Source organism: Pristiophorus japonicus, chromosome 4 (genome assembly GCF_044704955.1).
Source record: "Pristiophorus japonicus isolate sPriJap1 chromosome 4, sPriJap1.hap1, whole genome shotgun sequence".
NCBI lineage: Eukaryota > Metazoa > Chordata > Chondrichthyes > Pristiophoridae > Pristiophorus > Pristiophorus japonicus.
Window position 1 is genome coordinate 54,682,251 of NC_091980.1, and position 265,091 is coordinate 54,947,341.

At 43.5% G+C, this 265,091-nt stretch overlaps 1 protein-coding gene across 3 annotated transcripts; it reads left to right on the top strand.

The window, feature by feature from the left end:
* The first annotated feature begins 24,486 nt into the window (after nt 1–24,486).
* LOC139262909 (transcription factor 7-like 2) lies at nt 24,487–222,673 on the top strand. Of its 3 annotated transcripts, XM_070878191.1 has the most exons (12): nt 24,487–24,681; nt 24,805–24,871; nt 25,029–25,141; nt 172,666–172,798; nt 184,399–184,489; nt 189,147–189,233; nt 193,080–193,202; nt 199,293–199,455; nt 202,474–202,581; nt 206,276–206,324; nt 211,216–211,288; nt 222,518–222,599. In XM_070878191.1, exons 1-11 carry the CDS (start codon nt 24,487–24,489, stop codon nt 211,266–211,268), a joined length of 1,182 nt encoding a protein of 393 aa, XP_070734292.1. In that variant the 3' UTR covers nt 211,269–211,288; nt 222,518–222,599. The 3 variants fall into 3 exon arrangements, with proteins under 3 accessions (XP_070734292.1, XP_070734291.1, XP_070734293.1); XM_070878190.1 differs by lacking the exon at nt 211,216–211,288 and having other exon boundaries at nt 222,518–222,673; XM_070878192.1 differs by lacking the exons at nt 189,147–189,233; nt 211,216–211,288 and having other exon boundaries at nt 222,518–222,673.
* Nucleotides 222,674–265,091: the final 42,418 nt, after the last annotated feature.

The window sequence follows — 265,091 nt, forward strand, 5'->3', positions numbered from 1 at the left end:
AAAGAAGACTCACCTGACAGACAGAGGAAATGGTGGGATATTCAGAATAAAAATAAAACGGAACTAGCTGGTCAAAAGTTAAAAGCTAAGATAAACAGGCTGGAAGAGATGTTTTAAAAAACGGGACTAGACGGATAGTGCAGTGCGCAGCCATAGCATCATCACCTATGGCAATCGAGCCAATGTACCCCACGGTGGGTAGGTGTAGTCCACAAACCCAACCTAACGGTAAAGCAGACAACAATGTTTGGAGGAATAATGGTGGCATTGGTGTTGATTGGAGTTTGGATAATATTTAGATGGGTCATCGTACAGACTCGAGCACAGCAGGCTCAAACGCAAAACCGACGGCAGCCCAGACAGGGACATGAAGTGATAGAGATGGTATGACTATAAAGAATATGGTTAACCTAATCCTTACCTCCGATTCCACAGAGTGACAGCGACACAAGTAGACCAGAACCTAACACCTGGTAACGACCAGGCTATCCGTTTAAAATTTTCAGATAAAACACTCACCAAGATGGGACCGCAGTGGTGACTTCGACCCTGGGGACTCATGATACTGGGAACCTCAAGACCCAGGCAAACACTGGATGATACCAACGGATTGCAGCGCACTCAGGAAATAAACTACATGAACTATGGAGTCTTGTTTAATTTAACGGATGGAATGTGCATCCCAGCAGCCAAGGATTGGAGCAAGGACAGGACTTATTTTAATGCATGGTTACAAGTGAATCCTAATAAGAACCGGGTATGTTTACAGTGCTCCACAGGTATAAGGGCCCGATGAATGTACTTTCGGCATAATTTGCGCGCCTCCGGGACAGTCCCAGCAATCAGTCATCCGCAAAAAGGGAGTGGAGCTGTGTGGGTACTACGAGGAGGTGGGGGCGGCTGCAATATCATTGTATGTATGCTTCTCACTCCCTCCGACACTACGCCCCATAAGAACCACTACATTGCCCGAGGAACTGCCTTGTCCCATAACTACTAAGGGACCAGAAAATGGGATTGTAATGTACAACGAAGGGGAATTATTGTATGATAATGTTAAACATGAAATTGTGCCTGTCCTGATCAATATTTCAGGCATCCAGATGCCAGAATACTGTACAGAAGAGTCAAGGAAAATGTACAATGTATTAAGTAAAGTTGTAATGCAGCAGGCTGCCGATGCAATGGGTGCCAGTAGATTCCGAGGACAGGGGTCAGCCCCCAGGATAAAGAGGGGAATAGTTAATGATGTTGCTACCGGTTTCAATACAGGGACCTCCGTAGTAAACTCGATAGACATACAAGGGTTAAACGAGAGGGTGGAACAGCTTAGAGGGGTGATGAAGGGGTTATTAGAGAGGGTGGAGCAAAACCAGGAAGACCAAGCCAACCTAGGAAAGGAGGGTGCCAAAATCCAGTTGGATGGCATCTCAGTCCTGGAAGCTCACGCCAAAACCATTAATCACCTCATTGATAGAGAAAAAGAAGATACAGAAAAGCAAAGACAGGGGCAACTCTGTCACGCTTATGGTCTGTGGATGGTGGGACAGATCCGCCACAATCTCGACCAGATCCAACGCGGGGAAGTACCCGATTGGATAGACAGTTCACATTTGGCTCAGTTGGCTAACCAGAGGGGGACACTGGATAATTGTACTCTGAAGGGACTGACCCGAGTATACCCAGCAATTCCAGATTGCCAGATGGGTAGGAATACTGGGATAGGGATAGTCCTGATGATCCCTATAGCCACGCCGGACTCAGGGCCGTTTCCCCTGTACCAACTAGAGAATATCGGAGTAATACAGGAAAATGTCTCCATACGTTACTATCTGACCACCACCTCCGCCGTTCGTCAAAACAACATACTTACCGGGATTTCCCTAACAGAATGCAAGCAGAGGGGGGAGATCACAGTATGCCCTCACCCAGTAGGCCGAGGTGAGCTAGACGAGTGCGGGTTTAACTGAACCGACGGGTGTGTACTAGAAATAATGCCCGCACACAGGTACTTCGCGAGGTCAGGCTACGGAGGGAAGGGAAGCTACTGTGTCTCTACTACCGAGCGTTCATACCAGTATAATGACCTGCAGTGCCCGATACCACAGCCGAACTTTTGCTTTGCGCCGCTACAACCTGTCACGATCGGGCAAGCGCATATCACCCAGGTTAGGTGCCGGAAGCCCGAAGTTATTGATGTAACCGATCAGCTCCACGATCATTTGCAGGATTATGACGAGCCAGAGCAGGTCCCTATCCCACATCTAACCGAAGTATTACGAGAATTGAGGCTCAGGGTGGGTCAATCCGTAAAGCTCGACCACCAACTGCAAACAAAAATCAAAGTACTGGAAGAAGATATCGATGTAGACTTACAAAGTCAGAGTTGGTGGAGAAAGGTCTGGGACTGGGGAATAAATGTGAACATCCATCCTTGGATTCGAATAATTTCACACATACTGGTCGGGATACAATTGATCTTAGCAATAACATGGGGCCTAATGGCCTGCCAGGCATACAGGCACCAAGCACGACAAAGAGGGACCCATGACCGGTCCCCAAATACTAAACAAGCCTGTCTAATAAAAGGGGCAGGAGGATTTGGCCTTTGGCAATTTGATTTAAGCAACCGGGACTCCTGAAACCGCGTGACTGGCCAGCACGTTGAGTCAGGGAGCACCGGGCCGTGCACAAAATCTAATAAAAGTAGGGCGTTCGGTTAAAGGGGGACTAGGACTAGTCCCTTTACCGAAAGGAGGGAATTGTTGTAGGCATTAGGCACCTGCTGAATATATTAAAACACTAGGCATTAGGCACCTGCTGAATATATCTAAACTCATATAAGTTCAAAGTGGCCACATATAAAATGGCTGCCCAAGCATGATGGGAACCCCGTCAGTCAAGTAATGAACTGGGGCTGACCGAGCAATGACCCTGTGAGGCCCACTACCAGGAATGCCTTGGATACAAGATAATTATAATGAACCAGTGATTTCACACAGCCGAAGCCCGAGGAACAGAGATAAGGGGAGAACCTGCCTCACATAACGAGGTCATTAATCAGCCCGAGCTGACAAAAAACGAACATGCAGTTCCTGAGGTATCAGGGGAATTCTATTGGGTTAAAGAAACCTATATGTAATCTATAATCGTTATGATTGGATTGTGTCCAGCCAAAGTGGGCTGAGTAACTGTAAAGAACTATTGTAAAACATATAAATATCGATGAGTTTCTTTGTTCGGCGAAGAGAAGTGCCTGGATCCAGTCCTGAGGCTTCCTCCCCGCATGCGAAAATAAAGGCCGCATTGGCATTGGAATCGACTCTGAGTGTTGAGTGATTCTTCTGAGAAAACATTCACGCTAACACTCCCCATTTAAATAATAATTTGCTTTTTTATTTTTTCTACCAAAGCGGATAATCTCACATTTTCCCACATTATACTCCATCTGCAAAATTTTTACCCACTCACTTATCCCATCTATATCCCTTTAAGGGTGATCTGTTAGAGATGTTCAAAATCATGAGGTTAAATAAGATAGATTAAATAAGAAGGAACTCTTTCAAGTGGCAGAAGGATCGGTAACCAGAGGACAAAGATTTAAGGTAAAGACAACATGAGGAAAAAAATTACGCAACAAGCTGTTTTGATCTACAATACGCTGCCTAAAATCGTGGTAGAAACAGATTCATTAATAACTTTAAAAGGTGAATTGGATAAATACATGAAAGGGGAAAATTTTGCAGACTATGGGGAAAGAGCAAAGGAGTGGCTCAGTGGGACTAATTGGATAGCTCTTTCAAAGAGCATGCGCAGGCACAATAGGCCGAATGGCCTCCTCTGCTGTATCATTCTATGATTCTATGATTCAATGAATGCCACAATGTTTTTGCCCTGCTGATTCATTAATCTTGCAAATCAATTGAAATAGATTGCTGCTGGGCACTCTTGTTCTAATCTCCAGAACTTGGATTCTTAAAGGTGTGACTGACCACTGCAAATGTGTTGTTGGGGCATTGTGCTGCAAGTCCTAATTTTTCCTGCACTTTTATACAGTGCTTTCTGCATTATCTTCGGAGTATTACTTTCTGCTGCTGCATTTTTACATTGCAAGACCTCTTTTGCAAAGTAAGAACATAAGAACGTAATGAATAGGAGCAGGTGTAGCCCGTTCGGCCCTTCGAGCCTGCCCCGCCATTCCATAAGATCATGGCTGATCTTCGACCTGACCTCCACTTTCCCACCGTATCCCCATATCTCTTGATTCCCTTAGTATCCAAAAATCTATCAATCTCTGTCCTAAACATACTCAACGACTGAGCATTTGCAACCCTCTGGGGAAGAGAATTCCAAAGATTCACAACCCCTCCTCATCTCAGTCCTAAATGGCTGACTCCTTATTCTGAGACTGTGACCCCTAGTTCTACACCCCCCAGCCAGGGGAAACATCCTACCTGTCAAGCCCCTTAAGAATTTTATATGTTTCTTTGAGATCAGCTCTCACTCTTAGAAACTCTCGGGTATATCGGCCTAGTCTACTCAGTCTCTCCTCATAGGACAATCCCTTCATCCTAGGAATCAGTCTAGTGAACCTTTGTTTTACTCACTCGAAGACAAGTATATCCTTCCTTAGGTAAGGAGACCAAAACTGCACAGTACTCCAGGTGTGGTCTCAACAAGGCCCTATATAATTGCAGCAAGACTTCTTTACATTTGTACTCTAATCCCTTTGTAATCAACCCTACCAATACCAACATTTCCCAGTCTCTCACCTTTTAAAAAAATATTCTCCTTTTCTATTTTTCCTCCAATTTGATAACTTCACATTTTTCCACATTATATTCCATATGCCACATTCTTGTCCACTCCACTTAACCTGTCTATATCTTTTTGCAGCCTCTTTGCATCCTCCTCACAGCTTAGTTTCCCACCTAGCTTTGTATCATCAGCAAACTTGGATGCATTGCACTCAGTCCCTTCATCTCAGTCATTGATATAGAATGTAACTAGCTGAAGCCCAAGCACTGATCCTTGCAGTATCCCTTACAGCCTGCCAACCTGAAAATGATCTGTTTATCCCTACTCTCTGTTTCTATCCGTTAATCAATACTTAATCCATGCTAATATATTAATCCCAAACTCATGAACTAATTTTGTGTAATATTCTTTTGTTTGGTACCTTATTGAATGCTTTTTGAAAATCCAAATGCACTACATCCACTGGTTCCCCCTTATCTAGCCTGCTAGTTACAACTTCAAAAAACTCTATCAGATTTGTCAAACACAATTTCCCTTTCTTAAATCCATGTTGACTCTGCCCAATCATATTATAATATTCTAAGTGCCCTGTTCTCAATCTACTTTAGCCAACTAATCCCCAATAATAGATTCCAGCATTTTCCTTACTACTGATATCAGGTTAACTGGCCTATAGTTCCATATTTTCTCTATCCCTCCCTTCTTGACTAGCAGGGTTAAGTTTGCTACCTTTTAATCCATAGGGACGATTCTAAAATCTAGGGAATTCTAGATTTATCGGCTTTTAGTCCCATTAATTTCTCCAGTATTATTTCTCTGTTAATACTAATTATTTTAAGTTTGTCATGCTCACTAGACCCTTAGTTCCCCACTATTTCCAGAATGTTTTTTGCGTCTTCTACCCTGAAGACCAATCCAAGTATTCTTTTAATGTCTCTGCCATTTCCTTACTCCCCATTATAATTTATCCTGCTCTGCCTGTAAGGAACCCACGTTTACTTTCACTAATCTCTTCCTTTTTACATACCTATAGAAGCTTTTACAGTCTGTTTTTATGTCTCTTGCTACTTTACACTCATATTCTATTTTCTCTCTTTTGATCAATTTTTTGGTCATCCTTTGCTGAATTCTAAAATCCTTCCAATCTTGGCGATATTATAAGCCTCTTCCTTTAATCTAATACTATTTTTTACATTTTTTTGTTAACCATGGTTGGACCACTTTTCCCGTGAGGTTTTTGTTTCTTAAGAGAATGTATATTCATTGCAAATTACGAATTATTTGTTTAAATGTTTGCCATTGCTCATCTATGGTTATATCTTTTGATCTAGTTTCCCAATCTACTTTAGCCAACTAATCCCTCATACCTACGTAATTTGCTTTGTTCAGATCTAAGATCCTTGTTTCGGACTTAACTAAATCACTTCCAAACACAATATAAAATTCTATCATATTATGATCATTCTTCCCCCAGAGACTCCTTTACTACAAGGTTATTAATTAACCCAGTCTCATTGCACAACACTAGATCTAAAATAGCCTGTTCCCTAGTTGGTTCCTCGACATACTGATCTAGAAAATGTTCTTGAATGTATTCCATGAACTCATCCTCCACACTATTATTGCAAATTTGGTTTGTCTAGTTATTAAAGTCCCACATGATTATTGTATACACCTTATTACATGCACCTCTAATTTACTGAGTTATACCCTCCTGACACTACAATTACTGTTAGGGGGCTTATAAACTACTCCCACCAATGTTTTCTGCACCTTGTCATTTCTTAGCTCCACCCAAATTGATTCTACATCTTGATTTTCTGAGCTCAGATCCTTTCTTTCATCCTTTATTATCAGGGCCCTCCCCCCCACCCCCACCCCCACCCTCCCCACCTCACCACTTCTTTTTTCAATTTCCTCTTCTAAAATTCAAGTATTATGGACTATTTAGTTCCCAACCTTGGTCACTCTGCAACCACGTCTCTGCAATGGCTAATAGATCGAACTCATTTATTTATATCTATGCTATTAATTCATCTATTTGTTGCAAATGTTTCATGCATTTAGATATAGTGCCTTTAGCTTTAACTTTTTTCTATTTCATCCTGATGTCACCTTAGTCACTAATGCCCTGTTACCTTTCTTAAGCTCTCTTTCCCTTCCTGACCCACTCTGCTTATTTTTACATAAATCACTACTCTGCTCTACAGCCTTGACTTTTTTCTTTCTTTTGAATTTACCCTTTCCTGAATCCTCCCACCCGCCCCCTTCTAAAGCTCTATCTAAAGCCCTAGTTATTTGCTAGGATATTGGTCCTAGCCGGTTTTAAGTGGCACCCGTCCCAGCAGAGCAGCTCCCTCTTTCCCCAGAACAGGTGCTAGTGCCCCCATGAATCAAAAACACGGTCTCCACTCATCATCATCATCATAGGCGGTCCCTCGAACGAGGATGACTTTCTCAGCAATGAAATATTAATAAATCACTTGATAAATTTGCAGCAATTATTTTACAACTGCTTATCCTTTCAGTGTGCACATTATTACAGGTCAATGATATGGACAGCATCGGCCACCACTATCTATCATGACAACTACACAAGCAAAATAATTCCTGTACATTGCAAAAACTATCTTATGAACTCCACAGGATATAGAATAACATGACAGCCACCTCAGCATTCAGATAGCTGTTGCAAACGATATGATGTGAAGCTCTCAAGTACTGCCTCACAATCAATCTTAGTAGCCATTCCTCATTTATTTTACTTTTTCATATTTGCTACATTTTATCCCAGTGTCTTTGTTTTTAAGTTTCTGTATTCAAATAGAAACAAAAGCAGGCCTGAACATCACTGACAGACACACGTTATCACATAGCTCAAGTTAAATTTTATTTTGAAAGGAGCTATACACCATCAATGAAAATGATTAAAATTTAAGGGGTTGAAATTCCCTACCACTCTTTCAGCCACACATTTCTAATCTTCTAATCTAATGGTTTTGTCACAGTATTATAGATGACCACAGTTCCTTCATTATCAGCGCCTCTGTTTCTGCATAATTTGTTATCCAGAGATGGGAAACCCTTCAGCAAGAGAACCAGATGCTGGTGTCCCTTGAGGGTACCAGGGATTTGTGTTGGAATCGACCCTTGCCCACCACTTAGGAGTGTGAAGCTGCCATTAATGTTCTCTAACCATTTCAAACCAGAAGTGAGAGCCTCCTGTAAAATGAAAGCCAAGGTCCCATACCCACAGTCACAGCATTTGCAAGGGAAACTTCCCCTTTGTCCCAGCTGTGGCTCAGTGGGTAGCGCACTCACCTGAGTCAGTAGGTTGTGGGTTTGAGTCCCACTCCGGGAACTTGAGTACTTAAATCTAGGCTGACACTCCAGTGCAGTGCTGAGGGAGCGCTGCACTGTCGGAGATGCCGTCTTTCGGATGAGACGTTAAATCAAGGCCCCATCTGCTCTCTCAAATGAACGTAAAAGATCCCATGGCACTAATTCAAAGAAGAGCAGGGGAGTTATCCCTGGTGTCCCGGCCAATATTCATCCCTTAATCAACATAACAAAAACAGATTATCTGGTCATTATCACATTGCTGTTTGTGGGAGTTTATTGTGTGCAATTTGGCTACCGCGTTTTCCACATTACGACAGTGATTATATTCCAAAAATACTTCATTAGCTGTAAAGAGAGTTAAATCTCCACCACATGCGGGGAAACCCAAACTGTTAGGTTTTCCACGTGCTACCAGAAGCCCGTTCCCAAGGCGTCTGTAGGTAAAAATTCCAGCTCTTTTCTCCATTATCTATTGACAAGTTGCCTGGGTATAGTACAGCTTTCATTGATTATTCAGTACACATCAGACCCTGTTAAAATTGAATGTAATAGCCAGAATAATACCCAAACTTCAGGGGAATTGTGCAGGATAGTAGCTTTGTATACTTCTGTTTTGTTGCTGCTTCAAATCCAATCCTCTCTACTGACTATAAAGCTCTATGTAGAATAATTACTGTATAATCTTAACCCAATCCTGATAAACATTGACAAAAATTGACAATCTCACTCAAAGGGATCACTCAAAGAGATTGAAAGGATTATTTATGTGGGATATCGATGCAATAATTGTCCTGTTCTGAGTTTCAGTTAAAGCATATTGTTAGAAATCTATTCAAGAATATAATTGGTGGGCGAAAAAACTAGTATGTAACCATGAAAGGCAAAAACTATACTTTCAGAGTAATGCAACAATTGTCTATGAGAGTGGTCAGATCTGTTATTTAACAAAATGAGAAGGCTCAAATACTGATAAAAAATGAAAAATACTGGCAAGAATGAAAATGGAGAAGGTTATACAAAGCAACAGGAGGAGACCATGAACATAATAAGGAAAGCAGAAAGAATGTATGGAAAAGAATATCATAGAATCTTACAGCAAAGGAGGCCATTCGGCCCATCGTGCTGTGCTGGCTCTTTGAAAGAGCAATCGTGCTTAGTCCCCCATCCCGCTTTTTGTCTATAACTCTGTAAGTTCATCCTCAAGTACCTGTCCAACTCCCTTTTAAAATTATTTATGGAATCAGCATCCACCACCTTTTCAGGAGCGTTCCAGATCCCAACAACTCACTGAGTGAAAAAAATTCTCCTCATCTCTCCTTGAGATCTTTTGCCAATGATTGTGAATTTATGATCTGTGATTACATGCCAGAATGAATATTTTTTCCCTATTTACTCCATCAAAACCTCTCATCATTGAAAATCTCTATTAGGTCACCTTCTCTGTTTCAAGGAGAACAGTCATAACTTTTCCAACCTCTCCTCATAAACTCAAGACACTCATCCGTGGTAACATCCTGGTAAACCTCCTTTGTGCCCTTTCTAATGCCTTTACATTGCCCAGAATTATCTCCAATATTCCAGCTGTGGCCTAACCAGTGAGTTATAAAGTTCTATCATGATCTCTTTACTTTTATATTCTATTCCTCTATTTATAAACCCAAGTAACCCATATGCGTTTTTAACCACCTTATCAACTTGCCGTGCCACCTTTAAGGATTTATGTATATGGACACCAAGGTCACTGTTCATCTACACTTTTCAAAATCGTGCCATTTATAGAATACTGTGTTTCCATATTAGTCCTCCCAAAATGCATATCTTCACACTTCTCTGCATGAGCTCCACCTGTCATGCTTCTGCCTATATCAGCATCCTGTCTACGTCATCCTGAAGCATATAACTATCTTCATCATGATCTACTACTTTGCCAAGTTTTGTATAATTTGCAGACTTTATAATGCTGCTCCCTACACCCAAGTCTAGGTCGTTTATAAAAACTGCAAACAGTAATGGACCGAAAACTGACCCTCGGGGAACACCACTGCAAACCACCTCCCAGTCTAAAAAACATCCACCCACCACCACCCTTTGCTCCCTGCCACTGAGCCAATTTCGTATCCTTACCGACACTTTCCCCTTAATTCCATGTCTTCCATTTTCTTAATAAGCCTCCTGTATGACATTTTGTCAAATGCCTTCTGAAAATCCACATGTACAACTATTGCACCACGTTGATCAAACTTCTTTGTTACCTCATCAAAAAATTCTATCCAGTTAGTCAGACACAATTTATCTTTAACAAATCCATGTCAGCTCTCCTTCATTAACCCATGCCTTTCCAAATGAAAGTTTATTTTGTCCCCGATAATGGTTTTCAATAACTTCCTCACCACTGATGTTAGGCTGACTGGCCTGTTGTTTCCTGGTTTATCCCTCTACCCTTTCTTGAATAGTGTTATAACATTAGCAACCCTCTAGTCCTCCAGCACTATTCCTGTATCCAATGAGGATTGAAAGGTTGTGACCAATGCCTCTGCTATTTCTACCTCTTTGCCTCCCGTATTAACGTTTTCAAATTCCCTCCTGTACTTTCCAAAATGTTCCTGCTTATTAACTGAATCTTGCTCCTGACATTTGACATAAACCTCCTTTTTCTATTTTATTTTAACTTTTATTTCCTTTGTCATCCAGGCCACATTAGCTTTGAATGCCCTACCATTTCCCGCCAAAATATGCAGTTGGAACCAAGAATAATAGTACCAAAAATAGTAAAACAAAAGAATGATATAAGAGGAAATAAGACCATGAGGGACCAATTTTGGTTTGACAATGGCAGTGGATAAGGACATGGTGAAAGTGTTAAATTAATATTTTGTTTTTTCTTCACATTGGGCAAAGAGGACACAATATCAGAAGTACAACGATGACTATAGATTGGTGAAGGGGAGAAATTTACAGGGATTTAATATAAACAGAAAAAATGAATAAATAATGGGATTGTAGCCTGATGAATCTCCAGACAGTTTCCACACCAAGGTATTAAAAGACATAAGGGCCGTTTTACCCCAGTCCACTCGGCAAGCACAGTAGTCGGGAAAGCGCTGGAATCCATCATCACTGTAAGTGAACACTTGGAAAGATAATCTAATTAAGGAGAGTCAACATGGTTTTGTGAAAGGTAGATGTTGCTCAACTGATCTGAGTCCTTTAACATAAGAACTGATATAGAAGATCCATGATTTATCTCTCCACAGCCTCATCCCTCCCTATCTTTGTAACCTCCTCCAACCCTATAACTCTCCAAGAATTCTACAATCCTCCAACTCTGGCCTCTTGTGTGTCCCGCATTTCTTTCGTCCCACCATTGGCGGTTGTACCTTTAGCCATTTAGCCTCCAAGCTCTGTAATTCCTTCTCTAAACCTTTCTACCTCACCACCTCTCTCTTTTCCTTTAAGGCGCTCCTTAAAACCTACCTCTTTGACCAAGCTTTTCTTAAAAGTCTTGTTCCTTGGCTCAGTGTCCATTTATGTCTGATTATGCTTGTGCGAAATGTCTTGGGACCCTATTCTATGTTGATGGTGCTATAAAATGCAAGTTGTTGTTGTTGGATTTGGTGTGGATGGATTTTTCAGAAGGCATCTGATAAGATTTCACACTAAAGATTGGTAGCTGAAACAGGTATTTGAAACTGGAGATGAAATTGTGACATTGATAAGAAACTGTTAGGTGTTAGGAAGGCAGAGAGTTTGGATGAAAAGGACATTCTAAGATTGTTGGGCAGTGATAAGAGTTGAAAGTGTTAAATTAATACTTTGTTTTGGGGAAAGAGGATACAAAAGCTGAAGTGCAAGGATGATGATAGATTGGTGAAGGGGAGAAATTTACAAGGATTGGAACCCCGGCTTTTCATTCTTTACATATAATGACCTGGATTTAGGAATAGACTGGAGTATATCCAAGTTTGCAGATGATGACTAAACTAAAAGATATATTTTGAAAAGAGTACAAAATTGAAAATGGACATGGTTAGATTAAACAAGTGAAGAGAATATTGGCAGATGCATATTAATGTGACAAAGTGCCAGGCAGCACATTATAGAATGGCAGATGAAAACATTGGAGGTAATTTTATGAGCCCGCTGTGTCAGCAAGGATCCTTGCCTGCCAGCAGCACAAATTGGACATTCAGGCACATACTGCCTACAATTTCCCAATCATCATGGGCAGTGTAGGTATCCAATTTAGGATCATACCCAATCCTAATTCTGTCCTTGCCCAACATCTGCACACATACTCTTTCCAGCAGGAATCACTGGACAGTGACCAGGGCCGATTCCCCTATCCCTATTCCAGGTACACTGAGCCTCATTGCAGTACATCTGCCGGCCTGCCTTCCAAATGAAATCAGCCAACTCAACATACACCAGGGATCAGACTTAGGACTTTCCTAATCTGACAGGTTCAAGATAATACTTTACAATGAGTCTTTGGGGAATTTCTGGTGTATATTATTCATTGTTATATAATTGTTCTCTGATCTCATCAATTTACCTCCTACCCCTTCACTCCTGAAGGTTCTGCCTTGTTGGAGTACCATTCGACAGGTGCCCATCATCCAAAGATCCTTTATTCACTGAGCCAAGATAGTGAGTGACTTTGACCGCAAAGAGATATCACAACAAAGCTTGATGCTGGCCTTCCCTGACATCCACATAAATACACTTTCTGTCGAGGTCACTGGATAATCAGGAATATCTGGCTGCTGGTCCCCTTCCTAAAATGGGAAACTGAAGTCAACTGTAGTGCTCCGACTGCTGCCCATTTGGGATCAGATAACTCGGCAAAGGCTGGGGATCGGACGTGGGATCAGCTACTCACTGTATAGTCACTGGGCCATCAAGGAAGCTGGTAGCTTAGATTTTCAGATCGTTTCTATTTTAATGTCAGCAGTAACCCTTGTATTTCAAATGGGTTACCACAGGCATTAAAATAATCCTCACATATATTTAATTTTAAACCGGTTACAGCTGCTATTAACACCAAGGATAAAGCTCGCAAAACCTTCTTTAAAATAAACACAATTTCATGTTTAGATCTCTGTCACCCTTAGAAAGTATACACACCATTCGTAACTTTTCCTTGATGCTGACAATCTGTACACATATGCTGTTGTGTATAAACACTTATACTTCCAAGAGCAATTTGCCCAGATAACACTCAGCAGAGTTTTACAATATGAAGCCTGTTAGTCTGCATGTAAAGGCCTTGTTTGCAAACCCAGCCCTGAGGGCTTTAATTCCTTATCATTGAGTCTGGTAATGCTAAATTGTTAAGGATCCACTCATTCTGCAACGTGAGCAATGCAATCTCATATCACAACCATGCACAGCTACACAAACATACAAGGAAATGAACTTTCTGCTGGAGGGGGGTCATCCTTACTTTTCCGGTCATGTGACAACGTGGCATTTCCAAATATGGTCGCATAAAGGCCGCCGAGCCGCCAGATCAAAGGGAGCCGTCGTCTGCAGCTTTCCAATCCCATCCTTGTGGTTAAAAACATGACAACAACGCGATCGTTTTCTCACGCCACACGCAATCTCCATCTCCCCCGCAGTCCTATGCATTCCGTGCTAAATGCAGCACAATCATTTCCTTTATTCCGATGAAAAGCCCTGCAATTAGATTCCGCGCAACCCCCGTGTTTGGGATGGAGGGGGGGGCTAATGTAGCAAAAGCGTGAACTGGCGGCTACATCAAAGCGATCTCAGCCTGTGTATTAATGAGACCCTTTGTTTCCTGGCTGCGATGCAACAGGTTCTCTCACATTTGCCAATGAGGGAATGCTTTTTTTTTCTGTTCCATGTGGGAGGGCTGGAAATCTCTCAGCTTCTGTTTCTTCATTCTAGCCCATGCAAGTAAAATGATCTCCAATGGAATTAATGTTACACTGAAATGTAACACGAATCAAATGGTCGTATTAACTTTATCTAACTCCCTTTATGATGCACAATATACGTTTAAAGACTTTTTTTTTGCCAAAATGTTATCGATACCTATGCCCAAGCAGTAATTTCCTTCCGCTTGGGTCTTACTCGAGCTATAAAAAGTAATAATTCACATTTACAATAGACAGCGACCCACGAGGCATTGAGGCGTAAAGAAAACTTTGATTTTTGACGCAGCCAAATCTATATGCAGATTTTTAAAACATATTTTGTGCCTGGAAGCAAATACGGCATTTTTAAAAATATTTCATCATAACAAAATGACAATTGTTGGCAGCGTGGTTGCAGAATCTTGCAGCAGCGTTTAGCTAGGTTGCAGGTTGGTTCATATTTCCAGGGCTTGGGACTGACTACAGGACTGAAGACAAAGTCTTGCTGTGCACTCCCTGACACTGCGTCTGTGATTTCTGGAAGAAAAAAAGAAAAAGTAATTTCATTTTGTTTAAAGCTGGGGAGTACTCCGCTGTGTCCTGGCCAATAGTTATCCCTCAACCATCATCACTAAAACAGATTATCTGGTCATTAATATATTGCTGTTAGTGAGATTTTGCTGTGCACAAATTGGCTGCAGGTTTACCTGCATTACATAAGAACATAAGAACTAGGAACAGGCGTAGGCCATAGGGCCCCTCGAGCCTGCTCTGCCATTCAATAAGATCATGGCTGATCTGATCATGGACTCAGCTCCACTTCCCTGCCCACTCCCAATAACCCCTTATCCCCTTATCATTTAAGAAACTGTCTATTTCTGTCTTAAATTTATTCAATGTCCCAGCTTCAATAGTTCTCTGAGGCAGCGAATTCCAAAGATTTACAACCCTCAGAGAATAAATTTCTCCTCATCTCAGTTTTAAATGAGCGACCCTTTATTCTAAGATCATGCCCTCTAGTTCTAGTCTCCCCCATCAGTGAAAACATCCTCTCTGCATCCACCTTGTCAAGCCCCCTCATAATCTTATACGTTTCGATAAGATCACCTCTCATTCTTCTGAATTCCAATGAGTAGAGGCCCAACTTACTCAACCTTTCCTCATACGTCAACTCCCTCATTTCCGGAATCAACATAGTGATCCTTCTCTGAGCTGCCTCCAAAGCAAATATATCCTTTCGTAAATATAGAAACCAAAACTGCACGCCGTATTCCAGTTGTGGCCTCACCCAATACCCTGTATAGCTGAAGCAAGACTTCCCTGTTTTTATTCTCCAACCCTTTTCAATAAAGGCCAAGATCCCATTGGCCTTCCTGATCATTTACTGTAGCTGCATGCTATCCTTTTCTGTTTCATGCACAAGTACCCCCAGGTCCCGCTGTACTGCAGCACTTTGCAATCTTTCTCCATTTAAATAATAACTTGCTCTTTGATTTTTTTCTGCCAAAGTACATGACCTCACACTTTCCAACATTATACTCCATCTGCCAAATTTTTGCCCACTCACTTAGCCTGTCTATGTCCTTTTGCACATTTTTTGTGTCCTCCTCACACATTGCTTTTCCTCCCATCTTTGTATCAGCAGCAAACTTGGCTACGTTACACTCAGTTCCTTCTTCCAAGTCGTTAATATAGATTGTAAGTAGTTGGGGTCCCAGCACTGATCCCTGCGGCACCCCACTAGTTACTGGTTGCCAACCAGAGAATGAACCATTTATCCCAACTCTCTGTTTTCTGTTAGTTAGCCAATCTTCTATCCATGCTAATATATTACCCCCAATATATTACAACAGCGACTACACTTCAAAAGTTACTTCATTGGCTGTAAAGCACTTTGGTATGTCCTGAGGTCATGAAAGGAGCTATATAAATGTAAGATCTTCCTTTTAAACAATAATAAGCCCCAACCATGGATGAATCAACTAGCACATTTTTGCAAACCACAGGAGCTTAAAACTTTTAAAAAATAATACTGTTTCTGTGTATCTGAGAATGTGTCCATCTGTGCATGTGTGTGAGAATATATCTGTGAATATGTACATGTGTACAAACCTATCTGTGAAAGTGTGTGAAAGTTATATGTGTGAATGCATCTGGCCTGTCATTGTGAGTGTATCTGTGTGTAAGGCTTTATATTAATATGTCCATGTGTCTATACACATGGACATATTAATATAAAGCCTTACACACAGATACACTCACAATGTGTAAGTGTGTGTGTAACTGAGTGTATATTTGAGTTTCTATCTGTGTTTCCATCTGATATGTCAGATTGTGTATGTGTAAGAATGTATCTGTACATAAACATGTAACTGTGAATGTGCCAGTGGTGCCAGTGGTGCGAATATAACTGTGTTTGTGAGTATGTGCTTGTGTTACCGTACTTGTATGTAAGTGCACCTTGGGACATTTTGTTACAAGAGGCACCACATAAGTGCAAGTTGTGTAAATGTGTCTGTGAGTTTGAGTGAAAGTGAATGTATGTATATGCATAAATGTGAATGTGTAAATGTGCATTTATGTTTATGAAAGAAAGTGAATATGTTTATAAGAATATTATGTCTGTGTATTGATCTATTTATATATGAGTGAGTCTTCAGACATTTTATTATGTGAAATTCACTATAAAAGCACATGTTGTGTGCATGTCCAAGGGTATCATCAAATGTATGCAGTGTTCACAAATCGGTAGACTTTTTATCCTGGGACAGAAATTCGGCAAGTTCATGGTGAAGTTGCTGCTGGAGTAAAGCTGCAACTGGGACCAGCAGTGAGACTATCATCAAGGAGGGAGAATGTGTCTGTGAACTGGGGGCCACTTGGAGGACAGAATGTCTCTATGAAATGGGTGGAGTTAGAGGAGGAAAATGCCTCCTTGAAGTGGGGAGAGAAGTGACTGATCAGCTAGATTTTGGGAATATGATTTGGGGGTTGGACATCTGTCAAATATGGATAAATGCAAATGTCACTTATCTTCCTACAATTTTTTTTTAGATTAAACATCTATCCGTTAAGCAGTAAAAGTGTTTAAAGTTGACCAGAAGCCACCATTTTTAATGTCAGATTTCAAAATTTTCCAGAAAACTCGCTCCTATGCATGTTCAGAATGGGTGGGAACGATATTTGAAAGGAATCCATACAATTCCACATGTTCTGCCTTTCACCCTGGAACCTGTGTGCAGTGTATGTGAATGTGTGCAAATGTTGCTGGTGTATGTGAATGTGTCTGTGTATGAGTATATGTGGGGTATGGTGACACAGTGGTTATGTAACTGGACTTGTAATCTAGTAGGCCTAGATGAATGATCCTGGATACAAGTTCAAATCCCACCATGGCAGCTGAGGAATTTAAATTCAGGTAATTAAATAAACCTGGAATAAAAAGCTAGTATCAGTAATGGTGACCATGAAACTACTGGATTTTTTTTTAAACCCATCTGGTTCACTAATGTCCTTTAGGGAAGGAAATCTACTGTCCTGATCCAGTCTGGCCTTTATGTGATTCCAGTCCCGCAACAATGTGTGGTTGATTCTTAACTGCCTTCCAAAATGGCAGCTCACCACCAATTTCTCAAAGGCAATTAGGGATGTGCAATAAATGCTGGCCTTACCAGTGATGCCCACACCCTTGTGAGTTTATTTGTATGTGTGTTTGTGCATCTGTTCACATCTGTAATATATTTGTGGGTGTGAATACATCTGGGTGCTAATATGTCTGCGTCCGAAACAAACATTGAGACTGCCTTAGTCAAAATCAGCAGTAACATGCTTTTTTGTTTGATTACACCTCTGTGAAGCACCTTGGAATTTCTCTTCTGCAATAAAAGGTGCTTTATCAATGCAAGTTGTTGTTGTTTGTGACTGATTCGGTGGTGCATTATCGCTCCTTATCCTCTTTAATCTCCACATGGCCTTCAAAATCATTGATCATTTCATTCTCCCCATCACCTTTCCTCCATGGTCCACCTCTGTGGTAGCACCCTCTCATGGTTCCAATCTTACTTGTTCCAATGTAGCCAGCACGTCTACAATGATTTTCTCTCCCATTTCTGCATGGTAACCTCTCGCATGGTCCAAGGTTCCATTCTTGTTACCTTCCTCACATAGTAGCTGCTCCTGAGAAATATTATCCATAAGCATGGGTCCACTTTCATATGTATGTTGATGACACCAAGATTTATTTCCCTGAAACCACAAATGTGACTAAACAGCCCCACATCAAGTTATAGATGAGCCAAAGATTTCTCAAAGTTAACACTATTAGTCAGCCAGTGGCACTCTCACCACTGAGTCAGAAGGTTGTGGCTTCAGATCCCACTACAGAGATTTGAACACAAAAATCTAAGCTGTCACTCTAGTGCATTACTGAGGGAGTGCTGCACTACCAGAGGTGCCATCTTTTGGCTGAGATGTTAAACCGAGGCCCCGTATGCTCTCTCAGGTGGACATATATGATCCCTTGGCACTATTTCGAAGAAGAGCAGGGGAGTTATCCCCGGTGTCCTAGCCAATATTTATCCCTCAATCAACATCACTAAAACAGATTATCTAGTCATTATCACATTATTTGTGGGAGCTTGCTGTGTGCAAATTGGCTGGCGTGTTTTCTATATTGCAACAGTGGCTACACTTCAAAAGTACTTAATTGGCTGTAAAGTGCTTTGGGATGTTTGGTGATCATGAAAGGCGCTATATAAATGCAGGTCTTTCTTTTCCTTTATTGGCAAGACCAAAAGCATCATGTTCAGTTTCCACCAGAATCTCTGAATCCAAGCCCTTGAGTCCAGCACCCTCTTCGGCCGATCTCTTATGCTGTACCCAACAGTGCACAATTTCAGTGGCCTCTTTGGTTTTGTGCTGAGGTTGAAATCCACAATCTGCTATCACTAAGAATACCTAGTTCCACTTTAGTAACATCACTTATTCCTGTCATCATTTCACCCCCACAGAAACATTAATTTGTGCTTTCTTCACCTATAGGCTCAACTTCTCCCATGCTCTCCACCCCATCCTCTCAAGCTTCAGTCTACACAACTCCAACTTGTCCAAAACTCCACCTGCATCGTATCTTATACTGAGTCTTGTACACCCATTGCCACGGTCCTCACTACGATCTACACTAGTTCCCTGCAGCACGCACATTGATTTCAAAATGCTCAGCCTAGATTACATATCCTTCCATACTCTCACCCCATTCTATGTCTGCAACTTCCTTCAGCCCTACATACCCAGCTCAAACACTGTGCTCTTGCAAAGCTGGCCTCTTGTGCATCCCTGTCTCTTTGCTCCACCATCAGTGGCAGAGCCTTCAGTCATCATGGCCCTTCAGTCATCATGGCCCTTCAGTCATCATGGCCCTGCACTACAGAATGTTCTTCTTAAGCCCTCCTGTTCCATCTCTATCCACATTCAAAAACATACTTAAAACCTAGTTACCTGAACTAATTCTTCTCATAGCTGCTGCTCCATTTTTAATATCACCCCCTCCCTCCCCCCCACCCACCTTTGTAAAGTGTTTTGGGACATTTCAAAATGTGAAAGATGCTTTATAAGTGCATGTTGCATGTGAGTACATGAGTGGAAGTCTGTGTTAATGTATCTGTATAGAAACATAGAAACATAGAAACATAGAAAATAGGTGCAGGAGCAGGCCATTCAGCCCTTCTAGCCTGCACCGCCATTCAATGAGTTCATGGCTGAACATGAAACTTCAGTACCCCCTTCCTGCTTTCTCGCCATAACCCTTGATCCCCCGAGTAGTAAGGACTTCATCTAACTCCCTTTTGAATATATTTAGTGAATTGGCCTCAACTACTTTCTGTGGTAGAGAATTCCACAGGTTCACCACTCTCTGGGTGAAGAAGTTTCTCCTCATCTCGGTCCTAAATGGCTTACCCCTTATCCTCAGACTGTGACCCCTGGTTCTGGACCTCCCCAACATTGGGAACATTCTTTCTGCATCTAACCTGTCTAAACCCGTCAGAATTTTAAACGTTTCTATGAGGTCCCCTCTCATTCTTCTGAACTCCAGTGAATACAAGCCCAATTGATCCAATCTTTCTTGATAGGTCAGTCCCGCCATCCCGGGAATCAGTCTGGTGAACCTTCGCTGCACTCCCTCAATAGCAAGAATGTCCTTCCTCAAGTTAGGAGACCAAAACTGTACACAATACTCCAGGTGTGGCCTCACCAAGGCCCTGTACAACTGTAGCAACACCTCCCTGCCCCTGTATTCAAATCCCCTCGCTATGAAGGCCAACATGCCATTTGCTTTCTTAACCGCCTGCTGTACCTGCATGCCAACCTTCAATGACTGATGTACCATGACACCCAGGTCTCGTTGCACCTTCCCTTTTCCTAATCTGTCACCATTCAGATAATAGTCTGTCTCTCTGTTTTTACCACCAAAGTGGATAACCTCACATTTATCCACATTATACTTCATCTGCCATGCATTTGCCCACTCACCTAACCTATCCAAGTCACTCTGCAGCCTAATAGCATCCTCCTCGCAGCTCACACTGCCACCCAACTTAGTATCATCCGCAAATTTGGAGATACTGCATTTAATCCCCTCGTCTAAATCATTAATGTACAATGTAAACAGCTGGGGCCCCAGCACAGAACCTTGCGGCACTCCACTAGTCACTGCCTGCCATTCTGAAAAGTACCCGTTTACTCCTACTCTTTGCTTCCTGTCTGACAACCAGTTCTCAATCCACGTCAGCACACTACCCCCAATCCCATGTGCTTTAACTTTGCACATTAATCTCTTGTGTGGGACCTTGTCGAAAGCCTTCTGAAAGTCCAAATATACCACATCAACTGGTTCTCCTTTGTCCACTTTACTGGAAACATCCTCAAAAAATTCCAGAAGATTTGTCAAGCATGATTTCCCTTTCACAAATCCATGCTGACTTCGACCTATCATGTCACCTTTTTCCAGATGCACTGCTATGACATCCTTAATAATTGATTCCATCATTTTACCCACTACTGAGGTCAGGCTGACCGGTCTATAATTCCCTGTTTTCTCTCTCCCTCCTTTTTTAAAAAGTGGGGTTACATTGGCTACCCTCCACTCCATAGGAACTGATCCAGAGTCAATGGAATGTTGGAAAATGACTGTCAATGCATCCGCTATTTCCAAGGCCACCTCCTTAAGTACTCTAGGATGCAGGCCATCAGGCCCTGGGGATTTATCGGCCTTCAATCCCATCAATTTCCCCAACACAATTTCCCGACTAATAAAGATTTCCCTCAGTTCCTCTTCCTTACTAGACCCTCTGACCCCTTTTATATCCGGAAGGTTGTTTGTATCCTCCTTAGTGAATACCGAACCAAAGTACTTGTTCAATTGATCCGCCATTTCTTTGTTCCCCGTTATGACTTCCCCTGATTCTGACTGCAGGGGACCTACGTTTGTCTTCACCAACCTTTTTCTCTTTACATACCTATAGAAACTTTTGCAATCCGCCTTAATGTTCCCTGCAAGCTTCTTCTCGTACTCCATTTTCCCTGTCCTAATCAAACCCTTTGTCCTCCTCTGCTGAGTTCTAAATTTCTCCCAGTCCCCAGGTTCGCTGCTATTTCTGGCCAATTTGTATGCCACTTCCTTGGCTTTAATACTATCCCTGATTTCCCTAGATAGCCACGGTTGAGCCACCTTCCCCTTTTTATTTTTACGCCAGACAGGAATGTACAATTGTTGTACTTCATCCATGCGGTCTCTAAATGTCTGCCATTGCCCATCCACAGTCAACCCCCTAAGTATCATTCGCCAATCTATCCTAGCCAATTCACGCCTCATACCTTCAAAGTTACCCTTCTTTAAGTTCTGGACCATGGTCTCTGAAATTACTGTTTCATTCTCCATCCTAATGCAGAATTCCACCATATTACATGAATGTGTGACTGTATTGTGCCCGTATATGTCAGTATTTAAATGTGAGTGTGTATCATAGTATATGTGTTAGTAAATATATTTGTGTGTAAATATATCTGTGTAGCTGTGTGTCTCTATTTGTGAATGTGTGAGAGTGCATTTGTCTATGTATCTGTGAGTATTCTTTGCGTGAGAGACCTTCTCATACTTGGTGTCATAATTGACTCTGAAATGAACTTTTGACCACATATCCACAGCATAACTAAGACCACTTATTTCCACCTCCATAACATTGCCCCTTCCCGCCCTTGCCTCAGCTCATCTGTTGCTGAAGCCCTCATACAAAGATACAAAGATGGGAAGAAAAGCAATGTGTGAGGAGGACACAAAAAAATCTGCAAAAGGACATAGACAGGCTAAGTGAGTGGGCAAAAATTTGGCAGATGGAGTATAATGTTGGAAAGTGTGAGGTCATGCACTTCGGCAGAAAAACATCAAAGAGCAAGTTATTATTTAAATGGAGAAAGATTGCAAAGTGCCGCAGTACAGCAGCACCTGGGGGTACTTGTGCATGAAACACAAAAGGATAGTATGCAGGTACAGCAAGTGATCAGGAAGACCAATGGTATCTTGGCCTTTGTTGCAAAGGGGATGGAGTATAAAAGCAGGAAGTCTTGCTACAGCTATATAAGGTATTGGTGAGGTTACACCTAGAATACTGCGTGCAGTTTTGGTTTCCATATTTACGAAAGGATATACTTGCTTTGGAGGCAGTTCAGAGAAGGTTCACTCAGTTGATTCCGGGGATGAGGGGGTTGACTTATGAGGAAAGGTTGAGTAGGTTGGGCCTCTACTCATTGGAATTCAGGTGATCTTATCAAAACGTGTAAGATTATGAGAGGGCTTGACAAGGTGGCTGCATAGAGGATGTTTCCACTGATGGGGGAGACTAGAACTAGGGGGCATGATTTTAGAATAAGGGGCAGCCCATTTAAAACAGAGATGAGAAAGGTTGTTAATCTGTGAAATTCGCTGCCTCAGAGAGCTGTGGAAGCTGGGACATTGAATAAATTTAAGACAGAAATAGACAGTTTCTTAAACGATAAGGGGATATGGGGTTATGGGGAGCAGGCGGGGAAGTGGAGCTGAGTCCATGATCGGATCAGCCATGATATTATTAAATGGCGGAGCAGGTTCGAGGGGTCTTATGGCCTACTCCTGCTCCTATTTCTTATGTTCTTCTGTTCTTATCCATGCCTTTGTTACCTCTAGACTTGACTACGTCAAAGCACTCCTGGCTGGCCTCCCACATTCTACCCTATTGAAACTAGAGGTGATCCAAAACTAGGCTGCTCTGGTCCTAACTCGCAACAAGTCTCGCTCATCCATCACCCCTGTGCTCGCTGACCTATATTGGCTCCCAGTTAAGCAATGCTTCAATTTCAAAATTCTCACCCTTGTTTTCAAATCCTTCCATGGCCTCACCCCTCCCTAACCCTGTAATCTCCTCCAGCCTCACAACCTCCGGAGATGTCTGTGCTCCTCGAATTCTGCCCTCTTGAGCATAATTGCTCAACCATTGGTGGCCGTGCCTTCTGTTGCCTAGGCCCTAAGCTCTGGAATTCCCTGCCTAAACCTCTCTGCATTTCTACCTCTCTTTCCTCCTTCAAGACTCCCCTTAAAATCTGCCTCTTTGACCAAGTTTTTGGTTACCTGCCCTAATTTCTCCTTCTGCAGCTCGGTGTGAAATTTTCTCAATCTCATAATCCTGTGAAGCAATTTGGGACTTTTCACTATGTTAAAGGCGCTATATAAATACAAGTTGTTGTTGTTGTTAAACCAAAACTACATTATTATTCCATCCTGTCCATGTTAACCCTCACTTTTCTCACAGCAAAACAATCAAATACTATCAATCTTGTAATTTAATAATTCAAAACTGACACGTTAAAGAATTTAGGTAATTTAGAAAAAAGTTCCATGATCTATTGATGAAACTGAATTGCAGTTTAGAGAGCAACAAAAAAGAACGCTTTCTGTTTGGTGAACACGGGTATTGGCGAAAATGTATACTAAATAGTTATTTGTCAGGGGACGCGTGGGTTCATCGCTCCTCTCCATGCATATTAATATTACATTTTAAAACAGCTGCGTGGAAAGATATTTTAAAAGGGGGGGACTGATTGCAAGGGCGTGGACTTATTAGGAAAATGATGATAATTTAAAAATGTATCGTTGATGAAACAATTGAATCCCCCCCTCCCGTCAATGAGGCTGTCAATCAAAAGGCGGTGCTCTTTGATGTTGAGGAGCCGTCGCCTTGGTCCTATACACAAACTGCTTCAGATCTTTTCTCTCTCCCTGCTGCCGTACTTTCACTAAGATCTCTTCTCTCCCGCTTCAACTGTACAACTTTACATTGCATTCCCTCGGCTGTATGCAACAAGCCGCACAAGTCCCGGTCAGTAACTTTGAATAGTGCAGAGTGAAGGAGTGGAGAGAGGTGGTGGTGGTTGGTGTGGGGGGGGGGGGGGTGGGAAGAGAAAGAAAATCCCGAGGAAAATGCCGCAGCTGAACAGCGGCGGAGGGGATGATCTGGGGGCGAACGATGAAATGATCTCCTTTAAGGACGAAGGGGAGCAGGAGGAGAAAATCTCCGAGAACGCTCTCACAGAGAGGGATTTAGCAGACGTGAAGTCATCGTTAGTCAACGAGTCGGAGACGAACCAGAACGCGAATCCTGCATCCGATCCAGGGGTGAGTGAAAGAGTTTGATCTTTGCTCCAGTTCACGAATCTCCAGTCTATTAAAACACACGCGTGCATTTAACAGAGGCAACTCCATCTCATGCAAATTCTTCTTTCACATGATCCCAAACAGGCGATCAGACGCTCGCAGGACAGTCAAAGAATTTACCAAGATAAATCCAGAGGTCACATCGATGACGGTAGGTTGGCTTACTTTCATTTTTTTTTTTCCTTTTTGGACAGGCTCGCCATTAAAAATCCTCAGTCCATTCATTCCCTTTATTGGCCGGTCGTTTAGAGTAAAGTTTGTGAATGTCAACCAGGCACTAAAACTTTTCCCCTTGTCCTCTCATGCAGTTACAAAGCAGCGTCAAGATGGAGGTATGTTCAAAGGGACAGCCTACTCGGGGTATCCCCACTTTCTGATGCTGCAGGACCCCTACCTGTCCAATGGATCCCTGTCTCCATCTGTAAGTCCTGGGCACTTTGTGCACGTTGCAGGAATTGGTCCTCTCAGTCTCGCACCTCTCATTATTTTAGGCTTATTTTCTTTTGGAAAGGGGGTGGGGGAGAATTAGTCATCTTATTGCAGGAAATAAACGCTCATCGCCAACTAGTCACTGGCAAAGCTCAGAGGCTAAAGTGGATGTCTGGAGGGGATTTCTTTATTTTGTTTTTAAGTTCGCTGAGCTCCCGGTGCTTTATCTCGGAAATAGGGTTTCAACGTTGTGTCTGATTAACACTTTCGTCAGATTCACGGAATGTTTCCCAGTCAGAGATTTTTTTTTTATTGTGACATGTTTCAAGTCAGTCAAAATAGGATAGAATGCATCTCTTGTGGTTGCCGCCTTGTGCCTGGCGAAGGGTAGTCATCACTCGCTGGGTTTATTTTTGCTGTTGTACAGTGTGAGTAAACAAACACTGGGAATTTGTCAGCGTGCCAGTTCACGCTGTCCATTGGTATTTTGGGTGTGTGGGGTGGGCACAATGTCAAATGATTTCGGGTCGTTCTCTCTGTTAATCATTTTTTAATAAAACAAACTGCTACAATAGCTTCGATTTGCTCGAAGGGTAACACAGCTGCAAAGATGGGTAGGAATCTTGTTCTGAAACAGGCTGAATACTGCTGTCGAGGGACTAGAAATAGAATAAACTATTCAGTGAAAACCCCGCAATACTTTTACAATAACTCCCTATTCTCATCTGGAGATTTGGGGAAAAAATCATATTCTGTGCTGTTTTGTAAACCTCACTTCTTTCCATGATTTTCCTGGCGCAAAGTGAACCCTGTTTATGTATCTGAAAAAATAAAGCTCCGCTCTGTTTATTTCAGTGTATTGTAACCAATGAGACTCTTAAAAATTGTTTCTAAAAAATCTAACCTAAGCAACTTTTAAATTCATTTCAAAAGTAGAGAAGGCAGGCCGTACATCCAGCTCCATTGGGGAAAACAACGGCACACAATCAGACTGCCATAGAGAATATTGTACAGAAATAACCTCTGCCCAGTTCAGACTATGGTGTTGAAATATACTTGTATATCCTGAAATGATTTACATTTCAAAATAATATCCCACCAGGCCTTCTCCTTGATGTCTCAACATTTAAATCAAGGAATCAGCACTTTTCTGAGTAATGTTCTAAAATTCAATTGAAGACACAACATACTTGGAAACTGACAAGTGCGTCACTTTCTGAGAAGAAAGCAGTTTCTTGAAGAATAAAGAATTCAGTTTTTCAAATCAAAACTTACTCTATGAATAAGATATATATATATATATATATGTGTGTATGTGGTCACTAGATTAAATACAAGGCTACTTTTATTATGCATCAGTGAGAAAGTGTCAGAGAACTCTGTCTTAACTTTTGCCCAATGTTTCATCTAGTTGATAGAAAGGATTGTGAAGTCAGCCCACAATCATGCTGCAAACACTTGTGGGAGACATGGCTTTTGTTCCATAACCTTGCATGACAAGAACAGGTACCACACACCCAACAGCTGTCAGCTAGTCAGCTTTCCTTTATTTAAAAAAAACATTTGCTTATCTGATATCAGATAAATGTTCTGTTGAACATTTCCATCCAAAAGCACAAACCTCCACAATCTGCTGTTGTGCTCTGTGTCTCGTACTGTTGTGCAATGTGGTTTGAGTGGTCGTCTTTTTTTCTTACAGTGGAGCCAAATGGAAATCTTTTCAGTAAAGATAGGTTTGCTTGAGGGCTGGAGGGCTAGTGGGGCGGGGGGCGGTGGGCGGGGGGTTGGAGTGGGGGTGGTATCACATCAGACACAAGCTTTCTTGTTAGCTTAGTAATATAACACAGGCACTGTTGGAAAAAATGGCATTACTGTCTAATAACTGCTTACAGGCTCAAGGTTTCTGTGAATTAGGCGTACTGTTCATTTCTCATAGACTGACATGAGCTGTCAGAAATCTCATTCAAGAGGTAGTCTCACTTTCAGTGCCTCTTTTTAAAATCAAATAGTTAAACAAAGAACCGTGAATAACTTTGACTTCTTTACTCTGCCTATTTCTGTTTTTGTGTTTTGGTAAATATTTCGGTTTAAACAGTGACCACTGGTGATACAGTCGTGGGAACTTGTTTTTGGATGATGTACTGAGTTCGTTAGAATGAAGGAGCTGGACTAATGTTAATAGGCGTAGGCAGCTCTAGCAATGTTGGACATTTCAGCTGTATACAGTTAATTCAATTCTCTCACATCATCAGTCCCAGTAGCTGTACAAAGCCAATTTCCATAATAATAACACAATTTAAATAAAAAATATCTCCAAAGAAAAAGTATAAAAAGGAAAACGGGTGTTAAAGATTTTTTGTGTAACTTTTTGATCTTTAACCCTTGGAGTTCCAATAATGATTTATCTCTCGGCTGTGGTTACACAGCTGGAGCCAATGACAAGATAGGTAAGAATGGTAGTGCTCTCTGTTTGAATCTTGGAAATTTCACCAAAGAATGTGGTCATGCCAATCTTTACATTCTTGAGTCAGGATTGGCTAGAAGCATGACTTTGAATCCAGCTTTTAGCTCATGGCCAACTTTGAATGAATTGAACAATGGAGAAAAACAGAGTGGTTAGACGTAAAAATTGGGTGGTGTGGCGGGGGGTGGGGGGGAGGGCGGCAGCAGGGTGTGGAGTAGCAGAAATCTAAGATAGGACATATTAATCAGAAAGAAAGTAAAAGTTAAAATAATACAAATAAAAAAGAGAATGGGAAAAAGGAAAGATATGTTGAGCAGAATGGAGAATTTAACATTTTCACTCAAAATTATACTTTAAAATTATTTTAGTAGCCATAGGGTTAATATTATTGTAACAAGGCTACTCCTGACACAGGCATATCGTTATTGGTTTGGTTCAACAACATGCTGTTGAAGTTGAAAACCTTTTTTGTAAAACGGCCACCTAAGATAGCCTAGAATTCCCTGCGACTACCTGCAGTCTAAGGGTTACAAAGATCCCCGATGGTGAGACTCTCTCAAGGTTGTGGAGGGTACAGTCATTAGGTGATGGAAAAATACCACTTAGAACATAAGAAGACAGAAAATCTCGATAGCTCAAATGTCTGTCCATGAAACATAAAGGAGATATGATTATCCACTTTTGTGAAAACTGGTTTACAAAACTTAATTTGTACAGAGTGTGTACAATTAAGTTGCATTTCAATTCTGGTGCATGGTATTAAATAGCAGTTGCCAATCACAGTATGCATTTTAACTTGATTCAGCAAATAACAATTGCTGCCAAACAACAGAAAGAAAAGCAATTATCATATCCTTGGGTCATAGATGGTACTTTGCTTCAGTGTAACATTTATTAAATGTCTATATGTACTGAGTCACACCATGCAACATTTCTCCAACAAAAGGGCTTTGGTATTTCTGACCACTACCCTTCTGTTAGATTGTCTTTGAAGGATCCAAAGTGAAATTAATTTCAGACAGTCACAACCTAATTTCTAATGGCTATAAGCTCCCAGCACAAAGTACAATGAGTTTGTACAAATTAACACTAAATTGTCAGTCTCACTGAAAGAAGAGGTAAGGATAACTGATGTGAGAACTGGAAATGTTACACTGGTGTACTGTAGGTTGCTTTATTGAGGTTGAGGTAAAGGCCTGTTGTTAGTGCAAAGTAGGAGTTTTAGATGCATGCTGTACCTGACCTGGGAGTGCCTGTTGCTGGGTGAGAATGAACAAAAAAAAAAGGTTTTAACAATGTTTTGTTCCTAGCACTGAAATGTCTTACCAACAAGCATTACATTCCCTATCCCAGAACCAATGTGCCACAGTCATCAGTGCGTATGCCCCAACACTCGATGCTAAAGAGGGTTTTTATTTCAACCTCGAGACATCCCTGTCCCCCATCCCCACGGGCGACAAATTGATCCTCCTGGGTGACTTTAATGCCGGGTCGGCAAAGACACAGCCCTCTGGGGAGGCGTGATTGGCAGAGAAGGGGTAGGGAAAGCCAATTCCAGCAGTACCCTACTCCTGACAAAATGTCTAGAACACGAACTCTTCATCACCAACACCCTGTTCTACCAGAGGGATAAATACAAGGCATCGTGGCAACACCCTCGCTCCAAACGCTGGCACCTGCTTGACTACGTCATCGTCCGAGCCAGGGATCGCAAGGATGTGCGCATCACTCGCGCCATGACAGGAGCTGACGACTGCTGGACGGACCATCGCCTAATCCGATCCATCATCAATATTAACATAGCCCCAAAGCAGAAGGGACAGCAGAAGCAGTGCCACAAAAAAGTTAATGCCGGGACACTTAAAGACGCAGCTAAGAGAGCCCTATACAGCCAGCACCTCACAGCTAATCTGGCGTGCCTTGATAACCCTGAAATGCTGAATGCCCACAGCGCTTGGTCTGCCCTCCAGGTCTCCATAACCAGTGCCTGTGAAGAGACATTGGTTACTCAACCAGAAAACACCAGGACTGGTTTGATGAGAATGATCAGGAGATCGAAGAACTAACAGATCGTAAGCGCAGAGCATTTCTGAGCCTCAAGCAACAACCCAACTTGGGAGCTGCAAAGCAACGTTACAGACGTCTCAAGGCTGAGGTCCAACAAAAAATCCGGGACCTAAAGAACAGGTAGTGGATGGAGAAAGCACAGGAGATACAACAACTGGCCGACAGCCACAATATGCGAGAATTCTTCATTGCAGTCAAAGCCACCTATGGTCCAAACTCCCAAGGCCCCACCCCACTCCTGGCCAAGAATGGGGAAACACTCATCAAGGACACCGAGGTTGTCAGGGCCTGCTGGAAGGAGCACTTTGAAGATCTCCTCAATCGAGACTCTGCCTTTGACTCGAGTGTTCTCAACTCCATCACGCAGCATGCGATCAGCCACCACCTCAGTGAAACCCCAACGGGCACGAGGTAGGCAAAGCCATAAAACAGCTCAAGAACAAGGCTACGGGTGTGAATGGAATTCCTGTTGAGGCGCTAAAGTATGGTGGAGAGGCGCTGTTGGTGCGGATACATGACCTCATCTCTCTCATTTGGAGGGAGGAGATAATGCCGGGAGATTTCAGAGATACAGTGATCGTGACCATCTTTAAAAAGGGGGACAAGTCCGACTGTGGCAACTACAGGGGAATCTCCCTGCTATCAGCCACTGGGAAGGTTCTCCTCAACCGTCTTCTCCCTGTGGCCGAGGTGCTCCTCCCGGAATCACACTGCGGATTTCGTCCCCTACGGGGTACAATGGACATGATCTTTGCAGCGCGACAGCTGCAGAAAAATGCAGGGAGCAGCGCTAGCCCTTATACATGGCCTTTTTCAATCTTACAAAGGCCTTTGACACTGTCAACCGTGAGGGCTTATGGAGCATCCTCCTCCGTTTTGGATGCCCCCAAAAGTTTGTCAACTTCCTTCGCCTGCTCCACGATGACATGCAGGCCGTGATCCTTACCAGCGGTTCCATTACAGACCCAATCCACGTCTGAACCGGGGTCAAACAGGGCTGTGTCATCGCCCCGACCCTCTTCTCAATCTTCCTCGCTGCCATGCTCCACCTCACAATCAACAAGCTCCCCGCTGGAATGAGACTAGACTACAGAACCAGTGGGAAGCTGCTTCACTTACGCCGCCTCCAGGTCAGGTCCAAGATCACCCCAACCTCTGTCGTTGAGCTGCAGTACACTACGATGTCTGCGTCTGCGCACATTCTGAGGCTGAACTCCAGGATATAGTCGATGTATTCACTGAGGCATATGAAAACATGGGCCTTACGTTTAACATCCGTAAGACAAAGGTCCTCCACCAGCCTGTCCTCGCCGCTCAGCACTGCCCCCCAGTCATCATGATTCACGGCGCGGCCCTCGACAACATGGACCACTTCCCATACCTCGGGAGCCTTTTATCAACAAAGGCAGACATTGATGCGGAGATTCAACATCGCCTCCAGTGCGCCAGTGCAGCCTTTAGCCGCCTGAGGAAAAGAGTGTTCGAAGACCAGGCCCTCAAATCAAGCTCATGGTCTACAGGACTGTAGTAATACCTGCCATCCTGTATGGATCAGAGGCATGGACGATGTACAGAAGACCTCAAGTCCCTGGAGATATATCACCAATGATGCCTCCGCAAGATCCTGCAAATCCCCAGGGAGGACAAGCACACCAACATAGTGTCCTCACCCAGGCTAACATCCCAGCATTGAAGCACTGACTACACTCGATCAGCTTCGCTGGGCAGGCCACATAGTTCGCATGCCAGACATGAGGCTCCCTAAGCAATTGCTCTATGCGAAGCTCCTTCATGGCAAACGAGCCAAAGGTGGGCAGTGGAAGCGTTACAAGGATACCCTCAAAGTCTCCCTGGTGAAGTGCGACATCATCACTGCCACCTGGGAGACCCTGGCCGAAGACTGCCCTAGTTGGAGAAAATGCATCCGGGAGGGCGTTGAGCTCTTCGACTCTCAACACCGCGAGCAGGCAGCGGAAGGAGCATGCGACAAATCAGTCCCACCCCTCCCCCTTCCCCTGATGAATATCTGTCCCACCTGTGACAGGGTCTGTGACTCTCGCATTGGACAGTTCAGCCACCAAAGGACTCACTTTAGGAGTGGAAGCAAGTCTTCTTCGATTCTGAGGGACTGCCTATGATGATGATGTTCAACAAAAATCTGGCCTGTCATTTTATCCATTAACAATTTACTGTCAAAAGTAAATGGTGTTCTTATGCAAGTGAGTTGTTCACAGTTAGTATTTTTTATTCCCTGTATAAGTCGGTCTCCCCTAGTGCCCCCAGACTGAGGGCAGACAACTCCAAGTCCCTGACAATGAAGCCCAGAATTAGGCAAGTGGGCAGAGGGATGCACATGAACAATCCAAATTGATTAGCGAATGTCCCCCGCACTCCCCCCGCCCCCCCCCCCCCCCGAAATTTACAGAAAGCAACTTGCTTCTGTTCAGAACCTCTCCAATTGCTTCCACTAAGCACATCAAAATGGTCAGGTGAGGGGCATGGGGTGGGGGTTGGAGGGGGGAGGGGGCGGCAGGAGGCGGAATCACAGGTTAGTTTTGCCTGTAACAGTAGCGATGGTGTATAATGTATAGAAGTAAACAGGTCACAGTTTTTCATTCCCACTGCAGAATAAGCCTTACTTTAGTATGGTGCGGCTCAACTCGAATAAGAGAATGAGATATCACTATAATTCACTTGTAAAGAAGACATTTTTTCTATCTTTTCGGTCAAGTTGATTGTACATTTTTTTGCAGTTTCAGATTGCAAATCCTCTAGATTGAATCTAGACAGATTAGATATGAAACACTTAAAGGAGCCAAAATTGACCCATCCGATAAGGCCTCCGGCCGCCTGAAAGTGTCAGCCACGGGGCAGCACGGAATAGCCGCTGACCCTCCGCGGAGGGGCTGCTATTTTCAACATTACCCTTCCCACCGCAGCGTGCACGCGCCGAGCCCTTACCAACCAGCGGCAACCCTGTCCTGAAATGACCCCGTGGGAAATATCCCTTTTGTGGAATTGCCACGCAGGAGCGGTGCCGCTGCCAGTCGGTGCCCCCGACAGCTTTTTCTGTCGGTGCACTTGTTGTTGATCGGCGGCGTGGCCGTCCTTAAAGAGGAGATGGTGCTGCCGGCGACACCATTTTATATTTTATTGTTGGCCGACTGCCAGGTCGGCTTGACAATTATGCCCCCGGGTTCGGCCGGGCCACCAACAGGCAGCCTGGCAACCCCTCTTGGGTGCCAGGCCGCTAGTCCAGCCGAAACCCTCCCTGGTGACCCAGTGTTTGCCACTGAAGTGGCTGCAGAGTTCACAGCGGCCCTCCCCTTTAGCTGAAGGGGAGAGATGTTGTGACACGCTAGCGCGACACGGCACATCTGCGTCACGCTGACATCATCAGCACAGCACTGATGACTGGTTGAGGCGGTGGACCCGCTGCAAGGGCACTTCTGCCCCTCAGCCGACACAACATCCGCCCCGACCGGGAAAAAAACTTTTATGTCCCGAATATCGACGGCATCTCCGCCGCATGGGTTGCAGTGGACAAAAACTTTAAAAAGCAGAGGGTGCGCCCCATTTCGGCCCCAAAGTCTCTTGTCCTGAATTCAGATCTATAGCAGTTTTGTCCAGATTGTTGAGAATGCCTCAACGCCATCTTATACATAAGGCCACATCACTCTCCTGCCTCCCATCATCACACCACAAATGTTTTTTTTATAACAATTGGAATAATGTTACAAATATAGTTATTAGATGATATAAAATGTATATAATTATTTAAGCTAATTATACTAACCAACACATCATAATCTGAGACCCTATCAGTTTCTGAGGGGAGGGGGAACAATATCAACAATAACAATTTGCATTTAAAAAGCGTCTTTAATGGAGAACAAAATGTCCCAAGGCACCTTGGACCTCTGATCGAGCCAAGTCTGCCCACACTACAATAATGATACAATGGCTTCTTTTTTCTGGAAAAAGATCAAAAACATAATTAGATATTTTGATTGAAGATTATGAGGGAGAAATAGAGTTTTCATTGGGTGCCAGCATGAAACTGGTGACAGATTGAAAACGCACACCCAAAGCAGGGGATCTGTCCCAAATTGGGCTTTGGGCCTTATCTCTATAGTCCTGGCCAGCTATGGATGTCTATTGCGTGTCCCGTTGTAGTTGACTGGTCCAGGCCTTCCAAAAATCAGCAAGCTTGGGACACCAAGCCGGCCCACAGGAAAGTCCTGTGGGGGGAGGTGAATGAGAGAATGGGGCAAGCATACCTCCTGTTCCGTGGCCTCCAGCAGTCTCTTTAAGGGCCACTGTTTATGTCGCCAATGACCAGTAAAAACTGAGTGGAATATGTGTGGCACAAGCTCAGCTCATTTTTTGTCCAATTTTGCATTGGGACCCTGATTACGATATTCATGGGGCCTAACGCCCATTTCAGGTGGGCATGATTAGAAATTACTCGATGCATAATGGCAATAAACTTTGGTGTGGGTGATCCTGGTCTGATTTGGCTAAGCTTCTCCCTCGTTTTATGCCTGAAAAGTTGATAAAATGAGGCCCAATATCTCCCCCTGTATGCTTAAGGCAACATGACTTTGATCATGTGAAGTTAATTTGATGATTTCATGTGACACTCAGGAACTTGCCATCCATTTTGAAAACTAGCTAAACATTCCCAGGCCAATGATTCTGCTCAGGACAATTCTGCAGTACAATTATATATGCACAACACGAAAAATCATTAACTGGTTTAATTACATTTCTTTTACGTGACTAGTAATCATTTGGAATACTTTTTGTTGTTTTTGTTATTTATCAAGGTACAGTAATCACATTTGCACAGAAGCAAAGTGGCATTACTTTTATTGACAAATTGTTTTGCTGAACTTTTCATTTTTTTGCAAGGACACTGCGATTACATAAATTCTGGCATTGTTTCACTTGTACATGGTGCCACCATGGCGACAAGGGCACATGGTACCACTGGCTCTTTTCCTTCCCCAACCAAGAAAAGGTTCATTCGACCTTTTCTTCATGAATGCCTTGGAGATCATACTGAATAGAGGATCTCTGCTTGATATGAAACTGGGGCTGGGAGTTTTGAGTGCAGTTGAAGCAAGTATTAGTGTTTTTGTTTGGCAGAGTAGCTAAGTGTTGTGGAAGTAGTTTCAAAGAAAGTACTGATCGCCTTCTGTGCCCAACAATGTTAGTTATTTAAATACTTTGGCTGCCTGGAATTACCCTGTTTATAGGAATGAGGACTGCCTGGCAGTTCATTGGAACAAGTACACTACATTGACATTGAGTGGAAAATCCATATAGTTATGAATGAACGCCATACCATTTGTGAATATGCTTATTGCTCAATTTCTTTCCTTTGTAAAGTAATTCTCCACCCACCCCCACCCCACTCAGTTAGCAAGGATGCTGCAAAATCAAGTGATGGCTGGTTTAAGAATTTAAAAAACCATCTGCCCCTCACCACTCCCTATCAGAGCACAATGTTGTCTAATTATATGGTGTTCAATCACGATTAGCAGATGTGCTCTGCAAGGATCCTGTCACAGCACCACCTCCCCACCTCTTCTCCCCCAGCTAAAGAGAAGGAAGCATATCAACCTCATATATTGTACAGGAGAATGTGTTTACGAGGTGTACTTTGAGAAAATATAAGTGTTATTTAAAAAAAATACTATTCAACATATGCTGAGTAAACTGTTCTCAACCAGGCAGCAATAAAGGCACTATTAATAACCTCAGTGTCTGTCTTGGGTTGGAAGGGGACTATCAGCCATGATTCCTGTTTCTTAATGCTGTCCAGTCACTGGTGCCAGAAAGAGAGCAAGTGCATATTATGGGCCCAAGTTTCCACATGATTCGCGCCTGATTTTTAGGAGCAACTGGTGGAGAACAGACTATTTTAGAAATCGCAATTCTCCACATTTTTTTTTCTGCAGTTCTAGTCAGGTAGAACAGTTCCACTTTGGAACAGAATTTTTTCTTCAAAAGGGGGCGTGTCCGGCCACTGACACCTGATTTGAAAGTTTCCACAGTGAAAATGTACTCCAAACTAAAGTAGAATGGAGCCAGTGAAGATTTTTGTAGAACTGAAAAAACCTGTTCTACACATTAAAAAATCAGGCGCAGGTTACAAATTAGGCGTCCAGAACGAGGTGGGGGGGGGGAAGAGAACTCATTAAATTCGACAATAAATCCTTATTTATACTTCTACAAATAAATCCAACCTGAATAAACATTTATAAGCCAAGAAAAGATTAAATAAACCATCTTCCTGCCTGTGTGAAAGTGCTTCAGCCAGGGAGAATTCTGCAGCCGTTCGTGCCGCTGAGCGGGAGGGAGAGAGAGAGAGAGGGAGGGGGGGAGGGAGGGAGAGGGGAAGGAGGGAGGGGGAGAGAGAGAGAGAGAGAGGGAGGGGGGGAGGGAGAGAGAGAGAGGGGGGGATGGAGGAGGGAGGGAGAGAGAGAGAGAGGGAGAGAGAGGGGGAGTAGGAGGGGAGGGAGGGAGGGAGAGAGGTGGAGGGAGGGAGGGAGAGAGGGAGGGAGAGAGAGAGGGGGGGGCGTCGGGTCGGGGAACAGGAGCGCGGGTCGGGTCAGTCGGGGGGGGGGAGGGAGCGGGTGTCGGGTCGGGGCAGGGGGGGGAGCGGGTGTCGGGTCGGGGCGAGGGGAAGGGGGGGGAGGGGGAAGCGTGCTTCGGGCCCCTCCCACACAGTTCGGCGCCTGGAGCTACTGCACTTGCGTGCCGACTGTAGCGCGCACGTGCAGAGGTCCCAGCACTGTTTTCAGCGCCGGGACCTGGCTCCGCCCCCCCACAGCTCGGGCCAGAGGACCTGTAAGTAGGTGCAGAATACCGAGGATTTTTTTAGGCGTCGTTTTAGGCGCGAAAAACGGGTGCCCAGCTCGGAGCTGGGCGCCCGTTTTTTTTCTTGTGGAAACTTGGGCCCATTGGGTGAGCACAGGTTCAGACTTTGGGTTTAAAGCCTTTCACAGCCTGTCAATACTCACTACCTAGGCTCACGCATGAAGAATGTCAATTTCAATAAATAACTAGTGGTCTGCCAGTGCTGTGGATCTATGTCCCAGCAAGAGTCAGTGCCTTCGTAGGAAGAAGGGAGAAAGTTGATGAGAAAACACTTGCAGACAGTGTGGAGGAGGCAGTTCAGTTATTCACCATGAGAGTTACATAGAATTATATAGAATATACAGCACAGAAACATGCCATTCTGCTCAACTAGTCCATTCCATTTATGCTCACTCAAGTTTCCTCCCATCCATCCTCATCTAACTATCAGTATAACCCTCTATTCCCCTCTCCCGCATACGCTTATCTAGCCTCCCCTTAAATACATCTATATTTTTGCCTCAATTATTCTCTGTGGTAGCGAGTTCCACATTCTCACCACTCTCTGGGTAGAGAAATTTCTTCCAAATTCCCTATTTGATTTCTTGGTGACCATTTTCTATTGATGGTCTCTAGTTTTGCTCCTCCCCACAAGTGGAAACATTCACTCTGTGTCGACTCTATCAAAACTTTTTAGAATGGTAAAGACCTCTATTAGGTCGCCCCTTGGCTTTCTCCTTTCAAGAGAAAAGAGACAGAGCCTGTTCATCCTTTCCCGATAGGTACAACCTTGCATTTCTGCTCTCATCCTTGTCAATCTTTTTTGCACCCTCTCCAGTACCTCTATATCCTTTTTAAAATATGGCTACCAGAATTGTGCACAGTACTCCAAATGTCATCTAACCAAGGTTTGATACAAGCCGAGCATAACTTCTCTACTTTTCAATTCCATCTCTCTAGAAATAAACCTTAGTGCTTGGTTTGCTTTTTTTATTGCCTTATTAACCTGCGTTACTACTTCCAGTGATCTGTATATTTGTACTCCAAGATCCCTTTGTACCTCTACCCCGCCCAGACTCCCATTTTCCAAGTATTAAGTGACCTCCCTATTCTCCCACCAAAATGCAATACCCCACACCCATCTGTGTTGAAATTCATCTGCCAACTATATGCCCATTCTGCAAGATTATTAATGTCTTCTTGTAATTTGTTGTAGTCCTCCTTAGTATTGGCATCCCCCACCCCCCAATTTGGTGTCATCCACAAATTTAGAGATTGTGTTTTTGATTCCAAAGTCTAAATCATTAATATAAATTGTGAACAACACTGGTCCCAGCTCTGATCCTTGTTGGACCACATTCTCCATCTTTTGCCACTCTGAATAGCTACCCCTTACCCCTACTCTTTGCTTTATGTCTTGCAGTCAGCTAGTTATCCATTCTGCTACTTATTCATTAGTCTGACACCTTATTCATTAGTCTGTTATGTGGTACGTAATCAAAGGCCTTTTTGGAAATCTAAATAAATTACATCTACTGCATTACCCTTGTCTATTCTCTGTTACCTCTTCAAATAATTCAATGGTTAAGCAAGACTTTCTCTTTTGAAATCCATGCTGACTGTTATATTTTTGGTTTCTATTTTCTTCTTTGGTAGGGTTTCCATTAGTTTTCCTACCACCGATGTTAAGCTGTTGATCTATCTCCCTGGTAAATGCAGAAGCACAGTAATTATTTAATATTTCTGCCATTTCGCTATCGCTGCCTGTGATTTTATCCTGTCCATCCCTTAGTGGGCCTATTCCCATCCTGAATTTCCTTTTTTTATTTATGTGTCCATATAATATTGTTCTATTTTGTTTTATATTTCTTGATAATTAATTTCATAGTTCCTCTTTGCATTTCTAATTGTCTTTTTGACTTCTCTCCTAATCTCTTCATATTCTCCCTTGTCATGCTCTCCCTAGCCATCCATGGACTTAGTGTATTGCTCTTTCCTTTCCCTCAATTTTTCCCTCATGTCTTTATTCATCCATGGTGTCTCATTAGTGTTTAGTTTGTTCTTTCCTTTTAGCAGAATATATTTTTCCTTGACTCTGTTGAACACTGTTTTAAATGTTTCCCATTGCTGTTCTACATCTTTGCTTGCCAGATTTACTTTACCTGAAGCTGTACACCCTGGCTGCCACATGATGCGCCAGGTTGGCACCACCCCACAATAGCACCATAAAGCATCCCTATAATGTCCAAGCCATTCCTTTCACACTCACACCATTTCGGGGCTTACCGTTATGTCTCACCATTCACTGCAACTCACTAAGCCACTTCCAAAGGTGCACACAAATCTGTCCAAGACCGCAAAGTGTTGAAAATAAAGGTTTCAATGTTTGACAGCACATTAACAGAAACTTTACATGAACATTGGATAAAACAGCCAAGTGGCTACCCTTGTGTGTTGTTATTTGGTATAATTGCACTAGGATGAGGGTGAGTGAGGGGTAGCTAGTGAGATGGGGAAACGATAATATAGATAGAGAGAGAGAGAGAGGGGTGGGTGGAGGTGCAAGGTACATTGATGTGAGTAAGGATGTGCAGGAGCAGGGTAGGGAAGACAAAGTGATGGGGACGTGATGAGAGGCATAGGAGGATGAAGGTGAGTGTCGCTTTGTACTAACGTTTCGTGATCTACTGAGATCATTGAAAGGTTTGCGCCACTGCAGCCAGGTCCTCCTGACAACATCCTTGCTTGTGCCCTCCTGTGTAATGTGCAACCAGGCTGCGTTGGTCACCTGGGGTGGTCTCTTCCACCCATGGGAAGGGAAGAGAGCCTCTCTGCGTGCTGTGACTCCCTCCATAAGTATATGGAGGGAGTCACGGGAGAGCCTGGATGCAGCCGTGCACCTCAGTGCAGTCATTGTCAGTGTTTGCAGCACCTCAGTGCTGTAGAACACTGACAACACAAATGTCAAAACAAATTTGGTCATGGTCCCTTTAAGGAAACCGGCTGATGACACATCATGAATGGCGTCACCAGACCCGCTTCTTCTAATTGGCCCTGGAAACGCATTAGGTGGGCTTAACCAGCCCCATCAACATAAGTTCATTTTCTGGAGTGGGATGGAGCCAGCAGCGGGGTTGCGATCCGCCACCGACATCGCCCGCCCCAGACTCACCGAGGTGAGAAAAATCCAGTCCTCGGACTCCCAAAAATTAACTTTAAAAAAAAATCCTCAACCAGCTCTCTTGCTCAGAGTTCAATCAGAGCAATGCCGGGGTCAAGAGACCTGAAAGAAAAGAAAGAAGAAAGAAAGACTTGCATTTATATAGCACCTTTCATGACCTCAGGGTGCCCAAAACACTTTACAACCAATTAAGTACTTTTGAAGTCTAGTCACTGTTGTAATGTGGGAAACGTGGCAGCCAATTTGCGCACAGGAAGCAATGAGATAATGACCAGATAATTTATTTTTTAGTGATGTTGATTAAGGGACATATTTTGGCCAGGACACTGAGATAATTCCCCTGCTCTTCTTCGAAATAGTGCCATAGGATCGTTTACGTCCACCTGAGAGGGCAGACAGGGCCTCGGTTTAACATCTCATCTGAAAGACGGCATCTCCAACAGTTTAACACTCCCTCAGCACTGCACTGGAGTGGCTAGATGTTTGTGCTCAAGTCTCTGGAGTGGGACTTGAACCCACAACCTTCTGACTCAGAGGTGAGAGTGCTGCCCACTGAGCCACCGCTGACACTAATCAACCTCCTGACTAGCCTGACTTGGCCAACCCCCACCAAGAGTTTCTGCCAAATCAGCGCCTGAGGTGTCACTTGTGCCCAGCTTTCCCACACAAATGAGATGCCCTACCACTGACTGCGAAAACTTTAACAAAGGTCAGTGCTGGAGGGTACAATCCTGGCACAACTGCAAGAATCATAGTCTGTGTTTGTATTGCTTGAACCTTCAAAAGAACAAGCAACTAAAATACATATATAGTAGATTGCAGATTGTTGAAATGTAAGGCTTGGTTTGTGCCAGTGAAAGGGTTAATTTTGCTTTGCTTCATGACAGAGCTACCAGTCTAACTTCAATTACACTTTAATATAGATTAGAAACATATTAAATCTGTAAACAATTACATTCTTATTTCTTCAAGCGGTGAACTCGATTAAAGACTCACATTGTGAAACATTAAGTTGGAGCCCAGTAAAAGTACAGAATTCCCCTATCAAATCTGCAAACTGTTCCAGAAGAGTTCAACCGCCAGTGAAACCTCTACACAGTCAAACTGCTGATGACTTCAGCAGCAACCATCTTGATTCCTTTCATTTCGAGTCTTTGTAGGTTGCCAGGCAAGAGTTACTGTAACTCTGTAACCTATCAGGACTTGAAAGAAACTGTGAGGAGAATTTCTGTGGAGTTCCCTAATCTCCCACATGATTTTGGTGGACGATCAACGGAACCCCCAGGAGAGCAGCATAATTGGTCGTTTTTAACTGTTACCGTTGTTTACTCAGGGGTTGTGCTGATTTTCCACCGAAGTTACGGCAGGTGATTAGGATAACCCATATAAGAATTCCAGGCATATATATTTTTATTTTTATTAAACTGTGGGGTAGATTACTCGATTTGCCACTTGTAGGGAAATTGTAAATGAAGATTTCTTTGTGTACTTACTAGAAGAAATCTTTCTCCCAAATATTCATATATTTAACCATTATTTAAAATATACAAGTTTACTACTCAAGGCAGTCACTATTAGCAAGCTGGAAAGTATTACAATCAAGCCCTCAACACTGTGCTTACCTGACATCTACACTTACATGTTAACCTAGGAAAACTAACAAAAGCTGACAGTCTCAGAAAAGCTGACAACTCAAAGTGACCCTGAATGTAGGCCTGAGGCATGTCATTACACTGACTTGTCAAAACCTAAGTTTCAGGTCTATCCAGCATTTGTAAAGCAAGGATTGTGGCCAAAATTGTGGGTTATTATGGATATATATATTGGTACTCTCTGTTGATGAATTTGATTGTTAAATTATTTTAAAATTGTTCCTATGATTGTTCTAGTGACACAAAAATCATCACCGTTCCTGGTTCTGGCTCTCACCTCAAACTGCTGCTACTCTGGAGGATGGAGCTGGGAGCAGGATTTCTCATGATAGTTTTGTGGGATCGGGAATTCATGCTGACAGTATGTAGTACAGTATAGTTTTATTCCCCAGAGCAGCAGCAGCATTAGTTATAAATTGGGAATGGTGGTAAGGGGGGAGGGGAAGAAAGATGCCAGTATGAACTGGAGCAATGAAGGAAAGTGCCGGCATGAACTGAACACAGAGAGGCAGAAGGATGTCCACTTGACTTGAGGGAGAGAATAGTGCAAGCATGAACTGTGAGGAGGGGAAGGGAAGCGAGGTTTCAGCTTGAACTAAAGGGGCGAGGGGAAGGGAGATGAGGCCCAGTATGAACTGAGGGGAGTCGATAGAGAAGAGTGCCAAATATGAACTGATGGACAGAGGAACCAGCATGAGCGGGAGTAGTGTCAGCATGAATTGAGGGGGAGAAGGATGGAGGATATTAGTTGGTATCATGAACTGAAGGGAGAAGTGAGAAGGATGCCAGCTTAAACTGGGGGAAAGGGAGAACAAAACATAGAAACATAGAAAATAGGTGCAGGAGTAGGCCATTCGGCCCTTCGAGCCTGCACCACCATTCAATATGATCATGGCTGAACATGTACCCCATTCCTGCTTTCTCTCCATACCCCTTGATCCCTTTAGCCGTAAGGGCCACATCTAACTCCCCTTTGAATATATCTAATGAACTGGCTCAACAACTTTCTGTGGTAGAGAATTACACAGGTTCACAATTCTCTGAGTGAAGAAGTTTCTCCTCATCTCAGTCCTAAATGGCTTACCCCTTATCCTTAGACTGTGACCCCTGATTCTGGACTTCCCCAACATCGGGAACATTCTTCCTGCATCTAACCTGTCCAATCCCGTCAGACAGTGGGGGTGAAATTTGATTTCAGTAGTCGCATAAAATGGGCGATTGCCCACTTTACAGCCTACCTGATTTTCTTTTCCATTGACTTCATAGCTGCAATAGCCGCCAATTCACTATCGCCTGTTTTGTGCTATCGCCAAAGTGCAGTTTCACTCGCAGGAACTCCAAAACACCGAGGGTTCATGTTTCTATGGGTAGTTGCCATATCTACTCACATTGTCCATAAGGCTGAATACCAATATGTTTGGTCAGATATGCATGGAAACCCATCGAATCTTCAAACCAATTACTGAAAAAACTACAGCTGTAGAATTTCTAATTGCCCACTAAAGAACATACACTCCTACCTCATAGAGGAACACTCCATTTACCCAAATCCAGACAGATTTGGCAGCGTGGATATGGGAACCCAATGCATGTGCAAGGGTACTGCCAGTGCTTAACCAGCTCAAACAGTGCAGCTGATAGGCTTCCTGCTGCTTGTCCAGCTAGAGCCATCCTCTTCTTAGGTGACTGATGAGTCCAATGCGGGATCTACAGTCTCCGTCACAGGTGGAGCAGATGGTGTTTGGAGGAACAGGTGGGTGGGGTACTTGGGATGTCGTGCGCTCCTTCCGCTGTTTGCGCTTGGCTTCCGCGTGCTCCCGGCGAAAAGACTTGAGGTGTTCGCCGTCTTCTCGGATGCTTCTCCTCCACTTTGAGCAGTCTTGGGGCAGGAATTCCCAGATGTCAGTGGGGATGTTGCACTTTTTCAAGGAGGCTTTGAGGATGTTCTTGAAGTGTTTCCTCTGCCCACCTAGGGCTCGCTTGCCATGTCGGAGCTCTGAGTAGAGCGCTTGTTTTGGAGTCTAGTATCGGGCATGTGGATGATGTGGCCCGTCCATCGGAGCTGATCGATGCACCCTATTAATCAAGGCATTGTCGGATTATTTGGTGTTCATAGATGAACTGGATAGTGATGAGGAGTAGGAACCCTGGCTGATTTATTTCCCCTCCCTAGCCCAGGGCAACCAAAGCCAAATGTAGCACGGTATCTGCTGTCCCACTTGAGGTCAGCAAAATCAGCATAGACCAGGAACTGAAGTTAGGATATATCGGGTCTGTATTGCCTTAGTGCTCCACCATGCAGTGCCTTTATGAACTAGATCAAGCGCGAGTCTACACGCTAACATTTAAATTAACAGTTAGCACAGTTATACTAATTAACTTAATTGCATTCACATTTATTCAACAAATTAGGTGTTAAGAGGATTTATCTGTGCCTGTGTAACTAATGTCATCATGGGAACCTAATCTAATAGCCATGACATATTTTCTCCCTCCTTTTCTGGTTTGCATTGTTGTAGATCTCATAAGACTCTTGGTATTTCTGACCAGTCAAGACAGAACTTCAACCACGTAAAACATTACCATACTTGCTGTATCTTTTTTTTAACCTCACACTTTTCATGGCATTGTAAGCATTTCTGTTTTTTTGTATCAAAGGTTCAAAGCAGTTTTAAAAAAATCATTCTGGGATTTCGAAAAGATACGTAAAACATTCAAAGCAAACTTGTAAAGAAACAAGCGGACTTTTATTTAGACAAGTGTAGTAAATGCTTTGATTTATGACACAGCACGTAGCTTCACTGAGTCTGCAAAACCTGGTAGGGCAAAGAGTATAAGTGAATTGAGGCCGCTCAGTGGTGCGGTTTTTCTTCTAAAGCCCCGAAGTGTATGAGAACCGTCTTTTCCGATGTTCAAGGAAAGCTCGAATCTCATGTGTAGAGTGAGAGCTAATGTAACTGAGATAATATGTTATCTGATTTTATTTTTTTTTTGTTTGGAGGGTTCGACAAGCAGAACATGACAGTGTGGTTGAGATGGGGAGGCTGCATCGAACAGTGAGAATATCTGTAACCACAGGAACACCTGGTGTGTGTTTCTGAACCATCTCAGTAACCAGACGTAAACAAGCTGAGGCCAAGCACACAAGATTAACCATTTAACACGAGGGAGGCAACCTATTTTTTTTGCTCTACCTTCATCTTCCTTCAACTTGCAAAGTTTTTAAAGAGATGTCGCCCTATTTCTTTACGGCTGCCCTCCAGTGCCTTTCCTCAATTGACCATTCTTCACATTTGAGCCGAAAGAACAGAAGGTGGGAGACTTTGAACCAAAGGAGCATCACATAGCAGTCGCTATTCCTGACATCCACACACATACCTTTCCCAGGAGACAACATTGGATAGTAATTAGGAATTGGAACCCTGCCTGATTTTTCCTTCATTTTATATTGTTACAGAGCAATAAGGAACTGTACATATTTTTTATACTAAACAAGGTACGACATGTCAGTGTTAGTATTGAGCATTTCCAGATCAGCTTTAGGATAGATTAGGTGTGGTGCTAAGCAACGTTCCCGCTAAGCTGTGCGGCCGCTCACCGGCCTTTACATGGAAGAAACCGCGCATGCGCGAACATTTGAATGGGTCGTACAGCCATAAAGGGACTGTGCACGAAAAAAATTTAGAGGGAACATTGGTGCTAAGGTTCCACTATGCTTCTTCTTTTTCATTCTGGGGGTATGTGTGTAGCTAGCAAGGCTAGTAATTATTGGCCATCGTTAGTTGCCCTTGAGAAGGTGGTGGTCAGCCTTCTTCTTGAAGGTACTCCCACAGTGCTGTTAGGTAGGGTGTTCCAGGATTGTGTCCAAGTTGGGATGGTGTGTGACTTGGAGGGGAATTTTGAAGAGATGGTTTTCCCATGCACCTGCTGCCTTTATCCTTCTAGGTAGTGGAGGTTGTGGGTTTGGGAAGTGCTGTCAAAGAATCTTTGGCGAGTTGCTACATACATCCTGTAGTGAATACACACTGCCACCATGGTACTGGAGGGAATGGCTGTTTAAGATGGTGGATGGTCTGGGAATCAAGTGGACTGCTTTGTCCTGGATGGAGTGCTGTTACAGCTGCAACCATCCAGGCAATTGGAGAGAATTCCATCACATTCCTGACTTGTGCCTTGTAGGTGGTGGAAAGGCTTTGGGGAGTCAGATAGTGAACCACTTGGTGCAGAATACCCAGCCTGTGACCACAGCATATATGTGGCTGGCCCAGGTGAGTTTCTGGTCAATGGCAACACCCAGGATGTTGATGGTGGGGGATTCAGCGATGGTAATGCTGTTGAATGTTGAGGGGAGGTGGTTAGACTCTCTCTTGTTGGTGATGGTCATTGCCTGGCACTTGTATGGCATAAATATTACTTGCTACTTATCAGCCCAAGCCTGGATATTGTCCAGGTTTTGCTGCATGTGGGCATGGGTTGCTTCATCATCTGAGGAATTGCAAATGGAGAGGAACACTGAAATATCAGTAAACAGCCCCACTTCTGACTTTATGAAGGGAAGGTCTTTCATGAATCAGCTGAAGATAGTTGGGTCTAAGATGCTGCCCTGAGGAATGCCTGCAGCAATGTCCTGAGACTGAAATGATTGGCCTCCAACAACCGCAACCATCGTCCTTTGTGCAAAATGTGACTCCAGACACTGGAGCTTTTTGCCTGATCCCCATTGACTTCATTTTTACTCGGGCTCCTTGATGCCACACTCGGTCAAATGCTGCCTTGATATCAAGGGCAGTCACTCTCACTTCTCCTTTGAAATTCAGCTCTTTTGTCCATATTTGGACCAAGCCTATAATGAGGTCTGGAGCCGAGTGGCGCAACTGAATCAAAGCTGAGCATTGGTTAGCAGGTTATTGGTGAGTAAGTACGGTTTGATAGCACTGTCGGCAACTCCTTCCACCACTTTGCTGATGACTGAGAGTAGACTGATGGGGCAATAATTGGCCGGATTGGATTTGTCCTGTTTTTTATGGACTGAACATACCTGGACAATTTTCCACTTTGTTGGGTAGATGCCAGTGTTGTAGCTGTACTGGAATAGCTTGGCTAGAGTTGCAGCTAATTCTGGAGCACAAGTCTTCAGCATGACAGTCGGGACCTTTAACCTTTGCTGTGTCCAGTGCACTTACCCGTTTCATGATATCACGTGGCGTGAGTCAAATTGGCTGAAGACTGGCATCTGTGATGGTGAGGACCACAGCAGGAGGCTGGGAATGATCATCTATTCTGCACTTCTGACTGAAGATGGTTGCAAATGCTTCAGCCCACAAAGCACTTTATATCAATTATGGCACAGATTAAATGCAGTGTAAAGCTCCCTGTTGACTGCCTCAATATGTGCCATAACTCTTGCCTCAGAAGAGTTCCTCCACAAGCGTGTCATTTCCATTTTCCACAACTGTCATACTTGTGCATCCATTTGGTGAAATGACAACTGGTGCTGATTTACTATTAAAGGGACATTGTTGTCCTCTTTAGGAGTTTTCAGACAGGCTCACTTCTTGAAACGGTATTGAACAGCCCACTTATAGGGCCCAAATTTGGCCAGGAGTTGTTCCGTCTTTTTTGGAGCAACTTGATTTTTCTGGAGTATCTTAAAAATCCCCATTCTGCACATTTAATTTGCGCCAGTGTAAGTGAGTTGGTTAGGATTTTTTTTTGTTTTATTTTTTTTTCAAATGAGGGCGTTCCCAGCCACCTACGCCTGTTTTGGCCATTTAAGCTAGTTTGGACAGCTAATAGTTGCTCCAAACTAACTTAGGCCAGCGTATGTGGCCACGTAGCCAAACAGAAAACCCTTGCGAAGAGTTAAGAAATCAGCGCAGGTAGCCTCCAAATGACAGTGTTATGATAGGAATGCTAGTTTTTTTTTAAATCCCAAGCAACGAAACTGGACAGGGTGTAGGTGCTATCAGCCTGATTAAACTGAGTATGGGGTTTTTACAACAGTAAAAATGATCTTGTAATGAAGGCTGAAGTATAGGAGCCACTTAAGCAAGGGGAGGGTTTTCTTTGTAAATAATAGATCAAGAGCACCAAAGCTCTCGCCTAATGGATTCATGTGCGGCATCACACCACATTGGATTTTGACTTCTGCAGCACCAAAGAATTGCCCTAACTAGGTTTAGAAATTTAAAACGTTAGACTTAACAAAAAAGGCATGTCAGAATGTAAACTTAAATTTTGGTGTTCAGCATTGTGTAGTGTGACTCTGATAATTAGTAATATTTTAGAATTCTATGCAGTAGTGGGTGAGCTGTAAGATACTGCAGATAGGGAATTTTTAGTAACGATAGCTAGATATTAAATACTGGAAAATCTTTGAAGATTCTTTCTCCCCACCCCCCACGATCAAAACTCTTCCCCCCACCAATCCCTGTTTCTTGTAGCCCTCAGCGCGGGAAGGCCCGGGATAGGGGCGGGACGCGTTGGGTCCCATGCTGCAGGCATCATCATCACCGTCATGGGAGGAGCTACTGCGCATGCGTGAACGCTCTACTGCACATGTGGACAGCTGCCGGCACTGTTTTCGGCACAGGGCTGTAGCTACGCCCCCCCTACTCCACGAGAAACGCCGTGCCAGGACCTGGGACACACAGCAGAGCAGCCAGAATTGTTAGTAAGTTTTTTGGCCCCGATTTGAGCGCACAAAGTCGGCGCATCTCGGGAGAGTGCGCCGGAAAAAGGGGTTGGGGAAATTTGGGCCCATACTCCAATAGGTCTGATGGAGACAGCTTTCATGTCCCTCCCGTGCTTGGGCGATGGTCAGGCAAAGCACAGCCAACGTGTGCTTCACCTGGCCTGATCTAAACTCTCCCATATTTCCAGGTTTGGAGTTTAAGAATCATATTGTGAGGCTCTCGTTCCAGTGTGGAGCCTTGCTAAGTGGGTACCCAGGTCAGAGACAGGGCTATAACACCATCTAGCAAGGCTCCAGGCAGGGTGCAAAGCCCCACAAATTGACTTCCATTCTGTATTGCAATCGGTTTGAGCGTGGAGCTGTTTGTGTGTTTATTGCTGCGTGTGGTGTATTAAGAGAAACATGAAAGGGAAAAGCTCAGCCGTAGAGACAGGCATCTCCAGAATGGTTATGCTAATAGAGACTGGAAATAGTCTCTGCATTTTAAATATGTTAAAACTAGCCACATCAAGTATTTTAAATTGGCTTTGAACATTGGATTTTTTTTTTGCTTTGCTATTATGATGCATATTTGATAATTATTTCTAAACAGCGGATGGTATGGCTTGTGTCGCTGCCAGGGATCATCAGAGCCCAGAATACCCAGCTTGAGGGCTAGCTTTGAATGCTGTTGTAGTTTTAAACCATTTCGGGAAAATTGCATTGAAAATATTTTTCAATTTGAACTTGAGAGGCAGATTCAGTTTTGTTGGGGAGCCTCTGGGAGGGATTTAAAAATGGGACTTTCTCCACCTTTTGCATTGCACCTTTTACTGTGTAAGGCATACTTTATTTACATTTGATCCTAGTTTTCCCCTTTTGTCAGGTCTCTGTGTGCCAGACACTGCTGGGGCCAAGGGGGAGGAGGATGTGGGTGGGGGGAGAAAGTGGGGCAGGCAGGTGATCTGTTCTCTGTCTGTACCAAGCTGCTCTTTAAGAAGCTACTGGGAGGTCCAAGGGTCATGGTTTATATACGGAGGGAAGAGGCAGTAAACAGATAATACTTAAAGAAAGCACGAAAAAATGTATTCAACATGATGCAAAGATGAAAGTCCTGTAAATCCAGTGCAGCCAAATTTAAACATTATTACCTTTAATTGAGAGGCTGTGGGCAAAGGGGGCAAAAAGCTTTGTTTATAAGATTCATATTTACTCTGAAATATATATTTGCCATCTGCTTAAAGTGTTGACTATTAGGTTTGAAAGCTGCAAAGTGCACTAATGGAGGGATGACATTGTTGTATTTACCCCCCATGCTCTTTGAACTTTTTATCAAATGTAACTTAGGATATCAAAAACACAGAAAAATGAATTGCTGGCAGAAGCACTCAGCGTGGCTGAAAGAAGAGCTTCTGCTACATCGTGCACCCTTCCAGGTTCTCAGTATTGAACAGAAATGTTGTCAATGATTGTTTCAGGAACCAAGTGTGCCCTGAAATCTCCATAATTCGGTCACAGTGCCCCTTTAAAAGTCAAATAGCACAATCAAAAAGAATCAGGGGTGAGCCTCCGTACATTTTGCAAATGTATTTTTCATTAACAAGGACAAACATCAGAATGCAGGATTTGTGAAATGGATTGAGTCGCAGAGACGTACTTTGCTCACAGTGTTGTGTTCTCAAAGTAAAGTGCTGCTAAATTCCAATACATGGGCATCATTTTAAATCGTGTTCTTGCATCATCATGTCACGCATACATGATATCATAATTGACACAATTACATGTCTCTTGCTTCACCATTATTGAAAAGAAAGAGCATGGCTGCACCTTTCAGATGGCCTTGGCAAGCCTTGGCAAGAAGGATTTAAAGTTTGATAGCTATGGCTCAGTGGTAGCAATCTCATCTCTGAGTCAGAAGGTCATGATTTCAAGCTCCTCTCTGGGACTTGAGAACGTAATGTCAACTGACACTGCAATGCAGTACTGAAGGGCTGGTGGAGGTGCCTTCTTTTGGATGAGACATTAAACGCAGCTGCTCTCTCAGGTGGACACAAAGGTTTACATGGCACTATTTAAAGAGGGGCAGGGGAGTTCTTCTGGTGTTCTGACCAACATTTAATCTTCAGTCTAAAACAGATTAATTGGTCATTTATCTCATTGCTGTTTGTCGGACTTTGCTGTGTGCTAATTGGTTGCCGCACTTCCCTACATTATGATAGTGGCCACACTTTAAAAGTACTTCATTGGCTGTGAAATGCTTTAGGAGGTCCTGAGTTCATGAAACGTTTAAGTCTTTCTAAAGTTTGATATTTTACTCAAATATAAAAACACCTTTATTTTAACCTGTTGTTGAAAGATGGCTCCAGAGACAACATTGAGTTGCTTCTGAGTTACAACATTTACTCTATGTAATACCATCTGTTCTAGATTTTATTTACTGTATGTTCTATATTTTTACAGGAAAGAAGATTTTTTTCAAAGTGATATATCTGTGCAGTTGTGTTTGTGTAGAGCTTGTTTATGAGCATAAAATGGTCAATCAAGTACAAGGCAGGCAGGGGTGGGTGGGAGGAAAGGAAATCTGATAAGAATGCAAATCACCTCACACCACAATTTCATCTTAAACTTGTAATGTAATTTTACCAGGTTTGAGAGTAAAAAATGTAGAAACTGACGATTTTTTTGGCTCTCCCATGGATTCATATGGAGTTATAAGAAGTGCTGTTGAAAGCAAACAACGATGCTTGGTATTTAAACATTGACAGCTTGCAATATAGGCATCATCTATCTCAACGATCATGGCTACATGCCCGTAGTGGCTGAGCTTCGTCTGATTAATGATAAAGTTGTCTCATACTCAGAATTTAGCAAGTAACTCCTGTCAAAGCATGGATGGCTACTTGTAATTTAGCCCTTCACTGGTCTCAGGATCAGTACGGAGTGAGATAAAAAAAAGCAAGAGGGAAGCCTTGCACAGTTGCTTTAAAGAGGTAAACAACATTTGTGATCAGTCGCAGTATGGAACAAGATTGTGTTCTCAGCCTACCCTACAACATGTCATGCCTGTTCAATTGTATGGAGCAAAACCTGGAGACCAACAAGCACAAAACTGGCACACTGGGGGTAAGGCCCCTCAGTTTCTATCTCATGACTTGGAGAACTTTTTGGAGGGGAGGCTGCAGTGGAAGGTCTTATTGGGTCAAATACTTCAACTTGACTGGCCCTTGCGCATCTTGGAATCCAAGCATATCGAACATTGAATTTGAAAATATCTCTATTTGTTGAGGGTTCTTCCTATCCATCCTTTCCTGTACCTTCATTATTATTATTCAGAGCAGCCGAAAATAAATGTGGTCCACGGTGTTATTCTTCAACCATAATCCAAATAAGATAACAAAATATTAAAAAGAAAAATGACATTTGCCAGTAACCTGGAGCATCCATCTAGAAAATATTTCTGCCCTTAGGTGAAAGTAACAGTTAGTGGCTGCCACAGCCAACTGTTTGGGCTGACTGCCAGCTGGCCTATCCCCATGAAACAATATGTCACACAGATGGCATGATTAATGCAGATTAATTAGGCTACTATGATTCTGTAATTGACATACCAAACACCCAACACAATTTCTGTTTGGTCAGAATCTAATGACCTTTGAGTCAACGTGTCAATCAATTAGGACTTGTTTCACTACTGAAAGAAAACAAAATATTCAACACTCAACAGGATTTGGGTCATCCTTGATTAGAAAATTCAGTGAATCTTTATTTTGATATACATTTTATTTTCCTCTTCCAATTTTCCTCCCTTTTACCTCTTGAAGATGGAAGACTGTGTTGGTGTACAGATTCATCGACACTGGTTTCCTCACCAAGCTGCCCATTTTTCAAGTATGGATCTGGAGTGGCAGCTGTTTATTTGAATGTGGAATGTATAGTAGCTATGTCTAATCATATCTGTCCCCCATAGCTACAGAAATGCACTTTATAGAATAGGTCACTGGATAGTGATTAACAGCAGGAATCCTCACTGAGTTATCTTTGCTGTACTAGCTGAGGTAAATGAACACATTTCAGGCCAGGCACCAAAGCAGAAACCTTCTTGTCTGTATGGCTCAGTACCCCTGCACAGTGATTTCACCATTTATATCACTTTGTCTTTGGTTTCCTTTTTAATTGTTTTAGTTATCTTTGGACTGAAATGCAGTGACACCTGTAACCTGACCTATCAAGTCTCACTGACTTACAGTAGAACATTTATGTTCTATAAATGTCATTATTTTGTAGTACAGGTATTTAATTTTTAAAAATAGATACACTTTGGTGTAGAGTTTCTGCTAGGTTGTGCAAAAGATTGAGGAATTTCAAGCATAAGTTACTCTAGTGTAAATTGCTGGTTTGGGATGTTTCACGACGTTAAAGGTGCTATATAAATACAAATTGTTGTTGTTGGTTTAAGAAACATTGTGTTGGAAGCCAGCCCCGCCCACAACAAATGGCCCCACCCCCGATCGAATTAATCTCCATGGCGAGTTTCCGCCAATTGCATCTGTTTGAAGCACTTCGAAAAGGCTCTTAAAATTAACGTGTTTTTTTTAGGCCAAAGGGTGATAATTTAAAAGTTTTAAAATACTTTATTTACTACTGACTTGTGTGCCCCTATGAAACTTGTAAATGGACCTGTACAGTTTTTAAAAGTCCTTTTCAGTGATTTAAAATCAGGTTACTCACAGGTGGTGGACTAGGTACTTATTAAAAATGCTTATTTTTTGTGATTAACCCATTTTTATTAATAAAACTGCACCAGGTTACCGCTCTTACATATATCAAGGAATAGTTTTTTTAATGCAAGAGGGATAAAAAACAAATAATTACATTTTAAAATGCTGCCCAATTGCACTGGTTCATGGAAGATTTTATGTTGGTGATTAAGCAAGTGAGTCTGAGCAGAAACTTGAACTATAACTTCACTTTGGAAAACCATCGCAATTTCGAGCACAATTTACACCCAGATTTCCAATTGTGCCCAAAGCGGAAACTCTACCTCTATTTGTTTAAATGTGCTTGCAGACAATCTTTTTGATCATACATTTCAATCCTAACATGTCCTTGACATTGGCAGCTCTGACTGAAACTTGGTCCAAAGGAACTGACAAGATCATGGCTTCAGCTTCAGCTGAGGCCACAACAAGAATGTGGTGTGAGCTGGGCTTAGCTATTGTCGCAAGATGAATTGCTATTTGTGAAGTAACTACCAGCTGCCTCAAAGCTAGATTCCTAGAATAGCATCATCTGGTGTAAAGGCTAAGCAATTGCTGGTATCTTTATATGTATATATCACTAGCCATTGTGGAGTTGCTGCCCAAAACAGCAAAGACTCTTCCACATAAAGTGATCTTGATTGCTTTGAGAAGCCTCTGTGTTGATATAGGAAACTAGGGAACTAGGAAGGTAACCAGTGGTCCAAAATAATAGACATCTTTTCCTGTATGTTCTCTGTACACCAATGAGTGAAAACATAAAGAACATTTTAGAAAGCGTTAAATTGCTGTGGTGATATTTTGTGAAAACAATACCGTCTATTCAGCATTTTCCTTTTAATTCCTCTATCTTTCTTGGATACCTTTCCCCCGTAGATACACTGGAACCTCATCGTGTTCAGACAAATGTCTATCCATTTTGGATTTCTAAGTTGCTCTGCTGGCAGAGAGAAGGCTTACCTCTTCACTTAGTGATACTATGGCTCGTTGGTTACCAAATACTTTTAGTCTTAGGGGAGATTGTTGCAGAATTAAAACAAAAAAATGCTGCAAACAAAATGTTGCCAGCCAGAAATCCTACTCAGATTTAAACCGTTTATTCCAGAGGGCTGATTGGAATCAGCTCACAACCGTTTTATAGATGAATCTCATTCAATGAGTGTAATTCATGGCTGGAAGGGAAGGAATTTGTGGGGAAGAGGATTGATAGAAATAGAGCCCAAGGCTCTCCATTTCAGAAAGGTATTTCAGCTGTTTTATTGAAGAAAAATCCTAGTACAAACCATAGATCATGATGATGACATTTTTGCTGGTTGTAAGACATCATTACAGTACATTTATGACCAGCAGTTGGAAGCTTTCTTAATAAAGGTATAATGGAGAGATTCTTGTGATCAAGGGCCACATGATAAGTTGGTTCCATTGTATTTGATTGTACAAGAAAATGCAGTTGCACACAGGTTAGAATTAAGTCCCAGAGATAGAATATCCAAAACATCATATCCATTTTTTCCAAATTTAAGTTAAAAACAAAAATACATTTAATTTACATTATTTAATTTTATGTACTGTATAGCTACAGCATGTGCTGTTCCCCATAACATTCAGTGAAGTAAAATCTGAGAAGGGCTATCAAACAACGTGCTAAGTGGCAAATTACTCTTAAAGGTGCAATTGTCTTTGTTTCATTCTAAAGCACTCATCAAACAAAAATAATCACCTTCCATTTCTGTTGCATTACTAAGGTATGGTATAGTATAGAATCTTTTTGTTTGTTTAATTTCAGAATTGCCATATTGCGCAGATAGCTCTTCAGTCTGACAACAGACTATTGTTGCAGCCAAGCCCACACGTCTGTCTGAAAATATAAACAAATACATCTAGCTTTAAATTAGCATAATTATAGTAATTAAAGGCAGTCTTGTCTTGAAAGATATAAATCCCCAGGATATCCAATGCGGAGAGTCCCGAATAAGTATTTGTTGAATCATACAATCATAGAAACTTACAGTACAGGACAAGGCTATTCACCCAGTCATGCCTGTGCCAGTTCTTTGAAAAAGCAGCCGTGCTTAGTCCTACATCCATGCTTTGATTCCATAACCCTGCATGTTCCTCACCCTCATATACCTGTCCAACTCCCTTTTAAAGTTATTTATGGAATCAGCTTCCACAAACTTTTCATGTAGAGTGTTCCAGATCCCAACAACTCTCTGAGTGATAACATTTCTCATTTCCCCTCGAGATCTTTTGTCAATGATTTTAAATCTATGACCTCTGGTTATTTCCCCATCCGCCAGTGGGTTATTTCCCCATCCAACTACTCTATCAAAACCACTCATCATCTTGAAAACCTCTATTAGTTCACCTCTTAACATTCTCTGATCCAAGGAGAATGGTCCTAACTTTTCCAACCGCTACTCATAACTGTAGTCCCTTATCCCTGGTAACATCCTGGTAAACCGCCTCTGTACCCTTTTTAATGCCTTTTCAGCTTTCCTGAAGTGTGCTGCCCAGAATTGGCCACAATACTCCACCCGAGGCCTAACCAATGAGTTATAATGTTCTAGCATGATCTCTTTGCTTTTATATTCTATTCATCTATTTATAAACCGAAGTACCCTGTAACCCATATGCTTTTTTAACCACCTTATCAACTTGCCTTGCCATCTGCTCATCTCACTTTTCATAATTGTGCCATTTACATTGTAATAATATATTGAACAATTCCAAACTATAGCATTATATAGCACCTTTGAACTTCTTCAATAACCATGATTAATACAGAAATTAGTAGGGTGTAGGCTGCAATGTCTAATGCTATAAAGGACATCCCAATTTGACCCTGTCATGAAGTATCTATGTTGCATGGCATTAGAATCCTACAGGTTTGTCACAAGTTTTTCAGTAAGTGTAATGGTAGGCATTGCTACCCACTATGTGAAGTGTTTGTTTTGTCCCCTTGTAACTTTCCTCTTTCTCATTGTATTCTTTTTTTTGCTTGATATTTCAATTGTTTGTATCTCTCCTGTTACTTTACACTGATGGAGGCCGATCCTACCCATTCTGTCTTAGCAGCTGTGAAACTCATCTGTGGCCTACAGTACTTATGGAACAGTTTCACTCTCTTTAACAACAACTTGTATTTATATAGCACCTTTAACGTAGTGAGACGTCCCAAGGCACTTCACAGGAGTACTATGAGATAAAACATTTGACACCGAGCTGCAGAAGGATAAATTATCACAGGTGACCAAAGGAGTATCTTGAAGGAGGACAGAGAGGTAGAGAGGCGGAGGGGTTTAGGCAGGGAATTCCAGAGCTTGGGGCCTAGGCAACAGAAGACACGGCCACCAATGGTTGAGCAATTATAATCAGGGATGCTCAAGAGGGCAGAATTAGAGGAGCGCAGACATCTCGGGGGGTTGTGGGGCTGGAGGAGATTACAGGGATAGGGAGGGGTGAGGCCATGGAGGGATTTGAAAATAGGTTGAGAATTTTGAAATCAAGGCGTTGCTTAACCGGTTGCCAATGTAGGTCAGCAAGCATAGGGGTAATGGGTGAGCGGGATTTGGTGCAAGTTAAGACATGGGCACTTGAGTTTCGAATCACCTCTAGTTTACGTAGGGTAGAATTTGGGAGGCCAGCCAGGAGTGCATTGGAATAGATAACAAAGGCATGGATGAAGGCTTTATCAGCGGATGAGCTGAGGCAAGGTCGGAGACGGGCGATGTTACGGAGGTAGAAATAGGCGGTCTTAGTTATGCTGCGGATATGTACCCATAACAAGTATTGGTACACTACCTCCTTTACAGAGGAGGATTCCAGATTTGAATACTGGGCCTCTGCTGAGTTTGGTTATCTCAGTGGTGAAGGTACTACAATTGTTCTCAATGCCCCTGGATAGAAAGGGAAAATAATAAGGATCCCTATCCAAAGACCTTCCTGGGAAGCGTACTTTTGCAAATATCTCATGAGGACAGGATTGAACTCAACAGTGAGGCCCTCCACAATTGCATAGCTTGCTAAGGCTCATATCTAGACACAAGACAGACCATTTCCAGTTCATGGAGGGCTGGCACCACCCTTCGAACTGCACCTCAGTATGTGCCATTGCTTCCAGGAGGGGAGGGGGGAAAAGTGCTTTGGAGGCAGTTCAGAGAAGGTTCATGAGGTTGATTCGTGAAGTGAAGGGGTTGTCTTATGAAGAAAGGTTGAGCAGGTTGGGCCAATTCTCATTGGAGTTTAGGAAGATGAGAGGTGATCTCATTGAAATGTATAAGATTCTGTGGGGGCTTGACAGGGTAGATGCAGAGAGGATGTTTCCCCTCGTGGGGAAATCTAGAACTAAGGGGCATAGTTTCAGAATAAGGAGTCACCCATTTAAAACGGCCATGAGGAGGAATTTCTTCTCTCAGAGGATCGTGAATCTTTGGAATTCTCTGTCCCAGAGAGCTGTGGAGGCTGGGTCATTGAATATATTTAAGGTGGAGAGAGACAGATTTTTGAATGATAAGAGTCAAGGGTTATAGGGAGCAGGCAGGCAAGTGAAGTTGAGTCCATGATCAGATCAGCTATGATCTTATTAAATGGCGGAGCAGGCTCAAGAGGCCAGGTGGCCTACTCCTGCTCCTATTTCATGTTCTTATGTAAGTGTCGTGGAGACAGCGACAAAAATTAGAGGCAAGTACACACTGAAGAAACAAAAGAGAAAGCAGTATATAGTCCGTACATTTGCTATAGCTACATCCTGTTATGACAACACAAAGTGTACATAGTAAAGGAACAATTTGTGTATTCATGTTTGAGTCATCCAGTGTTATCTGAATTTTCCACATCACACATTCAAGTTGGGAGCCCGCCCACACAGCTCAGGGAAAAGTAGAAATTTATGTCGCCAAGATGAAAGAGCTGGGGATGAAACACAAAATGACAATGATAGCTACCAAGTGTAGTCATTCTTATTGCTGTTATCAGTACATACATTCAACACAAGATGTGATTTCTTTTAAAAAGAAGAATCAAGCTGACTGATCAAGTAACTAACAATAGTCCTTAACATAGATTCCAGTTTGCCACTCATTCAGTTTTGAAAATGCACGGTCCAGTTACTAAAATTCCTCAAATGTAAACAAAATGCCAAAGTGCACTAATTAAAGTAACAAAATCCATGACCGATGTATAAGATGCCACAGTTGTTACCACAGCTCACCAGAGTGTGGGAACATTGATTGGCTCAATTTTCCCCAGTTATCTGTGCCGTTTTTTTGGCGCGCGTTGCTTTTTTTGGCGTAAATTAAAATATCCAAGTTTCCCCAAAGTTTCTGCGCCAGCAAAACTCAGTTAATTACGATTTTTTTAGGTTCGTATTTTTTTGCGTCATGGGGGCGTAACCTGATGTCTGCGCCAGTTTTGCATATTTATGCAAGTTTGGCCAAGTTAAATTTTTCCTAGGACGGCGTATGTGACCACTCCCGAAAAACCTTCTGGGGTCTTAAGAAAAACCAGCGCACATTTAAAAATCGGTGCAGAAAGGCACCATTGTTTTATACAAAGTTTTGGACGGACTGAAGAAGACATTAAATATGCATCATGAAGCTTAATTTTTTTTCAAACTCAAAACGGAGAAAATGGAAGTCGAATGCAATTCTTCCATTTTGGATTTTTTTCAAAGTGCCACGCCATCACCGAACATCTCCTCACCAGGCTCAAGGGTCGGAGCGTCAGCTGGCAGAATCGCTCCCACGCCCGGACACAGGGGCTCGGGGCTCAGCTTCAAAAGAAGTCCTGGGGGGTTGGGGTGGGGTGGAAGTCAAACTGAAGGGATGAGAAGCTTTACACTATGCAGCAGCTTCAAAAGAAGCCCGGGGGCTGTTTGCCGAGCCCCTGTGTCCGGTCGAGAGACGATTCTGCCGGCCAACCCTCGAGCCCGGTGAGGAGATGTTCGGTCAGTGATGGGGTAGTACTTTGATCAAAATCTAAAATTAAAGAATTGCATTAGACTTCGTTGCACCAAATGTCCTCGTTGAATGCCTTGCTTCCCGTTCTAAGCGAGCCTATTGTTACTTCTCCTGACAGTCCCAATACCTCATCACCACCCCACTGATGGTGTCCAGGAGTGATCGTATAAGGTCAATGCTTTCCGCGCTCATTGCCATCATATAAACGACATCTGTTAGGTCATGCACCTCAGGAGAGCGCTGTCGAGCTCCTTATCCAGGGTGTGGCTTGCTGCATCCCACTGGGACCCGCAGCCTCAGAAGGTGGGGCTCTGGGTGTGCCTCACTGCATCCCACTGGTACCCGCAGTCTCAGACAGTGAGAAACCTTGGAATGTCCCAACACTCGTACCCATCATAGGCAGTCCCTCGAATGAGGATGACTTGCTTCAACATGAGTTCACAGATGTTTCAATGAAGGACTCGATGTTCTAGTCGTGAACTCCAATTGAGGGGGTGGAAGATGCCTGTGCGTGGATTTTTTTAACATGTGGTGACCGTTGCACACCAGCCACCACACAAGCTTGACAAAGCTAGGCCTTGATCCAGTGGCAAGAGTTAACCAGGATGACTGGAGACATGCTTTGCTGCGCAGACCTAGTGCGCACAGATATCGCAGTGTGGGCAGGCCTGTGCTGCCCCTGGGCCCTCGGCTCTTCTAGGCCCCGTACCCTCATTCACCGCACCTCCGCCACGATCTCCCTCCGCACAAGATATTCGCCGAACCTCCGTCATGATCACCCATCAAATCTCAGCCACGATCCTTCATCACTCTTCTGCCCTGATCACTCGTCGCAAGTCCGCCACGACCTTCCCGCTCCTCGCCTGTACCAGGGCCTCGCCGATGCTCCTGCCCATGCTCTAAACGGCGACCTGGGTCCTGATGCCATCACCCAGTCGCCCACCTCGAAGCCGTCGCACATTTGTGTCAGCTCGCGCTGGAAGCTGCAGTGGCATGCGTCATGTATTGAACTATCATTGTAACCCATGTATAAGCTGACCTAAGTTGTACACCTTGAGAACATTGACCACAAGGAGATGAACTTGTGGGAGACACTCCTAACCTGGACTTGCAGGTATAAAAGGAGAAGCTCCACCCACCTTCATCACTTGAGGTCTTGGTAATAAAGGTAACTGGTCACAGAGTGACCTTCTCTCAAGTATGAGCCTCGTGTGCATTTATTCTGTATAGTAAGGACATATCATTGGCGATGAGAAACTGGGATTTAAACCACGCGAGCATGGCCATTAGCAGCACAGAAGAGAGGTACTATGTTGGTGATAATTGGGATGACTTTATTGAGAAACTACAGCAAAGTTTTGTCACTAAGGAATGGTTGGGACAGGATTCGGCCGACAAACGCAGGGCTCATCTCCTGACGGTTTGTGGATCCAGAACGTATTCCCTGATAAAGGACCTTCTAGCGCCAGAAAAGCCGGTGGACAAGACGTTCGAAGAGCTCAGTAAGTTGATCGGGGAACACCTTAAACCGGCGAGCAGCATGCACATGGCGAGACACCGGTTTTACACGCACCGGCGGCGAGAAGGGCAAAGCGTTCCTGACTTTGTGGCAGATCTCCGGCAACTGGCGAGCCTATGTAAGTTCCCAGATGCATGCAGAGCGGAGATGCTGTGAGACTTTATTATTGAGGGCATCGGGCACGCTGGGGTTTTCAGGAAACTAATTGAGACCAAAGACTTGACTTTGGAAGCGGCGGTTCTGATAGCCCAGACATTTATCTCAGGGGAGGAAGAGACCAGAATGATGTATGACGAAAATCTTGGCTCAAATGCGGCAAACGACCAGGGAGTCAACATTGTTAACGCGGCACACAGTTCTCTAGGCAGACAAGGGCAATCGGACATGCCCCAGCATGTAGTTGAACCCAAAGGGGGAATTCAGAGACAATGGCTAGCTGAACGGCAATTCATGCCATCGCAATGGACAATGCAGCCAGTAATGGGGCCATGAACACCTGTTAATGGTGCGCTTAAGGACAGTTACAGAGACAGAGACAATCGACTGGTAATGGACCTTTTTTCAACAACGGGGCCTCCAGCTCCTGCTGGAGGTGTGGAGGCAAACATCCAGCCAGAGCTTGCACGTATCAGCAATATATCTGCAGAAACTGCAACGTCAGCGGTCACTTGGCTCGTATGTGCAGGAAGCCTGCAGCCAGGTTGATGTACGAGGAGGACGGGCCCGATGTAAGCCCTACGAGGCCAAATGAATACTGAGGGAAATCGCTGGAAGCTGAAGTTCAGCGAGTTCATGTGGAGCACATATACAGTTCATATACCAGGACGCCACCGATAATGATGAAAGTGCTCCTCAATGGCATTCCAGTATTAATGGAGCTGGACATGGGGGCCAGCCAGTCCCTGATGCATATCAAACAGTTCGAAAGGTTGTGGGTGTCCAAGGCCAGGAGACCAAAATTATTGCCGATTGACGCTCAGCTACAGACATATACAAAGGAGATCATTCCGTTGCTAGGCAGCGCCACAGTAGTCGTGACCTACAAAGATTCGGAGAACAGGTTGCTACTCTGGATTGTCCCGGGGGACGGTCCCGCACTACTGGGGAGGAGTTAGCTTGCTGTCATGAACTGGAAATGGGGTGATGTCAATGCAATTTCTTCTGTGGAGCGAGTATCATGCTCACAGGTCCTGGACAAATTTGACTCATTATTTCAACCCGGCATCGGCACTTTCATGGGGGCCAAGGTAGTGATTCACATAAACCCGGACGCCAGGCCAGTACACCACAAGGCCAGAGCGGTGCCGTACGTGATGCGGGAAAAGATAGAATACGAATTGGACCGCCTGCTGACGGAAGGCATCATCTCGCCAGTCGAATTCAATGACTGGGCGAGCCCGATCGTGGCAGTGCTCAAGGCGGGTGGGTCGGTCAGGATATGTGGCGATTACAAGGCCACCATCAATCGGGTGTCACTTCAAGACCAGTACCTGCTATCGAGAGCGGAGGAACTCTTTGCGACGCTATCCGGTGGCAAACTTTTTTCAAAATTGAACCTAACCTCAGCTTACATGACCCAGGAGCTGGCGAGTGAGTCGAAGAAGCTGATCACCATCACGACATACAAGGGGTTGTTTGAGTATAACAGATGTCCGTTCGGGATTCGCTCAGCCGCCGCTATCTTTCAGCGAAATATGGAAAGTCTCCTCAAGTCGATTCCAAGGATGGTGTTTTTTCAAGACGACATCCTCATCACGGGTTGCGATACTGAAGAACACCTCCACAACCTGGAGACTGGACCGGGTAGGGCTGCGACTGAAAAAGGCGAAGTGCGTCTTCATAGCTCCAGAGGTAGAATTCGTGGGGAGGAGGGTAGCAGCAGACGGGATCAGACCCACTGCATCCAAAACGGAAGTGATCCAGAGAGCACCCAGACTCCGTAACACAATGGAGCTGCGTTCGTTCCTGGGGCTCCTGAACTATTTTGGTAACTTTCTTCCCAAATTGAGCATGCTGTTAGAGCTGCTACACGTGCTCCTACGCAAAGGTCATGATTGGGTCTGGGGGGAGAGCCAGGAAAGGGCTTTTGATCGAGCACGCAATTTGTTATGACCCAACAAACTGTTAACGTTATATGACCCATGTAAGAAACTTGTTCCAACGTGCGATGCATCGTCCTATGGGGTCAGGTGTGTGTTGCAGCATGTGAATGCCAATGGTCAGTTACAGCTGGTAGCTTATGCCTCCAGAAGTCTGTCCCAGGCAGAAAGGGGCTACGGGATGGTAGAAAAGGAAGCGCTTGCATGTGTATGTGCAGTACCAGTTTGGCAGGAAATTTGAGCTGGAGACAGATCACAAACCCCTAACGTCCCTTTTGGCCAACAACAAGGCCATAAATGCGAATGCATCGGCCCACATATAGAGGTGGTCACTTACATTAGTCACTTATGACTACACAATTCGGCACAGACCGGGCACTGAAAACTGCGCCGATGCACTCAGCAGGCTCCCATTAGCCACCACCGAGGGGGCAACTGAGCATGATGCTGAGATGGTCATGGCTGTTGAAGCTTTCGAAAGCGAAGGCTCACCTGTGACAGCCCGTCAGATTAAAGTCTGGACAAATAAAGACCCGCTACTGTCTTTAGTTAAGAAATGTGTCCTGAATGGGGACTGGGCAGCCACGTACGGGGCATGCCCTGAGGAATTTAAACCGTTTCATAGGCGCAAGGATGAACTCTCGATTCAGGCCGATTGCCTACTGTGGGGAAACTGAGTAGTCATGCCCCAGAGGGGCAGAGAGGTGTTTATCAGAGAACTTCACAATGAGCACCCAGGCATTGTCATGATGAAGACAATTGCCATGTCACACGTTTGGTGGCCAGGGATAGATGCAGACCTGGAACTTTGTGTTTGCAGGTGCAACACATGTGCTCAGCTGGGCAACGTACCCATGGAAGCCCTCCTTAGCTCCTGGTCCTGGCCCGCCAAGCCATGGTCACGCATCCATGTGGACTACGCAGGTCCTTTCATGGGAAAAATGTTTTTGGTTGCAGCAGACCCCTACTCCAAATGGATTGAGTGTGCCATTTTAAATTCAAGTACATCCTCTGCCACGGTAGAAAGTCTACGGGCAATGTTCGCCGCCCATGGTCTACTGGATGTCTTGGTCAGTGACAATGGCCCGTGCTTCACAAACACTGAATTCCAGGACTTCATGGCAGGCAATGGAATCAACCATGTCAGAACGGCACCGTTCAAACCGGCCTCAAACAGCCAGGCGGAACGAGCAGTGCAGATAATCAAACAGGGGATGCTCAGAATCGAAGGGGGTTCCCTACAAAGCTGCTTATCACGCCTCCTGTTGGCCAATAGATCCCGACCACACTCGCTCACAGGGGTTCCACCCGCAGAGCTGCTAATGAAAAGGACACTCAAAACCAGGTTATCCCTTATACACCCTACTGTGAAAGAAATTGTTGAGAGCAGGCGTCAGTCACAATGTGACTACCATGACAGGAATGTGAGGGCGCGATGCATTGATATCAATGATCCTGTTTTTGTCCTTAATTACGCTGCACGTGGCACTGGTAGCAATCCTGAGATGACTACTTTTGAGGTCCTATATTTTAATTTAGCTCCTAGCTCCCTAAATTCGTCTCGTAGGACCTCATCCTGATTTTTATCTATATTGTTGGTACCTATATGCACCACGACAACTGGCTGTTCACCCTCCCTTTTCAGAATGTCCTGCACCCGCTCCGAGACATCCTTGACCCTTGCACCAGGGAGGCAACATACCATCCTGGTGTCTCGGTTGCAGCCGCAGAAACACCTATCTATTCTCCTTACAACCGAATCCCCTATCACTATAGTTCTCCCATTCTTTTTCCTGCCCTCCTGTGCAGCAGAGCCACCCACGGTGCCATGAAGTTGGCTGCTGCTGCTCTCCTCTAATGAGTCATCCCCTTCAAAGCGGTGTATCTGTTTTGCAGGGGGATGACCCCTGCACTACCTTCCTCCCACTGGTCTTCCTGTTGGTCATCCATCCCCTATCTGGCTGTATATCTTTAACCTGTGGCAAGACCAACTTGCTAATCGTGCTATTCACATCATTCTCAGCATTGTGGACGCTCCAGAGTGAATCCACCCGGAGCTCCAGTGCCGCAATGTTCCGTCAGGAGCTGGAGGCGGATACACTTCCCGCACATGTAGTCGTCAAGGACACTGGAAGTGTCCCTACTTCCCACATAGTACAGGAGAAGCATAACACGTGTCCAAGCTCTCCTGCCATGACTTAACCCTTAGATTAACTTAATTTGGCAACAACAATGCTACAGGTTACTTACTGATAAAGAAAAGAAAAAGAAGATGTTTCTTCATTGAAACATCTGTGAACTCATGTGGTGGTTGCTTTTCTCCAGGCAGGACCCATCAAAACAGCGACCCTTTCTTCCAGGGGTGTCAGTGGGTGCAGATGTGCCGAGCCTCCTCCTGTTCGAGTTCTTTCTCTTTTGTTGTGTGCCACCTTCCTCAAAGATGAAAATAAAACTTTTTAGAGAGGGTGCTGGGTGGGACATACACAGATGGTCAAATTTACAATTGCAATTCCAGTGAATAAATGAAAATATTACTTACACTAACTACTTGACCAAGGTCCTGCCACTTCTTTTTGCACTGGCCTCCAGACCTCGGGGTGGTCACAGTAATCTGCTGCAAGTTGGTTCCAGTGTTTCTTCATTTCTTTTGGTGAAACTTTTATGTGACCTCTGCTGGTGTCCAGCTCGTGCCATCTGACCTCAATTACTGTAACCAGTGCCTCCACTTCGTCCTGTGAGAAATTCTTGGTCCTTGAGCCGCACTGCATCTTGTATTGCAGCTCTGATTTTTTCACTGAGAATTAAAGTTCTCACACACACAACTGGCTCATTAAACATGACTGAATGCAGACCAGAAGCTGTACTGGGCATGCGCTGCCATAGCAGTCATGTAAAAAACTTCATTTTTTTTTTATGCATGTGCAGAAGGGAGGGCATCGTTTTTTTGGCGCAGATATTAGGCTCCACCCCCCGAAGCTAAAGGACAGGCTGCGAGGCGCCAGTTTAAAAAATAGAACGGGAAAACATGCAAGTTTTTTTTTGGAGTAGTCGGGACAAAAAAAAAGCGGTTGTAACTCTTGCAACATGCCAAAAAGTGTAATTGGGGAAAATTGAGCCCATAATTTTATATGTGTTAAGTATGCAATAAAGATTCAAACTGAGTACTGTTTAACTAAGCAAGGTACAACCTTGGCTCTGCTTTATTTAGGCCCAAAGTGCCTGACTCTCAAAATGGCTGGCCTTTTATACCTGAGCAGCACCATGTGCATGCTGCCCAGTGGCCTCCAACAATGACGCCATCTGGTGGCTGCAAACATAATGTACATACTTGACAAAATGCATGATAAATGTTCCATCTAATGCAAACTTTGTGAAGAGACCAGGAGCTGGAAGGAGAGGAGGTGGAGACTGGAAGCTGGAGAGAGATAAGGGGGACCTGCAGACAGACAAGCCGGAGCCAAAAAGAGACACGCAGCATTGGAGAGTCCAGAATATAAAGGAAAAAGAGAGAGACCAAATCAGACTGGCTCTCCACAATGATCACAATGACACATATGAGGCAACATCCTCTCCCCCACCCCATTACTTTTGTTCTCAAATACTGGCCTAAATTTCTAAATCTACCGATGTCACTTTGCAGTATGCCATTTAATTAGTTCCTACCTACTTATTACTACCTAAATGTTCAGCAGGTGCATTTTGAGCGATTTCGCATGACTCAGAAAAGTCCAGAGATGTAAAATTCCTCTCACCAATCCTCTAAACTAAGTGAATATACAGTATTGAGAAACTATAAATAAAAATAACTCACCCGGCTTTCTGATGAATTGATTATGAGGTTTTTGTTTTGGCAATTTCCTGTCCTCCACTCCTAATCTTCTTCTGAACCATTAACTCCAGTTGAGATAAAGTTGTATAGGTGGCAGACACCCTCCAAAACTTGGCCAAGCGGCCATTCTTCATGTATGAGTTGAAGTAGTGAGTGGTGGCAGGCTATTCAACTGTGGGGGTGGGCTGTTACAGACAAGCTTGATCCTATCCCCATCTGACATCCACACACTTTCCAGTAGGGGTCACGAAATGGTGATCAGAAGTTGGAAACTGGCTGATTTTTTGTTTCCTCATCCAGGGGTGCTGAAACCAGTTGAAGCGCAGTTCAGATCAGATAGTTCAACACAGACTGAGTATTGGAGCTGGGACCTCCTAACTCATAGTGAGAACCCCAACAATAATGTGTCCTTCATTATTTCTCAGCTTTCTCTCTGCAACGGATCCTTTCGGTCTTGTCTTGGTGTTCTACCTAACTCACTAACAAATTCCTCAAATGTATTTTATTCCTGTTTGGTTAGTGTTCAAGTTGCAATTTTGATTAGTGAGAAGTTAGAGTTCCCACTGACAAATTAGCATTTCTAATGTTTCCCCATTTTTGTTCTATTACTTTGTTCTGCTTTCATCCCACTGTGTTCTGTTGGCAACACATCATTTTGTTATCACCTTCCCTTTTTTTCCCTGCTTTCTAGTCATTAATGGGGCACACACTTCTTCCAGCCAGCCTCAGTATCATGCTTTCTGATCAGTGCCAATGGTGAACTTGTACAGACAGGAGGTGCAAATCCCCCTTTGGAAATGGCCACAGAGGATGAAAGCAGTGTGGTGAAGAATCCCCAACAGCTTTCTGTCCCCTCACTCCGAGAGGTGTCTGGTCTTTGGTGAGTATGACCTTGCAGCAGCAAAGCTGAGATCAGGAACTCAGGCATGGTGGCGGAAGGGCAGAGGGAATTGCACCAACAGTCCATTGTTTCTTTGTGAAATATATTTAAATTTGTCATCAGAGGGATGAATGCATCTGATGCAACCTCAGGAGGGAATCCGGGCATCTGAGGGTTACAAATAAGGGGGGAGAAATTGGCCTGCTTTGTGCCTCCCATTAGCGCCTGCAGAGGGCGATAAGGGGGCGCTAAGCTGTCACCAACCGGGCGTGGCGATTTCACCGACGCCCACAAACTTCCCTGTCGGTTTTGCGCTGGCGCTAACACTTACCACCTCGCTCTCTTGCGGCCCATAGATCATGATGTCATCCGGTGCGCAGCGCCCCATTAGTTCCCTGATGTGATATTCGGTCCCCCCCCCCCTGCAGCGTCGCCGGGTGTCAACAATGGCAGCTGCAGGAGGCGCTGTCACCTCCACTGGCCGCTTGGGGAGCGATATTTAAAGATAGTGGTGGTCAGGTAGGGCAAAATTTATTTCTCTCCTCTTCTGATTGATTTTGACCCCGTGATTCCTCAGCCTTACCCTCTCTGAGAGTGCTTGGGGCTGTCATGCATGTAGCGCAAGTCCCGTGGCCCCACAGAGAGAGCAGTAAGATTCATTCAACCCGTCATTGGCCCTTCCCTTTAAGCGAGGGAAGAAGCCTCCACAGACGGCATTGCAGCATTGAACATCATTCAACACTCTGTCGCTCTAAGGGTAGCACTTGATTTAGCGCTCCACTTCTCTCGGAGCAAAAAATCTTTTTCACTTTCTGATACTTTTGCGCTCCTTCAAACGGGACGCTACGCAATTTCTAGCCCTAAGGTCTTCACTCATAGAACATGGCATTCACGACAGCTGTAGATGATGGAGTGAGAATGGGTTGATGTGGCTTGTTCACTCCCTAAGACACTCTATGAATAGTAGAGAAAGCAATGGAGACCCCTGTCTAGGAAGCAACATTAGGGTTTTGATCTGGAGGAGATACAGTACTCAGCAAGGAACTGTGATGGATGCAAAAGATGCTGTTCTCAAATGTTCTGCATTTGGAAAAAACAGAGACAGAAAGAGCCAAAGACCAGCATATAGTGGTTGGAAGGAGATAGAGAGAGAGGCAGAAGAAGATTCCAGTACCATTTCTGATTGGAAAGAGGAACGGAGAAAGAGAAATAAATCAAACAAAACATTTTTTTATCGTATTCACAATATCTTTCAACCAAGGACATGACAAGTCAGAGCGCAGAGGATGCATTGTGGTGTCAGTGTAGAGGTGAGCCACTGCTTTGTTAAGATGCATCATGTCTATATTATTCCAGAATTGTCTGAGGTAAAGTCAAATTTCACTTAATCTGGAGCACGCATGCGGTCTGACTCTCGTACCGCTGCCACCGTGACCACACTTATGTAAACGGGTCTAAATGAGTAACCCTGACCAAGCAGCTGGTTGAATGATGAGCTGGTTGCTCATGTTTTGACTAGTCCTTCACTTGAATGAACACTCGGAACGCTCAATCGAGGAGAGCGCTTCCATCACCACATTTCTCAGGCACTCATTTCACATCTCAGAACGATCAAACATTTACAGTAGCTCCTTTCACCCAAGCTGTCACTTACAGCTCCTAAATTACGGGGTTCACTCAAAACCAGAGCAGCACTTGCGAATGAAAAATGCCTTTCATCAATCAAATCCACCGGAACACATAGCAGAGCTAACAAGAATACTATATGCTATGACCATGCCCTCCAGTCAGTGATCATATCTACATTTGTCTCTATTTTAAGCAGTAAAAAAACTAGTCAGGAATAGAATTGTGGGTTATCAGTTTAAGTACAGATCCAAGCTGTTTGGAACAAGATGATTCCTGAACTGCTAGGGCCTTAAAAAATAGGATGAATAATATAGAATGCAAGGTTGGATGGATATCTTGGAATTTTGTTCGATTTACCTTTCAAAGGCAGAGAAAAACTTTGGAGAACCTTTCCTCCGGAGATGAAATGAGTTGGGGCGAATCCATAATTAAGCAGATTATACATGGGCCTAGAAATTGCGGTCGGAGGCGTACCTACGGAATATACCTTCGACCCGAGAAACAATCCCAAAAGTACTTCCTGGCGCCCAGGCTGTGAAAAGTTGCAGTCTTGGGCCTCCAGGCGGAGGGCAGCATAGATCCCTGGGACGCAGGTGGTTCGGAAGCGTCCCTGGGATCACATGGGCCCGGTCCTCCAATGACAAGGGAGCATTCCATTGTAATCATTTACAAAGGTAATCCCCTAATGATATGCAATGGAATCCCCAATCATACAATGTACAGAATTTTAATAATTAAACAATGTACTGAATTGCAAATTCATTCATAATTTCCTTTAGCGCATCAACTCAATAGAAAAAACTGATAAATAATTTTCAGCATCTTAAACCAGGACAATATTTGCATAAACTTATTTAAAGTGTATGTGCATAATTTTTGGATTTTTAAATGTTTTATTTAGCCCCTATATATATCCTTATGCTGAAGCAAAGAGGCCCTATGCCTACTTTTACCAGCCGTAATAGTTGCTTGGGCAATTGCTGGGCAGTTGTTGGGCAAATAGCCCAACTCTGCGCCAGCAATACTAATTTTTCAGGCAGTTTAGATGATCTGCCACGCGTATCTTGACAGATCGCAAGTTCCGGATTTCGTGCAAGCACATGTGGAAATTCAGAGATTGCAGGGCCTTTCAAATGGATTACGAAGGCGTATTTTGAAAATACACTGTCACGGAGACCGCAATTTCAGAGCCACGGTGTATAGAAGGAACAGTCTTAATGAACCAAATGGTCTTTTTCATTTTATACTGTGTGATCAGAAGGTTAGTCAGCTGAGGATCAGGAATGGCATAAGAAATCCTGTTAGAAATCATTGTAGCTGAGTCCGATGCTGTCCTTATCCAACATGTGGACTTCCAACAGAGGTTACTGGATAACAATTAGGAACAGGAAGCCTTGTCAATATTTCTCTTCCCTAGATACACTGAGGTTAATTGTGTATTCTCACTGTCATCCTGAATGAGTTCAGATAACACAAGCACAGATCAAGAATTAAATGTAGGATCTTCATTGGTTTATTTGTCCCTTTACCATACAGTGTATTTACCCATTGAGTTTAAAAGTTCTATTCTAGTTGGAATATTTATTGAGTAGAATTTTTACTGAATCATCTCGGAGGTAAAAAAATGTAACCAGCTGTGTTTATTATCCCAAATCCTCCAGCTATGTAGGTGCCAAGTGTGTTTGTTCTTATTGCCAATAGAAACAGTGTGCTTTATTAATGGTGTAACATGACTACTGTAGCTTCCTGGGCCTCTTCACCAGCCACTGATAATGATCCTGGAGATCTTTGTAAGTCAATGAGTTCTGGTCATTTGAAACTTATACCTAAAGATTTTTTAATATTAATTATTGATAATTATTTATTGTTCAACCAAATTTCTTCTCGAGTTCATTCATAGAATAGCACAGTGGGGGGACTGAGGTTCTTTAAATCAAATAATAAAGTAGATCACTGATATTTAGAAAGCTGAGGGAGTTTATACAACAGTCAGCTGAAACTAACCTGGCTCTGTTTGATGGGCACTGTAGGGCAGCTTTACTTTGCAATCAACCTTGCTATGCCTGACTACTTACACTTGATGCTACCACTAGGTTATAAAAGATGGAGAAATGATCAGTTCTCCAGCACTGAAATCCTTCACCACAATGAGCACAAAAATTCACCATAAAATAAAAAGAAAAATTAGGGAATGCTGTCTAGAATGTGGTTTACCTCAAATCTAAATTTGGAGTAAAGTTGCTGAAAGGTTTACATTACAGAAAGTACATGTAATTGTTCATTTATGTAGATCTCACTATTAACCAGTCGCAGTCTGTTTTTTTTTCAGTTACCCTGAGGCTGAAATTCCTGTCTCTGCTAATCTAGCTACATAATTAAAAGTATTGCGTATGTCTTGTACTACAACTGTGTCCTTAATATAAAAAAATGCCACACTCAAATAACCGTGTAATTCATTCAGGTAATATTGGCAGGGACAAAAAACTATTAGCGACTATATTGCTTCCTCACCCACCTACTATATACTCCTTCAAATAACATTTAGAACATAATAAACAATTTATACTGTTCAGTAGCCTCGTCCTGCCTCCTGCTTTATTCCCAGAGCTCCTTTTCTCCTTGTTCTTTACCACTGCACCAGTTCTAAACCCCTAAATGTTGCTCTCATGATCACACCGCAGAAGTGACTTTTCCCTTCTCTGGCTTTGAGGCCACTTCTCCTATGTGATCTTTGACCCAGCTGCACATGCGAACCACTGTTGGAATATCCCACTACCTTCACTCCCCATGAGCAACACAGCACGTGATCAACTAGTTCTAGCAAGAAAATACATGAGCAAATATGGTGGGATACTATCTTTTAGTCGTGCCTAATTTTTACAAAAATTAGGAAATTCAGGAACTTCAGCCCCACTCCCTCTGACTTATCTTCACTACTTTGTTTTCTACGTTAACATATCATCACTCTCTCTTTCTCTCACTCACAACCTTTCCATTGACTGGTAAAAGTGAAAGGTGATGCAATACACAGCATTGTTCATTACAATTTGTTTTTAAAAAAAATTCCGGTGAGGTTAAACTCTCTGAACAGCGATACCATAAAACCCCACCCTCTTATGTCGGTAACAAGGCTGCAGAATCCTGATGCTCTTGAATTTTTCCGCCTCCTATTTTGTGGTGCGACAATGGTACAGTCATTTAAAACATGCACACCACTTGGCTCCACACTAAGGGAAGGAGCACTTTGCCATTGAGTAAGTAGAGCTGCTCACTAAAAATATGAAGACATTTACGTAAAAGTTTAGATAGTTACAAGATAATATGCCCATATCTGTGTAAATAGAATGCCTGAGGCTCCAGGAGGTGAAAAAAGGTAAACGAGTTTGAAACTCTTGACCCAAGTTCTCTAGAGACCCTCTAAAAATATGCAGGAATAAAAAGAAATCTTTCAGGAGTCAAACTGTTGTTAGACAGTATGCAGACTTTTCTGACATTAATTTGAGAACATCAAAGCTTTTGATTCTTAAAGATTCGTGGGTAGTAGACAGGTAAGAATAGGTCTGAAATTGACAAAGGTTCTGATGTGACTTTAAGTTGTAATTTGCAAGGTTCAAGGCATCCTGAGAGTTCTTTTCTTTTCTATATGGTGAACCTCTCAATAACACTGACAAGGTGGCCGTGACAAATGATAGGTGCATGGAAGGAGAAATCATAAGGCAAATTCTTCTTTTGCACCTCCTGATGGCCAGTTGAAGTCTCTTCTTTCATATGTTAGGAGCAAAACAAATCAAATGTTAATATCCAAGTTGGATATCCAGGCCAAAGCTTCCAGTGTAACAGTGTGGTTATCTTATAGGCTGCCTGCAAATTTCTTCTGAGGGCAGTGCTCAATGATGTGTTCCAGGGTCTAATTAGGAGCTCCACAGATGCATGATGGGGATGCTTTAATCTTCCACCTCTGGAGAAGGTGGCAGCATCGACTATGACCAGTCCTGAGGTGGTTGATGGTTGTCCACTGTTTGCAAGGAAGGTTTGATCCTTAAGGTTGTACTGTGGGGTCCTCTATAAGGAATCCATTCTGTATGTCGCACTTCTTCCAAGCATTTCGCCATCGATGGATGCTTGCCTCAGCTGTCAGTGCCGGCTGGGGAGGAGTCATGATTTAAGTGGTTAACGGTCTAGGCAGCAATGTTTACTTTGTGAATGTTCAGTAATATGAATAGTTAAGGTGAACATTCAAGAGCTACCTTCAATATCTGTGCAATATGTTGTATTTATAAAATACTCTCTGGGTAAACAAAAGCACGTTGCCTGCCCCAGTGGAAATCTGTCATTTTATCTCCTGGGAGCTACAACGTCAAACTGACTGGGGAGTGAACCCGGAGCCACCTAACTTTGGAAAAACATGCTGCCAGTTTCTCCAGGTTTTGAAATGGAGAATCTCTACTGGGTAAGACATTGACTTTTTTTTAAACATCAAGGAATTCCTTTTTGGAAATATTGATCAGATATTGGGGAAATACCTTCAGCAAGTACTTCCACAAGATTTTCCTCCCACTTTAAGTTCACCCATTGTACCAGGTCCTTCTCAACATCACTCTCACGCTATAAGTAGTGGAGGTCATGATTAAAATTAATCCAAAGTGAATGGGCTAGGAGGACATCAGATTCATTATATCAATAAACAGAAATGAGAAGGCCGAAATTGCCCACCGCGGGAATCGGGCCGTACCTACCCTGTTTTAGTTGTTTTTACCGGCGCAGTGGATGCGGTGACCTCTTGAGTGAAATTCCGCTCTGTGGCATTTTTTTTTTAACGAACCGGAAAACCGGAAGTCGGTCATACTGGGGGCGGATGTGCGGCAGTAAGCGGAAGTTCGCAGTCTAGAGCAGCGGAAGTTGGGGGCGGGCGTAACGCTGATGACGTCATCACGGTGCTGCATCACCGCAGCTCTCCCCTTCACGTAAAGGGGAGAGCCTGCGTGATTCTTTAAGTTCGGTCCACTGGGCCACCAGGGAGGGTTTCGGCCGGGCCAGTGGTCTGGCACCCAAGAGGGGTTGCCAGGCTGCCTATTGGCAGCCCAGCCGAACCCGGGGGATATAATTGTCGGCCACACATGGCAGTCGGCCGACAAAAAAAAACATGGCGTCAGCGGCAGTTGATCCTCCCCTTTATTGGCAGCCACACCGCCATTTTAGAAGGACTCCAAGCTCCGTGCACCGGCAGAAAAAGCTGCTGTTGGCACCGAGCGGCCGGAGCAAGATTTTTTCGGCGGAATTTTTCCAATCGGGGGGTGGAACATCGCCACTGTGCGCTCTGATGATGCACTTCGGCAGCAGTGGAGCAGTAGTGGAGGAGTGGGTCACCACCGGGATATCGCAGGAACCGAATTTTCAAAATGGCAGCCATTACACAAAAAATTGGCGGACATTGCACTCTGCAGCGTGGTTGCCGATTTCCGGCGGTAACAGGCCTAAAGGGAAGGGGCAATTATGGCCCCTAGCTATAGATCAGCCATGATCAAATTAAATGGCAGAACAGGCTTGTGGGGCTATGTTCCTGTTGAGATCACTCTAATGCTCAGTTCTTCCATTTGTACACCAAGCCATAGAAGAGATGTGAGGAGGAACAGGAAGAAATCCTTGGGCCTCTCTTCCCCTCAGCCCTTCCTCTCCCTCCCCACAGTGAGGGGGTGTGTGCAGGGTGAATAAGGGGCTGCTTTGGGCTTGCGCACACCGTACCCATCCCCCTATTAAAATTGGGGCCAATGTGTAAACCAGCAGAAATTGTAAACATCCTTGCAGGACTCTGTGGGGGAGAAATTCGGTTTTGCCCTATTTGGGGGCGGAAAAAGTTGGGAGAAGCAAGACTTAGCGGCAGGCGCTGAAGTCTCGACCCCTCGAGTAATTCGGGCTTCCGCCCCCAGAAGGAAGTGGAGTGCTAAATCTGGCACTCTACTTCCTTCCTGGGGCGCTAATGGGACGGACGCACTGGGCTGCGCAGCGCTGCCACGTCCGAGGGGCCCTTCCCTCACGTAAAGAGAAGGGATTACGCTGCCGAGTCTGCAGAAGAAAAAGGGACCTACCTGGACCACCGTGGAGCGGCAGAGTGCCAGGCTGAGCGATCATGGCCAGGATCCCGTGAAGAAACCGGATCAGGAACGGTAAAAAAAGTTACGTTTTTTTTCACTCGGCCATCCCGCGTTTAATTTTCGTCCTGGTAACGGCCAACCACCTGGCATGCGTCCCCTGCCGCAGCCGGTGTTTTCGCCCGGTGCTGCTATCGTGGGCGAAAGTCAATTTCGGGGCCGGAGTGCTAACGGGACAATACGCATGGTGATGATGTCACGATCTCTGGGCGCAGAAGGTCAGGACGCAATGCCATAGCTCCATCGCTAAACTTCCGCCCAATATGACGCGAGGCGTTAACAGTGCCGCACCCGGTCGCAAACTCATTTGCACCCACTCTAACGGGAGGCAGAAATGCACCCAATTTCTCCCCTTATATCTGTAATAAAACTTTCAGTGAAATTATAGACAACACCAATATTAAAATAAAATATTTAATTAGAATGCAGAGAGAACACAAGCATTGCTCACGATCCTGACTCATACCTATACAACATATTCACTTGCAGTTTTTCACAACCAAATTCACTCACTTCATCACTCCCAGTCCTATAGTCCATTCAATTTGTATGCACATATAAGAGAGAGAGAATGAAACAGCTGTTACAGGGCTCATCACATTGCAGCATCAAAGAGCGATGGCATAGAATGGTGGGATACAGGTTCAAACTAACTCCACCAAGTCCCCAGTTTCAGCAACATCACTGTAGGAAAGCAGTTAAATTCCAAGGGTTAAATTATGAGGAGAGATACACAAATTATGATTGTATAGATGCTAGAATTTAGATGGTTAAGGGATGATTTAATCAAAGTTTTCAAGATATTAAGGGGAACAGATAGGATAGATAGAGAAAAACTATTTCTGCTAGTTGGGGAGTCTTAAGACTAGGGGCATAGTCCAAAGATTAGAGCCAGACCTTTCAGAAGAGAAATTAGGAAACACTTCTACACACAAAGGGTGGTAAAAGTTTGGAACTCTCTTCCACAAACAGCAGTTGATGCTAGGTTAATTGTTAATTTTAAATCGGAGATTGATAAATTTTTGTTAACCATAGGTACTAAGGGATATGGATATATGGAGTTAGGTCGCAGATCAGCCATGATCTCATTGAATGGCCGAACAAGGTCAAAGGGCTAATTGGCCTACTCCTGTTCCTATGTTCCTATGTGCCAGGCATTTCCCAGAGAGAGCGGCGGTGTGGGAAAGATAAGGAATGATCCCTCGGGACTTTCCTCATACAACCTTCGAGCATTGAATTCAAAATAGCATTGCCAGAGTTGTGACAGTGGGTCGACCACCTTTTGGATCACAGGTAGACAACGGGAGCGGGGAATAGGAAAAAAGTAATAGGGAGAATACCCTTAAAAATGAACGAATGAAAAATCAAACATGTGCAAATGTCATCTTTTTTTTCCTTCCCTCCCAATATACTTTGGGAGGGAAGGAATAATAAAAGAAATCTGTTGGTGCACTGTTGCCGCACAATAATTCTGAAGCTTCCCTGATTAATTTCATGGTTTATTTGTTGGTACAGTAAGTGGACAAACGCTGTGGTCGAAACCATGGGGATCTGCTGGAGCCAGGCGGTTTGAAAGCAACCCAAACAATCAGAGCTCTGCAGTACTCTCTGTTTAATAGAAGCTTGTAATAAAATTCATGGTATGTGCATCAAATGAAGTCAAAGACCAGGACATCTGTATGACAGAAACCGCCCACAGTTTGATTCTTATGGGACTAGAATGAGAGGGTGGGAGGGGAGGGGGGGTGGGGTGGTGATGGGGGAGGGAGCGGGTTAAGAGAAGACTTTGTAGTTTTAGAATGAGTTTGGATTTTCATGGTTTAAAATTACAACTTTATTAAATTACAGCCCTCACAGAGAAGCCACAGAGGGATTTTTAAAGAGTAGTTCCCCGGTTACCAGTCTGCAGTGGGTATTGGTAATGTGCCCATGTGAAGGGTATATTAAATATACAATTTACTTCTTACTAGCCTTATGTGAGTGCTGTGGGTGTTCCAGTATCAAAGGATGAGAACGTGTAGTATATATAATTTGTTTCATTCATGTTCAGAACATTATGCAATTTACATTTGGCCAGCCTACAGCTAGTGTGCCCTGTTATGGTAGGTTATACTAGGTACCTGTAGATGAGCCTTAAAAACAAAAGTAGCACACGGCAGGCAAAATCTTTGGCATTTTTATCATTGCAAGCAGAATAGAAGACTGAGCAGTTTAGAAATAGCTCCATTGCTGGTATAGTTTCGAAGTTTAAAAAAAAATGTAACTGCTATTAAAAATAAATCCAATGACGGTGTGTTGTATTTTAAGGATGGACACTCCAATTCATAGTTCAGAATTATTTTGAAGGGGCTTATATAGGGATTCAGACACATCCCTTTTCAAGACAAAACAAAGGCAGTCAATTCATTTGGTCACTAGATCCCTGAACTCCACAACCCACATGCAAACATTTGGTCCCCTTACTGGCTGGGATCCTCACTCAGATATTTTCTGTTTCTGTTTGCAATTTTCTCCTCTCTCCTGAAGCAAATGATTTATGTTGGGGTACAGCCATCCTGTAGGGAACATGTACCATCCTGTGTAAGTCTAGACAAACAGTATAAGCTGACTATATAATTGTTGTGGGAGGGGAAATAACAGACAAGCCCGATCCTGCCCTGATCTTATATCCATACATGCACTTTCCAGCAAAGTTCACTGGATAGCAGTCAGGAACAGGAACCTTGACTGAGTCCCAATTGAGATCAGCTAACATAGTACATATCAGGAGGCCGAAATTCAGAGTCTCAAAGAGACCTGTTAATGCTCGTTTGCGGCAGCCTTTCTTAAAAATCGAATGACCGCCACTTTGGGGTCAACTAGCTGACCCGACCGAAATTCAAGTCGATTCTGATGACCACTGAAAGCGAGTCATCAGGGGTTGCACCGCCAATTTTATTAAACAAAATTACTTACCGTCTGATATTCAGCTCCATCTGCGATCCCCCACTGCGCGGTGCCCCTAACAGGTTTTTCTGTCGGTGCACTCTCTGCAGAGAGTGCGGCCCGGCAACGTGGCAGCCCTTAAACGGGAGGACCCACTACCGAGGCCGCAATGTAAACATTTTTGCCGGCCGACTTCCGATCAACTGGCAAAATACTGCCCCTGGGTTTGGCCGGGCCGCCAAAGGGCAGCCTGGCACCCCCTCTTGAGTGCAAGGCCGCTGGCCCGGCCGAAACCCTCCCTGGTGGCCCAGTGGCCAAAGATTTAAAATAACAGAATCTCTCCTCTTTAATGAAGGGGAGAGAGTGTGGTGACGCACTCGTGCTGTGACATCACCACTACTTCACCGCTGACTGACAGTGGCGGAGTTCCTGTCTGACCAATTTTCAGCCAATCAGCCTGGCTTTAAGTCTACGGCCCGTCCCCATTATGAGTCATTTTCTGTGGGACTTTGAAAACATTTGAAAGTCCTGAAAATGGCTCTTCCAACCGCATCGGAGCTCCCAGCGGTAAGTACCACTCTACTTTCTGGCGCACCTGAATTTCGGCCCCCAGGAATCAAACCCTGGGACCTCCATGGCCTGTATGGTTGGTTTCCACTCTGGGAAGCAAATTTACCTACTGGACCAGTGGGGAACTGTGTATTTTCTTCTTTATTTGTGGGGGTAACATTTCCTCTTTGGTCTCACTTATTATGAGGACCACATTCACTATATGTGGTTGTCCTGACTGGAGGTGGGGGAGATATCCCAGGTGCGTTATGTCACAATGAAGCTATTTTATACCTTCAATGAGAATCTGCCACATACTCCCATCTATATTTTGGCATTTACAAAACCGAAATGTTTTCAAGTATATTTAAAAATTGTATAAATATTGTATTTTCATTGGCTGCTGGGTTTCATAAAGATAGATTGCTGCCCAAGTTTCTGGGCGGGGGAATCATTGAGGGGGGGAGGGCCGTTGAATTAGACATTCATCAAATTGCATCAGCTCTCGACCCCCATGCAATCCTCACACGGCCAAAGCCAAACCGCAAACTCACATAAATTATATAAATGTCTTGCTTATCAGAGACACTTTGGAGCAGTGCGGTCTTTTGTTTAACTCTTTTTTCTTTAGTTGCATTTTTTTTAAACCCTTTTCTGTCATGTTGACATTGTGTCAAAGGTGATGGGATCTGAACAGATGTGACAGAATTACACATCAGAATCTCCTCCCCCGCACCCCCACCCCACCCGCCTCACTCCACCCCATGAGCAGTTGCACAGCGAGGCAATGGCTGCCTCAGCACAGGTTGTGGAAGTCTGCTATCAGGCCTTGATCTCCTCATAAGCTGCCTCCTCACCGCGGCAAACAGGTCGCTATCGACGACATGAAAATGGAGAGCGCAGCCTTTGCAAGCTGGAGCTGCTGAGCAAGTACAGTTATGTGAGGTTAAACCATGCTGTGGTTTACCAATGGAAAATGCAGAGACAGTGTTTTTTTCACCTGAACAACATCTGCACTGAATTAGCTGCTGAAGAAGGTGAGGAAGTGTGAGGGACCACGGAGAGGGCCAGCTAGCAGATGGAATGGGGTGTCTGATTGAATCTTACAGCGCACAGTGCAGTAGCAAATGTTGTTTATCTCTCTCCCCTAGTTGAGCAGAAGTCATCGCCCAGCAATAGGTCATGTTTGCATCTGCAACCACATATTTACAGTCTAGAAAACTGAAAACACTGTAGCTGACCACAATACAAATCTGAAGGCATTGTCTGCCATAAGCTGTAGGTGATTTGACCGTCCCTCAGCTTCCAGCTGCTAAAAACACATTGGGGTCGAAACTCTGAGCTGGCCCCAGGTGCATCTCTGGCATAAGTACTAGGGGTGGGCTGGAAAAGGGGGCAAAACTCTGTCCTGCAAGAATTCCACCCCATTCCAAGAAGGCTGAAAAATTCTGCTGGGGGCACTGTGGTCAGATCTTTGACTTACTCCATCCCTCCCCCCCCCACCCCGCCACTGACTCGCCTCCCCAAAGTCAAGGAGACATAGTTGGGGGAGTTCCTGAGCCTTCTCAGCAAACTCCAAACCAGTTCACCTCTTGATAGCCCTAAGGGAGCTTATACCTGCTGAGAACAGGTGTAGGTTCTGTTATGAGCATACAAGGATCACAAAATGCAGGTCCTGGCAGACAGTGCTGGAAGCACTCTAAGTTGTTTATACAATTGGTGCTGTGTTGTGCCAGTGATTGCATATTGACCTTCACATTTACTATTCTTATCTTGAGTTATTCTTTTTTTAAATATGAATTTCTAAGACTGCTTTGTAAAAGTTGGAAATTACTTGAAAACTGACTCGCTACCTCCTTCTGGTCCCAATTTAAACATATAGCACAATGGATCCCTAACAGGAGCTACACCATGAATGGGAGGATCATGCCTCATGCCGCAGGGACCTTTGACCTTAGCTGTGCTGCTGTGGAGAGCCAAGTGTCTCTCCATGGAAGGGGGAGAGAAAATCAGGGAGTGTTGTCTCCAAGTTAGTTATGCAACCTTCAGAAGCTTAGTTTCAGTCTAGCATTAAGACAGATCTGGAAGCAGATCATCTATTCTCCTTTCCATGTCTCGGGATGATGTGTGGCTCGAAGTGGCCCAAGAAGGAGAGAGAAGAAAAAAACTTAAAAGAATGGAGCTTGGGCATCAACAAATCAACATAAAATTAAAATGAAACCCAGCAAAGTTAGGCTATGGTCGAATCACACCTTGCACAGAACTGTCGGAGATCATTGTGGAGTGGTGAATGGTCCAAAAATAGTTATTTGTGCACCTAATGTCAAGGACATGCGAACAGAGGATTTGATTAAAGGCAGATTTAATCCAATGGTGGAATTCCATTAGAGCAATCTCATTCTGTCCCTTATCACAGAAACTCTAAGCATATCTTGGCAAAAAGATGTATGTTGGACAAGAATAATTTTATCTTATAAGACAGCCTCTGTGACCATGGAAGATATTATAGCCAAGCACAATCATGGTCTCTCACCTGACCTTCACGCAGGTGCACTTGAGAGCTGAGGCCCATTGTATATTTAAGATCAGTAGCGACTGGTGGTCGAACCTGGGATCCTGTTGTCTGTTTGGCTCAGTACCACACCAGATGGTGCCTTTACCCACTAGGCAATCTGGGGAGCTGAAACATTTAATTTATGTCAGTGGCTCAAATTGGTCAGACATAGGCACCTTTTTTCTTTCCCTGTGACATTTCCAATCTCATGCATGCCATTGGTGGAGGAGGGAAGTGCCAAGGAGAGGCTAGCAGCTTCTTAGCAAGGTAGCAGGAAGGGACAAAGTATTGAAGGCACGTCAGTCTGGGCCCTGTGCAGAACTCTAGGATAGCTAGTTATAGAGGAGAATGAAGAAGGGGACACGGGACCTCTGCCACCCTCTTGGTTAGGAAATAGCATGTGAGGACAGATCTGAAGAGCATGTTGGGGAGAAAATATAATTCAAATGTATTACATCAACATTCTGAAACAACTGGATCCTTTTCTAATGTCAGATGGAAGACTCAAGGTAAAGACTTAATGGTGTGTTTGATAGACCTTTTCCGTTTGCCAGTGAAAAAGAGCCAGAAAAGCCAGGTATTATTTTCTCATGACAATGTCACAAGCAACACAATTTCTATCATTGCACTGTATCTTTATAAGTAAACAAAATAAAGTTTTGCTAAATATTTTGTTTCGTGAAAAAAGCTTCTTTTTTCTACTCGCCAATTTCCCCCAGCAATTCTCTCTGCTCCCCTCCTCTAAGCAAGTCTGCTATTGTTGTGCTATGGTTCCGCAAGCACCAGATATCCTCCAATGCTTCACCCAAGTGGCCTTGACAGTAATGCCAGGGATTTCCTTGGGGGCTCCCCTGATTCGCCATCGTAACTTTGTCGGAAGATCCAGGGAAACCTGTTAACACATGCACTTGGGGTTTCCACCCATCTTCCACTGAAGCTGCGGCAGCCAATCAGGAAGTCCCCCGAGGAAATTCCCGGCAGAACTGCCAGCAAGCCATCTGCAAGAGGCCATCACAGTCGAACCTGAATCTGACGTCACCCAACATTCGCTGATGTTAACTTCTGGCAGGAATCATCGCTCAATAGTGAACGGGAGCCAGTTTTACCCTCCTGAACTCTAAAGCACTCAGGCCAGTTGTAGTAGATTCCTTCCACTTTGAGATCAGCTCATTCAGCACAGATCAGAGATTTCCTGGTCTTTCTGACTCAGCTATTTCCTGGATATATTTGTAAAATCATTGAAGAAGCAAAACCACTACTTCAATATTAAAGCAGGGCAGCAAATACTGTAGGCATGGGACTCATTTCAAGGACCCAGTGCCACAATGTAGCTATCACCAAGTTTAAAGTCAGTGACTAGAACTTTTGGATGAAGGCATTGTAATTTTTTAATTAGCCTTTCTGTAACTTTAATTGCTGTTAACCAATTTCTTTCGCTTTTAATTATTATTTTTACACTCCAGGTTCTGAAGGAAAGTGATAGTATAATTATCTATTTATTTATTTATTTAATTGTCAAGCACATAACAGTGTTTGAGAAAATGAGTGGGTTGAGGCGTATTGATTTTTTTAACTGGAAATGGATCGAATTTATGTTCAATAGTGAAACTGCTTTGATGACTGAGACACAGGGCAAAGTGCGGAGGTAGACCTGAGTTACAACACAATGTCAGTCTATAAGGCCAGGTAAGTGTTTAATGGTATTTGTGGTTAGACATCACAAGTGGGTGAGTCACTGATATATGTTGGTCTTCACCTATTGAAATAAAACAGAGAAAGAGAGCGGAAGCAAGAGAGAGGAGACAAAATCAATTCCTTCCATCAGGTCAAGCATCTTTCTTGAGATAAAAAAGCTTCTGGTAATAGAGGATAGTATCAAAGGGAAGAATGTTGTGATGCTATTATAGCAGAGAGGAGGCCAGCAAAAGTACAGCTGTCAGCAAATTTACATATGCTGATAGCTTTGAACATGGCCTAGCAGTACTTCTGCAAGGACCTTTTCTTACTCACTGTATGTCTCTATATTTGCCTGTAACCAGCCACAGAAGAGTTGTATTGCAAACAGCAACAAAGGGACTCACTCTCTGACTTAAGTTCCAATTAACTAAATAATAGAGAACTGAGAAGATTTATGGAGAAAGCAATTTCTGTTACAAAGTGGTAGTAATAAAAGCATATTATTTTCTTGGAGAAACAAAAATTGGCAAACTTTTGGGGAGGAGAACAGAAAAAGGATTAGATAGGGTGCGAACCATTTCCATCATGATAATACCAAATGGTGATGTGCTTTGATGCAATTTGTATCATAATTTTGGGGCAGAAATTGCGATCGGAGGCTTCCCGTGGGCAGACGCCTCCGACCTGAAAAATTTCTACGCAAGTACCCGGTGGTCCCGGAGGAGCGTGAGATTCCGTTAGGGAGGCCTTCTCTTCCCGCGCTGCGAAGCGTGCTCCCGTACTCCAGGTTCGAACACAGAAGGTGCAGTCACCTGTGACTGCTCAACTGATCAGGTAAAGTATTCTCAATTAATAGCAATGGGAGCTCCGTATCTACAAGTTCACATTGCTATTGAGAAAAAAAACACAATAACACCAAATAAAAAATTAAAAGCACACCTCACATAATTAAAATTAATTGAAATTAAAGTTAATAAATATCTTAGAGAAAAATTTTTTTCCGAGTTTTTAAAAAGTTTTTTAAATTATGTTTGACAGGGACTGTGGTTCTCGTATTGGACTGTTCAGCCACCTAAGAACTCATTTTAAGAGTGGAAGCAAGTCTTCCTCGATTCCGAGGGATTGCCTATGATGATGAAAATAAATGTAACGTAGTGGGCAGCGTTTGTAAAAATAAAATGTGTTTTTTAAATTTAATTTAATTATATTTTTGTATGTTTTTAAACTATTATGTTTGTAAAAGTAGGCTATGCGGCTGCTTTTATCAGGCGCAAGAATTTTGCAGACATTTGCTGGGCAAGAGATGGGTAAATCCTGCAATCTTGCCCTTGCAAATGTCCTCGCACCCGATATGCGGATGATCTGTCAAGCTCCAGCTTGACAGGTTGGAAAAGCCGGTTTTCAGCACATGCGCATTGTGCGCTGAAAACCGGCTTTTACGATGCCTTCCCGGGTCCATAGACACTCAGTATGGACCCAGGGAGGCCGGGATTTCCAGGCAATTACGTATTTCTAAACAAATGGGAGAAGGGGAGATTGTCAAATTACACATTTATGAAGTCAGTGCATTTAAAAAAATGAAAATACAGGTAAGTGGGAGGGATTCTTCAAGAGGAATAAAAAATAATTTGCAGAAGTTTTCACAGGTTCAGTACACTAGTCCTAATTGCTTCACACCATTCTGACTGCATTAAACAGTTGGTGGAACTCTTGAGGTGAGGACTGCAGCAATGTTGCCGAAGATCTATTGGGACTGGTTGCTGGCAGAGATGTGTTATAATAAAATTATCACCTCTATCAAAACACCAGTTGCTGTGAATTTTAGTGTCGCAAGTAGGAGTTGTATGAAATGTGATTCCCAACTTTAGGAGTGTGGTTGAGTGAAGGGGGATGGGTTGTTAGAAAATGCAGAAAGTCTGAACAGAGACCCCACCCCCTCCAGACTTTTCTCTTTGTGGACTTGAAATGACAATACTTTGCTGAAAGTCATTATCATAGGCGGTCCCTCGAACGAGGATGACTTGCTTCCACACCAAAAGGGATGAGTTCGCAGATGTTTCAATGGAGAACCCGATATTCCAGTCCTGAATTCCAGGGGTGGAAGATGCCTGTGTGTGGATTTTTTTAACATGTGGTGACCGTTGCACATCAGCTACCACACAGGCTTGACAGAGTTAGGCCTTTATCCAGTGGATAGGGTTAACCAGGACTACTGGAGATCTACTCTGCTGCATAGACCTAGTGCGCACACATATCGCAGTGTGGGCTGGCCCGTGCTGCACCTGGGTCCTCGGCTCTTCTGGGCCCCATACCCCCATTTGCCACTCAGCTAACAGCTATCAAACATAATAATTTTTTCATGGCTATTTACAATCCTGCGATGGTATTTAACCTAATTTCCCGCCCCCACCCCCCAACACCTCCCCCATAATTTCTCTTCACTTGCAGAGCCACTTGGCTAATCATGCATCTCCTATAGTGGAGAAGGTAGGTGTATAGGCTGCTTCCAGTGTCATCCTTGGTGAACAAGTCGACCACTGGGACACACACCTAGCATGGAGAATCATAGAATGGTTACAGCACAGAAGGTGACCATTCGGCCCATTGAGCCCATGCCTGCTCTCTGCAAGAGCACTTCGGCTAGTCCCACTAACCTGCCCTTTCCCCATAGACCTGCAATTTTTTTCCTTCAGGTAATTATTCAGTTCCCTTTTGAAAGCCACAATTGAATCTGCCTCCACCAGCTTTTCAGGCAGTGAATTCCAGATTCATAATTACTCGCTGCCTAAAAAAGTTTTCCCTAATGTCGCTTTTGGTTCTTCTGCTAATCACCTTAAATCTGTAACCTCTGGTTCTCGACCCTTCTGTTAATGGTAACAGTTTCTCTCTATCTGCTATGTCCACACCCCTCATGATTTCGAACACTTCTATCAAATCTCCTCTCATCTTTTTCTGCTCTAAGGAGAACAGCCCCAGCTTCTCCAGTCTACCCACATAGGTGAAGTTCCTCATCCCTGGAACCATTCTTGTAAATCTTTTCTGCATCCTCTTTAAGCCCTTCACATCCTCCCTAAAGTACGGTGCTCAGAATTGGACACGATACTCCAGTTGAGGCCGAACCAGTGTTTTATAAAGGTTCATCTCTCCCCATAGCCCGGCAAATTTTTCCATTTCAAGTATTTATCCAATTCGCTTTTGAAAGTTATTGTCAAATCTGCTTCCACCACCCTTTCAGGCAGTGCATTCCAGATCATAATATCTTGCTGCGCAGAAAATGTTTTCCTCATGTTGCCTCTGGTTCTATTGCCAATTACCTTAAATCTGTCTCCTCTGGTTACTGACCCGACTGCCACTAAAAATGCAGTGCTTTTCAAAGTTACGTGTAGGAGATCCCCACAAATATTAACATACTCGCATGGATCCCCTGTCTTAATTGTCAAAATACAGTGTCAGCTATCCAAAGGGAAAAAAAGTACTTCATCTCAAAAAATGCTTTTTATTAATGCAACAGAAATAATATTCCAGTAAATCAACAAATACAGAAAAATGCAGAAATTGGATAATTTCAGAGATGCCTAGGTTCCCCCACCAGATTCTCTCGAGTCCAGTGACCCCAGACTGGAAATATTTGCATAACTACAACCTTGTGTTTTGTAGACTGGCTGGGTACTGAGTTGAGTCTTCCCCAAATTTGTTGCACATTGAATTCTATCAACCGACAAAGGAAACTTTCATTCCACAGATCTGAACTGAATTCAAAGCCAGGCTCTAGAATTGATAACAGTCTCACCCACTGCACTAGCCAGTTAGTCACCAACACCCTGGGAATGACCTTGTTAAGATGTGCAATGTAAGTTTACAATTGGTTTAACTCCCTCATCAGTGAAGAATTTTATCTTTATTTATTTATTTATTTATTTATTTATTATTTGTTTAAGGGATGTGGGTGTCGCTTTATTGCCCATCCATAATTGCCCTTGAGAAGGTGGTGGTGAGCAGCCTTCTTGAACCGCTGCAGATTGTGGTGAAGGTACTCCCACAGTGCTGACTTTGTTGTAGCGGTTTGGCACAACTGAGTGGCTTACTAGGCCATTTCAGAGGGCAGTTAAGAGTCACCCACATTGCTGTGAGTCTGGAGTCACATATAGGCCAGACTGGATAAAGATGGCAGACTTCCTTCCATAAAGGACATTAGTGAACCAGATGGGATTTTTACGACAATCCAGTAGTTTCATGGTCACCATTGCTGGTACAGGTTGGACCTCTCTGGTCCGGTGTTCTCTGGTCCGGAAACATCCATGGATTGGCATCAGTTTCCCGTGCTTCCTAGCTCTCATTGATCAGTGTGCAACTGCCGCTTTGCGCATGGCATCCCGGTTTCCCGTGCCTCAGTGAGGTGGCCGGGCAAGGAAAGGGAAGGGCGGGCAGCTGACTGAGGCACCGAAGCTGGGCCTGAGGGAGAGGAGGGTTTGCAAAAAAAAGAGCACCAAACCAGCGCGTTAATTAACAAATGTGGCTGGCAGATTTCTACACGGACAGAGAGCGAGACCAGAGCTTCGCAACCTGAGCTGCAGCTGGAGCGAGGCAGGGGCATTCAGGAGCCCGGGCACCGGCCTCAGGTACCGGTGAGCCTCGGCTCGGTGTTACCTCCCGTGGTTCGGATAATTCTCTATTCCAGCACCGGTCAGGTCCCGAGGGTGTCCGACCACAGGGGTCCAACCGATACTAGCTTTTTAATTCCAGATTTATTTATATAAGTGAATTTAAATTCCCCAGCTGCCGTGTTGGGACTTTTCCGGATCATTAATCCAGGCCTCTGGATTACTGGATTATTAGTCCAGTAACATAACCACTATGCTACCCTTTTGTGTCAGGAAAGTTGAGTTTTCAATAAATGCTGAATACATTCTTCTTCACACTCTCCTGGTTATGAGGGAAGGTTAGAAGAAATAGATGAGCCTTGACACGCTATTACAAATTGATATCTCTTCCAAAGGAATCCAGCTACCCCCACACCTTTCTGTGCCTGACATTGCCCCTTCCGATAAGGCCTCTGGTCGCCTGAAAGCAGCAGCCACGGAGTGGCGCGGAATGGCTGCCGACTCTCCGCGGAGGGGCCGCCATTTTGGAAATTGCCTTCATGAGTTTTGGAGCCGTGCCCGGGATCACTCCGCACATTTTCCCGCCACGGCATGCACGTGCCGACCCCTTACCGACTAGCGGGAACCCCCTCACTAGATTGCCCCTCGGGAAATTGCCCTTTTCCCGGTATTGCCCCGCGGGAGCGGCCCCGCAGCCGGTCGGTACACTCTCTGTGGCATGACGGCCCTGCTGCCCTTAAAGGAGAGGGTGCACTGCCGCGGCCGCCATGTTATGTATTTTTTGTCGGCCGACTGCCAGGTCGGTCCGACAATTATGGCCTCCGGTTCGGCCGAGCCGTCAACAGGTAGCCTGGCACCTCCTCTTGGTGCCATGCTGCTGGCCCAGCCGAAACCCTCCCTGGTGGACCAGTGTTTGCCACTAAAGTGGGTGCAGAGTTCACAGCGGCCCTCCCCTTTAACTGAAGGGGAGAGACATTGTGACGCACCAGCGCAATTATGTCATCAGCGCAGCACTGATGACTGACAGCCTCGGCTACTCCGCCCCGCCTCCACTTCTGCCCCGCTATTGACGGCCACTCTGTCCCACCCCACTTCCACCCCAATGATGAGGCCACTTCTGCCCCGCTCAAAAAAAAATCCCCGAAGTGCTGAATTTCGACGGTTAGGCCGCCTCAATGCATGGGGGCAGCCAGAACACTTTGAAAATGGTCGGTGCGCCTCATTTTCGGCGGTGGCCAATTTCAGCCCCTAAAAGTTAAGAAGACCATTTGTACCTTCCATGGGGTGATATGCAGATTGAAGTGAGCATTTTCCAACCAACAAATTCGTTTTGTATTTAGCAATTCTGAAATAGTTTCCTTTCATGAAATCTTCAGTTTTCGTTCTGGTTGCTAAACATTGAGCGCATTTTCAGACAGTAGTTGATTTCAAGCCATCTCTGTCTGGAATTTTCAAGTGGTAATGAGCAGAGTCTTGCAGAGCTGACTGTGCTATGCATTATCTTTATAAAAAAAGTGTGATATATTTGATATAAAGGAAAGAGCTTGAAAGCACGCCAACTGTCAATGCCCGAGACTGAAGAGCAGGGGGAGCAACACAACACAGACTAAAAACAATTACACCTTTCCGTTTGGAACCAAAATAAGAATGAAATGATCGTAAAATGTGTCCTACTGTTAGCAAAGATTAACTTTCCCAATGCTCTGGGTTACAAAAGGTAGAGTAAATGGAGTTTTGGCATAGTTGTGAATAGTGCACTGCAAAATACCACGCATATATATATATATATATATATATGGTGGCTATATTTAAATGTATTCTGTAGCAGAAAAGGTTGAATCATCATTTTCTATCGCAGTAAGCTGTCAATCCTTGCATAGTACTGCTTGAAGAGTGAATGCCACCGTTCAGACCCTTTGAAAAAATTGCTGTCTCCAGCTGCAGTCAAATTGAAAAAAAAATCTTTTATCTTGGGTCAGGCGTGGAGTTAGTGAGCATTTTGAAGTATCATAACATGAACGGAAGCGAATAGTCAATTCAATTTGACTCCTTTCCTGATTATCTGTTTTCGCCCAGTCTGAAAAATGCAGCAATTTTTCCATCCCAGCATCTTATTATCACTTGCCTGTATAAATGGAATGTGATTGATGTTGGGAATATGTGTGAAAAAACTGTCATTTTTTTCCCCTCTATGATTATCTGGTAAAGAATCGAAAGAAAAATTATTAATGAATGTAAGTAAAAAAACTTCAAGTACTGAGAGACTAAAAATAAATCCCAGGAATATGGAGCAGCAAATGATCCTTAACAATGGATTAGAATGAGAAGAGCACTGATAGATTCATGGCCCACCTTCAGTATTAGAAACATATGCCACTGTATCTTTTTTAAATAAAATTATTGTCATAGATAATATTTCAGTTCATAATTAATACTTTAAAAGTAATGGTGTTCAACAATAATCTTCTTGTTTCCACATATTCTCCTGTGTTCACTTCTCACTAAAGCTATAACAAATCTTTTAAAAAGAAAATGAAGAAAAATAAATTGATATTTACATATTTAAGTTGTAGGCTGTATTCTATTTCAATTTTTAGATGGTAGTTTCATATTACTGTAAAATATAATTTAATAAGCTTGAACTAAAGCTATGAATATTCCTTTTAATATCTGTCTTAATTACATTATTAGCAGCATGCATTATTCATTTATTTGATATATTACACAATAAATATAATTGAAAAATTATACATTTAAAACCAATGTTTAAAGCGATCTCCCATTTCTGATGATGCAGTTTATTTTATTTTCTGTTTCGTAAAATAAAAATTCATTCCATTGTTTCATATTAGTCTAATCTAATTTTCTCCTAGCATTTAAAATTAATTAAAGTCCTATTCTAGGAGGCAATACACATATGACTGGTGGCTGATGATAAGCTCTATCACACAGACATCAAGGATCATTCTCCCAAATGATAAAGGCAAGCAGAACTATTAGTAGTACAGAGGGAAGAATGGCACAGATTGAAGTTCGGCAAAAGGGGGGAAGTGTGGAAATGAGATTGGGCAGTCGAAACTGAGGGATTCAAAAAAATTGATTTTAAGGTGTAATGTTCCCCTTGTTATATCAAGTGGCTATCTCACTCTCAAATACCATAAAAATAGTTTACTGCACTTCAATCTAGTCTTAAAAAAGAAAGACAGGACTGCCATTATGGACCTGAACACCTGTAGGACCTTGTGAGGAAATTCTAAATATGCCAATAACAAAATGGCATGCTCGGGTGTCATACAGTTCAGAAGTCTGCATTCCCGCAAATTCATTAGCCCATCTGAACTTATCGGGTGATAAGAGTATTTCATCTGTTTTTGTTACAGTAGAACAATAAAATAATCTAACCACAGAGTTCAGATGCTGTTGTAAGCCACATCATCTGAACTGCAAGATTGGATACCATCTTAAATTCATTGGGAGGCATGTGATTTTAATTATAAGACAGAGAGAAAAGTGAATATTTCATAAAACATCAACTTTATGTTTAGTTTCTATTCACTGCAAGGAGTTCCTTCAATAATATGCATGCCTACTCAATTGATGGAAAAACTAGTAGAAAACTGATAGAATTATTTGCTAATTGATATCAAGGTTTAATGTTCCCCTTGTTATATAGGGCCCAAGTTTCGGACCTGGACGCCCGTTTTTTGCGCCACAAAGTGCGCCTAAAAAAAACTCACCTATTCTCCGGCTCCCTGCAGGTCCTCTGGAACTGGGCGCGGCGCAGCATGAGCTGTAGGGGGCGGAGCCAGGTCCCTGCGCTGAAAACAGTGCCGGGACCTCTGCACATGTGCACTACAGTGGGCGCGCATGTGCAGTAGCTCCAGGCACCCAAAACTGTGGGAGGGGCCCGAAGCCCGCAGCCCCTAGCCCTGGCCGAATGGCCTCACTGGGGCTGCGTGCATAAGGCTCACCTCCCACCCGACCCGCTCCCCGGACCGGACCCGACCCAACCCCCGCTCTCCCCCTCCGCCCCCGGCGACCCGACCTCCGCTCCCCCCGCCCCAACCCGACCCGACCTCGGCTCCCCCCCGCCCCGGCGACCTGACCTCTGCTCCCCCACCCCCCCACCCCGACCTCCGCGAATCCCCCCCTCCGACCTCCATGACTCTCTCCCCCTCGCCCCCCGACCTCCGCGACTCTCCCCCCCCGAGACTATCCCCTTCCCCCAACCTCCACGACTCGCCTACCCACCCCCCCCGACCTCCGCGACTCTCCCAGCCCCCCGACCTCCGTGAGTCCCCCCCGACCTCCGCGACCCCCCGACCTCCGCAACCCCCCCAACCTCCACGACCCCCCCGACCTCCCTCTCACCTCCCCTCCCTCCATCCTCCCCTCCTCTCTCCTTCCCTCCCTCCTCTCTCCTTCCCTCCCTCTCTCCTTCCCTCCCTCCCTCCTCTCTCCTTCCCTCCCTCCCTCTTCCCCCTCCTCCCCCTCTCCCTTCTCCTCCCTCCCCCTCCCTCCCCCTTCTCCTACCTCCCCCCTTCTCCTTCCCCTCCTTCTCCTCCCCCCCTTCTCCTCCCCCTCCCCTCTCCTCTCCTCCTCCTCCTCCCCCCCTCCCCCTCCTTCCACCCCCAATCCCCCTCTACCTCCCTCCACCTTCCTCCCCCTCTCCCCCCCCCACCCCCCCTCCACCCCCCTCCCCTCACTGTCAGAAACACAGACACTGACAGAGAGTGAGAGACACACGCACAGACAGAGAGATAGAGACACTGACAGAGACACACTGTGGGGGCTGTCCCAGCACGCTGTTGGAGGACTCCCAGTGCTGCAGTCGGTAAGTAGAAAATGTTTTATTTATTGATTTTTAAATTTTTTTTATTTTTTATAAATTTTTTTTGAATGATTTATGGGTTGATTTATTGATGTATTTATCATTTATTATTGATGATGGCTCTTTATTTGTAAAACTGAAATGTTTAATGTTTGTAAACTTCCCTTTAAACCCCCCCCCCCCCCCCCCATTCCCTACACCTGATTTGTAACCTACGCCTGATTTTCTAAATGTAGACAAGGTTTTTCTGAACGTACAAAAATCTACACTTACTCCATTCTAAGTTAGTTTGGAGTATGTTTTCACTGCCTAAACTTTCAAAATGGGCGTAAGTGGCCGGACACGCCCCTTTTGGAAAAAAAATCTGTTCCAAACTGAAACTATTCTAACTGACTAGAACTGGAGCAAACTAAATGCCGAGAACTGCAATTTCTAAGATACTCCATTCTAAACCAGTTGCTCCAAAAAAACAGGAGCAACTCAGGCCGAAACTTGGCCCCATCAAGTGGATATCTGACTCTCAAATACCATAAGAATAGTTTACTGCAGTTCAATCTAGTCATGTGTAAGAAAGGACTTCAAGATTGTGAAATCTGTGAGCTAGTGCCTCAGATTGTTGCCTTGTTGATAGTGTAGTATACAGTCATCAGTGAATTCACCCTCCCTTGTTTATTTTAATGGCCCGGATTTTACTGTCAGCGGCGTACATTTGGCGGTCACCGTTCATTACGCTTACAGCTTCCCACAGACTTTTCAGGGGCTTTTGCGTGGCAACCTACGGTCATCGGGAGTTCAATACAGCGTGGTGCCCCCAGCAGGGGATCTTGGTCCTGTGTAAACAGGACAAGCAACAGTGATTGTCTGCAACCAAATCAGATTGAAGAATCCTTACTGAAGCATGCAGAGTCTAAACCAGAAAGTTTCCAGGTTAGAATATTTAATTCAATGTAAAATTGTGTATATAAAGTGAAATAAAGAAAGGGGAAGAAGAGGGGATTAAGAGAGAGAGATAAAAGAGACAGAAAGAAAAATGTTAAAAGAATATTTTAATTGTAATTTTTTTTAAATCGCCAACAATCTGAAGTAATGAGATTCTGCTCTTGTAAAAGTAAATTTTCAGTGCCAGAGCAGTTGTTTGGTAGTAATTAAGACTTATCATGCTGTTATAAATTCACTTACACTTGAATGGACAAGCATTAAATTTTTCTGGTGTGTTTAGTGAGTATCTAGTGATTAAGCACCGCAACTTCACGCCCTTCATATGTTTGAATGCCAAGTCTCTCAGCAAGGTACCGAGGTTGCGAAGCTGGTGGAGGAGTAGGGCAAATCAGGCAGCAAAGTCTTGATTTCCGTGTTTAACTGCACATGTGCGGACACCGGAAGTTGCTGTCCGATTTACTCCATAATAACAATGAACGATAACAATAGGGGCTAAAGTGCTGTTTGTCTCACTGCCATTCAAGTGTAGAGCAGTTGCCATGACGCTATAATCTGGAGGCGTTCTTGCCATTGTCAGCAAATTGTTCCTTTGCTTCTTACTGACAATGGAATTTGATTGTAGTTTCCAGATTGTTTTAATTTGTTGTCACTCGAGGCTCAGTGTTTGTTTCTATGTTTCCTTTATTTAAAAAAATGCTTCAAATCCACAGCTCAGACTCATCTCAGCCAATCTGTTTCTGTTCTTAACTCTCTGAAGAATACACAGCATCAAAACAAAGTGTGCTTTTTATCTTGTTCCAGAATAGTCTTCTTCTAAGATAGCTAGAAAACTAGACAGATATCTGGCAGATAAAGTGATTGAGGGATTAAGAAAGAAAGCGTAGTGTATGGTATTTCTCAAACTTTGGGAATCAATACTGGTCCTATAAAAGAAAAAGGACTCGTATTTATATCGTGCCTTATCATATCTCACAGAACTAACCTAAGGTGCTTTGTATATACAAATTATTCTTGAAGTGTAGTGACTGCTGTCATGTGAGGGATACATAGCAGCCATTTTGTGCATAGCAAGATTCTGCAAACACCATGAAGATAGATGACCAGTGAATCTGTTTTTGATGATTTGGATTGAGTCAGGAATGTTGGTCAGGACACCAGTAGGACTCTTGCTTTTCTTCATCCTTAATGTCCACCCAAACCACTGGAGCAAATGGGGCATCAGTTTAAAATCTCATTCAATAGCAAGTCCAGCAATGCAGCACTCCATCAGTATTGAGCTGTATTGTCATAGATTATGAGCTCGAATGCCTGGCATAGGGCTCAAGCCCACCACGTTGTGACTTTCCTATCTTCCCATGTTCCTGTGTTTTTTCTTGATGGCCTTGTATTACTTCTGTGTTTGTGGCACAGCTCTCCCATGTGGAATGGCAGAATGCAGGTTCCTGCCAGTGATTTTCCCCTGTGCATTGAACTCCAGATGTTAGTCATGTTTTGAGGGAGGGAAACCAAGAGAAGATCAGTGGGTCAAAGGGAAAATTTGATGGAGGACCTGACTCTCCTGCGATTTTTACGCGACCTCTTAATGGCTTTGACAGAGGCCTGGGAGCAAGTTGATTTAGTAACTCTCTTGGTCAGGGAACGAGAGCAAGACCCAAAAAGAATTAAAAAAAGAAAAATAATGTACATAAAATAAATGTTAAAATGAGAAAGAGATTGATTCTTATTTCTGTTAACATGTTATTGTATAATTACTACTGTTTTAATTCTTATATTATGAAAAATTTTGATATTTTAAAAATAGAATTAATGAAAAAAAGAAAAACATGTTTCGCTCCGATGGAAATCGAGGGCATGCTGTAAGCGGCAAAGCTTGCTTTCCTTTTCTTCGGCCCATTTCCTTTCTCACTAGTCAAGTTAAGCTTTCTATAAACTCTTTTTAAAACAAATATATCTGAAGCAATAATTTCTCAGTAATTAGACTGCTGTAATGTCACTGTCTTGGCCATTACACTTTTACAGCCTTCCACTATCTCAACAAAGGCTTCAGTCAGCAGTTTGTTTAGAAAAGATTTCTGTTGAATATATTCCCTGGCGTCAGTCCAAAGAATTAAACCAATTTGCAGGAAAGACTGCAAGTTCTTAATGATGTAGGCAAAAACACTCGAATCCCATCATTGTAATCTAATAATTCTTGTTAAATTATCTCATAATCCTGCACTGTTGTTAACTCTGAAATTGCAAAATGGTTTTCTTTCCCACCTGTTTTTGTGCAAAACAACAGCTGATTCCTAAGGAAATACAAACTTTGAAACAGAAATTTACACTACTCTTCTAATAATACAATCTAAGTGAGGCCCTTCATGTTTTTTTTTTGTTCATTGGAGGGAAGAGGGGCTATGCATCATCTGTCACAGTGATGCCATGTTTGAGCTAAGCATAGGTATGTTTTGCTACAATTTACATCTGCATAATGTGCCTTTCCTTGTCGCTGTTACTTGCCACCTACTCTATTTTACACATCTTTGTAAGAAGTATTAAAACATTCTTTATAGATAATAATGAGTGTTATAGTGCGTTGAATGTTATATATGTAATTGAGTAAAATTATTTTGGGGCTGAATTTGCGCACTGCGTATGCGCCTAAACCTGGAACTTGCGATCTCTCAAGAATCCTCTTGACAGATTGTACGAATCTAACAGAAATGGACATTTGCTGGCAGAGAGTTGGGCTATTTGCCAATGGCCGCCGAGATACCTGACGGTACTTTGGGCAGGAGTTTCAGTAAAAAGATCCTTGAAAGGGCGCCTAGTGGCAAAAGAGGAACTTACGCTGTCAATCTGGGCGGCAGCGGTCGAGAGCTCTCAATCTCGGCGGCAAAGACTGTTGCCGCCCAAGTGCCACCGAGGATGAAGTCGAGCCCACGGAGGGTCAAAGAGCTGAAAAGAAAAATCAATGCAAAGAAAAACAAACACATTCAGGGGACCCCATGCAGGTAAGTTGCTGTAAGAATTTTTTTTTAAATGTTCACTAACCTTTTTTGCAGGTCTTCGTACCTACCATCGGGGATAGACCAGCCTCCTTGCAGCGGTCCTTCCCCTGCTGGTGCCAACTCCCGCCTGCACCTATCTGGCATCTCGGCGAGCGGGAGGTCACTTGCGCCACTTGGCCATCGGCTGACGTCAGCGGGCGGTTCCCGGCAGCTCTCCCCTCCCGCCCTCTCCAGCCCAAGTGCAAACTGGCAAAGGGCGGAACCCGAAGAGGAATGTCGGCGGATCGCAGCGGCAATCGGCAATAAGGCCATCAATTTCGGCCCCTAAATTCTTGTTTTAAATAATTAAATCCCATTTTGATTAATTTTAAATATGTGATTTAAAAAATATATATTTTAAGTATTTGTGTATTCTTTGGGGTATTCCTATTCATTCCGTACTCCGAACTCACCACAAGTAAAAATGGGAATACGAATACTCCTGCTTTGATTGGTTGGGCTGGCCCACGTGATCCCATGGGCTCTTGCAGAATGCCTACGTCCCTGGCAAGTTGCCAAACTTCCTGGACCACCAGGTAAGTTCGTAGATATTTTTCAGGTCGGACCGCAATTTCTGTATATTTATTTTAAATGACAAAGCCAGGACCAAACCTCACAACAACCACTTTCTGATAAGTTGGTTGAGCAGGAGAGCAAATCATTCTTTTAAACTCTTGCTATTTTTAATAGTGATTGTCATCATTATTCATTACTTAAGAATTAAATGATTACAGTGAATTATTATTCCATTTTTGGATCTTAACTCATTATTCTATATATTGCACGTGACCAGAATAACTATGGCTCTCTTGCCACATCACTATTGCAATGGCTGCTGATACTTCAATATTTGATGCAGCACAACTAGACTATCACAATACAATCACTCTTTTATATCAATGATGCTGTCATCACTCTTACAGCAGTGTTGCTCTTGCAGTGTCATTTTTACAGTGACGTTAATCTTACAATAGTGCTATGGTTATGGTAGCATTGCTGGTCAGGTAGTGTTCCTCTTAGAGTGTCATCCCAATGGTAGCATTACTTGTATAGTGCCGCTGTTATGGTGATGCCACTCCTACAGTGGTACTGCTGTTAATGGTGGCCTTGCTGTAATGGTGGTGCTGTAAGTACAGTGGCATAACTCTTACAGTTACATCCTGTTTATAATACCTTTTCTCAGATAGGGAAAATCTTTGTGTGGCAGGACATTAGTATATCATTAACTTAACATATATATGGCCGTAGAATTTCCTAGAAATAAACTTTTAAGATATTTTTTAATGATTAGCAATTGTTCACTATGCTATTTGAACTCTTCCATTCGATGCAGCATGTAACTCACTCTCAGGTATCCATTATTTTCTATATTTCATGACCTCCTTTTCTTTGAAATACAATATTCCTTTGGAAGTTGTATCATAACTTCTCTCTCCAGTCTTAAACCCAACAGACAGGTCTTGGTGCCTTCCCGACTGAATCTCAGTTTGTAGCCCTGTTAGGTACCCACAGGGCTCTTTGCAGATCACACTGACATCACCAAACTATCTTGTATGTTGCTCAGTACATTTGTCACCATGGGGTTACTGATTTCACCGGTTTTATTGTGGGAATCTGCTGGTGAAATAGATGTTTGTATTTAAAATGCAAACTTTAAATAGAGAAGAAAAGCAAAGACTTGAATTTATATTGCACATAATCATGTCTCTCAAGGATGACTCAAGGCAATTCACATACAACAAATTGTACCAATGTTCTTCAAGGAAAGGAATCTTCCACCCCTTACCTGGCCTGGCCTACACATGACTCCAGTCCCACACTACGGGGCTGACTTAATGCCTTCAGGGCAACTAGAGATGGGCAATTAATATTGCCTTGCCAGCATCACTCGCATCCCCCCAAAAAATGTAATTACTTATAATTATGTGAATGAATGTGGCCGCCATTTTATCATTGCAATATCCCACAAACAACAATGAGATGAATTGCCAGTTAATCTGTTTCCGGGGGTGTTAAGTGAGAGGGAAATATTGGCCAGGAAAACCAGGAGATCTCCTCCACTTCTTCAGATAGTGCTGTAGGATTTTTAGTATCTACCTGAACCACCAAGTAAGCAGATTTAAGTCACTTCTGACAATGCAGCGTCCTTGATTTAAGGGTTCAAATCCTGGAGTGGGGCTCAAATTCATAACTTTCTGCCTCAGATGCGAGATTGCTACCACGGAGCATAGCTGATATAAAATGATGGAAGATAACATTGTGTATACGGAAAGCTGAAAAGAATTTCTAAGACAACCCCTAAAAGAAATATGTTTGTATTACCACACTGTTGCTACACTGTACCATATCACTGAAACATCTGAGTAGGTGTATAGACAGCCTATCTGTTATGTTGAGATATTCTGATAATGTCTATTTTATATATATAGGAAGAATAGAGGTTATTGATGCAAAGAAACATGGTACATCTCCTCATCTGATATTATGGGGTTGATCTTAACCCCGAGCGGGATTCAAGCAGGCGGTGAGGCAGTTTAACTCCCGAGCCTCATCTACATGCTCCCAGTCAGCTGCTACCCGAGATAGGCAGACAGCAGCAGATGGCCAGGGGGTGGGAGAGGACGTTCAGGCTGCTGGAGGCCACTGGCCAGCACTAAAGGAAAGCTTGTCAACCAGACAAGTCGCAGGGAGGAGATTTTGGGAGGGTTTCGCGGAAGCGAAGAGGTGGAGTCCGGGGTGGGAAGGCCGCAACTTTCCTTGTGGGGTCTCTTGTGACTCCTGCGCCTACTGACCCCAAAAAGGAAAGTTTAACACTCATCTCGGAGGGCCGCTTCTGTCTGTAAACCATTTCCAGACCTGCTTTAACCTGGCTGGAAAGCTCCACGCTCAGGCCCTAGTTAAAATGCAACAGAGGTCCTTTTGTTGTAATAGAACCATGATTTGGATAGATTCATGAGGCGTGTGCCTGCTTTAGACAGGGGCCTCATCCGCCTGCAGAATGCTGCAAGTTAAAATAGCTCGAAACAGTTGAGTTTCGAGTGGGTAAATAACCTTCTCACTTTTAACTACCCACCTGCCCGGTTTCCGCTGAACGAGTAGGGTTGAAATCTTGACCTCTTCATTTTATTACAGAGAAGGGTGGATTGATAGCTTCCTGCACTACTCAAGGTGAAGATTGTCAGCATTGGGGAATGGAACTTTTTTCCACTTTTGGCACCCAGTATCAATATCAAAAATTCCCAGGCCAGGTATATCGCAGCTCGCTCATAGTAAATCTCACTCTGGTCAGCCTCAAAATGTGCCTTAATGCCAACCTAGGAATAGCACCACCAGTATAACATTTCCATGTTGTCCATCAGCCATGCTTGTGACCTCTGTAATTGGAAGTTTAATGTCACTCTGTGCCCAGCTTTGTGCAGTAGCCCATACTAACCAGGAACTGGGTTGTTGAGACTGCCCAAATGTTACTTAAGATCCCTACAACTGACAGAGAGAAGACTTCCAAACATCACTCTGGGGTGGATCCAAGCCGAGGTGAAAGGACATTGTCTAATTCAGAGCAAGAGATTTTTATGTATATTCATTCACTTAAAAAAAAAAATTTCCACTCTTTCCCTCTGATAAGATGGTTCATTATAAGTCAAATTTCTCCTAATCTCAGTCTGAGACTGTGACCCAGTGTTCTAGATTCCCCAGCCAGGGCAAACATTTTTCTGCATTAACCCTTAAGAATTTTATATGTTTCAATTAGATCACCTCTCATTCTTCTAAACTCTAGGGAATATAGGCCTAGTCTACTCTCTTCATAGGGCAATCCCCTCTTCCCAGGAACCAGTCTAGTGAACCTTCATTGCACTCCCTTTAAGGCAATTATGTCCTTCCTTAGGTAAGGAAACCAGAACTGTACACAGTACTCTATGTGTGGCCTCATCGATGCCCTGTGTAATTGTAGTAACACTTCTTTACTCTTATACTCTAATCCCTTTGTAACAAACAGGTTGAGTGGGTTCTGAACACCATCAGAACCCCATGCTGCTGCATTGCGCTAATATATCCTTTGGCAGATCATTAGACATGGGACTGGATTTTGCTCCGTTATCTCATCCGAAATTACAAACAGCGGGAAAATGAGGCAGTGAGGCCTACTGTCACCTCCCTATCCCGACCTTGATTTCCCTGTCAGGACTGCCGCTGGTCATCCTTTGCCTGCCTGCTGCATGTAAATGCCAGTAGCAAGGCAGGATCTGAATTCCTGCCATCTGCCCATGTTATCACCATTCCTCAGGACCACCTGATGGTAGGTGTCATTAAATCCAGGGTAGCAGTGGTAAGAGCCTCAATATGCAGAAATGGAGGGAGAGGGCCATTTGGAGGCTTCCTCTTCCTTCCACCTTTCCCCCCTGCACTTAGCTTTGTTGGCATTAGTGTTTACCAAGGCCGACAAAGCTGCAGCTCCTGCCTTCTTCAAGGTTCTTTTGACCCTTTACAGTGCCTCGCTGGCTCTTGTAGTGCTGCAATGATGTCCCTGTTGCAACACTGCCTCAATTTCCTGTTCAACTCTGGAGGGCTCCCTTTTGGAGACAGGATTCCTGCCAGGAGCCCACTGGGAAAATTGGTTGGAATTGAAATGTAGGTTGAAGGGGTGGAAGTCCTACCATTACCCCACCGATGGAAAGAAAATCCAGCCAATGTGGCCATTCACAGTTGTATGTCAAACACCAGAAGAGTAGATTGTTGAAAATAAAGTTAGCATTAAGCCCAGTAAGCCTAATGATCGGAGTCAAAACAATACTTAGCTTCTTCATTATTTTCGTATCTTTTTCAAGATGTCACATGGGGGAAAAACGTTCAAAGCAGGCTTGATAATACTCAGACTTGTAAAGACATTCCTTGTTACAGCCCATCTTTGGCATTGATGGTCTGGACCGGTTTCCACTCTCTACCAGTTCTATCAGTAAATGTGTCACTTTCTTCATCACTTTCTGCATTATCAGACTCAAATGTGTCAGAAGGAAATTTGGTTTCCACTCTCGACCAGTCCTATCAGTAAATGTGTCATTTTCTGCATTGTTAGACTCATAAGTGTCAGAAGGATCTTTGTCATCTGGTTCTTCTACTTCTTCTAACTTATCTTCTGATTGACTAGTAACTCTAGCTCTTTAATCGGCAATGCACGCCAGCCTGTGCATTATCCTGTTCATAACTTGCATAACTTCTGTTACGTCCATCATCCTGTGTGTAATGTGCTCCAGCAAGTATTTGATATGTGTACGCCGCGCTCTGCGAAGAACGCATTCCCAAATCATCAGTCTTTAAACCAACTCAGAATTATTTTTGAGGAAACCATTGCAATGTGAGAATGAGGGCAAGGAGTAAATTTGGGATGATGTCATGTGACTCAGAAAATGTCACCTTTTCGATACAAGCTGCATCACACTGACATGATAGTTTTGCTGTATGATACAAGGCAGTACACTGCTCTCTATTTAATAGCACTCAAACACTAGCATCTGCAAGTGTGAATAAGTTCAGTCCACAGGTTGAGGAATATGGATAAAACCACTGGCACAGATTTTCTGAAAACTTGTGTCATAGTAATGGTGCATCTACAGTGTACGCTGTTAGTCTAGTGCAGATTGTCCAGGAAATTATAGCATCAGTGACTTATGCCATGACTTACACCATGCCACATTTCCAAGGCCATTTGAGCTGAGGGTGGATCTTCATTGTGTTTTACACTCATAAGAAAAGAGACATATCTGTATGTACTCTAATATTTTCCAAAATGTTAGAATTATCATTTTATTGACTTCATAGCCACAGAAGAGTGCCCTGTGTCACTGAAAGATTTGAAATATCAGTATGATTCCAAATATTTTGAGGAGATAGCCAGAACGGTTTTGAAACTGCAAAATATCAATGGTGCTTACGACTTGCACTCTTAGCCAGGAAGATGGTAACATTGAAAAGTTGCACCATGAGGTAAAATGACTTTTAAAAATCATCCTGGTATCAGAGTTACATCTTGCAAACATAAGGCATTGGCTGCACTGCTTCCGATTCACACCAAAAAGTTATCGACGGCGAGATCAGCATGTTAGATGGCGGAATTTATGGTGTGCGTCACTGATCTCACTGTGGCAGGAAAATCTGAGCCACATATCCAAACAAAACCGAGTAGTAATGCTGGCAGCTTCAGCTGTGGAGCCCTTGCTCTGTCACTCTGCTGTATTAGCCACATAACCTAAATAGTTCAGTTACTCCTGAACAGAAAATGAAACACAAAAGGATAGTATGCAGGTACAGCAAGTAATCAGGAAGGCTAATGGTATCTTGGCCTTTATTGCAAAGGGGATGGAGTATAAAAGCAGGAAGTCTTGCTACAGCTATACAGGGTACTGGTGAGGTCACACCTGGAATACTGCATGCAGTTTTGGTTTCCATATTTACGAAAGGATATACTTGCTTTGGAGGCAGTTCAGAGAAGGTTCACTAGGTTAATTCCGGGGATGAAGGGATTGACTTATGAGGAAAGATTGAGTAGGTTGGGTCTCTACTCATTGGAATTCAGAAGAATGAGAGGTGATCTTATCGAAACGTATAAGATTATGAGGAGGCTTGACAAGGTGGATGCAGAGAGGATGTTTCCACTGATAGGGGAGACTAGAACTAGAGGGCACGATCTTAGAATAAGGGGCTGCCCATTTAAAACAGAGATGAGGAGAAATTTCTTCTCTCAGAGGGTTGTAAATCTGTGGAATTTGCTGCCTCAGAGAGCTGTGGAAGCTGGGACATTTAATAAATTTAAGACAGGAATAGACAGTTTCTTAAACGATAAGGGAATACGGGGAGCAGGCGGGGAAGTGGAGCTGAGTCCATGATCAGATCAGCCATGATCTTATTGAATGATGGAGCAGGCTCGAGGGGCCGTATGGCCTCTTCCTGTTCCTATTTCTTATGTTAGATCCAAGCCTGACTTAAGTAGTTGCTCAGACTGCCCCTCTCTTTAATGGAGCTTGGAGAGGGAAGGCAAACATCATCATATCATCCTCATCATAGGCAGTTCATCGGAATCGAGGAAGACTTGCTTCCACTCTTAAAATGAATCCTTAGGTGGCTGAACAGTCCAATATGAGAGCCACAGTCCCTGTCACAGGTGAGACAGATAGACATTGAGGGTAAGGAAGGGTGGGACAGATTTGCCGCACGCTCTTTCCGCTGCCTGCGCTTGGTTTCTGCATGAGATTCGAGGTGCTCAGCGCCCTCCCGGATGCACTTCCTCCACTTAGGCCGGTCTTTGGCCAGGGACTCCCAGGTGTCAGTGGGGATGTTGCACTTTATCAGGGAGGCTTTGAGGGTGTCCTTGAAACGTTTCCGCTACCCACCTTTGGCTCGTTTGCTGTGAAGGAGTTCCGAGTAGAGCGCTTGCTTTGGGAGTCTCATGTCTGGCATGCGGACAATGTGGCCTGCCCAGCGGAGCTGATCAAGTGTGGTCAGTGCTTCAATGCTGCGGAATTTGGCCTGGTCGAGGACGCTAATGTTGGTGCGTCTGTCCTCCCAGGGGATTTGTAGGATCTTGCGCAGACATCGTTGGTGGTATTTCACCAGCGACTTGAGATGTCTACTGTACATGGTCCATGTCTCTGAGCCATACAGGAGGGCGGGTATTACCACAGCTCTGTAGACCATGAGCCTGGTGGCAAACACAACAATGTGTAATAACATTATCAGCAAGCAATGAGATGAACTTCTTGCAATGCAGATGGTATTCAATCCATGTTATATCATTGCACGTGTTTCTATATATATTTAAAAACCCATTGCCGATGACATTTATGGGGCACTAGTGCAACTTTCGAAAGAAAAAAAAAGAAACTGCATTTATATAGTACCTATCATGACCTCAGGACATCCCAAAGTATTTTACAAGCAATGAATTACTTTTGAGGTATAGTCACTGTTGTAATTTAGGAAATTTGCGCACATTAAGGTCCTACAAACAGCAATGTGATTATGCTCCGATCATCTGATTTAAGTGATGTCGGTTGAGAGATAAACATTGGTTAGTACACCGGGAAAACTCCCTTGCACTTCTTAAAATTTTCGATGGGATTTTTTACATCCACCCGAGAGGACAAACAAGGCGTCGGTTTAGCTTCTGACTCGGAAGACGGCACCTCCAATAGTGCTGCACTCCCTCAGCAGTGCACTGAAGTGCCAGCCTAGATAATGTATTCATGTCTGTGCAATGGGGCTTGAACTTTCTCACAAGTCCCGCACGAGAGACATTAGCACATAATGCATAAAAGGCCAGAGTCAGAGTCAGCAGCCATGCAGCTCTCTGCTCGTCCCACATGCGCGAAACTGTGAATGGGCCGTGGAGCCCTTAAAGGGCCCACACACCCAGAAAAAAGTTGGTCAGGCGAACATTGTGTGCAGGAGGCGATATAGAATTAGAGAAAATCATGGGGATAGGGTGGAATGAGGCCATGGAGAAAGTTAAAGACAAAAACAAAGATTTTCAATTTAATGCTTTGAGAGATGGACATCTAATGTTGATCAACTGATGGATGAATGGGACATGGTGGAGAATAAATAATAACTGGGATTACAAAGAGCATTGCTCTTTTGATGGCTTCACCAAACTGTGCACATAGCACCACATCACATTGCAGGTCAACTGATGCCATAACCCAGAGATCAGAGCACTTGGCTACAGCCAGTGACAAGTAACCCTGTAAACCACTATTCTTTCTCTTTTGTGCATAGAATAAAACATATAGGAGAGTGTTACAAACATCTTACATACAATTAAAAAAATATAAGGAACTCTCTCTAGATTTGAAAATGCATCATTAAATATAGGATCTAAGAACAGGAACAGTGATTTGCCCTGTACATTCCATGACCAAGACTGTCTCAGAATTCAAACTGTTAGTCTGGTAAACTTTATAATACTGCTAGCCAGAGGGAAACTCTTTTCACTTACTCCTCATTCATTCTTTGACCTATTTATCCGGGTACTATCCTGCTTTAATTGTTACAGTGAATAATTTTGAGAAGAGTTACCAGCAAACCCCATATAGAAGTCTCCTTTAATAAATATTGGCCTTTTGACACACAACCTTTGATGGCTGTGCAGTTCAGTCAGGCAGGGCATTGGGTGGCTCCATTTGTTGAGTGCCCGACTCAGGGTAGACGGTTTGGGGTTTGAATCCTGACAGGATTGTTCTCTCTCTTTCCCCCATCCTTTTAATTTTCATCCCTTGCTTTTAGCTGAGGAGTATTCAAGCACCCTTGGCTTAGTCCTAGGAACTGGTAGAAATAAGAAAGCTTCATTTTGCAGTGATGTTTTCTAAAGTTTAGCCATGACTTTGAAATATGCCAATGAATGTGTTCATTTCACACAAAAGCAGTGCATTTTGTACCCTGGCTGTCTATAACCACAGATTAAGCTGAATCAGTCGTAGAGACTGGACAGTTAGGATGACTCAGAGGAGCGAGGGAGGGACAGCTAGAGAGAGAGAGAATGTCCGGTGAGGTTGGCTTCCATTTTACACAAAATGACGACTGTATGCATTGCCGATCCCCTTTTTATGGACAAACAATGTGACAAGCATCACTCAGTCCCTTGGGGTCACTGGTTTTCTTACCACATCTCGAGACATGCACTCATTTTATCCACCTTAGAAGTACAAAAATCTGAATGAATCCTGTCAGGATTCAAACCCAAAACCTTCTACCCTGAATCTGGCACTCAACAAACTGAGCCACCCAATCTCCTGCCTGACTGAGCTGTACAGCCATCAAAGAACCTGTGAAAAGGTCGATGTATATTAAAGGAGACTTCTATATGGGGTTTGCTGGCAATTCTTCTCAAACCACATTCATGTAGGCCAACTAAAGGAATACCATGGAAAAAGTACTTTGCACACAACCAGAGATTCTTGTGGAAAGAGGGAGAGAGAGAGAGAAAGTCATTATTTGGCCTGTATCCAAATCTGCTTCCTCTTGATGGTGTTCAGTTACAGATTGAGCAGCCTGGGAGAATGTGCCTTTGTCAGCAATGCAGTCGTTGGGAGATTCCAGAGACGGGGGAAACACAGCCTTATGTTGCCTTCAGCTGTTCAATATGGGAACTCTGGCGACTCTGTGGCTGCCTCTTTCAAGGAGCAGTCTGCTCTGAGCCCTGGTCTGTCAGCCCATCCTAGCAGGTGACTACGCTGGCACTGGAGAAGCCACCAATGTAATAACTTTCAGCCGGAGATATTAAAACAAAACAATTAATCAAGAGATGTTGCATTTTCCATGATAGGACTGTGGATATGAGCAGCAAGATTATAAAGTGGTGAACTAATTCATATGTATTGAGGCTTTTTTGTCTCACATCAACAGTTTGAAATGTGACAGAGAATGCTGTTGCATACAGACAAAACTATATACATAGAATATCATAGTGTTCAAAAACTTAAAGGTCTTTTTGTTGGCCAAGAACATATCAGCTTAATGCCCCAGGGCCTCTGAAGGAGATCGGTTTCACTCTCTGAGGATTTCTGTCTTCTTGTTTCATCTTCCCCTCCTCCAACAGATTTTTTTAATCTTAGGAGCTAAAAGAAATAACTGTAATACTTGAAATAATCTGATTGTTGCCTTTAAGTCCCACGACCTTGTAGCACCTGCATGGCTCTGGGTTATTTTTAGGCCTATTTCTTGTAATTATTGGACTGGTGACAAAAGTTCCAGCCCCTTCGGTCTGTACACCGAAAGCACGAAAATGGACATTCAACTGAATAAAACCACCCACAAATGTTACAATATGTATATTTTTCTGATCAAATAACAGATATTCCACAGAGATTTCATGGCTGTAATCTAGCCCAAGCATTCATATAACAGAAACCACTCGAGTTTCACTCTTGTGGTTCATGATATCATTTGAACCCCATTGATCAGAATACTGCCTCATAATCATTCCCAAGTATCTATTATTCCTTGTGTAACATTATATGCCCAGTGTCTTCTATTCCACCATAACATGTATTCAAATAAAGCCCAATATCACTACAATTCAATTCATGCAAATTTATAAACAAGAAAATGAAGGATGTATCAGCAATGTAACATGTCTTGGGTTGTGATGGTGTCACTAAAGCATTATGCCATAAACCATGCCTTCATGGTTTATGGCATAATCTTAAGCAATCAATGTTTTGTACCACACTCCACCCTGTGCATTATTCTCTATGTGATATACCTCAGTCTTGTGTATTATTTTCTGTGCAATGTGCTCCAGCAACAGATTATTTTTCCCATGTAACACACTCCAATCTTTACATTACCCTTTATGTAATAATGAGGCATACACAGTTCTGTCATGGTCTTTATTCATTTACACACAACATACTGAGGCAAATCACACCAAAATGCAACATCACATCACTCGAATGTACTTAATGGGCAAGAAAAGTGTAGCAGTACTTTTTGATCAAAGTACTCCCTCTTTTTATAGAAAAAAATTAAACTTTGCGTTCCCAGCCTCTGGTGTGGTTTCTTCGGCTTGGGTAGCTCCAGAGTATCTTCAGGCTGGCCTGAAGTCAGACCCCTTCTTTTTTCAATAGAGTTTTTCTGGGCACACCCTGTAATTGACATCACTGGAGCAACTTAGCAAGGAGTGAAAACTTGCTTAAGGGCCTCCAGATTAGCATTAAAACTCATGTCCTATTAAGAATATTGAAGCACAGTAAGAGTGTCAAATTATTTTATAAAAGGGTAGAAGAGTATGTTGAACAAAAACTACTGATCCTGCACTTTCCCTTCCTGATAATGTCTGCTGACAATCGACCCCTCTCCTTGTGGCTGCTGTCAGACAGCTCGAATACTTCAGTCAGACAACTGTAACCAAGTGTTTGAAAATGATGCCTATAAAATGAGGCCTCTTGCACTTGTCCTTGACAAGTTAATTTTTTCCTCTCTCATCCATGTTTTTAAAAATCCTAACAGACAATGAATAAAATTTGTAATAAAAAGAAAATCATCAATGGGAAAAAAAAACATATTTTTGCCAAAGGGTGAAGCCCTGTTACTGAAGTTCTTCGAGAGATTGTAGCTGTTGAGCATTGTGCTGTAGTATGATTGTAGAATATGCTGTTCCTAGTTTCCAGAATGGGTCTGAGCTTGGCAGCATTCAATCACCATGATGGAACTAAAACGCCTCAAAAATCTCATTTTAATAGTTTAAAAAAGTCTGAAATCAAATGGTGAAAAGAAAAAAATAGACCCTCTGTTTTTTCACCTTACTTTAGACCCGTTCTCTGCTCCCAGCTCTCAGACAGTGCTGCTTTTGAGTTAAAGAGAAGAAGGAATGTGGAAGTATTGCTTTGATTTGTCCCTCCCTTCCTGTGGTACTGAAGCTCCACTTGGTACTTTTCTCCTCATTACATGGTTCAGATCGGAAACTTCCAGCATGGAGAATCCTGGATGTAAACCCATGCCCAACTATTTTGCAACACAATCTGTTCTTGAGCACAGTGCGGAGGGCCATTTACCACTGTCTCTGATCAATGGACAGAAGTCATTACAGCCACATGGGAGGGAGAGGATGTATTTATTTACTTATCCTAATGTCTCCCTGTAGTATGCACCTATCCCAGCTGAATATGGGAGAGTGTGGCCTGACCCATGCCTCCCAGAGCCACTGTACAAACAGCAGCTAAGAGACGTAAGTGAGGGCCCCCCCACCCAGGAGAGGCGACTGGCCCTCTATCTGTCCCTTTGAATTAGGACCTTACTCTTCAGGTCACCATGGTCATGAAGTTGGATGCCCTCCAGCAATCACTTCGTAAATTCACTTCTTCAATTTTTCATTCAGTTTACCTTTTCCCTGATTTTTCACAAACGCATTGAAGTTAATGGGCATCTGAGCAGTGTGAAAAATCAACTGTGCCAACCAGGCAATTGCTTCATACTGCATGGAAAATGACATAAAAAGAAAATCAAAGTGAATTGAGTAATGTCCTTTGGATTCTCCTACAAAGGCGACTGCAGTGATAAGAATCTCAACTGCACCATGTGAGCAGGATCCTGTGCAGGGGGAGGGGAGAAATACACCCTCTGCTGCTACGCATCACATTCAAGCAAGCTGGTTCTTCTTAAAGGGCCGGCATCTATATGGAAATAACTTTAGCAAACTTTTACTTACCTGTTCTATCCACAGGTGCTGACTGATCTGCTGTGTGTTTCCAGTATTTTCTGTTTTTTTCTCAGATTACTAGCATCTGCAGTTTGGTTTGCTTTTTGTTTAGCAAACATTATTTGCTATCACATTATGCAAAGAGGTAAATTGCATTAAAATACATGAAGTAATTTTAACCTGCCATTATGGTAAAAATGATCTATTGCTCTTATTTCTGAAACAAATGCTTTTTTCAAATAGATTTTCATAAGGACTCTGATCTTTTAATGAGAGTCTTTATATTACACGTCTGGCCTAGTAATTTAAGGTGAGATCGAGAACCGTAGCAGCAGCTGCCAAAGTCCACGTACGAAGAGAAAATATTTTCTTCTTTGCTAATTTTACTGAAGTGGCGACGGTCTAAAATAGCATTTCCCTCACTCACATCTACTTTTTCACTAAAATTAACAAAGAAAATATAACCCAATATATCCGCAAACTGAACATAAACCATGATCAACTGTAAAATCATGTAGTGTGTGAGTTATCCAGGAACATTCGCCAATTTTCTAGTGAGGAAATTAAACTTTTTCTATTTACTTGCCATTAAGTGTGTCTATTGTTCTCTTTATAAAACTAAAGGAGCAACTTTTCCCTTAATGTTTAGTTTTCTTTTTGTTCAGCAAACACATGACATGATAAAATGATTCAGGCCAAAATATTTAATCATCTCACAAGATCACGGTCTCATGCGTGATGTCATCGCACTTCACGTTCTGCTGTGATCATCCTCCTGACCCATAATGATCCCTTTAATCCAAATGATCTTCTGAATAGTTGAAACTTGTATTTGTTTGACCAGTAATAATAGCACTACAATCAAGCCAGTATCACATGTGCCCACATTAGGAGCAGACCTTTAAGGCTTCATCACCTGTTGGAAATGGTGCAGTTAATTGTAGGGTTCTTTGAGCATCTGAATCCCACCTTTGGAAAGCCAACTGAATTAAGGAAAGCTGCAGGTAATATGGGAGTCCTTTTTGAACTATCTGAACTGCATCTGTGAAAGGACTTTGGATATTGATCTCTCGTGCACTGTCATTTTTCAAAATGCCTCATGGCATTCTTCAATTTGACCTCATGACCTTCTTCTGCATCACATCTGTTGTTGCCTTAATGTGTTGAATTTCTGTCACTCTTTCACCCCAAACTTCATTCTAAGACTCTATGTTACAAACTAACTTTGGAATAAAGCTCTTACATCTTGCAGCTTTCATTTTACCTTTTTGTATTCCTTTTGCTGCCATCTTATTCCCCTGGAAGTGGTACTTTGCCATGGCGTACAGCTCCATGGGCACGAGCAGCTTTCCATACCTCACCAAAGTTTGTGTGTTGGTATAGAGAGTGAGGCTGGGATTATCCTCTTTAGGGAAGAGTTTCAATCAGGGTCAGACTTCTGCCCGCCCATCTGAATCATTTTGCTGGGTCGGAGCTCATTATTGATGCACAGCAGATGCCCAGCAGGATTCTCACCAACAAAAGGGAGATCACCAATGTAAAAAGGGAAATGTCAACAGGGCTACTGCAGTGACACCTCTGCAGCACCAGCAAAGCTGGCAAGAAGCCTTAAAGGGGAAGAAGTGTCTTGAAGATTGGTCCAGTTATCTAAATGAATCTTTTCTACAGCGGGTACATTTTTTTTGTGGGGTGGGGGTGGGGGGGGGGGGCGCGCAGGCTGCTACAAGACCCTCTCCCTCCACAGGGGGGTATTTCAGGGCTGTTCCTACAGCGCCCCATTCCTATCCCCACTGTTCCAATGATGGCAGCAGTAAGTGAGGCAGCTAGGACGCAAATTATTGGGCGGAATTGTGGAAGAGAATCCTGGCCTGAATGTCAGCCATATATTCGACTATGGAGGATGCAGGAAGGTGGGGCATCACAGATAAGCCCAATCTGTCCTTACTTGGCCTGCAGGAGTCACTGCATAAAAATCAAAAGTGGGGACTTTATAGCAGATTCTCCCTACCTTGGGAACACTCAGGTCAATCGTGGTGCATCCACAACTCTAGTTGGTATCAGCGAGCTCAGCACAAATCAGAGATTAAACCCGGGACTATTCTAATCTGTGGAACCCAAGCCAAAAATGGGAACTCCTCATTTGGGAAGGTAATGTTCTTCTGGCCAATAGAGATGTTTCTGTAGTATATCTTATTAAAATATGTCTCGTCTTATTGCAAGGATGATGGCATACTATCTAATTCCCAACTTATGCCCCATATTTCAGCCTGCACTGTTAAAACATTTATCCCCACACCCAAGACTATTCACATTCAGTTTATACAAATCTCACTTAACTGACGATTCCATTCTTAGGTGACCATGAAATGGAATGGATAGGTTGGATTTGAATGATAGCATCTAATAATCCACTATTGTGCTGGAATCAGTTTGAAACCAGATTCATACACTTTCAGTAGAAACATGTAATTTGCAATGAAATCCAGTGATGTAATTGCCTTACGGCACTGAAAAGATGCAGTTATTTATTACTTGTCATTTATTCAGCTAGCTTGGTCAGTACAGTATATCAATACTGTAGTAGTCTGGTTATTACAGGAGCATGGGGGTATGTCAAAACAAGATTGAAATTAAATTCACTTTATGAATGTTAAATTTCCAGCTGCACACTTACAGATTTGCACCTAGATTGTGGTTGTGTTGTAAGAGAGCTATTTGTGGAGTGTCACAAAGGTGTGGCCTTTTAATTGCATTGTATGTAGTGCACACGGCGGTTAATTCATTGCTTCCTTGCTACCTTCCTGTCTATGAATATCTGCAGCTCTCTTCGTTCAAGGTGTTTTTCTTTATTTTTTGTTTTTGTAATTAAAAAGTTGCTTCTCATCGTCAAGAGCAAGTTCTCCTGCAGACGCCTTGCCGCTGCCCTTTAAGTGATGTTTGTGGGCTTGCGAAATCCCACTGGCTTTGTCAACAGTGTCATATTCAATGATGCGGTAAGTGGACAAGTGGTTAATGGTCACGGGAAATAATCACAGCTCTTGAGTAGTGCACACAAAGTGTGACAGTATTCCAATTGGGAGATTATTTATGTAGCATTGCTAGACAGAGATATATCTGACTTTATCTTGCAAAGATCACTTGGAATCCATACGTGAGTGAAATGCTTATTGTCGAGGGTAATAGAACAATTTTTTTTAAAGTCGGTAAATGTTTATATTCTTAAGCTGGGGGCATTGTTATTGTGGGGAATGGTACATTATTGCATTGCAAGCACCTAGGATCAGCATCAAGTGCTGCCAGGGCAAAGTTAGACAAAAAAGGAAAACTCTCTCCACTCTGTAGCAAAAGCTAGCCTTAAGCTCGGTTTCAGTAGAGTGCTCTCTATGGTATCAACTTGAACTTTCCTATTTCTGATGCTAGCTATCCTGTGCTTTATTCTAAGTGAGATTGCCATGCAAGCCCACTATGAACTGGGCTAAGATTACCCCCAACTTATTTCACATGCGATCGTGCAGCTATCAGGGAGACCAGATTCATGTCTCATCGTTCTGGGCGGATCTAAACCCATATCCCAGGGGTGGAAAGTCAGTGTGTCTTTTGAATCTCCCTGCATGACACATCTTCCTTGGCAGCTTCTCCAATTCTGGTCTCTTGTGTATCCCCGATTGTAATTGCCCCACCATTGGCACCCGTGCCTTAAACTCTAAGCATTGGAATTCCCTCCCAAAACCTCTCCGCCTCTCTAGCACTCTCTCCTACTTTAAGACACTACTTAAAACCTGTCTCTTTGATCAAGCTTTTGGTCACCTGTCCAAATATATCTTTATGCAACTTGGTGTCAAATTTTGTCTGAAAATGCTCCAGTAAATGGGACGTTTTACTATGTTAAAGACGCTATATAAATGCGCGTTGTTGTTGTTGAAAGGGTGGGGAGATATGTGGCCTACAGTACAGATTTGTACCACACTGTCACCACATTGTTCACATAATTAGTATGCCTCATATATCTCTACCTGTTAAAGGTCCAAGGTGTAACACACAACCGAAGTATTGAAGATGGGTTTTGTGAGATATCGCAATCAAATTGAATGTAAAGTTACTGTATCGTAGTCCTGCATAGCCCTTCACCAAATAATGACAACAATGAAACAAGCATATGTCTTCATAGTTTATAAACTGATAAATGATTTATCCCTCAAACCACCATCCAAAGCAATCATTAAAATAAATAAAACTATAAAAAAAACATTAACCAGTGGAGGCAATATGGAATATTGAATAGCAATTTATAATTGGGGAACAAAGTACAATTTCTGCTGGGACAGCGGAGCATGTCAACACATTGCAGTACTTGGGAGGTGCGACAATGCTTGGGTTTTATATCCCGCTAGCGACTGAATACTGTATCAAAACCCACTTGAGGGTCAAGGCGGAAGCTTTTATCAGTCAATGGCGGCTCTCACTTAGTATAAAAAATGGAAGCATAGTTCTGTTAACTATTTCCTCCGCACAGTTTTATTGATTTTTGATAATAATAGCAGATATTTTATCCTGACAGCATTTTTCTTTATTAAAAGCTCAATAAATAGGCATTTTTGATAAAAATATTGAATAAAAATGAACACATATATGAAACGTTTGTGCTATGATGCTGATTCATACAGATTAGGATGTTTTCAGGTTCAACCTCTGGGTCAGTGCTAAATTGGTGGATTTCAACAAGGAAAGCAGCAGTGTGTCCCTGAGCCAGGATAGAGAAATTGGTCAGTGTTTCTGCCCCTTACTTCTTTCCAGTGACATGTGCAAGTGTGTGTGCATGGTGAAGTCAGTCAGGCTCTGCCTAATCAGGAGCTGCCCACTGGAGAACATTCATTTAGGTTCCCTAATCTTCATTGTACAGAACAGCTTGACCTGTCGCATTCAAGCTTTGTGATTTCGCGAATTTAAGCTATGAACGGAATCCTACCACAACCAGACTAATTTCTCCATTGCTAACCAGTGTTTGTTTCATTAACTGTGCTCGATACATTTCATTGGACTTCAAACAATGTCAAGATATGGAATAAATTTTGAGTGATCTGAATTTATTGTGCTAATGTTACAAAACAAGGTCACCAATGAAATCCTGCTCACCAACTAAGCTAGCCACTTGTGACTTACTATTTAGCATTAGTGATGCGGAGAAACAAAGCAACAAAGCTTGCCAGAAATGACAATATGCTTATCTCTCCGTCTCTGATCAGTTAATGTTCTTTTTCTTTGCTGTCCTGCTATGTCTGAATCTTTGTGACTTGTTATAGCTCCTGCCTCATCTCCCCCACCCCCCCCCCCCCCGTTCCTTGTCTCCAAGAGGAATTAAGGAGCTATATAAGACACTGACCCATAAAGCTCCCTCTGTACCATCACTGAGACACTGACCCATAGCCCTCCTCCTGTACTATCATGGTAATAACCAGATTGTTGGGATACTAATACAGAAGCAAAATACTGTGGATGCTGGAATCTGAAATAAAAACAGAAAATGCTGGAAATTTCAGCGGCTTAGGCAGCATCTATGGAGAGAAAACCAGCGTTAACGTTTCAGTTCTGACGAAGGGTCATCGACCTGGAACGTTAATGCTGGTTTTCTCTCCACAGATGCTGCCTGACCCGCTGAGATTTCCAACATTTTCTGTTTTTATGTTGGGATATTAGTATCATTTAGTTGAGTATTCAATTTAAAGCAGACATCAACATTAATGGTGTCTTTTGTTTTTATTGTTCCTAATCTGATGGAATATAGGAACAGGAGTAGGCCATTCAGCCCCTCAAGCCTGTTCCACCATTCAGTTAGGTCAAGGCTAATCTGTATCTTAACTCTGTCGAACCACCTGGTTTCCGTAATCCTTGATACCCTTGCCTAACAAAAGTCTATCTATCTTAGTTTTTAAGTTTTAAATTGACCTAGCCGCAACAGCTTTTTAACGGAAGAATTTCAGATTTCCACTACCCTTTGTGTGAAGAAATGCTTTCTGGCATCACCCTGAATTTTGGGGTATGCCCCTTGTTCTGGATTCCCCCACCAGATGAAATAGTTTCTCTCTATCTACCACCCAAACCGGTGATCTCTACCACCTAGAAGGACAAGGGCAGCAGGCTCATGGGAACACCATCACTTCCAGGTTCCCCTCCAAGTCACACACACCATCCTAACTTGGAAATATATCGCTGTTCCTTCATCATCGCTGGGTCAAAATCCTGGAACTCCCTCCCCAACACCACTATGGGAGTGCCTTCACCTCACAGACTGCAGCGATTCAAGAAGGCAGCTCATCGCCACCTTCTCAAGGGCAAATGGGATGGGTAATAAATATTGGTCTTGCCAGCGATGCTCACATCCCATAAACAAAAAAAACAAACCTAGTAAATCCTTTAATCATCTTAAACACCTCAATTAGATCACCCTTAATATTCTATACTCAAGGGAATACAGGTCTAATCTATGTAACCTGTCCTCATAATTTAATGCCTGGAGAGTGATATGAATTGAAGAACACCACATCAGTTGTTGAATGCACACAATTGGCTGTTCTCACTTCTTCGGAAATAAAGTGAGTAGTGTTACAAGTATCACAGAGGCAACCCCACATTCCAGCAATTTACGGTGTAGCCAGTTGGTGCTTATTATTTCCAGGGGCGGCACGGGCCAGCCCACACTGCGATATGTGTGCGCGCTCGGTCAGTGCAGCAGAGCTGGTCTCCAGTTAGTCTTGGTTAATCCTTGCCACTCGACAAAGACCTAGCTCTGTCAAGCCCGTATGGTGGCTGGTGTGCAACGGCCACCACACTTAAAAAAATCCAAGCACAGGCATCTTCCACCCTTCACGATGTAGTTCGGGATCTGGAATATTAGGTCCTTCATTGAAACATCTGTGAACTCATCCCTTTTTGGCATGGAAGCAAGTCATCCTCACTACGAGGTACTGCCTATGATGATGATAATGATTATTTCCAGTTTACTCTGTTCTTCTGAAGAGATTGGATCTTGCTCAGTAGCCCTCCAGTAGCAACCATTTTTATATGTGCGAACAGTGTTGACAGGTTATTCCAGCATGGGGGCATCACACTCAAGCCCCTACCTGACTTCATATGTATACTTCCCAGCAGAGGTCAGTGGACAGCAATCAGGACTGGGAACCCTGGCTGGATTTTTTCCCGCCTTCGTACAGAGACTTTGATTCCAATAGTGATATTCTCACTGTTGCATCCACTGAGATCAGCTAACTACACACTGAGCCATAGACCTCCTCCAGTTCTATCACTGATAGACACTGACCCATCAAATCCTGCCCCACTCCTCATAGCAGATTCTTATGTAATTTAATATACAAAGTAAGATACTGTGAAACTGCACAGCATTCAACAGAAAGTGGAAAGCCAGCGCGATGAAGGCTTAGTGTTTACTGGTAGGAGAATCCAAAGCACTTCTTGCCCTTATCAGAGCCATCATCAAGTGCGTTTAGCAGGTGTTTGTGTTTTTTAGTTGCCCGACAAATTGAAATACCACATACTACTGCTTACAAACAATTCGAACGTTGAAGGAGCACACAGTAGTTCCGTGACGCAGCAGGTAGAGGAGAAGAGGCCTGCCTGACGTGTGACTGTTTATCATTATCATTTTTTCAATCTTACACTATGGTTAAAGGCTCTTAAAAATATTCCTTCAGATATGCTTGACACCAAAACCTTTATTGCACATCTTTTAACCTTTCGCCTATCATCGGGCTAAAACATAATTTGAATACCACAAAAGATGTAGGTGGAAACAGGCGAAAGATTAATACTCCTGCTTTTGCAAGCAATTGTGCCACTTTACAAAACTCACCTTGAGCTTTGAACTTTTAAAAAGTCAAATAAGCAACTTTGTTAAAAAAGATATGTATTTTTAAGAGATGGAGAGAGATATTGTACATTCCTTTTCTTTGCTGGTGGTTTGAGTCCTACTTGAAGACATTTTCAGGTTTTGTAATCTTGTCCTTTGACCTATTCCATGTGACCCTAATCTATGCTGAAAAGGAACAATTGTCACATGTATCTGGTGTGCACACAACGTGCACTATTGTTTCATAACATCAGAAGTAAATGGCACTTATTAATTGAGCATTCTCTGTAAATCATGACAATTGGGTGCCATGTTGAAATGCCAGTTTGGTCTGTGAAACTTCGATCCTACTAGACAATGCTACCGCTTTAAAATAAGTGAAGTCTCTTTTTGGTGCTTCTTTCTTTCAGAAGAATGTAAGTGGGTAATGTTTGGAGAAAAGGTCATACATCTCATTAAAGCTGTTTCCTTGATAGACCTTGTGAAATTTGACTTATCACAGACTCTACCCAGCCCACTCAATTTCCAGAGGGAGGCAACTAACCATGTGTAAACCTCCAAGGATAAAGGCCTGTGAAATTTCTCCCAAGCCTCTACTGGTAATCAAGCAAGACTACAGAGTATTAATGTGGCTTTGGAACTCATATTTGCAGCTCTGAACTGTTACATTTTATAGGTTGTTCACCAATGGCCTGAGCAGTGCATGAAATATTTGGTCCTCGCTCCTTAAACTAAGCAAGAATTAGGAAAACAACTAACATTAGAACATGAAACATGGAATGAGAAAAGACCATTCGGCTCATCAAACCTGTTCCTTGCACAGATTTTGTACAATCGACTCCATCGTGGACTCTCCCTTTAACCTTCTGAGAAAAGGCTCTGCAAAGTCTCTGCCATGTTCCCAACCCAGCAACTTTAATCATGCAAAATTCCAGATTGCCTTGCCAACATCCAAGTGATTATCTGCGAATATGCGTCAGTTTGGTACTGCACATGTGCACTCGATCCAGTCGCGCATACACAGTATCAAACACTGCAGCCTGCACTGCCACGCTTCCCTCGGCTCTGTGCAGCGACAGTCAGTGGATTGGGTGCGACGGGGGGGTGGGGGGGGGGAGAGGAGCGGGGATCGAGGGGGGAGAGAGCGGGGATCGAGGGGGGAGAGGGGAGAGGAGAGGAGATTGATGGGAGAGAGGAGAGGAGATTGAGGGAGGAGAGGAGATTGAGTCAAAAGAGGATCGAGGAGGGAGAGGAGAGGAGAGGAGATTGATGGGAGAGAGGAGAGGAGATTGATGGGAGAGAGGAGAGGAGATTGAGGGGGGAGAGAAGAGGAGATTGAGTCAGGAGAGGAGAGGATATTGAGGGGGGAGAGGAGAGGAGATTGAGGGGGAGAGGAGAGGGGATTGAGGGGGGAGAGGAGAGTGGATCGGGGGGGAGAGGAATGGAGATTGAGGGGGAATCGGATGGGGCGGGGGGGGGGGGAGAGGAGTGGGGATTGAGGGGGGAGGGGAGTGGGGATCAGTTGGATCAATTGGAAAAACTTCTGCTTAATTTAGAACCATCGTTCATAGAATCATCCTTAATACTCTTTACTGAAATGTCTCAAATGCGTCAATGCCCCTTTGAACATGAGTGGGGGGGGGGGTGGTGTGGGTGGGGGAGGGAATTGTCCTCCGCCCCATTTCGGGCAGATAATTCAAACTATTTGAATTATTACTGCCTGGCGGGAGGCAGGGTAATGAGGCATGAAATTGGGCTCTTTAAATCAAAAAATGCCTCCCAGTGCCTTTGGGTGCTGTTGAAGGCAGTAGTGGGGCGGGATCGGGATGGAAACCGAGCGGTATCCATCGGCATGACGTGGACGATGCCGCTAAAGTCTCGCAACGTCCTTCCCTTTCCCTAGTGAGGCCTCTGTGGCGCCCTCTGGGCCACCAGAAAGGGTTCAGCCAGGCCAAGAGGGGGTGCCTGGATGCCTGTTGGCCACTCGGCCAAACCAGTGTCCGCTATTGCTGGGCCAACTCGGGCGTTAGCCGACAATTAAATCTAAATGCCGGCCGCAACGGTACACCCTCCCCTTCAAGGGCAGCCGCTGTGCCCAGCCACCAGCAGCTTCACACCCCGCGAAGCTGTCGGGAGCACCGATCAGTGCTGACTGGGTTCCCGTGGGGCAATTCCCCCCGCGGCTCAAAAGGGGTCAGAGCCGGGCAGTAAGGGGTTAGCGTGCCCGGCGGGACGGAAAAGACTGCGTGCGGCAGAAACCCGTTTCAGCCACGCCCAGCTTGGGGGCAATTGCGGACGGATAGCACCAGCCACCTGACCCCAGGCAGAAAGGCCTTTCAGTGGCAATAACAGGCCTTTAAAAAAAGGGGCTTTCGACCTCAGGGTATCCAAAACTACACACAATTGTCCAGAACTTGTTGACGTGCTATTCAGGGGTTAATATGGGTTACTGAAGATTTTTATTGGGTTATATTTAATTTTGCTGTGAGCTAAAACTCCTCCACAGTAGGCCAGCCAATGAAAAGAGAGAAACACCAATCTTCTTAAATTAACTAAACTGCAAATAGGAGACAGTTAAGCATGTGGGATAGCATGGGGGAAGCAAAGGTGGATGTCACTGAGCAAAATGGGAGATTACTGAGTCAGAAAGGCTAGTTTCTAGGTCAAGGAGAGGAGGAACAGTTTATGTTTATGGTCGCACCCCTTAAGAAGTGCCTGGAGCACCATGATGGCAGAAAGTGGCTGAAAACAAGCAATTCTAGTCATTCCTGGATGTAACTGACTCACATTCACAGCCCCTGGGACTGGACTGTTCACCTGGAATGCCACCTAACATCATTAGCATCCCCTTTTCAGTTCTTGTTGATCTTCAGCTGCCAAGTCTAGTACTGGTAGTGTTGAATGCAGGCTGCATACAGTATATGATAAGCTAGAATATGGAAGGAGAATTTCCAGCAGCCCACCTGTACCTGAAGACTCCAGCTATTTCACTGTAGCCCTTTCAGCAACGTGTGTTCCATATTAATGAGATTCAAGCAACAAATAAGCAAAGCATTAGTACTGCAATATGGGAGCTTCAGTCTTAATTGTCTAATCTGCTGGACTGAACAACCTTAAATTGCCTGCTGCATGAACTCACCATACTGGCACTTGAACAAAACATTCTGTCGAGCAGTTTTGTAATGGCCAGAAATCAGCATTAAGCAATGGCTCCCAACATTGCCAACCACTATCGTACTTTTGGCACCAGTGTTAGACTTACCGTCACCAGCAATATCTCAGTTCAAATTCTAAATGGGGTCTCACAATGATCTATATAAGGTTAGAATTGTTTCAACTGCATGGATCATTCCTCTAGTCACTATGTAACTGCATCATCAAAAATGCTGAGAATATTTCCTCCAGTCGGTATTTATAGTGAAGTTGCAAAACAGTTTCAAAAGAAAAACGTATGTTCAATTTGACTAAAAATACCAAGCAAAGGAAATGTTTCCACATTTGCTTCTGATGTCACTGTACAACTGAAGTAAAACCACCCGTTTGGTAGTTAAATGCTTTAACAATGATTGTTCCCACAAATGCATATTCAGTGGAATGCCGCAATAATGATGATTGATTTCAAATAGTTCTCGCAAGTGTTAGCACTGAGCATTAAATGGCTCCCTAAGCAGCATACACAGAGGAAAGTCAGTGGGCAGGATCACATGCCCATTACAGAACTCACCCAATTTTCCTCTATGCTTTCATCAAGCAATTATTTACACCCAAGCGCAAATCTGTTCAATAAATTTCAGAAAGCGTGGGTTTTTAAAATAAACTGTAATGAATAAAATGTGAGAATACTGAGTGAAAAATATGTAACATAGAAGAACTCTGTTGTTAATAGTGGGCCCCCTGATGGGCTATCAACAATGGATTTATTTTAAGCGAGGGAGATCCAGAAAAGACTTGAATAGTCTTGCAAATCGCTCACTTTTCTTTAACCCTCTCCCTAACATTCTCCTCATATTCCCCTCCTAAAGGTCACTCACTCGAATGTGGATCCACAGTCATTGGCAGTCCCGCAGTATCTCAACCATACTCTCCGTGGTTGGGCCTAGATGGTGATCCAGAGTCTGTATTTGGCCACTTGGGACATTACAGCCAAATCCCATCCTGACCTCACCCAGCATTCAAATGTCGCCAAGCACATTGTAAAACAAAATGAGTGTACAGGATTACTAATGCACAGATAAGGTGTTCAGATGCCACACTGTGGTGAGGAGGAATCACCCATTTTTGTGTCTCTGCTTCAGTCAATCAGAATGTTCAGTTTGACCATCCTGTATTCCAGTGTTTGTTTTGTTTATATAGTCAATAAGAAGGTTCTCTTGTCTAAATTGTACACTGTGCTTTCTAATGACAAGCCTGTTCTGCAGGCTTCGACTACGTAAACTCAGCCAGATTGGACGAGCACATCCGTTAAGGGCTGTACTGGAAAATTACGGTTTTGAATTCGCTGTCCCAAAAGCTTAGAATGTAAAAATCCATTTAAAAAAAGGAATTACTTATTTTGACATCGCTCGCTCTTAAAAAAAAGTAAATACGCCTCCATGTTTAAATAGGTTTGCAATTTATCCCTCTTTTTTCAATCTCGCTCCTAAAATTTCACCAAGGTTGAGAGCTCTAAGTAAACCAGACTCCAAAAAACTGTAAATAGAAGAATGCCCCTATCATACTTCTGTCAAATAATGGCATCTATGGTCCTGATCCATTTGGCATCATGTCGTCTTAGAGATAGTGAATCCTCTCCTGAACCCCCAACATCCTCGAATGGTACGATCTAACGGAAAGTCACGGATTTTTCCGCATTTCACGTCTCCCCAGTGGCCTCTTTCAAAATGCTTTATAGCAAAAGGTGGCAATGCTAGCATGCAGAAAGGTATTAACCAGACATTTCATAGGGTCCTGCCAAGCTGGAGGGAGGCAGAGCCAGCAGCCTTTTTGTTTTTCTGCATTTAGTTCAGTAGTAGTGAACCCTGCATATTGCAGTGAGGTGGGTGTACTCAGGAAGCAGGAATGACTGCTGCTGGCTGCAGATTATTGCCCTCAAGGGATCATGCGGCCTCTTACAGGTCTTTGATCTTTTTTCAGCTGGTTGCTAATGAGTATTCAGATCTTTTGCAGAAGAAAAGTAGGATTTGTATGCCATCCCCTCCCCCTTATCCTGTTTAACTGCTGTGGTGTGAGACGCCTCAGCTCATCTCCCTCAGGCTTCAAATACTTAAAAGTACTGTTCAAAAGAGCCAAAACAAGCTCATGCACCTTTAGGAATTAGAGTGAAACACCTTTTGTTGGAGATTGAACTGGCTAGGTCTCTTTTACAGCAAAATCAAATTCAGCACTGTGCAAACAATCTTTTTCCTGCCTTAAGGCATACAATATTTAGCCGACTTAATATGAGTACCATTTAATACGTCCAGATTATGACAATGAACAGAGCAAAGGTTTTTGGCAGCAGCAGAACCTTGATCTCAGATGTTGGGAGGTCGTGAGGAAGGGGAGATAAAATGCAGAAATACTGCATTATACCAGCAAACGTTTCTTTTTGTTGAGTCAAAAATTCCCTTTTTTGTTTTCAGTTATTTTCTCTCCTTTGCCTCTGATTGGTTTCTCCAGGCCATGGTTGAGCACCAATACTACTCTGAAACTAGCTGCTCGGGGTCATGCTAGAGAGGCCGTCCTACTTCTGAGGAAATGTTTGACCTCTGCTCAGTGCCTCCCCGTGGTGGCTTAGTGCCGTTTGGGGACTTGGCATGTGAAGAAATGGCAGAGGTCTGACTCATCTCTCTGTTGTGTTACATACTGGAGGGTCTTTTAATTCGGATATTTGGAGGCCATTGGATGTGAGCTGGCTTCCAGTGTTGTTGCCATTAAATCTATTTTTTGTCATAAAATGTGTCAGCCGTGGCTCAGTTGGTAGCACCCTTGCCTCTGAGCTGGAAGGTTATGGGTTCAAGTCCCACTCCAGTGACTTGAGCACTAAAAGCTAAGCTGACATTCCAGTGTAGTACTGAGGGAGTGCTGCACTGTCTTTTACATGAGATCCAAGGCTCTGTCTGCTCTCTCAGGTGGATGGAAAAGATCGCCTGGCAATATTTCGAAGAAGAGCAGAGAAGTTATCCCCGGTGACCTAGCCAATATTTATCCCTTAATCAACATCACTATTGGTTATCTGGTCATTATCACATTGCTGTTTGTGGGAGCTTGATGTGTGTAAATTGGCTACCACATGTCCTACATTACAACAGTGACTACAATTTTTTTTTAATCCTTTATTAGCTTATAAAGCCCTTTGAGAAGTCTGCTGGTTGTGAAAGGCGCTATATAAATACAAGTCTTTCTTTTCCATAGACCAGTGGCACACTTGTAGACACAGATAAAAGTGGCACAAAAGTCTGTTTCCAGTCTTAACCAGATTTAACAGTGTAAATGCTGGGAGGTGGCATCTCATGGACCCCAGACTCACTGAATCCAAAGTGAGTTCAAAATGGCCTGTGTATGTGGTGTATCATGACATCAGCAACAACAGTATGCATTTATATAGTGCACCTCATCTGCATAAAATCATCTCAGATGGTTTTACAATAAGGAGATAAGAAACACCCAGTACGGGAAAGGGAAAGGAGAGGCTGGGATGGAAAACGGAGGAGCAAGATTTGGAGAACAGGGAGAGAGATGGCAAATTGGAGGCATACAGAATTTCAAAGGACAGAGGTGTAGTGGCAGTTTTGATGGTGTAGCGCAGGGAGCAATGACAGCAACATCCGATGTAGGAGCAGCAGAAGCAGATCATTAAGGTAGGATTGGATGAGACCGTGGAGAGATTTGAAAACAATTTTGAAAACTACATACTTGGCCACAGGGAGCTAGGAGAGCTCTAAGAGGGCAAGGGTGATGGGAGTGTGGGTCTTTACCTTACATCATCGTCATAGGCAGTCCCTCAGAATCGAGGAAGACTTGCTTCCACTCCTGACGTGAGTTCTTTGGTGACTGAACAGTTCAATACGAGAGCCACAGACTCTGTCACAGGTGGGACAGAAAGTCGTTGAGGGGAGGGGTGGGTGGGACAGGTTTGCCGCACGCTCTTTCCGCTGTCTGTGCTTGATTTCTACATGCTCTCGGCGATGAGACTCGAGGTGCTCAGCGCCCTCTCGGAACACTTCCTCCATTTAGGGAGGTCTTGGGCCAGGGACTCCCAGGTGTCAGTGGGGATGTCGCACTTTATCAGGGAGGCTTTGAGGGTGTCCTTGTTTGCGTTTCCGCTGCTCACCTTTGGCTTGTTTGCCATGAAGGAGCTCCAAGTGGAGCATTTGCTTTGGGAGTCTCGTGTCTGGCATGCGGACTATGTGGCCTGCCCAGTGGAGCTGATTGAGTGTGGTCAGTGCTTCAATGTTGGGGATGTTAGCCTGAATGAGGACGCTGATGTTGGTGCGCCTATCCTTCCAGGGGATTTGTAGGATCTTGCGGAGACATCGTTGGTGATATTTCTCCAGCAACTTGAGGTGTCTACTGTACATGGTCCATGTCTCTGGGCCATACAGGAGGGCAGGTAGTACTACAGTCCTGTTCAACCTGTGCTGTCTCCAGGCCAGATCCAAGACCACTCCAACCTCTGTCGTCGAGCTACAGTACGCGGATGACACCTGCGTCTGCACACATACAGAGGCTGAACTCCAGGACATAGTCGACGTATTTACTGAGGCGTACAAAAGCATGGGCCTCACGCTAAACATCCATAAAACGAAGGTCCTCCACCAGCCTGTCCTCACCGCCCTAGAACATCTACTACAGTGCAGTCTTCCTGCAACCCCAATAGATGCTGCGCGTAAAGGAACTGATCCTGCCTGCAAAAAGAGATAACACTGTTCCTTTAAATGTGAGGTATTTTGCCACAGAGCAAGAAATTATAAGTGCCTGTTATTTTTGTCACTGTGCATTGACTGTTGTTATAACCACGACCAACAACAACAACAACTTGTATTTATATAGTGCCTTTAACATAGTGAAATGTCCCAAGGCGCTTCACAGGAATATTATGTGATAAAAATTTGACACCGAGCCGCATAAGTAGAAATTAGCGCAGATGACCAAAAGCATGGTCATAGAGGTATGTTTTAAGGAGCGTCTTGAAGGAGGAAAGAGAGATAGAGAGGCGGAGAGGTTTCGGCAGGGAGTTCCAGAGCTTGGGGCCCAGGCAACAGAAGGCACGGCCACCAATGGTTGAGCGATTATAATCAGGGCTGCTCAAGAGGGCAGAATTAGAGGAGCGCAGATATCTCGGGGGGGGGGTTGTGGGGCTGGAGGAGGTTACAGAGATATGGAGGAGCGACGCCATGGAGGGATTTGAAAATAAGGATGATAATTTTGAAATCGAGGCTTTGCTTAACCGGAAGCCAATGTAGGTCAGCGAGCACAGGGGTGATGTATGATGCGAGTGAGGACACGGGCAGCCGAGTTTTGGATCAGCTCTAGTTTATGTTGGGTAGAATGTGGGAGGCCAGCCAGGAGTGCGTTGAAATAGTCAAGACTAGAGTTAAAGAATAGTAGACGAATTAGGTTAATTGGATGTTTACTCGGCCTCATAATTACAATATTATTTAGCTCATACATTATGTGCAGTAATGCTAAAACTGTGCATTCAGTAAATAAAATGATCACATGCAACGTATTCTTTTCATAACTTAAATTACAATGTTTATTATCCCCTCATGATAATGTATGATCTAAGTACAGTGATGTTCAGAGAATCGCATACTTGATTTGAGCAGAACATTTCATAATTTGCTCCCATTATACAGAAATCTTTATCTGATTATTAAATTACTGCAAAGTAATTGAGTAGCGATGAGCTTACATTAGATCAGATCTGCCATCCAACTTGACTATCACAGTAATTTTTCCAGAATTTCTCTAAAGCAATTTTTTTTCATGTTTGATATTTGACCAGGAAATATTCCTAAAAAGTCCATTTTGTTTTAGTTGAATTTTTCTACTCATCAAGACAAGGGATGTTAATGCTGGGACACGGAAACACTTTCATATTTGAGGCACTCAATTGCAAAATCAAGCATTCCGACCCAGGTATAGGGTAGCTGCCTTAACAATGTGCTTCTTCTGCCTTAGTCTCACAAAAGCAAAACCTGCTCCAGCACTGTGATATTTCCATTGCACACATCAGCCATCTTTGTGGCCTTGCTGAGTGAGATTGCCATTTTACAGGTACATTTTACAAATTTCTGGCGTGGATCTCCTGGATCAAAAATCCTGCAGAACCAACTGATCTCTGCACCTAAATCCACAATAGGGCGATTCCAGGTCCTCAGTGGGGCACCATGCTCGCGAGGAGAACAGGTGCACAGCTCATCATTTTTTGCCCATTCATTTTATTAATGGCGGGAAAACCACAGGCTGCCTGCCGATGATTTCCCACACTGCAATGCCTGCAAGGTCCTCGGTGTGCAGGATGATCAAATTGGTCCTAATACCTGCCCTTGTGGGAAAAGTTCCATGCCAAGAGCACACATTCATACCACTTGCCCTTCAGTGTTAAATTGTGAGCAGCTTTGTGCAGTGGGTCCACACCCACCAGGTTCTGAGCTGAGACTGTCTAACCTCATTTCATGGAGAACCCATATAGTTAGGAGGCAAAGGAGATTTTCTTCCAGTCGTCTTAACGAGATGGAAATTCACTTCATAGAAGTGAGAGGAGATGCTCTGAACCACTATGCCACACAGTTCGCGGTAAGTAAAACCAGGAGTGTTACGGTGCCAGTGAGAGTTGTGCTGAATTATTTGGTCTATTCCAGCATAAATCTGTGCATGACAGGAATATATATACTGGAAATTTAGTATGTGGGTAATTGCACCCAGCATGATTTTCCACCTATTGACATTTGTAAAATCTACCTCATAATGTCATGAGATTGGCTAATTAATGACACTTGTAAAATCAAGAGATAATCAAATTAGTATTACAATTTTTAGAAAAATTGATTTTTAAAAGCATGAAAGTTGAAATAAAGAGAATAAATTGGGAACCGTACCAGAGAGTAAAAGACACAAAACAAAAAGGAATGTTTTTAAGGACTTATTGGAGAGGAAGCAAAGCTATTGTCAGGATCTGGACCTAAATTGTTAAACAGAGAAATGTAAAAATTGCGCAAATGAAAAGCACTAATGTTTTGTCAAAAATAGGGAAAGACAGAGTATAGAAACTTTCTCACAAGTCAATGGGACTAAGCAGAATAAATCAACGAATACTTAAGGAAATTAGACTGGAGCTAGAGGAACTGTGACTGAAGCATTTCACAGTTCATTTGGTACAGGGGTCGCAGCAAATGATAGGAAACAGCAAATGTTGTCCCAGTTTTTTTTTAAGTCAAGGAAATGACCCTGAGAATCACAGGCCAGTGAGCTTCACATCTGCAGTGAGATAAACATGGCTGTTTAGCAGAGAGGAAGCAACTCAAGAGAATTTAACAATGGTAAAGACAATGGGGGAAATGTTCAACCATGCTGCCTGGGCGGTAGCCTGGTGGGGTAGATCGCCTGTCCATTATAGAAGCTGGGATAGAGTGATGAAAATCAGGTGGCTTCTACAAGAGGCAGGCAATCTGTTCCACCAGCTGATTGCCCAGGTGGCAAAGTTGAAAATTACCCCTCATAACTCCAAGCCATCATACTAATCCGTTTATTGGAATTCAATAAGGAGTTAACAGCTGGACTAGGTGGCACAGTGTTTTAGCACACTGCCCTTTCACCTGAAGAATCTGGGTTGAATCCTGGTGATGGTATCAACAAACAACATCTCTCTTTGTTAGGTGTACGTGAAATGAGCTTGGGCCATTCTTACTCAGCTGTTCTTGGGTGAGGCCAACAGCTCACCCAAATTTAGCACAATATTGGCAATCTCACTCAGTTACTACAAGGATGATTCTCTATCTCTCTCTCTCTCCTCCTTTAAGATACTCCTTAAAACTTAATTCTTTTAATAAGGTTTTGCTCATCTGTCCTAATATCTCCTTATGTGGCTCATGCCAAGTTTTCTTTGACAACGCTCCTGTGTAGCACCTTGGGATGTTTTACCACGTTAAAGGCGCTATATAAATGCAAGTTGTTGGTGTGGGTATGGGTGAATAGAAATGTCACACTCGTGTGATGATCTTCTGAGGTTGTCACAATATGGGGCTACAGTTGCAAGGACAAATAAATTGTTGGGGTGTATAAGTAGGTCTATAGAATATAAATTCAAGGAAATATTACGAATTGAAAAAGCACCAGTGAGACATGTGAAGGTGTTGTGTCTATTTATGGCACCATCCATGTATCTATATAAAAAGTATTTAATTTAGCGCATGTCCATCACCGTTCAAACAAATAAGGACACTCATTGACCTAGGATCTGAAATTTACAGCTCCCCTCTGGCCTCAGCTTTTTAGTATTACCTCGATTTGTCTAAAAGGAGCAATGGCCTTAAAGTCACAGGCCAACTTAGTAGCCAAATATCACAACTGCAGAACTACCATGAGCAACACCATTAACTTGCCTCTCAATTTGGTTGGCCATGGCCGGAAAACGGATTCCAAAAATGTTAATCAGATCCTGCTGTTAAATTTGTAGTACCTGAGGGAAACCCGTTCTTCCTGGTTTCCCAACAGCTAAACTGCATCCCCGCCACCCACCCCAGCTCCCTTCCTGCCCCCACCCCCGTAAATATGGGGACCTTAGAATCATTGCTGCCCTCTATAGCAGCACAGTTGTACCTCTCCAGTCCGGCCCCCTCAGGATCTCGGTGCTGGACCAGAAAATTTTACGGACTACGGGAGGTCTCGCCAACTCTCGACTTACCAGGTCCTGATGACAGCACTCGAGCTCCTGAACGCCTCCACCACGCTCCGGCTGCAAAACTCAGGCCTCACTCCTTCTCTGTGCTGCTTTGCTGATCGTTTCCTGACAAGATGGCATCCCGACCCCGAAGCTGGATTTTCGCATGTACTGGGCAGAAGGCTACTGCACAGCATTTAGTCCCGATTCACCTGAAGCTGACAACGACCCGGCCGTGTTCTGCGCATGCGCTGCGCAGAAGCCTACTGTGCAGCATTATGTCGCTTACCTCCATCAACAGCGCAGGACCCTCCATCAACAGCACGGGACCCTCCATGAAGAGCGCGACGCCCCCGCTGGGAATGATGCCGGACTAGGGATATTACCGGATCAAAGAGTCCCGGACTGGAGAGGTACAACCTGTACTGCTGATTGAATTGAAACATTCAAAGGAGAATTGAAATGATGCTTGATTCAGCAGGGTGTAAAGGGGTACAGGCTGGGGCAGCTTGGAAATGACTAATAGTCAGGTCAGATCCTGAAGTAGGAGCTGGATGATGGAATGAGCTGAATCGGCTAAGTTGGTTGTCATTTGATTACTACTTCTTGATTTATTGTTCAATCTTGGACCTGCACTGTGGCATCTTATGCCTCCACCAAGATTTTTCAATTTTATAAAAATGTTCTCACTCCTACCTTTACGCAGTACACCGTGAGCAGCCTGTGTGTGCCAGTTTATGGGGCATTACCACAACAAAGGGGGGAGGGATCCACAAACACGGGTCTTTCTTCTTTTTGCGCACAATGTGCATTTCTGCTGGGGTTGGGTGCAGGAAGCTTCCAGCTGAGACAGGAAAGAGCTTCATTAGAATGTTATAATGATGCAGCAATGACGTAATAACACCTCCTGCAACTTTTTCCAGCCACAATGCTGAGTGCATGCCACTTCCTACTCCTGCGCATATAAACGGTCGTTCACAGTTGCTAGGCTGCACCAATCCCAACACAGTTAAAAGGGTAGCTAGCTATATCCAATAGAGTTTGCAATCACTGTTTCTGGAAATGTTGTTGTTTGTAATTTGTGTCATTCTGGTGAACTGTTGGATCCAGGGGCTTTAGAAGGCCATTTTGGGGCGACCATTCATCACAATGGATGTCCCTCTTAGGTTCCCGCTGCTTATATGTTACTTGGAGGAAGAAGGAACGAGATTAGAAGGAGCAAATGGAAGCCAAACAAGCAAGGCTACATTACCAAAGGAGCCCTCCATAGTCCTGCCAACTATATCTATCAGCCATGGTGCAATTATCTGGATTTGACTGAGGATCATTGCATCCAAAGGCTGAGATTCACCAGGAAGTCATAAGCTGTACCGTATTCTTCAGGATGACCTCCAGTAATGCGCCAGGGCAGGCACAGGACATTGCCAGTGGCTGTGAAAGTCACGGCAGCCCTAAACTTTCTTTGCCTCGAGTTAGAACATAAGAACATAAGAATTAGGAACAGGAGTAGGCTATATGGCCCCTGGAGCCTGCTCCACTATTCAATAAGATCATGGCTGATCATTAGCTTCAACTCCACTTTCCTGCCCGATCTCCATATCCCTTGATTCCCCTAGAGTCCAAAAATCTATCCATTTCAGCCTTGAATGTACTCAAAGATTCAGCATCCACAGCCCTGTGGGGCAGAGAATTCCAAAGATACACAGCCCTCTGAGTGAAGAAATTCCTCCTCATCTCTGTCTTAAATTCCCTACCACTTAAACTGAGATTATACCCCCTAGGTCTAGACACTCCAGCCAGAGGAAACAATCTCTCAGCATTTACCCTATCAGTCCCCTTCAGAATCTTGTATGGTTCAATGAGATCACCTCTTTTTCTTCTAAACTCCAGAGCGTATCAGCACATTCTACACAATCTCTCATCATAAGACAGCTCTCTCATCCCAGGAATCAATCTAGTGAACCTTCATTGCACCGCCTCCAAGGCAAGTATATCCTTCCTTAGATGAGAAGACCAATACTGTGCACAGTATGGTCTCATCAAGGCCCTGAACAAGGGTTCTTTCCCAGTTGGTAGCAGGGACATCAATAACATCAGTCAGTTTGTGATCTGCACTTAGCAGATGCCTGATGTACTTTTTGCAAGAACAAGCAGTTACATCACTTGCCCGAATCCTAGGATCTTCCGCATGGCAGGATCTCCCAAGATGCAGAGTGATGTCAAACACATGCATGTAGTTGTACAATATGCAGCTACACAGCTCCCTCTGATATACAGAAGGAGTACCATTTAATCCATGCACAGACTATAAATGATCATCTGTATAGTTTAATGCAGGCAAATGCCAGCTTTCCTGGCAGTGCTCATAATGCGTTCATTTCAGTGCAATCCACCAAAAGAAATGCAAGTCTGGATGGTGAGAGTTCAGGATTACACTTTGTAGCACTGGCTCATGGCCCTTCTGTAGCAGCCTCAGACATCTGCAGAGCAGGTCCATGCCTCCACAAAAGCCAGCATAGAGCACATAATATTATGGTGTAGCAGCACTTTTGTTGCAACAGATCTGTAGTGCAGCCCAACTAAGTGTTGCAATCCATTGTGGTGTTCAACGTTTTTCATAACTTCACTTTTCAATGAGGAATCTACTTGGAGGGACATAAGCCAGAGGTCATAGAACATCATCAAGGAGATGTTACTGAGGAGCCTGAGGAATCAGAGGATCCAGTTGAACAAGCACACTTGCCGGTTCCGACAGCCATTTGGCAGATACCCCTTCTTTTAAAAACCCTATCCAGTCTTTGCAACACAAAAGCAAAATACTGCGAATGCTGGAAGTCTGCAATAAAAACAGAAAATGCTGGAAATACTCAGCAGGTCAGGCAGCATCTGTGGAGAGAGAAACAGAGTTAACGTTTCAGAAGGTGAAATGTCATTGACCTGAAAAGTTAACACTGTTTCTCTCTCCACAGATGCTGCCTTGCCTGCTGAATGTTTCCAGCTTTGTCTGTTTTTCTTTGCATCAACAGTCCTACATCCATCTTTCCTGTGTCCATGAATAAATCATAATGCTCTATATTTGGACAGCAAGCCTAATAATCGGCCAGTCATATCACTCCTCAACTGCACATATCGTTTTCCCAGAGACAAGGGAAATGAAACTGCACACGCAGCAACTCAAATGGCATTATGTTTTATTCTCCAAAGCGTGACATTTCTCTGATTCCAGTGCTTGCTACAATGGTGCTTCCCCTCCCTAACAATCTTTGTGCATTGTGCTGCACTACTTAATCTTGTGCTTCTTCTTGATGCAACCCCTGTGGTTGGAGCTAGCAGCCAGGTGTCTATCCAAGGCTCCTGGGATTGAGGTGGCACTGTGAGTCTGTGAGCATGGAACTGAGTTGGTCCGACTACAGGTTGCAGCACTTTGGCAGCTGTGGATGCAGCCTGACTGTGTCCTGCCCTGCCCAACAGGTGATGACTGACCCACTGCTTATTGCCAGCGTTTTCAGTTTTACTTCAGATTTCCAACATCTGCAGTTGTTTCTTGTTTAAAAAACATTGCCCCTTTAAGTTGCTGCAGGCTTTAAAGACCTGAAGTAACGAAGAAAGAAAGACTTGCATTTATATAGCGCCTTTCACGACCACCAGATGTCTCAAAGCGCTTTACAGCCAATGATGTACTTTTGGAGTGTAGTCACTGTTGTAATGTGGGAAATGCGGCAGCCAATTTGCGCACAGTAAACTTCCACAAACAGCAATGTAATAATGACCAGTTAATCTGTTTTTGTTACATTGATTGAGGGATAAATATTGGCCAGGTCACTGGGGATAACTCCCCTGCTCCTCTTTGAAATAGTGCAATAGGTTCTTTTATGTCCACCTCAGGGCAGACGGGGCCTCGATTTAATGTCTCATCTGAAAGACGGCACCTCTGACAGTGCAGCACTCCCTCAGTACGGGGCTGGTCTTGAACCCACAACTTTCTAACTCAGGCAAGAGTGCTACCCACTGAGCCATAGCTGACACAAGTAAGACTCAAATTTCTGCCACCTAATTAACGAGTGCCAAATCAAAGGTGGCAATCATTCCTGGCACTTGTCCAATTCATGCTAATAAGCTGAACTCAGAAATACAGACTTCAAGCGGACTTCAAGTAAGGAGTATGCAAACCATACACCATCCAATTTACACTGCAATTTGGGTTGCCAACTCTGGTTGGACATATTCCTGGAGGTTTCATCACGTGACCTCCTGCCTCCAATTGCTCCGCCCAATTAAACATTCTTTTTTTATCCTTCTTCAATATTTTTTAATGCCCTATGATTTTTCTCCTTGGTTGCTCACAGCAGTATCCTAAAGATGAACATTTAATTCCTGAAGACTCCAAAGCAATCCAGGAGGGTTAGCAACCCTAACTACAACACTCCGGCCAATTATAGGGAGTTCTTGTTTATTTACCAGGGTGAGGGTTAATTGGATTTCTATATCACTTTACTTTGCTTAGCCATATCTTCCTCCTCTCGTGGACAACCATAGTCATCACACACAATGTAAATGAGAATAAACATATAAAACACAGGAGCGAGAGGACATATTGTCAGTGATTATAGTGAACAGAATGGACAGCGTTGTAGTTGTGCACCAAATTACAACAGGTTACACAGCCAAAACTGAATCCAATTTCATCAGCACATCAAACAAATCAGATCTACCAAGGGCAGTATTTTCACTTTAATCTTGTGCAAGTCTCAATGCATTGTTGTATAAAACCAGAAGGTGGCGCTGAGCATATTTTAGACAGTCTCTCGGGTGATCTAAATCGGACAACATAAAGGTACAGTGGCAGGGGCAAAAGTTGTCATCAGGTGAAACTATAGACTTGAGTGGAATGCATCAGCATGTTATCCTGGGTAATGAAAGGTTCAGACTGTGAACGGGATATTGTCGCGCATTGTGATGTGAGCCCAGAACTATTGCTAAGTAGTTCAGTAGCCAGTTCAAAAATGAAGTGAAAAGCCAAGAGGTTTGTTTGGCTGCAGGTGCTATATTTACTATTAACATAGACAAGCCTTTTTTTACCTTGAACGCCACGGTTTCAATTAAATGAAATAAGTTTGCGATAGAAGACACGATGGCTACTGATTGTGTCGTTGCTTGATGTTCTGTTAATAAATGTGACAACAGATCTCTCTAAACGAACATCATGTTAAAAATGTGAAGTTATTACAGAGATCCTCAAGTGCAAGCTGCAGGATGTTCTTCTCCCTTCCCAGCAATTGGCCCGTAGTTAGATCCCAGGACCTGCCCGACTGTCATTCAAACTCAATTGTATCGCATGGGATGAATTGGGGCGATTTTCAACTGCCACCCTCGCTCCTCCCTTTATTTATGCTGGATGTTGAAAAAAAGAAAGACTTGCATTTATATAGCGCCTTTCACAGCCACTGGACATCTCAAAATACTTTACAGTAATGAAGTATTTTTTAAGTGTAGTCACTGTTGTAATATAGGAAACATGACAGCCAATTCGCACACAGCAAGCACCAACAAACATCACTGTGGTAATGACCAGACAATCTGTTGTAGTAATTTTGATTGAGAGATAAATATTGGCTAACTCCCCTGCTCTTCTTTGCTATAGTGCCCTGGGATCTTTTACGTCCACCTGAGAGAGCAGATGGGGCTTCGGTTTAACATCTCATCTGAAAGACGGCATCTCCGACAGTGCAGCACTCCCTCAACACTGCGCTGGAGTGCCAGCCTAGATTGTTGTGCTCAAGTCTTGAACCCACAACCTTCCGATTCAGAGGCAAGAGTGCTACCAACAAAGCCACAGCTGGCACACATTGTGGCGGTAGACAGCTGATAATTTAAAAAAGTTCCCGCCTAGACAGCTGAGGTGCACCTGACTTGATGTCCTGCGGACTTCTAGTATCCCATTAATTTAAATCTACTTCTTACATCAATTGTAGAAAGCCCCTGCACTTTTCAACGGGTGGATGGAGCGTGCACACCGCATGCTCCGCCCATTGGTACCAGGCCTTGAGTGACATAAACAGTGGACCTTAAAGGGACTGCTGCAGTCCACGGAGAAAATGGCTTCAAAAGCTTGATTTTTGTGGAGCCAGAAAGAAAGAAGGTTTAAAGCGCTTTTCACCATCTTATTACGTTGCAAAGAGCTTCACAGTTAACGAGTACTTTTCAAGTATACTCACTGTTGTAATGTAGGAAACACAGCAGCAAATATGCAGGCAGCAAGCTCCCGCAAACAGTAATGTGGTAATGACCAGATAATTTGTTTTAGCCATAGTGAGGAATAAATATTGGCCAGGTCACAAGGGAAAACTCCCCTGCTCTTCTTCAAAATAGTCCACTTAAGAGTGTAAACGGGGCCTCAGTTTAACATCTCATGTGACAGTGCCGCACTCCATCAGTACTGCACCACAGTGTCAGCCTGGACTTTGTGTATAAATTCCTGGAGTGGGATTTGAACACACACCCTCTGATTCAGCTCCAAGTGTGCTGAGCCATAGTAGGAAAAACCCTCCTCGCCTCACAAAAATCTTCAGGTACCACTGCCTGTTGCTCAGTGCCCATCACCCACCACTCCTAGATTGTCTTTCCAACCTCATTCTGGGCTTCACAGGGGAGCCTGACAGAGTCCCCACCTGTGTGCACTTAGCACTCGTAGTTCACCCAAAATATTTAGCTGAGGCCCAATCATATAAATGGTTTGGGCTTGTTGCTGGAGCCATCGGGCTGCACTCAGTGATTGCTCCACCCACAGCCCAACCGATGCGCGCCCCTGTTGACAATTGCCCCCATCCTTTCTTAACTAGCCACTAAATACAGTGTCATTTTGATGTAAGGTGTTTCTGGGAGGAAAAAGGCTTCTGGTGTACCGGAACTGTAGCTCTAGCTGCATGACAAGAAAGTGGAATTGACAAGACAACTATATCATTTCACATAATGAAATATAAATGAGGCAGCCTACATGCTTCTGAGAGTAGGCAGACAAAATTCTGTTGCTGGCAAAGATAAATTGTTGGCAGTAATACTACACGCCATTGGGGCGGCCATTTTATTCTGGAAAAGAACATACCGTGCTCTCAGCTTGTTCATACAGGCAAAGAACATGGTGCATTATCGTTCCTCAACTTCCTTGACCTCTCTGCAGCCTTTGGCACAGTCGATCACATCTTTCCACCTCCAGCGCATCTCCTTCATTGTCTAGTTCAGTGGGACTACACTTGCTTGGTTCCACTCTTACCTGTTCAATCAAAAGCCAGAACATCTCTTCCTGCCCCCAGAATCCCCCCAGTATCTATCCTTGTTTCCTTCCTCTTCAACATCTACATGCCATCCCTTGGTGACATGCAGATATGGGGTCAGCTTCCACATGTCTGTTGATATGCTGGCAATACCCAGCTCTACCTGTCCACCACTTGTTTCGACCCCTCCACTGCATTTGCATTGTCAGATTGCTTGTACAACATCCAGTCTTGGATGAGCTGCAATTTCCTTGCAGCGAAACATTGGCAAGGCCAAATCCATCAGCTTTGGCCCTCAACACAACCTTGCCCCCTCATTGTCTCAGTGGAACCAAGCTGTTCGCAACTTTGCCGTCCTTTTTGACCCCGAGCTGAGTTTCTGACCCCTTATCCCCACCATCACAAATACTGCTTCCATCTCCGTTATATTACGCACCTCTGCCTCTGCCTCAGCTTATCTGCTGCTGAAACCCTCATCCATACCTTTGTCACCTCCAGGCTCAATTATTCCAATGCTCATTTGGCCAGCCTCCTATCCTCCACCCCCAACTTTACAACTAGCTGCTGCTGGACCTATGACCAGTGGAATTGTTGACCCTCCATTATGTGTCATATCGTAGGTATAAGTTATCATTTTCTTCATCTATATACATGTGAAACATCGATTGTGTGGGCAGTGAAGTTGCTGATTACACACCCACAGAATGAATACGTTTTCATGCTGTGACCAAGAGTTGATGAGATCTACAGATTAAATGTAAAATAACAAACACCTGGTGAGACCCACAAGGCTATGATCAAATCAAAAGCTTTAATTATTGATCTCTGCTCCTTCCGAGCAGTGAATCCTTTGAAGAGATACCATTTGTAATTTGAATCTACTACCATTTACTCTCATAATATCTGCTCTTATAATTCGTTCCTATTTGCCATACCATTGCCTTAAAACAAATTGTGGACTTTTGTGTTCCTGAGAGCAATATGCAATAGCACAGTGGAATGGAGTATTTTCCTTTCCTGGATGTTCGGTGTCAGTATTAAGCACTGCCAGGCATCAAGGAAAGTCTACTATAAAGTAAAGAACTCCTTCTGCTCCTGCTCTAACAATGTTAGGCCTAACCTGAGAAGAGCATTCCCTTGACATTTTGATTTTCCACAAAAACTATGTGTGTGTCAGCTGTGGCTCAGTGGGTAACACTCTTGCTTTTGAGTCAGAAGGTAGTGACTACAAAATCCAGGCTGATGCATCAGTGCAGTACTGAGGGAGTGCAGACACTGTCAGATGAGACATTAAACCAAAGCACCGTCTGCCAATCATCCCACGGCATTATTTTGAAGAAGAGCAGGGGAGTGTTCCTCAGTGTCTTGGTCAATATTTATCCCTCAATCAACACCACTAAAGTAGATTATCTGGTAATTATCTCGTTACTGTTTGTGGGACCTTGCTGTGCACAGATTGGCTGTCGTGTTTCCCACATTACAACAGTGAGTACACTTCAAAAGTACTTCATTGGCTGTAAAGTGCTTTCACATGTCCTGAGGCCGTGGAAGGCGCTATGGAAATGCAGTCTTTCTTTTCCTCTGAGAGAGATTGTTAATTAGTGCCAAATTAGACTCATCTCAGATAGCAGAGAGAGATGTCGTTTAGCCCATCATTGTGGGATGGATTCAGGTACAGGCACCTGAGATGTGACAATAGTATGCTAACATACTGCACCACCCAGTCCCCGTCGGGAAGATTTTAACTGGGAGCAAGTTTCAGGTGGGTGGGGGGATGGGGGAGTGGGGCGGGCATCAATCCCTCACTGTGATGAATTCGAAGCCCGGGCTATTTTAATTCTTGGGCCTCATTTACATCCTGCCAGCCAGCTCCCCACCCAAAACAGGCACCTTGTTGTGCGCTAATTGGTTGCCTACATGACAAAAGTATTTAATTGACTATAAAGCGCTTTGGAAGATGTTAAGGTCATGAAAGTTGCTATGTAAATGCAAGTCATTTTCTTTCCTTTTTATGCACCATGGTGCAGGGATAGACCAATGAGTAATGCAGCACCTGCGTGTATACTTGATGCACAAACCTCACAGTGTGAAGAGTAACTAGTGAGAACGTGCTCTTTATGACTGTAAAACACCTTTCCTTTTATCTACCACACAATTCCATATGATTTGCATAAGAGCTTATTTCACGTGTAAAAATTATAAAGTTCTTGTAAAAACCTAATGACTCTATTTAGAATTTTTGAAGTGAACAGGATTTCCTAGAAGCTGGAGGTATATTTCTTTTCCTTTTTTGCTGGTTACATATCCGTGCAAAGGGGATTACAAAGGAATCTCACCATTTCTATAAACGGAAAGCATTATAGTGCAGTTCATATGCAGAAGCGAGATGTAAGAGTCGATGGACTGAAGCAGACAGCCCAGAGAAGATCAAAAGCAGTTTCAGAAGGGATATGTTAATTCTTCCCTTGAGTTAATTTTGTAATAAGGCATTTCCAGTCTGGTAATCGCACAGGTTTTTTTTGCCAAACCACCAGGTTGAATGGAAACTTTCCCCGGGTTTTTGACTCGAGGTTTCATTTTGAGTGATGCATCTGTTAGTAAAAGCACCATAATGTGTTGAGTTTTGCAAATGCACATCAAGGTTCCATTTTAAGGTGCAAATTTTCCTCATATCTATATAAATCATAGTTCTAGATACATTTGTCAAGTAGGGAATCAGTGAAGAGTATTAACCCTGAAGGTGATATCAGTCCAGTCTTGTTATTTGGAACACATTTTAAAAATCAAACAGTTCATATAATTAACCTTAAATCTCTTTTTGTTGAGTTGTTTTAAAGTCATCAGTTGAATTGGTTGGTAGTTACATAGCTCAGTGATATGAAAGAGCTGAATTAGCACACATTCCTGTCTTTCGGATGAGACGTTAAACCGAGGCCCTGTCTGCCCTCTCAGGTGGACGTAAAAGATCCCATGGCACTATTTCGAAGAAGAGCAGGGGAGTTATGCTCGGTGTCCTGGCCAATATTTATCTCTCAATCAACATAACAAAAACAGATTATCTGGTCATTATCACATTGCTATATTTGAGAGATTGCTGTGCGCAAATTGGCTACCTCGTTTCCCACATTACAACAGTGACTACACTCCAAAAGTACTTAATTGGCTTGTAAAGTGCTTTGAGATGTCCGGTAGTCATAAAAGGCAATATATAAATGCAAGTTTTTCTTTTTAAAATGATAAGGACATTTCAACACTCTGGGTTAATTACTATACTCCTACTGGTAATCATTCAGCTCCCCCATGCCACCAAGTTCAGTAATTAGCTACTTCCCCTAAAGCTTTCACCGGCACTTAGTCTAAACAAATATATTTTAAAAAAGAAAGGAATGGGAAAACAGTTTAATGCAATTCTTTTCAAAAGTTTTATTTCAAAAGGAACACTACCAGTACGAAGAGGGTACAAATTGAGCCCTCCCCCCCCCCCCACCCAATCAATAAAGTGGAGCTGGCTGTAAAACACCATCATTAAAATGTGTCTTTAAAGTGTGAGCCTTCTTTAAAAGGGATCTGATGGTGAGGCTCCTTAGAAAGAAATAATTTGGATTTATATAGCACCTTTCATGACCTCAGGATGTCCCCAAGCGCTTTACAGCCAATGAAGTAGTTTTGAAGTGTAGTCACTGTTGTAATGTAGCAAATGTGACAGCCAATTTGGCACAGCAAGTTCCCACAAACAGCAATGAAATAAAGATGCTAGTTTAGGGATAAATGTTGGCCAGGTCAACATTTCCCTTCCAATTCTTTACATAGTGCCATTGGATCTTTTATAGCCACCTGAGAGGGCAAACAGGGATTCTGTTTAGCATCTAAGCTGGAAGGCTAGACTATTTGCTCAAGTCAAGAGGGTCGCTTGAACCCATGACTTACTGACCCAGAGGCAAGAGTGCTACCACTGAACCAAGGCTGACACTTAACATGTACATGTTTACCATTGGCATTCAGTAAAACAATTGGGTGTTTGGATTGGTCTAAAACATTAACAGTCATCAATCTCAATCATGTTCTTAATAATTTGAGGGCTGCTACTTCAGGTTAATTTTGATACTAGAGTACTGGATCGCATATAGGCTAATGGATGGCTAGCCTGTAGCTTTGAGGATGCAATTTATTCTGCAGCCTCTAAGGGGATCATATACTATGACAGCAAAGCTTCATTGTAGCATGCTCCTTCTGAGCATGGTTTGGTCTCCCTTCGTGGCTGAGAGGATCCCAATATTCTGAGGTCAGGTGCAGCTTGGCCATCCAGGGAGTGTCTCCAGATCTTCGGAAGACAAGCTCTGAGCGCCCTGAAGGGTGTCAAATGACTGGTGGAACCTGGCCAATGTGCCCAAACAGTGATAACCGCCTTTTGGCAATTATGACACATAGGGGAGGTTGGGCAGTCATCTTTCTGACCTGCGTATTGATGACAAGTGCATGCCACTGAATACTACAGCTGCAGTGAAGGCACCACTGGCCCACTGTATCAAGTTGTGCCCAGTCTGTTTGTGAGACAGTTCATGCTGCAGCAGAAACTGTGAGAAGCATATAAGAAACGTGCAGTGTAGTTTTCAGAATTTGGTTTTAGTTTTTTTTCTTTATGAATAAACATTGCAAAAACAAATAACTAAGGTGACATGGTCCCTTTGGAGTCTTTTAAATTAAATCTTCTTGGAGTGCTATCATTATCCCTTTACCCAGGTTTTTTCCTGTTGAGCAAACATTATGGAATTTCTAACAAATGAATAAACAAACCACTTATTGATACCCATTAATTGTCACGCAATGTGCAATATTACAGAAGCTGCCAATTTGGTTGTCTCTCATAAATTGAACATAGATTTGGACAAAGAATAGTACCATCAATTCAGACCCTGTTATTGATCTCTACCACTCCTTTCACCGTCCACACCATATCCATTAAGCCCTTTTCTCTCCTCAAACACAGCCAGTTATTTAACTATACTAATGACAATTACAAATACTGTTGAGGACCACAGCACCTCTGCGGACAGAGTTCACACTGGGGCAAATTGTAAATAGTAAGTGAAGGGATTGGACTTGATTGGCTGAATGATCTGTTCTCGTTCCGTACTTATAATTAATCTATACAATGGTCCCAAGCATTCACTTAAAACTCGTATGAATTATATTGCACTGCCTGGAACAGTATTCACAGAGGATATACAACACAGAAACAGACCATTTGGCCCAACCAGTCCATGCCAGCATTCAGTATTTAATTAAACTTTATTTCTACATACTCATTTAGATTGCCAAATGAGTTCTTCACATTGAGGGTTAAATCATCTTTTCAAGTTTTTTGCCATTATCAAATGTTGCAAAACTTTAGCTGGGACCAGGGAGGCAGTCTTTGATAAGAAGAGATTTATTGGAAGTGAAATTGGTAATGGGTGGTAGTGCATAATGGGCTATAGCGATTCAGCAGCCCGTTTTATAGCACACAAATTTTATTTTCCATTGGCTTCAACAGGCTGCCAATTCGCTATCACCATTTTGTGCTACCACACAAGACCAATTTCACCCCTATTTTCTTCTGTAATAAGGAGATTCAACTATGCAAAACTATTAAGGAGTGTTGCAGGTCCACATTATGGTTAACAGCTGAGGATTTTTTATACCCTGTGTTACTTTCCAAATTAACTTGCTTGTACCCTTTCCTTTTCTAAGGGTTTATTTTGTATACTGAACAATCGTAAAAGTGAGGCACTCACACACCATACTGTGACCAAAAGTGCAAAAGGACCCAATTAATCAGCTACAGCAAACCTTCCAGAGCACATTGTTCCAGGCATTTAGCCTCCCTGCTACGTACCTAACATTGTTTCTTAAAAGTATACATATTGTAAATCCCATTTGACTGATTAATCCTTTGCATGCTTAAAGTGTAAGCTGTGGCTCAGTTGGTAGCACTCTTGCTTCTGTGTTAGCAAGTCCTACTCTAGAGACTTGAGCATATAATCCAGGCTGACACTTCAATGCAGTTCTAAGGGAGTACTGCACTGTTGGAGGTGTCATCTTAAACTGAGGTCTCGTCTGCTCTCTCAGGTGAATGTAAAAGATACTATGGCACTATTTCGAAGAAGAGCAGGGGAGTTCTCCACAGTGTCCTGGCCAATATTTATCCCTCAACCACCACCTAAAAACAGATTATCTGGTCATTATCACATCTCTGTTTGTGGGACCTTGCTGCCATGTTTCCTACTTTACATCAGTGACTACACTTCAAAAGTACTTAATTGGCTGTAAAGCTCTTTGGGGCGTGTTGGGCTTGTGAAAGGTGTTCTATAACTACAAGTCTGTCTTTTTTACTTGATGATATAGTAGGAGCAGAAATCCACACAAGCAAACGACAAGCTCTCAATGTGCAGTAAGAAACAAAAGGCATTGCACCCAGAAACGTGTATTGTGATTCTATTCACTTATATAATGGTCTGTATTTTGGAAACTTAACTGCAAATTTATTTGTTCATTTAAAAATAACACATTTTGTTCATGGGTGTTGGAGTGTTCACTTACAAGCCAAAATATAACAAAATAAAGAATGTTGAATTTTATGCTGCAGTCACAATACAATTGACACTAATTAAGATGCAAAAACAAATTTGCAGGCCTGTTTCTAAAACTGTCCAATTTTTGGGGTGGGTGTGGGTGATGTTATTGTTTGTTTTCTTTCTCACCTTACACAGTGTGGGGATGCACTCTCTTCTCCTGAGCTGACAAAGAGCAAACCTGATAGAATAGCTTTTGATGTGTCCCCCTTCTATTGTTCTCTGCTTCTGCGAAGAAGAGGCACTTCCTATGGGAAACATGCAGATTATAGCATGTCGAGTCTGAAAAGGAGAGTGGATGCATTACAAATGGAGAAGAGAGAAAGTTGAAATATGTCTATTTTTCACCTTGCTATGCAGCACATTGTATAACATGCAAACATGCTCAAAGGGTTAAACGCTGAAAATCGGGCAGCTATGGAGTGGTTAGAGTTTAGATTTTTTTTTGATAAGAGTATTGAGAGCTCCAAAACTGAAATAGAGAGTGGGCCCATTCTTGGTCTTTCTCTGTTTTCGAAATTATGGGTTCCACAGTGTGGGTAGCTTGAAAGTGAGATGACTCATTCGGCCTCACCACTAATTGCTGCTAAGGTTATCCCACAGATCGAGTGATGCTAAACCACACCAGAGATCACTGTTGATGGGGCAATACAAAGCGGAGCTGTTGGCAAAAATATGTACAGTATATGGTTAGTGACAGTGAGAGCCCAGTCATTTCTAAACAGTGGTGGGCTGGCTCCCAATTTGTCTCCAGGTGATAGTTGTGATGTGAATACTTCTAAAAGGTATAGCAAAATTATTTGTTTCAATAGCCTCTGGTTGATTCAGTATTAGTCAGTTCAATGGAAGGTCTATATCATGTCAAAAATATCAAAATACTGTATTAACAGCATCAATATGTATCAGTCTTTTCAGTAATGTAACACTTTCTGTTTACCTCAGCAGTTTCATTGGAGGCACAAAAGTCCTTGTAGATGTGTGGGAATTAATAGTTAGTAAAATATGCAGAGGAAAAAGATAGAAAATCGCAAGATGATAACTCAATTAAGGGGCTCGGATTGCAGTATTAAAGAGTGTAAATGAAGGGGTACGGTTTGTGAATGTTAAGAAACTTTGGTAATATTCATGGCACTAACCCCAAGAGGTTACTACTTCCCTTAACACTCACAGTTGTGTTCTAGGGAGTGACAATTACCTTCAAAATATGTCACTGTCTAGGCTCCCTCATGGAGAATGGCCACTTGTGTAAGATATCAGTGGGTTGGCAGCGTCTGAGGAATAGCGCTCAGCAAGAGTTGGCACTGTCAAGAGAGGAGAGGAGAGAAAATTGGAAACTAAACAAAAGGTCTAAGTAGGGAAAGGATTACATTTTGGAAGTGTCCACTGGTAACTGCATCTGTCTAGAGTCTATAATCATTTTGTGTTGTGGCATCATCTAGCATCTAGTAAAATAATTACACAGATGTTTTTGAGCTCTGTTTATTCCCACTGTGCTGAAATTAAAACTCATTGCACAGGCTCCTGTTCAAAATTCTTTCTTTCCCCAAGACCTCACAACTGTGGAACTTCAGTTTTTCTTTCCTGCTGCTACCTTCCGGTTTTCAAAACCCAAGCTTGGCATCACCTGTTCACTACTTCCTGATTTACATAGACTTCTCTTGTATAGTTTCCAACCTTGGTGGAGTTTTGCATTAAGAGCCTTGGCTTCTCATCTTGGTTTCTCAAGATCAAAAATATGTAATATGATGATTTTATCCATGCCCTCACAGTGAAACCTGCACCACAAATATTATCAAAACATGCAATAGTGGAAATGACCTTAGCTCTTCCAGGGTTGAGCAATTATGGACCTCCAGTAAAATGCTTACAGCTCCCTTTTAACAAACTGTTTAACATAATGTAATTTGATATTTCGGAGCACTCAAGGGTGTGTGAAGTAAACCAAATGTGTTAGATTAAAGACTATCAAAGATTTTTTATATATATATAAAACCTTATTAAAGCCTTTTGGGGTTACAAAGAAAATTATAGTGGAGACCTTGGGTTGGCTCCAGGGATGTAAATTATGTCCTCTCCGCCATCCAAAATCACAGGTGTTGACTGATAGTTAGTGCGGGTGTAAAGAAACAAGCTAGTTGATAAAGAGAATAACCACTGCTGGAAGCAATCCAGCAATGTGAAAGATTTTATCGTCTCTTCAATTCAACCTCTAAGTGGAGTGGCTGTGTCTCTCCCTTAAAACAGGCTAATTCTTGGGAAAACATCAATATGAAAGTGAGAACTTTAAAATTGATTCTGTTGAACAGTTTATGATAATAAAATGATTTTGTAACAAGGGAAAGGAGTAGAATTCAGGAGCAAGACAGTGATGATAGCTTGCTTGATCTAAGACAATAGAGGTTGTGTCAAGACCTAAAGTTCGATGTTTAGTCAAGAAGCAGATGGCTCCTCACTTGCCAATTTAAAATTCCTTAAAAGCCACTTCTTGTCCACTGATTATTTTGTTTTCTTTAAGTCACATTTCCTCTTTTGTCCATAAAAGAATCCACAATTCTCAGTTATTCTGTTCCCTCTATAGGACTTCTTTCTTTTTTGCCTCTTGTTTCTCCTCCTTTCTGCACAAATGTTGGTTTCGGTTTCTTCCTTTGAACAGTTTTGATTATCCAGTGCATACATTAAAAGGGATCTCTTTTTATGTTTGGGGGGGAAGGAAAGGAGCCTTGTTTCATTCCATCATGATGCAGACAAATCAATGCAATGATTTGATTAACGATTTGATGAATAATTTTGACACAACCTGCATGGTTGCATCGTGTGTTTGAAAGCAAGCCCCTTGCCGGTGCTGGTCCAGCTCCAGCTCCCCCACGCCCCCTCAGCCCCGAATGCCTTGCCGGTCCTGCTCCACCCCCCCCAGTCCCAAGTGCCTTGCCAATCCACTCCCCCTCCTCTAGCCCTGGCCAAAGGGCTTGCTGGTCTGCTCCCCCATCCGACCCTGGCCCCGAGTGCCTTCCTGGTCCATTCCCCCTTCCCTAGCCCAGGCCGAATGGCCTCCCGATCCACTCCCCCACCCCTATCCCAGGCCGAATGGCCTTCTTCCTCCCGGTCCTTGCACCTAACTACACCTAATTACAACCCCCACCCCCTCTCCTACCTCTCTCTCCCCCGCACCTCTCCCTCCCCATCTCTCTTACCTTTTCTGTTGCTGCTGTCCGGGCTGCACTTACCTGCACCGATTTCCTTACCTTACCTGCGCTGATTTCTTTAACTTTCCAGAAGGTTTTTCTGCAGAGGCCACAAACGCTGGCCTAAGCAGAACTGGAGTAACTCTCAGCTGGCCAAACTTGTCTAAATGGCCAGATTTGGTGTGGGTGGCAGGTTACGCCCCCATTGGCTGAAAAAAAAATTACCTAAAAAAATCATAACTATGAGTTACACTGGTGCAAATTGATTGGGGAAACTTTTTTTTTACTTAAGCCAAAAAAAGCAGCCTGCTTCAAAAAAATGGCGCAAATCACTGGGGAAAATTGAGCCCAAAATTTCAGACAACACCAGTATAGTGCACCATACAAACCAGGTCCCCTTGAGAGCAAATCATTTTTCTTTCTGCCCCCCAGCCTGCAAATTACCAAATAAATAATATACAATTAGTAATTAGAGTTAAGTCATTTCTAAGCTGCTTTCTGTTTAGAAAAGCAATGTCTGAAGCCCAGTATAGTCTATTTTGTGAATCTGAAGTAAAGATAATTTATTATCTGATATTTAAGCATCAATTCTATGGTTAGTGCCAGGAAACATTTGGATTTCTAGGAGGGAGGCAAAATGGAAAATTTCTAAGATTTCTACACTGAAATGTCAACATGATGTTGACTTTAAATTGTGTTGGCATAAGTATGGCACGGAGTATACTCATACACTCATGGAAAGTTACCCATAGTGCTGGGAAACCGTACAAAGGAGGTGATGGCAAACATATATTTTGTTCAGATATACTTCAGACGTTCCATTTTGAAAGGTATAAAATAAATCAAAGAACAAGACCACAGTGCTACATTCTCAAATAGCTTTTTTATTTAAATTTTGCCTGGGATGGAGATTATTGGTTCAGGGTTTTTCTGCTATCCAATTGTTAGTGCTGGTGAATGGAACACGTTTGTCATATTGATTACCGAGAATCAGCAGCAAACACATCCAGGTCAGGCTAAGCACAGTCACATGCAAAATAATGCTCCCTCTACCCTGTTCCATCATTATTCCTTTGGCCCCAACTTCAGAAGAACACCATCTGCTACACCATTTTCTGTTTCCTATACCAGCTAATCTGAGTGAAACTTGCCAACTTAGTACTAATTGTGTCTGAATTGTGGGCCATTTTGTGTTGTGGGCCCTTGTGTGCTAGGAACTGTGTGGAGACTGCCTTAAACTGGTTTCAAAAAGGCTTGAATAAAGAAACCTTTATTCCCATCCAAAGTTGAATTCACAAGACAATTACGAACAAGGAAGGTCATTTGGTCCATCTTAATTCATCCATTCAGAAAAACCCTACAATTCCCTTATTTCAGCATCCAATTATTTTAAATTGATTGCAGGGTTTTTCGCCTCCATTACATTATCTGGAACTCCATTCCAGAACTCCTTTCTAGGTGTTGATCGTTCTCTGTTATGAAGTAATATCAATCTTAAATTTGCTTTTGGCTAGATTGAATATGTGTCCACTTTGCCTACTTTCACAATTTAATTCAAAATAATATTCTGGATTTACCATTTCCATTCCCTTAACTATCTTGTGCATCTCTACACGATCATCTCCCTGATGCCTCATTTTTAGGCTGAAAAATTCTAAGTCTATCCTCAGAACTCAGCCCTCTGAGATTAGCCTTGTGGCTCTTCTCTGCAACGCCGTGAGCACTTGACTATTTACTTTGTTTCTCAGCGTCCAGAACTGAAAACAATATTTTTGGTGTGGTCTAACCATAGCACCACGTTCACCCACCATCAAGTGTCAGGTCTACTGAGACTCATAGGTCTCTTTCAGCTTCATCCTTAGCTATTTCAGCATCTTTCATGGACTGTGTGTGTCAACCATTTTTACTTCCTATGTGCAATACTTTACACTCATCAGCAGTAAATTCCATCTGCCATTGTTCTGCCTACTTACATATTTTCTCCAGTTGATTCAGTAATTTTCTCCTTCATCTCTATTGCACCTCTAAGTTTGGTATCTAAAAAATTGATTAATCTTCATTGTCTTTATTAATCCAAGTCATTAATATAAATGTTATTAATATATTCCAGTGGAATGAAATTTGGGCAGGTTCTACAATGGGCGGGCGATCGCTCTCTCAGATTACCATCCAAATTGAAATTTCCCTCACACCTCTTCCGTTATAAATATATAGTATTTCCAATCCAAAGATCATTAAATATTAAAACTTTGATAAGCAGAAAGCTTTATTATTTGTTATTAGGTGCTCATATTTTAAACATATCTATTTTGATGTAACTGAGTTGAATGATAGGTTGCAGTGTATATATTATGAACTGCCCCAAATATCTGAATATTATTAAAATATTTTTCAAGCCTACTATTTCTCATGAAATATAACTCTATAATTCTCATAACGTTTCTGTCTGTCCTGATCAGTTATATTTTGCAGAATTCCAAACTATTGTACACTAACATATTGTGGACGGTATTTAGTAATATCTTCTGTGTAAGGTACATTTCCATACCTGTCATTATATTCTCTAAATAGGCACAGGTGAAAACTAATGATCCAGCTTTTATAGTAAATGAACTAGCATTAAAATGAAGCTTTTACTGTTTTCAAAATCCTAGGTCTTTTGTTTCTGCAACATTGTATATCTTTATTTCCATGGGATATAGAATTCTAACATTGCAAAATAGAATTTGAAATAAAGCACAATCAAAGAATGTTCCGTCTCCTTGAAATCAGAACTGGATTTTGTTCTGAATTGCTATTAGACTCATCAACAGTTAAAATACTGCAAAGATACTATTCATTCACTGGAATTTCATGAATATCATTATTCCAGGGTATCACACAGTGTAAGGGGTTTTCAGGGAGTGTTGTTGTGCCTTGGGTGTCTCTCTCTGGGCTTCTGCCCTCACAGCTTATGCCTGGCCTGTGAGGTACCCTGAGTGCTGCAAGAGCACCCCTGGAGAGACTGTGTCCACAGCTTATGAAGGAGGTTTTGAGACTCGTGCGTCCCCACAACTTATGTCCAGCCTGTGAGGCACCTGTGAGTGTCAAACACTCCTAACCCCTTCTTCCCTAGCCTGTGACATACAGTTCAGCGTTTTCGAGGCGCTCCTAGCTTCCCTTACAATGTTCTGACATAAGACTCACGATCAGGAGATGTAATACAATAGAACTTAGACAAGGTGATTCCAAGAGGAACTTAGGCTTCTAATTTATTTGACAAGGTGTATCTCAACAAACAGCAATACACCAACAAAACAATCCCCCTAAATCCCACTAAACGGACACAACGAAAATCTTTACACAAGTTTAGCAGTACAATGCCCAACCTCCCACCTTTCCTGGCCTAACTGAGTTGGGAGTTCCGGGGACCAGAGGTTATACTCATTTCTGTGCCTTCTGCAGTCTAGTGGTTTGTTTCTTCTATCTTCGGTGTCTTCAGACACTGGTTTTCCTTCAGTGTCGAGAGTCTTGCTGGTTGTTGGATGACGAGGGCAGGGAACCACCCACACTACGTCAGAAACCCCTTTTTATAGCCAGATTATCAGTCCGCCTCTCCTGCTGAAATTGATTCTTCCCATTGGTGGGCTTTGTGATTTTGAAAAATGCAGCAGTTTTAGATTATTGCGGGGTTTTTTCCACTGATGTTAACCTACTCAAGGTTTGAATGGGTGTTGATTGCGTTGGCCTCCTGTAGCCATTGTGTAGGCCCTTGGGTTGTTTTGGGTTCCCTGGTTTCTAAAGGTCTGCATAATTTTCCTTCAATTCAGTTTTTCTAACCTACTCAAGGTTTGAGTAGGTGTTAATTGGGTTGGCATCCTGTAGCCATTGTGTAGGTCCTTGGTTTGTTTGGAGTTCCTTAGTTTTCTGAAGATCTGCATAATTTCCTTCCATAGTGTAAACATGGGGAAGACAATAGTCCGATAATGGCTGTGAGTCAGTCCCACAGTTTGAGCAAGTGCTCTCCCATTGGCTTGAAAGCCCCATGCTTCGGGCTGACTCTGTCTCACCATTGGCCCTCCGGTGTCCTCCCCCGTCCAATCACTGCTCTGCCAAGGTCAAACTGTATCGGTTTCAATTCACAACACAGACTGATCCCACAGCCCTTTTCCTTCTGGGTAAAATGAGGGGGTTTTCGTCCTCCCCTACACACAGTGGGCAGTTGTCGGTTTGCTCCCTCACCACCTTTTCGGTCAAACAGGAAACTAAGTTTCACTCTTGTGACCACATTAGGGCAACCTACTCTTTTATCACCGGACATTGAATTGATAATGAACACACAGTACTGTCCATCCTTGACAATACCCTTTGTTGCAAGCATTTGATCTAGTTACTGAACTCACCCAGCTTTGTAGTTCAAAATTAAATCTGTCAGTATTAAAGAAACTCAGTCACATAATGATGTACCGAGTCTGCAAATGCTAAATAATAACTTAATTAAAATTACCATAACTTCAGTTATTTGATGTCCAAATCTTCCTAAACAATCTGGGCAGGATTATCTACTTTTGTGAAATCCTGTTGCATCTTCGATGAAATGTGAATTGCACCTGCAACAATGATGTGTCCTGACCCCGCTCAATTTTCCAGGATCATGGATTATTTGCATTTTTTTAGGTGAGCTCCCTGACATCTGCTAGAGAGTCTGTTTGGATGGGAGAGCAGAGATTGGCTGCAGTCGACCTCAGAGACCTCCTGAAATATAGGTGGCTGGCGACTTCTGTGCTGGCCAAAGAAGTGGGAACATTTTCTTTAGATTGTGGGAAAAAAGTACCTGAGCCTATTAAATTGATCAGCCTGCAATGGATTGAGCCCAGCAAAGAATGAGAAATATGTTGTATGACATTTCCCCATCATTTGCATGTAATTTTAATATGCCCACCCATATTTGGGATGACATATTATAAACCTAAAGTCACTTCCATTGAAAAATGCCAGAAATAACGGGCCAGAGGAAAGCTGGTGGAACAGTTCCCAATGAAGTTGCCTGCTCTTCTTAAATTGTGCAGTGTTTTTTTTAATTTCCGCCTGAAGAGACTGATTGGTAGGGTCTTGGTTTAATGTCTGATCCAAAATAAAGAACCTCCTACAATGCAGCATTCCCTCAGTATTGTGTTGAAGTGTTCATTGAGATTAATATGTTCAAGTTGCACCCATAACCTTCTGCCTCAGAGGCAAGAAAGAAAAAGGAAGAAAGAACTTGCATTTATATAGCACCTTTCATGACCTCAGGACATTCCAAAGAGCTTTACAGCCAATGAAGTATTTTTGATTTTGAAGTGTGGTCACTGTTGTAATGTAGGAAACGTAACAGCCAATTCGTGCACACCAAGGTCCCATAAACGGCAATGAAATAAATGGCCCAATCATCTGTTTTTAGGTGTTGGGTGAGGGTTAAATGTTGCCCAGTACAATTCCCCTGTTCCTCATTGAATAGTACCGTGGCATCTTTTACATCCACTTGAGAAGACAGACGGTTTAATGTCTCATCCAAAAGATGTCAACTCTGACAGTCCCTCTCAACTGCACTAAAATGCCAGCCTAGATTATGTGCTCAAGTCTGCTGCCACTAAGCCAAACTGATATTTTTAGAAGAAACATTTTAAAATGGTACTCCTTACTATTAGGCACTGACATTGAACAGGAGAAAGTTGTGGGCACGACAAGTGGCCTTGGGATCCACAGGCAAAGGTAGTCAAAAATTGATGTTTCCATCACTATCCAGAGACCCTCCCCCCTCTCCCTCACATGCATGGACAAGGTTTGGCTGCAATGCCCTAGAATCAAGCAATTTGCCGACATTCACTAAGTGTCAGCTGTGGCTTAGTGGGTAGAACACTCACCTTAGTGGGTTCAAATCTCACTCCAGTGTAGTGCTGAGGAAATGCTGTGTTGTTGGAGGTGCCGTCTTTTGGATGCGATGTTAAACCGAGGCCCCGTCTGCTCTCTCAATTGGATGGAAAAAATCCCACGGCACTTTCGAAGAAGAGCACGGGAGTTATTCCCGGTATCCTGGACAATATTTATTCTTCAATCAACATAATAAAAAAAACAGATTATCTGTTCATTATTACATTGCTGTTTCTGGGAGCTTGCTATGTGCAAATTGGCTGCCGCGTTTCCCACATTACAACAGTGATTACACTTCAATAAGTACTTTATTGGCTGTAAAGTGCTTTGTGACATTCAGTGGTCGTGAAAAGCGCTTTAAAAATGCAAGTCTTTCTTGTAGGGCCACACGTGAAAAATGGACACTTGAATTTAAAAATTTGCATTGGAAAGAAAGCTGAAGGATAAGGTTTTTGCATCGTGGAATATCCCTTTACTAATTTTATCCAATTCTTTCTCAGAAGGCAGACAGGAGATTAGAAAGTTGTTATGGCACCCTTATTAACATATTGTAGTCTTTAGCTGCTGCTCCACAACAAAGTTCTAAGCTTTGGATTGCTGGCTATTTCCACTGAATTCTGAGTTGAGCCGCACTGTTTTGGGAGGATACCGGGGCAGCACGGCCCATATAGGAAATTCAAAGCTGAGAGTTCATGGGGTGGCAACATTGCCCCATGCCCCGATTGAGCTGGTTTTTATCGCCCAGCCCGGAGGTCCCCGACACGGAATTGGGCTTTACGCCCCATAAGTAAGCGGAGCGATGTCACCTTCAATTAAAGGGGAGGGCCACTGTGCACTCTGCATGGCCCTTTGGTGGCCGCCACTGGGCCTCCAGAGATGCCTGAGACTGGGCCAGTGACCCGACACCCAAAACGGAGTGCCGGGCTGCAAGCGAAGCTAACATTTACATCCGCCCGCGCCAACCTCGTGGCCCACAGGGCAATATCGCCTGCAGGGCGTTAAGGGGTCACCGTGGGGCGGTGAGGGGGCGGTGTGGGGTGGTGAGGGTTTGGCACGGGGCGATGAGGGGGTCGGCATGCACGGTGATGATGTCATCGACGGTTGCACACCAGCCCGGGGCACTAACCACGGGGCATGATGCCTCCAGGACAGCGCCTCCCAAACCTCCGGGCAATTTCTCGGAAGGCAGTAGCGCCCTCCTCCCCCAGGTGAAAATGTCCTTGTGTCCCGTTGGTAATCCCCGACTGCACCAACGGGGCTATAAAAAGGGGCAATTTCACTATGCCAGCCATATTCAGCATATCACCATTCTGCAGCATCACATAACCCAAACTGCAAGTTGGAACAGACTGCCACCTAGTGAATGATGGCTCAGTTGAAGCATCTGAAAGGAAATTGGATTGATTCCCGATTCAATATGGAGCTATGGATATAGATGGGAAAAAGATGAAAACTGATCAGACTGGTTTCTGCCCAAAGTCAGTGATAGAATGAGCTAAATGGGCTGAATTTATTTCTACTTCTTTATCTTCATATAAATGCTTATTTAAAAAATGAACATAGGAAGAAAATGTAAAATTAGGTTGTTTATTTTGGCCAATGTAGTAATGTACAGATGGTAAAGATTGTGAAATGATTGTACAACAAGTGGAAGCTTAATTTGAAAGGGATGTTAGAAATCTGTAACTTTATTCACTTGTAAAATCACTTCCCTAACAAATGGACATGTGCAGATACATGAAATAAAATTTATTTTGGATCACATTAAAGTGTTGGCTCAGCCACTGAGGTTCTGACAAAAGCCTCCAAGAAGCTTTTGCTGATGTTTTTGTGCTGTTTTTCAGCTGGAGGAAGGTCATTTCCGTTATTCACAATGTAGCTTTCACTCATCTGAGCCAGGTCATCTGGCAGAGGGAACGAAAACTGACAACTTCAGAGGGTGGAAGGGGTTTGTTCTGGTGAGTTGGTAAAGGTGCGTCTGTGGAATTTGCTGTATGCTAGACTGTTCTATTCTCCTCACTATGGTGCAGGGGAGGAGAAAGCTAATACTGGAAGTCATAGCATTTTCCAAAATGGGAAGAAATTTATTACACCTTTCTTTAAATATATATTAGTCCCATGTGCTGAATTTTGACATTTGAATAGGCTACTGGCACAGGAAAAGTTTGCTCAGAGAGTACACCTGACTGGGGAGCACAAAATGCAGTGAAGCAGCAGCATTTAAAGAGCTGCAAGTCACTATAAAAGGGGAAGGTGTGGTGGCACATAAAATTGAACTAATTGTTCATAGTGACACAGCAGAGATGTTTAGGTAACAATTGTTCCTTTGATACTGAATAATTGAAGGTCCTACTGCAGAAGATGCAGCATAGGAAGGTGGCCTTATTAGGGGCTGCAATGCACCATCCACTAACAGCAAAGTATTGGTGGATGATCACTGACCAAGTCAGTGCAATCATTCAACTCCCTCAAACCTGGCTGTGTGAAGAAGAGGTTTAGTAGTGTCAGGAGCAAGGTGAAGGTAGGCTTTCTCCTCCTCTCTAGGTGTTACTCTGCTGAACCTCTCTACCACCTGTCTTGGCTCCTCCACTATCTTCATTTTGTTAGACTGCATGTCCAATATTCAGTCTTGAATGAGCCAGCCACAATTTCCTGCGGCTAAATGTGGGTTAGACAAAGGCCATCGTCTTGGACCCATATCATAAGCTCTATATCCTTGCCACAAATTCCATCACCCTCCCTGGCATTGTCTCAGGCTAAATCAGACTGATTACAGCCTTGGTATTGTATTCAACACTGAGTTCAGCTTCTGAACCCTTATCATTCCGATCACATAGGTTACCTACTTCCAATTCCATAACGTCAACCAACTCCATTCTAATCCTCAGCCCTCCTGCTGCCGAAGCCTTCATCCAAGCCTTTGTTAACTGACTAAACTGTTCACATGGTCTCCTGGCTGGCTTCCCACCCTCCACCCTCTGTAATCTGCTGCCTTTATCCTATCCCACACCAAGTCTCACTCGTTGGAGCCCGGTCTCCTCGAGCCTCAAATTTAAAATGCTCAACCTTGTGAGGCTTGAAGAGGACATAGACAGGCTGGTGGAATGAGCGGATGCGTGGCAGATTAAATTCAATGTAGAAAAATGCAAAGTGATACATTTTGGTCGGAAGAACAAGGAGAGGCAATATAAACTAAAGGGGATAATTCTAAAGGGGGTGCATGAACAGAGAGACCTGGGGGTAAATGTGCAGAAATCATTGAAGGTGGCAGGACAGGTTGAAAAAGTGGTTACAAAAGCACACGGGGTCCTGGGCTTCATAAATAAGGGCATAGAGTCCAAAAGCAAGGAAGTTATGATGAACCTGTATAAAACACTGGTCCGACCTCAACTGGAGTATTGTGTCCAATTCTGGGCACCGAACTTTAGGAAGGATGTGAAGGCCTTAGAGAGGATGCAGAAAAGATTTACAAGAATGGTTCCAGGGATGAGAGACTTCAGTTACATGGATAGACTGGAGAAGCTGAGGTTGTTCTCCTTAGAGCAGAGAAGATTGAGAGGAGATTTGATAGAGGTGTTCAAAATCATGAGGGGTATAGACAAAGTAGATATAGAGAAATTGTTCCCATTGACAGAAGGGTCGAGAACCAGAGGATACAAATTTAAGGTGATTGGCAGAAAAACCAAAGGCGACATGAGGAAAAACTTTTTTAAGCAGCGAGTGGTTAGGATCTGGACTGCATTGTCTGAAAGGTTGGTAGAGGCAGACTCAGTCGTGGCTTTCAAAAGGGAATTGGATAAATATATGAAAGGGGAACATTTGCAGGGCTACGGGGAAAGTGCGGGGGAGTGGGACAAGCTTGAAGAGAGCCAGCACAGGCTTGACGGGCTGAATGGCCTCCTTCTGTGCTGTAACCATTCTATGATTTCTGTGATTGTGTCCTCATCCCTTCCTATCTCTGTAACCTCCTCTAGTCCTACAACCACATCCCCAAACTCTTTATTCCTCTGACTGTGTTTTCTTTTTCACCCTCCTCCCTTTACGCCATTATTGGCAGCAGTGCCTTCAGCTGGCTCTGCTCTATGCTCCAGAATTGCCTCCCTACCCCTCCACCTCCCTCTCCTCCTTCGGCCAAGCTTTTGGTCACCCTTCCTAATAGCACTTTGGCTCAAAGTTCAACTGTTCCTTATGCCTCTGGAACACCTTGGGATGTTTTTTCTATGATTATAGGCTCTGTATAAATACAAGTTGTTGTGGTGGTTGTTGTTAAAGGATAGGAAGCCATGGGTGCAGCAGTTAGTCCTGTTCTCCCAAGAGGCATTCACTCAGTGTTTCTTATCTTTCCAATACTGCAGGCACTGTGGAATATCACACATGGGTTCTCACGCACTCAATCATATGTGACTATGTGCAAAGAATCCTTCACATCAACACAAGATTTGCTGGAAATTTTCACAATGCACAAGATTGAGTTATTTGGCTGACAATTGAGGAATCTCTCCCAGTTGATATTAGACAGCTGAAGTTATAGATCTGCTGGTATTACCCTGTTAAAATGGAGGAATGGGTTTTAAGGTTCTGCATGCAAGTAATTGCTGTTAGAAGGCAAGGAGATCCCAAGTTGGTGCCTCCCTTACCCAGATTGCACTCGCACTGTGAAAGCTTACTTGTACAGATATTCATTTTAGAAGATGAACAAGGAAGAAAAGGAAAAACGGCTGGTGTGTTACTTTGCCTGCCAGCATCAGGTCATTAAACATCCCAGGCCAAGAAGCAGAGTTGTGGGTTATCGACAGTGATTATGGGGCAGCACCAGTACTTTGGAAACAGGCTGATGTAATGCCCAAATTCAAAAGGGATAACTAAACAGACACAAACAACTGCAAAACTATGAATACAGATTTATTAATCTTTCTTCAGTTCCACATTAAACAATGGAATTAATAATCAGGAATAAACATGAGAATTATCTGTACATAAACCATTTGGTAAAAAGCAGTCAACACTATTTTACAAGGGGCAGGTCCTGACAGACCAACCTCTGATTTTTTTTTGGAGAAAGTCACAACCCAATTGGACTGTGGTAAACTCGCCAACCTCCATAAGGCATTTGATAAAGTCTCACACTGAAGGCTACTATCTCAAAGTTGTGGGGATGCAGAGTAAAACTTGGGAATGGATAAGAAATTGGCTACAGCATAGAAACAATGGATACTGGTTAGAAGGGTCATGTCAGCTGGGGGCAAGTACTGAGGTGAGTGTCCCAGGGCTCGTTGTTGGGACCACTACAATGACTTGGATTCAGAAACTAAATGCAAATTGCAGACACTATCAAACTAAGAGGAACAGTGACATTGACGGAGCCAGCCTCAAAATTACAGAATGAATTAAACTGTAGGAGTGGGCAAAAGAGTAGAAGATGAAATTTAATGAAGCCAAATGTAAAGTAAGGCACATAGGCAGGAAAAATGAGTCTCAGGGGTCTGAGGTATGAGGAAAGACTGGAGAGACCTGGGGGCTAAAATTCACCCCTGGCAGAAATGGGGCACATCTACCTGTGTTTCAGCTGTTTTCACCGCTGCAATGGATGTGGTGGCCTCTTGCGCGAAATTCAGCTCTTTGTCTTTTTTTCCAGCGGGTGGAGATCGGTCATAATGGGGGCGGAAGTGGGGGCAGAAGCAGAGTGTCCGTCAACCTGGGAGCGGAAGTGAGGGCGGGCGCAGTGTCCGCCGCTGTCAGTCATCAGCGTAGCGCTGATGATGTCATCACGCTGGCACGTCACCACGTCTCTCCCCCTTCACTTAAAGGGGAGAGCCGCTGCGAGTTCCGCGATTAGTTTAGTTCGGTCCACTGGGCCACCAGGGAGGGTTTCGGCCAGGCCAGCGGCCTGACACCCAAGAGGGGGTGGTGTTGGCAGCCCGGCTGAGCCTGGGAGCATAATTGTCGGGCCAACCTGGCAATCGGCCGACCAAAAAAAATAATATGGCGGTCGTGGCAGTGAGCTCTCCCTTTTAGTGGCAACCGCATCTCCATTTTGCACACACTGGAAACGCAGTGCACCGACAGAAAAAGCTGCTGGGGGCACCGAGCAATGGGCTGAAGATTTTGGAAGATAAATTTTGTTTGCGGGGTGGGAGATTGGTGGTGCGCGCCTTGATTACGCACTTAGGCGGGTTCGGCAGGAGCAGGGTGGAAGTGGGGACCGCCAGAAAAAACACAGAGGAGAATTTCGCGAGCGGCGGCCATTCGACAAAGATCGCCGGCCATTTGACACCGCCGCATGGCCGCCGCTTTCCGATGGTAACAGGCCTTATCGCGAGGATGAATTTCGGCCCCCAGGGCTTTTCAGCTTCTTCAGGAGGTATGTGGGATGTGATCCTACAGAGGTGTGTAGGACAGTAAACGGTATGGAAAAAGTTCATCTGGCATACTACTTTAAATTAAGCTGTGAAAGTAGGACAAGGGATCATAGGTTCAAACTAGTAAACGATAATTTTGTGACTGTTATCAGATGTTCTTCAAGAAGGGAAGTGATCAGTAATGGATTTCCAGATGTGGAGGCCAAAATGTTTAAATTATTTAAGTAAGAATTAAATGTAGCAATGGAGGACTGCGAAGTCTTACTGGATGGATGAATTAAGATAGGCTGAATGGCCTTGCTCAACCATTATTTTCTTGCCAATTCAGCCAGAGTTGGTGCTCCTAATGGCTATCCAGTGATCCTTGCTGGAAAGTACATGTTTGGGCATAAGCTGAGGACATTGGGAGAACTATCCATCTTAGGATAGATAGCCTGCTGACAATCACTATGCATTCAAGAACAACAAGTTGAGTGATTTACTGCTAGGTTGCTGACACCAGTGGAATTATGCACTCGCATTAATTGGCAGAAGTAGAGGGGAGAAACCTGGGGGAAAACAGCATTCAACGAAATCCATTGTTCAAACGCTTTGCTGTCCTTTCCAATAATTTGTTGCAGCAAGTGTCTTGCTATCACTCAGAACTGCTCAGAAGGTGACATTTTTACTGCCTCTGGGAATTTTTTATGCAAATTGCAATGAATTAAATGACACTGCATGTGGTAAATGTTGAAATTCATGGGGCATATCTTGGGCTGTCACATCACGACAAAATCTCTTGACCAATTTATAAATTATAATTAACAGTATTCAAAAAAAACACACAACAGATTGCTGCACTTTAGGTGATGGTTTCCACATTGTTCTGTTACTGACTGCAAGCTTTTAATTCAGATTTTAGTTGTAGTATTTAGGATCAATTTTCTCAATGTGCACTCTTAGCGCAAAGCCTCGCCTGCCAGAAGTGCATCTCAGACAATTGCGTGCTCACTCCCCACGGTTGTTACGTCCACATAAGGGATGGAATATCACAGGAAATGCACCCAGAATTTCCTAAAATGAGCTCCCGGCCAGCTTTGCTCTGCTCCAGGAGTGCGCATTCAGAAAACCCTCGTGTTTTGTGTCATTAAGTACTCAAAGCAACATTATTAAATAGACATTTCAGCTTTTCAATCCTGGAGTATTTAGATGCAATTAATTTAATGACATTTAAAAATGGCTAAAATTCAGAATTGAGGGCCGAAGAATTAGACCCTGTTGTGCCCATGTTACAGGTGTAAACAGGTGGAACAAGGGCTAATTTGGGGGACCAATGTCCCGCGGCAAAATGATGCCTGAAAGACGGTTGACCTAATATTGGGTTGGGCCATTTTTCAACTATCCCTGACTGCCACCTAAAACAGGCTCCTAACATATGTAACTGAGGGGTGTCATGTATTTTTTAGCCCCCCCCTCCTCCCCTCCATACTGCACTGTAGTGTCAGTATGATTTTTGTGCTCAAATCTTTGGAGTAGGATTTAAACCCACAACTTTCTGACTCAGAAGTGAGAGTGCTACCCACTGAGCCACGGGTGAAACATCCTAATACAAGTCTTTTTTTCAAGGTCACTGTCTCAATAACAACAACAACAATTTGTATTTCTATAGCGCCTTTAACATAGTAAAATGTCCCAAGGCACTTCACAGGAGCTTTAGCAAACAAAATTTGACACTGAGGAGATATTAGGACAGATGACTAAAAGCGTGGTCAAAGAGTTAGGTTTTAAGGAGTGTCTTAAAGGCAGAAAGAGAGGTCGAGAGGCGGAGAGGTTTAGGGAGAGAATTAGAGGGCCTGGGCAACAAAAGTCAAGGCTGCCAATGGTGGAACGATTAAAATCAGAGATGCTTAAAGACCAGAATTGGAGAAGTGCAGATATTAATTGTAACATCCAGAATTGCTGTTCTCTGGAAGCCTTAGAATTATTTTGTTTATTTCTATCCATGTTTTTTTGATTTAAAAACTATATATCTTTGTTTAAGGAATGAATTTGCTGATAATATGGTTGCGGAAACTAGCTTGGAGCAGCTCTAACAGCAGAGCGCTGAATTGAAGTGGTGGTCACTGTAGCTTTTAGAATGGTGGGGGGAAGGGAATGTGAATCTGGTGACAGCAGCAATTACATTTCTAAAAGTAATTAGTTGCATAAAGAGCTTTGAGGTGTTTTGGCACAATATATGATAAGGCACAATATAAATGAAACTATACTTGTTTACAATTGTTTGATTTTTAAAAGGAATCTTGATTTTGAAACTGCTTTAAAAATTGTTCTGGTGGTGAGATTTGCTTTTAACAGGCCGCTAATGGTAAGACTTCCTATTTAATAGAGGTGTTAATGAGGAGACTTTCCTTAAAAAAGAGGGCCTCAGTGTTTCCAGAGTAATACAATTACTGTGAAATGGGAGGAACACAGACATTTTTTAAAGGATTAACTTAACACATGTTTTTTAAAAAAACATCAAAAGGATTTTCGGTTTTTGGGGTTTTTCGGCGAAAACGGTAGCGATACGTGAAACTTACCGTTTTTGCAGTGCTACCCTTTTTAACCCAAACTTTTGGCCTTTATGCCAGGGGCGCGTCAGTTAGGGAACTGTTGCACAAGCATTCGCGGCACAAACCACGAGTTTTGGCAACTTTAGTCCGGGGCCGGGAGCGCTGTGAGAGAGGCCTTGGGAGGGGGAAAAAAAGCAAAAAAATTATAAAAAACATTACAAAAACATTTACAAGATCCTTAACTATGTAATCGCTGCAAAAACAATTTAAAAAGTTAAACTTTAACTTACCTTTTTTTGCAGGTTTTTGTACTTACCGCTGCTGACAGGGCTGCACCGGCAGGTTTGACCTGTCGCTATTCTGGGCGCGGCGTACGGGTCGGGCGAGTGCCGAAACACGGACGCAAACGCAATCCAAGTTGTTGCACGTTGGCGCACCTCTCCCCGGCGGTACTTGTAAGCGCCACCACAAACAGATATCCGAGGATCCCGCCCGGGCTTTGCGACCAGGTTTTCGCCGCGGAGGGTCAAATCGCCGTGAAAACCCGATCGCAAACCTGCCGAAAGTTCGGCCCAAAGAAGGCAACACATTTATTTGTTTTCTCTGCACAAATAATTTCCAGAATATTTGATTGCGACAGTCAGAATCTTCACTCCTCGAGGAAAACCATAAGGGTTTTCTCTTTTATTAACAAGGTTTGCACATGTTAAACTTTGTCATATTGTGGGATTTGAATTTTCCCACCTTGGCAGAAAAAGGGTGCTTGCTGATTCTAATTCTAATGCTAATCTCTGTGTTATTAACGGTTCAATTTCAATTTCATGTAGTCCGAATTTGGTGGGACTTTCTTTTCTTTTGTAAATCCATAAAATCAGTACCATTAGAATATTCATGGAGTAACAGGTTTTGCTGGATATGCAGTGAAGACATTCTATAAATTAGTATTGGTATATTTTCAAGCGATCTCTGTCCCCAGTGAAGTTTCCAAATATTCAAATGCTAGGCACTGTAGCATCGATGGTATTTGATGTTTTTGTTCACCTGATCTAAAAGTTCCAGCCTGAGGCCTTCCTGGTCTGCATGGCTTAATACCCATGAAAACAGTGCTACTTTAAACAGGTCATTTATCTTACTGCACAAACAGCTACTTTAATTTGATCATTCTATAGTTAAGAAAGCAAAGATTGTCTTGCATTTATATAGCATCTTTCATGGCCAACAGACATCCCAAAGCACTTTATAACCAATGAAGTACTTTTTGAAGTGTAGTCACTGTTATAATGTAGGAAATGTGGTAGCCAATTTGTGCATAGCAAGCTCCCAAAAACAGCAATGTGATGATGACCAGATAATCTGTTTTTAGTGATGTTGTTGAGGGATAAATATTGGCCAGGACACCGGGGATAACTCCCCTGCTCTTCTTCAAATAGTGCCATGGGATCTTTTACATCCACCTGAGAGAGCATACTGGGGCCTCAGTTTAACGTCTCATCTGAAAGACAGCACCTCCGGCAGTGCAGCGCTCCCTCAGCACTGCACTGTCGGCCTAGATTTTTGTGCTAATGGAAACAATAGTCTGTAATAAAAGCCAAATACTGTGGACGTTGGTAACTTGAAGTAAAAACAGAAAATACTGGAAACACTCAGCAGGTCAGGCAACATCTATGGTGAGAGAGAAACAGAGTTAACATTTCATCTGATGACTTTTCATCAGAACCATCTAGAACAGTTTTCCTGGAGCTAAATAAAAAGTGTTAATTGAATCATACTTTAATGCATCGAGTTCCTCCCTCAAGACTGCACTGGAGTGTCAGCCTAGATTAATGTGCTCATGTTCCTGGAGTGGGAATGCTGTAGTTTTACGTTCAGTTGAACTTGTTTCTATTTGATATCATAATGAATGAAACAAAAAAACGTAGCACTGAGCAGCAATGGGAAAATAAACACAGCAATCCACAATACCCCTCAAAATTGAGTGCAGTCTTAAAAAGCCTGTAATATTCAGACATGTTAAAATATAATGTAACTATACGAGTCATTTAAATTATAGGTTTAATCATATTTCATACTCTCTGTTTTCACTATAGTCCCAGAATAAAATCAACACTTCTTTATATGGAAACCACTGAAACAATTATTTTTTCCAATCCAGCAAGGGTTTTGTACTTCTTAGGCTCTGTACCCACTAATATTTCCAGGTTAATTCACTACAAGCTGTACAAACCTAGGGCAAAACCATTTCAAAATGATCTATTTTAAAATAGCCTCTTGAAGTGGTTTCAAATGGATAATTAAAGCATGAGCCAATTGCTTTCATGTGAGCACATGGGAAAAACTCATTGAAGTCAGTTCCAAAGTACATAAAAAGCAAACAGACTGCAAACTGAAACCAAAAGCTGACTGAGGTATATTAAGATAGTGATCCCATTAATTGAAAAATTAGCTTCCTGCCTTAAGCAAACCTTTATTTTGATTGGTGGAGTAACAACATGGTTCTTTTTACTCATTAGAAATGGGTGACCTGCAAGTGGTGTTCTGAAGCTAAGTGTTGTTTCTTGACATGGTAAAACATGGCTTTGAGCAGATAATGCTCTTACTCACTGAGTTACACCTTTCAAGTCATTCCATTGTAAGGAGGATGCAGTGTGAGGAGCTAGGTGTTTCATAAAATCCTAGAAATAAAATCATAGCAACTTACAGCACAGACAGCAGCCTTTCGGCCTGTCATGTCGGTGCTGCCTCTTTGCAAGTGAAGCCACACATAGACCCACACTCACACTTTTTGCCTGTAATCCTGTAAGTTTATCATCCTCAAGTATCTGTCTAACTCCATTATAAAATTATTTATGGAATCAGCTTCCAGCATCTTTTCAGGTCAAGCGTTCCAGATCCCAACAACTCTCTGAGTGAAAGAAAATCTCCTCATCCCCATCTAGATCGTTTGCCAATAATTTTAACCACCCCTGCACCAGTGGGCAGGGAATTTGAAACTTTCTCAGGGTCGTCCCCGGGGAACCCTCTGGTGACCAACTACAGAGCAGTGGTAGTATGGAAGCTCTGAGAGCAAGTCATCCATCTGACACCATTCAGCAATATGCATCCTGTAGGAACAACCAGCAGAGAGAGTCATTAAAAAACAGAAGAGACAATAAAAAGGAGTGATCCACTCAGTAACTTTATTAAAGTTCTTTCAGATAATTCGTTAAACCCAAGGCCCATCTGCCTTCAGATGGATATAAAAGATTCGATGAAGAGCAAGGATTTCTCCGGTGTCTTGGACAACATTTATCGTTCAACCAACACCACTAAAACAGATAATCTGGTCATTTATCTCATTCCTGAAAGGGGGAAGGGGGAGGAGTAACCAGGTCCCCACTGGGGAAGGAGGAGGAGTGACCACAATGGTCCCCATTGGGGAAGGGGGAGGAGTGATCACAACGCTCCGTGCTGGGGAAGGAGGAGGAGTGATCACAACGCTCCGTGCTGGGGAAGGGGGAGAAGTGATCACAACGCTCCGTGCTGGGGAAGGAGGAGAAGTGATCACAACGCTCCGTGCTGGGGAAGGGGGAGGAGTGATCACAATGCTCCGTGCTGGGGAAGGGGGAGGAGTGGCTGCAACGCTCCGTGCTGGGGAAGGGGGAGGAGTGATCACAACGCTCCGTGCTGGGGAAGGGGGAGGAGTGATCACAACGCTCCGTGCTGGGGAAGGGGGAGGAGTGATCACAACGCTCCGTGCTGGGGAAGGGGGAGGAGTGATCACAACGCTCCGTGCTGGGGAAGGGGGAGGAGTGATCACAACGCTCCGTGCTGGGGAAGGGGGAGGAGTGACCACAACGCTCCGTGCTGGGAAAGGGGGAGAAGTGATCACAACGCTCCGTGCTGGGGAAGGGGGAGAAGTGATCACAACGCTCCCCGCTGGGGAAGGGGGAGGAGTGGCTGCAACGCTCCGTGCTGGGGAAGGGGGAGGAGTGATCACAACGCTCCGTGCTGGGGAAGGGGGAGGAGTGATCACAACGCTCCATGCTAGGGAAGGGGGAGAAGTGATCACAACGCTCCGTGCTGGGGAAGGGGGAGAAGTGATCACAATGTTCCCCGCTGGGGAAGGGGGAGGAGTGACCACAACACTCCGTGCTGGGGAAGGGGGAGGAGTGATCACAATGCTCCCCGCTGGGGAAGGGGGAGGAGTGACCGCAATGCTCCGTGCTGGGGAAGGGGGAGGAGTGATCACAACGCTCCGTGCTGGGGAAGGGGGAGGAGTGATCACAACGCTCCCCGCTGGGGAAGGGGGAGGAGTGACCGCAATGCTCCCCGCTGGGGAAGGGGGAGGAGTGATCACAACGCTCCCCGCTGGGGAAGGGGGAGGAGTGGCCACAACGCTCCGTGCTGGGGAAGGGGGAGAAGTGATCACAATGCTCCCCGCTGGGGAAGGGGGAGAAGTGATCACAACGCTCCCCGCTGGGGAAGGGGGAGGAGTGATCACAATGCTCCCCGCTGGGGAAGGGGGAGAAGTGATCACAACGCTCCCCGCTGGGGAAGGGGGAGGAGTGATCACAACGCTCCCCGCTGGGGAAGGGGGAGGAGTGATCACAACGCTCCCCGCTGGGGAAGGGGGAGGAGTGATCACAACGCTCCGTGCTGGGGAAGGGGGAGAAGTGATCACAACGCTCCGTGCTGGGGAAGGGGGAGGAGTGATCACAACGCTCCGTGCTGGGGAAGGAGGAGGAGTGATCACAATGCTCCCCGCTGGGGAAGGGGGAGGAGTGACCACAATGCTCCGTGCTGGGGAAGGGGGAGGAGTGATCACAACGCTCCGTGCTGGGGAAGGGGGAGGAGTGATCACAACGCTCCGTGCTGGGGAAGGGGGAGAAGTGATCACAACGCTCCGTGCTGGGGAAGGGGGAGAAGTGATCACAACGCTCCGTGCTGGGGAAGGGGGAGGAGTGATCACAACGATCCGTGCTGGGGAAGGGGGAGGAGTGATCACAACGCTCCCCGCTGGGGAAGGGGGAGGAGTGATCACAACGCTCCGTGCTGGGGAAGGGGGAGAAGTGATCACAACGCTCCGTGCTGGGGAAGGGGGAGGAGTGATCACAACGCTCCATGCTGGGGAAGGGGGAGGAGTGATCACAACGCTCCGTGCTGGGGAAGGAGGAGGAGTGACCACAACGCTCCCCGCTGGGGAAGGGGGAGGAGTGACCACAACGCTCCCCGCTGGGGAAGGGGGAGGAGTGACCGCAATGCTCCCCGCTGGGGAAGGGGGAGGAGTGGCCACAATGCTCCCCGCTGGGGAAGGGGGAGGAGTGACCACAAAGCTCCCCGCTGGGGAAGGGGGAGGAGTAGCCACAAAGCTCCGTGCTCGGGTAGGGGGTGGAGTGGCTGCAACGCTCCGTGCTGGGGAAGGGGGAGGAAGATCTAGTCTGATTTCACCCCCTTTTCCACCACCCTCTCCTCTCCCGATTTCAAGCTTCACACATGAATAATAGACATTTGTGTAATGTACCTGAGTGCTAAGGGGGCTCACGGAGCTCTGCACAGTTAGGGGTCAACAGGGGTGAAATTGGTCTTTGGCCGTAGCCCAAAACGGGCGATTGCAAATTGGCAGCCCATGTTACACCCGAATGATTATCTTTTCCACTGACATCAATTGAAAAGATAATCGGGCAGGTTGTAAAATGAATAGGCTGTCAATTTGCTATTGCCGAAGACCAACATCAACCTCAACACCTGCAGGAGAAGCAAGGAGGGGAAAAATTAGTCAGGAAAACAAAATAAAGAAAGGCATTTCAAAAAGGAATATGGATAGAGGAAAGCATCAGAGCTGAGTGAGCAGCAATATAATATGCTGACAGTTTGATTCCATAAATGGGGGTTGATATCAATGTCCTGCAAATCATCTGCTTAATTCTGTTCCAGTTTGGTCTTATTAAAACCAGAAGAAGCACGAACAGGACCGTGGGAAGATTTCAGCTGCTACCCACCCCATTTAAATTAGAAAAAGGGACGGGCAGCAGATGAAAATTGGGGAAGGAAAATCCCCAAATCCCCATGAGCCTTCAAGTGGTGGGGAGAGCAGCTCTTCCATCTGAAGGAGGCAGGAGCCCGTGCCTATTCAAGTTGGAGCTCTATGCCTGTTGTAAGATCCCATTTTCCATTCTCGGTACCAATGGGTGGAGTGTGTGCCCTGCAGTGGTGCCAACCGTTGAGCGGTCTTACCAGCGATCCTTAAAGGGACCACTGCAGAGGCCACCCAAAAAACAGGTAATATTCAGATTTAAAAGTGATCTTTGTGGGGTCAGAAGTAGTGCTCCTCCAAAAATCAATCCTCATGATGCTGACTCGCCACAACCTTTCCCAGAACCCCAACCCCCACTTCTCCCTCCGATTCCATTCACCTACCTGGACCGGACAAAATCTGTTGTCGGAGCCAGCAGATTTTTTATAAGGCGAGTTTTCCGGCTTGCTTATAAAAGGTCAATTTTGTGACATGTTTTTTGGCAGGGGTCCTGGCACTCCCCCAACAGAGTGGGTGGCCTCCCCATCTGGTGGGCATTTGAGATTGCTGCTAGTGGCATGGATGCGTGCCAGGAATCTTTAAATGAGGGAACCTCCCCTAACCCAGAAAAGTCCTGCAGGGCTGGCGACACCGGCTCCCAGCAGGCCGATGCTGATACTTATGGCAGCATGAAAGGCTTGCCGATTTTGACCTCCTTCTGTCTTTGTGTCGTGTGTTTGCAAACAGTGTGGCAATAACTTTCTGTGAAGCCTGTCAGTGGTGACACTGAAGATTATAGGATCTCCCTTGAAATGCTTGTTCCTTGAAATCACTTTCGCAAATTCAGTATCAATGCATTGAGTGTTTGTTCCCAAATGATAGATCAAAGCAGTAGATTTACATTCATGTGAAAGGGAAGAAAAAATGACTTTGATACAAAACCTGCAGCAGGAGAAAGAAATACTGCAAACAAACAAGAGTTTGGCTTGCATTCAAATCCTCTCCAAAGGAAAGGTGAATATAAATATCCCCCTCCACAGTGGCTTTATTATGATTATGATTGAGTTTTGATATACAGTTAGTGATTTAATGATTAGTGATAACAGCCCATTTTGAAATCTTTCCACGCATGCATAAGCTGTTAGAATCGCATTGAAAGCCATCTGAGCAGCTTTTTGCTTCTCTCCCTCTCTGTGGTCAAGCATGTTATCTCCTCTCAACATTTTCCCACAGCAGCATTGCTGAGATCAGGAACTCAACATGCGAAGGGATTGTGGCTGTGAACCCACATCCAACCATTCTGAGATACTGGACCTCAAAGCACCAACACCCACACATAATCATTGTCCCGGCTCAGACATGTAAAACAGTGATTTGGGCAAGGTACCAGAGGCCTGTCGGCCCCCTGTGGAAGTATATTCCAGCATGCATCATTATCCTCAGAACAGGAAGGTAAAGATCATGGGCTCAGCTAATTATAGAGCTGGTAGAATTAACAGCAGATTAGCTAACTGGATGGAAAACTGGCAAAGTAAAGCACTAGAAATTGCTAAATGGGAAAAAAGGGCTGACTGGGGCAGGGGCAGTGACCAGTGAAGTTTTGCAGAGAACTGTTCTGAATGTCCTGCTGTCGTGCTGATATAGAGAAGTGCATTTCTTGTATAATAATAATGAATGTTATAAAAGTTGCTGATAACATTAAAGCTAAGTAACCAGATAATGAGTATGGAGAGATTGATAGTATTTAAAGGGATCTGAACCAATTAAGCAGATTGCCTCAGATGGATTTTGATGCAGATTAATGTTTATGTGAATGGGAAGAGGAAACATGAAATGTGTATACGGTGAAAGGATGGTCCATTAGCAAAGATGGACAGGAAAAGGATTTGGTTGTGATTATTGAGCATCCACTGAACGTTTCCAGTCAATGTGAAGCTGTTGTCAACAAAGTTAATCACATATTAAAATGCATCTCAAGGGCACGTATTTTTTTTGTGTATTTTTTCCCCTCCTCTTCTTTCCTCCTTGACTCCTTGCTGGGGTACAGCCACACAGGCATTGGTCAACCTCTCGTATCTCACCCAAATGGCACTTCGTCATGTGTCAACCTAGGCAATGTCTGGAAAATATTAAACTATGGTGGGCACCCCAGCTGAGGCCTGTCCTGCCTTGCCCCAACATCCAGTTGCACACACTCCCAGTGGGAACAGAAACCGTGGCTGATTTCCTAACCTAGGACACTGAGGCCAAATTCTTTGGCACTCCTACCACCACCCTGACTCCATGTTCACCAAAGATTGAACCTGGGACTTTCTTCGTTTATCTGCCTCAATTACTCACTGTCTTAACCAATTAGGAGATTCCAAAGTTCTATTAAATAGATTGTAACCTAATAAAGAACATGAGCGAGGTGACATTTGGAACACACTGGGCAGTTTTGGACTCTCTAGGTGCCGAAATTGCCTTCCGCCCCATTTGGTGCACATAATTAGAATTATTTGGTGACCTCCTGCCCCAATCAATGGGGCGGGGAATAGAGCGAAATTGCCCTCTTTTCTTGAAAAATTATTGGGGTGGTGTCTGGGGCGGCAGAGGGGCGGAAGCGAATTGGGAGGGGGATAGAAGCCAGGTGGGTGTCATCAGCGCAACGTGGACGTGTCACGTCGCACTGAAACTTAGCAACGTCCCACCCTTTCACTTAAAGGGGAGGGATACTGCGAGGCCTACTTGGTACCCACTGGGCCACCAGGGAGGGCTTTGGCCAGGCCAACGGGCCGGCACCCAAGAGGGGGTGCCGGGCTGCCCATTGGTGGCCCGGCCGTACCCGTGGCCGCCATTGTTGGGCCGATTGCCGAGTCAGCCAACAATTAAAATAAAATGGCGGCCGGGGCGGTGTGCCCTCCCCTTTAAGGACATAAGAACAAAAGAAATAGGAGCAGGAGTAGGCCATACGGCCCCTCGAGCCTGCTCCGCCATTTTATACGATCTTAGCTGATCCGATCATGGACTCAGGTCCACTTCCCTGCCCGCTCCCCATAACCTCTTATTCCCTTATCGGTTAAGAAACTGTCTATCACTGTCTTAAATTTATTCAATGTCCCAGCTTCCACAGCTCTCGGAGGCAGCAAATTCCACAGATTTACAACCCTCTGAAAGAAGAAATTTCTCCTCATCCCAGTTTTAAATGAGCGGCCCCTTATTCTAAGATTATGCCCCCTAGTTCTCGTCTCCGCCATCAGTGGAAATATTTTCTCTTCATCCACCTTGTCAAGCCCTCTCATAATTTTACACATTTCGATAAGACCACCTCTCAATCTTTTGAATTCCAATGAGTAGAGGCCCAACCTACTCAACCTTTCCTCATACATCAAGCCTCTCATCTCTGGAATCAACCTTGTGAACCTTCTCTGAACTGCCTCCAAAGCAAGTATATCTTTTCGTAAATATGGAAATCAAAACTGCATGCAGAATTCCAGGTGTGGCCTTACCAATACTCTGTATAACTGTAGGAAGACTTCTCTGCTTTTATACTCTATCCCCCTTGCAATAAAGGCCAAGATTCCATTGGCCTTCCTGATCACTTGCTGTACCTGCATACTAACCTTTTCATGCACAAGTACCCCCAGGCCCCGCTGTACTGCAGCACTTTGCAATCTTTCTCCATTTAAATAATAACTTGCTCTTTGATTTTTTTCTGCCAAAGTGCATGACCTCACACTTTCCACCATTATATTCTATCCGCCAAATTTTTGCCCACTCACTTAGCCTGTCTCTGTCTTTTTTCTGAATCCTCCTCACACATTGCTTTTCCTCCCATCTTTGTATCGTCAGAAAACTTGGCTACGTTACACTCGGTCCTTTCTTCCAAGTCGTTCATATAGATTGTAAATAGTTGGGGTCCCAGCACTGATCCCTGCGGTACCCCACTAGTTAACTGAATGCCAACCTGCGAATGAACCATTTATCCCGATTCTCTGTTTTCTGTTCATTAGCCAATCCTCTATCCATGCTAATATATTACCTTCAACCCTGTGAACCTTTATCTTGTGCAGTAACCTTTTATGTGGCACCTTGTCAAATGCCTTCTGGAAGTCCAAATACACCACATCCACTGGTTCCCCTTTATCCACCCTGTTCATTACATCCTCAAAGAATTCCAGAAAATTTGTCAAACATGACTGACTTCCCCTTCATAAATCCATGCTATATTTGCCTGACCGAATTATGCTTTTCCAAATGTCCTGCTGTTGCTTCTTTAATAATAGACTCCAACATTTTCTCAACCACAGATGTTAGGCTAACTGGTCTATAGTTTCCTGCTCTTTGTCGGCCTCCTTTTTAAATAGGGGCGTTACATTTGCAGTTTTTCAATCTGCTGGGACCTTCCCAGGCGGACTCGACGCCCAGCCACTGGCAGGTTCTCACCACGTGAATCTGTCGGGGGCACCGACAAGCGGCAAATCGATTAATAGAGGGCAATGTCGCTTCCGGGCGGGGACCAGGCGGTGCGCGCTCTAATGGTGTCACTACTGCCATTCGCACAGGAGCGGAGCGGATAACTTCCCCGCCTCAAAATATCAAGAAGGCAATGTCCCGATCGTCGGGAGAGTCCGCGCCAACTGGGCGGTTAACTCATTCTGCCCCGTGACCGCCGGCAGTAACTGCTCTTAAAAAAGGGGCCAATTTCGACCCCTCTACCTTTAACAGAATAAGCTTGCATTTGAGAGCAATGAAAAACGCAACAAATGGACTTTGGGTTCTTATGAACACATGGTCACAAACTGGGCTTGTTTTTTGTTGGAAGGTGGCAGAGAGGACATGATCCTGGTTTCTTAAATGCTGAGAGCAATGGAAACTGGACTTAACTGGGCATTTTGATCTTCAGATTATATTTGTTACTGAATTTGAGTTCAAAAATAGAGAGAAATCAGCTGAAGCAAACATATGGTTTTAGGACCAACATGTACATAGTTAGAAAACTTCCGCTTTAATCAGCAAAGCACCTTTGTCAGGAACAAATATACATTAACTATTAAACGCACATTAAGTAACTATTAAACACAAATGATTAAACACAAATGAAGTAACTGATAAACGCAAATGCATTCACAGGGTATGTTGCTAAAAGAAGTTGGTGTGCATCATTAACTGCATCCTCAGTATGTCTTTCCTTGTGGAACTCTAGTCAGCATGTGACATAGACAACTGAAAGTATGTTCTATGTTTGTATTGCCCATCCATACAGGGAGTCGATGATGTGCTTCCTACTCCAAAAATGAAAAGTGACAGCACACCTCACATCAGAATTGGAGTAAGCCGCTATTAAAATTTTGCGGTTTAATTGGGCTGAACCTTAAAACTCACTGAGTGGATTGGAACATTCAGACGTTCCCTTTCACTTCTGAGTTTGAATCAAGCCAATGCTGATAGGAGGGTTCTGTGTGAAATAAGTTTGGGAAACTCTCAGATTAGTCCTCAGCAAGCACAATCCATTGCTTTATCCTAAACTTCTGAACTTCAGGTTCAGGGATTCTATTAGGATAGAGTAGAGGAGGTTTTACCATGATTACAGGAATTTTTATGGGGCAGCGTATTACATAGGATTTACATCACAGAAACAGTTTTATGACGGTTTATGCTCCATACGAGCCTCCTCCCACCTTACTTTGTCTAAGTGCATCTTGATGTAGAAGGAACTTTATACTGCATCTAATCCATGTCATGTTACCTGGGAGTGTTTCACAAGGCAGAGTGGAGGAAGAAGTTTAAAAATAAAAGCTAGTGCCAAGTAAATGACTGTAATGGCAATGAGCATCACTGTGTTCCCAAATCATTGAGATGTTGGGTGCATCATGTCAAAATAGTGTTCACCTTCTCAGCCCCAACAAAAAGTGTCTGAATTTCTAAACTCATTTCATTTTTTTTGTCTTTCAGTCAAACAAGGTTCCTGTGGTGCAGCCATCCCATGCAGTCCATCCCCTCACGCCTCTCATCTCCTACAGCAATGAGCACTTTGCCCCCAGCTCCCACTCGCCGCACCTTCCAGCTGAAATCAACCAGAAAACAGGTAACAGGATCAGCAATTCTGATTGTCATTGTGTCAGTGATTTGCAGGATGTTGGTGCTGGTGATGTAATGGCAGCATATTTAACATTCAGAGTAAGAGAGCCAGGTTCAGTTCCCATTCTCACACTTCAGTGGAGAGAGGCAGTTTGTAATCTTTGTCAAGCATATAGAGGACGCAGGAGGAAGGCAAGAGTCAGAGGGCTGCAAGGGAGCCAGGTAAGAAAATTAGGAAAATAATTACAAAATAACATTGTATGCGCACACACACACATACACAAGTTCAAACCACCACCTCCCAGCTCTAAAATGAAACTAAGAGGCTGCCACCCACCTGTATATTGTGGGTCTGATGGGCTATAGTGGCACGGAACATGAGAGCACTAAAGTTTAGAACCTATGGGCACAATTTTGGCCATGACTTGCATCAATTTTTTTGGAGTAAGTTGTTTTTTCTGGCGTAAGTTAAAAAATGCACTTTTCCCCCCAAAATTTGTTCCAGAGTAAGTCAGTTAGGTACGATATTTTTTAGATCCGTTTTTTTTTTCAAAAGGGGGCGTTCCCAGACACTTACGCCAGTTTTGGCCATTTATGCCACTCTGGCTAGCTAAAACTTACTCCAAATCGACTTAGGTCAGCGTATGTGTCCAGCTCTGAAAAACCTTGCGGGGAGTTAAGAAATTACCGCAGGTTAGTACATTTAAAGCACCAAGACTTACAAAGCACTAAACAAAGCACAAAAAGTAATAAGCAATCAATCAATAACAAAAAAAAAATAGAAGTCCTTTATGCCAGAATCAAATTTTTTTTTAAAGATCCCCCCCCCCCCCATAAAAACACTTTCTCCCCCCTCCAAAAAAAACTCTCCTCCTCCTCCTCATCCCCCCCCCCTCACCCCCCCCCAATCAAAACTCTCAAGTACAACCATCAATAAATAAAAAATAAAACTGAAGTCCTATCTTGGCCCAGGAACTCAGCGGGCCGGCCGGCTGGTGCGGGAGGCCACTCGGCCGGGGATAGGGTGCTGCGAAGATCGGGGCATCCCTTCGGCCGGGGATAGGAACTACGAGCATCGGGTCCTGCTCACAGCCCGCAGGATACGCTGGGAGGGCAGGAGCATGCGCGCAGACTTCACTGCGCATGCGCGCAGCTGCCGGCAGTACTTTCTGCGGTGGCCTGTTGTTCTGCCCCCCACTTCACTAGCTACACCATGCTGGGACACCGGAGAGTTGGCAGAGCGGGCAGGATGGGGCCCCTTTTTCTCGGCGCCGTTCCCAGCGCGCAAAGTCGACGCAAGTACGCCGAAAAAAGGGGTTAGCGAAAATTGGGCCCATGGAGTACGGACAATTGCAGTTTTGATCCACTCCACTCAGTTCCCAATCGGAGTGTATTTTGATTTCCTCCCTGGCAAAGGGAAATGAATGTCACTACAGGACAGCCCCTGGCATTTTGTTGCAGCTGGCTACAGATGGCATTGGCAGCAGTCTGTCAGAGACACACACCTTAACACACTTAGGCAGCAGTTGTGACAAAATAAAGATGGGCAATAAATTGCAAGTAAAAGAAAGGACTGAACTTCGACAGTGGTCTGCTTCAGTTTCGCTGAATAGAAGCACATTCATTCAAAGAGGGCAGTGGACGAGCTGTCCAATTATTCTGACTCAAGCAAACTTCTTTAAATAAAAACTCTGTATGCAAAGAACTTCCTGCTACATCTCCTATAACCTTTGCCCCAAATTCTGCCTGCTTTAAAGGAGTTTTGTGTTCCTATAAAAGTTTTTGCAAACCATTCCAGCCATTTTGTCAGTGATCTGCTTCCAACAAGAAATCGAAGCACAAGTGAGGACAGAAAATAAAGACACATCAGTTAAATTGTCGCTGAAGGAAACAATGTACTGGAGCGGGCATACTTAGCCCGTCAGCATCTTCCAGGAGGGATAGTCCCAGATATTGCATGAACTGAGCTCCCTTTTTCCCAACCCTTGCTAAAAAATCCCCAATGCAGCCACTTTACAAGTCAATGAAGAGAGGTCCCTTGAGTAATTAGCAAGTGCATTGCGTAATGTGCTCCTGAGCCATACAAAACAGAGGCTTCCATCCCTGGCTACTGCTGAGTTAACTGATCTCAGTCAGGGTACAAGTGATTGTTGTTGTTGTTCGTTGTATTGGTCCCAAAGTTCTCAGGTGAGGAAGGAGAAAGATTTTCCAGGGTGTCATCTGGTAATTCCTATTGGAATGTGCACACGTGAGGAAATTTGGTGCGGAAAACATCTGACCCATGGTTAAATAGCCTATAATGCTCACTACAACAACAACAAGTTGTATTTATATAGCACCTTTAACGTAGTGAAACGTTCCAAGGCGATTCACAAGAGACAAAACATTTGACACCGAGCCACATAAGCAGAAATTCGGGCAGATGACCAAAAGCTTGATCAAAGAGGTAGGTTTTAAGGAGCATCTTAAAGGAGGAAAGAGAGGTTGAGAGGTGGAGAGGTATAGGCAGGGAATTCCAGAGCTTAGGGCCTAGGCATGGCCACCAATGGTTGAGCGATTATAATCAGGAATGCTCAAAAGGGCAGAATTAGAGGAGCGCAGATATCTCGAGGGGTTATGGGGCTGCAGGGGATTACAGAGATAGGGAGGGGTGAGGCCATGGAGGGACTTGAAAACAAGGATGAGCCTCACAGATGGACGGACCAATTAAAATTAAAACAAAGACTCAATGAGAGCCATGGAAGAACTTGTTCAAAAATGATTTTTCTAAATTAACCTTGACAAAAATAAATGCCAGTATTTTATACATGAAACCAGCATTAGGTGTCATACAGTGGTTTAACCTTTTCCTTTCCAAGCAAGCTAAAAGCATGTCAATGAATTAACGAAATGTGTGTTTGTGGCATACTTGTATCAGGGATTTGACCGGAAATGACAGTGAAAAGGCAAAGTGATCTTTACACTGTGAGTAATATCTAAATGTCAAGTCAGGTCAACGTGGGACTGAGCTTTGGAGTCTGTGCTACTTAAAGAAGTTGTGTCATCACGTTTGGGAGCTTTGTGGTCAGATTTAGTTTATGGTAGAACTTGGAGTTTGCTCTGAAAACTTAGTTGGAACGTTGTGGCCATAGTTTGTATCAGAGGGAACAATCATTCTGCACCCAATCCTACATTCACTGCATTGGGACTTTCCCATTGCATTCCTTCATTATTTTGATGTTCATATTTAACATCAAACTTCTATGGCACGATTTTAACCCTGTCTACTTTGCAGAAACCTGGGCATGGGGTTTAAAATTGCCCAGTAGACTTAATGACTGACGTTCTGCTCCCTTCCAGCTTTCTTCCATTTTAACCTGCTCTTCTGAGCAGGCGGGAAAGTCACCTGCTGGAAGCCGGCAGCGAGGGCGGGGATTCCTTCTTTTAATATGCAGATTGGGCTCCAATGACATCACCGGGATCCAACTATTATTTCAACCAAGTCATTGTAGCTTTCGTTTCCTCCACCGGGGAGTTAAAATCGCCCAGACCTTACGCTGCTGAGGTCAGGACAATTTGCCGCCCACGTCAGCCTGCGCCCACCTGATTCTCGTCCTGAGTGGAACTCTGGGGGTGGACTGTCAGAAGCAGTTAGTGATGTGGTGGAAATTAATCGCATCACTGGTCTCATCGCTATGTGCTTCTCTGTACCTACCAGGATTGTCTTGTAAGATACATTACAATGGCAAAGTTTCCCCTTAAATGGATGGAGTTAGGATACAGATCACCCATGATCTCACTGAATGGTGGAACAGGCTCGAGGGGCTGAATGGCCGACTCATGTTCCTATGTTTTATAACTGGAATATGCCTGTGTACAGAAAAACAGCAACCTTGAAACTTTGAAACAATATCTTGGGCGATAACTCAGTGTGCACTTCAAAGACATTTTTGGAATACTTTTTCAAAAATGTCACATCTTAAGACTATTGAAAACCATCTTATCGTGGAAGAAGGTTCCATTTACCATTATGTTTGATATTGGCTGCTCGTATACAGGAAATTTGTCTTGTGAGTCAAACATTCTTGCATGCACACTTCTTAAACTTGTACAAAAGTAGCAATAAATTAGTCATATACATAAAGGCACTAGTATTCAAAGGTCAGTAAAGCTGACTGATGGCCTTGTGCTACAACTGGATCCTGGTGTGGAGCAGTGAAGCCATATTGTGTTGGATTTGAATATGCTAAAACTGTTTTATGTTCAGACACAGATTGGAAGTTTAAGTGATTATATATCATTTAAATTTTAAAACAAGACCAGATAACAGTCTTATTGTATATGGCTCTGCCTATGATAAAGAACAAATGGTGCAAGGATAGCCATTAACTGACACAGCAGTGCTGAAAATGTTGTCCTTTCAACATCTTTTGCACAGAAGACATGGCATAAAAATTCAGAAGAGAGGACACATAACTTAGCATAACATAAGTTAAGAAAACGATTATTTCCCTGCCAGCAGCTGTTGAAGGAGGTGAGAGGTGTACCGTTATGTGCTGTGCTTCCATGTTTCACCTGTAATGATACAGAATGATTGGAAATGGTCCTGCCATCATCATCTGCCATTTAACGGATGTACATCCTGGAAAATATTTGCTACGTATGAGGAATACCGCACTGAATAGGAGGCTCTAGATTGCAGTCCTCAGTATACATTAGTTATTTAGGAACAAGGAACAGGAGTAGGCCATTCAGCCCCTTGAGACTGTTCCGACATTCAATGATATCATAGCTGATCTGCATATCAACTCCATTTACCAGGTTAGAATCCATATCCCTTGATACCCTTACCTAATGAAAATCTGTTGATCTCAGTCTTGAAAATTTCAACTGATCCGGCATCCACAGCCTTCAGGGGGAAAGAATTCCAGATTTTCACTACTACCCTTTGTGTGAAAAAGTGTGTTCTGATTTCACTCCTGAATAGCCTAGCTCTAATTTTCAAGATTGTGCTCCTTTAAGAACATAAGAAATAGGAGCAGGAGTAGGCCATTTGGCCCCTCGAGCCTGCTCCGCCATTTAATAAGGTCATGGCTGATCTGATCATGGACTCAGCTCCACTTCCCTGCCTGCTACCCATAACCCTTTATTCCCTTATCACTCAAAAATCTGTCTATCTCTGCCTTAAATATATTCAATGACCCAGCCTCCACAGCTCTCTGGGGCAGAGAATTCCATAGATTTACAAAGCTCTGGGAGAAGAAATTCCTCCTTATCTCAGAATTAAATGGGCGGCCCCTTATTCTGAGACCATGTCTCCTAGTTTTAGTTTCCCCTATCAATGGAAACATCCTCTCTGCATCTACCTTGTCAAGCCCCCTCATAATCTTAAACGTTTCGACAAGATATATTATCTTATATGTTTCGATAAGATCACCTCTCATTCTTCTGAACTCCAAAGTGTATAGGCCCAACCTATCAACCTATCTTCATAAATCAATCCCCTCATCTCCAGAATCAACCTAGTGAACCTTCTCTGAACAGCCTCCAATGCAAGTATATCCTTCCTTAAATACAGAGACCAAAACTGTACGCAGCACTCCAGGTGTGGCCTCACCAATACCCTGTAAAGTTGTAGCAGGGCTTCTCTGCTTTTATACTCTATCCCCCTTGCAATAAAGGCCAACATTCCATTTGCCTTCCTGATTACTTGCTGTACCTGCATACTAACTTTTTGTGTTTCATGCACAAGGACCCCCAGGTCCTTCTGTACTGCAGCACTTTGCAATTTTTCTCCATTCAAATTATAATTTGCTTTTCTATTTTTTCTGCTGAAGTAAATAACCTCACATTGTGCCACATTACACACCATCTGCCAAATGTTTGCCCACTCACTTAGCCTGTCTATATCCCTTTGCAGATTTTGTGTGTCCTCTTCACAATTTGCTTTCCCACCCATCTTTGTATCATCAGCAAACTTGGCTACATTACACTCAGTCCCTTCATAAGAACATAAGAACATAAAAATAGGAGCAGGAGTAGGCCATTTGGCCCCTCGAGCCTGCTCCGCCATTCAATAAGATCGTGGTTGATCTGATCATGGACTCTGCTCTACCTCCCTGCCTGCTCCCATAACCCTTTACTCCCTTATCGCTCAAAAATCTGTCTATCTCCGCCTTAAATATATTCAGTGATCCAGCCTCCACAGCTCTCTGGGGCAGAGAATTCCTTAGATTTCTAACCCTCTGAGAGAAGAAATTCCTCCTATTCTCAGTTTTAAATGGGCAGCCCCTTATTCTAAGACTATGTCCCCTCGTTTTAGTTTCCCCTATGAGTGGAAATATCCTCTCTGCATCCTCCTAATTATCGTCTACGTTTCGATAAGATCACCTCTCATTCTTCTGAACTCCAAAGTGTATAGACCCAACCTACTCTACCTATCTCCATAAGTCAACCCCTTCATCTCCGGAATCAACCTAGTGAACCTTCTCTGAACAGCCTCCAATTCAAGTATATCCTTCCTTAAATATGGAGACCAACACTGTATGCAGCACTCCATGTGTGGCTTCATCAGTATCCCATCCAAGTCATTAATATAGATTGTAAATAGTTGAGGACCCAGCATCGATCCCTGCGGCACCCCACTAGTCACTGTTTGCCAACGGAAAATTACCCATTTATCCCGACTCTCTGTTTTCTGTTAGTTAGCCAAACCTCTATCCATGCTAATATATTACCCCCAACCCTGTGAACTTTTATCTTGTGCAGTAACCTTTTATGTGGCACCTTATCGAATGCCTTCTGGAAATCCAAATATACCACATCCACTGGTTCCCCCTTATCCACCCTGCTTGTTACATCCTCCCAAGAACTCTAGCAAATTTGTCAAACATGATTTAAGAACATAAGAACATAAGAAATAGGAGCAGGAGTAGGCCATACGGCCCCTCAAGCCTGCTTCGCTATTTAATAAGATCATGGCTGATCTGATCATGGACTCAGCTCCACTTCGTTGCCCACTCCACATAACCTTTTACTCCCTTATCGCTCAAAGATCTGTCTATCTCCGCCTGAAATGTATTCAGTGATCCAGCCTCCACAGCTCTCTCAGGCAGAGAATTCAATCGGTTTACAAACCTTTGGGAGAAGAAATTTCTCCTCATCTCAGTTTTAAATGGGCGGCCCCTTATTCTGAGACTATGTCCCCTAGTTTTAGTTTCCCCTATGAGTGGAAATATCCTCTCTGCATCCACCTTATCGAGCTCCCTCATTATCTTATAAGTTTCAATAAAATCACCTCTCATTTTTCTGAACTCCAATGTGTATAGGCCCAACCTACTCAACCTATCCTCATAAGTCAACCCCCTTGTTATGTCTTTAGATGCTCTGATAATGACTTCATGAGGCCAGATATTATACTTGAACTGTAGTGACCATAGTCTATTTAATACACATGGTGGACTCCCTTTTATACCTGGGTACCTGTGGTGTACAAGTGACCCCTGGACCTCCACCAGTAGCACCCTCTGGTGGTGCCAGCATTGTGTATATAGTGTGAACCTTGTTAATGGTACCTCCGGTAAACAAGTCTCCATCTTATGAAACTATACAGTAACTACACAGAGAGTATATCTATAGTATACATATGTAATACCCTTCATCTCCGGATTCAACCTAGTGAACCTTCCCTGAACAGCCTCCAATGCAAGTAAAACCATGCTGACTCTGCTTGATTGTTCTGAGAGGAAATAGCATCTCTGTAACAAATCCTTTTATCATTTTAAACACCCCAATTAGATTACCCTATAGCCTTTGAACTACTGCCCACTCCTGATGGCCCAATCAAATTCAGCAGCTTATCATTGAGAAATGCAATAGTTGATGTTTCTTACAAGTAAGATCACGTGTTCTGTGAATAAGTTACATGCATGATAAAGAAGGCAAAAATGCATGGTAATCTTCCATCATCGGGATATACTGAAATTAAAAGGGGAAATGTGGAAGGAAATTGGGTTGCCTAGTGGGTTATTATATTGGGGGGATGCCATGCTCCCAAAGGAGAAGCTATTTTCAAAGGGAGCGTGGGTCAGAGATAGGGTTACAACACTGTAGCTCTGATTCCCCCACCCATTGTGCGCAGCTCTCCACTGGACTTGCGGAGTCCCCGGAGAAGTTCAACACGTTCAGAACTTGAATCCACGTGAACAAATGTAAAGAGGTTTCCCAGTCTATATAGCTTACCTATATATATCCTGTCCTAAATGAATATGAACACTGGCCCTGAAATTCTACAGGGAATTCTATCATTTCTGAGAAGGGGAAGTCTGACAAATCATTTTCATTGGACTGCCTTTTCAACACAATGATGCACTTTGATATGATTTATGTCAGTGAAAGCAAAAATTTTTTTCTCAAAATACTTTTAACATGAAGAAAATGAGTGGGGAGAAATTGGCTAATGGAACAATCTAACAATTGAGTGGAATAGGTTTTCATTAGGCTCGGTTTTGCGTCGATCAGCCATGCTAATGATGCTGGTCATAAATCTTAACATGATTCCTTCTAAGTCCACAGTTGTGTTAGGCTCAATTCCAAGGTAGGATCTATTCAAGTGATGCTGCTAATCACAGTCCTCCCCTCGTACTCCCTTCTCCCTCCAAAAACAATTCCTGTTTTGGAATCCTTACTTGGTGCTGGGAATCAGACAAATTTATCCCACAACCAAGTTGCTTTTCTTCAGTCTAATATTTGAATCAGTCATTATGAAGTTTGTGTTTTACCCTGAGCTTCCTGGTGTCATGGTTGTGCTGTGTGACACAAAAAGAAGTGTATCGATGTCCCCAATGTCCCAGTGGGTAAATGCACGTTATGGTTCACGAGTCATACAGACCAGGAAGGTTCCAGGTTCAACCCATGGTTTGTGCTGATTTAGCCAACCTCACCCAGGGCAGCAATTGGGACATTACAAATATCCTCAGTGCGCCTTGGGAAAAATGACCGCGAGCTCTTGTTTCTGCTCCTGGTCAGTATCCAGTGACCCTTTAGGAAAGATTGTGTATGTAGATATCAAATGAGGACAGGAACATGCTCTCTTGTACCGGCCTCCATGTCTGAATGGCTGAGCACTGTCTAGGATTACACATGAAGAATGGGCAGTTGGATGTACAGCTGTCAGTGCCACTAGAACCAACTACCTTCATGAGTCACCACCAGCGTGCCCATTAAGCTGCACGGCCACGTGCCCGCTCAGCGGTTTGGAGGTCCCGTGCAGGCTGCTCACCAGATTTTCAATGGGAATGACCACGCATGCGCAAAGATTTGAATGGGCTATGCAGCCAGTTAAAGGGCTCCGCTCAAAAGAAAAATTATAGGGAACATTGGTCAGCACCTTCAAAAATTTGGAAACATACATGGAAAAAAACTTATAGGGTTCAGTAAATGAGCGTACCGTAAGATTGCAATTTAGGTAAGAGTTATCAGTCTCAGTCATCTGGGAGGGAGGAAGACAGAGAGTGAGAGTGGCTGTGGGGAAACATGCTGGAAATACACAACAGGTCAGTCAGCTTATGAAAATGTGATATTTTAGTGGAATCCTTAATTAGAATTAGCGAACCTTTCCTGCATTGTAAGTTGACCAAGGAACACTGGCAGTGTTCATTAAAGAATCTCTAAGGACTTCATGTCTCCGGCCTCCCCCTCCTCTCAATGGAGGAAGACAATATAGTTAGATTTTGGGGAATAGGGGCTAAGTATAAAAGAACCGAATGGGTTAATGTCCTCGCGTGGTTCCTGCTTGTATGGCTCAGAAATGAAGAGTGCAATGCCAGAAGACGCAATTGGCTTCCAAGAAAACCACAGCAAAGAACTGCAAACAACTGAAAATAAAACCACAATGTGTTCCGCACGCTAATCTTTGAGAACATGGAGGATTCAGAGTGCTTTATAAACATTTCAGAGTGTTTTAATTTAAAAACGTCTGCAGCAAGCCAACAGTCCAAAGCATTTTGAAGTGTACATAGGGCAATTACTTTGAGACGGATGTATCAATACTAAGCAGTATTAGAGCTGTCCTGCCAACTCAATGGGTATATCCGTTATTTGGGCTGAATCATACAGAGAAGGAAGGTCCCAGAATCAATCTCTTGCCTGTGCTGTATTAGCTGATACAGCTAGGATGAGGATAAGGGTGCTATAATCAGCTTTAGTATTCCTGATTTGGGTGGGGTGGGGAGGAAATCACAGTTTCCATATTGGATCACTATACAGTGACCCCTGCTGGAAAGTACATATGTGCAGCTATCAAGTGTAGTTATGATTCATGTCAGTTGCAATGCCTCTTCACGGTCATCAAACCTGCCAACATTTCCTGCCTAAATCCATACACATGTAAACTGTTTCCTTGCATAAAGTACTGAAGAGCCGTTGTGGAACTGTACACCAGCATCACGTGAACAAAACTAGGGACACAATTAACACTCAATATACTGTGTGTAGTAATTAATGGATTTTAAAAATATAGATAATTAATATAATTTGATGTTTTCCTTATTTACCTGTAAAAATAGCATTTCTTAAAATAAATTTTGGAATGTAAAATAAAAGTTGAATAAGGGGGGGAAAATTGAAATCTACTAGCCCTTAATATATACCACAACTTTTTAAAAGAGTAACAAACACCATTTTCCCACTGAAGCATTGCCAGAAACCCAGTTGTAACTCCACGATCCATACTCCTAGCAGAGAAGCTGCACGCGACGGAAACTTTGGTCAGAGATAGGGCTACAGCATTATAGTCCCCGTACTCCTTGCAAGTACCACTTCATGCTGGGAGCAGGAGATTATGAAATTAGCCTTTATATCTGAGCACATCTTTCAATAGAAATTGGTATGCGTGTGTCCATTTTCTGGGTGTAAAATGGGCGCAAATGATTCCAATTCAGCAGTGGGATGGATTGCGCCCAATCTGCGCAAGCGTTCATCCCACTGAAAATTCATGGGGTTCATTTTTTAGGCATCAATAGGCATTAGGCCCCTTTAATATGTTAATGAAGGGCCTAATGCATATTGAAGGACCCTCTACAAAATTAGTTACCGCTGAGCATGGCAGGCCTGACACCTGCCAGGAGTCTTCAATGACCTCTGTGGCCACTGATTAAAGATAAGTGTGATTAATACATTTTTTTAAACATCTTTCTGTGGCGCCAGGAGGAACAGAAATTGTCCCCCCAACTCAACAGTCCTAACGATCGGCCAATTCAATCCCACCACCCCACCCTCCCATGGTGCGCTCCAACCTCCTGGAATGTACATGATGCCGCTGGTGAAGCAGGTGGCCCGAAATGGACTTTTCCCGTCAGGTGACTGCCTGTGTAGGTGTAACCAGTGCCAGAATATGTAGATGAAACCCAAGGAGTAATTTATTGCCCAGACTGATTTCTACCATGTTACATGAAAAAAATCATTACAGAGACATGGAAAAGTACATGTTGCATGCAAGTTGATGTTATAGCTGAAAAATGATGTTACTGTATATGCAACATAATCTTAACTTTTGTACAGAAGATTGTAAGTTCTTAAATGTATGTACATGGGTAAAGGTTTGTAACTGTTCATTTTTATGTTGTACAGGTTTGCATAGGTCCCCTCAAGGTCCTGATCTCGCTGCTTTCTATTCTCTGTCTCCTAGTAGTGTAGGACAGATCACCCCTGCAATGGGCTGGTAAGTGATGCATCACAAAATCTGATCTGAAAATCCTCCATCAGAGTTATATGAGAACCAAAGATGACGGGCAGTCTTTGTGTTTTCACCACCTGCTCCAAAAATAAAGCAAAAAAAAGTTATGTGCCTACTGACCTCAATAATCTCTGAAATTTTCAGTGATGATTGTCATTTTAGATTCTGTTGGACTTCAGTGCTGACCCAAAGACTAATCCAGTTCTTTGAAAAGGGTTGTTACTTGTGGATTCAGAAGAAGATCGAGTGTGGAATAACACTAGGGCACTGGGCTTTCCTCACATCCATAGGTGGCTGTGTTCTGAAAGGATTTTATTTCATTTGGGACTTAGAGAGAGCCATTATGATAACAGTACCACTCACAATAATATGGAACAAGAATGGCATCATTGATAAAAAAAAGCATTAATATTCCAGTTTTCTTTTGAACTCGGCGATAATCTGTTGGTTGAAACTGTGTATGTTAATGTGCCTTTGGGGGAAGGTAACTTAGTTCAGAGAGTGATTATATTCTCTATTAACCATGGTCCCATTAAATTGTTATACATGGAGATGCCCAGTAAAATCCACAAGACTACTGGAATAATTAATTCCAAAAGTATATAAGTTTTGTCCAAGTTTTCCTTCTTTAAATTTCAATTTAAGAAGGTAGCGGTGCAAATAGTATCTTGAAGTGAATCTGGCAAGAACTCAATTCCATAGTGCATCTGGCAAAACCTCTGCTTCCAAGTGAAGTTGGTACATGGATTATATAATGGTGTCAGTAAGCATCTGTTTGACACCAGAATTAGCCTTTGCTTTGTTCCACCTGCCTCCAGGCAACAGAGTATACTTGGCTGGCTGTCTAAAGTTATTGCAGCAGTATCTTCATTCCAAACATTTTTTGTGTAATTCATGCCAATCAGTTATCAATAACATTGTTTTTCATTCCTTAATTTAAATTTAACATTTCCATTTACATAAAGATGGGCATTTTATTGCTGTTGCTGTAATTTTCTTTCATTATATTCAATGCCGTGCTGACTCAGCTGCATCACTAATTCATCAATTTATAACTGTACAACACATGCACAATAAGCAATCTGTTATCTGAAGAAGGAAACTCAGAGATTTCTTGCATCTGTGCGAGTTATAAAATCCAGTACTTTGGATTATCTGAGTTTGCTATCATTATTCTATGTATTATCTATTTTCAGTAAAATCAATAATATTTTTGAGAGAATGGGATGGAAAAACTTTTTTAAATGATATTTTTTTTCTCCCTTGCCTCGTGCTCTCTTCCTTCTTGTACCACATACATGCTCCCTGACTTCTGCCTACGCTGATCTATTAATGGCTGCTAGGAGATTGTACAATAATGGCATGTTGGATGACAGGACCACACTTTGTAGAAAGGCACCTGGCCTCAATTGACGCCTGCTCTGGACAGCATGACTGGTTTCATTAACTCACCACGTGAGAGAAACTGCAGGTGTTTTATGTCCTAACACCCGGAAATGCCCTTTGTAAAAATAAATCTTAACTAGAGAACCCCTCCTCTCCCCCCCCCCAAAAAAAGATATACATATAGGCCCCAAGTTTCCACATGATTTGCTCCTGATTTTTAGGAGCAACTGGTGTAGAACGGAGTATCTTAGAAATCGGAATTCTCGTCATTTAGTTTGCTCCCGTTCTAGTCAGTTAGAATAGTTCCACTTTGGAACAGAATTTTTTTCTCAAAAGGGGGCGTGTCCGGCCACTTACGCCTGTTTTCAAAGTTTCGTCAGTGAAAACTTACTCCAAACTAACTTAGAATGGAGTAAGTGAAGATTTTTGTACGCTCGAAAAAACCTTGTCTACACTTTAGAAAATCAGGCGTAGGTTACAAATCAGGCGTAGGGAATGGTGGGGGGGGGGGGGGTTTAAAGGGAAGTTTACAAACATTAAACACTTCAGTTTTACAAATAAAGAGCCGTCATCAATAATAAATGATAAATACATCAATAAATCAACCAATAAATCAATCAAAAAAAATAATTTTTTAAAAATCAATAAATAAAACATTTTCTACTTACCGACTGCAGCACCGGGAGCCTTCCAACAGCGTGCTGGGATGCCCCTCCCCCAGTGTGTCTCTGTCAGTGTCTCTATCTCTCTGTCTGTCTATGTGTGTCTCTCATTCTCTGTCTGTCAGTGTCTGTGTTTCTGACAGCGAGAGGAGGGGGGTAGAGGGAGAGAGGGGGGGAGCAGAGGGAGGGAAGGGGGAGGGATGGGGGAGAAGGGGGAGGTATGGGGGAGGGATGGGGAGAAGGGGGAGGGGGGGAGATGGGGGGAGGGAGGGAGAAGGGGGAAGGGGGGAGAAGGGGAGAAGGGGGGAAAGGAGATGGGGGGGAAGGAGATGGGGGGAGATTGGGGGGAAGGAGATGTGGGGGGGGAAGGAGATGGGGGGGGAAGGAGATGGGGAGGGGAAGGAGATTGGGGGGGGGGGGGAAGGAGAAGGGGGAGGGAGGCTGAGCGGGCCGGGCCCGAGACTTCGGGCAGGGCCCGTCCCCAGCACCAGATTTACAGGTAGGTGGCGTTGGGTCGGGTCGGGGGAGTGGTGGGAGGGAGGTCGGTTTGGTTCGGGTCGGGGGGAGGGAGGGAGGGAGAGGGAGGTCGGGTCGGGGAGCGGGAGTCGGGTCGTGTCCAGTCGGGGTGGGGGGGAGCGGGAGTGGGAGTCGGGTCGGGTCCAGTCGGGGGAGTGGGAGCGGGAGTTGGGTGGGGTCCAGTCGGGGGAGTGGGAGCGGGAGTTGGGTCGGGTCCAGTCGGGGTGGCGGGGGAGCGGGAGCGGGAGTCGGGTCGGGTCTGGTCCGGGGGTGGGGGGGGGAGTGGGAGTCAGGTCGGTGTCGAGTCCGGTCCGGAGGCGGGAAGCGGGAGTCGAGTCGGGTCGGGAGGAAGCAGGAGCTGGCCGTGGGAGGAGCCTTATTCACGCAGCCCCAGTGAGGCCATTCGGCACATGTAGCGCGCATGTGCAGAGGTCCCGGCACTGTTTTCAGCGCAGGGACCTGGCTCCGCCCCCTACAGCTCCTGCTGCTTGTGCCGAGGGCCAGAGGACCTGCAGGGAGGTGGAGAATACGGAGGTTTTTTTTAGGCGCACTTTGTGGCGCGAAAAACAGGCGTCCAGGTCGGGACTGCGCCGTTCTAGGCGCGGCTCGAAACTTGGGCCCATAGCACCTTATCACATATTTCAAAACACTGCAAATACACTGAATTACCTTGAAGTGCACTAACTGTCGGTATTTAGGCAATCTTGTGTAATCATTTCTATTTGTGCATATTGTGTGGGGCTCTCTTGCTCTGAGAAATATTGTGCATATTTCAATTACACTTTGTGTCCACAGCACATTCAAAAGTAACAAAGCAGGATTTATCCTGAACAGTACTGAACAATGACACAGTTGGCTTAATTTGCTGCTCAAATGTAATCTGTAAAAGGGCTTTGTCTTCATGGAAAGGTGTTTGCGAAATGATGCTTTTTTATGTAATAACATAGTAAAATTCTGCACACAGCAGAAAAGTTTACTTGGATCCAATTTAGCAAACCTTTCATAAATTTTAAACACTTTGATCATATCTCTTCTCCTTCTCTGTTCATACCTCAATCCCTTAAATTTTGGGATTATCCATGTCAAGATGCTTTTGAATTTGTGCACATTGATATTCATCGTTTGCCAGTACTCTCAATTTGATGTTGTCTGCAAATTTAGACACTTTGGACATAATTCCTTCTGCTAAATCATTTAAAAAAATTATAAACAACAGGGGCCCAAACGAACCTCTGGCACTCCACTGTAAGATGACTACCAACTAGGAACCTGCCCTTGCACTATTACTTGTTATCTACCGACCAACCATTTGCCAATACATTTTAATACATTCCCATCTATCCCATGTTTTAATGATGCAGATCACTCCAAAATTCATTGTCCTCCATTTCTCCTGTTGCTCACAGGGTAAATGAACTGACTAGGGTACTGAGCCAGGAAAGCCTAGGTTTGTTCTCTTGATTCAGGCTGAGTTCATTGATATCTAAGTGCCCCTGAAGTCTGGAGAGGAAATTGCCACAGGTTTGTCATCTAAGTCACCCCTTACTTGAAAGTGTGCTCTTATGGATGGTGTATGAGGACAGTAATAGTAACTATAGTATTTCAAGATTGAATCACCTGACGACACTGATTAGCCCCACAAATGAAGAATGACCATTTGGGTCAGATTCCAGAGGGTCGCTGGCATCCATGGGACCATACACCACCATAAGTCACAGCCTTCAACAGAGGAAGGGAGAAAGGGAAAGAAAATGAGAAAACTGCACCAAACTCCTTTTGAAATAGGAATCTTACAGCCACCAGAGAAAGAAGATTTTCAGCCCATCAGTCTGAGGTGAATTGGAACCCAGCTCCCAGAGGTGAAAGGACAGTGTACCAATTCACTAAACCATCCAGGTCCCTCAAAGTCAAGTTTTTACATCCCAGTCTCTTCAAATCTATAAGAAAGCAAAGCAGCAATATCAACACATTACAGATTGGGTACCTGTATTGATGAGGTGCTGGTTGTCTTTGTTAAGCTCATAGGTAAAGGCTGTAAAGCCTAGCAGCTGATAGATCCTTTTTTCCCCTGATCCCAGGCAAGGTCAGTCTGTCTATCCAATTACACCATGTGGATTTAGACAACCTTACTCCTCAGCGCTTCCACCCAGCACTTCCATATCCAGGTAGGTACGGGCTGTGTGAGACTAGCGAGCGGCAAAGCCAGTCTCACAGCTTGCAGCTTCTGCCAAAGACTTGTCCAGTAGGCACCACGGCAACAGTTGGTGATGCGATTCTCGGGATAGAACTAGCAATGTGCTGAACCTGGGCCTCAGTTCCAATCAGCACTCACCTGTTTGAAATTGCTGTATCTTAACCAGTTTAAGGTGGCTGAGCTCTGATGAGTACTGATCCCTAGGTATTGCTTTACATGTGCCCTCACTGTCTAATAACAGGATCGTTCCCCAGTATTGTGACACCACAGCATTGCGCCTTTTGTTACATCCACAACTGACGTCAAAACTTTTGAAAATGTTGCTATTTTTCTAAATTAAGTGTTAATGTTTATTGGTTATCAGATACAATATGTAGATAACAATCGGAACTAATACACCTGAATAATGTGCACCTGATAGATAATACCTTGCCTGTTATGCATGTTCATAAGAAGAACAGCAATATTGAGGACTCATTGGTGGAGAACGATCCTATAAATGTGATTCTGTAATCGTGTGTGTACAAAATGAGATGCACTGCACAGTAAAACCTGGTGTTGAATTTTTTCAGTCCTCAATCCCACTGATCTCCTCAGCCACATATGTTCAAGAAGGGGGGAGTGGGGGTATGGGGGGGGACGGTGAGGAGTACTTGACCTGTTCCCAGGTTACTGTCAGTGCCACTGTGAGCAGCGGTTGGGAGACATGTAATAGTGGCCCTCTGACAATTGCCCTTCAGTGTTTTTTTCCCCCAGAACAGCTCAGCTGAGATCGGTACCACTGAACTATGCAGGATTAAATCTGTAGGTTGAGTGTGTTGGTAGTCCAGTGCTTTCCGATGCTGCTGCCTCTCAAACGCAAGTTAAATTCAGTCCTCCCAGTGTGAAGAGAGCTCAGGTCAAGAAAGTGGCACTGCAATGCCATAGCCCTAATCTCCAACCTTCACTCTTTTTGAACACGGCTTCCGGCTGGGAGTGCGGGACTGCTGAACTCACCCGTTAATATGTTGCTCTGTTCTCACACAGAAAGGGATTTCAGTTAAAAAAACAGAACTAATCAAAGGGCAAACCTTTTCTTGTTAGCTGTCAATTCTTTGATGAGATGATGTAAATCACATTGAGATACATCATCACATTATTTGTGTTTGTCATTATCAGGATCATTGTGTCACTTCTTCCTTCCGAAATGAAGGATTTGCTTGGGTTCCCTTGCTAAAAACTCCAGATAGCATGGAACTGAGCAGTCGAGACCAGGAAGATCTTATTTTCAGTGTCTGCTTTGTGCTGAGTTAGCTGATCCTCAGCTAGGGTAGTGCTAGTGGATTAAGATTGGTCTCAATGTTCCAAAGCTAGGGGTGGGAAAAATCAGCAAAGAGTTCTATAGCTGATTGCTATGCAGTGACTGCTGCTAAAAAATCACATCCTTGTGGACATTTGGCTCACCTGTGCTTCCCCCCATGATACCTATAACTAGGCTGACACATAAAGAGCGGCTACTAGGGTAAGGTACTTGAGAAATACTGACCCTTTAGAACCTTATCCCAGGATGAGTTAGCTACCTCAGGAGAGGAGAGAAATTGGGAAGACAAAAAATTTTCAATTTTTTTTCAGAAAATACTATTTCTTTAACGAAATGGTTACAGGTATTATAGATTTTTTCCATAAAATTCTGTTACGTCTCGGAATATTCACTTCTCTAAGAGTTGCCTTTGATTTGCAAGTATAACTGGACCAAAATTATTTTCATTTTCCATATATTTATCATAGAATGGGACACCTCTCTGGTTAATTAATTGTTATCACCCAATTTTCCACCAGGGTTCACTGTAATTGTCTTCGTTGCTTTTATTTTTCTAAGATGTATTCACTTTTGTCTGTGATTCTTAAGATTATGACTTAAGGTGCAAGCCTCTCAATAATAAAGTGTTTGTGGACAAGACGAAGGTCTCTGTACAATATGTGTATGGCAGTGATGTGTGCCCATCACTCACTTTCATTTCTGAACTCTGGTTCTATTAGAATTGGAATTAACTCCGACATGTCAGTTTATACTGGCACCAGTGCTAAGACTGTGATAGCCACTCTGTGTTACTACATGAAGCGACCCTGGCTTCTCAATGGAACAGATCTAAACCAAAATTTGTGTGATTACTTTACATGCACAAGATATCTCCATGTAAACCCCCCAACCCATATTCACGGCCACTCCCTCGATCTTGCCATCTCTCGTGGCCTCGCTACTCCCATCGTGTCAATCGCAGATAAGGCCATCTCTGACCACTTCCTCGTATTGCTCTCCACTCACATTCCTCTTCCACCCATCCCCAACCCTACCTCCTTCTGTGTCCTCCCCTGGAAAAAACTCGCTCCCTACTCTCTTACAACTGCACTTGTGAACTCTCGAATGTCCAGCCTTTGGTCCTCCATTTACCATGACATTTCTGCAGCTACCTATCTGCTCAATCACACCCTCACCACCACCTTTTATACCATAGTTTCTATTAAAACAATTACTTTCTCTCACCATGGCTGTTTCCTCTGGTACAGCCCTCATCTTGGCTCCCTTAAGTCCAAGGGACGCAGACTTATACGGATATGGCGGACAACTGGTTTAGCCATTCACTGCCCGATCTGGCTGGACCACATAAAGCATTATCGGGTCCTACTCTCGTCTGTCAAAATTTCTCACTATTCCAAGTCTCCCTGATTGTAATCATTCAACCATCAGTGGCCATGCCTTCTGTTGCCTAGGCCCTAAGCTCTGGGATTCCCTGCCTAAACCTCTCTGCCTCTCTACATCTCTTTCCTCCTTTAAGACGCTCCTTAAAACCTACCTCTTTGATCAAGCTTTTAGCCACCTGCCCAATACAAAGTATTGTTATTGTTGATGTGTATGAAGAAGGAGATATATTAAGGCATAAATTGTGAGACACCGCTGTTGAAACAAAGGAGTAGAAATTCGTCTTGGCCGTAAAATGGGCGGAATCACATCGGCCGATAGTTATACACCTCACTCGATATTCAGATCTATTGAAGCCAGTAGGGGGAGGGGGGGAGTGGGGGTGACGGGGAGGGTATAACGGTGGTCCATGCACTATTTCACCCATTTTGCACTACTGGGCAAGACAAGTTTCTTTTCCAAAGCCTCATTAGACATGAATAGAGATGCAGAATCGGATTACAAAGCTGTGCTCCTATCTTTGACCCATGTTTATCAAAGATCTGCGCCAGCAACAAAGCCTCACAATTTCTACCCTCATTTGCTTTCCTGAATTTTTTTCTGTTTCTCCCCTCCTCATTACTGGCTCGTGCCGGGCTACAGCTCCATGAGCACCAACCTTACCCAAGTGGCCATTCTTCATGTTTGAGTCCAGGCACGAGTGTTGGAAGGCTGTTCATGTGTGGTGGCATCAAATCCCACCTTGATACTGTCTTGTCTAATCTCCAAAATGCTTCACCTTCCAGCAGGAATCACCTGATAGCAAATGGGAGCAAGAGGCTTGGCTGATTTTTTTTTACCTCTTCCTACCTTTGTGACACAGACCTGTTGTACTCAGTTAGCTCAGCACAGGTCATGGACTGAACCTGAGTAGCCCGGTGTTGACTCTCTGAGCCATGTTATTTTTGAAGTGATAATCCACTTTAGCCTTATTTAATCAACAAAGTTTGGGAACTGTAATTCATAGGCCTTGTGTCCCAGTTCTATCCACACACACCCAACAACAATTTAAAAGACAATTCTGACATTTTGAGCCGCACAAGTCACTGTGCAAAATATAACACCAAAATAACTATTGCATTCTTTGCTTGTTTGCAGGTTTCCCCATCCTCTGGTGCTGGGCCCTCCAGGCATGCACTCTACAGGGATCCCCCATCCTGCCATTGTGAGCCCTTCAGGCAAACCAGACATGAATCAGTATGACAGCGGGATCAGATGCATGTAAGTAAAGAGGCTGAAAGTATAGTACTGTTTACACGTGCAAGGTTGTTGGTCTGTGTAACCCAAACATTTACCCCACACTCGGTATTTAGTTTTAGCTTTTATAAAACATGAAAATTATCTGATATCTGACCTATTAGAACTATAGTTACATCCCTATATGAAGCAACTTGCAGGTGATTTAATGGTGTGTATCAGAGAATCAACTAACTCAGCACAGAGCAGGGATCAAATGGGAGATCTTCTCTAAAACAACCACAATACTCACAGATCTCTGTGCTCTATAGTAAGAAAAAGGAAACATTGTGCAAGTGACCTATATGTAACCTAAGCTTCCCTTAGGCTACTTTTGCTCCGTCCATAAGACCAAGTCCACTAGCCAACTTAGCAAAGATGGCAAGAAATATATGATATTCTCCAAATATGGGCTTTTTAGGGACTAGGTTGGCTATAAATAAACATTCTGTGATCTTTTAAAAAGATCTCCAACTTCATAAAAATTCTCTTTTCATTTATTTACAAACATGATGAAATGAGATAATTCACATCAAAGTGCATTGCTGTTTCACTTGCAAAGAACATTAAAGTGACATAAATGACACAAACGTTTTCTAGTTCTTCTCCTTGTACAAACAAAAATGGTTGCTATACACTTTTACATGGCAACATTGCCCCTTTAAGATTTATGGATACACAAACAAGTAAATTATGCTTTTCAGACTGATGCCTTTTCTTCAGTTTTCTCCCCTCCTCTTTTGTAGGCGGTGACTCATGCTGAGATCTGGTTTTGTAGATGATGGCAACTCTCTAGTGCCTCCAAGCAGGCATTACTCACACGTGAACCTAGTCAGTAGCACTAGCAAATGTTTTGACTCTGGAAGCCCATCTTTTCGACATCTGATGACCAAACATAGACACTTCCAGCAGGGGCACTGGTTAGTGACAAAGAGAGGAAGCTATAACTGATTTTTCCTTTCCTAGCTTGGCGATATTCAGGCCGGTTGTAGCACCGCTCACTGCCAGCTGGTCTGAAATCAGCTAACTCAGCACAGAGCAGGGATCAAATGGGAGATCTTTTGGTTTGTGTATGCTCTGTAATGGGTGGTAATTCTATGCAGTAGGGCATCAAGGGAACTCAGCAGACTGAATTTCTATGGGTAGCACATACATTTTTGGAGGGAGGGAGAATAAGGCTTTAAATTATACACATAAGGAAATTGTATATTTAAATTATGTGTGTATAAGGAAAATCTGATTCACAGTGTTGATGTGCTTCGTGAGGACAGACAGAAGATAAGGATGATTTTGATTTAATTTAGAGTCACAGGAAAGTGTGAACCTGGAAATAATTATCCTCTTGGCTATATGGAATGCGAAAGCAACTGTTACTTATAAATTACATAATTAAAGAGCTATGTTATATTTGGCACTGTATGAATCAGAATCCAATTTGGGATATAAGTTACTAACAGATGCAACACATTAAAAAGACAATATTCCTTTATGACTAGAATTAAGCTACAGTCAACATTCTCCATCTTTAAATATCCAGGTATTAATGTGCAGTTAATCAAAGAAAATAGTAGCTGTAGTCTGGTGTATGAAGTCCAACTTCTCCACCAATATTGGGGTGTATTGTTGCCATATTGAGGAGTTTTTTGGGGGTGGAAGACAGGCTCAGTCCTGAGAATAGCTTGCTCCATAAACGTCCTTCAAATGGAGCCACATTCGCCACTGATATATTTGAGCTATAGCAGATCATGTGCCAACAGTAGCGTAAACTATTCAAATGCTGCTTTACAATTTAAAAAAATAATAGTAGCTGATACGATCATCTGTGCAATAAGGTCATTGTTACAGTTCAGGCTTTCTCCCAAGGCCTTCAATGAATGCTTCCGTAGAAAGTGTTTTTGATAAGTGGACTAAGTCCATGGACCAAAACCTACTTCCTTTTACATGCTGTAAGCTGAATAGTGTGATATCAATTACCCTTAATTATTGTATAATGAAGGGAAGATTATGTCAGATGCTTACCGTGTTCTCCTGTCCAAGCAGGATGGACATATGAAGAAAGACTGGATCGACTAGGCTTATATTCACTTGAATTTAGAAGAATGAGAGAGGATCTCATAGAAGCATATAAAATTCTGACAGGATTGGACAGGTTAGATGCAGGAAGAATATTCCCGATGTTGGGGAAGTCCAGAACCAGGGGTCACAGTCTAAGGATAAGGTGTAGGCCATCTAGGACCGAGATGAGGAGAAACTTTTTCACCCAGAGAATTGTGAACCGATGGAATTCTCTACCACAGAAAGTTGTTGAGTCCAGTTCATTGGATATATTCAAAAGGGATTTAGATGTGGCCCTTACGGCTAAAGGGATCAAGGGGTATAGAGAGAAGGCAGGAATGGGGTACTGAAGTTGCATGATCAGCCATGGTCATATTGAATGGTGGTGCAGGCTCGAAGGGCCGAATGGCCTGCTCCTGCACCTATTTTCTATGTTTCTATGTTTTCTCTAAAGAATGATAAATATCACATTGTCAGATCATTAGGCTAGACTGGATTTATTTACAAGATAATACAGCTCAGCATAAGTGGATGGATTTCCCTGTTACTGTTCTTGGTTGTATGGGATTGTCTGGGTGTAACACGTAGAAGAATATCAAACTGCTCCTGTCTAGGTGTCATCATCATAGGCAGTCCCTCGGAATCGAGGAAGACTTGCTTCCACTCTTAGCATGAGTTCTTAGGTGTCTGTACAGTCCAATACAAGAACCACAGTCTCTGTCACAGGTGGGACAGACAGTGGTTGAGGGGAAGGGTGGGCAGGGAGCCTGGTTTGCCACACGCTCCTTTCGCTGCCTGCACTTGATTTCTGCATGCTCTCGGCGATTATACTCAAGGAGTTCAGCGCCTTCCCGGATGCACTTCCTCCACTTAGGGCGGCCTTTGGCCAGGGACTCCCAGGTCTCAGTGGGGATGTCGTACTTTCTCAGGGAGGCTTTGAGGGTGTCCTTGTAACGTTTCCGCTACCCGCCTTTGGCTCGTTTGCCATGGCCGAGTTCCGAGTAGAGCGCTTGCTTTGGGAGTCTCGTGTCTGGCAAGCGAACTATGTGGCCTGCCCAGCGGAGCTGATCAAGTGTGGCCAGTGCTTCAATGCTGGGAATGTTGGCCTGGACGAGGACGCTAATGTTTGTGTGCCTGTCCTCCCAGGGATTTGTAGGATCTTGCGGAGACATCGCTGGTGGTATTTCTCCAGCGACTTGAGGTGTCTACTGTACATGGTCCACGTCTCTGAGCCATACAGAAGAGCAGGTATTACTACGGCCCTGTAGACCATGAGCTTGGTGCCAGTTTTGAGGGCCTGGTCTTCAAACACTCTTTTCCTCAGGCGGCCGAAGGCTGCACTGGCGCACTGGAGACGGTGTTGGATCTCGTCGTCAATGCCTGCTCTTGTTGGTAGGAGGCTCCCGAGATAAGGGAAGTGGTCCACGTTGTCCAGGGCCGTGCCATGGATCTTGATGTCTGGGGGGCAGTGCTGTGCGGCGAGGACAAGCTGGTAGAGGACCTTTGTCTTATTGATGTTTAGCGTAAGGCCCATGCTTTCATACGCCTCGGTAAATACGTCGACTATGTCCTGGAGTTCAGCCTCTGTGTGTGCACAGATGCAGGTGTCGCCTGCGTACTGTAGCTTGACGACAGAGGTTGGAGTGGTCTTGGACTTGGCCTGGAGACGGTGAAGGTTGGACAGTTTCCCACTGGTTCTGTAGTTTAATTCCACTCCAGTGGGGAGCTTGTCAACTGTGAGGTGGAGCATGGCAGCGAGGAAGATTGAGAAGAGGGTTGGGGCAATGGGGCCCTGCTTGACCCCGGTCCGGACGTGAATTGGGTCTGTGATGGATACGTTGGTAAGGATCACGGCCTGCATGTCGTCATGGAGCAGGCGGAGGATGGCGACGTACTTTTGAGGGCATCCGAAGTGGAGGAGGACGCTCCATAGACCCTCGCAGTTGACAGTGTCAAAGGCCTTTGTAAGGTCGAAGAAGGCCATGTATAAGGGCTGGCGCTGTTCCCTGCATTTTTCCTGCAGCTGTCTCGCTGCAAAAATCACGTCCGTTGTGCCCCAGTGGGGACGAAATCCTCACTGTGACTCCGGGAGGAGCTCCTAGGCCACAGGGAGAAGACAGTTGAGGAGGACTCTAGTGATGCTCATGTCTGGGTGTAGCACATAGAAGAATATCAAGCAGAGAGGATCAAGCTCCTACAAGGGCACCTGCACAACTTTTCATCCATTTAAGTTAATAGGTTGAAAATGAGGTAGGCTCCCTCACAGGCTTGTGACCTCATCCCCTGATTTTCCATGTCCTTCTCTCAGGTGATCTCTAGAGCCAGATGTAGGAACAAGAAAATCAGTCGCAGCAAGTTATTGAAATTAGAAATACTTAGAAACAACAAAGATAGCATCAACTCATAAAAGTGCAAATTATCTTTCTTCAGAATACATTTCTTACATATGTCAGCAATCTGCTAGACTTTTGGATTAAACACTCTTTGTGGGCTTTCTGATGCAATGTCATATGTGAGTGACATGATTCCTACTTTGACCTCACAAACTTTAATTTAAACTGAACTAATGATGCTGAAAGATGTCTCCATCATATAATCCAGCATATAAAGAGCTCTTAATCAATCAAATTCAAAAAGACAAAGCAGTTTACTGTGCAGAAAATGACCTGACAAGCAGACGTTCCCAGCTCGTCAGGTTTTGCACTATTATCTTTGACCATGTATAATTTGATTAGCACCTAGAACAAAGCCTCCGTATCTTGGCTAATTTACAGATCAAACAACCTGAACTTGTCCCGAAAACTTGGATCTGGTCTCCAGTTTGATGTTTCTTGGTGAAGGATAGCTTCTAGTTTACTTCAAATTATTTCAAAACTGTAGGAGGGATTTTAATTCCCTCTTCCCAACAGAAACCAGTCGGAGTGAGCGTTAAAATTGAGCAGCTCTTTTTCCCACTCCAATACTGCCCCGTAATGATTTTAACTCTGGGCAGTTGAGGCATCCATCTGAGTCAGTTATGCTAGTCAGGATCCCATCTCTTAGATAGGACACCAAAGCAATTTTAACAGCCTATTGGCCAGGGGGAACGCCATACTCCCGATCACCATTCCTCCGGGCCTCACAGGACATGTCTGGGTCTCTGCCCCCTTTCCACCTGCAAAAGTCTGCCTAACCACCATGATATATCGGGTTATCCGGAATGCCCGATCTTCACCTACCAGCAACAAGTTGACCAGTGGAATGATAATGTGACCCAGCCCTTAAAATCATCCGGCCCACCCACAGACTCCCAGGTGGGAAGTTCTCCCGGCCTTTCGTACATGAGTTAAAACCTACCCTTGCATGTCAGAAAGTACAGAAGTTTTCCCTATTTGATGCAGAATGGAAACTCTGCTTTCATCATAGTCATCAGTCATGGTGTTACATCGCCTTGTTCACAAGTGTAGTAAAGCACTCTTTACACCCCTCAGGAATGATACACAGCCTCATTACAATTTTAAAATGAAATGTTTTTTTCAAAAATACAGCCCAAATATGTAGTTTAACATTTTCTGGTAGGTTAGAAAGAATTCAATATCAGAACCCTCACCTACTGTCCTGTGCCTGTATCCCTGATAGTCAAGAATCTCCTGCTGTGTTTGTTGATTTATTAAGTAGATTATCAATGGTCTTAGTGGGTCCATTGATTCATATTTTCTTATTCTTGAGGCTTCTCAGAATGAGTTTAACAGGTTGGTCATACTGAATATGGGGCAGTATTGTTGCTCTGATGGATTGTCCACAACACTTGGGTTTAGCCTATCCACCAAACTCATTTCACTTCAAATGTTCAAACAAGAACTGAAAGTGAGAAAGGGAAATTTCCACCCTGTACATCTAGGATTGATTCAAACCCAATTTTTCAGAAATAAACGGACAATGTTTTGTTCCATTGCACCACTTTGAGCCTATCACCTAAAAATTCTGGCATTTAGTTATTTCAATTTGTTCTTAAACAATGTACTTTTTTTTGTCCTTTAGGAAACCTAATCCTGAACCAAAAAGGGAAAAAGAAAGTAAAAAGCCTACTATCAAAAAACCCCTCAATGCATTTATGCTTTACATGAAAGAAATGAGGGCGAAGGTCGTAGCTGAGTGCACTCTGAAAGAGAGCGCAGCCATCAACCAAATCTTGGGTAGAAGAGTAAGTGAAAATATATATCACTGTCAGCCTTAAATAAATGAATATCTGATCCTTAACATTTCTCATCCAAAGAGAATAATTCATGTATCAGCACAGCCCAGGGTGCCAGCAGTCTTAGGAACCTCAGTCACATGCCATCCTTCACCCGGTTGAACATAGACAGTTGAGTTTTGATGTGCTATACATGCAAGGGTCATAAAGCCAATCGCATCTTTGCTCCCTCAAGTCAAAGGGACACAGACGTAAGCATATCTGGTATACAACTGGTGTAGCCATCCATCACCAGATCTGGCTGGACCACATGAAGTGCTATTGAGCCTCACTCTCCTCTGCCATGATCATCCAGGGGATCAAAGATAATCCCTTGCTTCTTTTCTCCATCACCAACCAGCTCCTTAAACCCTTCTCCCTTGGTCTTTCTACCCTCACATCCAACAACAAGTGTAAAGTGGACTTCTTTGATACTGAGGCCTTGATTTTTACAAGGAGGCAAGAAGAATGCGGGGAAGCCTGGTAGCGGGCGATGAACCCAGCAAGGCTGGGGACATGGAGGCCTAATTTAAATAAAACTCTGCAGAGTCCTGCTGGATACCCGGTCAGATTGACTATCTGACCGGTGGGCGGGAGTGGGCATCTGGCGGCAGGAGGCCGCAGCTGGAGACCGCTGGGGAAAGATCGGGAGGGAGAAGGAAGGCTGTTGACAGGGATCGGGATGGGGGACAAGGCTCTAGGCAGGATTTGGACAGATGGAAGGCTGTCAGCAGGGTTCGGGAGGGGGAGAAGGCTATAGCAGGGATCAGGGGAAGGGGAGAGATTCTAGGGACGATCGACTAAGGGGGGAAGCCCTGTGCACTTCTTCTCCTCCTGGCCTACAAGGAAGCCTAAAATAAAACTTTTAACCTTACCTTTTAGGCCTCTTCTGGCTCAGGAATCCATCTCACTGCTCACTGCTCCCCGGCTCAGGCCTTTGAGTAACATTGCAGGTCGGATCCTGATGACTTTCCTGGCTCAGAAGAGCAGATTAATATCAGAACCAGGCGGGAAGGCAGTGGGATCAAAATGGGGCAGGTGACTCGCCTTATTTTAACTGCCCCCCCCCACCCTGCCCCGCGCCTCCCTCCCCCACCGCCCAATTTCTGCCAGGTAGGGGCATTTAAAATCGGGGCCTAAGATTGAGACTATCCATTCAGCTACCTCTGCTACTTCCCCCCACCCCCCCCTTTCCCTTGTTCACCAAGCTAAACCCCTCCCCCAGGCTCCCACCTGCCTTAGCCTTGAACCAGTATCTTTCTCTAGTTTCTCTCTACCTTCTTTCTCCAAGCTCATCTTGTCCATGAGACACACCTCTTGCTCCTCTGACCCCATTCCCACTGAACTACTGACCATCTAACTCCCCCTCCTGTCCTCCATGTTAGGTGACATTGCAAATGGTTTTGTCTCTTCTCGGATACTGTTCCCTTCCACCATCGCATCCCTCCTCAAAAATCCTATGTTTAATTCCTCTGTCCTTGCAAACGACTGTTCCATCTTTTTAAAAATTCATTCATGGGATGTGGGCATTGCTGGCAAGGCCAGTATTTATTGCCCATCCCGAATTGCCTTTGAGAAGGTGGTGGTGAGCCACCTTCTTGAACCGCTCTAAACCCCCTTTTCATGTCCAAAGTCCTTGAATGTGTTGCCAATTCCCAAATCTGTTCCCATCTTTCCTGCAACTCCATGTTTGAATCTTTCTAATCATATTTCTAGCTTTTTGTCTTTAAGTCCCTTTATGAAAGTCAGAAATTCCCTCCCTAAACTCCTCCATCTCTCCATTTATGCCCTCCTTAAACCCCACTTTGTGTCCAAGCCCTTCTTAATATTTCCTTCTTTGTTGTGGCATCTATTTTTGTCTGATTACTCCTCTGTGCAGCCCTTTAAAACGTTGTTCTTTGTTAAAAGCATTAATTAAATTCAAGTTGTTGTTATTGCTGCTGCTGCCGTCCCCACTGTACTGAAATGGCCCTAATCAAAGTCACCAATGGCCTCCTCAGTTTCTGTGACTGTGGTGCATTATCCCTCCTTGGCTTCCTTGACCTTTCTGCAGCATTTGAAGTTGTTGGCTACACTATCCTCCTCCAAAGCGTCTCCTTCATTGTTCAGCTCAGTGACACTGCCCCTACATGGTTCACTCTTACCTATCTGATCATTGAAAAATCTCCATGATGCCCCTTGGTGACATCTTCTGCAGATATAGGATCAGCTTCTGCATTTCAGCATGAGTCAGCAGATCACAGCGAGGAGCAAGAACACAAGCTGACTGACACCAATTGTAGCATCCCCACACAACCCCCTATTGAGAACACAAACCAGAGATTGAAACCAGGGCCTTCCTGGTCTGTATGGATCAATCTCACATGGGATACTTACACTCTAAGTCATTGGGATGTTCTAGCAGGGTCAATGAATGTGTCAAATCGGTTATGTTTTTAGAAGCATTCTGCAGTCCTGATTCAAGCAGAATCCTGACTGAAGACTTCATAATTAGCTGCTGTTTCTCAGGATTCAGACATATTGCTCAATACTCATGTCAGACTTCAAAGGATAGAGAGTACTAAGCGAGGAGCTGAAATTAAGATGCTCATTCAGTTCTGCTTTCCTACTTGAGATCAATAGGAGCCTGGTTGAGTGTTCACATCAACATTCACGTGTGCCCTCTGAGATGTCATTATATTGTCCATGGAATGATTTTAGTTAATGGGGTGTTAACATATCATCGCTGACAACCTTTGGAGACAGCTCATTTCCTGGAACAGCTGAAAACTACCTCGACCATGAATGCCACCATGAGAAGTCAGGGGAATATAGGGAGGGGGAGGGAGTTCCAAAGTGGCCACATACAGTCCAAGCTATTCCATGCTGATTTTCTGAGTCATCATGCCGGTGCCACGATGACATCATGGGAAACACTTTATACATAAGACAATGGCTCTTTAATGTAAATGTAACAGTTTCCTAAACCCTGTATTTTTATCTGCACAGTGGCATGCTCTTACCCGTGAAGAACAGGCGAAGTACTATGAATTGGCAAGGAAAGAGCGACAACTACACATGCAGCTTTACCCAGGCTGGTCTGCCAGGGATAACTATGTAAGTTGATTTTTAAAAATCAATTATTATCAATATTTAGTAGCAGAAAGCAGCTGATTCTAATCAGACTGGACAATGGAATTTTCTGGAATATACAGCACCATCTACATTTTCCCCAATTTTCTCCCCTTTTCTCCTCCTCTGAAGGTGGTGACCCCATGGGTGCCGGGAGCCCTCAGTGCCTTACCAAGTGGCTATTCTTCACGTGAGGCAAGTCAGCGAGTTCAGCAGGTTATTTAACCATGGAGAGGGCATCATTTCTAAGCTTGATCCTCTCTTCACCCATATACACTTTCTAACCCAGGGTCAACTAACTAACAATTAGAAGTGTAAAACTGGCCGATTTTTCATCTCCTACCTTAAAGGCACTGAAGCTACTTATCGTGTCCTCACCAGTAGGCACAGTATTCAGATTGTTGACCCTAGACTGGGTGTTGATTCTTAGCTGGCTTTGCATTCTGTAAATTCAGGGCACATTCTGTTCCACAGATTCACAGCTGACTCTGTGCTCTGCATTGTTCCCGCCTTATACTGCTATGATTTACAGGTCGTTCAAAAGGCAGATCATTATCTACTATCAATATACTTTTTTCTGTTTTTTTTCCCATTTCTTTCCTGAAAGCGCTAACTCAGGCTACAGAACGATTCCAGAGATGCCAGTAGCCTCTCAATACCTTGTCCAAGTAGCCATTCTTCATGTGTGCAACTAAATAGGGAGTTTTGGCAGGGTATTTGATGGAGGAGGGCATCTCAGCCAATTTTATTTTCACCCAATGCCCACACATGCACATTTTCCAGCCAGGTCAGTAGATAGCATTCAGGGGCAGAAACGCTGGCCAGTTTTACCCCCTCCTTTAGCAATGGACAATGAGTTCAATCACAGCACCTTTTTGCTTGCTCAATTGAAGTCAGCAAAGACCAGAGATCCAGCCTGGGACCTTCTGGTCCATACGGCCTACTGCTATAGTGAAATCCATAGGCTTTTTTGCCAACTTTTCATCGCATTTTGTTAAATTTGTAAAACTTTCTAAGAATTAATAAGGCTTAAAGGAGAATGTTTAGTTTAAAGAGCAAGTCACCTTTATTTATCTTGTAAATACAACTTGTAGACATAATATGATTAGGAGTGGCTGGAAACAGGGAAAAAGTTATGAAAACCTGAAAAGGGTTACTGGGAAGAATTGCAAGAATAGACTATGGGTCATTGTTGTACATCGAAGGCATTCAACAGCTCTGAGACAAACTGTAATATAAGGAGGGCCATTTCCTTAGTATGTCACTGAGGTGATATGTGGTAGTCAGGATTATCTGTAATGCCAGCAACTCTCATGAAATTTTCTCCACTCACATCCTAACTAAATAAAAGCAAAAGTTCCAGTTCAGCTTCAGAGTCAGTTTTAAGGGTTTCTCATAGTTATGATGCCATCTAAACCTCTCAATTCTATTACATTTCCCTACACAACATATACACTGAAACCCTGGTATAGGCTACCAGGTAATCGTAAAACTTACTAAAATTATTCATCACAAGGCATGAATAATCTTTTGTAAGAGTCACTATGCACCAAGGGCACAGAGCACGCTGACAGCACCACACCCCGATGACATAAATCATATTAAAAAGAATGTCACACATATAGGCAGGAAGACTGTAAGTTTGATCCCTAGTCTCTGTTCAACTCACTGATATCAGTCAGATTGCGACAATAGTCATCAGCACTCCTGGGTTAGGGAGTAGAAAATCAGCCATGGCAACCCACTCCTGATTGCTGTCTATTGACCCCTATTGGGGGGGTGTGTGTGTGTGTGTGCACATGTGTGCGTATGTGTGTGCGCATGTATGCGTGAGTATATGTGTGCGTCTGTATACACGTGCGTGTATATGTGCATGCGTGCATGCGTCTGTGTGTGTATGCGTGTGTGTATGTGTGTGTTCATGCATGTATACATGCATACGTGTGTGCAGATGTTGAGTATGGACAGGGTCGGGCTCAGGTTTCATGCCCCCTCCCACTTTACTAGCCTGCCGAAACTCACCATCAAGGCTCACACATGATTAATGGCCACATGAGTGAGATTGGGGAAAGTAATGGACAATGAAGGAATTATGACTTTAGGAGATGAAGATAGGGTAGGGGAACTATTAACAAGAGAAATAATATAAAGAATCTAGAATAGGCAATACCTCAAACTAATTTCAAAGGAATAATCATAAATCTCAACAGCAAACCTTCTACTCAACATCTACAGCCCAAATTTGAGACTACATTTTTATTATTTGATTCCTAAAAATTACCATCCAATAACCTGATCATTTAGGTGTCTCCAACAGGCTAGAATCCAATACACATATCTGTGGGAGTAAAACAATTCTAATAACAGGAAACAAAAGCAGAACATTTACAGTCCTATAATAATCATTCACTGCTAGAAAATCTTATGCAGGAAACCTGGTTGGATTTTCTACTCAGTCAGACAAAACCATCCTCGATGTTGTGCCTTTTTGACTGTATTGCAGAAAAGCGATAGGGTTTGTAAGTTATCTGCTTTTAGTTTGAATTCACTGACAGTTCTATCCACTGTAATGTGCTACATATTTTTTAATATGGGATGGTTTGACAGCCTTGAGATCAAACACTTTCACTTGTTTGTTTTTGTTGAATACAAAACTGGCAACTAGCCTGCCTCCTTCCCCCTCCACCACTTCCCCCCCCCACTCCCTCCCCCCACCTCCACATTTCTTTATCCTCTTTGTAAATGTTTTTAGGCTTCTGATATTTTGTTCCCAATGTTTTCTTTGTGCTGATGCCCCTGGCATTGAGTGAGACATGAATGAGGAACTGGAATCTAGGTCATGTTTCCTGGTCCGTATATCGGAAAGGAAGTACAGTGGGTCCCACACTAACAGAGCACACTGTGGTGACGAGCTATTCCGCCTTCGGAGAAACCACAAAGTGCTCATGCTATAAATTGAAAGGTTAGCTCCAAATACCAAAAGGCCATATTGTGTATAGATAATCCTCACCTGCTCAGTCAGCTTTTTTTTATAAAAAAAACATATTTTGTTTCTTTTGCCTGTTTTTTCAAGTTCCTCTCATGTTTACAGCATCTCCTCATCATCTGCACAGTTTTCTGGTGGGGAGAGGAGCAGGCAGCCCACACTATTGTGGCTTTTCAATTGGAAGCTAAGAAGTGTACAAGAGTGACATGGGTGATGTGCCCTTTCATTTTCCCTTCCTCTCTGTGAGAAGACCTTTCACACCTCTGTGCCTCCTTGAGAGCATGGACATATTTGTGGACTTATCACATTTCAACGCTCAGCTTTCTTTAATGCTTTTATTATTAATTATGCCTCACTTACAATAAAGGATCGTTTTGTTTTGTTTCTTCTTTAAATATTCAAATGTTTTAATATATTGTTACTCTACTGTAGCCCTTTGGCCCAGGTAGATGGTCCCTCCTCTTGCTTTATGTACCCGTGCATGGGTGGGTGGGGAGTCCAGGTCAGGAGAGCCTAAACTTTCCTTGTGGGCCTGGAAAAGCACTCCTACAAAGATGGAGTCTCACCATCAAGGAAAACATTGAGTCATTTTTTTTAAAGAATACCCAGAATAGTAGAAATGCTTAATATCTGAGAACAGCTGTCACTGAGAATGTAGGTAGACTTGAATATCTTGTAAATTATATATTGCAGGGTAAAAAGAAAAGGAGGAAAAGAGACAAGCAGCAAGACTCTGATCCAGGTATGAAGATTTTTGACCTCATAACTTGTGCTTATTGTCTACATATGATTGTGTATCTCATTGAATCAAAGTGTGAAGCCATAGACATCTATGGGATGAAATCACACAATGCAATACAAGTATTAGCAAGCCAATGTAGTAATGACATTTCTCAGGCCTCTGTTTTATTAAACAAGTTAGCCATTTTACTAATGTTAATGCTTTCATTAGAAGAATTTCATACCAATGTACTAATGCTTTCCACAATTGCACCCCAGTAAACATAAAATCAACTTGCTTAAAAGTAGACACCAACGTGAAGTAGATAGCTAGGAGTGTGCTACAGGACTGTTACACACAGTAAGGAGGGGAGGGGTTGAATGACATCTTTAATCATCAAAAGGAATTTCAGCTATTTGCAGATATTATGGGGCCAAAATTCAGGGCCTCGGTAAGACCCGTTACTGCCCGTTTGTGGTGGCCATGTAGCGGAATCCCGTGGCTACTGCTTTGTGATCAACTGGCTGCCCTGACCCAAATTCAGTTTGAGGATTTTTTAGCCTGGACCCGATTCCGCCCCGATGCTGATGACCGCCACAAGCGCATCATCAGAATGCGTATCGCCGCTTTCCCTCACCTGAAAAATGCACCAAGCGAAATGTAGCTCAAAAAATCGATGCCCCACCCGCGGTGCCTTCGACAGCTTTCTGTGTCTGTGCACCTTATCCAGACTGTGTGCGGCCCGGCATCATGGCGGCTCTTCAAGGGGAGGGCCCACTGCCGCGGCCGACATGTATTTTTTTTTGCCAGTAAGATAGTACCCACAGGTTCAGCTGGGTCGCCAGCAGGCAGCCTGGCACCTCCTTTTGAGTGCCAGACCGCTAACCCAGCCGAAACCCTCCCTGGTGGCCCAGTGGCCGAAAATTTAAAATGACTGATTCTCTCCCCTTTAACAGAGGGGAGAAAGCGTGGTGACGCACACGCACTGTGATGTCACCACGACTTCACCACTGATTGACAGCAGCGGATTCCCGGTCCGACCCATATTCTGCCTCTCAGCCTGGCTTTCAGTCGATCTCCCGCCCCCACTATGACCGACTTCCGGTCCAACGTCAAAAAAAACCCTAAGTGCTGAAAATCTACGGAGAGCCCGCCTCAACGATTCTGGCGGAACAAACTTTCAAAAAAGGATAGGTTTCTTGTGGAAGTGAATTCTGGCTCCTATGAATCCCTACCTATGTGACAGTCTTGAAACAAACTCCGAAGTATTTAGGATCTATATAATACATGCCATGGTTAACATAGCAAGCTTTTTTTGAGTTTTCATTTTATGGTGATCCTTCTAGCAAGGGCTGAACCATAAGCCGGAAATGCCACAGAGGAATAAACCACAGTGGTTGCCCAGGCACGATAGTGAGAGGGAGAATTGATTGTCACTATATTGTCACTTTATCATACCGTTTATATTAGGACATTAGATGCTTTCGAAGAAGGCAGAGGGGTAGGTTTGTGTCTTTATGCCTGGGTGTAAGGTGTGGCCTGAACAGAGCACAGTGAGGAAAACTGGGCGAAGAGGATTGCACATCTGTAACGGAGTCCACCTGATTTTTGCCTGCATTTCAAACAATGGAAGGGGAATCAGGTGGTCTCAGTTACAGCCATACAACCCTCCAGGCCCGACTTCCCTCTCAGTGCTCCACCCAGGCACCAGAGGTGAAGATCCAACCCCCCTATTGTCTTCACAAAAAAGTGTTTGGCAAACCGTTCTTGTCATTTGAGGAGGCAGAAAAGCTAGAGGAGCTGTGTGTCACTTTCATCACGATAATGCATTTCAACATGATTTATGCCATTGGCTGATGCATCTTTGAACAAATGGAAAAAGGGCTTGTCAAATGCTTTTTCATGAAGTTGGTGCTCATTTAACTTGTTCTTTGACACAGAACTATTCAGTGCCTTGTATGTATTATATTATTATATACCCCTAGGTGACTAAATTTGACTGTATTCTGTACATCCCTGTCTTGATAGAATATTTTAGATTTATTTTGTATATGTAGCTATAGAGCATATCAGTTGTGGTGCTGAAAGCAGTTTTATTTGGCAGTGGGGCAGGGGGTAAGCTTCTTAAAATTGTAAGCGGAGTTTGTTCAGAAATGTTGTTGGTTTTTTACCAGAATAGTAAAAGTATTCCAATGTCTTTTTAAACAAACTTTTCAGAGAGAAAGGCTAAGTTGAAAAAGAGACTCTGCCACTAAAATGAAAGAAGGAAACCTCAAAAAGTACTGTGTGGTATTGATATGTACTACAGTGTTAGCCCATGCACAAACATACACACACACACACACAATGACAGGACAGACAGATGCACACTGCTAGAGACAGGCACACATACACAGACAGGCGCAAACACAGATGCAAATTTGCAATCACATAGACACACATGTGCACATAGAAGCAGACACAGATACATGAACACGGACACACACAGGTACACAAACACAGAAAGACAAATACATGCAAAGGCAAGTACACAGAAAGTGGCAGATATTGGTACAAATACAGGCAAATACAACCAGTCAGAGAGCAAAATTAATCCAGATTTTAAACCCAATTCCAATTAACCACAGTTTTAATGAAGAAAGCACTCACATAGAATTTTTTTTAGCAAGAATCACTCACACATTTAATTCTGCCTTTTAAGATAATATTACCTAGCTCTCCAAAATCATTGATCAAACTTTGATGGCCAGGAATTGCTGAATATAGAAAATAACACTTCAAAAAGTAAAACAAGGTTGTGTTCGGCTTCTTTGGTATTTGTGGTTTGGCTCCCATTGCTATTTTGTTATTTTTAGTCTCACAGACATTTCCATTTATATGATTAGGCTGCATGTGCAAGTTTTCCATTCAGAATGAGCTGCATGTGCAAGCTATCCTTTCCTTCCGAGATGTTTTAAGAAGTTAAATATCCTAATAAGTGGTAGCACGGCCTGAAATATGTTTTTAGCATGCAACAAGCCCAAACTGATGTAGCATTGCTTCTCACTATTCACATAGATAATTGGGGTAAAACAGGAACGGAAATGCACACGGGAAGATTTTTAAAACACTGCCACTGTCCTTCCCTGAGGTTCTAGAGGGTTCCATTTGCAATATACAACAAGGAATTCTGCAGCTGTCATTTTGAATGAACTTAATTCACAAGCAGAATGAATGGAGAAGCAGAACATCACTGGTGTTGGCTGCTGGCTAGGCTTTGGTATTACCACTGACCTACTTTCACATTTTGAATGATGAAGGAGATCCCCCTTTTTTCTGACGGAACCATATTTGGCAAGAAATAGAACTCAATTTCACTTTTTTCCCCTCCCAATTTTGCCCTTCTCCCAAAGGAATGACCCATGAGCATTATAATGCCAAAGCAATTAATATCTCATTCAAGTGGCAGTTCCTTATGTTAACTCAGACGATGTATGGCATCAAACTTTCGGATCACAGGGTGAGATATGGGTATCTCAGCTGAGCCTGACCACACCTGACCTGATGTCCACACAGACTCAATTTCCAACGGGGTCAATGAATCTCGACAATGAACCCGGGTTTATTTTTTGCCTTCAATGTCCTATAGGCCAATTGGAGCACTACTCTTGCTGCCCCAGCTGGGATCGGCTAACTCAGCACGGGCCAGCAATCAAACCAGAGATATTTCTGGTTTGTATGAGTTAGTACCCTCCATGCATTTACCCACTGAGCCATCTGGACACCCATTGATTTAAACAACATTTTTGTGAGGGTGGAGGGGTGAGTGGAAATGTTTGCAGGTTTAGTTTTGCATTTTTTTGTGACATGCTATGTTTCAGCTTTTAGTAATTTATTTCATTCTGACACAACTTTGCTTTCTCTGAATACTGTAGCATCCTTTTTTTTGCAAACATATCGAGGTTTTTCGCTTTTGCTCTTTTTAAATTTTATAACACTTTTTGTGTTTGTTTAATTCAACACCTTTACATGCGGTAAAAGGTATTTACGCTCTGCTTATAGTCAAATTTTTTGCTTACTAAAACAACCTTCAAATTGACTCTTTGTGGTGTCAAATAACTTTGTCTGTTCAATGATTGTAATAGTTGCTATAACATCTATTGCTTTTCTTTGCTTTTTTTTCTTTCATGCCTTCCCTGCCCATCCTTGCCACATGTTTTGCTTTTTTTTTTGTTTCTTTTGTTTTTTTTGTTCAGATCCAAGCTCTCCTAAGAAATGCCGGGCACGCTTTGGCCTTGACCAACGGACAGACTGGTGCGGCCCTTGCAGGTGGGTATTTTGTTGCCTAACAGTCTGCGTTAGCCAATCTTGTCACCAGGTGCCTCTACTTTCAGTCTTGCAGGACTTGCAGCTAGCGCACAGCTGATAATCAAACTGCGTCCAAATGTTTCAAAGAGGCAGTATTACTCTTCTTTTTCCTGCTGGCCTGAGTTGTGGGATGATGTTAAGCTCACACGCCTTTAGCTTTGCTGCACTACTTCAAAGCATTTTAAGCAAATTGTGTTCAAAAGAAAGGAGCTGAGAACCACAGTATCACAGAACCTTGCCACCATCTTGATTTTGTGGCCTTAAAATTGAATGTGATTTCAGTTCACCTCTCACACAGTGCTGTGCTTGGAACCTTCTTTAGGACAGAGTCTCTTGTTCGAAAGGTATATAATAAGATTTTTGATAGATTTGAAGTACAGTCCGAAAAGGCCTGCAACATATGAAAAAAGTGCAATCTCTTTAAAGCCCACTTTTTCTTTCCTGGTTGAATATTCTGTGTGGAGCCTGCTGTTGCTTCTTTGGCTCACCTGGATTGCATACTAACTCCATTTTCTTTACAAAATGTGTTCCTCCATTGTTGTTTTTGTTTACTTCACACTAACAGATGCAAACACCACAATGATGTGTCGCCCATTGTTCGAGCTTGATCTGCAATAGATGCGGTGCCTCCCTTGCAGGTACCCATAATTACTCTATCTTTAACCTGCTTGTGATTTTTTTTTTAATTACATTTTTTTGACATAACTTTTCTAACCTGTCCGGCAGAGGCTTCCTCAAAGGAGGCCGTCTTTATGGAAAAAGTATTTGCCACACCTTTTTTTTGCTTAAATGGGTGAAGTGACGAGAATTAGAGGAGCTACATATTTTCATCATGGTGACATTGCGCTCAAGTGGTATCATGATGTCGATAACAAATTATGTCACTGCACCTGTTCTTGCAAACAAGTAGGGGGAAAAAAGTTTGCCAAAGACTTTTTTTACAAAGGTGACATTTCTTTAATGTAATTGTAGACAGTCTCAACATGCAGTCACATGGCGCTGGTCAGGAGCGGTGTGAAAATGCAAGGGAAAATGGGCCTTTGTAAATAAATGAACAATTCTGTAGCAATAGAATGAATGAAAGATATAAGAAGGTAAGAACTTGATATGTGAGGAGTGTATTCAGCACCCACTAAGTACCTCCACATGAAATGCAATTCTACTTTTACACAAAATCTACTGCAGCCTCAGTAGAGTAGAAATAGAAATTGTGTTTGATGTGGGGCGAGGGAAGATGTACTGCTCATCGAATCCACTCTTTTCTCGTCTCAGATATCAATTTGTACCTTTCTTTTCTTTTTCTCTTAAGTGCAGTAAAAATATTTTTTTAATTAGTCAGGTGACATTGCTGAGAACTTTGTGATGTAACAGCTGTGAATGTACCAAAAATATTTCTACAGTTGTTGGCCCACTCAAGTTGTGTGATTGTCCAGGGTTTTTGTGGGTGATTGGATGCAGGCTTTTATTTTTTAGGGGGGACGTCAGTGCTGACTTTCCATTTGGTCACCACATTATTTGAACTGAAACTAAATCCCCAGGACGTCAGAGATCAATTGCCAGTGACACAATGTACAGTCATCTATAGGTACATAGGATCAGAAATAGGCCATTCAGCCCCCTTAAGCCAGTTCCGCCATTCAATTAGATCATGGCTGATCTGTATCTCAAATCCACTTATCTGTTGAACTCAGTCGTGAATATTTCAATTAACCACAGCCTTTTGGGGGAGATAATTCCAGAATTTTCTCTATCCTTTGTGTGAAAAAATGTTTCCTGATTTCATTCCTGAATGGCCAAGCTCTAACTTTAAGATGTTGCCCCTTTGTTTTGGATTCTCCCCCACTAGAGGAAATAGTTTTTCTCTACCTACTCTATTGAATCCTTTTATCATTTCAAACACCTCAATTAGATCACCCCTTAATCTTCAAAACTCAAAGGAATACAATCAAAGGTTATGCAATGTGTCCTCATAATTTAACCCTTTAATGCCTAGTATAATTCCAGTGAAACTCTGAGTATTCTGTCCAAAGCCAATATATCCTTTCTGAGGTGTGAGGTCCAAAACTGAATGCAGTACTCCAGATGGGGTCTGATCAAGGCTCTATATAACTGGAGCATCACTTCCTCACTTTTGTATTGCAACCCCTGTGAGATAAAGGAATAAAATCAATTAGCCTTTTTGATTGCTTTTTGTATATGTGCACTAGATTTTAGGGATTTGTGTACCTGAACACCCTTTCCTCCTCCACAGTTCCTAGCCTCCCGCCATGAAGAAAATATTTTGATTTGTCTTTCTTGGATACAAAGTGGATGACCTCATACTTTCTCACACTGAACTCCATCTGCTACAGTTTTGCCCACTCACTTAATCTGTCTTTTTGTAACTACCTGCTCCCATCCACACAATTTACTGTGCCTCCTAACTTAATGTCATCTACAGACTTGCATATACAACCCTCTACTCCTTTCTCCAAGTCATTGATATTTATGGTGAAATGCTGAGGCCTCAGTCACATAACAACGAACACAAGCCTGAAAGCACACCTAGTGAGTAATTAGGAATTTGATATGTTCTTGTGTTCTTAAAACCATAAGAAATAAGAGCAGGAGAAGGCCATACGGCCCCTCGAGCCTGCTCTGCCATTTAATACGATCATGGCTGATCCGATCATGGACTCAGGTCCACTTCCCTGCCTGCTCTCCAGAACCCCTTATTCCCTTATCGTTTAAGAAACTGTCTATTTTTGTCTTAAATTTCTTCAATGTCCCAGCTGCCGCAGCTCTCTGAGGCGGCGAATTCCACAGATCCATATCTGATTTCACTTGCTGTACCTGCATACTAACATTTTGTATTTCATGCACAAGTACCCCCAGGTCCTGCTGTACTGCTGCACTTTGCAATCTTTCTCCATTTAAATAATAACTTGCTCTTTGATTTGTTTTCTGCCAAAGTGCATGACCTCACACTTTCCAACATTGTACTCCAACTGTCAAATTGTTGCCCACTCATTTAGCATGTCTATGTCCTTTTGCAGATTTTTTTATATCCTCTTCACACATTGCTTTTCCTCCCATCTTTGCATCAGCAGCAAACTTGGCTACGTTACACTCAGTCCCTTCTTGCAAGTCGTTAATATAGATTGTAAATAGTTGAGGTCCCAGCGCTGATCCCTGCAGCATCCCACTAGTTACTGGTTGCCAACCAGAGAATGAACCATTTATCCCGACTCTCTGTTCTCTATTAGTTAGCCAATCCTCTATCCATGCTAATATATTACCCCCAACCCCGTGAACTTTTATCTTGTGCAGTAACCTTTTATGTGGCACCTTGTCAAATGCCTTCTGGAAGTCCAAATACACCACATCCACTGGTTCCCCTTTATCCACCCTATTCGTTACATCCTCAAAGAATTCTAGCAAATTTGTCAAACATGACTTTCCCTTCATAAATCCATGCTGACTCTGCCTGACTGAATTTTGCTTTTCCAAATGTCCTGTTACTGCTTCTTTAATAATGGACTCCCAACATTTTCCCAATCATAGATGTTAGGTTCACTGGTCTATAGTTTCCTGCTTTTTGTCTGCCTCCTGTTTTAAATAGGGGCATTACATTTGCAGTTTTCCAATCTGCTGGGACCTCCCCAGAATCCAAGGGAATTTTTGTAAATTACAACCAATGCATCCACTATCCCTGCCGCTACTTCTTTTAATTTGATTTGTTTCAATTCAGAAGAAAGCAGTCACTGCAATTCTAACTACAGCAGCATCGTCATGGCATTCTAAAGTCATGTAATAGGGAAATGATGATAACAGTCAAACAGATCAGGAAGAGCCATGGTTTGATCACTGGTCTTTGCAAAGTTAACAGAGCTCAGTCAAATCAACAATAGGCTCTGTAATTTGTCTCAGTGACCCCGTAGTATGGGGTGGAGGAAATCACAGCGAAGGTTCCCATTCCTGATTACTATCCAGTGATTCCCTTGGAAAGTGACCATGTGCAGACAAAATGTGGCTTGGCTGGGGTATTCTCCACAGCCGGTTATCATTCACTGTCCAGAATCAGACATGAGGAATGTCCACTTGGGTGAAGTACCTGGCAGTAAACAAGGGACTGTACCTCAGTGCAAGTCACCACCTTCAGAAGTGGCAGGAACAGGAATGACAACCCAGAGGTCATGATTTCAAATCCCACCATGAATTCAATAAATCTGGTCATTTGTAAGCTTGCACCAGAAAATAAAATGACTGTGAAAGGTGCTGGATTGTTATAAAAACCCAACTGGATCACTAATTGATTTCAGGAAAGGGTTTCTGCCACTCCTTCCTGGTCTAGCCTAGATATGACTCTAGTCCGAATGGCCTACTCCTGCACCTATTTTCTATTTTCTACGTTTCTACATGATAGACTCATAATATCCTCTGAAGCCATCTAACAAGCCATTCACTAGTATAAGTAATCACTACGTTCAGGGCAACTAAGGATACACAACATCGCCCACATCCTAAGAACAAATTTTTAAGAAAGGAGAGTGTTATCATGCAGACCCTCTCCTAACTCTGCTTATTCGTGTTCACAGCAAGCAGATTTATAGGCAAAATCATATTTCCTATGAGTCAAAATTCACAATTAAAAATATGCAGTGAATGGGAGTATCGTGCTTTTAGACTAACAATGTACCCTTGTACCACTGGGTTACATGCCAAAATTCATACAGGATGCCTACCAAGGTTTGACCACACTTGGAGTTCTGTGGACAGTTCTGGTCTCCATATTATAAAAATTATACAGAGGTACTGGAGCAGATGCAAAAAAGATTTACTAGACTGATACCAGAACTGAGAGGTTATACCGATCAGAAAAAATTGAGCAGGCTGGGGCTCATTTCTCTAGAAAAGAGAAGACTGAGGCGTGACCTGATCGAGGTCTTCAAGATTATGAAAGGGTTTGATAGGGCAGACGTGGAGAAGATGTTTCCACTTGCGGGCAAGACCAGAACTAGGAGACATAAATGTAAGATAGTCAATAATAAAACCAAAAGGGAATTCCAGAGAAACTTTTTTACCCAGAGAGTGGTTAGAATGTGGAATCACTACCACAAGGAGTAAGTTGAGGCAAATAGCATATCTGCATTCAAGGGGAAGCTGGATAAGCACCTGATGGAGAAAGGAATAGAAAGATATGTTGATGGGGTTAGATAATGTGGAAGGGAGGAGGCTTGTGTGAAGCATAAACACCGCCATGGACCTGTTGGACCAAATGGCCTGCTTCTGTGCTGTAAATACTTTGTAATACTTAGTAATACCATGATTGCTCCTGATCCCTTAAATACGCAGAAAAACAATACTGGTAAACCGTACAGTTGAAAATAAAAACTACAAATCAGACATTGCATAAAAGCAACATAAACCAGCAGGTAACAGTAATACAGTATATAAAGTGTCTTCAAAACAAAAATAATAAGTGTCTGAATTAGAGTCCTTTTTAGAGTTCTTGATACTTTATACTTGGAACAAGCTTGTTCTTTCTCTGCTGTGACATAGAGAATAAAACGTTAATGAATGAACTGAACACAGGGCTACTCCTGGGTATGCTAGATATGCTCCTCAATTCCTTTGAATTGAAAAACAACTTCTCTGAAGAACTCCCCGAATTCGTTCTCAACAGGCTGGTAATTATAATATTAATTATTCCTATCAACCAAGTTGACGGGGATGTGGAGAAGGGCCTCATTGCTGTCCACAGAGATATTTACTAAGCCAGGCCTGAAAAAAGCCTTTCGAAATCACCACTTTAATCATTATGGCAATTCACAGACAGAGCTCTTGTTTCTCCTCATAATTTTAAACTTGCTTACAATATCATTTCACAACCGGAGGTGTTAACTAAACAAAGCAGACCCTTTCAGAATACAGCTGAGAGTGTTACATTTAAAATACTTAGACCTAACTAAACATCCACAATGAAAGCTACAATACAGAACTATTTTAGGATATGACATAGGATGGGGCCTCATGTTTGTCACAGAGACAATCAAGAGAAATCGGAGCGGAAAAAAAATCAAATATGGGAGCCACCTTTTTTTGGCTGATCGATACTAACTTACATTTTTAAAAAATTCGTTCAGGGATGTAGGCATCGCTGACAAGGCCAGCATTTATTACCCATCCCTAATTTCCCTTGAGAAGATGGTGATGAGGCGCCTTCTTGAACAGCTGCAGTCCGTGTAGTGAAGGTACTCCCACAGTGCTGTTAAGGAGGGAGTTCTAGGATTTTGACCCAGTGACGATGAAGGAACGGCGATATATTTCCAAGTCAGGATGCTGTTTGACTTGGAGGGGAACTTGCAGGTGATGGTGCTCCCATGCACCTGCTGCCCTTGTCCTTCTAGATGGTAGAGGTCGTGGGTTTGGGAGGTGCTGCCAAAGAAGTTGTGGCGAGTTGCTGCAGTGCATCTTGTGCATTGTACACACTGCAGCCACGGTGCGCTGGTGGTTGAATGTGGTGGATGAGGTGCCAATCAAGCGGGCTGCTTTATCCTGGATGGTGTCGAGCTTCTTGAGTGTTGTTGGAGCTGCACTCATCCAGGCAAGTGGAGAGTATTCCATCACACTCCTGACTTGTGCCTTGTGGATGGTGGGAAGGCTTTGGGGCGTCAAGAGATGAGACACTCGCCACAGAATACCCAGTCTCTGACCTGCTCTTGTTGCCACAGTATTTATGTGGCTGGTCCAGTTAAGTTGTTGATGTTGGGGGATTCGGCGTTGTTAATGCCTTTGAATATCAAGGGGAGGTGGTTAGAATCTCGTTTGTTGGAGATGGTCACTGCCTGGCACTTGTGTGGCACGAATGTTACTTACCACTTATCAGCCCAAGCCTGAATGTGGTCCAGGTCTTGCTGCATGCGGTCAAAGACTGCTTCATTTTCTGAGGAGTTGTGAATGACACTGAACACTGCAATCATCAGCAAACATCCCCACTTCTGATCTTATGATGGAGGGAAGGTCATTGATGAAGCAGCTGAAGTTGGTTGGGCCTAGGATTTTGCTCTGAGAAACTCCTGTAGCAATGTCCTTGGGCTGGGATGATTGACCTCAAACAACCACAATCATCTCCCTTTTTGCTCAGTATGACTCCAGCCAGTGGAGAGTTTTCCCCCTGATTCCCATTGACTTCAATTTTACTCGGGCTCCTTGATGCCACACTCAGTCAAATGCTGCCTTGATGTCAAGGGTAGTCACTCTCACCTCACTTCTGGAATTCAGTTCTTTTGTCCCATGTTTGAACCAAGGCTGTAATATCGTCTGGAGCTGAGTGGTCCTGGCAGAACCCAAACTGAGCATCGGTGAGCAGGTTATTGGTGAGTGTGTGCCGCTTGATAGCAATGTCGACGACACCTTACATCCCTTTGCTAATGATTGAGGGTAGACTGATGGGGCAGTAATTGGCTGAATTGGATTTGTCCTGCTTTTTGTGGACAGGACATAATCAGGCAGTTTTCCACATTGTTGGATAGATGCCAGTGTTGTAGCTGTACTGGAACAGCTTGGTTAGAGGCGCAGCTAGTTCTGGAGCAGAAGTCTTCAGCACAACAGCCAGGATGTTGTCCGGTCCCTTGGCCTTTGCTGTATCCATTACGCTCTTGATATCATGTGGAGTGAATCGAATTGGCTCAAGACTGGCTTCTGTGACACAGTCAACTCATGATTGCTGTTGAACGCATGAGAACAATTAGTGTCTGGACAAGTAAGCTGACAGAAAACTTCCCAATGATCAAACACTGGAGTCAGTGTCATCTCAGAATCGCCATCACACTCATCGAGTGCAGTGACTGTCCCTGCTACCACAAAATAGGACAACAGGCTGAGATCATCTATGTAACAGATAACAGGAAATGCTTTAAAAACTTATCTAACCTCTAAATTCATCTGATGATTATAAACTGCTCAGACTTTGCTGTCTCTGTTTATGATGTCTTGTGACATTAATTATATTCTGACTTGTTCCTTCCCATTGGTATCAGTCATTCTAAATACAAACCATCTGAATTCTTTCATTAGATTACATCTTGTGACTCACTCCTAGTTACCTTCTATTCACTTATTTTCCAATTTTCTCCATTTCTTGCTTAAGGGTTGTGACTCATAACACTGGGCTCCACAGATGAATGTAGTTTCTGATACTTTGTCTAAACTCTTCTTAATATATGAGCCCAGACAATGAATTTTGGCAGGCCAATCAACCACTGAAAGTATCACAGCCTAGCTCAATCCTTTCCTCACCTGATCTCCATACATGCATCCTTTCCTGAATGGGTCACTCGTTAGTGATCAGAAATATCAATCTTGACTTTTCCTTCTCTAGTCCATACATACTGAGGCCAGTTGTCCCACCTCCACCATTAAGTCAGCCATGATCCACAAACCAGCATTAATTAGGGCTCGAACCAATGTCCTTCCTTGTTGCTATGGCTCAGTACTACGGTTCTGTGGTACATTTACCCACTCGGCCTTCATGGGCCACATATATATCGATCTGATTGTCTATTATCTTCTTTCCACCATTAGCAGGTTCTTTTTAACTGTCTGATATTGTATAATGTTTTATTGTTCCTTATACTGATGAATTATAAATCATAACAATTATATTAACTTAACAGTCATAATATGGTTTTTGGGGAATCATAATAAGGTTTCTGGAACTCAATGGACATGTTAGGTGACATGGCCAGTACTCAACCTTCTGCAGTATGCTGACTCTTTATATAAATATTTTTAAAATCATTTATAGCTACAATATTAATAGTTAAGTGTGCTGTTTCATCTATATTAGATATATTAATTGTGAAAGTATTGGCCTGGATTTTGCAGTGGTAATGATGGCGAAACTTTCAGTGTTCAATGTCATTACCCCTCTGAAACTGATCATAACCTCAGGATTTAGCCCATGTGCAGATAAACACGGAGATCCTAAAGTTGCGGTCAGTCATTCTCTGCTTCACCACTGGCTGCACTGTGGAACTCCCCGTAGCTGGCAATCAAAGAAAACACTTGAACTGTCAAAAACTTTCATTTTTCCACTCTAATATCATTGCTAAATACCCCATAAAAAGTTAAGCCTTGTTGAAATAGGTGTAACTGGGTTTCTTTAATGGCGTATTGACTGCTGAACAACCGTTTGGTCCCTGGAAAAATAAGTTTACATTTGTGGAATGTCAAATTTCTCCATTATGATAAATATTACTATATTTTTAAAATAATAAAACATTTTGTTTTGTTTATGATATTTCAGCTTTTACCTTACTCCCATATGTATATCCCGATCTTTATTTCACACTCTGTAATTTTTTTAAAAAGTGAATGATAATCAGTGCCTTTTATTTCCTGGTTTGCTGTCTGTGAGAATTCTTCAATGTTAGACAGTTTGATGACATCACTGCTGCTTACACTGGAGATCCCCGGTACAATCAAATTAAGGTTGAGAAAGCTAAAGTTTTCATCACAGAGATCACAAGATCTTTGTGGGCAGCTTTCTTCGAGGTCAGCGGCGATCGCCGTCGCTTCACCGCTGACTGTAGATTGCGAACTATTGTATCATAGAAGTTCATTCCAAATTTTATTTCAGGATGAAAATGATGGTAAGTACAGTTAGATTTGTAACTGCCTAGGAATTTATTATCCACTTACAAATGTATTTTTCTTTGAATTCAAACTATATTGTGATATAGTATTTCCTGTAACCTCTCGTAGCTGGGCTAAAATCCAGCCTAGATAGATGGGATGACTGTTTCCTTTCTCTGCTGGCTGCAATTGGTCTGTGATGATTTTGAGGCAGTCGCAAATCCAGTTCTTATTGGCATGGGCCACCACCACAAAATCTGCCCATAGCTGAGGAGAAATGGGATGTAAACTGATACTTTCTGATTCAATGCTTCCTTATGTTCTGAAGTGTATCTGATATGAGAAATGGAAACATCACACTGGTACAGAAGGAGATGGGCTCCCAGCATTGGGATTAAGGCACACTGTTGAGACAGATGCCCTGAAATTGTGAGACACAAGCCCCAAATTAACTTTAATGGCAGAAAAATCAGAAGCACTGCTAAATGGGTGTGCTGATGCATGTGATCATTCAGGTTAAATAGACTCTATGCCGGGAGTCGAGCCTCGCAATTTTAGAGTAGAGGGAGCTTTATCGTGAGTCTAACCAATTTTGTACCTAACTCAGGAGTTCTTGCTGGTACCACTGGTGAATAGTGAAAATATGTTCTATTCCAAACATTGACAGCCCTCACCTTGTCAAATATAAAATAAAACTCACCAAAAAATATAAATTTGAAAAATCACAACAATCATCATCAAATTTTGCTGAGTTTATGACGATTTTTAAAACTTCGCTCTTCTACCCCATCATGAATTATTACCTTTTGAATAGTTTTAAACCTGAAAATCCATCATGAGAAAATGTGCCCCTCTGTAATGTCTGTTATAACAGGGTTCAAATAATAAATCCAACCAAAACACCAAAGAGTAACAGTCACATAGTCATGCCAAAAGTTGGAGCTTTAACATGGAAGAGTAAATTGGCAGGATACAGGTTTCTTCATCTCTCGCACAGTTCCCCACTCATTGTACTGCCTCATTAAGTCCTTCCCAAAAGGAATTAAGACAGGAAAAATTAGTTGGTAAGTCATTCTCCAAGGGCTGTTTTGCAAAACCCTGCAGTGGTTGGCTTCAAAGTAACATTGCTGAATGTCTGAAATCAATTTTCGGTTGTAGGTGCTAGAAGGAAACCCCACCAGGGAAGAAGGTTGAAATCTCATTTAAAAGGAAAGGGGGAGTATTACGTTGACAAAATAAAAATCTACCAGTGTCAGCCATGGCTCAGTTGGTAGCACTCTTGCCTCTGAGTTAGAAGATTGTGGGTTCATAGTCCCACTCCAGCGACTTAAGCACAAAAATCTTGGCTGACACTCCAGTGCAATATTGAGGGAGTGCTGCGCTGTCAGAGGTGCCGTCTTTCGGATGAGACGTTAAACTGAGGCCCCATCTGCTCTCTCAGGTGGATGTAAAAGATCCCATGACACTATTTCAAAGAAGAGTTATCCCTAGTGTCCTGGCCAATATTTATCCCTCAATCAATATAACAAAAACAGATTATCAGGTCATTATCACATTGCTGTTTGTGGGAGCTTGCTGTGGGCAATTTGGCTGCCACCGTTCCTATATTACAACAGTGACTACACTCCAAAAAGATACTTCATTGGCTGTAAATTGCTTTGAGATGTCCGGTGGTCATGAAAAGTGCTATATAAATGTGAGTCTTTCTTTTCTTTTTCTTTCTTTTTATCATTGAGAGCTTGTATTGACTTTGCATTTCAAAGCTTCATTTCGAACAGTCCTAATTGCTATACTTTTATGTTATTATTTTAAGATCTGGTGCCACACGTGTATAGAATCTTTTGTTAAAAGCATCCTTCCCCCATTTTGGGTCTTTCCTTCCCCCTCCACACCACTGCCAGACTTACAGGGAAGGAAACAATCTATATCCTCGTTGCCATCAATTCAGGCTCAAACCAAGCAGTAGGAAACTCATGAGAATGAAGTTGAATTACCTTTCATTCACTTTTTCTCCTCCATAAAAAAGTGTCTCACCTGAATGGACTAACTGGTATTGGAAACTCATCATTTGAGAAAGTTATAGGAAAAAAAACTAGTTCTGTGGTACAGGTTATTAATACACTTTTGTGCTGTGTCACCAAGTGCCATTTTAAGTGGTCAGACTTAGTTAGGAGACACCAATCTTGACATGCTACATAGTGATGTGAATCTACACTTTACTTACACATAACTCTTTTCATTGTTCTTAGGAAGAAAAAGAAGTGCATTCGATACATGCAAGGAGAAGCCAGGTGCACCAGCCCAATTTCTTCAGATGGAAGTGTGATGGACTGTCCTTCCTCTCCTCCTAATGCACTCCAGCCTCCAGCAGAAACTTCAGCCAAGCTTGCTAACTCTGCAGACTTAGCGCAACAAGCGCAGCCAAACCCAGTCTCTTTCTCTGCTCCGCCCCAGCCTAACACAAATCTAACTGGACTTTCTATAACGTCTACACCGGACTCGCAACAATATAATAGTACTTTACTGAACATCCCACACCAGCACACGCTGTCAAGATAATGGGCAACTTCTACCATGAGCACCAATTGATTAGTAGCATCCTCGTGAGTGAGTACAGAGATTCCATGATGCCTTTAACCAGGCCCAACCAGTGTAGTGCACATTCAAAGAACAAGTGGCTCTGAAGTGTACTTAAACTTTGGCATCCTATCAAGACACAAAACAAAATCCGATTCTACTCTTTCAAGATTTTCCAATGAGGAATATTGAACGGTTGAAACAATATGCAAATTGTCATTTAAAGTGTTGCAGGCAGTCTTTATTTTGATTGTTCCATATATGATGGAATTCAAAACTATCAGAAGTTCAAATATCCAATCAGTTTATTTATGGCCATGTAACCAACAAAACCAGACTATTTCCTAGTTAGTGCTTTTATTTTGGCCTTGTTTATCTTTGTACATGCCAGTTATATAAATACATTCCTCATTCCCACAGTTCGGTGCAGAGCAAGTTGCCTCCTTCCTCCACCTGTAGCAATGGAAGCAGTTCTGAGTTAGAGTTTGTGAATTCATCCAATCTCGGATGTTTTACAATATTTGCCACCCAAAGAACATTTCTGGGTCCTTTTCCTTAAATCAAGAGCATTCTGATTTGGTGTGTTCAGCACTAACGAGATTAGTTTAATTAGCATTAGTTTATATTAATCCTACAGTCCATAAAATGTTATGTATCTGTAATTAATTCATTTAGGGAGCATTATCTCTTCATAGACAGGGCCTATTGATCAATACCCTTTCAGAAAAGGTGAACATAGATGGCTACTCTCTCCAGATGGTTTTGTTAGTTAGAGTTTGACCCCGTCCCTCATCTACCCTCAGCAGCTGTGGATATTTTCACCAGATATGATCGCTGGTGATGGACGCAACATCAGGGAGATGTTTCAGGTGTTATGGTGGAAGGGGCTGTTTCTCATTTCTCCTCCCCCTATCCTTCCTCCATGACATCTTAGTAAGGCCTAGGCTAGATTTAGACAAAGAATACTTTTTATATATCTTAATTTGCTTAAAATTCATTACATTTAAAAGTATACTATTGAAATTTGATGCAACTTGATGGACCTGCAAATATGGATTTGTTTTTTGTACTTCAGTTTCTAATTTTTAATTAAGTTGCAGTACATGATGAATAGATTATAATTCTCTCATTTTGGATTTTAGAGTGTGTTACTTCCTCAGCTAAGTACTGTCCCTTTAAACTTATAAACCTTAGTTGCGTGGCAAACCTAAAAAGTCAACAATGGAGCATGGAAGCTTGAAATGGGAGGGATGGTGGGAGGGAGCGGACACACTTCAGATGAGACAGTAAATCAATGTGTATGATTCTCAATACAGGCATTATATTTGGCAAAAGGGCTGTGGAATAGCCCCACCATTCAGCCTTCTAGCTCCAGTCTTCTAGGTAAAATTCATACATTTAGTTATCAACAGCCCTATCCTATTTTTGAATGCAATAATATGTTAAAACAACAAATGTACTTATTTGCCTTACACATTTATTTGCATTATATTCAGCAGTTCCTCCCATTGAGCAGCCCAGAGTTTGTTCCTCCTTCCCTCAATGTCCTCACAGCCCAGTCTGGTAGTGTTGAAAAGAAGCATTACATATGAGCTTCCCACTACTTGCTTTGTGACCATGTTTGAACTGGCCATATCAAAAATCAAGAGATTCCATATTATCGGCACCTTTTTCTGTGAGAATCGTAAAGAATCTCGCGCCATTTTTGGAGAACTGGTTCGTCCCTGCTTGTGACGATACAGCTCAGAGGAATCGTTTGCTTTTCCTTCAAAAGCTCCTTGAGTTCACCAGTTATGAGGTGTACAAAGCATTTGGACACATTGGGCCAAAAATAAGTCAAACTAAATGTTAGAAATGCCATACCAGCCTCTGAGGTGAGGTCCTATCAAGACAGGATAGCATAGTGGGTTAGGACATTATCTTCTCAACTTTCAATTTGGGTTTGAATCCAGCTGAGATAAATGAGTTGAGAAACTCCTGTCTCTCTCTTGCAGCTATACGGATCCTGTGGGAAATGAGTCTGGGGCAGTCTCAGTCCATTTGTAAAAATGTTAAGACTTAAGCGGTTCACAAATTGTTATTAAACTGAGAATCTCAATCAGAGAGCCCATAAAATTGACTGCTGTGAGAAATGGAAGGGTGGCTCTCATTCTCGGGGGTTGCTTTTCTGAAGTGCAGATTAAGGCACGTTGTTGGAAAGAATAAAGAGAGTTTTACCCTGCGTCTTGCACCTGACACTGGGTATGGAAAGTAAAATAATATATTCTATTCCCCAGCATTGGCCTCCCACACTCAACGAGCAAAACAAAGTAACTTGTGAATTCCTCAACTACTGTGAAACATGTAGTCCAATGAAGGAAATATACTTACAGGCATTTGCTAGGTCTCATTTCATGTAGCAGAACTTATAGAAGAGCTACTAAGGTCCAGATTTTGGATCCAAACCTGACACTTGTGCATCTCCTCCCCGTCTTCTTCAGCATGTCGAGGTTTATATGTTAACTGTGTGAAGAGTGAAATGAATCGATTAAGATATTTTTGTCTGAGGTATAGCATCTGAAAACATTTATTTTAAATATTAATAATTGCTTTCTATGTGTATTACATTGGTTGATGGGTCTTTCCATTGTTATTAAAAGACTGCTTTTCAGGCAGTTAAAAATGAACATTTATACTGTCAAACAGATAAATGAGGTCAATATTTGATCTGGATGTTACTTTTATGAAGCCCCGAAATGGTCAAGCAATCACTTATTTTTGTTGTTATTATTTCATTTTCTTGCCTATTTGTATAAAAAAATTGACAAAAATAGCAAAAAAATATATAAATATGAGACTCAATGCTTTTGCTTTTCTGTGTGTGTATTTCAGGCTGTTGTTATATTTTTATGAGTTATATTTTGGGGATTAAAAATAAAAGTAGACATAGACAGGGATTTTATAACAGTTATATTATTTAGTATTTCCCACTAAGTATTATTTCGCCCTCAGTGACAAACTTGTCAGCTGTTTTTTTTTCTTCACGCAAGACTTGTTTGCATTTTTGTAGAAAACTGCTTTCAGAGACGTTGATGTCTTATCCCCTTCAACAATGTAATTACAGTTCAAGAAAAATGTCAATAACGCACGGTCAACCCCCATGTTGATAGACAACCAAAAATTGTAAGTAAGTAGAAGGGATCAAATCATCGAAAACTGTACTATTTGCTGAAAAAATAAAAAATAAAAATATTTTGATTGAAGTAAAGTATGCAGCATGGATAGATCTGTTAATTTTATTTCTGTGTTTCTTCATTGCTTTAAACACTTTCTCATCTTTGTCAAATGCCTTGTAGTAGATGTTTGAAGGGAATTAATAATCCCCATAGGCTTACACAGTATGCTACTGCCCTGCCAAAACACACAAAATATCTCCAAAACTAAATATTTGAATCCTAGTTAAATTTATTTCACATTTTGTTGTCTTGTGGGCTCTTCCACTTTCCAAACCAATTCCCTTCCCCAAACCAGTGAAGTGCGAACTAGAGCTAAATTTTTGTCTGGATCCGCCATCGGAATTTCTGATGTACTTGTGCACATGTTCACATGTGTGGTGCATTTGCTACCAAGGCCAGTCATGAAGCAGAAATGACAATTGTTCTCTGTGCATGACTGCTGCATTTTGTGCCATACTCAGTACTCATCGGGGACAAAACTACGCCGGTTCCAGACACAACATAATTAGGCAAATAAGAAGAAGGTACCAAAACCGGTTTTAAATTCTGCATTTTGTTTTGTTGGTCTAAGCCTAAGATGACTTTAAATGTCATAAGAGCATAAGAACATAAGAAATAGAAGCAGGAGTAGGCATACAGCCGATCGTATTGACATAGCGATTCAGCCATGATCTTATTGAATGATCCACCGTTTAATCATGGCTGAACTTCTGCATCAACTCCACTTTCCTGCCCTATCCCCATATCCCGTGATTCCCTTAGTGCCTAAAAATCTATTGACCTCAGTCTTGAATATATGATATGACAGCATAGTGATGTGCTCAGTATGGAGAGGTAAGATATGAGTTCACACCTACAGCTTTCTCATGAGACATATTTTCCATCAAACATAGTAAGCTATTTTCTGTGGGACCAGATATAGTATATCTAATTATTTTGCTTTAAAAAAATTTCATTCATAAAAGTACATATTCATGAAGTTTTTACCAGCTTTATTCCTACAATTTGGCAGGAAAATATGCTGATCCACTGGGATTGATGATCTGGAGTTCTGCTGGGCCAGGTACATGAAGAGTCTTGGCACATGTGCAGAGTTTTATCCGAGCTTTGGTCTAGGGACTGCAGTGAACTTGTTTTCCCTTCCTATGTTGATATGTTTTTGCTATCGCTAGGGAGTGATCTTACTGCTTGTGTGGGTGAAGCAATGATATCAGTGTATAAGTCTCCAGGGAGAAATCTTAAGCTCCATGTGGCGCGTGTACATCATCTATTCAACTTGGAAAGAATTGCCTTTCACTACAATGAGATGATGCACATCCTCACAGCCAACTTGAGAACTACCCTAGTCTACATGTTGTACAGGGGCAAGGGGGTTGCTTTTCAGTGCGTAGGCCCAGCAAACACGGACTAGGTCTGCAAGCTAATCATAATCATTTAGGCCTTCAGTACCACTGCCCAAAACATGGGTAGCATTGTACATCTCTAACCACACTCAAAGAAATACTAATGTGAATGCAAAAGAAAAATACTGTGGATGCTGGAAATCTGAAATAAAAACAGAAAATACTGGAAATACTCAGCAGGTCAGGCAGCATCTGTGGAGAGAGAAGCAACGTTTACATTTCAGGTTCTGATGAAAGGCCATTGACCTGAAATGTTAACTCTGTTCCTCTCTCCATAGATGTTGCCTGACCTGCTGAGTATTTCCAGCATTTTCTGTTTTTAATATTAATGTTAATCATAATTCATTGAGAGGCTAACTGATTTTTAAAGGCAGTCCTGATGGTGAGCCTACCAATTCGACAATGCATGGGTCGCAAGCCCATCATGCTGATCCCGCTGGGGTTTACGGGGTCAGTGAGTGGGCACCTCAATTGCTTGGGGCTGGTTAGACTGCTCTACACCTAGTACCAATGAGCAGGGTATTTGCATATTGCAAGTAGGCGCCCACATAAAACAGGCACGCACTCTGGCCACCTATTTTCATGGTGGGTTAGGGCGGTAAGTTGAATGCTGCAATTTTCAGAGCTCTACCGCCCTGTTCCTGCTCAGCAGAGGCCACAAAAATTGATCTTAGCCTGTTTAAGAAAATCAATTAAACTTTCAACAGCATTTGTTCTGTCCAAACATGAATACAGTTGATACACAACATAAAAGATATATTTTATGTAAATAGTAATTTAAAACAAAGTGCCACTTATATAAGATTTATTTGTATGGAATTACAGTGAGTCCCCCCCTCATTAAACTAGAGCTGAGTCTCTGTTTTGGTGATGTAATAAAGGAGATGATACATCAAAGTGCTCCCCCACAGTATAGCAGACTAAATTTCGGCTTCACTCTTCACAAGATGGTTACATGAGAAAGACCATTCTTTGTTTGATCCCTCTAGAAAACCCTATGGTCCTCCACAATCATGGCATCCAACTGTTTCTTAAATTATTCCAGGGATTTTGCCTTCTCTACCCTAGTACATTCCAAATGCTGGTCTGTTTGAAGAGAATGTCCTCATATCAATTCTAAGTTTGCCTTTAACAACAAAAACAATTTGCCTTTAATATCAGAAAGACATCCCAAGGCACATCACAGTGGCATAATAACAACAACTTGCATTTATATAGTACCTTTAACGTAATAAAACATCCCAAGGCACTTCACAGGTACATTATCGAGCAGAATTTGACACCAAGCCATATAACGAGATATTAGGATAGGTTGGTCAAAGAGATAGTTTTTTTTTAAGGTGTGTCTTAAAGGAGGAGAGAGAGGTTTAAGGAGGGAATTCCAGGGCTTAGGCGGCAAAAGGCACTGCCACCAATGGTGGGGCAATGAAAATCGGGGCAGCTGAAGAGGCCTGACTTGGAGGAGCGCAGAGAGGGTTGTAGGGCTGGAGGAGGTTACAGATATAGGGAGGGGCGAGGCCATGGAGAGATTTGAAATCAAGGATGAGAATTTTTAAATCGAGACATTGCTGGACCGGGAGCCAATGTAGGTCAGGGAGCACAGGGGTGATAGGTACACGGGACTTGGTGCAAGTTAGGATATGGGCAGCTCAAGTTTAGGGTGGGTGGGAGGTGGGCTAAGAGAATATTGGAATAGTCAATAAGGGAACAAATGGATGATGAGTCATAGAGGAGAATTAGAAGCGATCAAAAGTTTGGTCAAAGAGGTGGGTTTTAAGGAGGGTCGTAAAAGAAGAGTCGGGGGGAGCAGAGGGTGTGGGGAGCTAATTCCAGACCATGAGGCCTAGACGGCTAACGGTATGGTCAACAATGATGGGGTGATGGGAGGTGGGCTGAACAATAGGCCAAGGTCAAAGGAATGGAAAGTTGTGAGGTTTGTAGCACTGAAGGAGGTTATAAAGACAGGAAGAGGCAAAGCCATAAAGAGATTTAAATACAACAATGTGAATTTTAAATTTGAGGCAGTGAGGATCAGCAGCTAATTTTGGTCAGCGAGGAATGCAGAGATGGGTGAACAGGGCTTTGTGTGAGATAGCATATGGGCAACAGAGTTTTGGATGAGCTGAAGTTTATGGAAGGTAGCAAGGCATCCCAGGAGAGCCTTGGAGTAATCGAGTCTAGAAGTGACAAAGATACGATGAGGGTTTCCATGGAAAATGAGCCACGGTAGTGGCACAGGCAGACAATGTTATGCAGATAGAAGCGGTCAGTCTTCCTGATGGAGTGGATGTGGGGTCAAAATCTCAGCGTTGGGGTCAAAAAGAACATTGAGGTTGGAAAGAGTCTGATTCAGGCTGAGAGAACAGCCAGGAAGAGGAATGGAATGTCGATGGTAGGAAGTTTGTAGCAAGAGCCAAAAAGAATGGCTAAACAATGTCTAGCTGGAAGAAATTGTGCCTTATTCAAGGCTGGATGTTGGAGTAGTAGTCTGGTGGTACAGAGATAAGAGAGGTGGTGGAGAGGTACAGCGGAGTGGCATCAATGATCAATGTACATGTGGAAGCTGACCCCATGTCATCATCATCATAGGCAGTCCCTCGAAATCGAGGGAGACTTGCTTCCACTCTAAAAGTGAGTTCATAGGTGACTGAACAGTCCAATATGGGAATTACAGTCTCTGTCACAGGTGGGACAGACAGTGGTTGAATGAAAGGGTGGGTGGGGTATTATGTATGGAGAAAGAGTCAGACCGAGCACTGTGAGCTCAAAGTAAAGTGTGACAGTCTTTTATTGCAGGTCTCCAGAGTGCCTCTCCAACCTGTGAGGCCTCCTTAAATACCTGTGCTCCCAAGGGATTATGGGATCCCTTGGGACTCAAAGGGATGAGCCCTCTGGTGGCTGTACAGATACAAGTTTACACATATCACAACACTCCCCCCCCCCCCTCACCCCCCCAAAGTCAACAGTGTAACTATTTACAAGGTGAGTCGATCTGGGGCCCTTCTTGCACTGGTTGATCGTCTCGGTGTGAAGCTGGTATTGGTGAATCACCTGTTGGGCCCTCGCTGAGCTGCTGTGCAGCTGGCCTTGCTGGTGTGGTGGGTCCAGCTGAGCTGCTGTGGATGATGGGTTCTGCTTCGTGGCCAACCGCAGTGCCGGCTGCCACTGGTGTGTGTGTTGGGGGGTCAAAGAAGGTAGGTCCAAGGTAGGTTGCTCAGAATAGTCCGTGAATCTGAGTTTGATTTGGTCCAAGTGTCTCAGGTGAAAGTTTGACCCGAAACATCCTGCTTCCCTCTTTGGCCACGACAATGCCGGGAAGCCACTTGGGACCTTGTCCATAATTCAATACAAATACAGGATCATTGATTTCAATCTCGCATGCCACAATTGCGCTATCATGGTATGTACTTTGTTGAAGCAGCCTGTTATCTACCTGTTCATGTAGATCAGGGTGAACTAACGAGAGCCTGGTCTTAAGTGCTCTTTTCATGAGCAGTTCAGCAGGTGGAATCCCAGTGAACGAGTCTCGTGCGGTAGCTAAGCACGACTCGGGATAGGCAAATCTGCAGTGAGCCTTCAGTTACCCTCCTCAAGCCCTGCTTGATGGTTTGCACTGCTCTCTGCCTGACCATTGGACGCTGGTTTAAACGGGGCAGATCTGACATGTTTGATCCCATTGCGGGTCATGAATTCTTTGAACTCAGCACTGGTAAAACATGGCCCGTTTTCACTCACCAGGACATTGGGTAGGCCATGCATGGCAAACATGGCCCGCAGGCTTTCAATAGTGGCAGCGGACGTGCTAGCCGACATTATATCATATTCAATCCATTTGGAGTATGCATCTACAACCACAAGGAACAATTTACCCAAGAACGGGCCTGCATAGTCGATATGTACCCTAGACCATGGTTTGGAGGGCCAAGACCATAAACTTAGCGGCGCCTCCCTGGGTGCATTGCTTCACTGCGAGCATGTATTACATCTGTGCACGCAGGACTCTACGTCCGAATTGATACCAGGCCACCACACGGGGGATCTGGCTATCACTTTCATCATTACGATGCCTGGGTGGATACTCTGAAGGTCACTGATGAAGGTGTCTCTGCCCTTCTTGGAAACCACTACTCGATTGCCCCACAGAAGGCAGTCTGCCTGTATAGACATTTCATCTTTGTGCCGCTGAAACGGCTTTATCGCTTCCTGCATTTCCACTGGGACACTGGACCAGCTTCTGTGAAGCACACAGTTTTTTACTAGGGACAATAAGGGGTCCTGGCTCGTCCAAGTTTTGATCTGCCGGGCAGTGACGGGTGATTGCTCACTCTCAAGTGCTTCCATAACCATGGCTAGATCTGCGGGCTGCGCCATTTCCACTCCCGTTGTGGGCAATGGCGACCTACTGAGAACATCGGCGCAGTTTTCTGTGCTGGCCTGTGGCGGATGGCGTAGTTGTATGCGGACAACGTGAGCGCCCATCTTGGGATGCGGGCCGATGCATTAGTATTTATTCCCTTACTCTCGGAAAACAGGGATATTAGTGGCTTATGGTCAGTTTCCAATTAGAATTTTAGCCCAAACAGATATTGATGCATTTTCTTTACCCCATAGACACACGCTAACACTTCTTTTTCAATCATGCTGTTGGCTCTCTCAGCCTTAGACAGACTCTGGATGCATAAGCAACTGGTTGCAATTTCCCAAAATCATTAGCTTGTTGCAATACACACCCGACGCCATATGACAACGCATCACATGCTAGTACCAAACGCTTATATGGATCATACAACACAAGCAATTTGTTTGAGTATAACAATTTTCTAGCTTTTACAAAGGTATTTTCTTGGCTTTTGCCCCATGCCCATTCGTCCCCTTTACGCAGTAAGACATGCAGTGGTTTTAACAATGTGCTGAGAAGTTACCAAAGTAGTTCAGGAGTCCGAGAAACGACCGCAGCTCCATCACGTTCTGTGGCCTCGGTGCTTTCTCGATTGCCTCCGTCTTCGAATCGGTGGGCCTGATGCCGTCCGCCGCGATCCTCCTCCCCAGGAACTCCACTTCAGGCACCAAGAAAACGCACTTCGAGCATTTTAACCTGAGCCCCACGCGATTAAGCCGACTAAGAACCTCCTCCAGGTTCTGCAGATACTCGACTGTGTCCCGACCTGTAACCAAGATGTCGTCCTGGAAGACCACAGTGCGCGGAGCCGACTTCAGTAAGCTTTCCATGTTTCTCTGGAATATCGACGCTGCTGATCGAATTCCAAATGGGCATCTGTTATAAATGAAAACACCTTTGTGCGTGTTGATGCAGGTGAGGCCCTTCGATGATTCCTCCACTTCCTGCGTCATGTAGGCTGAAGTCAACTAGCAGTTAACGGATACGATGTGATTGGCATCACGGAGACCAAGGGGGACCAAGGCTGGGAACTCAACATCCAAGGCTATTCAGCATTTAGGAAGGATAGACAGAAAGGAAAAGGAGGCGGGGTGGCGTTGCTGGTTAAAGATGAAATCAATGCAATTGTAAGGAAGAACATTAGCCTGGATGATGTGGAATCGGTATGGGTGGGGCTGCGGAATTCCAAAGGGCAGAAACGCTAGTTGGTGTTGTGTATAGACCACCAAATAGTAGTGGTGAGGTTGGGGACAGCATCAAACAAGAAATAAGGGATGTGTGCAATAAAGGTACAGCAGTAATCATGGGCGACTTTAATCTACACATTGATTGGGCTAACCTAACTGGCAGCAATGCGGTGGAGGAGGATTTCCTGGAGTGTATTAGGGATGGTTTTCTAGACCAATATGTCAAGGAACCACCAGGGAGCTGGTCATCCGAGACTGGGTATTGTGTAATGAGAAGGGACTAATTAGCAATCTTGTTGTGCGAGGTCTCTTGGGGAAAAGAGACCATAATATGGTAGAATTCCTTATTAAGATGGAGAGTGACAAAGTTAATTCGGAAACTAGAGTCCTGAACTTAAGGAAAGGTAACTTCGACAGTATGAGGCGTGAATTGGCTAGAATAGACTGGCAAACGATACTAAAAGGGTTGACGGTGGATAAGCAATGGCAAACATTTAAAGATCACATGGATAAACTTCAGCAAATGTACATCCCTGTCTGGAGTAAAAATAAAACTGGGAAGGTGGCTCAACCATGGCTAACAAAGGAAATTAAGGATAGTGTTAAAGCCAAGGAAGAGGCATATAAATTGGCTAGAAAAAGCAACAAACCTGAGGACTGGGAGAAATTTAGAATTTCAACAGAGGAGGACTAAGGGTTTAATTAAGAGGAGAAAATAGAGTACGAGAGGAAGCTTGCAGGAAATATAAAAACTGACTGCAAAAGCTTCTATAAATATGTGAAGAGAAAAAGATTAGTAAAGACAAACATAAGTCCCTTACAGTCGGATTCAGGTGAAATTATAATGGGGAACAAAAAATGGCAGACTAATTGAACAAATACTTCGGTTCAGTCTTCACGAAGGAAGACACAAATAACCTTCCGAAGGTACTAGGGGACAGTGGGTCGAGTGAGAAGGAGGAACTGAAGGATATCCTTATTAGGCGGGAAATTGTGTTAGGGAAATTGATGGGATTGAAGGCCGATAAATCACCGGGGCCTGATAGTCTGCATCCCAGAGTGCTCAAGGAAGTGGCCCTAGAAATAGTGGATGCATTGGTGATCATTTTCCAACAGTCTATCGACTCTGGATCAGTTCCTATGGACTAGTGGGTAGCGAATGTAACACCACTTTTTAAAAAAGGAGGGAAAGAGAAAACGGGTAATTATAGACCGGTTAAATTGACATCAGTAGTGGGGAAAATGTTGGCATCGATCATGAAGGACGAAATAGCAGCGCATTTGGAAAGCGGTGACAGGATCGGATCAAGCCAGCATGGATTTATGAAAGGGAAATCATGCTTGACAAATCTGCTGGAATTTTTTGAGAATGTAACTAGCAGAGTGGACAAGGGAGAACCAGTGGATGTGGTGTATTTGGACTTTCAGAAGGCTTTTGACAAGGTCCCGCACAAGAGATTGTTGTGCAAAATCAAAGCACATGGTATTGGGGGTAATATACTGACGTGGATAGGGAACTGGTTAGCAGACAGGAAACAGAGAGTCGGGATAAACGGGTCCTTTTCAGAATGGCAGGCAGTGACTAGTGGAGTGCCGCAGGGCTCAGTGCTGGGACCCCAGCTCTTTACAATATACATCAATGATTTGGATGAAGGAATAGAGTGTAATATCTCCAAGTTTGCAGATGACACTAAACTGGGTGGCGGTGTGAGCTGTGAGGAGGACTCTAAGAGGCTGAAGGGTGATTTGGACAAGGGTGAGTGGGCAAATGCATGGCAGATGCAGTATAATGTGGATAAATGTGAGGGCAAAAACACGAAGGCAGAATATTATCTGAATGGCGGCAGATTAGGAAAAGGGGAGGTGCAACGAGACCTGGGTGTCATGGTTCATCAGTCACTGAAAGTGGGCACGCAGGTACAGCAGGCGGTAAAGAAGGCAAATGGTATGTTGGCCTTCATATCTAGGGGATTTGAATATAAAAGCAGGGAGGTCTTATTGTATTTGTACAGGGCCTTAGTGAGGCCTCACCTGGAATATTGTGTTCAGTTTTGGTCTCCTAGTCTGAGGAAGGATGTTCTTGCTATTGAGGGAGTGCAGCGAAGGTTCACCAGACTGATTCCAGGGATGGCTGGGCTGTCATATGAGGAGAGACTGGATCAACTGGGCCTTTATTCACTGGAGTTTAGAAGGATGAGAGGGGATCTCATATAAACACATAAGATTCTGACGGGACCGGACAGGTTAGATGCGGGAAGAATGTTCCCGATGTTGGGCAAGTCCAGAACCAGGGGACATAATCTTAGGATAAGGGGTAGGCCATTTAGGACTGAGATGAGGAGAAACTTCTTCACTCAGAGAGTTGTTAACCTGTGGAATTCCCTGCCGCAGAGAGTTGTTGATGCCAGTTCACTGGATATATTTAAGAGGGAGTTAGATATGTCTCTCACGGTTAAGACTATGTCCCCTGGTTCTGGACTTCCCCAACATCGGGAACATTCTTCCCGCATCTAACCTGTCCAGTCCCGTCAGAATCATATACGTTTCTATGAGATCCCCTCTCATCCTTCTAAACTCCAGTGAATAAAGGCCCAGTTGATCCAGTCTCTCCTCATATGACAGCCCAGCCATCCCTGGAATCAGTCTGGTGAACCTTCGCTGACTCCCTCAATAGCAAGAACGTCCTTCCTCAGATTAGGAGACCAAAACTGAACTCAATATGGAGAGAAAACAGGAAAGGGGTACTGAAGGAATGATCAGCCATGATCTTATTGAATGGCAGTGCAGGCTTGAAGGGCCGAATGGCCTACTCCTGCACCTAATTTTTTATGCTTCTATTTTCTAAATTCAGCTTCGTGAACGTCTTTCCTCCCATCAGCGTTGCAAAGAGATCGTCCCCTTTGGTAGTGAGTATTGGTCCTGCAGGGAGAAATGATTGATAGCTACTTTGTAATTACCACAGATTCTGACGGTGCCATCTCCCTTGAGGACTGGGACAATAGGACTGGCCCACTCGTTGAACTCGATCGGTGAGATAATACCCTCTCTTTGCAGTTGGTCTAGCTCGATCTCTACCCTTTCTCTCATCATGTACGGTACTGCTCTCGCCTTGTGATGGATGGGTCGCGCCCCCGGAATTAGATGGATCTTCACTTTTGCTCCTTGGAATTTCCCGATGCCTGGTTCGAACAGCGAAGGGAACTTGTTTAAGACCTGGGCACACAAAGTGTCGTCAGCGGGCAATAGCGCTCAGACATCGTCCCAGTTCCAGTGTATCTTTCCCAGCCAGCTCCTGCCGAGCAGCGTGGGACCATCGCCAGGTACCACCCAGAATGGTAGCTTGTGCACCACTCCATCGTAGGAAACCTTTACGGTAGCACTGCCGATTACGGGAATCAGGTCCTTTGTGTAAATTCTTAGTTTTGTGCGAATTGGAGTTAAGACTGGCCTTGAGGTCTTGCTGCACCACAATTTCTCGAAAGTCTTTTTGCCCATGATGGACTGGCTCGCGCCCGAGTCCAGCTCCATTGACACCGGGAGTCCATTTAGTTCAACATTCAGCATTATCAGGGGACAATTCATGGTGAATGTGTGCATCTCATGTACCTCTGCCTTCTCGGTCTGAGGCTCTGATTCGTCGTGATCCTCCGTGGATCTGTCCTCCTCTGCAACATAGTGGTTTGCAGGTTTAACAGGATTTGCAGCTCGCAATGGGAGGTGTCCCATTGTTCCACAGCCCTTGCAAATGTACCCTTTGAATCGGCATGAATGGAAACGATGATCACCCCCGCAGCGCCAACAAGGTGTTAATGGCCCTGCATTCATCACCCTTGACGGTGGACTCTGAGACATCTGCGGACGTGCAACTGCAGGTATATGTGACCTGCCCTGTAAGTTGCAATTTGAAAATAACACTTTGTTCACAGTACTTGTAGCAGCATTTGTGTGCTGAGAGATTTGCTTAGTATTGTCACTGGTGGCAATGAACGCCTGGGCTATCGCTATGGCCTTAATCAAGGTTGGGGTCTCTACAGTCAAAAGTTTGTGAAGTATCACTTCATGGTCAATGCCAAGTACGAAAAAGTCTCTGAGCATGTGCTCCAAATGTCCTTCAAATTCACAATGTCCTGCAAGGCATCTTAGCTCGGCGACATAACTTGCCACTTCCTGGCCTTCAGACCTTTGGTAGGTGTAGAACCGGTACCTTGCCATCAGAATGCTTTCCTACGGGTTCAAATGCCCTCGCACCAGTGTGCACAAATGATTGTACGATTTTTTCCGTGGGTTTCGCTGGAGTAAGCAGATTTTTGATGAGGCTATAAGTTGGTGCCCCACAGAGGGTGAGGAGGATCGCCCTTCATTTGGCAGCATTCTTTTCTCCATCCAGCTCGTTGGCTACGAAGTATTGGTCGAGTCGCTCCACAAAAGTTTCCCAATCATCTCCCTCTGAGAATTTCTCCAGGATTCCCCACTGTTCTCTGCATCTTTGGGTTTGCTATCTGTATCTCGTCGCCAGTTGTTATGTATGGAGAAAGAGTCAGGCTGAACACTGTGAGCTCAAAGTAAAATGTGGCCTTAGTCTTTTATTGCAGGTCTCCAGAGTGCCTCTCCAACCTGTGAGGCCTCCTTAAATACCTGTGTTCCCATGAGCTCTCTGGTGGCTGTACAGAGTAAATACAAGTTTACATATATAACATGGGGAGTCTGGTTTGCCGCACGCTCCTTCCGTTGCCTGCGCTTGGTTCCTACATGCTCTCGACGATGAGACTTGAGGTGCTCAACGCCCTCCCAGATGCTCTTCCTCCACTTAGGGCGGTCTTTGGCCAGGGACTCCCAGGTGTTGGTGGGGATGTTGCATTTTATCAAGGAGGCTTTGAGGTTGTCCTTGAAACGTTTCCTCTGCCCACTGGGATGATGTCACACAAGCCAATGTGTAAACGAGGAAGAGAAGGGGACCAATGATAGATCTATGAGGTGACTACAGAGGTAATGGTATAGGGGTGAGAAGAAAAGCCATTGTTAGAGATGCTTTGCCTACAATCGGATAGGCAAGAATGGAACTAAACAAAGACAGACCCACCAAATTGGACAATGGAGGAGAGGCATTGGGGGAGGATGGTGTGGTCGAGCATGTCGAAGGTTGCAGAGAAATCGAGGATGAGAAGGGATAATGCTCCACTGTCACAGTCACAGAAAATGTCATTCATGACTTTGGTTAGCTCATTTAGATATTGTGTGGGTGGAAAGATGGAAACCTGATTGAAGGGATACAAACCGTTGCAGGAGAGTGGGGCATGGTTCTGAGAGGCAACACCATGTTCATGTATCTGGAGAGGAAAGGAAAAAAGGTGATAGGGCAGTAGTTTTTATGGTTTTCACCTCTTTGATCACTGCCATTTTACTGTTATGTTTAGATTAAGCTGCTATGCTTTTTTTATATCATGGAATCTTATAGCACAGAACGAAACCATTCGTCCCATGGTGTCTGTGCCAGCTCTTTGAAAGAGCTGTCCAATTTAGTCCCACATCCCAACATTTTCTACACAACCCTGTAAATTAGTCCTCTTCAAGTACATGATAGTGTATTCCAGATCTTAACAACCTCTGTGTGAAAGAATTTCTCCTCATTTCCCCTCAAGTTCTTTTGCCAATTATTTTACATCTGTGACCTCTAGTTATCGACCAACTTGCAGAAAATAAGTTTCTCCCTACTTGTTCTATCAAAATTCCTTGTAATTTTGAATACCTTTATTAGGTCTCACTTAACCTTCTCTGTTGTAAGGAGAAATCCCAGCTTCTCCAATCTCGCCACTTAACTGAAGTCCCTTATCCCTGGTGTTATCTTGGTAAATCTCCCCTGTACCCTCTCCAGGGCCTGGACATTGTTCCTAAAGAGTGGTACCCAGAAATGTATACAATACTCCAACTGAGGCCTAACCAGTGATTTGGAAAAGTTTAGTTTTCCAAATTTTCTGGTTTTTTGCATGAAGTGCCCCTATTACAAAGCCAATTATCCCATTGTACTTCCTTAAACACCTTCTCAACTTGCCCTGCCACCTTCAAAAATTTGGTGAATGTGCATCCCCAGGTCCCTCTGTCCTTGCAACCGCTCAAAATAGTACTATTTAGATTATACTGCCCCTCTATGTTGTTGCTCCCAAATTACATTACTTCGCACTTATCCGCATTAAATAGCATCTGGCATGTGTCTGCACATTTCACCAGTTTGTCGATGTCCTCCTGAAGTCTGCTACTATCTTGCTCACTATTTATGACGTTGTCAAGTTTTGTATCATCTGAAAATTTCAAAATTGTACTCCCTATCCTTGGTCCAGGTCATTTATATAGAACAAGAAAAGCAAAGGTCTTAATACCAACCCCTGGGAATCCCACTGCATGCTTCTCTCCGGTCAAAAAAACATCCATTCACCACTACTCCCTGCCTCCTATCCTTTAGCTAAATATGTACCCAAATTAACAACATTCCTTTAAAACCATCTGCTTCTATTTTCTGAATATCTCTGTTATGTGGTACTTTATCAAATGCCTATTGAAAGTCCATAGGGGAGAAATTTGGTCGCGCCTCTGTTGTGGCGTTTGTGTCTTCAGCTGCAAAATTCACCAGCTGGGCCCTGAGTGTGGAGCGGGTTGCTAAGGGAGGTGTTCTTCACCTCTTTTAGGGCGCTAGGCCAGCTGAGCAACTGAAAATCCCGAGATAAACAGTCGGCCTCGGAGCGCACTAAGAGAGGATTCCGTGAAAAAAATCCCAAAACATTCCCAATGAATTACTCACGCCATCACAACATAAATCGCAAAAATAAAAACATTTAAAACAATCACACTTATCTGAGGGCGACATTACTTACCTCATGGTGGCCGCTACCGCTTGGAACAGCAGCTTCCACAGGCGTTCCCACTAGGGCGCACAATGGCATGCTTCTCTTCTTTCTTCTTTTTAGGCAGTCCCTCAGAGTCGAGGATGACGTGCTTCCACACTAATATGAGTTCTCAGGTGACTGAAAAGTCCAATGCGGGACCTACTGTCTCTGTCACAGGTGTGGCAGACAGTGGTTAGAGGAACGGGTGGGTGGGGTGCTTGGGTTGCCGTGTGTTCCTTTTCCTTCTGTTGTTTGCGCTTGGCTTCCACGTGCTCCCAGCAAAGAGACTCGAGGTGTTCGACGTCTTCTCGGGTGCTTCTCCTCCACTTTGAGTGGTCTTGGGCCAGGGATTCCCAGGTGTCAGTGGGGACGTTGTACTTTTTCAAGGAGGCTTTGAGGGTGTCCTTGAAGCATTCCTCTGCCCACCTGGGGCTCGCTTGCCATGTCAGAGCTCTGAGTTGAGCCCTTGTTTTGGAAGTCTAGTATCAGCATGCAGACAATGTGGCCCATCCATCGGAGCTGAACAAACGTGGTCAATGCTTCGTTGCTGGGGATGTTGGCCTGAGCAAGAACACCGACGTTGGTACGCCTATCCTGCCAATGGATTTGCGGGATCATGCAGAGGCAGCGTTGGTAGTACTTCTTCAGTCTTTTGAGGTGCTTGCTGCACATAGTCCATGTCTCTGAAACATATAGGAGGGCAGGTATCACTACTGCTCTGTAGACTATGAGCTTGGTGCTGGGTTTGAGGTCCTGGTCTTCAAACACTCTCTTCCTCAGGCGATCAAAGGCTGGCACACTGAAGGCAGTGTTGGACTTTATCATCGACGTCTGCCCTTGTTGACAGTAGGCTCCCGAGGTATGGAAAATGGTCCGCATTGTTATCAAGCTGGTGTCGCAACCAGGGGCATTGCACAGCGGGTCGCCTCTGCCACGCAGTAATGCTCTGCACCCCCTCGAAACCGGCACCAAATGTCCTGGCAGGGTGCTGGAATCTGGCCGCCCACCCGGAAGTACTTCCCGCCACCATTGCCGCCCCTCTGGGGCACTAACAGGGCTGGCATAAGACCAAAAATCCAGCTCATGCATATATCCAACATCTACTGCACTACCGTCATCAACCCTGTGTTACTTCATCAATGAATTCAATTGGGTTAGTCAGGCACAATTTCCCTTTAACAAATCCGTGCTGGCTGCCCCATACTTACCCATGTTTCTCCAAGTGAGAATTTATTTTGTACTTGACAGGCTGGTAGTTACCACGTTTATCCCTCTCCTTTTTTTTGAACAGGGGTGCAACATTTGCAATCCTCCAATCCTCTGGCACACTCCCATATCCAAGGATTATTGAAAGATATGGTCAGAGCTTCTGCGAACTCCACACTTGCTTCCCACAGTAGCCCAGGATGCATCACTGAAAGTTAACTTGCAGGTGCAGCAAGCAATTAAGAAAGCAAATGGTATGTTGGCCTTTATTACAAGAGGATTTGAGTATAAGAGTAAAGACGTCGCACCTGGAGTATTGTGTATAGTTTTGGTCTCCTTACCTAAGGAAGGATATATTTGCTATTGAAGGAGTGCAACAAAGGTTCACCAGACTGATTCCTGGGATGGGGGATTGTCCTATGGGGATAGATTGAATAGACTAGGCCTATATTCTCTAGAGTTTAAAAGAATGAGAAGTGATCTCATTGAAACATATAAAATACTTACTGGGGTTGACAGGGTGGATGCAGGGAGGATGTTGTCTCTGGCTGGGGAGTCTGGAACCAGGGGTCACAGTCTCAGAATAAGGGGTCGGCCATTTAGGACTGAGATGAGGAGAAACTTCTTCACTCAGAGGGTGGTGAATCTTTGGAATTCTCTACCCCAGAGGGCTGTGGAGGCTCAGTCATTGAGTATATTCAAGACAGAAATAGATAGATTTTTGGATATTAAGGGAATCAAGAAATATAATGCAGGAAAGTGGAGTTGAGGTAGAAGATCAGCCATGATCTCATTGAATGGCAGAGCAGGCTTGAGGGGCCAAATGGCCTACTCCTGCTCCTAATTCTTATGTTCTTATATTCTTATCCCATCTGGACCAGGTGACTTGTTAAAATTGAGTGATACCAAGCTATTTAGCACCTCCTTTCTATCTATTTTTATTCGATCCAATATCTCTACTCCCAGCTCGTCTACTGCAATATTAACTTCATCCTCTTCTTTTGTTTAAACAGATGTCATGGCCTCTACCTCCACAAGAAGATTTTATTTTTGTCCCTAATCAACTGCATCATTCCTTTAACTATTCTTTTACTTTTTATATGTTTATTTTAAAAATGTGTTCCCTTTTATGTTACGCGCTAATCTTTTCTCATACTCTCTCTTTGTACAGGTCCCGCTTGACCCAGAACTGGTATCAATGCGCCAGGAATCTGAAGCCCTTCCTCCTGCACTATATTTTCAAGTTATCTCTTTGCTTCTCTGATCACCTTTCTGACATGTTTATGTTTCTTGTGTTCATCTCAGTGAACCTCTTCTCTTGTGTCCCTATAGGATTTGCAAATGCCAGGCAGGAGTTCCTGCTCAGATGCATTGTTTTTTTCCGTGCAATTCGCCCAAAATTGTCCAAACCAGCGCGAAACTTTAAGGAATTTCAAGTGCAAATTACAGCCAACGCAAATGGAGTTTCCACAAATCTTTTGCGCTAGTTTAAAAAATATCGCACTCAAAGCCAGCCCTGCCCACAATACTGGCCACATCTCCAGATCGAATTGATCACTATTGTGAGTTTCTGCTAATTGTACCCATTTATGGGCCTTTGAAGAGGCTCTTAAAATTAAGGATTTTTTTAGGCACACTAACATGAGTAGGCATGTTTTAAAAGCTTTTAATCTTTTTTTAATTTACTAATTTTCCCCCATTGACATTTTTTGGCATATTGCAAGAGTTACTCCAAAAAAATAACAGCCAAGTTTACCCGTCCTATTTTTTGAAATTGGCGCAGCGCAGCCTTTTGTTTAGCTTCGGGGGGTGGAGCCTAATGTCTGTGCTGAAAAAACAATGTTCCCCCCACCCCCCCTGCCCCCCCCCCCCCCCCCCCCGTCTGTGCATGCATGATAACAAAAGGACGTTTTTGACGTGACTGCTATGGGCGGGCATGCCCAGTACAGCTCCCGGTCTGCATTCAGCCATTTGTAAAGAGCCAGTTGTGTGTGAGAACTTTAATTCTCATTGGAAAAATTGGAGCTGTTATACAATATGCAATGCGGCTCAAGGATGAAGTGGAGGCACTGGTTACTGTAATTGAGGCCAGATGGCACAAGCTGGACACCAGCAGAGGTCACATAAAGAAATGAAGAAATGCTGGAACCAACATGCAGAAGATTACTATGCACTAGTGACCACCCCGAGGTCTGGAGGCCAGTGCAAAAAGAAGTGGCAGAAACATAGAAACATAGAAAAAAAATGCAGGAGTAGGCCATTTGGCCTTTCGAGCCTGCACCACCATTCAATATGACCATGGCTGATCATGCAGTTCAGTGCCCCATTCCTGCTTTCTCTCCATACCCCTTGATCCCTTTAGCCGTAAGGGCCACATCTAACTCCCTTTTGAACATATCTAACGAACTGGCCTCAACAACTTTCTGTGGTAGAGAATTCCACATGCTCACAACTCTCTGAGTGAAGAAGTTTCTCCTCATCTCAGTCCTAAATGGTTTACTCCTTATTCTTAGACTGTGATCCCTGGTTCTGGACTTCCCCAACATCGGGAACATTCTTCCTGCATCTAACCTTCCTGCATCCAATCCCATCAGAATTTTATATGTTACTATGAGATCCCCTCTCATTCTTCTAAATTTCATTGAATATAAGCCTAGTCGATCCAGTCTTTCTTCATATGTCAGTCCTGTCATCCCGGGAATCAGTCTGTGAAACTTTGCTGCACTCCCTGAATAGCAAGAATGTCCTTTCTCAGATTAGGAGACCAAAACTGTACCCAATATTCAAAGTGTGGCCTCACCAAGGCCCTGTACAAGTGTCGTAAGGCCTCCCTGCTCCTATACTCAAATCCTCTCGCTATGAAGGCCAACATGCTATTTGCCTTCTTCACCGCCTGCTGTACCTATATGCCAACTTTCAATGACTGATGTACTATGACACCCAGGTCTTGTTGCACCTCTCCTTTTACTAATCTGTCACCATTCAGATAATATTCTGCATTCCTGTTTTTACCATCAAAATGGATAACCTCACATTTATCTACATTATACCGCATCTGCCATGTATTTGCCCATTCACCTAACCTGTCCAAGTCACCCTGCAGCCTCTTGGCATCCTCCTCACAGCTCACATTGCCACCCAGCTTAGTGTCATCTGCAAACTTGGTCAAGTAGTTAGTGTAAGTAATATTTTCATTTATTCAATGGAATTGCAATTTCAGCTGGATATGTCCCACCCAGCAGAAAAACATCCTCTCTAAAAAGTTATATTTTCATCTTTGCAGAGGAAGGTGGCATACAACAAAAGGGAAAGAATTGGAACTCGAGGAGGCCTGGCAAATCTGCACACACTGACACCCTTGGAAGAGAGGGTTGCTGCTTTGATGGGTCCTACCTGGAGAAAAGCAACCACCACTACACAAGCTGAGCCCACACTCGAGGCAGAGGGTAAGTCCTGCAAATTCCACAGTCTGGCTTTGCTAAACGTGAAGTACTGCACAGGCTAGCCATGCTTCGGTTCATGGGGTTGTCTCCATCAGCTACGCTTGGGTTGATGCAATGTGCTATCATTCATCGTGGTCCTTCAAATGAGCCTGCTGCCTGTGCTGTGTGAGCCTACTCATGCCACCCTGCCCCCTCTTCTGCTGCTAACCATTTGTCTGTTCGGTTATATTTTGCAGAACTTGAGGCCAACCCTGACGAGGCTGAAACCGATGCAGAAGAAGATTCAGACGAGGACGAGCCTGAAGAGGAGAACATCTTCCAATCCCACCTTCCAGACCAAGAGCATGGGGGTGAGGGTGAGGGGCAGGGGGAGGTGATGGATGAAGCCCCCACTGTTGTACTTACTCTGGAGGAGGTGCAGGTGCCATCCCTTGAGGTGCCGGGCCCTTTCCTGAGTGGTACGAGTGTTGGGACATTCCATGGCTTCTCACAGTCCGAGGCTGGGGATTCGAGTTGGGTGCAGGGGGTCACACCCAGGACCCTACCGTCTGAGGCTGCAGGTCCCAGTGGGATGCAACGCGGCACAACCAGGGCCCCACCATCCGAGGCTGTAGGTCCCAGTGAGATACAACGAGCCACACCCAGGGTGAGGAAGGGAAGGAGAGCTTGGCAGCACTCTCCTGAGACACAGGATGTAACAAATGTGGGTCAGATGATGGCAATGAGTGCGGAGAGCATTGATCTTACACAATCACTCATGAGCACCATTAGTGGGGTGGGTGATGAGGTATCGGGACTGTCGGGAGAAGTAACAACACTCTCACGAGAAATGGGAATACTGACCGGGCACATTAGGGATGGAATGTCGTAGGTAGCTGATACACTGTCAGGGCACATGAGGGAGTGAATGTTGCAGGTAGCTGAGACACTTGGTGAACATGAGGGAGGGAATGTCGCAGGCAGCTTATACGCTGTCAGGGCACATGAGGGAGGGAATATTGGAGTTAGCTGCTGCAATAAGGGAACACGCCCAGACCCCGCGCCCATTGACAGAATCAACTGCCATTCCCACTCCAATCCCCAGACCAGCCTCTGAAGAGGCCCAAGCCGGGTCTTCCACATTACTGCCTGCGCGCCCTCCACCACCCCCCCCCCCCAACCCCCATCAAGAAGCGTGCATTACCCGAGATGTTCGAAAGAATAAGCTTGGTACCAATCTGAGAAACGCTGCGGCACTGCCTGCGGGCAGAGGTGGAGTCAACAAGACCAAGAGCAGCAGTCAGTTTTAGAATAAGGTGGAGGAGAGATGGGTGCAGCCTTTCTTTGCTGCTGTTATTGTTGTTGTTTTTGTTATTATTATTGTTGTTTCTGTTGTAACTTTTCTCAAATTAAAAGTATTTTCTAAGTTGTGTAACTTTACAAGTTTAAAAGTTTGTAAGTGATCTTAAAAGTTTTGAAGTGATCTTAGACTTTGTAAGTGATCTTAAAGTTTGTAAGTGATCTTAGAGTTTATAAGTGATCTTAAAGTTTGGAAGTGATCTTAGACTCTGTAAGTGATCTTAGACTTTGTAAGTGATCTTAAAGTTTGTAAGTGATCTTAAAGTTTTTAAGTGATCTTAGAGTTTATAAGCGATCTTAAAGTTTGTAAGTGATCTTAAAGTTTGTAAGTGATCTTAATTGAAAACTTTAAAGTTTGATATAAGCATATTTTTATTAAAGTACAAACAAGTGTTAAACTTTTGAATAAAATATATTTTAAATTATAACTGCATCATTTCCATTATTTGTTCCATTATTAACACAACTTTTTGAACTAAAGAAGAATAATTTCCATTATTTGTTCCATTAACATAACACAACATTATGGAACAAGTCCAAACAGTAAACATGGTCCATTTGGAATAGTTGTTGTTGAGCCTTCAGGCAGCAAAGCATTCCGGTTATAAAAGGGGTCGGGGGGTCTAGTAAGGAGGAGGAACTGAGGGAAATCCTTATTAGCCGGGAAATTGTGTTGGGGAAATTGATGGGATTGAAGGCCGATAAATCCCCAGGGCCTGATGGACTGCATCCCAGAGTACTTAAGGAGGTGGCCTTGGAAATAGTGGATGCGTTGACAGTCATTTTCCAACATTCCATTGACTCTGGATCAGTTCCTATGGAGTGGAGGGTAGCCAATGTAACCCCACTTTTTAAAAAAGGAGGGAGAGAGAAAACAGGGAATTATAGACCGGTCAGCCTGACATCGGTAGTGGGTAAAATGATGGAATCAATTATCAAGGATGTCATAGCAGTGCATTTGGAAAGAGGTGACATGATAGGTCCAAGTCAGCATGGATTTGTGAAAGGGAAATCATGCTTGACAAATCTTCTGGAATTTTTTGAGGATGTTTCCAGTAGAGTGGATAAGGGAGAACCAGTTGATGTGGTATATTTGGACTTTCAGAAGGCGTTCGACAAGGTCCCACACAAGAGATTGATGTGCAAAGTTAGAGCACATGGGATTGGGGGTAGTGTACTGACATGGATTGAGAACTGGTTGTCAGACAGGAAGCAAAGAGTAGGAGTAAATGGGTACTTTTCAGAATGGCAGGCAGTGACTAGTGGGGTACCGCAAGGTTCTGTGCTGGGGCCCCAGCTGTTTACACTGTACATTAATGATTTAGATGAGGGGATTAAATGTAGTATCTCCAAATTTGCGGATGACACTAAGTTGGGTGGCAGTGTGAGCTGCGAGGAGGATGCTGTGAGGCTGCAGAGCGACTTGGATAGGTTAGGTGAGTGGGCAAATGCATGGCAGATGAAGTATAATGTGGATAAATGTGAGGTTATCCACTTTGGTGGTAAAAACAGAGAGACAGACTATTATCTGAATGGTGACAGATTAGGAAAAGGGGAGGTGCAAAGAGACCTGGGTGTCATGGTACATCAGTCATTGAAGGTTGGCATGCAGGTGCAGCAGGCGGTTAAGAAAGCAAATGGCATGTTGGCCTTCATAGCAAGGGGATTTGAGTACAGGGGCAGGGAGGTGTTGCTACAGTTGTACAGGGCATTGGTGAGGCCACACCTGGAGTATTGTGTACAGTTTTGGTCTCCTAACCTGAGGAAGGACATTCTTGCTATTGAGGGAGTGCAGCGAAGGTTCACCAGACTGATTCCCGGGATGGCGGGACTGACCTATCAAGAAAGACTGGATCAACTGGGCTTGTATTCACTGGAGTTCAGAAGAATGAGAGGGGACCTCATAGAAACATATAAAATTCTGACGGGGTTAGACAGGTTAGATGCAGGAAGAATGTTCCCAATGTTGGGGAAGTCCAGAACCAGGGGTCACAGTCTAAGGATAAGGGGTAAGCCATTTAGGACCGAGATGCGGAGGAACTTCTTCACCCAGAGAGTGGTGAACCTGTGGAATTCTCTACCACAGAAAGTTGTTGAGGCCAATTCACTAAATATATTCAAAAAGGAGTTAGATGAGGTCCTTACTGCTAGGGGGATCAAGGGGTATGGCGAGAAAGCAGGAATGGGGTACTGAAGTTGAATGTTCAGCCATGAACTCATTGAATGGCGGTGCAGGCTAGAAGGGCCGAATGGCCTACTCCTGCACCTATTTTCTATGTTTCTATGTTTCTATGTTTCTATTCACGGATGAGCTGCTGATGCAAGGTTCGAGCAATCGTTAAAGGGGCACGACGGCCCGCCCTCCTCCGACGGGTTTAGATAGTTGCATGGCTTCCTTGTCCTCCTCCTCCTCATCATCATCTGCATCTTCCTCCTCATCATCTTCCACTTTCACCTCAGGTGGGTCTTCTACTACCAGCTGCTGCTGCCTTAGGATGACTAAGTTATGCAGCATGCAGTACTCAACAGTGAACTGACCGACAATCTCAAGGGAGTATTGCAAGTAGCCTTTGGAAGGCTTTTCATGCCTTCTGTTCGGCTTGCGCCCCCTCACTGCACCGCCCCCCCCCCCCCCCAGTCTCCCAGTCTTCTTTTGAAGCTGAGCCCCGAGCCCCTGTGTCCGGGCGAGGGTCCGATTCTGCCAGCCGAAGCTTCAACCCTCGAGCCTGGCGAGGAGATGGTCGGTGGTGCCTAGCACTTTGAAAAAAATCCAAACTTAAAGAATTGCATTAGACTTCCATTTTCTCCGTTTTAAGATTAAAAAAAATTAAGCTTCATAATGCATATTCTTGACTCTCTCCAAAACGTCACATAAAAACAATGGTGTCTTTCCGCGTCGATTTTTTAATGTGCACTGGTTTTTCTTAAGTGGCCAGAAGATTTTTTGAGAGTGGTCACATATGCCGTCCTGGGAGAAATGTTAGTTGGCCAAACTTGCATAAAAGTGAAAACCTGGCGCAGACATCAGATAGGCTACTTTTACAGGCGTAAGAGTTTAAAAACCTATTAAAAACATGATTAAAATCAAATTTATAAAAACATATTTATGTTAAAACCCTGCCCACTCAGGTAATGTTATTTTAAACCCTAACCCTAACTTTTTTTTAAAATCGGCAATTTTTTTTTCTTTAAAAAACATGTATAACAACTTTAATTTCTATTAGTGTATTGTGTGAGGTGTTTTTTTAATGTTTTATGTAGTGCTTCTGCGTTTTGGGGTTTTTCTCATTCATAGTAATAGGAGATTCATACCGTACGAATTTCCTATTACTGTGAATGAGAAAATACTTACCTGCGATTGGATGTCCAGGCCCACGTGACTCCTGTGGACGTCCCTACGAGCACGCGCTGCGACGCGCAGGGAGAGGAGGCCTGTGGACCGGGATCTCGAGTGGGCGCAGCAGCTTCAGGTAAGTGCGCATTTTATGTCTATTATTTAGTGCTTTGCCAGCGTGAAGTCCTCAAGAGGAATTTCTGCCACATTATAAGAAATAGGAGCAGGAGTCGGCTGTTTGGCCTATATAGGACAGCCCTCTCGTCCCAGAGATCAAGCTAGCGAACCTTTGTTGCATCCCCTCTGAGGCAAGTATAATCTTCCTTAGGTAAGGAGGCCAAAACAATATTTCAGATGTGGTCTCATCAAAGCCCTAATTACTTGCAGCAAGACTTCCTTACTTTTACACTCCAACCCCCTTGCAATAAAAGCGAAAGGCCATTTGCCTTCTTAATTGCTTGCTGTACCTGCATGTTAACTTTCTGTGATTCGTGTACAAGGACCCCCAAATCCCTCTGAATACAAGCATTTACCAGTCTCTCACCTTTTAAAAAATATTGCCTTTTCATTCCTCCTACCAAAGTGGATAATTTCACACTTCCACACATTATACTGCATCTGCCACCTTCTTGCCCAATCACTTAGCTTGTCTATATCCCTTTGAAGGCTCTTTGCGTCCTCCTCACATTTTATTTTCCCACCTAGCTTTGTATCGTCAGCAAACTTGGATATATTACACTCGGTCCCCTCATCTATATCATTGATATAGATTGTAAATAGCTGAGGCCCAAGCACTGATCCTTGTGGCACTCCACTAGTTACACCCTGCTATCCCAAAAATAACCCCTTTATTCCTACTCTGTTTTCTGTCTGTTAACCAATCCTCTTTCCATGCTAATATGTTACGCCCAATCCAATGAGCCCTAATCTTGTTAATGTATTTTGGGTCATGTTTATTTAGCCATAAGAACATAAGAATTAGCAGGAGGAGTAGGCCATCCGGCCCTTCGAGTCTGCTCCGCCAGTCAATAAGATCATGGCTGATTGTCGACCACAACTCCACTTTCCCACCTGATCCCCATATCACTTGATTCCACTTGTGTCTAAAAATAGCCAGAGCTTTTTGGTTTTGGGAAGCTATTTATCCTTCATCCTCAGCATTATGCATTTGTAGGTTGTTTTGTTTTGCAGCTTGTGGGAATTTGTTGCATACATATTAGCTGCCTATATGACAACATTCAAAATGCTTTAAAGTAATCCATAAAATAGAAACATAGAAAAATAGAAAATAGATGCAGGAGTAGGCCATTCGACCCTTCGAGCCTGCACCACTATTCAATAAGATCATGGCTGATCATTCCCTCAGTACCCCTTTCCTGCTTTCTCTCCATACCCCTTGATTCCCTTAGCCGTAAGGGCGATATCTAACTCCTTCTTGAATATATCCAATGAACTGGCATCAACAACTCTCTGCGGCAGGGAATTCCACAGGTCAACAACTCTCTGAGTGAAGAAGTTTCTCCTCATCTCATCCTAAATGGCCTACCCCTTATCCTAAGACTGTGTCCCCTGGTTCTGGACTTCCCCAACATCGGGAACATTCTACCCGCATCTAACCTGTCCCGTCCCGTCAGAATTTTATATGTTTTTATGCGATTCCCTCTCATCCTTCTAAACTCCAATGTATAAAGGCCCAGTTGATCCAGTCTCTCCTCATATGTCAGTCCTGCCATCCCGCGAATCAGTCTGGTGAACCTTCGCTGCACTCCCTCAATAGCAAGAATGTCCTTCCTCAGATTAGGAGACCAAAACTGAACACAATATTCCAGGTGAGGCCTCACCAAGGCCCTGTACAACTGCAGTAAGACCTCCCTGCTCCTATACTCAAATCCCCTAGCTATGAAGGCCAACATACCATTTGCCTTCTTCACCGCCAGCTGTACCTGTATGCCAACTTTCAATGACTGTGAACCATGACACACAGGTCTCGTTGCACCTCCCCTTTTCCTAATCTGCCACCATTCAGATAATATTCTGTTTTTGCGTTTTTGCCCCCAAAGTGGATAACCTCACATTTATCCACATTATACTGCATCTGCCATGCATTTGCCCACTCACCTAACCTGTCCAAGTGACCCTGCAGCCTCCTAGCACCTCCTCACAGCTCACACCGCCACCCAGTTTAGTGTCATCTGCAAACTTGGAGATATTACACTCAATTCCTTCATCCAAATCATTGATTTATATTGTAAAGAGCTGGGGTCCCAGCACTGAGCCCTGTGGCACTCCACTAGTCACTGCCTGCCATTTTGAAAAGGACTCGTTTATCGCGACTCTCTGCTTCCTGTCTGCCAACCAGTTCTCTATCCACGTCAGTATATCACCCCCAATACCATGTGCTTTGATTTTGCACACCAATCTCTTGTGTGGGACCTTGTCAAAAGCCTTTTGAAAGTCCAAATACACCACATCCACTGGTTCTCTCTTGTCCACTCTACTAGTTACATCCTCAAAAAATTCCAGAAGATTTGTCAAGCATGATTTCCCTTTCATAAATCCATGCTGACTTGAACCGATCCTGTCACTGCTTTCCAAATGCGCTGCTATTTCATCCTTAATAATTGATTCCAATATTTGCCCCACTCCTGATGTCAGGCTAACCGGTCTATCATTACCCGTTTTCTCTCCTTTTTTAAAAAGTGATGTTACATTAGCTACCCTCCAGTCCATAGGAATTGATCCAGAGTCGATAGACTGTTGGAAAATGATCACCAATACATCCACTATTTCTAGGGCGACTTCCTTAAGTACTCTGGGATGCAGACTATCAGAACCCGGGGATTTATCGGCCTTCAATCCCATCAATTTCCCTAATACAATTTCCCGCCTAATAAGAATATCCTTCAGTTCCTCCTTCTCACTAGACACTTGGTCCCCTAGTACTTCCAGAAGGTTATTTGTGTCTTTCTTCGTGAAGACAGAGCCAAAGTATTTGTTCAATTGGTCTGCCATTTCTTTCTTCCCCATTATAAATTCACCTGAATCCAACTGCAAGGGACCTACGTTTGTCTTCACTAATCTTTTTCTCTTCACATATCTATAGAAGCTTTTGCAGTCAGTTTTTATGTTCCCGGCAAGCTTCTTTTCGTACTCTACTTTCCTCCTCTTAATTAAATCCTTTGTCCTCCTCTGCTGAATTCTAAATTTCTCCCAGTTCTCAGGTTTGTTGCTTTTTCTGGCCAATTTATATGCCTCTTCCTTGGATTTAACACTATCCTTAATTTCCCTTAGCCACAGTTGAGCCACCTTCCCCATTTTATTTTTACTCCAGACAAGGATGTACAATTGCTGAAGTTCATCCATGTGATCTTTAAATGTTTGCCATTGCCTATCCACCGTCAACCCTTTAAGTATCATTTGCCAGCCTATTCTAGCCAATTCACGCCTCAAACCAAAGTTATAAAGTTCTTTGGAACATCCTAAGAATATGAAATGGTGACATATAAATGCAAGTCATCAATGTACTGTGATGCTGTGGCTCAGTGGGTAGCACTTTTGCCTCTGAGTCAGAAGGTTGTGGGTTCAAGCCCCACTCCAGAGACTTGAGAACAAAGGCTGACACTTCAGTGCAGTACTGAGGGAATGCTGTACTGTCAGAGGTGCTGTCTTTTGGATGAGATGTTAAACCGAGGTCCTGTCTGCTCTCTCAGTTGGATGTAAAAGATTCCATGGCACTATTTCGAAGAAGAGCAAGGGAGTTATCCATGGTGTTCTGGCTAATATGTATCCCTCAGTCAACATCACTAAAAAAAAAGATTATCTGGTTATTAACATATGTTGTTTGTGGGAGCTTGCTATGTGCAAACTGGCTGCTGCGTTTACTACATTAAACAGTAACCACACTTCAAAAGTATTTAATTGGCTGTAAAGCACTTTGGGATGCCTTGAGGTCATGAAAGGTGCTTATAAATGCAAGTATTCCTTTCTATATTAAAGAGGCAGTTTCACCCCCTAAAAGTTATGTTAACTCAGATATATGTTCTAAATCCAGCCTTGCAGCAGTTTTAGGGGATGTTATTCTGTTACCTTCATCACTGTTGTTGTATTCATTTTCAAAATGGCAATCATTGCCCTTTAATTAAATTTAAAGGTCCTTGTTTTGTATTCCTTGATTGCAGTGAAATGTAAATGTGGTAATCTGTTTCACTGCCTCAAAAAGCTTACCATCAGATGGCAGCATCTGACCAAAAGTAAACTAAAAACTCATTAGTGAAGTTTTGCAGTGCAACAGCTCCCTCTACCCTTTACTCTATTTACACATTAAATGTTGCTTGATTGCAACTCTACCAGGAATAATTGCTCTTTCACAAATATTTTAATCGGTTTTAATATGGACACGGGTAGCCTTAGGCATACCCGTCTTAACAACCTCTAGTCTTCCAAGTTCAGGTGCAATGACAAACATCACAATGAATTTACTAACTCTATCCGTGGAGATTGTACTGTCCTGGAAATCAGGGTCAATCTGCAGTGGATTGAAATTAAGAAACCGTAACTTCTTCACACAATGAAGTGAAGCCATCTAATCAGCCTGGCTTACATTTAGGAAAACTATGTCAATTTTGAAATATTGAGTTCCAGCCAATCATCCAGTAGGAAAACCTATTGTAGTGCTAAACCATACAGATCAGGAAGGACTCAGGTTGATCCCTGTACTATTAGCTGATCTCAGCTGGGTGTAGCTAGGTGCTACAATGGCCTCAGAATCACTAGGCGAGGGAGCAAGTGGGGGTTGAAATATCAATTCCTGATTATTGTTGACCAGCACTGGAAAGCACATATTTGGGGACAAGATGGGACTGTGATGCACCTCACAGTCAAACAGCTTGTTGTTACACATCATCTAGATTTACACACGAAGAATGGCTAATCTGTAACTGTACACTAGCATGATTATGTTGGAATTTCTTCAAGGATTATTGTCTCAATTGTCCCTCATGTTTATCGCCACTTTTCTGGGGGGTTTCTAACTCTTCCGCCAAAGTTACGCATGAACGAGCAAGAGAACCATCACAAAAATTCATCACTGTGACTCCAGAAACAGGGTAGAAAACGGAAAAAAAATAACCAGATTTTAATCATTATGCTAGTAAGTCTAACTAAAATTATTATTTTATTTATTTCTCTCTATTTTATGAATAATTCTCCAAACAATAGGGTAGGTGTGAAAACTTGTCACCAGCCCTGCCATTACGACCCCTTACATGTGTGTCAGCTGTGGCTCAATTGGTAGCAACCACACCTCTAAGTCAGAAGGTTGTGAGTTCAAGTCCCACTCCAGAGCATGAAAACCTGGCACTATTTTGTAGAGTTGTATAGTCATTGACAGGCACTTGTGTGGTGCGATTGTTACTTGCCACTTATCAGCCCAAGCCTGAATGTCATCCACATCTTGCTTTGTGTGGGCATGGACTGCTCCATTATCTGAGGAGTTGCGAATGGCACTGAACACTGTGCAGTCATCAACAAACATTCTGACTTCTGACTGTATGATGGAATATAAATGGAGGGAAGCAGCTGAAGATGTTTGGGCCTAAGACACTGCCCTGAAGAACTCCTGTAGTGATGTCCTTTGGCTGGGATTATTGATCTCCAACCACCACAACCATCTTCCTTTGTGCTAGATATGACTACAGCCAGTGAAGAGTTTTCCTCCTGATTCCCATAGACTTCAGTTTTACTCGGGCTGCTTGATGCCACACTCAGTTGTGATATCTTCACAGAACACAGCACACACAGCTTCCTAACATGGCAGGCTGTTCTCTCGGAACTCTCCGGAAAGTGCCTGTTCTGTTTAATGATTAACTATACAGTTGCAGTACACAATACGTCCACATCCACAGTGTGGAGCTACAAGCATTACAAGCTTACAGACATTACACTTCTCCCTCCTTAATGAAAAAGCCATCATAACAATCATCATAAATAACTTTCATTTTTATACATATTTACAAATTTAACTTTACCACTTGTTTTCTGTTTCAAAGAGGATACCTTCGCTCTCGAACAGAACCTTCCAAACATGGTGTTGATTTCACACTCATTTGAGGCTCATCCTGTGGAACATTTTCCTCCATGGAATTTCCTTGATTTTCATTTGCACTCACTCTAACTTCAGGCCCTTTGTTTTCCTGACTCGGTCTCAGACTTTCATTCTGATTCTCTTCCAGTACATTGGATTTAGGATTTGCTACTGATATATCAAAACTATCTGATGAGTCAGAAATAATTGAACCATTCCCACCTTCAACTCCTTCCATGTCTGTAAGTAAAATGTGATCAATATGGACAAACCTAACCTGTCCATTATCAAACATCTTTACCAAATATGTGCGAGGACCACATATCTTCACCACTCTTCCGGGTAACCACTTTAACCACTTATGGTGATGGTTCTTCACTCTCACCTTCTGGTTTAATTTCACACTTCTCTCTTTTACTCTCCCTTTATCGTGATTCTCTTTTTGTCTTAATTGTGTCTCTTCGACAGACTGTGCCAAATTTGGCATTAACAATGAGAATCTGGATCGTGGCTGTCGTTTGAGAAACAACTCTGCTGGCGTTCTACCAGTAGTTGTATGAGGAGTATTTCGATATGTAATCAAAGAATTAGCCAATTTGTGATCCAACGACAACTGTCGTTTCCTTGGATTAGGATCTAACATTTGTTTTATGAGGGCATGTTTTACAATTTGAACAGTGTGCTCTGCTGTACCATTCGAAGCAGGATGGTATGGTGGAACCTTGGTGTGTTTCACACCATTTTTGCTCGTGAATTGTGCAAATTCTTCTAAACAAAATTGTGGTCCATTAACCAAAATAACTTCTTCAGGGAGGCCAAATGCAGAAAATAATTTTCGTAAAATGTCCAATGTTTTACTTGTTGTTATTTTCCACATTGGAAACACCTCAACCCACTTTGAATGGCTATCAATTACAATGAACAATTGTTGTCCATCTAACTCAGCAAAATCAATATGTAGCCTTTGCCACACCCTGGGAGGCTATTTCCATGGCTGTAATGGTACTGGTGGTGGTTGCTTGCTTACCGATTGACATGTCATACACTGACTCACGATGTACTCTATATCCTTATCAAGACCTGGCCACCATAAGTAACTGCGTGCAAAACTTTTGGTCAAGCACATTCCCAGGTGCTGGTCATGGAGGTCTCCAAATAATTTGGACCTGAATTTATTTGGTATAACCACTCTTGCACCCCACATGATCTAATCTTTATCGACTGATAATTCATTCCTACGAATGAAGAATGGATGTGTATCTTTGTCTGTTACCTGGTTTGGCCATCCATTTGCAATATACTCATACACCTTTGACATCACTGGGTCACATTTGATTGCTCTACCAATCTCTTCAGCTGTGACTGGCAGCTCATCAATTTATGAAAAATAAAACACTTCTTCCCTATCGGGTGTAACTTGTGATGGGAAAGGCAATCTAGACATTGCATCAGCATTACTGTGATCAGCTGATCGTCTGTATTCAATATCATATGTATATGCTGACAAAATCAAAGCCGATCTCTGCATTCGGGCTGCAGCTAATGTTGGAACTGGGGACTTTTGATGGAGGATTGCTGTTAGGGGCTTATGGTTCGTAATGATGGTAAACTTACGACCATACAAGTATTTGTGAAACTTCTTGACTCCAAAAATTAATGCCAATGCTTCCCTTTCAATTTGCGCAGAATTATTCTCACTGGCACTGAGAGTGCGTGAAGCAAAAGCAATTGGTCTCTCCTCCCCACTACTTAATACATGAGAGATTACTGCCCCAACTCCATACGGCAAGTCATCACATGCTAGCTTAATCTCCTTAGATATGTCATAGTGAACTAACATGGTGCTCTCTACCAATTTGCTTTTACACTCCTTGAATGCTGAATCACATTCTTTTGACCACTTCCACTGGATCTGTTTTTTCAAAAGTTCATTCAGTGGATGTAATACTGTAGCTAAATTTGGTAGGAACTTCCCATAATAGTTCAAAAGACCCAAGAATGAACGAAGTTCAGTGACATTCCTGGGAGTGGGTGCATTTCTAATTGCATCCAATTTTTCCATGGTTGGATGTAAACCATCTTTGTCTACTCTGTACCTTAAGTACTCCACTGAGTTTTTCAATAACTCATACTGACGAGCAGACACTCGTACTCTGTGCTTCTCTAGCTGTTTGAGGACTTCATTCAATATTTTATTATGAATTTGCCTATTTGGTGCTGAAATTACTATGTCATCCAAATAACATACTAACCCTTCAATACCTTGCAAAATCTGGTTCATCACCCCTTGGAATATGGCAGGGGTGGAAGACACTCCAAACGGTAGCCTATTAAATTGATATAGGCCTAGATGAGTATTTATAGTCAAGTATGACTTGGACTCCTCATCTAGTTCAAGCTGTAAGTAGGCATTCGTAAGATCCAGTTTTGAGAAGATCTGACCACCTCTCAGTGTTGTGAACAAATCTTCTATATTCGGCAATGAATTGGGGATGTTACCCTCCAGAACCTGGTTTACGGTTACTTTATAATCACCACACAATCTTACCTTACCATCAGACTTAGGTACAACAACAATGGGTGTAGCCCAATTACATCGATCTATCTTACAAATAATGTTCTCAGTCTCTAGTCTTTTGAGTTCTTGCTCAACTTTCCCCTTAAGTGCATATGGTATGGAACGTGGCTTGTAGTAAACCGATCTTGCGTCCTTCTGTACCCTGACACTTGCCTTGAAGCCTTGGATCGGACTGCCCGTTTCGCAGAACACCTTTGGATACTGCTTGATAAGCTCTTCCGTTGATAAAAATCTCGCTTCCACAGAGAAAATCTGACTCCAATCCAGCTTCAGTGAGCTCAACCAATTTCTTCCTAGTAAGGCAGACTTGTCTCCTTTCACTACTATTAGAGGCAAGTTCTGAAATTGATCTTTATATTTCACTGGTACGGTGATACGGCCTACTACAGGAATTTTCTCTCCTGAGTAACCTCACAGCTCTATCTTGGATTTCTCCAGTTGGAAATCACGCAATTTGTCGTGGTACAGTGACTCCGGTACTACACTCACGGAGGCACCCGTGTCAATTTCCATTGGTATCTTGAATCCCACAACACCTATGTGGATTTTGATGCTTTCCAAATCGCTGTCTGTTAACCTCATGCTCCTGATGACTTGTAACTCTACCATCTCCTCATCCTGTTGTTGTTCTTCCATGCTATGAAGTTTCTTTGGATTTCTACTCATAGCTTTGAATGCTGGACTCATAGCTTTAAAAACTGGTTTACCCTTCAGTCGGCATGTCTTCGCAAGATGCCCAGTCTTTCTGCCTTCACGTATGGACAACTTTGAGCAATGTGTTGTCCCAGGCACCTATAGCATGACTTCGACGCTCTGGTAGAATTTTCAGTTTCTGAGACTTTCGGCCATGGCCGTCTTTTACTTTGAACCTGCAGGTGATTTACCTTGGTTGACTGATGACCGTAATCATTATTTAATTCTCGGGAATATTGTTCAGCCATGCTCATCGACCTCGCTGTCTGACAAGCAATCTCAAAAGTTAAGTCATCTGTCGTCAATAACTTCCTTCTGATCGCATAATTTTTCACCCCACAAACAAAACGATCCCATAATGCTCAGTTTTGAAAGTTTCCAAAATTACAGTGCATCGATAGCTTTTTAATGCTATGATGTAATCAGCGGTACTTTCATCCGCCTTTTGATTCTGAATCCTGAAACAATAGCTTTCAGCAATTTCTAACGGTTTGGGGTTATAGTGCTGCTCCAGCTTCATTAAAATCTCTTTAAGCGTTGTGTCCTTTGGCTCGTCAGGCATAAGCAGATTTACAAGGGTTTTGTATAATGCCGGACCTGCCACTGATAAGAAGATCGTTTTCTTATGTTCCAACACAGTCCGGTTCTGGACTGCATTGTCTGGAACTTCGATTATGTTATTTGCAGTGAAATACATTTCTAGCCGATCCACATATGCTTTAAAAATTCCCGGTCATGTCTATATTCATCCAAATATCCGATTACACCTGCCATTTTTAATCTCTAGCTGTTCACATTGTGTGCTGTTTTTTTACCTCAGATTTTTGTAGCTTTTTTCAAAGACAGAAACTTCCAAAGTCTTCTGTCGGCTGGCTGAATCTTTCACCAACAAAAATTAAGCTTTAAATCGTCTGAAAAATCCCATCCTCGTCGCCAACTGGGATATCTTCACAGAGCACAGCACACACAGCTTCCTAACATGGCAGGCTGTTCTCTCGAAACTCTCCGGAACGTGCCTGCTCTGTTTAATGATTAACTATACAGTTGCAGTACACAATACGTCCACATCCACAGTGTGGCGCTACAAGCATTACAAGCTTACAGATATTACATCAGTCAAATGCTGCCTTGATGTCAACAGCAGCCACTCTCACTTTTCCTCTGGAATATAGCTCTTTTGTCCATGTTTGGACCAAGGCTGTAATGAGATCTGGAGCCAAGTGGTCTTGGCACAACCCAAACTGGGCATCAGTGAACATTTTATTGGTGAGTAAGTGCCGCTTGACAGCACTGTTGACGACACCTTCCATCACTTTACCGATGATTGAGAGTAGACTGATGGGGCGGTAATTGGCCAGATTGGATTTGTCCCACTTTTTGTGGACAGGACATACCTGGGCAATTTTTCACATTGTTGGAGAGATAAGAACATAGAACATAAGAAATAGGAGCAGGAGTAGGCCGATTGGCCCCTCGAGCCTGCTCCGCCATTCAATAAGATCATGGCTGATCTGATCATGGACTCAGCTCCACTTCCCTGCTCGCTCCCCATAACCCTTTATTCCCTTATCGCTCAAAAATCTGTCTATCTCCGCCTTAAACATATTCAATGACCCAGCCTTCACAGCTCTCTGGGGCAGACAATTCCACAGATTTACAGCACTCTGAGAGAAGAAATTCCCCCTCATCTCAGTTTTAAATGGGCGACCCCTTATTCTAAAACAATGCCCCTAGTTCTAGACTCCCCCATGAGTGGAAACATTCTCTCTGCATCTACCTTGCCGAGCCCCCTCATTATCTTATATGTCTCAATAAGATCACCTCTCATTCTTCTGAACTCCAATGAGTACAGGCCCAACCTGCTGAACCTTTCTTCATAAGTCCACCCCTTCATCTCAGGAATCAACCTAGTGAACCTTCTCTGAACTGCCTCCAATGCAAGTATATCCTTCCTTAAATAAGGAGGCCAAAACTATATGCGGTACTCTAGATGTGGCCTCACCAATATCCTGTACAGTTGTAACAGGACTTCTCTGCTTTTATACTCCATCCCCCTTGCACTAAAGGTCAACATTCCATTTGCCTTCCTGATTACTTGCTGTATTTGCATACTAACTTTTTGTGTTTCGTGCACAAGGACCCCCAGGTCCTTCTGTACTACAGCATTTTGTAATTGTTCCCATTTAAATAATAATTTGCTTTTTTATTTTTTCTGCCAAAGTGGAGAAACCTCACACTTTCTCACATTATACTCCATCTGCCAAATGTTTGCCACTCACTTAGCCTGTCTATATCCTTTTGCAGATTTTTTCTGTCCTCCTCACAACTTGCTTTCCCACCCATCTTTGTATCATCAGCAAACTTGGCTACGTTACACTCGGTCCCTTCATCCAAATCATTAACATAGATTGTAAATTGCTGAGGCCCCAGCACCGATCCCATTAGTTACTGTTTGCCAACCGGTAAATGACCCATTTATCCCGACTATCTGTTTTCTATTAGTTAGCCAATCCTCTATCCATGCTAATATATTACCCCAACCCCATGAACTTTCATCTTGTGCAGTAACCTTTTATGTGGCACCTTATCAAATGCCTTCTAGAAATCCAAATACACCACATCCACTCATTTCTCCTTATCCACCCTGCTCGTTACATCCTCAAAGAACTCCAGCAAATTTATCAAACATAATTTCCCTTTCATAAAACTCTGCTTGACTAAATAATGCTTTTCCAAATGTCCTGCTATTGCTTTCTTAGTAATGGACACCAGCAATTTCCAACAGATGTTAGGCTAACTGGTCTATAGTTTCCTGCTTTCTGTCTGCCTCCTTTTTAAATAGGGGCGTTACATTTGCGGTTTTCCAATCCGCTGGGACCTCCCCAGGATCCAGGGAATTTTGCTAGATTACAACCAATGTATCCACTATCTCTGCAGCCACTTCTTTTAAGACCCTAGGGTGCAGCCCATCAGGTCCTGGGGACTTGTCCATCTTTAGTTCCATTATTTTACCAAGTACTTCTTCTTTAGTGACAGTGATTGTTTTAAATTCCTCCCTCCCTATAGCCCCTTGATTATCCATTATTGGGATGTTTTTAGTGTCTTCTACTGTGAAGACCGATACTAAATAGTTGTTCAAAGTCTCTACCATTTCCTTGTTCCCGTTATTAATTCCCCAGTGTCATCCTCTAAGGGACCAACATTTACTTTAGCCACTCTCTTCCTTTTTATATACCTGTAGAAACTCTTACTATTTGTTTTTATATTTCTTGCTAGTTTACTTTCATAATCTAGCTTCCCTCTCTTTATAATTTTTTTAGTCATTCTTTGCTGGTTTTTAAAAGTTTCCCAATCCTCTGCCCTCCCACTAATCTTGGCCACTGTGTATGCCCTTGTTTTCAATTTGATATCATCCTTTATTTCCTTAGTTAGCCACGGATGGTTATCTCTTCTCTTAAAGTCTTTCCTTCGCACTGGAATATAATTTTGTTGCGAGTTATGAAATATCTCCTTAAATGTCTGCCACTGCTCATCAACCTTCATACACTTTAATCTATTTTCCCAGTCCACTTTAGCCAACTCTGCCTTCATACCTTTGTAGTCTCCTTTATTTAAGCTTAGGACACTGGCTTGAGATCCAACTTTCTCACCCTCCAACTGAATTTGAAATTCAACCATGCTACGATAATTCTTTCATAGAGGATCCTTTACCAGGAGATCACTTATTAATCCTGTCTCATTACACAGTAGCAGATCTAAGATAGCCGGCTCCCTGGTTGGTTCCGAGACGTACTGTTCAAGGAAACTTTCCCGGATACACTCTATGAACTCTTCCTCAAGGCTACCTTGGCTAATTTGATTTGTCCAATCAATATGAAGATTATTGCCATTCCTTTTTTACAAGCATCCATTATTTCTTGAGTTATACTCCGTCCAACAGTATAGCTACTGTCAGGGGGCCTATAGGCTTTGCCCACCAGTGACTTCTTCCCATTATTCCTTATCTCCACCCAAACTGATCCTGCATCTTGATCTTCTGAGCCAATATAATTTCTCACTACTGGACTGAGCTCATCATTTATTAACAGAGCTACTCCACCTCCTTTTCCTTTCTGTCTATCCTTCCAAATTGTCAAACACCCCTGAATATTTAGTCTCCAGCCTTGGTCACCTTGCAACCACATCTCTGTAATGGCTATCAGTTCATACCCGTTTATATCTATTTGAGCCGTCAACTCATCTAGTTTGTTACGAATGCTGTGTGCATTCAGATAAAGAGCTTTTAATTTTGACTTTTTAAAATCATTTTTCCCTGCTTTGACCCCACTTTCCGATACAATTTTATGTTTATACATTCTGTCCCTTCCTGTCACGCTCTGGTTATCATTTCCCTCAGTGCTACCCTGCTCTATTGCCTCTCTTTGCTCTTTGATTTTTAAATTTTCACTCACCTGAAGCCTCCCCCCCCATTAATTAGTTTAAAGCCCTCTCTGCAGCCCTAGTTATTTGATTCTCCAGGACACTAGTCCCAGCACGGTTCAAGTGAAGCCCGTCCCAACAGAACAGCTCCCTCTTACCCCAGTACTGATGCCAGTGCCATACGAACCAAAACCCATTTTTCCCACACCAGTCTTTGAGCCACGTGTTTAACTCTCTAATCTTATTAACTCTGCAAATGTGCACCGTGACTCAGGTAGTAATCCAGAGATTATTACCTTTGTGGTTCTGCTTTTTAATTTGGCCCCTAGCTGCTCATACTCCCTCAGCAGAACTTCTTTCTTTGTCCTATCTATGTCGTTGTTACCCACGTGAACCATGAAAAGCAGAACTTCCCCCTCCCACTCCAGGTTCCTCTGCGGCTCTTAACCCTGGCACCAGGCAGGCAACACAACCTTTGGGACTCACGCTCTCGGCTGCAGAGAATCCTAACTCTATCCCCTAATTATATTGTCTCCTACCACTACAACATATCTTTTTACTCCCCCCACTTGAATGGCCTCCTGCACCATGGTGCTTTGGTTAGTTTGCTCATCCTCCCTGCAGTCCTTGCTCTCGTCTACACAGGGAGCAAGAATCTCGTACCTGTTAGACAATTGCAAGGGCTGAGGCTCCTCCAATGCCAATTCCTGGGTCCCCATACCTGCCTCACTCGTAGTCACACCCTCCTGTCCCTGACCATGAATCAAATTTGAATTAATTAATCTAAGGGGTGTGACTGCCTTTTGGAACGCAGCGTCCAGGTAACTCTCCCCCTCCCTGATGTGTCGCAGTGTCCGCAGCTCGGACTCCAGCTCGTCAACGCGGAGCCGAAGTTCCTCGAACTGCAGACACTTGCTGCAGATGATGTCCACCAACTTCCATATGTTGGAGCAGTAACACATCACTTGCCCTGCCATCTATAATGTATTTAATTAATTCGGTTTAGTTTTTAATCCCAGCCCTTAATTTAAAGCAATGCCCAAGAGAGAAAAACTCACCAACCAATCACTTCCTTGCTTTCCTGTGACATAGAATGTAGTCGCCCTCTTTGCCTTTGTCGCCCTCTCTTAGCTGCTCCCGGCAGTGGCTGCTGCTCGCTGCTTTAATCTGCTCGGTGCCGGAGGTGGTGCTCCCTCACAGGTCGGGGATTCAGCACTCTGTGCATGTTGTAGCTATACTGGAACAGCTTAGCTAGAGGCGTGGCTAGTTCTGAAGCACAAGTCTTCAGCACGACAGCCGAGATGTTGTAGGGCCCATAGCCTTTGCTGCATCTAGTATGCTCAGCTGTCTCTTGATATCACATGGAGTGAATCGAATTGGTTAAAGACTGGCTTCTTTGATGGTGGGGACCTCAGGAGGAGGTCGATATGGATCATCCACTCAGCTGAAGATGGTTGTAAATGCTTCAGCATTGTATTTTGCACTTACATGCTGGGCTCCGCTATCATTGAGGATGGGGATATTCATGGAGCCTTCTCCTCCCGTTAGTTGTTTAATGGTCCACCACCATTCACGACTGGATGTGGCAGGACTACAGAGCTTTAATCTGATCCATTGGTTGTGGGATCGCTTAGCCTTGTTTATAGCATGCTGCTTCCTCTTTTTAGCATGCACGTAGTCCTGTGTTGCAGCTTCCCCAGGTTGGCACATAATGGTGCTGCTCCTGGCATGCTCTTTTACACTCTTCATTGAACCAGGATTGGTCCCCTAACTTGATGGTAATGGTAGAGGGATATGCCAGGCCACAGTGCCTCATGGTTGCCCAGTTTTGAGCTGCTAGATCTGTTCTGAATCTATCCCATTTAGCACAGTGGTAGTGCCACATAATACGATGGATGGTGTCCTCAGTGTGAAGATGGGACTTTATCTCCACAATGAGTGTGCGGTGATCGCTGCTACCAATACTCAGACAGATGCATCGCCTACAGGTAGTATTGTTTTTCGTAGCAGTTGTGCACAACTGAGTGGCTTGCTAGGCCATTTCAGAGGGCAATGTTGAATCATTGTGGGT

Coding starts and splice junctions, on each gene's coding strand:
- LOC139262909 (XM_070878190.1), top strand. CDS start 24,487: ATGCCGCAGCTGAACAGCGGCGGAGGGGATGATCTGGGGGCGAACGAT. Junction 184,490..189,146: donor ATCACCCCTGCAATGGGCTG/GTAAGTGATGCA, acceptor CCCTGATCCCAG/GCAAGGTCAGTCTGTCTATC. Junction 206,325..222,517: donor GCAGCAAGACTCTGATCCAG/GTATGAAGATTT, acceptor CATTGTTCTTAG/GAAGAAAAAGAAGTGCATTC.